At 44.0% G+C, this 288,358-nt stretch overlaps 1 protein-coding gene and 1 non-coding gene across 4 annotated transcripts; one reads left to right on the top strand and one right to left on the bottom strand.

The window, feature by feature from the left end:
- Positions 1 to 112,049: 112,049 nt before the first annotated feature.
- On the bottom strand, positions 112,050 to 260,744 carry LOC145344213 (voltage-gated potassium channel KCNC2-like). Of its 3 annotated transcripts, none has more exons than XM_080191188.1 (4): positions 259,512 to 260,744; positions 118,939 to 119,869; positions 114,668 to 114,832; positions 112,050 to 113,022 (listed from the first exon to the last, which is right to left on the bottom strand). In XM_080191188.1, the coding sequence occupies exons 1-4, from the start codon at positions 260,055 to 260,057 to the stop codon at positions 112,961 to 112,963; spliced, it is 1,704 nt and encodes a 567-aa protein (XP_080047314.1). In that variant the 5' UTR covers positions 260,058 to 260,744; the 3' UTR covers positions 112,050 to 112,960. The 3 variants fall into 3 exon arrangements, with proteins under 3 accessions (XP_080047314.1, XP_080047311.1, XP_080047312.1); XM_080191185.1 differs by lacking the exon at positions 112,050 to 113,022 and adding an exon at positions 113,061 to 113,802; XM_080191186.1 differs by lacking the exon at positions 112,050 to 113,022 and adding an exon at positions 113,061 to 113,802 and having other exon boundaries at positions 114,668 to 114,823.
- LOC145344597 (U2 spliceosomal RNA) lies at positions 178,763 to 178,954 on the top strand. Its single transcript, XR_013886904.1, has one exon. It is a non-coding gene; the product is annotated as a U2 spliceosomal RNA (small nuclear RNA).
- Positions 260,745 to 288,358: the final 27,614 nt, after the last annotated feature.

Genomic DNA, 288,358 nt, shown 5'->3' with positions numbered 1-288,358 from the left:
CAGCAGTTCAAATAAAAAAAAATCCTGAAAGACTGAGCGAAGATAGATAAGGCCATAAAAAAAAGCCAAGGCTGTTTTGTTTGATGAATGCAGTACAATAGTAAGAAAGCAATGGTAGCTATCAAACAAAGCATTTGGTTTTGCCAAAGTTCAAATACCAGGTACAGTTCCAGATACCATAGATAGATCGAAAGCCACTGGGAATGTACTATAGATTCATCTGAAAAATCCCAGAGATGGAAAAATATTCCAGTTATAATTAAAATGACTGAAGGGCCTGTTCCTGTACTGTAATTTTCTTTGTTATTTTTAATTCAGATGGGCAGCATGGACAGCACAGGCTTGGAGGGCCGAATGGCCAGTTCCTGTGCTGTAATTTTCTTTGTTCGTCTTTGAAAGACAACATTTTGAGATTATTTTATTTAGAATGAAAGAAGACAAAGAGGATAATTGATAGATTGTTCAAAAACTCTGTCAAGTTTAATAGAGTGACTGAGAGAAAATCATGCAGTTCAAAGAACAAAGAGCAATACAGCACAGGGAACAGGCCCTTCGGCCCTCCAAGCCTGTGCTGCTCATTGGTTCAACTAGAACCATTTGTTTGTATCCCTCCATTCCCAGTCTGTTCATGTGGCTATCCAGATAAGTCTTAAACGATCCCAGTGTGTCTGCCTCCACCACCCTGCTTGGTAGTGCATTCCAGGCCCCCATGTCCCTCTGTGTAAAATACATCCCTCTGATATCTGAGTTAAACCTCGCCCCCTTCACCTTGAACCTGTGACCCCTCGTGTTCGTCACCTCCGACCTGGGAAAGATCTTCCCACTGTTCACCCTATCTATGCCCTTCGTAATTTTATACACCTCTATTAGGTCTCCCCTCATTCTCTGTCTTTCCAGCAGAACAACCCCAGTTTACCCAATCCCTCTTCATAGCTAAGACCCTCCACACCAGGCAACATCCTGGTAAACCTTTTCAGTACTCTCTCCAAAGCCTCCACGTCCTTCTGGTAGTGTGGCGACCAGAACTGGACGCAGTGCTCCAAATGTGGCCTAACCAACTCTATACAGCTGTAACATCAGACGCCAATTTTTATACTCTATGCCCCATCCTATAAAGGCAAGCATGCCATATGCCTTTTTCACCACCTTCTCCATCTGTGATGCCACCTTCAAGGATCTGTGGACTTGCATACCCATGTCCTTGTGTGCCTATACTCTTGATAGTTCTGCCATTTATTGTGTAGCTTCCTCCTACATTAGTTCTACCAAAATGCATCACTTCACATTTATCTGGATTAAATTCCACCTGCCATTTCTCCACCCAATTTTCCAGCCTATCTATATCCTGCTGTATTCTCTGACAATGTCCACAAGTCCAGCCATCTTTGTGTCGTCCGCAAACTTACTGTACAAGAAGGACGGGTTACACCTAAACTGGAAGGGCACGAATATCCTGGCTGGGAGTTTTGCTAGCGTGTTTCGGGAGGGTTTAAACTAATGTGGCGGGGGGGGGGCGGTGAGGATTAAAACAATAGGTCAGTAAGCACAGAGGCTGGGGACGAGCTTGGGGCCAGGACAAGGCTATCTAAGAAGAAGAGCATTCTGGGGGAGGATGACCTCAGTGGGCTTGGAGGTCTGGAGTGCACCTGCTTCAATTCAAGGAGCGTAATGGGTAAGACAGACGAACTTAGGGCCTTAATGCTTACTTGGAATTTGGATGTGGTTTCGGTGACGGAGACTTGGTTAAAAAAAGGACAGGACTGGCAGCTGAATATTCTGGGGTAAAAGTGTTTTAGATGAGACAGAGGAGGGGCTAAAAGAGGCAGGGGAGTAGCAATATTAGTTAGGGACCATATTACAGCAGTGCAGAGGCAAATCTAGGAGGTCTTGTGGCAGGGTGGGGGAGATATTATGGAGGAAATGGTAGATGTTGGTTAATCACTGGGTCTGTTAAGATTTGCCTGTTGGACCTGGAGGAAATGCTCTTGCTCCTCCTGACTCACAAATCACGCTATAAATGCGCTTACGTTACGGATCTGGCCTTTTTCATGTAAAAGGAAAACAATCTTCTTCGGTATATGTTTCAGTGAAAGTCTTTATTGAATTGCCTCTGAGATGTTTTCCTCCAGAGACAGCCTCATGGCATAGTTACAGACCTACAGAAAGCTAGATGTGTCAATCAAAATGGTTACATTGCAAAACCCAAACGTCCCTCCCAATCACATTGAACAAAAATACAACCATCCCCCTTTTCCTAGCATATTTCCTCGAACAAAAGACATATTTGCATGCACAATCCTGTATGACTGTGAGTTACTCAATTACCCACTATTCTCATACATTAACAGCTGTTTGTTCTATTAGTCAGTTACTGTACATGCATTTCACACATCTGTTATCTTATTTCTCTGCTCGTCTGTTAGATGCAGGGTGATATATACTTTGTAGCAGTCCCTTCCCAACAATATTAGGAGAGTACACTTATTGATTCAAACTTGTTAATTAAATCTGTTGAGATATTGTTGTTTTGCCATGATAAGTGGAAAAACTCTCAATTCTGCCACATACCATGGTTCAATGTTACTGGAGATAGAATTGGAAAATTTACCACAGCCATTTTTATTCACTCATTAATTTTCTTGCAACCTTTGTTTGTGGTCCTTTCATCCTTTCATGTTTGTGTTTCCTTTCGTCTTTTCTCTGCAGCCAATAATTTCACTTGCAGCCTCTGTGAGCTTTTCTTTTGTCCTATTTCCAGCAAATGAGTATTTTTCTGCGTGCCTCTCTGGGCTGCGTTTCACTCACAGCCTTCGTCTATTTTGCTTGTTTCTATTCTGCATTTTTGTTTTACAGAGTTTAACCCCTCTGTGTTCCTGGGTTCTCAGTGACTTCTGTGCATCTTTTCTAAGGTTCAAAGATCTATATTTATGCAGTTTGGTACACCATGTTCCATTTGTAAGGACAGCAGTCTTCTCCAGTATATTTCTCAGTAACAGTCTTTATTGAACTGCCTTCAGAATGTCTGTCTCCAGAGGAAACTTCATGGCATAATTACATAACTATGGAAAGTTAGATGTGTTGGTCGAACTGGTTATATTTCAAAGCTGAAATCTAGCCCTTCTTATCTCTTCTCTCCAGCCCTGCGAAATCTAGATCAGTTAATAATTTAAAAAAACATAAAAATGGGAGATGTAACTCTCTTAAATTTTTTCAACGAATTATGACCTGAGAACTGATTGGTTTCTCACTCCCCTGACATGTCTCTCTTAAAATTAGAAATGATTTACTTTGATTTGATTTGATTTACTATTGTCACATGTATTGGTATACAATGGAAAGTGTTGTTTCTTGCACACTATACAGACAAAGCATACCGTTCAAGAGAAGGAAAAGAGACGGTGCAGAATGTAGTGTTACAGTCTTAGCTAGAATGTAGAGAAAGATCAGTTTAATAAAAAGTAGGTCTGTTCAAAGCCTGATGGCAGAAGGGAAGAAGCTGTTCTTGAGTCGGTTGGTACTTGTCCTCAGGTTTTTGCAACTTTTTTCCTGACAGGAGAATGTCTGCCATGTGTGGGGCTCTGGATTATGCAGGCTGCTTTTCCAAGGCAGCAGGGAGTGTAGACAGAGCCTGGTTTGCGTGATAGGCTGGGCATTGTCCACAGTCCTTTGTAGTTTCTCGTGGTCTTGGTCAGAGCAGGAGCCATGTCAAACTGTGATACATCTGGAAAGGATGCTTTCTCTGCTGCATGTGTAAAAAATTGGTCAGAGTTGTAGTGGACGTGCCAAAATGGGCTGGTGGTTTGAGGAAAGGCTTTGGACTTTTTTCTTCCTTCCCACCTGCCTCAGCGCTACCTGGTGTTAAATTACCCTCAGTGACAAGGGCTGTCAATTTTCAAATGATCACTCAGTCTGGCAGCAAGAGATTAGGAAACATTTCTTCTTGCGGGAGGTTGTTGGAGCATGAAATGCTTTGCTATAGGGAGTGCCTGAGGCACATTGCAATTTTTTAAGATTTGTATTTCACCTTGAAAGGCAGTGAAAGGACCACCTACGATGTAACATCAATTTACCTGGCAGTAGGCTAAGGCAGGGGCCGGGAGTAGGGCTTGCAAATGGTGCTAAGTACCAGGGCCTGAGGTCTGGGGGTGGGGACGGTTTGTCTCAGTGTTTCAAACAGTTCTTCATCACCCGTGCTGAACAGCCAGATCTGGAAACCTGAAAAACCAGTCGAAAAAAAAATTCTGTCAGGCTGCGAGTTCTGATGAATTCTAAGCCGCTCTGTCAGTGTCAGGTCAATTTCACTAGTTGCTATTGCTGCTTCCAACCCTCGGGCAGTCAGCCTCACGATTCTGCTTTTCTCTTCAAAACCCACCAGGAAATCGCTGCAGCTTTCCGAAAGTGAAGCAGCAGCAGCGTCTGAAAGCCTTCCTGCTTGAAAAATGGTCAGTCAAATCCCTGAAAGTTTTCTTAACCGATTGAGTGCTGATGGGGGGGCGGGGGTAATGTTTGGAGGGGAATATATCTTTATTCTTTATTCATTCGTGGGGCATGGGTGTCGCTGGCTGGCCAGCATTTATTGCCCATCCCTATTTCCCCTTGAACTGAATGACTTGCTAGGCCATTTCATCTCAGGGAAAAAGATACAAAAGACTGCGAACACGTACCAACCGGCTCAAGAGCAGCTTCTTCCCTGCTGACATCAGACTTTTGAATGGACCTACCTCGCATTAAGATGCTCATTCTCCACATCCCAGCTACGACTGTAACAATGCATTCTGCACCCTCTTCTTTCCTTCTCTATGAATGGTATGCTTTAACTGTATAGCACCCAAGAGACAATATTTTTCACTGTATACTAATGTGATAAGAAGAAATCAAATCCAGAGGGCAGTTGAGAGTCAACCACATTGCTGTGGCTCTGGAGTCACATGTAGGCCAGACCAGGAAACGAGGAGAGATTTCCTTCCCGAAGGACATTAGCAAACTGGATGGGTTTTTCCAACAATTGACAAAGGTTTCATTAGTAGATTCTTAATTAGTAGAGCCATTAGTAGATTCTTAATTCCAGTTTTTTCTTCTTGAATTCAAGTCCAGTAGGTTCATTGGTAGCAAAAGCCACTAGCTTTTGGAGTGCTTGCTACCCCTTCATCAGGTGAATGGGAGTTCTATTCACAAACAGGGCATATAAAGACACAAACTCAATTTACAAGATAATGATTGGAATGCGAGTCTTTACAGGTAATCAAACTCGCATTCCACTTCTTACTGCGTTTACCCCAATTCAACACTGGCATCTCCACAGAAGGATTTGAACACCAGGTCCCCAGAACATTAATTGATTAACAGTCTAGCAATAATACCACTAGGCCACCAGGGGAGGGGAGGCTAGAGTCAGTGGGTTATGAGGTGTTGTGGGGAAGGTTGATATGGGATTTGGGGAAGGCTAGGGAGTTGGAGGAGGTCGCTGGAGAGGGTTGTGGGTTATGAGATGTGGGGAAGGTTGATATGGGATTTGGGGAAGGCTAGGGAGTTGAAGGGGGTGGAGGGAGAGATTAGCCACAGATTTGAATTGTTCTGTGAATATAGTGATTTATTTGTAGCCACTTTCCTAACATCAGTTGCTTGCTCTGTGATAAAATATCCTGAGGGAATCAGCATTGGGCCTTCAGTTTCACCATTGCTACTGTTACTCTGCTGACTGTATATACATGTAATGGAAGAAAGACAAATCCTACATTCATACAGCACCTTACACAATATCCCAAATCGCTCTATAGACAATTTAATACTTTTGACTTGTATTCATAGAACATAGAACACTACAGCACAAACAGGCCCTTCGGCCCACGAGTTGCGCCGATCACATCAACACCTACCAATCCATAGACCTATCTATAACCCCCAATCCCATTAAATCCCATATACTCATCCAGAATTCATTCGTATAATGTAGGCAATGTTATCAGATGGGAGAGCAGACTTGAGAGGTTGAGCAGCCTACACTTGTTGCTAATACCTATATTTGTCTGTCAGTCTGGGGTAGATGAGAGGAGCTGGGATAGATGGCCTTCATCGTCAATAGTTATCTTGCAAATAGAGGTTGAAATCATAGCTGGGATTTTGTTTATTTAGTGGCCAATGAAAGTTTACTGTGAGCAAGTGTTATGGGCTAAGTTTGCCGAGTCATAAAGCATAAGAGCCACTCAGCCCATCTAGTCTGCTCTGCTGTTCAATGAGATCATGACTGATCCGATCAGATAATCCTCAACTCCACTTTCTTGCCTTAACCCCATAACTCTTGATTTCTAATTCTTAATTTCTTCATGCTTAACCGAGCCTCTATGACCCTCTGCGGTAAAGAATTCCACGGATTCAGTACCTCCCGGAGAAGAAATTCCCCCTCGTCTCTGTCAGAAGTGGATAATGAAATCATAGAAATCCCTATAGTGCAGAAGGAGGCCATTCGGCCCCTCGAGCCTGCATTGACCACAATCCCATCCAGGTCCTATCCCCGTGACCTCATGCTAATTTTCCTGACACTAAGAGTATGGCAAATCCATCTAGCCTGTACATCTTTAGACTGTGGGAGGAAACCCGGAGGAAACCCACGCGGGCACAGGGAGAACGTGCAAACTCCACACAAACAGTGACCCGATGTTGGAAAACAACCCGGATCCCCGGCGCTGTGAGGCAGCAATGCTAACCACTGTGCCACCATGCTGCCGTGATTCATAGTGAATCAACAATCTACTTAAATGCTGGACATGATTCTCAAGGGTCTTTCCATTAACTTCAATCTTGTCTTTTTGTCTACTTACCCATTATCCAATCTATCTTGGTGCATTTTATGAGAGTTTGAGGTATTAAAATGTTGTGATAAAGTGATGTTTTCAGAGTAGATACTGAAAATATATTGTAGCGAGAGATAAAATTCAGCAGAGTCTTCAGACTTGCTAATCACAAAACAGATACAATTGTCAACCATTTAGTCTTCATTCTCTGGCCTTTTATAAATTATGTTGCACAGACATAGCTGAGGGCTCAGAAACAGGAGAGGTACTGGGGCCCATGATTTCTCTGTGTGGCCCTGGGGTAAGTTGCAGACGTAGACCATAAGTTCCCCGTCCTACCTGCCATGGGAATTGTCCCACCTATAACTCTACAACAATCAACAACAGGAATGAAAGACACCACGCGAAGGTTAGTCTCAAATTTTAAAGCAGTGTTATCAATCCCAATGTTGCAAGCCACTCTCAAATATTTAGTCAATAAGTCAGGTTGCAATCAGTCAAAAACGCCAGACTGAGAAATGGTGAAAAAATATCCTAAAGGCTAACTGACCATAGAAGACATTAAAGAAGTGAGTGTGGTAGGAAAAGGAATGTGGCTGAAACAGACTGACTGCTTAGGTTTGATATGGTCCTCCACAGGCCAGATGTGATAGATATGTAAGGGGAAAATGTGAAAACCATGCTTTATCAAAGATAATTGATGATCAGTTCATTCTTTATACAAATACTTTATGGTACATTTTTCACTACTTCTCTTGGACCATAAAAAAGCAGACATAGGCCATTCAGCCCATTGAGTCTGCTCTGCCATTCAATAAGACGCTGTTTGATGATCCTCATCTCCATTTTCCAGCCTTATTCCCCCTCGATTCCCCGACTAATTAAATATCTGTCTATCCCAACTTTGAACATACTTAACAACCCAGCCTCTACAGCCTTCTACAGTAAAGAATTCAGCAGATTTACCACCCTCGAAAAAAGAAATTTGTCTTTCGACGGGCGGTCACCTACTCTGAGATTTTGCCCTCTCATCCTAGAATCACCCACATGGGAGAATAACCCCTCCAGTGTATAAACTGTCAAGCTCCCTGAGAATCCTATATGTCTCAGCAAGGTTGTCTTTCATTCTTCTAAACTCCAATGAGTAAAGGGCCAACCGATTCAACCTCTCCTCATAAAACAGCCCTTGTGAGATTAGAATCAATGGATTTCAGGGGACAAACTCTCTGCTGGAGTCAGACGTGGCACATAGAAAGATGGTTGTGATTGTGCAAGATCAGACACCTCAACTCCAGGACATCCCTGCAGGAGTCCTGACCCAACCATCTTCAGCTACTGACTCACTGAATCGCTTCCCACTGTCAAAATCCTTGGGGTTACCACTGACCAGAAACTGCCCTGGGCTGCCACATAAACACATTGGCTAAAGAGCAGGTCAGAGGCTAGGAATACTGTGGCAAGTAACTCATCTCCTGACTCCCCAAAGCCTGTCCACCATTTACAAGGCACAAGTCAGGAGTGTGATGGAATACTCCCCACTTACCTGGATGGGTCCAGCAACACTCAAGAAGCTTGACATCATCCAGGATAAAGCAGCCTGCTTGATTGGCACCACATCTACAAAAATGCACTCCCTCCACCACCAACACTCAGCAGTAGGGTATACTCTCTGAAAGATACACTGCAGAAATTCCCGAAAATCCTTCACCACCACCTTCTAAACACACAACCATTTCCATCTAGAAGGATAGGGACAGCAGATACATTGTTACACCACCACCTGCAAGTTCCCCTCCAAGCCACTCACCATCCTGACTTAGAAATATATTGTCTTTTCTTCGCAGTCACTGGGTCAAAATCCTGGAGTTCCCTCCCTAATGGCATTGTGGATCAACCCGCAACACATGGATTGCAGTCTTTCAAGAAGGCAGCTCACCACCACCTTCTCAAGGGTGACTAGGACTGGGCAATAAATGTTGGCCAGCCAGCGACACCCATGTCCCATGAATGAATAAAAAAAAGAATCCCTCTCTACCTGCAATACTGTGAACAGTTTTGGTCCCCTTATCTAAGGAATGATATACTGGGATTGGAGGCAGCCCAATGTAGGTTCACTACATTGATCCCAGGTGTGGTCCATCTTGTGCCTTGTATAGTTTTAGCAATACTTCCCTATTTTTATACTCTATTCATTTTCAAATAAAGGGCAACATTCCATTTGACTATCCTATTACTTTCTTTTGCAAGAATCAGGAACGCTGCTGTTGGACCCCAACAAGCAAGTGTTATTTAATAAAGAATGACTTATCCAGAAGTGTTAACTTCATAGAATATCAGCTTCATTATACTGCAATTAAAGAAAAAAAAACTAATCTATGCTCTCCTGATCTTTTCAGTTCATTGGTAAAATTCAGTTTTCTGAACCATTTTGTTGAATTGCGATGTTTATGGCCTTGTCACTGCATTGAAGGTTTCTAACTACATCTTCAAAGCAGTTTTAACGTGCAAAAATCTTAAGAAAAGCAACAAAGCAGATGATAGGTTAATGTTTTATTTGTTTTAAATAATCAAGAGGCAAAACAAATCAGCTCGGCAATTACGAGATGAAGCATACACTGGGTTATTCCAAAAATACCAGTCTCCAACCCAGCAGCAATCAATGACAAGGAAGTGAGCCACCACAACAATTACAATTTGGCTCTTATTCACTACTGTAGTGACGCACTAACAATACAGACGATGCCAAGTTGGGCAGGACTGCTTGAAGAAAGGAATGACATTCTGGGCTATCTGTAATGAGTTAGATGAGCTAGAAATGTAACATTGGAATTATTCAAATACAATCAGATGACACTGTGGGAGAGATTGACATATCAGGCGTGAAAGATCAAATAGCCTTTTTTTTTGTCATACCCTTGAAAGCATCAATGAACCTGTCTTCATGCTGTATGTGATGTGCCCTAAATATGGGTGCAGATTTTCAATTTCAACTACTGCCATAAATCAAAATGACTGTACCTGCTGTGCAGTGCCAGGTAGTCTAATGCTTTAAATAAACGTGGAAACTTATGCTATTGTTCTCCCAATATTATACTGACCAAATACAATGTTAATACCAATTCGATGTTGATTAACAAATCCTTGTTAAGTAAAACCATGTTGCACATAAATACCCTGAATTGTTTTTTTTCTGAATAACTTTACTGGTGCATTCCACAGGGAGCCCTGAAATAGCTTAATGCATTTAACATAAGGAATTAGTTAACCTGCTCTCTTATCCTTTTAAATATCTATAGGTATTTCAAAAAGTCACACTAGATGACATTGGTTTCTACAAAGTCATGCTGATAAGTTTGCACTTTGGAGCCACCGGCAGAGCAACATGACATTCCAACTTAAAACTGCGGGGACTGGAAATGAGTAGGTTATAGCTCGCAGCAGTTTGTTTTCAAGTTGCCAGCCTTGAAATTATACCAACCAGAATGAAAGCTCAGGCTGACTTCACTTTTAGTGGCTCCCTCAGAAGTGTTCCTGTTTGTAACTTTTTTAAATGCATTCGTGAGAATCGCTGACTGGGCCAGCATTCATTGCCCATCCCTGGTTGCCCATGGAGACTCAACCATATTGGGGCGGCACGGTAGCACAGTGGTTAGCACTGCTGCTTCACAGCTCCAGGGACCTGGGTTCGATTCCCGGCTTGGGTCGCTGTCTGTGTGGAGTTTGCACATTCTCCTCGTGTCTGCACGGGTTTGTTCCGGTTTCCTCCCACAGTCCAAAGATGTGCAGGTTAGGTTGATCGGCTATGCTAAAATTGCCTTTAAGTGTCCTGAGGTGCGTAGGTTAGAGGGATTAGTGGGTAAATATGCAGGGATGTGGAGGTAGGGCCTGGATGGGATTGTGGTTGGTATAGACTCAATGGGCCAAATGGCCTCTCTCTGTACTATGGGGTTTCTATGATATTGCTGTGGCTCTGGAGTCCCGTGTAGGCCAGACCAGGTAAGGATGGCTGATTTCCTTCCCTAAAGGACATTAGTGAACCAGATGGGTTTTTACAACAATTGGCAATGATCTCATGGTCATCAGTCGATCAGTAGCAACGCTAACCACTGTGCTACTGTGCTGTCCATGTAGGCCAGACCAGGTAAGGAAGGCAGATTCCCTTCCCTAAAGAATATTAATGAACCAGACGGGTTTTTGAGACAATAGCTTCATGATCATCAGTAGATTCTTAATTCCAGATATTTTTTCTTGACAAATTTCACCATTTGCCATGGTGGGATTCAAACCTAGGTCTCCAGAACATCAGCTGAGTTTTTTGCATTAATAGTCCTGCATTAATACCAATATGTCATTGCCTCCCCAGTTTTCCTCGCATTTATATTCCACATCATAGAATCCCTACAGCACAGAAAGAGGCCATTCAGCCTGTCAAATTTGCACCCAACACAATCCTACCCAGGCCCTGTCCCCATACCCCTACATAGTTATCCACTAATCCTTCTAACCTATGCATCTCAGAACACTAAGGGCAATTTTAGCATGGCCAATCACCCTAACCCGTACATCTTTGGGCTGTGGGAGGAAACTGGAGCACCCAGAGGAAACCCGCGCAGAGGAGAATGTGCAAACTCCACACAGACAGTGACCCATGCTGGGAATTGAACCCAGGTCCCTGGAGCTGTGAAGCAGCAGTGCTAACCACTATGCTACCGTGCCACCCCATGGAATGAAGAGCTTGAGTGAAGAGCTGGAATGAAGAACTAATCGTATGAAGTGCAGTTGAGGACTCTGGGTCTGTACTCATTGAAGTTTAGGAGGATGAAGGGGGATCTTATTGAAACTTACAGGACACTGCGAGGCCTGGATAGAGTGGACGTGGAGAGTATGTTTCCACAAGTAGAAAAATCTAGAATTAGAGGGCACCACCTCAGGCTAAAGGGATGATCCTTTAAAACAGAGATTAGGAGGAATTTCTTCAGCTACAGAATGGTGAATCTGTGGAACTCTCTACAGCAGAAGGCTGTGGAGGACAGGTCACTGAGTGTCTTTAAGACAGAGATAGATTGGTTCTTGATTAATGAGGGGATCAAGGGTTACGGGTAAATGGCAGGAGAATGGGGATGAGAAAAATATCAGCCGTGATTGAAGGGCAGAGCAGACTCGATGGGCTGAGTGGCCTAATTCTGCTCCTATGTCTTATGGTCTTAATATGAAGCACAATCTCTAAAGAAAAACATAAGTTAAAATATGTGAGTGCGGCCAAGTCAAATAATTTAGAGAATTACCTGGGGGAAGATATCGAACCATGCTTTGATTTTTGTCATCTTCTTTGTCTTTTAAAAAGCATTTAGATAGTTACATGGGCAAGATGGGTGTAGAGGGATATGGGCCAAATACAGGCAATTGGGACTAGCTTAATGGTAAAAACTGGGCAGCATGGACAAGTTGGGCTGAAGGGCCTGTTTCCATGCTGTAAACCTCTATGACTCAGTCATGCTTCACTCTATGCTGTGCCATTGAACCAGCTTTAATTGGTAAGAAAGTGGAGATAACTTACGACTTAAATTGTCTAGCTCCCACAAGCTACGCAGTGGTACACCAGCAAAGCCTCCTGAAGAACTGAGCATTTTTTTGTTTCCTGTAGAGTACTCATTCTGCTGTAGAGTCTTGCAACAGCAAAGAAAAGGAGTTCACCATCAAAGAGGACAGCAGATAAACTGCGTGCCATCACTCCAGTTCAGTAGAGCAGACATCTACGTAACTGCCTGCAGTAGAAGCAATCCATCAAATAATGTTATTTTTGTCCACAAACATTAAGCTGTTTTTGTTAAGGTTTGAGGATGAATCAAGTGTACAATAATACAACTTTAAGGCTAATCAACCTGAAGATAATGTGCACCAGTGATGATGAGAATACTTTCTTTTATGTATGAATCAGTTCTAATCTATAGTAACAAATTGAATTTTTCGTGACATATATCCTTATTTTTGGGAATGGAGTTTTGTACTTAGGTATTGCCTTTGACTTGGGTATCTTTTTCAGTACGTCTTAGTTAATTGATTAATTAGCCACAGGAGATTCATTCATCATTAAACAGATTGTAAATTATTGTTATGATTGTGTAGTTTGAGGTTTACGCATGAGCTCTGCAGACAATTTGCTGTTTGCAACTTTTCAGGTGTGAAATTAAAACGTGGATAACTGACCTTTATTAAGATGTTTTGTACTTTTTTATATTCCACCCGAAATGTCTTGGAATGATTGAGTCCTTCAAATTTCACTTACAACGAGCTTGATGAGTTAAACGATGCAGTCATCTGCCACTTCTTGTGTTCTGTAGCCAGCAAAAATGATTCATGTTTACTTGAATACCAGCTAATTATAGCAACATTACATTAACCTATTCCCCTGTAAAGACATTTGCACTCAAGACAGGTTTTGTTCCCAAGAATTAGCTGAAGGCAAAAGATGTGGAGTCTTGCATGTGCCTTTCTAAGTCTCTGCTGTTTGTAGCAGTATCTCCTGAATCAAATTCCCTTCCTCATTCACATGACCATCCAGTCATCCATTCTTAGATCCCACATGTTCATTTTCCATACACTGCCCTCCAGTGAAGTGATTCTGTAAACATGGAGTCGGCTTCATTAGCATACTCACAAATGCCAATCTGCGTCAGTGGCAAAGCCAGAATTTGTTGCCCATCCCTTAAATTGCCCTAAACCGAATGTTTGTTAGGCCGTTTCAGAGGGCGGCTAAGGGTCAACCACACTGTTGTGGCTGTGGATTCACAGGAAGGCCTGAGTGTAAAAAGGGTGTGGAGAGTGGTGGCTTTAGTCTAAAAGGGGAGCAGAGAGCGAGGGATTCAGTTTAAAAACAAAACAGAGAGAGACGGATTCAGTCTAAAAAGGGAATAGAGAGCGATGGATTCAACTTAAAAAAGGGAGCAGAGAGCAATGGATTCAGTTTAAAAACAAAACAGAGAGCAATGGATTCAGTCTAAAAAGCGACTAGAGAGCAACGGATTCAGTATAAAAAGGGACCAGAGAGCAATGGATTCAGTTTAAAAACAAAACAGAGAGTGACGGATTCTCATTTAAAAAGCGAACAGAGAGCAATGGATTCAGTATAAAAAGGGAGCAGAGAGCAATGGATTCAGTTTGAGAAGTGAATGGAGAGGAGTGGATTCCATTTAAAAGGGGAGTTGACGGTACCAATCATCGCGAATTAATATGACTAAGTGGCCATTACAGAGATATGATTGCAGGGTAGTCACAACTGGGAGTTAAATATCCAGGGGTATCAGACTATTCGGAAGGTAAGAGACATAGTGTACCTCTGATGTTTAAGGATGACATCAGGGCAGTAGTGAAAGATGATATAGGTTTTGAGGAGAAAAAGGTTGAATCCATTTGGGTGGAAATTAGAAATAGTAAGGAGAAAAAGTCACTGATAAGCGTAGTCTATAGGCCATCAAATAATGACATCATGGTGGGGGCGGACAATGAACAAAGAAATAACTTGATGATACAGCAATTATCATGGGGGATTTTAACCTATGTGTCGATTGATCAAACCAGGCCATTCAAGACAGCCTTGAAGAGGAGTTCATGGAATGTATCTGCGATAGGTTCTTCAAACAGTATGTAGTGGAACCTATGAGGGAGCAAGCTTCCCTAGATCTGGTCCTGTATAATGAGACAGGAATAATTAACAATCTCATAGTTTGGGATCCTCTTGGAAGGAGCAATCACAGTATGGTTAAATTTAAAATATGGATGGAGCACGAAAAGGTAAAATCCAATACCAGTGTTTTGTGCTTAAACAGAGGAGACTGCAATGGGATGATGAGGAATTGGCTAAGGTGGAATGGGATCAAAAACTTTATGGTGGGATAATTGAAGAACAGCGGAAGACTTTCAAAGCAAGTTTTCACAGCGCACAGCAAAAGTATATACCAGTGAAAAGGAAGGACTGTAGAAAAAGGGATAATCCATGGATATCGAAGGAAATAAAGGAGGGCATTGAATTGAAAAAAAAATGCAGACAAAATGGCAAAGATTAATGGGAAACTAGAAGATTTGGAAATTTTTAAAGGTCAACAGAAAGTCACAAAAAAGCTATAAAGAAAAGTAAGATAGATTATGAAAGTAAACTATATAAAAGAATATAAAAACAGATAGCAAAAGTTTCTACAAATGTATAAAACAAAAAAGGGTGGCTAAGGTAAATATTTTAGAGGATGAGAAGGTGGATTTAACAATGGGAAATGAGGAAATGGCTGTGGCATTGAACAGATATTTTGTGTCGGTCTTCACAGTGGAAGACACAAATAAAATGCCAAAAATTGATGACAAGGAGATTATGATAGGTGAGGACCTAGAAACTATCATTATCACCGAAGGAGGTAGTGTTGGGCAAACTAATGGGGCTAAAGGTAGACAAGTCTCCTGGTTCTGATGAAATGCATCCCAAGGTACTAAAAGAGATGGAGGAGGAAATACAAATGCACTCGTCATAATTTACCAAAATTTGCTAGACTTTGGGATGGTTCTGGCAAATTGGAAAACAGAAACTATGATGCCACTGTTTAAAAAAGGAGGTGGACAAAAGGCAGGTAACTATAGGTTGGTTAGTTTAACTTCTATAGTGGGGAAAATTGCTTGAATTGATCATCAAGGAAGAAATAGCAAGACATCAGGATAGAAATTGTCCCATTTGGCAGATGCAGCATGGATTCATGAAAGGCAGGTCACTGTTTAACAATTCTAGTACTAACCACTGTGCCACCATGACACCCATAAATTAAGGAATATTTGGTCACCTTGGCTCCACCTGCCTTGGAGCCTCATTAGTCAACCTGTTCTCATGTGGGCCTTCCTCACCTAAAACCTTTACTAGATCAGTGGACAGCTAAAGACATAGGTGGATGGGAGCTTGGCACAATGGTCAGCATTGCTGTCTCATGGCGTCAGGGACCCGGGTTCAATTCCAGCCTTGGGTGACTGTGGAGTTTGCACATTCTCTTCGTGTCTGTATGGTTTCCTCTGGGTGCTCTGGTTTCCTCCCATAGTTCAGAGATGTGTAAGTTAGGCTGTGCTAAATTGGCCCTGAGTGGCCCAAGATATATGGGGTAGGGGGATTAGTGTGGGTAAGAAAGAACCAGTACAGATTTGATGGGCAGAATGGCCTTTTTCATGCATGTAGGCACTCTGTGATTCAACAAGCAGCATATTATCATGATTCTTGGGTACCTAATAGAATTAGCTTATCGGATGTGTCCATATTCATCCAAGAACCTACAGCACGCTTTTAGCATACTAATGTGGTGTTTAATTATCATTCTGATTGCTTTGTGGAGTTCCTTGTACCAATGATCACCTTGTGTCGTGGGGAGCTGTACAGATGTTTTCACTTGTTTCTGCAATGGATGAGCTTCATCTCGCAAGAATCACTGGCGTTTTCTCAGTGGATAGTGTAGACTTATTCGTTTCTCAAAAAACAATTTTTTTTTGGCAGTTATAAAGGATCGCTGGCAAATGCTGTTGAGTTAGAAAGATGAACAGCTGTACGCACTGTTGCTGTTCTTGTGAAGTCAGCGTACTCCTTGCTGTGCTGAAACTAGGGGCCAGATCTTCTTCAGCATGCGACGGTGCAGAGGGACCTCGGGGTCCTTGTGCATGAGTCGCAAAAACCCAGCCTGCAGGTGCAACAGGTGGTCAGGAAGGCGAATGGGATGCTGGCCTTCATAGCGAGGGGGATTGAATATAAAAGTAGGGAGGTCTTGCTGCAACTGTACAGGGCACTGGTGAGGCCGCAGCTGGAGTACTGTGTGCTGTTTTGGTCGTCGCACTTACGCAAGGATATTTTGGCCTTGGAGGGAGTGCAGAGGAGGTTTACTAGGCTGATACCGGAGTTGAGGGGGTTGAACAATGAGGAGAGGCTGAATAAACTAGGCTTGTACTCGTTAGAGTTTAGAAGAATGAGGGGAGATCTCATTGAGACATATAAGATGATGAATGGGATGGATAGGATAGAGGTGGAGAGGCTCTTCCCGCTCAGAAAGGACAGTAGGACTAGAGGGCACAGCCTCAAGATAAAGGGGGGGGGGGGTTTAGAACGGAGTTGAGAAGGGACTTCTTCACTCAAAGGGTGGTGAATCTCTGGAATTCTCTGCCCGTTGAGGTGGTGGAGGCTGCCTCGCTAAATATATTTAAGACACGGGTTGATAGGTTTTTGATAGGCGAGGGGATTAAGGGTTATGGGGAAAGGGCGGGAAAGTGGAACTGAGCTACGACAGATCAGCCATGATCTTATTGAATGGCGGGGCAGGCTCGAAGGGCTAGGTGGCCTACTCCTGCTCCTATTTCTTATGTTCTTATTATGTTCTGGCCCCACTGAAGCTAACCTCTCATGGTGAGTCCTCTGACAGCCCAGCCAGCAGGCAACGCGAATGTCTATTGACTTTGGCAGGCCTGTAACATCCTCCCAGAGGCCAATGGCGAGCTGCTTTTGCTGCTGGAAACCAGCTCCTCTCCCACTCCCTCCACTGCTGGAAAATCCCAGCATAGGTGTTTGGGCGATGCCAACTGAGGGTGACTGGAAAAGGCGGGTGGGAATGTTGCTGGCATTGACCCTTTTTGCCAGCTCTGTCCGGGCCTGTTGCCTGGCTAAGCTCCTCCACAGTCTGGGATCAGTACCCCCATCCTTACCCTGGCCTTTTTCACATCCCCCTGGGAGGCATCTAAAAACCTAGGATAAAAACAAGTACTGCAAATGCTGGAATCTAGTTTTGCTTTGACAAAGGGTTATCTGGACTCGAAACGTCAGCTCTTTTCTCTCCTTACAGCCAGACCTGTTGAGATTTTCCAGCGTTTTCTCTTCTGGTATCTGAAAATATAGGCTTGTCCCTCCACTCACTTCAAAGAATTTTTTTCCTGCAGCAGCACCACAACAAAACACAGAAGCAGGGGTTTCTGCCTTACTTTAAGAGGTCCTTCCCTGATTTAAACAGCCCAAGGGTGTCCCACGGGAATTGGTGTTGACAAAGGCTACCCACATCTTGACAGGATCGAGTAGGCAGCCGAACAAGACATCGCGCGCCGGGCTCAGGATGGTTTGCCAATCAACCTCAGCCGTGGCCCACCCAGTTCCCACCCCGAGTTTATACTGAGGTTGTTGCGTTTACAACGGTTTTCATCTGAGAAGATCTGAGAAGATGTCGATTTACCTTCTTTTGCCTAACTGCAGTTAGGAACATGCTCTGTGAGGCATGGCCGGAATTTTACCATCCTGCCGGCCACAGAAATCGGAGTGGGTGAAGGGCGGACAATGGGAGGGTCCATTGACTTTGAGTGGGATTTTATGGTTTCAGGATGAGCAAGGCCATAAAACCCCATTCTCCCTGTTCCCAGCTTCCCTTATTTGCCTTTATTTCCTTAAGTGTGTCACACAGCACTTTGTCTTTTGTTTGCCGTTACATCTCTTTAATGCCTCCAGAGTGCCTCACTTTTATCTCAGCCACTTTCCTTTGATGTCGTTTGCTGATTATTCAAGCGATTAACTCCGTCACTGTGATAACAAATATGTGTCTTGCCCTGATTTCCATCCTGATTCTCCTAAAGTCTAACATGATTTTCAACTTCCAGTTCTGAAGCCTGAAGCACTAACTTTTTTATTCCTCGCAGATGCTGACTGATTTGATGTCTACTTCTGGCAGTTTTAGCGTTCCAGCATTTTCAGTATTTTTTTTAAGTGCACTTAGCAACGGAGTTAACAAGACAACCAGTGTTTATGAAATAGAGCAGGTTATAAATCTACTTTGAGCAAGTCTCTAATTCCCACACGATAGCCTTCAATCATGGTTTCGAACCGACAGCTGCTTTTACTGCATCCACTTTCCAATAATTGAGTAAATTGTTGGATGTTGATATTGTGTTGAGATGGTCTTACACTTCACCAAATATTCACCCAAAACATGCATCTCCTCACAATTTCCCATTTCCTGCTGGTTACAACAAAATAAATTGAAGTTTTGACAAGTGAAAGGTATTCTCTCTATCTATCTTCTGTACTGCTGAATTATTTACAGTATGTGATAGAATTGCCAAAGCACATAAAGTCTATTTATTTTTCATTCATTCGTGGGAGAATGGCCAGCATTTGTTGCCCATCCCTTGTCACCCTTGGCTCGGCCATTTCAGAGGGCAGTTGAGAGTCAACCACATTGCTGTGGCTCTGGAGTCACATGTAGGCCAGACCAGGTAAGGATGGCAGATTTCCTTTCCCTAAAGGACATTAGTGAAGCAGATGGGTTTTTCCGACAATGGTTTCATGATCACCAATAGATCCTTAATTCCACATATTTTTTATTGAACTTAAATTCCATCATCTGCTGTGGCAGGATTTGAACCCGGGTCCCCAACATGTTAGGTGGGTTTATGGGTTAATAGTCTAGCGATAATAACACGAGGCCATCTTGAAGAACAATTGATCCTTTAACAAATCAAGACACATCTGAGAGTGAGCCAGCAGTGGGAAATACCCACCATATGGAAAATGGGGAAAATTGTCAAGAATAAAAGGATGTTGGGAAAATTATTATGAGCACTCATAGCCCAACTAACAATAATTGAAATATACTGCAGGATGGGTAGAAATTAAAATGTGTAATAAAGGTGTGAACCTAGATAAGAGCAGCAGGTGTATGAGAACACCATCACCAGCCCCTATTTCCATTTTAAGTCACTCATCATCTTGACCTTGATATCTCTGTTCCTTCATCATCGTTTGGCTAAGCATGGTGACACAGTGGTTAGCACTGCTGCTTCACTGTGCCAGGACTCGTGTTTGATTCCCAGCTTGGGTCACTGACTGTGTGGAGCCTGCATGTTCTCCCCGTGTCTGCATGGGTTTCCTCCAGGTGCTCTGGTTTCCTCCCACAGTTCAAAAGACATGCTGATTAGGTGCACAGGCCATGCTAAATTCTCCCTCAGTCTACCCGAACAGGGCCAAATTGTGGCGACTAGAGGATTTTCGCAGTAACTTCATTGCAGTGTTAATACAAGTTTACTTGCGACAATAATAAATAAACTTTAAACTTTTAGATCCTGTAACTCTCTCTCTAACAGCACTGGGGAACATGTCTCTAACTGCGGTTCTCCAAGAAAATGGTCTACCAATATTTTCTCAAGGTTAGACAATGATGGACAATGGCTGGGCCAGTGACCTCAAGAGCAAATGTTTAAAAACTGACAATTGTTAAAAACTTAGAACCATAGAACATTACAGCACAGAAACAGGCCTGTTGGCCCTTCTTGGCTGTGCCGAACTATTTTTCTGCGTAGTCCCACTGAACTGTACCTGGACCATATCTCTCCATACCCCTCTCATCCATGTACGTGTCCACGTTTTTCTTCAATGTTAAAAGTGAGCCCTCTCTCACCACCTTATCTGGCAGCTCATTCCACGCTCCCACCACTCTCTGTGTGAAGAACCCCCCCCCCAATATTCCCTTTAAACTTTTCCCCCTTCACCCTTAACCCATGTCCTCTAGCTTTTTTCTCCCCTATCCTCAGTGGAAAAAGCCTGCTTGCATTTACTCTATCTGTACCCATCATAATTTTATACACCTCTATCAAATTTCCCCACGTTCCTCTATGCTCCAGGGAATAAAGTCCTAACCTATTTAACCTTTCTCTGTAACTCAGTTTCTCAAGTCCCAGCAACAACCTTGTAAACCTTCTCTGCACTCTTTCAACCTTATTAATATCCTTCCTGTAATTAGGTGACCAAAACTGCTCACAATACTCTAAATTCGGCCTCACTAATATCTTATACAACCTCACCATAACATTCCAATTCTTATACTCAATACTTCGATGTATAAAAGCCAATGTTCCAAAAGCAGTCTTTATGACCCTATCTATCTGTGATGCCACTTTTAGGGAATTATGTATCTGTATTCCCAGCTCCCTCTGTTCTACTACACTCTTCAGTGTCCTACCATTTATCTTGTATGTTCTACCTTGGTTTGTCCTTCCAAAGTGCAATACCTCACACTTATCTGCATTAAACTTTTAAATTTAAGAAGTGTGTGGATTTGGGGCTGCATCTTACAAAGGGAGTGGGGCATATGGCTCGCAGAACACCACCACTGCCCCTCCAGAAGCCGACTCACTCCACGCTAGTCCACCCCACAGCTAGAATATTCTGCAGATGGGCTGAATCGATGGACAGTGGGAATCCTGCTCCTCAGTTGGATTGGCTGGCAGCTCTTGTGACCCCAGCAGCTCCAAGAGCTCGTATGTGGGGGCAGTCAGGACGCCAACCATTCCCAGGAAGAAACTTCAATGGATCGTGGAGTGAGGTAAGTTTGGGGTATTGGGTGGGGAGGGTTCGGTAAGCTTAGAGAGGATACTGGGTTTTGGAGACCAGGTGGGTAGGAAGAAATGAGAGGGGTTACTATCTTCACAAGGCTGCCCGCTAATGTGCAAAGGGAGCCTCCAATGACTCTCCTTCCTTCTAACCCTTTTAAAACTTTTTTTTAGAAAAATGCTTTGTCCACTCCTGCCCAGCATTGTATTATGATGTATTGTATTATTGAGGTCGATTGGCTTTTTAACAAGCGGAATTGACTCTTCATTATTTATGCCTTGTTTTGCGGGTGAGATTAGCAGTTAGTACATGGTTGAGCATCTGGGCACCTGCCCTATTTTATGTCCCTCCCTTGCTGTAAACATGCCCTGCAAAGCACGTACAATCCAGGCCCTCTTTCCTGGATCAATTCCAAACATCATAAGGGCAGGAAGGTTGCAGACACCTAACCAATTTACATCTCCATGGGTGTACTCCACAGGAGGCAGATGCACTGGTCGAGCATCTGCTTATATCCACAATCTTCTCCTCTTTCGCGCCATTTATTTATAGATCATTCCAGGCAAGAAGAGAGGGAACCTGAGCACCAACTCCTCAAAAGTCCGCTGCCGGTTTTGAACTTTTCTACAAAGCATGACATTGGGGGCGAGATTTTGTAGCCTCGCTCACCCCAAAATTGTAAAATCCTGCCCGGGGTCATCAGATCTCTTCATGGTCTGCCCCAAGCCTGCGTCGAGTCCCATGACGGGTTGGGCGGTAAAATTCTGGCCTGGTTGAGAGCGTGTGGAAAATGGCAAAACATTACAAGGTCGGTTTTTATGTTTTTGGGGGAGTAACAGCTGTACAGTCATGGACCCGTAGAGACACACAGAATGGAAACAGGCCCTTCAGCCCAACTCATCCATGCCGACCAGCTTCCCTAAGCTGAACTAATCCCATTTACCTGCATTTGGTTCATATCCCTCTAAATCTTTCCCATCCATGTACCTGTCCAAATTTATTTTAAGTGTTATAATTGTACCCACCTCTACCACCTCCTCTGGCAGCTCACACATCACACTCTGTGTGAAAAAGTTGCCTGTCTGGTCCCTTTTAAATCTTTTTTTCTCTTCCTTAAACCTATGCCGTCTAGTTTTGGGCTCCCATATCCTCTAGAAAAGTCCTTAGTTATTCACCTTATCAATGCATCTCATGGTTTTATAAACCTCTAGAAGGTCACCCCTACATTCCAGGGAAAAAAGTCCCACCCCATGCAGCCTCTCCTTATAATTCAAACCTACCTGTCCCATGTGAATATTGTTTTGCACCCTTTCCAGTTTAATAACATCCTTCCTACAGCAGGGCATCCAGAATTCTATGCAGTTCTCCAAATGTGGTCTTACCAATATCTTGTCCAGTTGTAACATAATGTCCCAACTTCCGTACTCAGTACTCTCCCCGATGAAGACAAGTGTGCCAAGTGCCTTCTTCACCACCCTGTCTACCTGGGATTCAGACTGGAATGAGATCTAGGGTTCAGTGATTCTGGGGGATCCTAGTGTGAGTACCTGATAACAAATTGCTGGTGAGTAAATGCTGCTTGATAGGACTGTTGATGATTCCTTCCAGAGAACATGGGGCTTGAACACTCTTCTCCATTCTTATTCAGCAACTATAATATGTTTTAACTCCATTGTACACCTTTTTTGACCCAGTAGTTACTGATCCTTACTTTAAATGTAAATGGGACTATATAAGAATAGAGTAGTTAAGGTTAGTTAGCCACGGCAGCAAGATGGCACAGTGGTTAGCAACCACTGCATCACAGCACAAGGTACTCAGGTTCAATTCCAACATTAGCTGACTGTCATTGTGGAGTTTGTACATTCTCCCTCTGTCTACTTGTGTTTCCTCTAGGTTCTCCAGTTTCCACCCATACTCCAAAGATGTGCCGGTTGACTGGCCATTCTAAAATGACCCCATAGTGTCAGGGGGATTAGCAGAGTAAGTATGTGGGTTACAGGAATAGGGCCTGGATGGGAATGTTGATGGTGTAGGCTCAATGGGCAAATGGCCTCCTTCTGCACTGTAAGGATTCTATGATTAAAATTTAATGGACATTCATAATGAAATCAACTACTAGGCCAATGCAAATCTACTTGATATATTATTTTGTGCAGGGCAACACACTCACTGAAAGAGCTCATTATACTGAATGTAAATGATATTAATTTTATGAACCTTTTCAGCAGGCAGTTTAAAGTACCCTCCAGAGAGGGTTATCAGATGACTTGAGCTATTACTATGCCTAAAATTGACTAAGTCCCATTTCAATAGCTCACAGGTTGATGATTGTTAACCTGCCTGTGCCCAATCCCCTTGAGACAGGCAGCACACAAATTTCATTTTACCAGCTTATTTCCATGATTGAAGAATTGGGTAAAGTGTGTTTTGCAACGCTGTCTATCGCAAAACTCCTCCAGAGTGTGCATAGCAACCATGTGTTTGAGCCAGGCAGCAACTTTTAAAGGCAATCTGCCCCTCTTAAAGGGCACTCATTAGAAGGAAGCTGTGCTGAGTGCATGTAGAGCAATTGGGTGCAAGTATTAGCTAACCCTGAAGTACCAGGGAGGAGAGAGAACTCTGAGGTTTGTGGCATGGCACTCGAGGCCTCATATTCATCCCCACTTCCAATCTCTCATGTGGCTCAATGCACCATTAGCTCATCGCTCACCCATTATCAGTCCCAAGCAGCCTGGCAGCACAGTGGCACATTGATCAGCAGTGCTGCCTCACAGTTCCAGGGAGCCCAGTTCAATTCCAGCCTTGGGTGAGTGTGTGGAGTTTTCAGATTTTCCTCGTGTCTGTGTGGGTTTCCTCCGGGTGCTCTGGTTTTTTCCCATTGTCCAAAGATGTGCAGGTTAGGTGGCTTGGCCATGTTAAATTGTCCCTTAGTGTCCCAAGTTGCATAGGTTAAGTAGATGAGTGGGGTAAATATGTGGGGTTAGGGTAGGACGCTCTGTTAGAGAGTTGGTGCAGACTTGACAAGCCACAATGGCGTAGTGGTATTATCATTGAATTATTAAGCCAGAGATCCAGAGTAATGCTCTAGCAGACCCGGTTCAAATCCCACTATGGCAGATGGTGAAATTTGAATTCAATAAAAATCTGGAATTGAAAATCTAATGGTGATCATGAAGCCATTGTCAATTATCATAAAACCCTATCTAGCTCACTAGTGCCCATTAGGGAAAGAAATCTGCCATCCTTACCTGGTCTGGACTATTTATGATTTTAGAGAGTCAGTGTTCTTGACTCTCAAGTGCCCTCTGAAATGGAGGGCAGTTTGGGATGGGCAATAATTTGCTGTCCCAGCCAGCAATGCCCATATCCCATAAAAATGAATTTTGAAAAATGAACGGTCTCCTTCTGCACTGTCGGGATTCTGTGACTCAGGCCTAATGTTTAGCTCCTCCACCTTACCCTTCACACAACTGCCAATGAGGCAAGCCCCATATCCACTGCTCACAGCCTCCACATACATGCAGCTGTGGCAAGCACAACACAGTGATATAAAATCACTGTTAATCTTGCGCCTCTTTCCAGATTGAGCCAAATGCAAGAGGCGGAACTGAATGGGTGTGGGACAGAATGCACTGACTCTTACGAGGAACACAAAGTACTGCATTATATAATCTATAATCTTTACAGTGCAGAAGGAGGCCATTCGGCCCATCAAGTCTGCACCAACATCAATCCCCCCCAGTCCTATCCCTGAAACCCCACTTATTTACCCTGTTAATCCCTCTAAAATACACATCCCGGGACACTAAGGGGTAATTTAACATGGCCAATCAACCTAACCTGCACATCGCTAGACTGTGTGAGGAAACCGGAGCACCCGAAGGAAACCCACACAGACACGGGGAGAATGTGCAAACTCCACACAGACAGTGATCCAAGCCGGGAATCAAACCTGGGTCCCTGGCGCTGTGAGGGAGATCAGTGGTGCGTCACTAAAGTGAATGGGCTGAAGCAAGGCCAGGGGGATGGATACGTTGTGTGCTGGGTCACTGAATATGAGGGCAGTGGCATGTTCTGCTGCAGGGGACTCAGACGAGGACCTTGATGGGATACCCTCCAGGAGAATGCTACTGAGCATGCACGCCCAGGACGTTCAGTGCTTTGGCAAGCCTGGAAGACAGCCTCCTGCTACGGTCAGGTACTGTGGAGGGGACGAGCTCTAATGCGTCACTGGGCCCCATTTGGAGCCCACGCAAACAGTTACGAACCCAGCCATGATGCAGCATCTGCAAGGCACCCAATGTGTTAGTGTTCTGTGGAAGCTCAGTCAGAGGTCATGCGAGCAATGCAGGCTGCAGCTGCCATTGCCACTGTAGATCTCTGTGCTTGAAAAGGGCTTGCAGGCTCTCCCAGCAGTCCAGCAGATTACTAGGATAGTTACTGTTACTTACTCTTCATTCTCTGCCAGCCAACCCAGATCCCCATTCACTTGTTCAGGTGGTGCTGTTCAAAATTGGGTCCCCTAGGCTTAGAGCTACTCCAGGATGCCCTGCAAGACCATTTCTTCCCTTTATTTTGTTCATTTGTTGGGCATGGGCATCACTGGCTGAGCCAGCAATTATTGCCCATCCCTAGTTGCCCGAGAGCAGATACGAGTCAACCACATGTCTGTATAGCACGCGAGAAACAATACTTTTCACTGTATGCTGATACATATGACAATCATAAATCAAATCAAAAATTGCTGTGGCTCTGGAGTCACATGTACTCCAGGTAAGGACAGCAGATTTCCTTCCTTAAAGGACATTATCGAACCAGATGAGTTTTTCCAACAATTTCATGGCTATCAGTAGGTTCATAATCTGCAGTGGTGGGATTTGAACCTGGGTCCCTAGAGCATTAGCTAAATTTCCAGATTAATAATCCAGTGATGATGCCACTACACTATCACCTCCTCTGAATATCAGCAGTCTCCCACCAACCGGGCTGTAGTCATTGGGATAGCATTGATCAGTAGCACAGGGCAGGCAAAAGCACCTGTAAGGGAAGACTGCCAAATAGTTCATTTATCTTTGCACAATTGGATTTGTTATTGTAAAAAATGGGGAAAGGATTTTTATTGGCTTCTATTGTAGGAATTTGTTCAGGAGGCTGATGTGACGAATGGGAAAATGGGGAATAGTGCAGCCATGGCGATAAAGAGATGCTTGGGCAATTGAAGTCTGCTATCCAAGGAGAAGGAGCCAATACCTCCTTTTATTTCCCGAACATGTTGAATAATACATAATGTTTCCAGACACAAATATTCATAACAATTTTGATCATTTCTTTAATACACAAACCAGAAATTTGCAGGCACATCTGTGAAAAGAACAATACCATAGACATTACACAGCATTAGTTTCAGTGCGTGAGTGTTACAAATAAATCAGTTCTGCTTTCTGATATGTTGAATTTATTTCAAGATAATAACAGGCAGGGTGAAATTGATGTTCGGAAATAATAGACAATGAATGGCTTGTTTTACACTCTGCCCAGATTGAAGTTAATTGTGAAGAAAATCAGGCACATTGACTAATTTCACCCCTACATTCAAACAAGCGACAAAGCCATTTATGAAGCATCATCACGTCACTCTACTAATATTTAAAATGAACCATCCCTCACACAGCCAGATAACTGGCATCATTCAACCTTGGGTTGCTCAAAGAATTTCGCCTTCATAGAAACAGATAATTTTGAAAAATTATTTTAACTGAAATTCCAAAAGTAATGCGTAAGAAATAAGCTTTTGCATATCAATTTGTGGCTTTGCATTATGATTTTTGTTCTCCCTGTACCATCTTCAGTTGCAAAGGTCACTTCCACCATCTCTATTTGCACAGTTGGCAATTTAGTTTAAGAAACATAAGGGAGTTGACCATAAGAACATAAGAACTAGGAGCAGGAGTAGGCCATCTGACCCCTCGAGCCTACTCCACCATTCAATAAGATAATGGCTGATCTTTTTGTGGACTCAGCTCCGGTTACCCAGCTGCTCACCATAACCCTTAATTCCTTTACTGTTCAAAAATGTATCTATCCATTTATCTATAGAGTGTATACTTTGCTACTTTTATGTATGTTGCACAACAAGGGGACATACAATTTTGGTGCCAGCAGAGATATCAGGAGAGGGAGGCATGGAATCGATAGCTCCTCTGTCTAGAGAAGGAACTAGGGGCCTGGCAGTGGCACAGATGGCATGCGGGAAGAAAGGTTACCATTTGTGGCTTTGCCTAGCACAGAGCTGCCAGAGAGGCCAATCCCTGTTCCCAGGAAATAACCCCCCCACAGGATCATCTTCCCCGTGACAGATTGATTATGTCAGTGTGGCTAGGGAACTAACTAGTGGACTGTATCATATGCCTCACAGTGCCAAGGACCCAGGTTTGATCTCCAGCTTGGGTCACTGTCTGTCTGGACTCTGCATGTTCTTCCCTGTATCTGCGTGGGTTTGCTCCAGGTGGTCCAGTCTCCTCCCAAAGTCTGAAAAACATGCTGGTTAGGTGCATTGGCCATGCTAAATTCTCCCTCAGTGTACCCGAACAGGTGCCGGATGGTGACGATTAAGGGATTTTTACAGTAACTTCATTGCAGTGTTAATGTAAGCCTACTTGTGACAATAATAAATAAACTTTAAACTTTAAAACTTTAAAGTATTAATTTTAAACATATTGTAAATAGATTGTGGGATCTTCAGCAAACATTTGAAATTGTGTAAAAATAAGAATGTATAATTGTATGTACATAGTTAAGTTTGCTGTTGCTGTTATGGGGTGACTGTTGTTTAGGGCAAAGAACAAAGAACAACCCGGCTCGGGAAACAGGCCCTTCGGCCCAACGAGACCACGCCGCCATTTTAAAGCATTTTCCTACACCTACCCTGCCCCGTGTGTATGCGAATGGTAGCCAGATTCAGGGGAGAATAGTGTAGGGTCAATTTGGTACACCAATCAGCCTAAGAGCACATCTTTGGGGTGTGGGAGGAAACCAGAGCACCCGGAGGAAACCCATGCAACCACAGGGAGAATGCGCAAACTCCCACAGACACTGGCCCAAATCCATGTGTCTGCACAGCTAGCAGTGATAGTCACTGAGCTGTTGTGGTGCCCGTCTGCTGGTCCAGGATTAAGCACACACATCGACACGAAGTACTAGGCCACTCTCGAAACATCCAAGAGCAGCCCACGCACGACCCACCGTGTGCATGCCCCTCGTTTGACAACAAGGTGGACCGACGCCTGTGGATTAAAAGAGACAAAACATTAACATGCACTATTACATTTCCAGTATCGACCCAAGGCTCTGACCCTTTTTAAAACCGTCTTATATAACCCTCCATTCCTGTTTCACTCATGTGCCTATCTAAGTAAACCTTAAACAAGTCCAGCGTGCCTGCCTCCACCACCTTACTTGGTAGCGCATTCCATACCCCCACGACCCTCTGTGTGAAAAACCTTCCTCTAGTATCCAAATTATGCTTCTCCCCCCTCACCCTTAGATCATGACCTCTCGTGATAGTTGTCCCCAATCTAGGGAAAAGCCTGCCACTGTTGACTCTATCTATACCCTTCATTATTTTATACACCTCTATCAGATCCCCCCTTAATCTCCGTCTTTCTAAGGAGAAGAGCCCCAGTTTTCCCAATCTTTCCTCATTACCCAGTCCTTCCATACCAGGCAGCGTCCTGGTAAACCTCCTCTGCACTCTCTCCAGGGTCTCCACGTCCTTCCGGTAGTAAGGTGAGCAGTTTAGAGGGAAGGAGTGTCATGAATGTTGGGGCATAGGGAATGGGTCATGTGACCTGGGGTGTGGGGTGAGCTGGCCGGGAACCACCCTGAGTGGGCAGTCAACATTTGGAGTGAGGAGCGAGTAGACCGAATGAAGATCTGTGTTCTCTGATGCTTGGCTTTGGAATAGTTCTTGAGGGGTCTTCTCTGTGCTAAGGGATTTAACAGATAATCGATATCCTTGGCACAAATCATCCCCATTTTGAAAAATGTTTTCTCAATGCCAGCTTCAGCTCAAATTCACTTGCATCACTCACCTACCTTCAATCGCAAAATCTGGCGTGAACAGGCACAGTATTTTCAAGAAAAATGCTTTAAAATATTCGTGTTTGATTAATACAGATGAAATTTTATTTAACATGAAAAATAAGAATTTTAAATGAAACATCTATTTCTTTTCAAATGGGATGTGGGCCTCAATGGCTGGGCCATCATTTGTTGTTCATCTCTTCAAGTATATTAGACTGGGCAAGGATGGTAGATTTCCTTCCTTAAAGGGCAGTTTTAAATCAAGTGAATGTTTAAGGATTATAATTAGATTTCCACCTCTCGGTTTTTATTGAATTCAGATGTGATCATTTGCTGTGGTGGGATTCGAACCTAGGTCTCCTGAAAAATACACTGGGTTTCTGATCCAGCGATATTACCACTGCATCGCTCAAAGGCCTGGAGGCAAGCACAATCTATGGAAACTCTCAACGATGATGACCTTGGAGGCACGGCCAATTGAATTGAGCTTGCTTCTAGCACAATTGTTTTTAAGATAAGCATGAACGATCGTGAAAACTTGATTTGCCCCAAATGAGACCTGCGCTTAAAATTATACCAACATTTTCACCAGTTGTACCAATATAGGGAATGTCACTGAGAGAAACCAGCAGACACAAGCAGAGATTCCGGGATAAGCCACGTATTGACATTTAATGAAGAATGGAGGATAAGAAATCCAATTCTATGCAGCCGACATGTGAAGCGTGTGGAGAACCTGACATTTAGTTTACATATTAGCACGATCGTATGAAGGTTTAAGGCTGTTCTCAATTCATCAGACATCAGTAAATACTGTATCAAATCAGGTAGCAGTATAAAATGCTGGAAAATCTCAGGCAGTCTGACAGCATCTATGGGGAGAGAATAAGAACATAAGAACATAAGAAATAGGAGCAGGAGTAGGCCATCCAGCCCTTCGAGCCTGCCCCGCCATTCAATAAGATCATGGCTGATCTGTCGCTGCTCAGTTCCACTTTCCCGCCCTCTCCCCATAACCCTTAATCCCCTCTCCTATCAAAAACCCATCAACCCGCGCATTAAAAATATTTAGCGAGGCAGCCTCCACCACTTCAACGGGCAGAGAATTCCAGAGATTCACCACCCTTTGAGTGAAGAAGTTCCTCCTCAACTCCGTTCTAAACTGCCCCCCTTTTATCTTGAGGCTGTGCCCCCTAGTCCTACTGTCTTTTTTGAGCGGGAAGAGTCTTTCCACCTCTATCCTATCCATCCCATTCACCATCTTATACGTCTCAATGAGATCTCCCCTCATTCTTCTAAACTCTAACGAGTACATGCCCAGTTTATTCAGCCTCTCCTCATAGCTCAACCCCCTCAACTCCGGTATCAGCCTAGTAAACCTCCTCTGCACTCCCTCCAAGGCCAAAATATCTTTGCGCAGGTGCGGCGCCCAAAACTGCACACAGTACTCCAGCTGCGGCCTCACCAATGCCCTATACAGCTGCAGCAAGACCTCCCTACTTTTATATTCAATCCCCCTCGCTATGAAGGCCAGCATCCCATTCGCCTTCCTGACCACCTGCTGCACCTGCAAGCTGGGTTTTTGCGACTCATGCACAAGGACCCTGAGGTCCCTCTGCACCGTCGCCTGCTGCAGTTTTTCGCCCCGTAAGTAATAGTCCTTGAGTCAGAACTGACAAAGGGTCAACTTGATCCGAAACTTTGGCTCTATTCTCTCCCCACAGATGCTGTCAGATCTGCTGAGATTTTCCAGCGAGATTTTCTGTTTTTGTTTTGGGTTCCAGCAGCTGCAGTACGTTGTTCTTATTTTAGCAGTATAAATTATTTGTCAAAGCACGGTGGTACAATTCCTTTCTATGCAGTGGGACACACTGTAAAATTGTCCACAGGTATTGTGAGGACAGCTGTCAACAGTTGTAATGTGCCTGATGTATAAAACACCAGTGCGCACACATTATAGTTTCAGATTTATTTTTTGGGACAGCACAACAATAAACAATGATGCAAACAGATTCAGCAGGGTAGCTCAAAGAAACTATTTTCTCTGAAGGAGGAATCGTTGCAAGTGTAAGGACAGAAGTCTTCATTAGTGTGTGGCTCTGAGAGCTTTTATGGAGCAGATCTTAAGATGGCTGCCCCCAGAGGTCATGGCAAAGTCACATGACTATGGCAAGTCAGTTAGTCAGGCAGTGCAGTATGCATTTCCAAAGGCAAACATCCCAAATTTCATACTTTAACAACCTGGAGAGTGTGGTGTTTGGGAAAGGCTTTCAAGCAAAGATATTTCCAGAGATCACAGTGTGTTTGCTGCTTTCCCTCTTTGCATCAGCTCTTGTCCATCGAGTCTATGTAACTAATCAAGATATAAACATCCTAGCTGGAATTTTCCCCTCTCACTGTACACGGGAATTTTAGTGGGTGGAAGGGTGAGGGGGTGGTGTGGGGAGGGTGGTTGGTCGGGGCGTTGTGGGAGGGAACCATGCAAAGGTCCATTGACCTCAGATAGGATTCTCCGGTTTCAGCGGGAGAAAAAATATGCAAACAGGAATCAACATCGAGGGGATATAACCTTAAAACTAGAAGCAGCCGCCATATTGGAGAGAATTCAGGAAACACATTATACACAAAGGGTAGAGAAATCTGGAATTCCCTTCCCAATTGAGAAGAACAAACAACAAATCAATAAAGAAAAGTGTAGCACAGGAACAGACAAGTCCTTTGGTGCTCCACACCTGTGCCAATCATGATGCCCTAACTAATTTTTAAAAATTCCTTCTGCCCTTACTTATTCCCTTTATATTCATGTACCCATTCAGATGCTGGCACAAATGGAGTAGGTGAGAGGCAGAGAATTGAAATATCCATTATCCTTGTGTGGGATTTCCTGGTCTTGCTCGAGTTAAACCGTAAAATCCCACCCTATTAAACCAGAAAGTTAGCAAATGCTCTTGGGACCTGGGTTCGAATCCCACCACCGCAGGTGGTGGAATTTGAATTCAAGAAAAAAGAAATTTGGAATTAAGAATCTACTGATGAGCATGAAACCACTGTTAGTTGTTGGAAAATTTTTGAAAAATCCATCTGGTTTATTAATGCCCTTTTGGGTAGGAAATCTACCGTTCTTACCCGGTCTGGCGTACATGTGACACCACAGCAATGGCAATGTGGTTGACTCTCAACTTCCCTTGCTCAACTAGGCATGGGCAATAAATGCTGGCCCAGCCAGTGACACCCATGTTCCATGAATGAATATAAAAAAAATGCAAAACTTTTCTGGGAATGCTGTAAAGGATGGAGAGCCTCAGGGGAACTTCTGACCCTTTGACAGCAAAAAAGATATAGATACCCTAGCCAGGAAAGAGTTGTAGAAAGAGACTGTACATATTGACTGAAGCTGCCACTGTTAGATCAGTAACCAGCGAGTCACTGCAGTGGCAGCATGTGTGAAAGACAAAAGGCATGAGTTGCACCGAGTTAACAGTATCAGGGAAGTGTGAGACTGAAACTCCAGCAATCAATAGGGACATGAATCATGGTCATGAAGGTTTTGAACTGCATGCTAGCAGCTAACTCAGGTTTTAACCTTGGCGGAACAGGATCTTTACCTCGTGTGGCACAGAACCAGATAAGGAGAAGGGTAAAGTAAGAACTTGTAAGCATGTATCAGAGAGGAGAGAGTACTTCAATCAAGAGATTAATGCCGCAGTCAACCAAACAGCTTTTTCCCTGCTGTCATCAGGCTTTTGAATGGACTTACCTCATATTAAGTATTTATTTAAATTAATTATATTTATATTATAAATAAACAGATTTATTTGGACAATATGTGCTCAAGAAAAAAATACTTTTCATGGTATACGAATACATGTGACAATAATAAATCAGATCAAAACAATGCAGTGCGTTCTGTGATCTTGTTAAATAAACACAGGCTGTTTTGTAATCCAGTTCAAAAAAACAACAGGATACTCTCTGACCCTGTTGGTGATCCTGCTAAAAAACACAGGATCTTTTGTTAAATAAACATGGAATTTTCTGCGTCCCTGTTCAGAATAAACGCGGGGTGTTCTATTTATAGTGAATATTTTGTAGCAGGCGGTATGGCAATGAGGAGATCTGAGATGATGGATAGTCTGCATGAGGACTTTTGGGCTGGAATTTTATCACTGGGACGGGCGAGGCTCGCAGAACGGAATTCTCCATTAGCCTCAGATGGGATTTTATGAGCATCACCTAAGCAAGGTCAATAATTATCAACCATGAGGTGGAGGAAAAATCAGAGAATCACTACAGTGCAGAGGGCAGCCATTCAGCCCACTGAGTCAGCACTGACCACAATATGATTCAGGCCCTATTCCCACAACCCCACATATTTCCCCTGCTAATCCGCTTGATGCTAAGGTCAATTCAGCATGGCCAAGCAATGTAACCTGAACATTTTTGGACTGTGGGAGGAAACCGGAGCGCCCGGAGGAAACCCACGCAGACATAGGGAGAATGTGCAAACTCTACACAGGCAGTGACCTGGGGGTGGAATTGAACCCTGGTCCCTGTCGCCGTGAGACTGCAGTGCTAATTACTGTGCCACCGTACTGTCCCACTATATTGCCTGACACAAATCAAGTTACGTGCACTTATGAAAGGGAAAGGTAAGAATTAAAAGAGAGGTGTACTTTTAAACACAGTAAACCCTGATTAGATTGTGACTGGAGCAGCAATACTGCAATACTGGTCAGCGAACCCTGCAAGAATCTTGGATTTACTGCCATGAAGGTATGCTTTAACTTCAGAGTTTGACAAATATCGTCATTATCTCACCATCCAACTCATTATTTTTCCCATGTGTGCATTAAAATGTTTTGCTGTTGAGTCAATTTCAAAATGAGTTGATGACTGAGAAATAGGAAAAGCATTGAGATTTATTTTAAAATTCCGGCTGTATGTGCGAAAGGATACGCAACACAGCCTTCAATGGATGGAGCAAAATGTAGTTATTGATGTGACATATTCCACCTACCAGGGAGGTTTATTAATTGGATGGTAACGGATAGGGATAATTAGCGACTGCCCTATTAAATTTCCATCTAAAAGCCGCATGTTGCTCCGCATTCCAAAGGTGCATCTTCTACTAGAAATTTGCTACAAATAAATGACAGTTGGTTTTCTGTGGATGGTTAATGCACAATGAGTGAGTGTATTGTCCGATATTGAACATTTATTTTGAATGTACAAGTTGACAAGAGGAGTTTGCATAATACTGATACCAATTTCCCTTTCATAGGATCAAGAAGGAGGCCATTCGGCCCATCGAGCCTGCACCGACAACAATCCCACCCAGGTCCTGTCCCCATAACCCCACATATTTATCCTCCTAGTCCCCCTGGCATGAAGGGGCAATTTATCGCGGCCAATCAACCTAGCCCACACATTTTTGGACTGTGGGAGGAAACCGGAGTGCTGGAGGAAACCCACACCGAGAATGTGCAAACTCCACATAGACAGTGACCCAAGCCAGGAATCAAGCTCAGGTCCCTGGCACTGTTAGGCAGCTAATCACTGTGCCGCCCGATTCTGTGCCGGAATATGACCTGAATAAACTGGAAAATGGAATTGAAATAGTCCTCCTGACATTTAATACACTGTAGAATGTTAGTACAAAGTTGGCAGGTGGTATTTCATTACACATCCCAGGTGACGTGAGTTGTGAGGGCGGTCATTTGGGAAAAGTGGGTCGCCAGAAAATAAGTTTGATAAACACTGCTGTAAAGGCAAAAATAGGATCACTGTTTAAAGTTTATTTTATTATTGTCACAAGTGGGCCGCCATCAGTACTGCAATGAAGTTACTGTGAAAATCCCCTAGTTGCCACACCCCGATGCCTGTTTGCATACACTGAGGGAGAATTTAACACCTAACCAGCACACCTTCCGTATTGTGGGAGGAAACTGGAGCGCCTGCAGGAAACCCACACAGACACAGGGAGAACATGCAGACTCTGCACAGACAGTGATCCAAGCTGGGAATTGAACCCAGGATTCCTGGTATTGTGAGGCAGCGGTGCTAACCACTGTACCGCTGTGCCACCCTATTTAGAGCTCCGTAGAGACCTCAGAGCATTGTGGGGCCGCTGGAGAGAACAGAGATAGGAAGAGGAAAGACCATTTGGCAACTTGTGTGGTGGTCCGCGGGTTAGGATTCGGTGCTCTCATGGCTGTAGCCCGGGCTTGATTCCTGATCAGGGAAAACAAATTTATTTTGTTCTCGCTGGAATGACAGAGGTTGAGGGGTGACCTGATAGAAGTTTACAAGATTATGAGTGGCGTGGACAGAATGGACAGTCAGATACTCTTTCCTAGAGTAGAAAAGTTAAGTACTCAAGGACATAGGTTTAAGGAGCATGGGGAAACCATGGGGAATAGAGGAGATGTGAAAGACAAGTTTTTGACACAGAGGGTAGTGAATCTCTGGAACACTCTGCTCAGGGAGTTGGTGGGAGGAGGTGCGATAGTGGCATTTAAGGGGCATCTAGATGAATACATGAACGGGATGGGACGGGAAGGATATGGACTCCGTAAGTACAGTTTTAGCTTAGGCAGGCATCATGATCAACGCAGGCTTGGAGGGCCAAAGGGCCTGTGTTTTACTGCCTGAATAAACCTTACTCTGCTGTGTTGCCCATAAAGCGACAATCACCATAAGCAGGTTCTCAAGGATGGACATATATTTTTACCTGTGTTTTACTGCCCTTTGTTTTTTGTTCCTTGAAACAAGATTGAGAATGTTAAAGTCAGAATGCTGCTTGACAATCAATATCCTAACCTTACAACACTAAACTGGGAAAGAAAATATTCGGCAGTGCCAAGAGTAATCAGCAACTGTATAAAATGACACTTCATCAAAGGAAACCACTCTACCTATAACAGTCCATGCAGAAGTGTTGGAGGAGATGATGGTATTGTGGTATTGTTATTGGACTAGGAATCCACAGAATCAATGCTCTGGGAACCACACCATGGCAGTGAAATTTCAATTCTATAAAAGAAACTCAGGACTATGAAACCATTGTCAATGGCTGCAAGAATCGATCTGATTCACGGTGACACAGTGGTTAGCACTGCTGCTTCACAGCATCAGGGATCCGGGTTCAATTCCAGCCTTGAATGATTGCCTGCGTGGAGTTTGCACGTTCTCCCTCTGTCTGCGTGTGGTTCCTCTGGGTGCTCCGGTCTCCTCCCACAGTCCAAAGGTGTATGGGTAAGGTAGATTGGCCATACTAAATTGGTGTCAGGGGAGTTAGCAGGATGGGGTTATGGCGACAGGGCCTAGGCAGAATTGTTGTCAGTGCAGACTTGATAGGCTGAATGGCCTCTTCTGCACTCCAGGGATTCCATGATTTGAATGTACTTTAAGGGAGGAAATTTAAGTCACGGGTAGATAGATTTCTGATAGGCAAGGGGATTAAGGGTTATGGGGAGAAGGCGGGAAAGTGGAACTGATCCACTTCAGATCAACCATGATCTTATTGAATGGCGGGGCAGGCTCGAAGGGCTAGATGGCCTACTCCTGCTCCTACTTCTTATGTTCTTATCTGTTATTTCACCTGGTCTGGCCTACATGTGATTCCAAACCCAGAGCAACATGGTTGATTCTTAAATTCTCTCTGAAACTGCCTAGAAAGCATTCAATAAATGCTGGCCCAGCCACTGATGCCCACATCCCATGGACAAATAAAAAGAAATTCAATTTGCACATCTGTTTTATGCTGGTTGTTAGATAGTGGAAGATATGTTTCTTTTGTTTCTTTAATCACATGAAAACTGGATATAATTCTTCCATCACATTTCAATTATCCCCTGACACAAGGTGAGGAACAGAACTTGCCTCTTTATTTGGGCAGTGCTTGAGGCATAACTGAATTTCAATTACCTAGAGTGGTCTCACTTCTTCCATTAGTTCAGTGCCATTTAAAAATATATCAAATGGTACCATCTATTCTTTAACTAATTTTCACTCAACTATGGCTGCTGGCTTGTACTCTCAATCCTCCTGAGATATCTTTTAATCAGTATTTTAAAAATCCAATACACCACAGCTGAAAAATGGGTCAAATAATAAGAAGTGGATGAGGGGTAATGATTCATTTTAGCAAATTAAACATGGGCCTTTACTGGTATATTCCGGCTCAGTTATTAGCCCAGATTACCAAGCTAAGCAATGCTCAATAACCTTTCTTCGTGAGGTATATTGCAATTGGCAAGGAAACACACTAAAATAAGAACTAAAAACGAAAGGCAGATATTGCAAAATGGAAGTCACCAAGAATATTTGGTTCCCAGAATGATGGTGGCACCATGGTTAGCACTGCTGCCTCACAGCTCCAAGGACCCCGGTTTGATTCCCGTCTTGGGTCACTGTCTGTATAAAGCTTGCACATTCTCCCTGTGTCCGCATGGGTTTCCTTCGGGTGCTCCAGTTTCCTGCCACAACTGGAAAGACGTGCTGGTTAGGTGCATTGGCCATGCTAGATTCTCCCTCAGTGTTCCCAAACAGGCGCCGGAGTGTGGCGATGAGGGGATTTTCACAGTAACTTCATTGCAGTGTTAATGTAAACCTACTTGTGACACTAATGAATTAACTTTAAACTTTATCACAAACAGCACCAAACTGTTTCTGAAATCCTATTTCACATTGTTATTTTTCAATACAAGTCCATAACACAGGTAAAAATATATGTCCATCCTTGAGAACCTGCTTATGGTGATTGTCGCTTTGTGGGCAACACAGCAGAGTAAGGATCAAAACAAAAAATGCTGGAAAATCCCAGCAGGTCTGGCAGCATCTGTAAGGACAGAAAAGAGCTGATGTTTCGAATCCAGATGACCTTTTGACAAACGTCAGCCAGACCTGCTTTTGGTTTCAGATTCGAGCATCCGCAGTAAGTTACTTTCCTTCATACAGTAGACTAAGGGTCACTTGGCTTGGAGGACCAATTGGGACTCAGAGTGGGTAATCACCTCAGGAGTGGAGACCAATCTTAGACAAGAAACATGTAGGTAGTTAACTGCAGCCATGTGGCTAGAGAACAGTTCTTGTCAGCAAATCCTTTTTGTGTTTATTGATGAAGAGTATAAAAGTGTATCTTTGCACTGATAAAATGGCATCTGGCTTGATTCTCCTTTGATTTGATTTATTATTGTCACATGTATTGGTATACAGTAAAAAGTATTGTTTTTTGCACACTATACAGACAAAGCATACCATTCATAGAGAAGGAAAGGAGAGAGTGCAGAATGTGGTGTTACCGCCATAGCCAGGGTGTAGAAAAAGATCAAGTTAATATTCAAAAGTCTGATGGCAGCAGGGAAGAATTCTTCTTGAGTCGTTTGGTACGTGACCTCAGACCTTGGTGTCTTTTTCCCGACAAGAAGGTTGAAGAGAGTATGCACGGGGTGTGTGGTGTCCTCAATTATGCTGGTTGCTTTTCCGAGGCAGCAGGAAGTATAGATGGAGTCAGTGGGCAGGAGGCTGGTTTGCGTGATGGACTGGGCTACGTTCATAACCCTTTACAAAGTTATACACTTGGGCATTGAAATGTCACATGTATGCTGAATTCAACAATTTGAATTCTTGCTGAAATGTATTTGAAGGTAGAATTTAATGGTTTAATGATAAACTGTTTGGGAGATGGTGGTAGGGGCTGGTCAGTCTATCACCATCCATACGCACAGACATATGAACATACAAACTAGAAGCAGGAGTAGGCCACTCTACCTCTTGAGCCTGGGAAGGTCCATTGATCTTGGGTGGGATTTTACGGTTTTGGGATGAGCAAGGCCGTCAAATCCTGTAGAATGTAGAATTCTACTTGTAGAATGGAGAGAAAGTATAGAATGGAGAGAAAGTGTGTGGAGGAGGGACAGATTGAGAGACTATGTGGAGGGAGTAGAGGGTGGGGGAGGGGCTGGGAGCAGGGAAGAGAGAGAGAAAGAGAGAGAGAGAGTGTAAGGGTAGAGAGAATACGGATGGGGAGAGGGTGAGCGAGAGAGGGGGAAGACAGAAAGTGTGTGGGGGGTGGGAGGAGGGAAGGGAAAGAGTATGGAAGGGGAGGGGAAGAGAGAGTATGAGAGGAGGGAGAAAGTGTGAGTCAGACATATCGCTGGGGATAACAGAAGCATCACTTTGTCCTTTCTGTCTCACTCTGTCCCCCTACAATCTCTCCCCTTCTTCGCACTCACTTTCACTCTATCTCCCTATGCACACTCGCTCTCTTTCCCTCCGCCCACACACTTCCTGTCTTCCCCCACATTTGCTCCCCCTCTCCCCATCCCCTACACTCGGTCTATAGAACCATAGAACCCTCCAGTGCAGAAAGAGGCCCTTCGGCCCATCGAGTCTGCACCGAACACGATCCCACCCAGGCCCTACCCCAAGATCCCCACATATTATACCCACTAATCCCTCTAACCTACATATCCCTGGACACTAAGGGGCAATTTTTTAGCATGGCCAATTAATCTAACCCACATATCTTTGGACTGTGGGAGGAAACCGGAGTACCTGGAGGAAACCCACGCAGACATGAGGAGAATGTGCAAACTCCACACAGACAGTGGCCCGAGGTGGGAATGGATCCCAGGACCCTGGAGCTGTGAAGCAGCAGTGCTAACCACTGTGCTACCGTGCCGCCCACACACTCTCCCCTCACACTCTCTTTTTCTCTCTCTCCCCTCCACATATTCGCTTACTCCATCCTTCCTCCACAGTTTCTGTCTCCGCTCTACACACATAGGGTGGGGTTTTACACCCTCGCTAGTTGCAAAACCATAAAATCCCACCCAAGGTCCACGGACCTTGCCATGCTCTGCCCCTCGCCCGCTCCGATTCCCGAGGTGGCGGAGGGGTAGAATTCTGACCATTCTCTCTCCACGCATTCTTTCTCTCTCTCCTCTACACACACTTTCCCTCCCACCCTGTCGCCGCCGCACCCCCCCCAACCCCCCACTGCCACACACACTCCCTCTCTCCCCTCCACACACTCCCTCTCTCCCCTCCACACACTCCCTCTCTCCCCTCCACACACTCCCTCTCTCCCCTACACACACACTCCCTCTCTCCCCTCCATACACACCCTCTCTCCCCTCCATACAATCCCTCTCTCCCCTCCATACACTCCCTCTCTCCCCTCCATACACTCCCTCTCTCCCCTCCACACACACTCCCTCTCTCCCCTCCACACACTCCTTCTCTCCCCTCCACACACACTCCCTCTCTCCCCTCCACACACTCCCTCTCTCCCCTCCACACACACTCCCTCTCTTCCCTCCACACACTCCCTCTCTCCCCTCCACACACTCCCTCTCTCCCCTCCACACACTCCCTCTCTCCCTTCCACACACTCCCTCTCTCCCCTCCACACACTCCCTCTCTCCCCTACACACACTCCCTCTCTCCCCTCCACACACTCCCTCTCTCCCCTCCATACACTCCCTCTCTCCCCTCCACACACTCCCTCTCTTCCCTCCACACACTCCCTCTCTCCCCTCCACACACTCCCTCTCTTCCCTCCACACACTCCCTCTCTCCCCTCCATACACTCCCTCTCTTCCTCCACACACTCCGTCTCTCCCCTCCACACACTCCCTCTCTTCCCTCCACACACTCCCTCTCTCCCCTCCATACACTCCCTCTCTTCCCTCCACACACTCCCTCTCTCCCCTCCACACACTCCCTCTCTCCCCTCCACACACTCCCTCTCTCCCCTCCATACACTCCCTCTCTCCCCTCCACACACACTCCCTCTCTCCCCTCCACACACTCCCTCTCTCCCCTCCACACACTCCCTCTCTCCCCTCCACACACTCCCTCTCTCCCCTCCACACACTCCCTCTCTCCCCTCCACACACTCCCTCTCTCCCCTCCATACACTCCCTCTCTCCCCTCCACACACACTCCCTCTCTCCCCTCCACACACTCCTTCTCTCCCCTCCACACACACTCCCTCTCTCCCCTCCACACACACTCCCTCTCTCCCCTCCACACACTCCCTCTCTCCCCTCCACACACTCCCTCTCTCCCCTCCACACACTCCCTCTCTCCCCTCCACACACACTCCCTCTCTCCCCTCCACACACTCCCTCTCTCCCCTCCACACACTCCCTCTCTCCCCTCCACACACTCCCTCTCTCCCCTCCACACACTCCCTCTCTCCCCTCCACACATTCCCTCTCTCCCCTCCACACATTCCTCTCTCCCCTCCATACACTCCCTCTCTCCCCTCCATACACTCCCTCTCTCCCCTCCACACACACTCCCTCTCTCCCCTCCACACACACTCCCTCTCTCCCCTCCACGCACTCCCTCTCTCCCCTCCACACACTCCCTCTCTCCCCTCCATACACTCCCTCTCTCCCCTCCACACACTCCCTCTCTCCCCTCCACACACTCCCTCTCTCCCCTCCACACACTCCCTCTCTCCCCTCCACACATTCCCTCTCTCCCCTCCACACACTCCCTCTCTCCCCTCCACACACTCCCTCTCTCCCCTCCACACACTCCCTCTCTCCCCTCCACACACACTCCCTCTCTCCCTTCCACACACTCCCTCTCTCCCTCCACACATTCCCTTTCTCCCCTCCGCACACTCCTCTCTCCCCTCCATACACTCCCTCTCTCCCCTCCACACACTCCCTCTCTCCCCTCCACACACTCCCTCTCTCCCCTCCACACACTCCTTCTCTCCCCTCCACACACACTCCCTCTCTCCCCTCCACACACTCCTTCTCTCCCCTCCACACACACTCCCTCTCTCCCCTCCACACACTCCTTCTCTCCCCTCCACACACACTCCCTCTCTCCCCTCCACACACACTCCCTCTCTCCCCTCCACACACTCCCTCTCTCCCCTCCACACACACTCCCTCTCTCCCCTCCACACACTCCCTCCCTCTCTCCCCGGCCGCTGGCCCGCCCCACACCCCTCGACGCCCCCCACCACACTCCCGCTCTCCCCTCCCACACTCCCCTCCCCCCTCCACACACTCCCTCTCCCCCTCCACCTCTCTCCCTCTCCCCTCCACACACTCCCTCTCTCCCCCACACTCCCTCTCTCCCCTCCACACACTCCCTCTCTCCCCTCCACACACTCCCTCTCTCCCCTCCACACATTCCCTCTCTCCCCTCCACACACTCCCTCTCTCCCCTCTACACACACTCCCTCTCTCCCCTCCCACACACTCCCTCTCTCCCCTCTACACACACTCCCTCTCTCCCCTCCACACACTCCCTCTCTCCCCTCCACACACACTCCCTCTCTCCCCTCCACACACACTCCCTCTCTCCCCTCCACACACTCCCTCTCTCCCCTCCACACACACTCCCTCTCTCCCCTCCACACACTCCCTCTCTCCCCTCCACACACTCCCTCTCTCCCCTCCACACACACTCCCTCTCTCCCCTCCACACACACTCCCTCTCTCCCCTCCACACACTCCCTCTCTCCCCTCCACACATTCCCTCTCTCCCCTCCACACATTCCTCTCTCCCCTCCATACACTCCCTCTCTCCCCTCCACACACTCCCTCTCTCCCCTCCACACACACTCCCTCTCTCCTCTCCACACACTCCCTCTCTCCCCTCCATACACTCCCTCTCTCCCCTCCACACACTCCCTCTCTCCCCTCCACACACACTCCCTCTCTCCCCTCCACACACACTCCCTCTCTCCCCTCCACACACTCCCTCTCTCCCCTCCATACACTCCCTCTCTCCCCTCCACACACTCCCTCTCTCCCCTCCACACACTCCCTCTCTCCCCTCCACACACTCCCTCTCTCCCCTCCACACACTCCCTCTCTCCCCACACTCTCTTCCACACTGTAAATGTTCACTTTTATCTTACACCCAACTGGCACCTCGACAGCCTCTTGGCCTCTGCTGCTCAGGTGAAGATGTAATATTGAAATGCCCGAGGAACGCGGACCTTGAGAGCCCTCGCCTACCTTTGGGCAGCATGGGAGGCAGTGTTGACCTTATGTGGGACTGGAGGAGTGTTGCTCACAGGAAGTGGGGACTCAGATAGGCTGGACACCCCCAAGTACCGCTGAGTGGAAGGCCCCCGGCTGAAAATTGGGCATCCCTTCGCATGCACAATGGGCCCAACGGTCCTCCAGGGGATAGAGGGGCAGACTGTCTTCTGGCGCAGACACCTGTGTCTGTACCATGGAGTTCATGCCCTCAGGCCTGGGGGTCATAAGGTGACCCATGCTGCGGATATGTCCTACTATGGAGTGTATGTCCTGCGCCAAGGGTCACCGCTGCAGACATTAACCTCGCAATGTTGGCCTCACTGTGCTGGAGCAAAGGCACCTTCTCTTCGGAAATAAAGTGACGGGAGTCCCCCAATCAGCCTTGCAGTTGGAGGAGGGATACTCTCATACCCTCTTCATGCTTATGAGTCTGCCTTTGCAGTTCTTTCAAGCCTTGGAGTGGGACTCAAAGTCAGAGCTTCTGGCTCAGAGACAGGGACACACTGTGCCGCAAGATATCCCAGCGCTTCAATCAGCTGCCAACTTCTGGAGGTGGGATCTTGTCTTGGAATGCCGGCGGCAATTTCGTAGGCTGCCTGATTGCCGAAGAATCCGTTCGGGACTCCTAGGAAGAGTCGCGTTCCAGCTTTCTGGCCCATTGTCAGGATTCAGGCCATCCTGACGGAATCCAACCCGGACTTTAGAGCAGTCATTTCTCCCAGTGCTGTGACTGCTTATTCATGTCTCTTTGACTCAAGGATATCTCCCAGGGTCTGAATAAAACATTAACGAATTACTTTAATAATATATTCCAGAATTATGATTTATCCCTTTCCAAAATATTTTTTTACAAGCTAAAGAGCAGACAAATGGGAAAGGAAGTGCTTAAAATAATCCTTACGGTTACAATTATGTTTAATATCTGAAAAGTTATTCATTGCTCTGATTACATTTGCAGCTGCAATACAGTTTCGTAATTTAATTATTAATTCTTTAATCCATATTCAAAGCTATGCATCGGTTGTTAATTTTAAGTTTATTTAAATTGCTTTCCTCTGCAGACGAAGGGATCAAGGCAACATGTAATGCTGTGGCATATTACATTTAATCCTGTGTTTTTTGTTGAATTCAGTACGGTGGCATGAGGACTGATGGGTGTTTTATACAAGCATCAGAGGAACGTACTGGAATGGGAAAAGATTATAACATTCCCCTTCATTGTTCCAAAGGTTCGAACAAAGCACCATGACAGATTTCCTTAAAGCCTTTAGCCACTTCTTTCATCGCTAAACCATCCAAATCCCTTCTGAATTAATCACCTCAAAAGTGACCTTGATGAGTTTGTTCCACACATTAATACCATCCATGAGAAAACTGTCTATTCACCTTCTCCCTCCTTAACTTGCGTCAACTGTGGCCACACCGAACAATTTACTCAGGTTCAAGTTATCGGCACTTCTTATAACCTTCTGACCTGCGGGATCTTCCAGTCTCACCGATGGCACATCCCTGGGACAGCATGGTGGCACAGTGGTTGGCACTGCTGCCTCGCAACTCCAAGGGTTCAATTTCCGGCTTGGGTCACTGTCCGTGTGGAGTTTGCACGTTCTCCCCGTGTCGGCGTGGGTTTCCTCTGGGTGCTCAGTTTTCCTCCCACAGTCCAAAGATGTGCGAGTTAGGTTGATTGGCCATGCTAAATTACCCCTTAGCGATAAGGGGACTAGATAGGATAAATATGTGGGTTTATGCGGATAAGGTCTGGTTGGGATTGTGGTCAGTGCAGACTTGGTGGGCCGAATGGTCTTTTTCAGCATTGCAGGATTCTATGATCCCCACTATGGGTTTCATAGTGGCGAGGGGTGCATACAATGGGAAGCCTTGCTGGCAACAGAGGGACTGGGAGATCCTGCCACTGGTCAATGGTGGGCTACCTCTGCCATGGTGAAAGACGTGGTGATTGTGCAGAAAATCCCACCCCGAGCCCTCCCTTTGTTTGGCGCTAAACATTTAAAACTCCCTCGCAACTACTGCCTGATATTAGAGTTGCCCTTCTATGTATTCTCTGCAATGCCAGTTTATCCTTGTTGCAGAGAAATTATCATATTGCACTATAAATGGAGCTGAGCTATAGCTCCAAACAGTCATTAGAAATTATAGCTCATCCATCTGACTTTACCACTTAATTCTGGTTGCTTTCTTTATTGCGGTTACAGTGAACATTAGCGGTTAACAAGCTGTCTGGCTTTATCCTCAGATACTTCTCTTCAATTACCCTCAGATACTTCTATTGAGCTCCACAGTCCATTACAGTTCATCTTAATTTTTCTGCTGCCTTTCCCCTTTTACTAGTCTCATTGCCTTGTGCTTTGCCAGAGTAAGCAACATTTGGTACTTGTCAGTTTAATTGTCCAATATATCTGGCTGCTTCTCTGTTTGGTACCCCGCTATGGTTGCCAGGAAATGGGTGCTGTAACAAAGATTAAATGGCTTCTAGGTGTGAAACAGCCAACTTAATAGCTAACTCTACATACGTCTCAAGACGTTTTGAGAACCAAAAGATGCCAATTTCACAAATCACCCACCAAAACATGTGGCACAGTGGTTAGCACAGATGCCTCACATCACCGGGGACCCAAATGCAATTCCGACCTCGTGTGACTGTCTTTGTGGAGTTTGCACATTCTCCCCGTGTCTGCGTGCTTTTCCTCCAGGTGCTCCAGTCTCCTTGCACAGTCCAAATTTGTGCAGGTTAGGTTGATTGGCCATGCTCATTTGCCCCTTCATGCCAGGGGGCTAGCAGGGTAAATACGTGGAGTTACGTGGATAAGGCTGGGTCGGGTCATTGTCTGTACAGACTCAATGGGCTGAATGGCCCCCTTCTCTTCTGAAAGACGGTTCACCAGGATGTTGCCTGGTCTCGATGGCGTTGGCTATGAGGAAAGGTTAAATAAACTACACTTGTTTTCACTGGAATGGCAGGGGCTGAGGGGAGACCTGACAGAGGTCTACAAAATTATGAGGGGCATAGACAGGATAATCAGAGACTCTTTCCCAGGGTGGGAATGTCAATTACAAGGGTGCACAGGTTCAAGGTGAGAGGGGGAAAGTTTAAGGGAGATGTGCGGGGGAAGCTTTTCATGCAGAGAGTGGTTGGCGCCTGGAACGCGCTGCCAGAAGAGATGGTGGAAGCAGGTACATTAGCAACATTTAAGAGGCATCTGGATGGGTACATGAATAGGGAGGGAACAGAGGGATATGGGCCAAGTAAGGGCAGAAAGTTTTTTTTAGTTTAGTTAGGGCATCGTGATCGGCAAAGGCTTGGAGGGCCAAAGGGCCTAATCCTGTGCTGTACTGCTCTTCGTTCTTTGTTCTCTTTAGCATCAGGTTATGGAGCGTGCAACAGACAACAACCATGAGGGACATTGACAGAGGCGGGCACTGAGAGATCCGCCAGATCAGTCAGGGCATCTCTAAATCTCCTTCAAGTGGCACGTGTGACTTCTTCAGAGGGTATCATTTATCACCCAACAGCCTTGCTCCCGATGCGTCCATTCAACGAAACATGCTTGGCACGTGGGAGTGCCTGAGGATTTAAGGGGCATGGCTGCGCCCCGAGCACATAGACAAACGTGATACACTGTTGGCAGACTAGCTGGGCATTGATGGGGTGGTTCCCCCTTTCTGTTAATGGGCACCCCTGGCAGACCTGTAGGTGCTCTAATGCCGACATGAGTGCCATCAGTGAAACATCAAACCTAACCTGTCACGGCTGCTAAGCCTCTGGCTCCTTCCATCTGACTAATGCTGTCAGTAGTGAAGGAAATGAACTGCTTGGCTTGGTGAAACATTGCATCTGTAAAACCCTAAGTATATGTGGTGTGCTGCAGGCTGCATTATGCCACTCATGTCTCCGAAGGTGGCCTGTAATGACCCCAGTGCCAAAGAATTTAGCATCACTGTGTCCTTCAGTGCCACAGGCATTGGCTAACAATGCACAAAATTGCACGCAATCTCTGGAGCTAGCATGTCACATGGAGATGTCACAGTGACTCTCAAAAGGTGAAGGCTCCTCAGGCACTGTCTCTCCGTCACTTGTAGATATGTCACTTGGACCTTATACACACGATAGGCAGTGTATGGCATTCGCCTGTGTCTTTGTGCATTCTGCAACCAGCCTTCAGCAGCTCCATTTTCCTTATTGAGTTCCTCCAACCTCTAGTTCATTTGCCTCCTATCCCTGTACAGCTGGCCCACTCCCCACCCTCCTTCCCCTCTCCTTCTCACTGGTGGAGGTATCTCCAAGATAATACACACTGTCAATATTGGACATAGTAAGAAGTCTCACAACACCAGCTTAAAGTCCAACAGACCAATGGTGTGCCTCAGGGATCGGTGCTGGGTCCACATTTATATTGATTTGGATGAGAATATAGGAGGCATGCTTAGTAAGTTTGCAGATGACACCAAGATTGGTAGCATAGTGGCCATTGAAGAAGGTTATTTCGGATTGCAATGGAATCTTAATCAATTGGGCCAGTGGGCTGATGAATGGCAGATGCAGTTTAATTTAGATAAATGCGAGGTGATGCAGTTTGGTAGATTAAACCAGGGCAAGACTTACTCAGTCAATAGTAGGGCATTGGGGAGAGTTATGGAACAAAGAGATCTAGGGGTACAGGTTCATAACTCCTTGAAAGTGTAGCCGCAGGTGGACAGAGTAGTGAAGAAGCCATTCGGCATGCTTGGTTTCATCGAACAGAACATTGAATACAGGAGTTGGGATGTCTTGTTGAAGTTGTACAAGACGTTGGTAAGGCCACACTTGGAATTGCGTACAGTTCTGGCCACCCTATTTTAGAAAGGATATTATTAAACTAGAAAGAGTGCAAAAAAGGTTTACTAGGATTTTACCAGGACTTGATGGTTTGAGTTATAAGGAGAGGCTGGATAGATAGGAACTTATTCCCTGGATCATAGAAGGCTGAGGGGTGATCTTTTAAAGGTCTATAAAATAATGAAGGGCATAGATCAGTTCGATAGTCAATATCTTCTCCCAAAGGTAGGGGAATCTGAAACTAGAGGGCACAGATTTAAGGTGAGAGGAGAGAGATACAAAAGAGGCCAGAGGGGAAATCTTTTCACGTAGGGAGTGGTGAGTGTCTGGAACAAGCTGTCAGAGGTGGTAGTGGAGGCGGGTACAATTCTGTCTTTTAAAAAGCATTTAGACAGTTACATTGGTAGGATAGGTTTGGAGGGATATGGGCCAAATGTGGGCAACTAGGACTAGTTTAGGGGTTTTAAAAAAAGGGTGGCATGGATAAGTTGGGTCGAAGGGTCTGTTTTCATGCTGTAAACCTCTATGACACTATGAGGTTTATTTTGAATCATGAGCTTTCAGAGCACTGCTTCTTCATCAGGTGAGCCACCTGATGAGTGTCACCAGCATCTCTTCATCAATATTGGACATAGTACCAATGCTGCAGTAATGTTAGCTTACAGCACCAACTGTACTTGCAGACACTGTACTACCAAAGGTTCACGCATGTCAAATATTTGTCAGTGAAATGCCTGTTTCACCAGGTTAATTCCTGTCCCATCAAGAAACACCAAATGGCCTGATTTTGAATTGCTTGGAGTTTAGAATAGTGAGGGATGACCTTATTCAAACATATAAGATTCTGAAAGGGCTTGAAAAGGGTAGATGGTGAAATGTTTTCACTGGTGGGAAAGTCATCAACAGCGGGTAGAATGGAATCAGTGGATTCTACGATAAAAGGCAATCTCCTCCAACTAGATTACTGCCTGGTTTGCGAACACAAAGATCTATGCCATTGTTTCCCAAGCAAATGGAACAACTTCATGGAATGACGGTTGGATCCAAAGTTTATTTATTACTGTCACAAGTAAGGCTTGCATTAACACTGCAATGAAGTTACTGTGAAATTCCCCTAGTCACCACACTCTGGCACCTGTTCAGGTCAATGCACCTAACCAGCAGGTCATTCAGACTGTGGGAAGAAACCAGTGCATTAGGGTTAGCAGACATGGGGAGAATGTGCAGACTCTGCACAGACAGTGACCCAAGCCAGGAATTGAACCCGGGTCCCTGGCAATGTGAGGCAGCAGTGCTAACCGCTGTGCCACCATGCTGCCTAATCTTTTAATTTTTTTAAAGAAAAATGTACAATTTTCATTGTTGCTTATGGAAATATATTGTTATATTCTTACATCCATGCCAGCATTATAAAAGAGCCCAGGTCTTATATCAGGATTGGAAAGCCGATTTCTGATCCTGATCAGACAGAAGTGCACACTTTCCTCCCTTTCAGAGTCTTTCAATCGAGGACTCTTCACATCCTACCCAATGCACTAGGCCTAGCCAGCTTCAGTGACTTCATCAATGACCTTCCTTCAGTCATAAGGTCAGAAGTGGGGATGCTTGCTGATGATTGCCCAATGTAATAACATTAAAACATAGCAGCTAGGAGCAGGAATAGGCAATTCAGCTCCTTAAGCCTGCTCCACCGTTCAATATGACCATGGCTGATCTCATCTCCACCTTTCTGCCCACTCCCCATCTTCATTCCTCTGCTACCTAAAAAAAAACTATCTTCTCCTTAAATGTGTTCAGTGTTCCGGCATCCACTGCATTCTGGAATGAGAATTCCACAGATTCACAAACCTTTGAGTGAAGTAATTCTTCCTCACTTCTGCTTAAATCTGCCACCTCTTAGCTTAAACCTATGACCCACGGCTATTCAACATCTTGGTTACTGATGCAATCCATGTCCAAATGAACAAAAGTTGGACAATATCCAAGTTTGGACTGATAAGCAGGAAGGAACCTTTGCACCAGATAAGTTCAAGGTATTGGCCTTCCCTAACAAGAGAGCCCTCCAATCATCTCCCCTTGATATTTAATGCCATTACCATTGCTGAATCTCTCAGTGTCAACATCCTGGGGGTTATCATTGACCAGGATCTGAACTGGTGTCTACAAGAGAAGGTCTGGGGCTAGGAATCCTGCAGTGAGTAACTCAACTCCTGATTCTCCAAAGCCTGTGCACTATCTACACAGCACAAGTCAGGGGAGTGAAGGAATACTCTCCACTTGCCTACATGAGTTCAACTCCAACAACACACAAAAGCGCAACACCATCCAGTGCAAAGCAGACAAACATTGGCACTCTTTCCACGAACATATGCTTTCTCCACCACTGGCAGACAATGGCAGCAGTGTGTATCATGAACAAGATGCACTGCAGGAACTCACCAAGGCTCTTAGACAGTACACTCCAAACCCACAATCGCTCCCATCAGCACACACACACATAGGAACACCACCACCTGGAGGTTCCCCTCCGAGCCACACACTATCTGGACTTGGAAATATATCGCCGTTCCTTCCCTGTTGCTGGGTTAAAATTCTGGAACTTGCTCCCAAGCAGCACTGTGGGTGTACCTACATCAAAGGGACTGCAATGGTTCAAGAAGGCAGCTCACCAACACCTTCTCAAAGGAAAATAGAGATGGGCAATGAATGCTGGCCTAGCCAGCAAAACCCACATACAATGAAAGAAATAAAAAAAAACAGAAGGAGCAGAACAGAGAATGCCCACAGAAATCATTGCCCTGTAAGAAAATAATTTCAGTGTCCCAGGTTTCAAGCAGGTAGAAGGTAAGAAGGTAAGTGTGTAAAGTAAGGGAATAGGGTAAGAGGATAGTAAGTGTGAGGGATGGATATGAGCTTAGACAGCATTTTGGGTGTCAGGTGTGTTGGCTGAAAGTTGGATTGGTTGAAAGATTAGTAGGGTGATAGGTTGGTGAGATGGGTAAGGTGGCAGGTGGATGAGATGGGTAAGATGAAGTGGATAGGGTGTTAGGTATGTGCGTTGGTTAGGGTGGAAAGTGGGTGAGTTGGGTGGTAAGTGGATGAGTGGATAGGTAGATTGGGAGCTAATTGCTTCAGGGAAGTCAGGTTGAGGACACGTCAAGTTGGGTTGGGGGTGAGTCAGGTTGGGTTGGGGGCGAGTCAGGGTGGGTTGGGGGCGAGTCAGGGTGGGTTGGGAGCGAGTCAGGGTGGGTTGCACAAGAGTCAGGTAGTGAGAACTAGTGAGGCTGGATCAGGAGAGGAGTTGTGGGACCGAGGGGATAAGTGGAGCTGGGGGAGGTGTCATTACAGTTATTAGGAGGGGAATGGGAGTGGTTGGGCAGGTCAGCGTGAGTGATTGGGTTGTATAGTTACCAAGGTGTTAGACAAGGTTGCTTCCTGCAAGTGCAGCAGGTGGTCAGGAAGGCGAATGGGATGCTGGCCTTCATAGCGAGGGGGATTGAATATAAAAGTAGGGAGGTCTTGCTGCAGCTGTATAGGGCATTGGTGAGGCCGCAGCTGGAGTACTGTGTGCAGTTTTGGGCGCCGCACCTGCGCAAGGATATTTTGGCCCTGGAGGGAGTGCAGAGGAGGTTTACTAGGCTGATACCGGAGTTGAGGGGGTTGAGCTATGAGGAGAGGCTGAATAAACTAGGCTTGTACTCGTTAGAGTTTAGAAGAATGAGGGGAGATCTCATTGAGACGTATAAGATGATGAATGGGATGGATAGGATAGAGGTGGAAAGACTCTTCCCGCTCAAAAAAGACAGTAGGACTAGGGGGCACAGCCTCAAGATAAAGGGGGGGCGGTTCAGAACGGAGTTGAGGAGGAACTTCTTCACTCAAAGGGTGGTGAATCTCTGGAATTCTCTGCCCGTTGAAGTGGTGGAGGCTGCCTCGCTAAATATTTTTAAGAAGCGGGTTGATGGGTTTTTGATAAGAGAGGGGATTAAGGGTTATGGGGAGAGGGCGGGAAAGTGGAACTGAGCCACGACAGATCAGCCATGATCTTATTGAATGGCGGGGCAGGCTCGAAGGGCCAGATGGCCTACTCCTGCTCCTATTTCTTATGTTCTTATGTTCTTATGTTCCTGTCTAACATTTCCTGGGTAACTATCCCGGTAAGTAAATCAGAACTATTCAAGTCTCTGACTCTCACCTTAGAATTGGAGATGTTTTTTGGAGTGTCTTGTGGAGCAGGGGGATTACCCATTCCAGGCAATTCCCACCGAATCGGGGGATGGGGCCTGGGTGGGATTGTGGTTGGTGCAGACCCAATGGGCCAAATGGCCTCCTTCTGCACTATGGGATGTTTCTATGAGTCCTCCCATTGGGAATTTCAAGTGGTCCATTGCACAGCTCCCAGGGAATGCCCAGTCTCCGAGTAGCTGGAGACCTGAAGATCTGGATGAAGAATACTGTTTCTTGCAGACTCAGTCAAATCAATATGAGCAACAAGTGCTTGGGGCCTTTGCTCCTCTGTGCTGCCATAGTGCGGCATCAGAAAAGTAAACATAATTTGAGTTGTCAGCTTAAATGTGCATGACATTTGCTGACAGAATCTCGATGCCATAGTTCATAAAGATTTGATTTTGGTTGTCTCATCTATTAATTGATGTTTCATTAAATTTTCTAATCTGATAAAAAAAAAATTCATCAACTTAGCTGGAAATAAAATAAAAATGACTCAAAGTTTTTCACTGGCGGACTATTTGGTTTCAAAGTGTTTGTATTACAAGGTTATTTACCAATATCTGATATAATGGCACATATTAAACAGGAAGATAAAGTTTAGTCGTTCCTGTCCTTGTCTAATGGTTTTTAAGTATAGGTCCAGTGGATCTAAAACAATGGCAATTGCATCTTATTAGCTTTACTTTCTGTATAAACAACACGGGAAGATTTTCTAAGATTGTCTAATTCAATCTATCTTCCATAATGAATAATTTATTAAAAGATGTAACAGTATGATATGATTACGATCACTTAAGCTTCTTTAGTTCAAATCAAACTCTGGGAATGGAAGGCAAAATGACATTCTAAATATCTTATCACCCTTTGACAATCGTTTGTTACTTTTTAAATGTATTATGCTGGAGTAGATGGTCAGTGCAAGACAATGGCATCCATCATTGATTCAAATGTTCATTGTCTTTAATAGTATGCAAATGGTAAATGTTAACTGGGGATTCACCTGTGCCCCTGTAAAAAGCAATAGGCATGATCAAGACCCTCCGTGCCCAGTGAACACTGCAGGGGAGCTGAGGTGTTTTGTTGGCCTCTTTAATCACATCTAGATTTGATGTTGTGGGTTTCCTTTGAGACTTGAACCGGAATGCACTACTCTACTCAAGCAGCACAGCAGGCTGGGAGACATCAATGGAGGGTGGGCGGGGGGGTCTTTAGCAGGACTTATGACCGGTGACCCGCTGATTGCGAGTTTTCCAGGCTCTTTTTTCCCGTGTAATCAGCCCTATGCTGGAAATCAATGCAGAGCTGATTACCATATAGGAATCGACACCAGAATATGATTAGCGGGACAGTAGTCTCTGGGTCTGTTTGTGTCCCCCCACCCCTGGCTTCCCCCTGCACCCCCACCCCCCCAACTGCCAGGAGAGGTCCCCACCAGCAGGGTTTACAACTGTTCCCCACCAACCACTCCCGTTTTTCTGCCCGTTGGGCATTTAGTTTTTGTTTGGGAGAGCCCTGGCCTTGGAATTTGTTGGTTGCAATTCACCTTTAAGGGATTCCTCTTTTAATTTCTGCCTTGCTTTATTAATTTAGTTTATTCGGTTAACCCAAAGTAGTGTCAAAAGGAAGTGACTGGAACTGTGGTTGTTGGGTGAGGAAGCATTTATTTTTGATGTGCGCCTATGCAAATAAATGCTTGTAGGCATATGTAAAGGTTGGCTCCAGGAAAACCCTTTGTCGCCAGGCTTTCCGGACCAAAGAACGGGTGCCAAAAGATGACCATTAGAGATTCAGAAAAAAAACTTTTATAGATGGGAAATTAAAATCCTAATGGTCGTTGTGCCTAAAAGGATAAATGGACACATGATGAAGATAATTCTGAGGAAGAAGTTGGGGATAATGATAAATCTGAACACAGTATACAGGTCACAAGGAATTTTACTATGTGGTGAATGTGTTCAACACAAACGCCTTCAACTGTGCAGTACAGTTCAGAATGTTCAACAGGATGGGGCAGATGGTTAAAATTTAATCTTGGTTCATTAAGTAGCGGGGATCAATCTGAGGCTAAGGAAAATAAAAGTGCTGCTTGTTATAAGTTTAGTGATAATATATTGTGGTCATGAAGGAAATTTGTAGTTCCTTATATAGTAGCCAGAGTAAGCCATCTTATAAATACTGATGTCGTCGTTAGTTATTTGGTAAACATTCATAGAAAAGTGTTCAAATCAAACTTGACATGGAACATAACTAGGCAATTCTTTTTGGAACGTCTGATATTAGACTTTAGCTATTAAATTCACTTAGCTATACACCTCAGGAATGAAAAACTCTCCTTCAACAGGCTTGCACCATATGTTTTCCTAAAACAGCTGGTCATGTGAATTGTGAACTATTTTTGTTTAGTTGTTAAAGTGCACTATTCTCTTAACTGTACTTTCCTCGAGTGTGTGAGTGGCTGAGTGTCTGATGTAGCTCACCCTTCTCACTAAAAGAGACTAATAGGTTTGTGAATAGTGTGAAATCTCTCAAATGCATCAGAGGGTGCCACCACAACACAATGTAAGTCACCCGTTGGCGTGTGAGTATTTGCCTTGGATCCAAAGCTATCTGACAAATATGGAAATATTTTCATTCTTTGAGATCTGGCAACCAGGCTTAGTCTTTCCACAATAATATTTAGGAAAGACGAGATGGTTAGTATTAATAAGATTATGGAGAGACGGAAAGAAAACGGACTTGGGACAGCAGCAAAGTCTTTCACTTTTAATAGGGAGGAACTTGCCAATGTGTGAAATTGTGAGCATCAAGATCACGAACACTGCAACTGAAAGTCCTTTCAGAAATGGACTTTGTGAAAGGAATGATGCAGTGCTCAGTGAAACGGTGCATGAATTTTAGTTGATCAACTAGACTGCAGGGTGACAACTGCCCATACAAAGAACCACTCCAGATGGTTGGAGGATATAGTCCCTATCAATTAGTCCATGGGCAAAAATCCCAGTTTGCCTTCTGTTGCGAGATCGTTCTCCCATGTTAGAATGAAATACAATTAGCTCATTTTTTCCGCACATTTGAATACTTTACTTGGAGGGAGATAGGCTTTAACCCAGGTCGGATATATTCAATAAGCGCAGTGTGTAAAACCTCCTGGGATGGACTTCAGTTCTGGAGATTTGGTATTCTATCAAGAGAAGCGAGTTTAAATATTGATTGACTGTTCAGGACGATGGCCAAGAAGCGAGGTCCATGGACTGGCAGAATAAGGTGATAATGTGGAGAGTAAGCTCAGTGCCAGTACTGATCAGGCGTCTGGAAGTGACCCTCGTGTCAGAAAATGGTCCACATACAGGAGGGAAAGCCCCAGTAATGAGAGATGTCTCGCTGTTATAGTTCCTTCAGACGTAAAAGTGCAAGTGAAGAGACCAATTATCATGAAAGCTACATTTCTGCAGGGCAAAATTTTTCAGAAAAGTGTTTCTGAAATCATCAACTGATGTAGAAGGAAAATGATGGGAATTAAAGAAACAGACCTAGCTATGGCTTGTATTATGTACCCAGTGTATGATATTTCTATGATGTCTGTCTTAAGACCATAAGACCATAAGATTTAGGAGTAGAATTAGGCCATTTGGTCCATCGAGTCTCCTCCATCATTCAATCATGGCTGATATGATTCTCATCCCCATTCTCCTGCCTTCTCCCCGTAACCCTTGATCCACTTACTGATCAAGAACCTATCTATCTCTGCCTTAAAGACACTCAATGACCCGACCTCCACAGCCGTCTGTGGCAATGAGTTTCACAGATTCACCACCCCCAGCTGAAGACATTCATCCTCATCTCAGTTTGAAAGGCTCGTCCCTTTACTCTGAGCTTGTGCCTTCAAGTTCTAGTCTGCCTGGTGGAAACATCCTCCCCACGTCCACGTTATCTAGGCCTCTCAGTATTTTATAAGTTTCAATTGAGATTCCGCCTCCTCATCCTCCTAAACTCCATTGTGCATCGACCCAGACTCAACCGCTCCTCATAGGACAAACCCTTCATTCTTGGGATCATTCTTGTGACCTTCCTCTGGACCCCCTCCAAGGCCAGCACATTCTTCCCCAGGTGTGGAGCCCAAAACTGCTCACAATCTTGTTTTGAATAGATTGTGTTCAACGAGAAGCAGACCATCCAATATTTTATTGCTATCAGAAAGGAAAATGTCCCAGCATCTTGATGAAGTATGTTGATTTCTTATGAAGTGGGATCACAAAATTTGAGAAATGTGTCATTAATATGATTAGAGTTTGAATTAAAATTGAGAACCAGGCCTCTGGAGATTTTAAATATTAATTATTATAATGAGTAGGTCTGAAAAACCTTTAAATCAACCATCCTATTTAATGTTGCTGCCATCTCTATTAATCATACTAAGTAATAATAGAAAGTTAAAGAAGAGACAGAGCAATTCTGAAACTTGATTGGTCGGTTGAACTGGTTGTGTCCCCAGATTAGACCAAATGTTGGTTTTTGACTTCCATTGAGACAACCCCTCCACATCCACACCTGAGACAATAATTTCCTCAACTCACCGAGTTCCTTTTCCAACTGCCCCCTCCCTTTAGTCACCTTCATTCTGAAGTTTTACCCTACAGCAATATTAAAGTTGCAGGTAAAACCCAGACTAAAAGCTTCCCAGGCCCTTGGCGATGGACGCGGAGGCGGGAGAGGTGGCAAAATGGCATGGGAAGGCTTTGGGGCTCATGCCAGCGGTCCTTCAGTTGTCGAGCCGTTTTGCAGGTAATGGGAAAGGCGGCAGATGTACTGCCCACTCGATGTCCAATTGAGCCAGGTAAGGGCCTCTACCAGGCCTGGTGAGCTGTTGTGCAAATTGGGCATGGAAGCTGGCACCACTCAGGAAGACCATCCAGGGAAATCTGCTGCCTTCTCAGCGGGTTCTAGAGGAGTGGTACATGATGGGGGAAGGGAGCTGCTTTGTGGCACTTCAAGATTCATGAAAGGACCCCAGACTAGCAATGTCCATCCCCTTGGCAGTCATGTCTGTATTGAATGAAATCCCCAACCCCTCCCCAGCAGTTGCCATATCCAGCCTACCCGTTCCCAGTTTCCCCAATGCCACTTACCCCCCTTTGAGACACACAGAGAGATCTGGGCATGCAAAAAGTCAACAGATCCTTGAAAGTGGCAGTACAGGTGGAAAAGGTGGTGAACATAGAACATAGAACATTACAGCGCAGAACAGGCCCTTCGGCCCACGATGTTGCGCCGACCAGTTACAAAAACAATGACCCACTAGCCTATACCAATCCCTTTTCGTCCATAAACCTATCCAGAGATCTCTTAAACGCCCCCAAACTAGACGCATTTACAACTGCAGCAGGCAGGGCATTCCAATCCCTCACCACCCACTGGGTAAAGAACCTACCCCTGACATCCGTCCTGTAGCTACCCCCCCTTAATTTAAAGCCATGCCCCCTCGTGCTAGCTTTCTCCATCCGAGGAAAAAGGCTATCACTATCCACCCTATCTAAACCTCTAATCATCTTATATGTTTCAATAAGATCCCCTCTTAGCCGCCTTCTTTCCAACGAAAACAACCCTAAATCCCTCAGTCTCTCCTCATAGGACCTCCCCACCATACCAGGCAACATCCTAGTAAACCTCCTCTGCACCCTCTCCAACGCCTCCACATCCTTCTTGTAATGCGGAGACCAGAACTGCACACAGTACTCCAAGTGCGGCCGCACTAGAGTAGTGTACAGTTGCAACATGACGCTGCGACTCCTAAATTCAATCCCCCTACCAATAAACGCCAAGACACCATACGCCTTCTTAACAACCTTATCTACTTGATTCCCAACTTTCAGGGATCTATGTACACATACACCTAGATCCCTCTGTTCATCCACACTATTCAAAGTCCTCCCGTTAGCCCTATACTCGACACATCTGTTGCTCCTACCAAAGTGAATTACCTCACACTTCTCCGCATTAAATTCCATCCGCCACCTCTCGGCCCAGCTCTGCAACCTATCTAAGTCTCCCTGCAGACTATGACACCCTTCCTCACAATCTACCACACCTCCAACTTTGGTGTCATCAGCAAATTTACTAATCCACCCAACTATACCCTCGTCCAGATCATTAATAAAAATTACAAACAACAGTGGCCCCAAAACAGATCCCTGAGGCACACCACTCGTAACTGAACTCCATGATGAATATTTACCATCAACCACCACCCTCTGTCTCCTATCTGATAGCCAATTCCTGATCCAACTTCCTAGATTACCCACAATCCCATACATCTGCATTTTCTGCAGAAGCCTACCATGGTGAACCTTATCGAACGCCTTACTAAAATCCATATATACCACGTCAACTGCCTTGCCCCCATCCACCTCTTTGGTCACCTTCTCAAAAAACTCAATAAGGTTAGTAAGGCACGACCTACCCGCTACAAAACCATGCTGACTATTTCTAATCAATTCATTACACTCCAAATAACTATAAATCCTATCCCTAATAATTTTTTCTAAAACCTTGCCCACAACAGAAGTAAGACTCACCGGTCTATAATTCCCGGCAAAGTCTCTGTTCCCCTTCTTAAACAATGGGACAACATTCGCTATCCTCCAATCCTCCAGGACTACACCAGAGACCAATGACGACCTGAAGATCAGAGCCAGAGGCTCTGCAATCACCTCTCTAGCCTCCCAGAGAATCCTAGGGTAGATCCCATCCGGACCAGGGGACTTATCTATTTTCAGCCCCTCAAGAATTTCCAGCACATCCCCCTTATCAACCGTAATACTGTCTATTTTACACCCCTGCAACCCAATGTCCTCCTCAGCTATATTCATGTCCCCCTGCGTGAACACCGAAGAGAAATATTGGTTCAATACTTCTCCAATCTCCTCCGGTTCCACACACAACTTCCCCCTGCTGTCTGTAACTGGCCCTAATCTTGCCCTGACCAACCTTCTGTTCTTGACATACCTATAGAACGCCTTAGGATTCTCCTTAATCCTATCAGCCAAAGTCTTCTCATGTCCTCTTTTAGCCCTTCTCAACTCACTCTTCAACTCCCTCCTAGCCAATCTAAAGCTTTCTAGTGCACTATCTGAGCCCTCCAATCTCATCCGAACATAAGCCTCCTTTTTCTTTTTAACCATCGACTCAACTCTTTTAGTGCACCACGGTTCCCTAGATCTACCAAATCCTCCATGCCTGACAGGGACATACCTATCAAGGACTCGCAGTAGCTGCTCCTTGAAAAAACTCCACATTTCGGACGTTCCCAGTCCCTGTAATCTCCTAGTCCAATCTATGCTTCCTAATTCACTCCTAATAGCCTCATAATTGCCCTTACCCCAGCTAAAACTACTGACCCGAGGTTCATGCCTATCCCTTCCCATCACTAAGGTGAACGTAACCGAATTGTGGTCACTATCACCAAAATGCACACCAACTTCCAAGTCTAGCACCTGGTCTGGCTCATTTCCCAGCACCAAATCCAATATAGCCTCACCTCTAGTTGGCCTATCTACATAAGAAAGCATATGGCAATGCTTGCCTTCATCAGACAGGGCATCAAGTATAAAAGTTGGCAAATTATGTTCCAGTTGTATAAAACATTGGTTAGGCCACATTTGGAATATTGCGTCCAATTCTGGTCACCGTATTACCAGAAGGGTGTGCAGGCCTTGGAGAGAGTGCAGAAAGGGTTTACCAGGATGTTGCCTGATATGGAGAATATTAGCTATGAGGAGAGGTTGAATAAAGTATGATTGTTCTCCCTGGAAAGACAGAGGCTGAGGGGCGACCTGATAGAAGTTTATAACATTATGACCGGTGTAGATAGGATGAATAGTTAGAAGCTTTTCCCAAGGGCAGAAATGACAATTTCAAGGTGACACATGTTCAAGATAAGGAGGGAAAGGTTCAGTGGAGATGTGCAGGGGAAATTTTTTACACAGAGGGTGGTTGTGGCCTGGAATGCACTGCCAAGTGAGGTGGTTGAGGGAGACACGTTAGCGACTTTTAAGACTTGTCCCCGTATGAACGTACGGGGAATAGAGGAAAACAAGCTGTTGGTCTAGATAGGACAACATGATTGGCGCAGACTTGGAGGGCCGAATGGCTGTTCCTGTGCTTTTCTGTTCTTTATTCTTTGTTTTTTGAGAGTACCTCAGCCACTGCACATCCTGTCCCAGCTGCTGCAGCCTCAGTAATGGCCACCACTGGGACCGCCTCTGTTGAGTTTGCAGGAGCTGCTGGTCCACTGGTTGGGTTGGCAGTTCTTGGGAGGCATGCTGTTGTCTTTAATATACTATAGGTATGCATATTATCTCTAGAGGGATGGTAACCCTGGTGGCAGTCACTTGACTGGTCACCAATGTGCCTCCCCAGATCTTACCTCCCACCTAAAAAATGTTTTTCTCTTCTACTCCACAGGTGTGTCGGTCCACCTTGTTGTCTAAAGAGGGGCATACACGCGGTGGGTCGTGCTCTTGGATGTTTCGAGAGTAGCCTAGTACTTCACATCGTTAGTGTACGCTTAAACTGGACCAGCAGATGGGCACCATGACAGCTCAGTGACTATCACTGTTTGCTGTGCAGATACATGGATTTGGGCCAGTGTCTGTGGGAGTTTGCGCATTCTCGCTGTGGTTGCGTAGGTTTCCTCCGGGTGCTCCGGTTTCCTCCCACACCCCAAAGATGTGCTCTTAGGCTGATTGGTGTAACAAATTGTCCCTAAATTACTCTCCCCTCAATCTGGTTTCCAATGTGGGTGCCATAAGCATAGACATGGGTCAAGGGTGGAAGAGGAAAAGCACATTGTTAAAATGGCGGCGCGGGCTCATTGGGCCGAAGGGCCTGTTTCCCGTGCTGGGTTGTTCTTTGTTCTTTGTTTGTTCTCCAGCCACAACACAAAAATTCAACCCCAGAGTGAGTTACTGACCTGTCAGAATTAATCTCCCAATACTGCATGGAGTGTAAGTGTAAGACCTGAAGAAGAAACTCGGGAATGCATTGAATATTGGTAAAATCTACTGGCTGCCAGAATGCACCAAGTATTGCGATGTTAATAGGTTATAAAGGAGCTCTTTGCAAGCTTAGAGAGAGATGTGAACAGTGGTCCTCCCACACTGAGAAATCTAAATGTTTGGCGGGCAGGGCAGGGAAGGGTGGGATGCACATTCTCTAAACAAAATGGAAGCAGGTTCTGCTTTAAAAAGTGTCAGGAGGTCTGTTGACAGGGGTTTTCCTCTTGAGGCTATGTACTGCTAAACTGAAACTAATATTCATGAAACGCAGTGTACTGATTTTAAGATGTGGCAATGTCATTCGAAGATACAAAGTCCTCGCAAGGACAATTATATAGTTACCAAATCACCTCTTCGTAAAACAAAAGTAAAATGAGAGTGCTGACTTCAAGAAATCCCATTTCATGTTGCTCCTGAGCTGCATTCACGTCAAATTTGCAATATAAATGCACACACAAAGGCCAGGTCTAAGACTGTCCAAACAATGAGACTATAATTGGGAGAGTTTGATCGCAACGCTTAATGAGGGATCAGAAAATGCTCCCATCCTGATATTTGTCATCTTGATGAATGTAAAATTAATTCAAAATCAATGAAATAGCTACATGATGCAATTAGTAATATTAAAGTGATGCAAGTGGGTAAATTAAACATTTATCCATCACACAACAATTCGGACAGTTGTTCCAAAAGCTTTCAACTTCATCACTAACAGATGAGCATCACAGCTTCTCACTAAAGCAAGTCTCTGGAATAGAGCCACAGCGATGTGGTTGATTCTCAACTGCCCACTGAAATGGCCCAGCAAGCCACTCACTTCAAGAGCAACTCGGGATGGGCAATAAATGCTGGCCAACTAGCAATACCCATGTCCCACGAACGAATAAAAAAATCCCTGCAGTACAGAAGGAAGCTATTCGGCCCACTGAATCTGCACTGACTCTTTGACAGAGCAATCTTACCAAGTCCCATCCCCATTCCCCCTCCAGCCCCCCACTACCAACCTATCCCCATAACCCTACACATTTACCCTGCTAATCTCCCTAACCTACACATCTTGGAACACTAAGGGGAATTTAGCATGGTCAATCCACCTAATCTGCACATCTTTGGAGCAAAATTTAATCCCCCACCCACCTCCCCCTCACCCAAAAACAAGCACGGGGATCTCAAGGTGTGATTCATTCTTTCCATTGCAAATAGCGCACAAATATCCTCCTGCCAGCTCATTTAGATTGAAGTTTAGTGTAGATGATGATATGTTTGTGCAGCAGACAGCAGACTTTGGAGGATCTTGATATACTTTCTGCGCAAGATCCACAGTGATCCAAGCAGTGGGAATGTTGTTTAAGCACTCCAATCGTCTGCTCGTTTACATCTAGTGTAGGATGTAGGTGAAGGAGCTAAGTTGTTGGTGGATAACCCTTGTCACCCAGTAACAATGGCCTGGCTTAAATGCAATTGGTGCAGCTGAGTAATTCGGAACAGAGTCTTAGGGTGGTGGGTGATATTTTCCCCTATGTGGACTCAGTGCTGTCGTGGGCAGGAAAAGCAGTTTTCCTTCAATTGAAGCCACCTCAGCCATATTCCCAGGTCGTGCATTGTCAGACAAACAAGTGATAGGCAATGTCCAATGGTTGACAAAATGGGGGCGGCACGGTGGCACAGTTGTCAGCACTGCTGCCTCACAGCACCAGGGATCTGGGTTTGATTCCCAGCTTGGGTCACTGTCTGTGTGGAGTTTGTACATTTTCCCCGCGTCTGCGTGGGTTTCCTCCGGGTGCTCTGATTTCCTCCCACACTCAAAAGATTTGTGGGTTAGGTTGATTGGCCATTCTTTACTCAGAGAGTAGTAAGGGCGTGGAATGCCCTGCCTGCTACAGTAATGGACTCGCCAACTTTCAGGGCATTTAAATGGTCATTGGATAAGCATATGGATGATATTGGAGTAGCGGAGGTTAGATGGGCTTTAGATTGGTTTCACAGGTCGGTGCAACATCGAGGGCAGAAGGACCTGTACTGTGCTGTAATGTTCTATGTTCTATGCTAAATTAACCATAGTTTTGGGGTGATTAGCAGGGTAAATATGTGGGATAGGATGGGATTGTTGTCGGTGCAGGCTGGAAGGGCTGAATGGCCTCCTTCTGTAATGTAGGGATTCTATCATTCCAACTCCTGCTTTCACTGTCCTAGAATCATGGAATAATATCTGTATTTTGCCAACATTCCTGTTCAGTAATGCTAGCTAAACAGGGCAGGAGCTGTTGAGAGGGTGATCCTGAGAAAGAAAACTTTTAAATGGCAATAATCTAAAGATGGGTGAATATTTGAAAATTTTAAGCAATGGGGCTGTGGCTTTTCCTTTGACAGTTTGTTCTGTTGCAGAATTCTAACCCCTTGTTGTGTAAAAAGGCTTTTCGTCATGCTATCATTGTTTCTTTTACATATCAGTGTCCTCTGATTCTTCATCCTTTTGCCATGTAGAGCACTTTCTCCCTGTGCATACTCTGTCCACACCTCCCAGGATTTCAAATACCTTATCAATTCTGTCATCCAGGCAATGCAGTGCTCTCTTTGCGACATGGTTAGTTTTGTGTTAACATTTTTCTCATAAATTTCACACTGCATTTTTAAAAATTAATTGCAGGATGTGAGTGCCACTGGCTGGGTCAGTATTTATTGCCCATCCCTAATTGCCCTCCATTTCAGAAGGCATTTTTAAGAGTCAAACACCGTGCTGAGGTTCTGGAGTCACACATAGACCAATCCAGGTAAGGTTGGCAGATTTCCTTCCCTAAAGAATATTAGTGGACTCTATGGGTATTTCCACATAGAATGGAATCATAGAATCCCTACAGTGTAGAAAGAGGCCATTCGGCCCATTGAGCCTGCACCAACAACAAGCTCACACCAGCCACATCCCCATGTATTTATCCTGCTAGTCCCCCAACACTAAGGGCAATTTAGCAAGGCCAATTAGCCGAACCTGCACATCTTTGATGTGTGGGAGGAAACCAAAGCACCCGGAAGAAACTCACTCAGGCAAGGGTGAATGTGCAAACTCCACATAGACAGTGTCCTGAGGCCGGAATTCAACCTGGGTCCCTGGTGATGTGAAGCAGCAGCGCTGACCACTGTGCCAACGTGCCCCACTTTTTACAACAATCAACGCTGGTTTCATGGTCACCATCAGACTTTCAATTCCCAATTTTTTTTATTGACATCGAATTTCACCATCTGCTATAGTGGGATTTGAGCCCAGGCCTGCAGATCTTGCCCTGGGTTGCTGCTCCAGTGACAATACCATAATGCCACTGGCCTTTCCTCCAAGGAACAACTCAAAGGGGATCTTTTGCTTCTTAGTGATACCCAACATATACTTTAATCACTTTCATAGCTATTTGCTGCGCAGCCTCCCTTGTGGCAGCTCAATGGTTAGCACTGCTGCCCCACAGTGCCAAGTGTACAGGTTCGATTCCAGCCTTGGGTCACTGTCTGTGTGGAGTTTGCAAGTTCTCCCCGTGTCTGCGTGGGTTTCCTCCGAATGCTCCGGTTTCCTCACACAATCCAAAGATATGTGGGTTAGGTGCATTGGCCATGCTAAATTCTCCCTCACTGTACCCAAACAGATGCCAGAGTGTGGTGACCTCGGGGGTTTTCACAGTAACTTCACTGCAGTGTTAATGTAAGCCTACTTGTGACACTAATAAATAAATTTTAAACTTATCTGTTCATCATTCCTCATCTCAGTAGCCATGATTGATCAAGTTCCCTAATGGTTGATCCATTAACTTCACTGAATTAATTTTGCTTCCCTTTGCAGACAGGTTGTACCTGATATTAAAATTAATAGTGTTTTCTGTCAGATCCGATGTCATTTTGCAACATAGTTTTATCGCCAAGATTGTATCATGTCCCCTCCTGCCCGTCTCGTTTGTGCAAATTAGCTTCAAGCATGGAACGTCTCAGATACCTATCAAAACCGAGGTAGATACCTACCTCTCGAGGTAGAGAGATTCTTCCCACTTAGAAAGGATAGCAGAACTAGAGGGCACAGCCTCAAAATAAGGTGGGGGGGGGGGGGATGGTGCAGTTTAGATCAGAGTTGAGGAGGAACTTCTTCACTCAAAGGGTGGTGAGTCTCTGGAATTCTCTGCCCATTGAAGCTATTCCCATTGAGGCCATTCGCTGCCCATTGAGGCTGCCTCACTGAATATATTTAAGTCACGGGTAGATAGATTTCTGATAGACAAGGGAATTAAGGGTTATGGGGAGAAAGCTGGAAAGTGGAACTGATGCAGTTCAGATCAGCCATGATCTTGTTGAATGGCGGGTCAGGCTCGAAGGGCTAGATGGCCTACTCCTGCTCCTATTTCTTATGTTCTTATGTTAAATCATGGAGTAATTTCAAATACAAGAAACCAGAGTCTATGTAAGACGCAACGCATCATCAGTCCCTTCATCAATGCAAACCAAATTTTACTCTTTGCAATAGAGATGGAAACATAGAAACTAGAAGCAAAAGTAGGCCATTTGGCCCTTTGAACCTGCTCTGCCATTCATCTTGACTGTGGCTGATCAGCGAATTCAATATCCTGATCCCCCAATTGGTGTTACCAACATTGAAATTATTGAGCCATTCATTGACAAAGCCACTGTGTGAGCATATGATGGGCAATCTTTTTCCCACAACTGATAGAGGTATGAGACAAGTATATTTGTTGCCATCCAAATTATTCCATCTCTTTAAAATAATCTTTTGGGGTGAAATTGAAAACAATGACGCTGTTATCTATGGGAGGCATGAAAATTAACAATCTGTTTCATGTGGATAATTTCATGTTTCTTGTTGATTTAAAAAAATACAGTCAGCTTCATTGCAGGTTTCGAATAATTTCACCCCTAAATTTAGCATTTGGATTATGACTGAAAGCGCAGAAAGGAATGAAACAGTCAAGAAAGTGCAAAAGAAATTCAACATCAGAATAAGTTAAACTCGACTAAAATAAGTCAAAGCCTTAGCTAAGTGGAGATTTTGTCAAAGAATTATGAACAGGTAATCTTGGAAATATCAAGCTAATTTGGAATGGCAAGCACTACTTTGTGAAGACTGATTGTTTCTTCATGTCGTATTGGACAAAACATAGCTATTCGTAATCTTGAAATGTATGTTAAGATTGTGTCCATTATGCTTTTGGCACCTTGACAAATACGTGAATAGGATGGGAATAGAGGGATATGGTCCTCACAAAAGGGAGGGTTTTAGTTCGGCGCAGGCTTGGAGGGCCAAAGGGCCTATTCCTGTTCTGTAATTTTCTTTGTTCTTGGATGGCAAATAATGTTATCTTAAATCCTTCCTCTTGTAGACAGCCTGCTTATTTGAATATATTTTATTATTAATTCATGGGATATGGACATCACTAACTAGCCAGTATTTATTGCCCATCCCTAATTCCTGAGGGTAGTTGAGGGTCGATCACATTGCTGTGACTCTGAGTCACAAGTAGGCCAGGTAAAGGTGGCAGATTTCCTTCCCTGAAGGACATTAGTGAACCAGATGGGTTTTGTTGACAATGGTTTCATGGTCATCTGTAGATTCTTAATTCCAGATAGTTTTTATTGAATTCAAATTCCCCTATGGTGTGATTCAAACCCAAGTCCACAGAACATAGCTGAGTTTCTGGATCAATAGTCTGGCAATAATACCACTAGACCATCGCCTCCCCAACTCTCCCAGACCAGACAGTGTAAACTTGGTGGTGGGAAAACCTGAAGAAATGATAAACTGGTACAAAATTAATGGTGGCTTAATTAAGAAAGTGCAATCTGAATTTGTTGAGGGCAAATTATGTTTAACTAATTTGATTGAGTTTTTGATGAGCTAACAGAGCGTTGATTTAAGTAATGCAGTTCATGTGCTGTACATGCTTGGACTCCAAAAGATTTGATAAAATTACCAAATAATAGGCTACAGCAAGGTTGAAGTTCAGGGAATAAAAATAACAGGGGCATATGTTGGCTTAGTGACAAGAAATCAAGAGTAGTAATGACTGGTTCTTATTCATTTTCGAGAAAGTTATAGAATTGGGTTGTGAGGTCAGCACTAAGATCGCTGCTTTTCTTGATTTATATTAATGACCTAACCTGGGTGAACAGGACACAATTCCAAATTTTTCAGGGAACACAAAATTCAAAGTATTATGAACTGTGAAAAAGATGGTGATAGACTTCAAGAGAGCCCAGGCAGTCAGATGAAATGAACACAGAGCAGATGTAATCTTACACAGGGAAATGTGAAGTGATACATTTTGTTAGGGAAAATAAAGTGAGACAATATAAAATGAAGAATGCAATTCTAAAAGGGATAAAGGAATACAAGTCTTAGTGGTATATGTGTACAAATTGCTGCGTGTGACAGGGCAGGTTGAGAAAGTGGGTAAAAGTTCATGTGTGATCTTGGAGTTTATAAATAGAGGCATAGAGTACATAACCAGGAAATTACAATGTAATTAGAGAAAATAATGAAGTAATTACAAAATAATCAGAGAACACTGATGTGTTCTCAACTGGAGAACGGTGCCTTGAGTGAAGATAAATAAAAAAAGTAAAATAAAATCTTTTAAAAGTACTTTACAAAACAAAAGCAATAAAAAAACTTTTTTAAAATCTGGAATTAAAAGCCTAATGATGACCATTGTTGATTGTGGTAAAGACCCATCTGGTTCATTAATTTCCTTTAGGGGAGGAAATCTGCTGTCTCTATCTGGTCTGGCCTACATGTGACTCCAGACTCACAGCAATGTGGTTGAGTCTTAACTGCCTCTCTGAAATGGCCCAGCAAGTCATTCAGTTTAAGAGCAATTGGGGTAGGCAATAAATGTTGGCCTGGCCAACGATGCCTATCTCCCATGAATGAATAAAAAAGACGTATGAGAGTGTTAAAGAAATTAGGGACTTCGGTTACATGGATAAATTGGAAAAGGTACAGTTGCTCTTCTTAGAAAAGAGATTGACAAGATCTGATAGATGTTCAAAATCATGAGGGGACTAGATAAGTAAGAACATAAGAACATAAGAAATAGGAGCAGGAGTAGGCCATCCAGCCCTTCGAGCCTGCCCCGCCATTCAATAAGATCATGGCTGATCTGTCGCTGCTCAGTTCCACTTTCCCGCCCTCTCCCCATAACCCTTAATCCCCTCTCCTATCAAAAACCCATCAACCCGCGTCTTAAAAACATTTAGCGAGGCAGCCTCCACCACTTCAACGGGCAGAGAATTCCAGAGATTCACCATCCTTTGAGTGAAGAAGTTCCTCCTCAACTCCGTTCTAAACCGCCCCCCTTTTATCTTGAGGCTGTGCCCCCTAGTCCTACTGTCTTTTTTGAGCGGGAAGAGTCTTTCCACCTCTATCCTATCCATCCCATTCACCATCTTATACGTCTCAATGAGATCTCCCCTCATTCTTCTAAACTCTAACGAGTACAAGCCCAGTTTATTCAGCCTCTCCTCATAGCTCAACCCCCTCAACTCCGGTATCAGCCTAGTAAACCTCCTCTGCACTCCCTCCAAGGCCAAAATATCTTTGCGCAGGTGCGGTGCCCAAAAATGCACACAGTACTCCAGTTGCGGCCTCACCAATGCCCTATACAGCTGCAGCAAGACCTCCCTACTTTTATATTCAATCCCCCTCGCTATGAAGGCCAGCATCCCATTCGCCTTCCTGACCACCTGCTGCACCTGCAAGCTGGGTTTTTGCGACTCATGCACAAGGACGCCGAGGTCCCTCTGCACCGTCGCCTGCTGCAGTTTTTCGCCCCGTAAGTAATAGTCCTTCCTACCATTCTTCCTGCCAAAGTGGACCACCTCACACTTGCCAACATTAAATTCCATTTTCCATTTCCTGGCCCATTCGCCCAGCCTATCTAGATCCTTCTGCAGACTCTCCACACCCTCCGCACAATTTGCCGTTCCCCCAATCTTGGTGTCATCAGCAAATTTCGACACCCTACACTCGGTTCCCTCCTCCAGATCATCTATATAAATGGTAAAAAGCTGAGGCCCCAGCACCGACCCCTGGGGGACTCCACTAGTCACCATCCGCCAATCCGAATAGCACCCGTTGACCCCCACTCTCTGCCTCCTATTTGACAACCAATCCTCTATCCACGCTAACACCCTACCCCCAACTCCATGTCCCTCGACCTTCTGCAATAACCTCTTGTGAGGCACTTTGTCAAACGCCTTCTGAAAATCTAGAAAGACCACATCCACCGGCTCTCCTCTATCCACCGCCCTAGACACATCCTCATAGAACACCAGTAAATTTGTCAGACACGACTTCCCTGAAATGAAACCGTGCTGCGTCTGCTCTATCAAGCAATTCCCTTCAAGATGCCTCGCAATTTCCTCCTTAATGACAGATTCTAACATTTTACCTACCACAGACGTTAAACTAACCGGCCTATAATTCCCCGTCTTTTGCCTGGCACCCTTCTTAAACAACGGCGTAACATTAGCCGTTTTCCAATCATCCGGCACTTCCCCGGAATCCAGCGACGTTTGGAAAATAACCACCAAGGCATCCACTATCACCTCCGCCATTTCTTTCAGAACCCTCGGATGCATTCCATCCGGTCCTGGGGACTTGTCCACAATCAGCCCCTCCAGTCTGTCGAGCACCGCCTTTCTAGTAACAGTAATGTCATTAAGACCCTCCAGTCCTACCACCTTTCCATCGCTAACACCCGGCAAATTATTCACGTCCTCCTCCGTGAAGACAGAAACAAAAAAGTTATTCAATACCTTAGCCATATCCCCATCCCCTACCACTAGGTCCCCTTTCTCATCCTCTAAAGGACCAACATTCACCCTAGCCAGCCTCTTCCTTTTTATATATTTATAAAAACTCTTGCTATCCTTTTTTATATTAAGCGCTAGCCCAGCTTCATAGTTTCTCCTACCCTTCTTTATCAACTTCTTTGTCAATCTTTGTTGACATTTAAACCTCTCCCAATCCTCTTCTCGCCCACTACTCTTAGCTACTCTAAATTCCTCCGCTTTTAGTTTAACACTTTCCTTCACCTCCTTCGTTATCCACGGCTTATTACCTCTCCTCCTACTATCCTTTTTGACCATCGGAATAAATTTACGCTGAGCACCAAGAAAGATCTCCTTAAAGATCCTCCACTGCTCCTCAACAGACCCTCCCTCCAACGCGCTCTCCCAGTCCACATTCGCCAATTCTACTCTCATCTTACCGTACTCCCCTCTATTCAAACAAAGGACGCGTGTCCGGGAACCCACTTTCTCCTCCTCCATCTGCACCAGAAACTCCACCATACAATGATCACTCTCCCCAAGAGGATCCTTCACCACAAGGTCCCTAATTATACCCGCTTCATTACATAAGTAGACAGAGAGAAATTGCTCCCTTTGGAGCAGAAGGACTCAGAAGTAAATGGCACCAGTTAAAGTTGAATGACTAAAGAAACAATGGTGACATGAGGAAGCATGTTTTATGCATGTGTTATTAGGATCTGGAATGTGGAAGAACAGAACTCCCACTTAACTGACAAAGCAGCAGCACTCTGAAAGCTAGTGGCTTTTGCTACCAAATAAACCTGTTGGACTTTAACCTGGTGTTGTGAGACTTCTTACTGTGTTTATCCCAATCTAATGCCGGCACCTCCACATGCAGATTTAATCATGGTTTTTGAAAAGAATTTAGTTATTTGCTTGACTGGAAAGAATTTGTAGAATTACAGAGGAAAGGTGAATGGATAGAATTAACTGAGTTGCTGTCGCAGAGATCCAGAAACTTCCTTCTGCATTGTAAACCATTCTGTGATACTATCTTTTCTCTTTCTTAACTGCACAGGGGCAATATCTAATGAGGATGACCAGCTTGGCACCTTTCAGGTTGCTACACAGATGCACATTCAGCCTTTAGACTCCCTCCGGAGTTTTTCAGAGTCAGTTGGTGGAGAACAGCAATGGCGGGAGTTTTTGGGGATTATTTGGGAGGCATGACAGAAATTCCTCCCAAGGAGGATGAAACATGCTAAGGGGAGGGCAAGGCTTACATGGTTGATCAGGAAACTCAAGGACAGCATAAATGCAAAAGAAAAATCATACAAGGTGGCAAGGATTAGTGAGAAGCCAGAGGATTGGGAAGCCTTTAAAAGTAAGCAGAGACAACAAATAAAGCAATAAGGGGGGAGAAGATGAAATATGAGTGTAAGCTAGCTAATAATATAAAAGAAGATAGGAAGAGTTTTTTTCAATATATAAAAAGTAAGAGAAAGGCAAAAATAAACCTTGGACCATTGGAAAATGAGGCTGGAGAAGTAGTAATAGGAAACAAAGAAATGGCAGAGGAACTGAATAGTACCTTCCATCAGTCTTCATGGTGAAAGACACTAGCTGGATGCCAGAGCTCCAGGAGAATCAGAGGGCACAGGTAAGTGCAGTGGCCATCACTAAGGAGAAGGTTCTGGGGAAACTGAAAGACCTGATGAAGGATAAATCACCTGGACTGGATACACTACATCCAGGGTTCTAAAAGAAATAGCTGAGGACATTGTGGAGGCATTGGTGGTGATCTTTCAGGAATCACTGGAGGCAGGGAGGGTCCCAGGGGATTGGAAAGTAGCTAATGTAACACCGCTGTTTAAGAAGGGAGGGAGGCAGCAGACGGGAAATTATAGGCCAGTTAGCCTGACTTCGGTCATTGGTAAGATTTTAGAGTCCATTATTAAAGATGAGATTGCGGAGTACTTGTAAATGCATGATAGAATCGGACGGAGAAAGCACGGCTTCATCACGGGGAGACCGTGTCTGACAAATCTGTTAGAGTTCTTTGAGGAGGTAACAAGGAAGTTAGATAAAGGAGGACCAGTGGACGTGATTTATTTAGATTTCTGGAAGGCCTTTGACAAGATGCCGCATAGGAGACTATTAAATAAATTAAGAGCCAATAGTGTTAAGGATAAGATCCTGGCATGGGTAGAGGATTGGCTGACTTGCAGAAGGCAGAGAGGGGATAAAGGGGTATTTTTCAGGATGGCAGCCGGTGACTAGTGGTGTGCCTCAGGGGTTGGTGCTGGGACCACAATCTTTCACAAAATGCATTAACAATTTGGAAGAAGGCACTGTTGCTAAGTTTGCAGATGGTACAAAGGTATGTAGAGGGACAGGTAGTATTGAGGAAGCAGGGGGGCTTTAGAAGGAATTGGACAGGGTAGGAGAGCTGGCAAAGAAGTGGCAGATGGAATACAATGTGGCAAAGTGTGTGGTACTTTTCACCATACAATACTTTTCACTGTTTGCTAATATATGTGACAATAATAAATCAAATCAAATCAGACCATATCAGGTTATGGACTTTGGAAGGAGGAATGAAGGCATAATCTATTTTCTAAATGGGGAAATGCTTAGGAAATCAGAAACACAAAGGAACTTGGGACTCCATGTTCAAGTTCACTTAAGATTAACATGCAGGTTCAGTTGGCAGTTAGGAAGGCAAATGCAATGTTAGCATTCATGTCGAGAAGGCTAGAACACATGAGCAGGGATGTACTTCTGAAGCTGTAGAAGGCTGTGGTCAGACCCCATTTGGAGTAGTGTGAGCAGCTTTGGACACTATATTGAAGGAAGGATGTGATGGTCTTGGAAAGGGTTTGGAGGAGGTTCGCAAGAATGATCCCTAGAATGAAGAGCTTATTGTATGAGGACTGGTTGAGGACACAGGGTCTGTATTCGTTGGAGTTTAGAAGGATGAGGGGTGGGGGATCTTATTGAAACTTACAGGATACTGCAAGCCCTGGATAGAGTGGACGTGAAGAGGATGTTTGCAGCAGTAGGAAAAACTAAAACTGGAGGGACCACATCAGACCAAAGGAGTGGTCCTTTAAAATAGAGATGAGGAGGAATTTCTTCAGCCAGAGAGTGGTGAATCTGTGGAAGTCTTTGCACAGAAGGCTGTAGAGATCAGGTCATTGAGTGTCTTTAAGACAGAAATAGGTAGCTTCTTGATTAATAAGGGGATCAGAGGTTAGGGGAAAAAGGCAAGAGAATGGGGTGAGAAAAATATCAGCCATGATTGAATGGCAGAATGGACTCGATGGGCTGAATGGCCTAATTCTGCTCCTATCTCTTATGGCCCTTATGGTCTTACCTTACTGACAGGAATAGATGGGCACAAACCTAGTCATGAGCAGAAGACAACCTGAAGCTCAAATACTGACCCACCCTCAATTGCCCAAGACATCATCAGCCCTGACTTTCTCATCCAATCTCCCTTTTAGCTAAAAAGGATTGGAAGCTTTCCCCATGAGCCCAGGAAGAAAAGTAGGAGGTCCATGGTCACACTACATGCCACTTCCACTTCGTGCTCAAGAGCAAGTTGGAGATGCGATGAGATTTTGGAAGGGATGCAAGGCAGGATCATACCATTATGCTGAACGTTCGTTGTGACTCCGGATACAATGGGCTTTGTCATAGCCATCTCTCTGGCATGGAGCAATGTGTCCTCTGGAGGTCTCAAGTAATGTCTCCTTTGGTTGTGCATTGCTCCCTGCTGTTATGGGCCGCCTTCATCTGCAAAAGAGAAGAACGAGTATTAGTGGAAGTGTTTGGGTAGTGTGCCCATCAGGAATGAAGAGCTGAAGGTGTGTAGAAGCAGTGGGTGAGGTAGGCAAAGTGCTGATAGCTTTCGAAGCTGTGGTGGGGGATTGGAGTGGAACATCTCTCACCATTAGGCCTGATTCCTGGTTGTAAAATAAATTGGTGATGGATGCGTGATGTGCATGTGGCAAACTGCAACATGAAGGAGAGGTTGGTGTTGAGACGGGTAGGATTTGTTATTATTGAAGATGCATTCACTGACCTCGACCACACATGTGAGATCATTGAACTTCATGTAGTGCGACTGCCACATCCTCATGGCCAGTCTCCGAGAATTGACCACCTATTACCACCTGCTTCCATTCCCTTCTCAGAGTTTGCCCTCTGCACCAACATTACTTTTCTCCCCTTTTCACACTTCCGGCACTGGACTGGAAAATCTGGGAGCCCTCACTGCAGGCTGTAGCTCCATTTCAGTTGGCCCTTTTTCAAGCCAGCTCCTGCATAGTCATCAGCAGCTCCCTTTTAATTAGTGCAACTCCTCTTTAAGAGGGGCTGGCTGCCTTTAAGAGGAGCCGGTCAGCTGAAAAACATGCACACTGTGGAGCCTCCTGTTGTGCAGCCAGCCTATTGTTACTGGGCTGCATGTTGAATTCACTTAAGGCAAAAATCACTTCTTCATTAGTACAGTGGTTAATATCACCACCTGTCACACAGTAGACCGGGGCTCAATTCCCCAACAGGGAGCGCAATGTATATTTGGGTGGCATGGTGGCACAGTGGTTAGCACTGCTGCCTCACAGCACCAGGGACCCAGGTTCAATTCCAGCCTTGGGTGACTGTGCGGAATTTGTACATTCTCCCCATATTTAGGTGGGTTTCCTCTGGGTGCTCTGGTTTCCTCCCACAGTCCAAAGGTGTGCAGTTGAGGTTGATTGGCCATGCTAAATTGCCCCTTAGTGTCCCAAGAGGTGCAGATTAGGGGGATTAGCAGGATAAATGCACGGGATTACGAGGAAAAGACCTGGGTAGAATAGTCTATCAAAGAGTAAGTGTGAATGGCTTCCCGCTTCACTGTAGGAATTCTATGATTCCATGAAAATTTGCCTCGGTGGGACAGGAGCAATTGTGAATTGCCACCTCAATGCCCATGAATAGGGACAGTTATTTTTTAGCCCACAGTGCCTCACCTACTTAAATAAAAATCAATAAGGAATTAGATGAATAATTATACTTTCTGAAAATGATGACCATTAGTAATCAATATAAAGGTTTCTGATGTTCTTCCACTGACATGTTTCATTCTGACCACTTTACGTGTCAAATATTTCACTCGTTTTATGCTTACATCCTCTGCCCTGTGACCATTATTATCCCTCAGAAGCATCTTGTGTTTTTCCTGTGTGCTTTCTGAATGTCAGCCAATGGCGGATGTGACCTGGAAACTTTGCAGTATAACCCTCTTTTATTACTGTGACCGAGTGGGGACAACTATTCAATCCTGCTGATTCATCTCAGCTGTTGCCATAGGAATCAACTGAAACCGAGTAATTATTACTTTAAAACAAAATTTCCCTGAAAGAAAATCTCTGTGCAAATCGTGAATCTGCAGAACAATGAATTACGTAGCATGAGAGGGTTGGCTTATGAGGGGAGACTGAGCAGACTGGGACTATACTCATTGGACTTTAGAAGAATGAGGGGAATCTTATAGAAATATATACATTTATGAAGGGAATAGATAAGATTGAAGCAGGGAGGTTGTTTCCACTGGCGGGTGAAACTAGAACTAAGGGGCAAAGCCTCAAAATATGGGGGAACAGATTTCGGACTGAGTTGAGGAAGAACCTCTTCACCCAAAAGGTTGTGAATGTGTGGAATTCCCTGCCCAGTGAAGCAGTTGGGATTGCCTCGTTGAATGTTTTTAAGGCAAGGATAGATAAATGTTTGAACAATAAAGGAACTAAGGGTTATGGTGTGCGGGCGGGTCAGTGGAGCTGAGTTCACGAAAAGATTAGCCATGATCTTATTGAATGGCGGAGCAGGCTTGAGGGGCCAGATGGCCTACTCCTGCCCCTAGTTCTTATGTTCTAGAAACAGGCCATTCAGCCCAAATATTTTATGCTATTTACATTTGAATATTCCTTAAATTTCTTGAGCTGTTACCTCCCTTTATCTGTGATCGTTTTTAGTTGTTTATATTTCTATCAGTGTTAAGGATTCATTCCCCACAATTTTTATAACATTCCAAAGATTGTCCTAATCTTTGGCATGCACAGGTTTAACTGCTAAACAGCTAGAATGCCAAAGAAAATGAATGTCAAAGTCACATTCAGAAAATGATGCATAATGTTTCTGCTTCCTTTAAATTTGCCAAGCTGAGGGACTGTGATTGATAAGCTGCACTCAAACTTAAATGCATTTTCATGTAAATATTTGTACAGAGAAAACCTACACAGGAGTGCAGTGGTGAAGTACTGAGGGAAAGTTATAAATATTCATTTGGTTTTAGAAATTTGCAGCCATTTCAGTAACGTCTATTCAACCTCATTTGTGGAATTTTCAATTTTGAAATGCAAGACCCTGTCAAAACAACTTTATCACTTGTGGTGTGAAACAGGGAGTCCGGGAGGCAGCTGAATATACTCAGAATTGTTTTGCGCTTTATGTTATGTTTTGAGTGTAATTGAATGGACTGTGCAAAAAAAAAAGCTCTCCATTAATTATTAAACTAAATTGAATCTTTTATAATTGCCCACATCAGCTATCCTGCTGTTCCACATAAGCATAAAGAGGTCTCTAATCATAGCAGGATCACAGGGCACAGAAAACAGAAGGAAGGAAAACTTCAAGTGGACATTTCCCCTTGTGGGACATTTTAGAATGAGAGGTCATCAATTTAGGTTGAAGAGTGGCAGACTGAAAGCAGAAATGAGGAGGTATTACTTCACTCAATGGGTCATGAATCTGGAATCCATTTCCCCAGAGTGCAGTGGATGCCGGAACACGAGACACATTTAAAGAGGAGATAGATAGGTTTTCACTTAGTTGCGAGATGTAGGGTTGCAGGAGCAGGCAAGAAGGTGGAGATAAGGCCGGGGATGAGGTCAACCATGATCATACTTTTTGGCAGTGCATGCTTGAGGAGCTGAATTGCCTACTTCTGCTCCTAGTTCTTATGTTGTTAAGATGACATAAGAACATAAGAACATAAGAAATAGGAGCAGGAGTAGGCCATCTAACTCTTTGAGCCTGCCCCGCCATTCAATAAGATCATGGCTGATCTGAAGTGGATCAGTTCCACTTTTCCGCTTTCTCCCCATAACCCTTAATTCCCTTGCCTACCAAAAGCCTATCTACCCGTGTCTTAAATATATTTAGCGAGGCAGCCTCCACCACTTCAATGGGCAGAGAATTCCAGAGATTCACCACCCTTTGAGTGAAAAAGTTCCTCCTCAACTCTGTTCTAAACTGCTCCCCCCCCCCCTTATCTTGAGGCTGTGCCCTCTAGTCCTGCTGTCCTTTCTGAGCAGGAAGAACCTCTCCACCTCTACCCTATCCATCCCTTTCATCATCTTATATGTCTCAATGAGATCCCCCCTCATCCTTCTAAACTCTAACAAGTACAAGCCCAGTCTATTCAGCCTCTCCTCATAGCTCAACCCCCTCAACTCCAGTATCAGCCTAGTGAACCTCCTCTGCACTCCCTCCAAGGCCAAAATATCCTTGCGCAAGTGCAGCGACCAAAACTGCACACAGTACTCCAGCTGCGGCCTCACCAGTGCCCTGTACAGTTGCAGCAAGACCTCCCTACTTTTATATTCAATCCCCCTCGCTATGAAGGCCAGCATCCCATTTGCCTTCCTGACCACCTGCTGCACCTGTAGGCTGGGTTTTTGCGACTCATGCACACGGACCCTCAGGTCCCTCTGCACCGTAGCATGCTGCAGTTTTTCGCCCTGTAAGTAGTACTCCTTCCTACTATTATTCCTACCAAAGTGGATAACCTCACACTTGCCAACATTGTATTCCATCTGCCAGGTCCTCGCCCACTCGCTCGGCTGGGGGATGTTGGCACAGTCCTAATGTCATTGCCATCGTGTCATAGAGTCATTGAGGTTTATAGCATGGAAACTGGCCCGTTGGCCCAACTTGTCCATGCTGCCCTTTTGTTCCACCACTAAGCCAGTCCCAATTGCCTGCTTTTGACCCATATTTCTCTATACCCTTCTTACCGCTGTAACTGTCTAAATGCTTTGTAAAAGACAAAATTGCACCTTCTTCTTCTACTGCCTTTGGCAGTTTGTTCCATACTGGTAATCCAGATGCCCAGGCTGATGTTCGAGGGATACAGGTTCAAATCCCACTCCAAATTTCAGGGCAGGATTATAACAGAGAATAGAGACCAATTAGTCTCTTGCTAAAATATTTCATATCAAATTGACAGTTATCAGAAAAGGACACTTTTATTTAGTTAATGTATTTGTCAGTAAGCTACTTTGGTTTACTGATGAATTACAGATTAAAATATTTTGATTATTGCAAAAGCCAGAATGTTCAGAAATTGTAATTACTAATTTAATACTTCCAGTGATATAGATCAGGTTTTTTTTATTCACTTGTGGGACATGGGTATTGCTGGCTGGCCAGCATTTACTGCCCATCCCTGGTTGCCCAAAGGCAGTTGAGAGTCAACCACATTGCTATGGGTCTGGAGTCACATGTAGGCCAGGCCAAGCAAGGGCGGCAGATTTCCTTCCCTAAAGGATATTAGTGAACCAGATGGGTTTTTCTGACAATCATTTCATGGTCATCAGTAGATTCTTAATTCCAGAAATGTTTTACTGAGTTCAGATTTCGCCATCTGCCGTGGTAGGATTTGAACCCTGGTCCTCAGAACATTAGTGGAGTTTCATGGATTAATAGTCTAGTGATATTACCATGAGGCCATTGCCTGTCCACTCATGTGGTATGATATGACAAACAATCACAGTTTGCACACAAATATACAGAGTAGATACTTCCAGTCTCACATAATGAAGAAAACGTTCCTTATGTCAAGTATAATGTACTGTCACCAGACTGTATAAATTTCGATCTAAAATGTTAAAAATTGTTACCTTGCAATAACAGCTAGATTTGGCAGTCAACAATGGAGTAATGGTGCTGACCTCAGAGAGAGCTGCTCAAAGGTCTAGCGAGCTCTGTGACGCAGAAATCCACTTTCCTGGTGTTGCTTTGAATCTGAAGCCAAGTCAAGAGGATCTCCCAGTATGCAGCAACTGTGATGTCGTCAGGCAGGTGAACAGGCAGTCACATTGAAGCATTCTCACAGACAGCAAATCAGGAAGTTAAGCGCATTGATTATCCTGAACTTTGAATGATATTTTACAGAGAAAATAACTGTACTATACACGTAGGATCAAGGTAGAAGTTGAAACATTTTGAATACACTTTCACTTTTAAATTTTAATTTATTTCAAAAATTTCATTATTTTATCACAATAGAGACATTTGGCATTCCACAAACATAAACTTAGTTTTTCAGGGCCAGTCAGGTTGTTCAGAAGTAATTATAAACTGTGTACACTATCAAAAACACAGTTAACTTCATTCAGTGAGGTGTAACCTTTTAAAAGGTTTCTCCTGTGGGCCTCGTGGCTTAAAAGGGCAATTCCTCATCAGTCCAATGACTCCTATATGAGCAGGGGTTGGTTTAATTCAGTTGGCTGGACAACTGGTTTGTGATGCAGAGCCCACAGTGTGGGTTCCATTCCTATATGGTTTCTTATGAAGGCCCGCCTTCTCAACTGTCTCCTCACCTGAGGTGTGGTGAGCCTTAGGTGAAAATCACCACCAATTAGTTCTTCCCCTGCTCCCCCCCCTCCCCACAACATTCATTCCTCCACCCCCCAACACCCCGTTCCCCCCATCCCCTCCCACACCCCCCTCAAAGGGAAGAACATTATCTGGGACTATGGCAACTTTACCTTTCACTTGATTGCAGTCTGGGGTTTTCAACAGTACATGCTATGGGGATGCAATCAGATCACTGGCAGTAACTTCTGGATTTCCACGTGTAACTGTTTGTACATTCTGCAGAAATTGCTGTTAGTTTTATAGGAATAACAAGAGTGAGTGCTAACTCATTACTACCACAAAATTAGGAAGGTTTTTCTTCCTGGGGCTCCCAGCACAGCAAACAATTGACGCCTACCAAATAAAGAAGCCAGTATAGCTGGGCGTAAATGATAAAAAATGGCTTCCTGGGCACAGCTAACCATAATGATTTGTAATGCTATCTGAATCCCATTCTCTTGCTGCCTTGCAATTTACTGATACGTTTCAGTCTGTAGATAAAGGGAAAATTCCTAAACAGTCAACGTACAATTATTCGTCTAAGTGACTCGATTTTCATGCCCAATATCAGATCAACCAGATCAAAACTTGGCCAATTTCAATTTGGCTGGAAAGACATTGATTAGGTAATCAGTGTGTGTGTGTGTGTGTGTGTGTGTGTGTGTGTGTGTGTGTGTACCATCCATTGAGCACGAGAACTAAGAGAAAGCTGTCTCACATGAGAGTGGGAAAATTTGTATAGCCCTAAGTTTAGGATGAAATGGTGGCACAGTGGTTAGCACTACTACCTCACCACACCAGGGACCCGGGTTTGAGTCCCAGCTCGGGTCACTGTCTGAGTGGAGTTTGCGCTTTCTCCACATGTCTGCGTGGGGCTGCTCTGGTTTCCTCCCACAGTCCAAAGATGTGTGTGTCAGATGGCTGGGCCACGCTAAGTTGAGCCTTAGTGGTAGGGGGACTAGCTAGGGTAAATGCATGGGGTTATGGGGCTAGGGCCTGTGGTTGCTGCAGACTTAAAGTGCTAAATGGCCAACTTATGCATTGTATGATTCTATCTTTTTTTTGTTTAATTTGGAACATGGGGGCATAAATGCAGAGCTGATAAGCCCAAAGCAAGGATACATGTCACATATTTTCTCTCCATAAGAGAAATGTGGAAATCATGTCTGTCATTTTCAGGAAGAGGGCTTAGGAATAGCTCACTGCAACCGGAACCAAATGGTAAAGTACCGGTGTGGGATTTTAGTTCGGGGTAATGGTGGTATAGTGGCATCATCACTGGACTAGTAATTCAGGGACGCAGGGCAATGCTGTGGGGATCAGGATTTGAATCCTACCATGGTAGATGCTGAAATTTGGATTCAATAAAAATCTGGAATTTCTGATGACCATGAAACCATTGCCCTTTGTCGGGAAAAACCCATCCAGTCCACTAATGTCATTTAGGGAAGGAAATCTGCCATCCTTACCTGTTCTGGCCTACATGCGACTCCAGACCCACAGAAATGTGGTAGACTGTTAACCTCCCTCCGAAATGGCCTGGCAAGCTGTTCAATTCAAGGGTAATTAAGGATGGACAATAAATGCTGGCATTGCCAGCAATGTCCACATCCCCCAAGTGAGTAAAATAAAGTAGCTCTGGCTTCACAAGCAGATGTGAAACAATGTTTCCCAATAAATATATCCCAACATGTAGAACTTGTAGTAGAACAGTAATATCTCATACCAATGCTGAAATATAAAAAAGGCGCCAAAGCAATCTGACAGATAGTGAATAGCAAGGAAGAAAAAATCTAGAAAATGAGTTAAAAGACTTGGCTAAACAGAGATGTTTTTAAAGCTACTGTTGAAGGCTGAAACAAAATTGGAGAGGTGAATGTGTCTGTGGAGAAAGTTCAAGACAGCAAAACCAATATGGCAGAAGGATGTGGGAATTCCGATATCAGCTTCCCAGATTTAGCTCCATGTGAAAGCAAAATACTGCAGATGCTGGAAATCTAAAATCATAGAATCTCGACAGTGTGGAAGGAGACCCATTCAGCCAATTAATCCTACAGCAACAGCAATCCCCTCCAGGTCCTATCCCTCTAACCCTACGTATTTGCCCTGCTGGTCACCCTGACAACTAAGCAGCAATTTAGCCTGGCCAATCAACCCAACCCACGCATCTTTGGACAGTGGGAGGAAACCAGAGTACCCGGAACAGACCCATGCAGACATGGGGAGAAAGTGCAAACTCCACTCAAGGCCAAAATTGATTCCAGGTGCCTGGCACTGCGAGGCAGCAATGCTAACCACTGTGCCACCATACCACATTTTGGCTGGCCTGCTGAATCTCCTGCAGTGGGTTCCAACATAATGGGGCTGGAAAATCCCCAGCCATTAACTCAGCTTTCTGTCTTAGAGACGCTGCCTAACCTGCTGAGTATTTTCAGCATTTTGTGTTTTGATTTCAGTTCTGTCCAACATTATGTAGCCCTCCATGATAAATTCTGGGGAACAGGGGGTTTGCAATCGCATTTGAGGCAGCTACAGTGCAGGTTATTTTTGTGTGGGCTGGAGTACCACTGTTGCCGCTCCTGACTCTACAAAAATACATTTTACTGCTGGCAGGGACCTGGGTTCGATTCCTGGCTTGGGTCACTGTGTGTGTAGAGTTTGAACATTCGCCCTGTGTCTGCTTGGGTATCCTCCGGGTGTCCTGATTTCCTCCCACAATCCAAAAAATGTGTGGGTTAGGTGCATTGGCCACGCTAAATTCTCCCTCAGTGTACTTGAACAGAGTGTGGCGACTAGGGGATTTTCATAGTAACTTCATTGCAGTGTTGATGTAAGCCAACGTGTGTCTAATAAATAACCTCTACTTTAACTTCGATGGTGGCTTCCTCATCTTGACTAACAAGTTCTACTGATTTAAGTAACCACAGCCCATATAGATGTAGATGGCCTACAATATAGGACACAATATATCACAGTGCAAGGAGGTTATGTTGTGTAGGAAACTGGTTCAGGCTCAACTGGAATACTGTATCCCATCCTAGGTGCCGCACTTTGGGAAGATGGAAACACATTAGAGACAGTGAAAATAAAAGATTGATACAAAAATGCTTACAGCGATAAGAATCTTGAATTATGTGGATAGACTGGAGAAACTGGGGGCATTTTCAGTAGAGTAGAGGACGTTCAGTGGGGATTTGTTAGAGGCATACAAAATCATGATCGATCGAGACAGAGGTAGGGATAAACTGCTCCCACTGGTGGGAGGATGGAGAATGTGAGGGCACAGATTTAAGGTAACTGGCATGAGGACAAATGTTTTATCCAGTGGCTGGTAAGAATCAGAGATGCATTGCCTGAGACTGTGGTGGAGGCAAGTTCAATTTGGCAATTTAAGAGGGAATTGGATTATTGCCTGAAAAGGAAGAATGTGCAGGGTTCTGGGGAGGTGGGCGAGAACTAGTTAAATCGCTCCTTCAGAGAGCCAGCGCCAACACAATGGGCCGAGTTGCCTCCTTCTGTGCGATAATCATTCTCTGGTGGCTTCAGGGCTCTATCTGTATATTAGGACCCTATTTAAATGTATCCGTGAGGTGCTTGCCTGAGTCAGTCAGGTGCCTTAGCTATCGATTAAAACATCAATGAGAAAATTCTGATAGAAAGCAAAGACGCCATTTTAATTTGAGCTCTTGTACTTCGTGACATGCCGAGAATGTCAAAATCCACTCTCCCCCCAACCCACCCCCAACCTCCCACCTTCCTTTCATATTGCACAGGTGCAGGGAAGCTTGGAGGAGTTATATTTTGCGATGAAGAAATTGAATGAATAAAGGATGGGGGGGGCCAGTTGGCAAGCACTGTAACAGGTACACCCAGAAGTGAAGAAGGTGAGTCTAAGGGTTTTAGGGGCAACTACTTCACCTGTAAGAGAGAGTCTCTGGAGAGCAAAATCTTTCTGTGATCTTGTAAATCAAAACTGGAAATGTGAAGTTTTGCTAATAAATGAGTTGATAACCAAGATAAGCCTTTGGCTAATTTTATGAAGTAATGTCAGAAAACAGAATGAGCCAGAATAAATTGGCCAAGGAAAGAATGTATTCCATGTGACTAACTTTTGATCTCTTAAAAATCTTCAATTTCAACAAAAGTCTCAGGATTGCTACAAGGCACCATGGAGAATAATGAGAGAAAGGTCAAAACTCTTGTTTTCAGAAAAGGGAAGAAAGTGAAAGACATTTCAGAATCACATTTGAAAGAAATTCATCAAGTGGTTACAGAACAGAAGGAGGCCATTTGGCCCATCGAGTCTGCATTAGCACTGCAAGAGTGATTTAGCTCATCCCAGTGTCCTGCCCTTTGCCTGGAACTGTGCATTCTCTTTTCCCTTCAGGATTTTATCCAGTTCTGTGTTGAGATCACTATTGAATCAGTGCCTCACACATGTTCAAGCAATGTATTACAGTTCCTAACCACTTGCTGCATTGAAAAATGTTTTTGCATGTTGCCAATCACCACAGCTTCTCTCCATCTATGCTTACATTTCTATTAAACTTCTCAAACTCCCCTTCCCTAAGGGCAACATCCCAATTACTCCAATCTTCCCTTCCAACTGAAATGCCTCATCTCTACACAATGCCTGATGCAGAGTGGGATCCTTATGATGATGCCATAGCCAAAGTAACTCAGGGTGAACTCAATCAGCTCTTTGCATTGGATACTGAAGACACGGGGTGGGATTTCACATCCTTGCTTGCCCCAAAACCATAAAATCTCGCCTGAGGTCAACGGATCTTTCCATGGTCCGCCCTCACACCTGCTCTGATTCCCGTGGCAGGTGGGATGGTAAAATTCTGGCCGTGAATTTGATAGTTTTAAAACATTACAATTGTGTTTCAAATTATTCTTGCAGAATTACTAATTAAGTAAAATGTTTCAGGCTGATTTGATTTAAATTACCAGTCTTACATTTCTCTTATCACATTTGAAGATTGGCGACAACCTCTGCCAACATCGAAAATTCACATTCTTGGCACATGAGTTGACCCCCATTTTTGGATTTTTCAAAGCTTCAACCACATTCTACAATACATGGAAAAACCCCAAGGAAAAGATTTCCCAAATCTGTGTTCTTCATACATCACCAATGTCATTGGTGTGTTCTTTTGATCTATTACAGATGGAAAATCATGTGATTGCATCCAAACTTCCTAAATATTGTAAAATGGATTTGATCGTGAGGTCAGGCACATTATTTGTCCTTTCCTTTTCTAAGAGCGAATCAGGTGATGGTAAAGGAATGCTGGGAGGTCACGGGAAGACGAACTAAAAACAGCCATGAGGTAACTTTGGCTGGAACTCTCCGACCCCACCCAAGGCTGGGCTGCTCCGGTCCAGCTGCAGTGAATGAGCACCAACTGCTCCATTCTCGCTGCCAACAGTGGTGGGGTGAACGAGGTCGGAGAATTGCGCCCACTATCTAATCTCACGCAAAAGCTTGGAGCTCCCTTCCCAGCAGCCCTTTGGAATGGGCAATACATGCTGGCCAGCCACCAACGCCTATGTCCCACAAGTGAATAAAAAGAAATTGTGGACATACCTGCACGAGATGGACTGGACTGCAACGGTTCAGGGTGGCAGCTCACCGCCAACTTCCTAAGTTCAGTGAGGCAATGGGCAACGTTGACCTCACCAGTGGCATCCACATCCCATGAAAGAATTTTAAAAATTGAGTCCATCAAATGTTGTTTGATCATGTTTTGATGAAATACCTTGGGACCTTTGTTCCAAAATGTAAGTTATTGATGGCACTCAGAAGAGCCAATACATGGAACTGCAATAATCATATCCAACCCTGCCAACCTTAACTGCCAAAGTCTAATGAACACCTAAAAATCAGATGAAAACTTTGCACTTCTAAGGTTTGCCTGTGGTTGGAAAATTGCACGTAACATTGCCCAAGTGTCCAAAGGTGGGTAAAGCTCTCTGCTGGTGTTGCTAAGGCTGAAAAATCTCCCTGACAGCATACCATGTTGATTATTTCAATGATCTTTTGCAGCATCATCCAATATACAAGTGAGCAAGAATGCTAATTCAACAAGAATTTGAAATATCATCTTGTGACAATACTGTGCCTTTAAGAAACGTGCTTGTGTCCTGTTTCTTGTGCAGGATTTATTTTAATAGTCAGTTTTATTATCGGTGCAGCTTTGTCTGTACCTGTCAGCCCATGTTGTTACTGCAGCAGCATAATTGGTCCTAATTGCTGGAATGTTTGTCTTAATCTGGACTAATACAGAGTTGTTATTTCAGTGTTTTCCCCAAGGGTTTTCCACAGTGGGGTTTGATTGACAAGTCACGTCATGTGACTGGACGGGACAAGGCTCACAGAGAGAAACCCAGCACAGTTGCTGTTTGAGAGAAAAGAAACAGCACACTGTTTTCTCTTTCTTTCTCTTGAGGTTGGAGACTAGGATCTGCCAGAAAATATGTCTTTTTCTCTGAGGTTCTGCCGCTAAAGATAGATACTTCTCTGCAGACTGCTGTATGGGAGTCAGATGGCAGGTGTCTTTCTGCATCTCTCTAGAAGAGTTTAAAGGTTGAAAATCTAGCATCCACATAGCATATCTGTTTTTGGTGCTAATTGGTTCTAAAGAAGGATGTGAGTCTATGGGAATATTGCTTAAATTAGCGACTACTTTGTCATATTTAAGTATGTTAATTATATTCTAACTGTGCTCTTAAATGAAGTCTGTTTTAATAAAAGCTTCCTAGTGGGTCGATAGAATCATACCAGGAATGAAGCACCTATGTTATGCTCACCCTAATGCCAAAATCAAAATAAAGTTGGAATCTACGCTAGTTTTATAATATACCTTGGAGTTTCTGATCTGGTCCTGAACAATCTGTAATGATTTTACTTTCTGGCTTAAACTATTTAGGAAGCAACACAACAAAATCTAGCATAGCATAACTAATCGCTATCCAAATATCTTTAACAATCGAACCTAAAACATTTTTTGCTAATGATTGTAATTGTAGCAGATGGGAGTTTCAGTCTTTGAAAAAGGTGGTGCTAGAATTGGAGAGGGAAACTGGCAGGACCTCAGGAAGGAAGCTGCAATAGCTGATAGAAATGATTGTTCACCACCTCAGGAGGGAGGTGATGACTCAGAAACAAGGCAGGAAATGGATCCTGAGATGCTGCAATTTCAGCTTATTAGAACCAGATGTTTCCTATATTTCAAGGATATTAGAGACATCCATTGTACAATGCTTCAGCACTAGAATAGGGTGAAATGGGAAAAAAAAATCGACATTATTCAATGTGCGCAATCATATTGGCTAGGAACCAGCAGAGAGTTAATCATGCCATAATTGTAGACTGAAACCTAAAATGTGCACAGAGGCATCAGAACCGATTTTCAGGTCCATGTGTGGAGTCAGTGGGTGTTGGACAAGAATCATTAGATGCCCAGCTGGATAAGCAGGCCAGCAAGGACAATCAGGGCCTATCATGCTTTAATAAAGCGGCTCAGCTCCTTGATCACACTGGATCTGGCACTGCAAACTCATCAGATTGGATTAGCAAATTGTACAGCAAAACTCTTACAAGGCTGCTTACAAACAATGATTGCAAACTTGACAAAGAGCAAAAATTGCATCATGTAGACGAAGATTGGAAACAGTTTTAGTTCATTTTAGACAAACAAGTGATAGGTAACATACAATGGTTGACAAAACGGGGGCGGCGCAGTGGTTAGCATTGCTGCCTCGCAGCACAAAAGACCCAGGCTTGATTCCCAGTTTGGATCACTGTCTGCGTGAGTCTCCCCTTAACTGCATGGGTTCCTCGGTTCCCCCCACAGTCTGGAAATCTGAGGGTTAGGTGGATTGGCCATGCTAAATTGCTCCTTAGTGTCAGGGGGATTAGATGAGGTAAATGTATGGGATTATGGGGAAATGGCCTGGGTGGGATTGTGGTCGGTGCACACTCAATAGGCTGAATGGTTTCCTTCTGCACTGCATGATTCTATGATCAAAAATAAAGCAACAGACTAATACAGGTCTCAGACCCTGTGTCCACGAAGCTTGGGAATGGGATATGTATTGTATTGGAAATTATACAAAATTTGGATCCTGCATAAAATGGAAAATAAAGAATAAAAGAGTTTTATTTATTGAGTTATTTATTAGTGTCATTAGTATTCTTACATTAACATTGCAATGAAGTTACTGTGAAATCCCCTAGTCGCCACACTCCGGTGCCTATTCAGGTACACTGATGGAGAATTTAGCATGGCCAATGCACCTAACCAGCATGTCTTTCTAACTGTGGGAAGAAATTGGAGAACCTGGAGGAAATCCACACAGACACAGGGAGAACATGCAGACTCCTCGCAGACAGTGACCCCAGCCGGGAACCAAATCTGGGTCCTTGGTGCTGTGAGGCAGCAGCACTGTGCCACAGTGCCACCCAATTTAAATTGCTACCCAGGAAGCTAGCTTCAAATATAGCTGGTTTTTGGGTCCTTCCACATTTTGGGATGTTGGATAAATGTCCGGTGCCTGTCTATCGAAGCTGGTTGGTTAGTGGTGAAATGGTGGTACTGTTGTTAAGTGAAGTGGGTGTGAGGCATTTAGCCTCTGTGTGTCACTCCAGGGCATTGCCCTCAAGGGAAAAAGGGCAATGTACCTTGCATAAGAGGAAGCCACATTCAATGCTACACGTAGTGCAACAAATCGCTAGGACGCAAGTGGAAGAAGATGGAGTGCCTTAAGCTAACAAGCTAAGCCCACTCAATAGTTCCATTTGGGATTTATGGCCATGCAGACATCATTGCTGAGCAACCTGTTCTACGTTTACTTCTGGCCCATGCCAAGGCAGGTACAACCTCACTTATTTATATTGCTGACCATTGATACACTTGGAGAAAGAAAGCATTGCTTACTATTTAAAGCCTTCATGCAACCCAAGGTGAATTTCAATGGGAATTGTCTCTCTCATTTGTGGTAACTGTGGAGGAGGGCCACAGAGGCCCTTGAAAAATTGCATAAATTTGGGATTAAAGTCCTCAAATTCCTTGTGGAATATCATGGTGGGAATACCATTGCTGCAAGAACTGCTCCAGAGGAGAAGTTTCACTCATCATCACAGGTCGTCAATGGACGAACAACGGAAATATCTTTAGAAACATCACATACATGCTGAGAAAAAGTAAAAGAAAAGTCACTGCTTAGTTTTTGGGACCTTCTTGTTCTGAACTAACTGGATGCCACTATTGGTGACATATCAGCAGTGACTACACGTCAAAAGTATTTTGTGAGTTGTGTAGCTAATTGGAAAATGTTATTGATGTGAAAGGCACTTTACCACCCAATGCTTACATCTTGCATCCCATTTTTCACTCATACAATAACACGACTGTCCTATTCAACTTGTATATGATGATGCAAGCTGTATTGGAGGGCCTTGAGTTGGACACAGTTCTGTAACATTAGTCACACGTTCGCCATGTCATCTGGGACAGTGGCCAGCAAACACTGACAACAGGCCATGACAGGACAGCACCTCACGGCATCTTACATCTCTCTCGCTCTCTCTCTCAGCAACGTTACAAGTTACGACATAGTTAACACATCCCAGGGGATTCAGGCTGTGAGCTTTAGGAGGTAATAGAGTCTATGACAACAAGCACTGATGATGAAGAGCAAGTGGTATTCCCAAAGGAATCTTCAGATTTGTATCAGGGCACCATTATGTTGGGAAAATTGAGGAATGTGATGATAGTGGGTTGCCACGCTACACTCACATTACTTGTCAGCAGAAATGCTGATGACATTTACGCCATTTTCCATAAAGCTACGGACATCACAATGCTCACACTGCAGATGGTAGGTGACAGAGGCAAAACATGTGACAGCAATCATAACATTATCTATCAGTGTTAGTGTCCATCCCATGGCGCAGATTGGTAGCAGGTTCCTTCCAGCATTTGGCACAGTTCTGGCACAGCTTCCACTGACAAGCTTAATCTGCACCTTGAACTAATCCAGGTAAATCCACCTCTGCCTGTACCTGCGGCTTGGATGGTAATAATGACTGGCTGCAGTCCTCTTCTGGTGCAATCTTACCTGCACGGCACCCTTCCATTCTTCCTTTTCTTCCTGTGGGAAACATAAACATAGCAGATTCCCATAGGGAAACATATTGTCACAATTTGTAAGACCTATTATCGTCATGACACGGCACAGGAGCTTGTTTAGCCAATCGAGCCTGTATCGGTTCTGTGATCAAGCTATACAATTAGTTACCCTCCCCTGCTCTTCTCCCATAACCCAGCAACATTATTTATCCAAGTCCCTTTTGAAATTTATTGAATCTGCTTCAACCGCACTTCAGGAAGTGCGTTCTAGATCATGGGCGGAGTTTTCCAGCTGTTCATGCCAGCAGGAATTTCCAGTCCTGCTACAATGTACAGAGAACTCTCCATCCTTGCTTGCAGAGGTAGTAGGGCGCAAATGTCTGGAAAATCCCAGCCCATTACCATTTGCCTCATCACTAACTTTCCTCATTTCATTTTGTTATGGTACTTCTGCCAATTTTTTTTTCACTCGTCCATGGGACACGGGTGTTGCAGGCTGGGCCAGCATTTATTGCCCATCCCTAATTGCCCAAGGGCAGTTGAGAGCCCACTACATTGCTGTGGCTCTGGAGTCACATGTAGGCCAGACCAGGTAAGGATGGCAGATTTCCTTCCCTAAAGGACATTAGTGAACCTGATAGGTTTTTTTCCGACAATCGACAATGGTCATCAATCGATTCTTAATTCCAGATATTCGTTAAGGTAATTTAAATCAAGGTTTTCTGGTCACTGACCCTTCTGCCAACAGAAACAAGTCTCCTTGTTTACTCTGTCCAATGTCTTCATGATTTTGAACACTTCTATCAAATTTTGTCTGCTATAGTAGTGCCAAAACGCATAGCATTAAATTTTTTTCACCAATTAGCTGATTAAAATATACTTCCAAGCCTAGCTTTCATTATCCTCTCCCCCTTTAAGTGAATTATATTGAAACAAAAATAGAAGCAGGAGTAGGCCATTCAGCCCTTTGATCCTACTCCGCCATTCATTTTGATCATGGCTAATCATTGAATTCAATACGCTGATTCCCCCTTCCTCCCATATTTCTTGATCCCTTTAGCCCCAAAGGCGAGATCTAATTTCTTCTGGAAATCACACAGTGTTTTGGCCTTAATTATTTGCTGTAATAGTGAATTCCACACATTGGCCATCCTCTGGGTGAAGATTTCTCCTCGCCTCAGTCCGAAACGTTTAGCCCTTATCCGCAAACTATGAACCCCTAATTCGGGACTCCCCCATCGTTGGGATTATTCTTTCTGAATCTACCCTGTCTAACCCTGTTAGAGTTTTATGAGTTTATAAGTTATAGTATTGCCCAGTCAATTTAAGTCCCCCATTGTAAATGCATTTAGTTAAAGAAGAACATCAATCTGACATGACGCACTGGGATGTTAAACTGACACCCCATTAGAGTAGTGAAATGAAGGATAAGCCTGCATATAGCAGGAGCTCTGTGCATTGTGCAGAATTCCCTTGTGAAACAGAAGACAAACAGGTCTTTTGGACCAACATGGACGGCATGGTGGCACAGTGGTTCGCACTGCTGCCTCACAATGCCAGGGATCTGGGATCAATTCTGACTTTGGGTGACTGTTGAGTTTGCACATTCTCCCTGTGTCTGCGTCTGTTTCCTCCGGATACCCCCCACACTCCAGAGTTGTGCAGCTTCGGTGGATTGGCCATGCTAAATTGTCCCTTGTTGTCCAAAGGTGTGGTTCAGGGGGATGGCCTTGCTCTGCATTGTTAGGATTCTTTGTGTACTTTGGTGCTTTTCCCCATATGAGCCACCAAGATTCAACACTCCAGGCCTTAGTGCGTCCACTATACAGATACCCAACACTTCACAGTGGCACACGGGGAACCTAACAAAGGGGCAAAGGTCAGTTTCCTTATATCAGCTGGGTGCAAAGTGATTTCTCAGAAAGAAGCTCATTTTCCATCTTCCACTAGCTCTGCCATGCAGCAGTTGGTATCGCTGCATATTCCTGCCCCAACCACCTAGCAGTGCCCAGCTGTGCTGATACTGGCATGACTCCCCACCACCAGTATGCCAATCCTTTGAATTTCAATGGGGCACACTCTGAAGGCAGTGAATCAGTCAGCAGAGCTGGATCATAGGTTTATTGACTCATGGCAGTTCCATTATTTAAATAAAAAATGACTGAAATAGATTCACAGCTGCAACCTTGAGAGAAGAATAGAATAAGTTTCAATGAAATGTTTAATAATTGCTGTACCAGTGTCCATGTTGAGTCTGTTTAATATTAGTATCCTTTCAGATACAAAAATTCAGATTGCAAAACAGTGGGACTGATTATATTTACTCACACTGTCAGCACTGATAGAAATAAGAAGACACAAAATTGGTTTCATATTAGCGGATGAAATAATGCAATGCACCACTTTTAATCTCTAAATTTCATTTCAGGCATATTGGAAAGCGTGCATATTCCTCTGTGGACTATTTTAGTTAGCTGGGTAATAGAATCCTCAGTTGGCTAATTAAAATATTGCTAAATGGTCTATGGGTTCACGATTCTGTTAAAACAATGTGCAAAGGAATTCTACCATCCAAATTTTTTAAATTTTTTTTGAGCCATTTTGATTAATTATCTTTTTGTGGAATGGATGTTCTCACAGTGCATAAGTAAGGGGGCATTAGTGCCAAATTCTCTCACAGGCAGAAGTAAGTCAGTAATCATCTCAGATGGACATGTACGGATGAGGGAGGCTATATAACCTGGTTCATCTGCCACAGAACATTCATTTAACTTCCTCTTGGACAGTCCAAGATGTTCTCCCTCTGCTGCCTTACCATGGGTCTAATTCCAGTCAATAATCTGTCATTGCTTAAGAAATGTCTATTGCTTAAGAAATGTCAACGAATCTGTCATTGCTTAAGAAACACAGAACTATCATTTAACTTCCTTTTGGACAGTCCAAGATGTTCTCCCTCTGCTGCCTTACCATGGGTCCAATTCCAGACAGTAATCTGTCATTGCTTAAGAAATGTTCTCATGTATCGGACCTGAACCTCCCTTTTGTAGATGTATATCTTTGTGGCCATTTCTTTCAGCTGTGAGCATTCTACTGACTATATTACATCCCTCTATACATGCATGTCACTTGTCTTGTTTCTAGTCTATTCTTGTAATTAATATTTCAAAATCTTAGTTATGTAAGGGTAAATCTTCATTCCTACAATCTCCGTGCATGACTGGAGTGCCTGCATAACAATGATGTCAGCTATTAGGGACAAAATGAAAGAACAGTTTGGACCAGTATTCTTGGAACAGTTTGGACCAGTGGGCAGCATGGTGGCACAGTGATTCGCAGTGCCGCTTTGAGCGCCAGGGACATGGGTTCAATTCCAGTCTTGGGTGATTGTCTGTGTGGAGTTTGCACATTCTCCCTATGTGTGTATGGATCTCTTCCAGATACTCCGGTTTCCTCACGCATCCAAAGGTTAGGTGGACTGGCCATGCTAAATTGCTTAGTGTTCAAAGATGTATAGGGTAGGTGGATTGGTCACGGTAAATGCAATGGGGTTACAGGGACAGGGCAGCGGGTGGGTGTAAGATGCTCTTTGGCGAGTCAATACAGACTCACTGAGCCAAATGGCCTCCTTCTGCACTGGAGAAGCATGAACAGACCCAACATGAGTCTGCCTCTGGGACACTCGGATCTGCACAATTGGGCATGGGAACTGTGATTCCTAAGTGCACTTGTTCCTATCAAGCTAGGCAGCTCACAATGCTGTGTCTTCAAAGGACATCGCCAATGCACTGCATCGCCAAACTCTCACACAGCTCAATGCATCACAGCCTCGTCACTCACCCATCTGCACTCCCTACCAATCAGGACACTCGCTGAACATCTAGAAATTCCACCCAAGCCTTACACAAAGACAGTTCTTGCTGCTTCCATCTATTTCCAGGGGTTCAGCTTTGAGCAGTGCACCACCAGCACTCCTATTCAGTCTCTTCCTGCCAAGAAAATGGCCATTATCTAAGTGACTCTAATCAATGGCTCACAAAGTAGTTGTCCTCTCTCAGGAAGGACTCATGTCCCACCACAGCCTCTGGGCCACTAACCCTGCTGCTGCCAACGGGACTGCTGATGCCCATACCAAGGTGGTGCAGTCAGCACCCTCTCCTGGAGGCTCAGCATTGCTTGCAATGCCATCCATAGTCTCCACCACTGAAAATCAGTAAGCTTTCGCCTGCTTTGTTGCAGTCATGGGGATAGCACGAGAACAGGAAAGGGCATCCAAAAGATAATGCAGGAAAATGAATGGCTCATTTTTGCCAATATCATTGGATTTATTGCTTGATAAAGCTGTCTTGGGAAGAATTTTGGTGGTGGCATTGATGTAGGTTTCTGATTAAGAGGATACTTTGCTGAGGTGTTGCCATTGGTAGTACTGGAGCAATGGTGATGACAGGATGCTGTTCCAAGGGAATAGGCATTCAGGGAGCCCACTGTAAGGAAGGCATTCCAGATACATAGAATCCATAGAATCCCTACAGTACAGAAGGAGGCCATTTGGCCCATCGAGCCTGCACAGACCAGAATTCCACTCAGCATCTATTCCCGTAACCCCACATATTTACCCCGCTTACCCCCCTGACACTAGGCTCAACTTAGCATGGCCAATCAACCTAAACCACAGATTTTTGCACCCGTTTCCTGAATCTACCCCTTTCTCCCCTTCACACAGAGCTTCTCCACAGCTCTGCTCCATCTCCCAATTGTGTTGGGTGCCAAATAGACATTGGAGCTCCCAAACCTGCTGCAGAACTTTCTTTGTAGGGATGGGTCACCAGAATCTCTGGCCTCCCTGTGTGTTTGTGATGCTTTCTGCCAAATCCAACAAAATTTACCTTCCAAAACACTCCACAATACTATTACAGACCTTGTAATGGCAGAAATTGGTCTAAATTATCTTCCCCGAAAGTTGGATGGCTGGTCATTTAATTAATGTTAGTTCAGTGTGCCTGTGTTGGCAGAGGGGGAGGAGTCGGGCGGGGGAGGGGTGAAAAAACAGAGAGCTGTACCTCTTGCAGCCGAACATGACCATTAGTCAGTGACAAGCACGTGCATTGAGTGCACCAGTGCAGTCCAGCCTGGGAATATGAGCATCAATTCAGATAGGCAGACTTATAAGTTCCTGGCACATGCACACTGTACCCGCGTGAACATCCTTTCCAGCTTGGGGCAACTTTGCGGACCATAACCAGATGAGGCTGAGAGTGCTTTGTGCCCCCTCATGGCTGACATAGTTTTGTGCCCAGCACTGTTACAGAATCAAATTTCTAGTTCAATCACTCTCTGGGCACAAATCACTAGAAAATTGGCTTGAGGTCAGCGTAGAATTGAGATAAAATCTTTATTTCCGGTACTCAACCTTCTCTTAAAAAATCTATTATTTATAATCTAAAATTAGTATGCAACATTTATACTTGACCAACAGAAAAATCAGTTTTATGCCATTTATGAGAATATGAAATGCACACTGCAGTGATGGCTGCAGCTGAATTAATCATGATGTTTAAGAGAGAATTGGAGAAATGCTAGCTAGCAGGGGAAAGGAATTTGAATCGGTAGTCCCAGTGTGAAGTTGGCACTGGCATAGCCATAATGAGCCAAAAGACTATCTTCCATCAGTGCTGGGTTTTCAGAAATATCAGTGATTAATATTAAAACATCACAAAATACATTATCAATTGACCTGGGCTGTTAACTGGGAGGGAGTTGAACGGTAAGTGATCTAGATGAATGTCTTGTTGTGTTTAAGACACTGCTGTAGGGTTAAAAACAAGAAGACAAATTCTGGGAATCAAATCTCAGTGTTCAGATGAAAGGGCCTGTAGCTGAAATGTTCACCTGCACTTAAAAACTATTCAGATCTAATCAATGCTAGCGTCAGATTAATCACATTTATGCGAAATAGCTTTAGAATACTGGATAGCAAGCAGGATTTTCCATCATTCTTTCCCACCATCAGCTGAACTTGCTTTCTGGTCTAACTTTTGAGAAATGTGTTTATTTCTTTTGTAGTATAAACCAAAAGGAGACTCACCTCGCGATGAAATTCTGATGCAATGAGCTGAGCAGTAGAAAGTTCTAGAAGCCCTGATTGGCACAAACAAAATGCAATCACAGGTGTACCATAAAACTCAAATGAAGTGACATGAACTTTCATTCGATTAATATAAAGAAATAACATGTCATGATTAAAATAGAGAGAAACTGTACATCTGGAGAATCTCGTATTTGGAATTATTATCACGTAGCGTACAATTGTGACCTCCATCGAAATACTTAAGCACTTTTTGCATAGATTGGACTCTGGGCATGGTTAGCTTAGTTGGTTTCATAGATGATGTGAGGTACAGAATAATGCCAACATCATGAGTTTGATTACTGTCCTGGCTGAGGTGCACTTGGACCTGCCTCTGAGAGTGAAAGGGAATGGCACAGTGCCACCAACAAGAAGTGCCAAGGGAAATGGTTATTTATCAGCAAGAAGAGCTGACATGAATGAGTCCAAAGACATGTCCCAAGATGTGTAGCTTAGGTGGATTAGTCATGGTAAATGCGCAGGGTTATGGGGATTGGACGGATCTGGGTAAGATGTTCTTTTAGGGAGTCGGTGCAGACTTAATGGGCCAAATGGCCTCCTTCTACACTGTAAGGATGCTATGGGAGTAAATATTAGAATATGCTGTTCTGTGCCACACCAGATAGTGTGATAACACTGGTGCCAATCTTGCCCACCAGGGAACACCAATTTCTAATTATCAATAGTTTGGAAGGTGGATTTTTCAGCCAAATACACCAATTTGCTGCCTTACAATACCCCAGGATTCTTCAGGGGCAATGGTAGATGGGCACTATTGCTGCAATAGATACAGATCCAATGTTGCTCGGATATTGATGTGGAAGGGGTCAATCCCAAAGCCTCTCTCTATTTCCTGTTGTAGAATTCATGGCCACGTGCTAAGACCCTGGCTTAGATTGGATGTCTGAGGGTTATCTGGCAGTGGCAAGCTGATGATCAGAATCAATTTTTTAAAACTTTTTTGTCTACTTCTACCTAGGTCTTGGATAAAGAGTCATTTGCCAGCTAGGATTAGAAAATGCAGGAAAATCTCAGCAGGTCTGGAGGTGAGAGAAACAGAGTTAACGGGTGGGATTTTCCAGCCCCGTGGAGGATTCCCAGCCAAATATTCATTGACTTTGACGGGACTAGAAGATTCCACTGATGGGAAGGGCCAGAAAATTCTGGCCAACGTTTCATGTCCAAACTGACTCTTTTTTGGGAGTCATATTGAATGTAAAATATTGGGCAACATCTTCCAGCTGTTCACGCCGACGGTATCTTACGGTCCCACCGATGTCACACCTCTGCTGTGGTTTTCCCAGTGGCATGTGGTGGATTCAATGGAAAATCCCGCTGTCAGCGATCCCATTACCGGCCAACAATGGACTGTCTCCCTCTGCTGAGAAACACACTGAAGGGAGGCCAGGGAAGCTCGTCCATTGACTCTGTTTCCCTCTCCGCAGATGCTGCAAGATCTGCTGAGTTTTTCCAGCGCTTTCTATTTTTATTTCAAACTTCAAGCATCCTCAGCACTTTGTTTTTATTATATTGTGCAGGTCTCTCTGATGTCGACCTGCATGCCTCTTTCCTCCCATCATAGGCAGTGGAAGACCTTATCTTGAAGTGAGACGGGGCGGTACGGTGGCAAAGTGCTTAGCACTGCTGCCTCACAGCACCAGGGATTCGGGTTCGATTCCTGGCTTGGGTCACTGTTTGTGCGGAGACTGCATGTTGTCCCCATGTCTGCGTGGGTTTCCTCCGGGTGCTCCGGTTTCCTCCCACACCTCTAAAAATGTGCTGACTGGGTGCATTGGCCATGCTAAATTCTCTCTTAGTGTAACAGAGCAGGCCGGAGTGTGGCGATTAGGGGATTTTCATAGTAACTTCATTACAGTGTTAATGTAAACCTTCTTGTGACTAATAAATAAACTTTAAACTGTATTGAGATAGGATTGGGCTACAGTCAAAGTCACAGTTAAAGCTGCATAAGCTGAACAGGTAAGCACACACTTCAGGTTGACTGAGTCAGTCAGGTATGTGGACGTGTAGCAGCCAAGAAAATTAGCCTGTGCATTCTCTACCCCAGAGGGATGTGTGTAGCAGAGAATCATTGAATATGTTCAAGACTGAGATTGATAGATTTCTGAACATGAGAAACATCAAGAGCTATGGGGATAGTGCAGGGAAATGGTGTTGAGTGGAAGATCAACCACAATCCCATTGAATGCTGGAGTGAGCTCAAAGGACTGAATGGCCTACTCTCACTCCTGTTTTTTATATTCTGATGAAAAATGCCAATCAATGCCTGATTAATACATTAACAGCAAAGAACTTCACCTGATTCCAGCTTTGGAAACCTGAAATCAAAATTATTATTCTGAATCTCACTTACTCAGATTTGCATCATGCGAAGCAAGAAATGGCACCCAAAAACCTTGTAATATCCAAAGCTTCTTATTTTAATATTGTCTAACTGGATGAATAGTTTGCCACAGTTTGCTGTTTTTAATTGGCTAAGTTCTATTGTTAAGATTGGATAATCATAGACATCAATAAGAGGAAATGTTAAAGTTTTTAATGTTTATTTATTCATGTCACAAGTATGCTTACATTAACACTGCAATGAAGTTACTGTGAAAATCCCCTAGACGCCATACTCTGACGCCTGTTCGGGTGCACTGAGGGAGAATTTAGCACGGCCAATGCACCTAATCAGCACATCTTTCAGACTGTGGGAGGAAACTGGGGCAGTGCAGTGGGCTGGGAGACTTAAGCGGAGGCCGTCTAATGGGGTTCTTGCTGGGCATCCCAGCCTTCGCGGATCACCGGGTGCTGGATTTCTGGCAGTATGAGGAGGGAGGCCCAGTGGGGGTGGGGTCTAATGGGGGCTAGAACTTCTGGGGGGGTATTTCTGGGTGTTCCTGCTGTCACTCTGCGTTTTGGGCTAGATGACAGAGAGGGGGAGGCCAACGATCGGGGTTGGCCATAGGGGTGGGGGAAGGTGTCCGTCTGCTGGGGGGAGGGGCAGAGGTGTCGGGGCTGCTGGGAGGGGAAGGGAGCAGAGATGAGGAGAGATCAGGACTGCCAGGGGTGGAGGGAAGATCGAGGTGGGTGTGGGGAGGGGGCGCAGATAGGCGTGTTGGGCGGTAGCGAGGCTGACCTGGACATGCCTGTGGAGCCAGCGATCAGGCCATGAGGGGATCGGAGGGGCAATATTGCGGGATCACGGGGCTGGCCAGTAATCGAGCTGGTCAGCTGTCGGTAGACCAGTGGTACGGGGTTATTACACATGCACCGATCTTGGTGTTGACAGGTCAGCGCATGCGCAATGGCTCGCTCAGCACTATGCTGCCAGCCCCTCCAATGGAAATAGGCCCCGTCTGAAGATTTGTAATGAGATTCACGCAGCGCACTCAACAGTGCACAGAGGGTGGGAGAGCCATTTTGAAAATCCTGGTGCAAAAAGCCAGCCGGATTTATTCCAGTTTTCATGCGAATTTGACACTTGGGATTTTTAAGGAAAATCCCACCTACAATTTCTGGCTTTATTTGGCACAGACATATCTGTTTGTGCTTGTCTTTAAATGAAACATTAATGTTTGTTGCAACCTTATCCCTCACAATTCAGAAACCCAGTAAATGAATTTTTCATCATTAATCTTCTCAACTAGAACTGAATTTTTCGATGAATTTTGAATTCAGATTCAAATCGTTTTGGAATTTGGATTACGTAAAGCGGAATTTAACCTTTGGAAAAAAAAGGAATGGGCATAGGTGGGGATGCCTTTCTTGAAAAAACAATTGATAGGACCCAAGAGAAAGTATATCACAAACAAAAGGATGGAATTCTTGGGAAAACACATCATCAATGAGAATGGTGATTGAAAACCTTTGCCTACCTACTGGGCAAGTTAAAATTGCAAATAACATTTGAAAACTCAGTGCCACAGCAGAAATGTCATTACTTCAGACTTTTTTGAGTCAATAAATTGACAGTTCCCCTCATTCATCGAACTACTAGTCTAGACCGGGGCGGCACAGTGGCACAGTGGTTAGTACTGCTGCCTCACGGCGCCAAGGACCCGGGTTCAATTCCCGGCTTGGGTCATTGCCTGTGTGGAGTTTGCACATTCTCCCCGTGTCTGTCAATGTTTCCTCTGGGTGCTCCAGTTTCCGCCCACAGTACAAAAATATGCAGGTTAGGTTGATGAGCCATGCTGAATTGGCCCAAATGTCAGGGGAATTAGCAGGGGAAATATGAGGGGTTATGGGATTAGGGTCTGTGTTTGGTGTGGACTCAATGGGGCAAATAGCCTCCTACTGCATTGCAGGGATTCTATGAACTGGACTGGAATTCTCAAGCCATTCACACCTCACCACTGTTGCCAGCAAAAATGGAGAACTTGGCACTCAGCCAAATCTCTGGTCACCGCAGCGGGACTGGAGAATCCCAATTGTGGGCGAGGTTGGAGAATCTGGCCCCTGGGAGCTGTAAGTGAGCCTTGTTGTATTGCATCTGTATTGCAGATAGATGCCCCAATCTTGGGGAAATGGGACATTATGGGTAAATTTCCCCCAAATCATCACGCAAATTGATGCCACAGATAGTTACTAATTTATGACAGAAGGCTGGATGTCTCATGAGACTATCAAAGCATTAGATGTCACAGACATACAGTGCACTCTTCATCACCATGAAAATGAAATCTAAATAAGCACATTTTGTCTTCAATCAGCTGCTATTCTCGTAGCGGCATGCAGAGACAGAAAATTGGAAGGACAGCCATGCAGAAACTGTGTTGACATGCTAATGATAAAAAATTTATTAGGCAAAATTTATTTAGTACATTAGGAACCTCCAGCACAGAAGGAGGCCACGTGGCCCAATGTGTCAGTGTTGGTTCACTGCCAGTGCAATCCAAAATAGATTCCACTGCCCCACTCTCTGCTCAGAACGAAAACAGAAAATGCTGGAAAATCTCAGCAGGTCTGACAGCATCTGTGGAGAGAGAATAGAGCCAACATTTCGAGTCTGGATGTTCCTTCGTCAGAGCTCTCCTCATAACCCTGTATTAATCTCAACCTAATCTTGCAGCCCCTAATTTGCAATATACCTCCATATTATTCGAATCGTTATATCCCACATTATCTAATCTCTATACATCTTTCTTTCCCCACACCCTGCACCATCTCAAACTACTTGCATTGTTCCACACACTCCTAAAGTCTTGTATCAACTGAAAATGAATCCCACTGCTCCGCTTTCTCCCCACAGCTCAGTATCAACTCAAAATATGTTACCAACAGTTCAAAATTATGTAGCAGCTCTAACATTTTTTAGCTAACAACCAAAATCTTAAAGCCAACAGGAAAATCCAACCTTATACCAGCCCAATGTGATTACAGCTTGATGAACTCCTCTGTTGGGCAATCATTTTGTGATAAGGACAGATTGAACACCAAATTGCTGCAAAATGTTCCTAAGCAAAGGACTGAAGGAGGAACAATGGAGCAGACATCTCCTGTGATCAATGAGCAGTTGAAAAGAGTACATTGCACATTAAAGGACTTACAGGACAAAGGAAGGATGGCAAGAACCACAAGACATGTACAGACTTGCTGACCAAAAAACTGGCCAAAGGCCCAGGGCTGCCAAGAGACACAGAGAGTTCGGAACATCTGAGAATGGGGGGCAGTGTCGGCTATATAAGGTGGCATCTGATTGGAGATGTGAGCAGACACCTGCAGGAAGACCCATCGTGCAGGATGCGCCCCGAATCAGGGCTCAGAGACGACCCTTTGTAGGAGGAACCTGATTAGCCCCACCTCATTGGGTAGTATCTTTAAGTCCAAATTACAGAATCTTATTCTTATCCTTTATTAATAAGTACACATTTCTTCGTGGATCCAGTTAGTGTGTGTTTATCCACAATGCCGGCTGAGCAGAGTTGGACTCTGACCCTTAATACGTTGCAAAACAATATTTGACATCATGCCACAAAAGGCTTGGATTTGACCGCTAACATCAGGGTTGAAGGGTTCCAGTTTCTACCCCCCACCATAGTGTGTTTTGCAGAGGTAGTGGCAGCCTGCCATTGGCTGGTGGTGGGACCTTCTGGTCCCCGTCATTGTCAACGAGATTTCCCACTGTTTGTGCCTTCCACCACCGGGGAACCTGCGGTGGGGAGTTGCCATTGGTGGGACTTGATGATCCCACCGGCGGGAATCATAGAGTCATACAGTGCAGAAGAGGCCCTTCAGCCCATCCAGTCTACACTGATATGCAAGAAATACATGACCTTTCACCTAATTCCAATATACCAGCACTTGGCCCATAGCTTTGCATGTTATGACATGCTAGGTGCTCATCCAGATATTTTTTAAAGGATGTGAGGCAACCCACCTCTATCATCCTCTCAGGCAGCACATTCCAGTCCATCACCTCCCTCTGGTAAAATTGTTTTTCATCACATCCCCCCAAAATCTCCCACCCCTCACCTTGAACCTATGTTCCCTCATGACTGACCCTTCAACTAAGGGGAACAGTTGCTGCTTATCCACTCTGTCCATGCCCCTTCAGGACCAGAAGATCCTGATGGTGGGAGCAGCTGGAAAATCTCAAAATGTGACCCAAGCCCAACCTTATCAATGGCAGGACCCGTTTAGCAATTTATTATCACTTCTAATTGGCGGGCAGTGGGCTGGCCTACTACTTAAGGATGACAGGTGAGGTCCTGATGCTGCCAGCCCAATCAGAGGCCTAGCAGTTCTGAAATCTCAACAGGCCCGAGGTGGAAGAGGTGGTCACTCTACTGAGGGAGGCAAGACACCTGAGCAGAAAAAGGCACTAAACAAATCGAGTTGGATGAGGTTCAGAAGAGATCTTCCAGGGAGAAGCTGGAAGTCATGGGAAAATGCTTTCCCTTCTTAAGACACTCTCTTCGGGCTATGCTGATGACACTGGACAATGCCAATTGGCCATCCACCTCTTTTGGAACAGATCACCTCTCTGCCTCCGGTTACCCTGCTGGCAAACTGCCCTGGTGGCAGGACCACACTGGGGTGCCCACCCACCGGGGTTCCCCAGTCTGTCGGGAGAAAGATACAATAGTCTGAGGTCACGTACCAACCTATTCAAGAACAGCTTCTTAGCTACTGCCATAAGACTTTTGAATGGACCTGCCTCACACTAAGTTGACCTTTCTCTACACCCAGCTATGACTGTGACATTACATTCTGCACTCTCTCCTTTCCTTCTCTACAAACAGTATGCTTTGTCTGTATTGCATGCAAAAAACAATACTTTTCACTATATACTAATACATGTGAAGATAATAAATCAAATCTCAAAAGAGATTTCATTGACCCTTTGCCTCCTAGTCTCAACTCAGTTATCAGCCATTTTGATAAGCCGGTTTCTAATTTGATGGGAAACTGGGAGGTGAAGGCCTTTGGCTCAGGTGTGTCTGCATTGGGGGGCCAGTGGTTGGGGGGGGGGGAGGTGGGGGCAAGCAATGGGGGAAAGATCAGTTATGGGAGGGTAGTGCAGACATTTGGTGGGATGGGTGCAGGGGGCGGGACCGGTGAAACCTTAGGACTCAACCTTACTGGCAATTCATGCCACGCTCCGCAGGAGTGAAGTCGGAGAATTTGGCTCCCAGCCAAATCTCCGTTCACTGCAGCGGAATGGGAGAATCCCACCTGTGTGATGGCCATAACATTCTGGCCTGAGCCATTAGGACAGAGGGGTAGGACTTTTACAGCAATGTAGAGGAGGAGATGTAGATCGATTGAGAATTGATGTATAAAAAGTATCAGGTAGGTGACTGAAAATAGTCTTCAATTTATACAGGTTGATATACAGAGAGGAATTTTAATAAAAAAGGGTGGAGGGAGGGGTTGTCGGGTGAGGGCGAGAATTCACATCTTAAATATCACATTCCTGATCCCAACTGTTTAAACAGACACCAGCGGTGTGTGCGTAACTAGCCCACTCACTGCAGGTGCATGGTACTTTGAATGTAACTAGAAGCTGTAAGCCTTGTTGCCATTCAGACTTTGGAATTCAACAGTTTCCAGTTGGGTTTTCCCAGTTTTGGATAACCTGGCAACGACATCCTAGTGAGGCCTTGGAGGATCCAGGAAGAGAATACCATTGCATCCATCTGAATCCAGTGAACCCGTCTGAGGAGCCCCACTGGCCCCCCCCCCGTGACTGGGCACCTCACCTCATCTTCTCCATGAGTCCTCCTAACCAGCCTGACGGCCTCTTGTGCAACCCAAAAGCATTAGCCTGCTGTCCTTCAGCTGCCTTGGAATTCCCTCCCTCAGCTTCCCGCGCTCTCTACCTCGATTTCCTCCTTTAAGACCATGCTGAAAACATACACCTCCCTGAACAAATTTTTTAATCACCTGCCCCAATATTTTCAATATGGCTCAGTGACAATATGTGCTCAGCCGCACTCTTGTCAGGTGCCTTTGAAGTAGAAAGGGTCGAGAACTTCAAGTTTTTAGGTGTCCAACCTGTCTTGGACCCATGCCAACACTACAGTTAAGAAAGCCCAGCAATACCTCTACTTTCTCAGAAGACTAAGGAAATTTGGCATGTCAGCTATGACTCTCACCAACCTTTATAGATCCATCATACAAAGCATTCTTTCTGGTTGTATCACAACTTGGCATAGCTCCTGCTCTGCCCAAGAGCACAAGGGACTACAAAAGGTCATGAATGTAGCTCAAGCCATCACACAAACCAGCCTCCCATCCACTGAGTCTGTCTACATTTCCTGCTGCCTTGGCAAAGCAACCAGCATAATTGAGGACCCCATGCACCCTGAACATTCTCACTTCTACCTTCTTCCATCGGGGAAAAGATGCAGTCTGAAGTCTTGTACCAACCGACACAAGAACTGCTTCTTCTCTGCTGCCATCAGACTTTTGAATGGACCTACCTTGCATTAAGTTGATCATTCTCTACACCCTAGCTTTGACTGTAACACTACATTCTGCACTGTCTCATTTCTTTCTCTCTGAATAGAATGCTTTGTCTGTATAGCATGCAAGAAACAAAACTTTTCACTGTATACTAATACATATGACTAATAAATCAAATCAAATCAAATCAAATCAAATTCAGGCCTTTCACTATCTTAATGGTGCTATCTGTGGGAGTTGTTATTGTTTTATGGCCATCTAGAATATTCCTGATAAAGAACTGCAAGGTATTTCATAGGTGATTGTGGTAAGGCTCTGTGTAACTTTCACTCCTTCATTAATGACTGGAACATTATATTCTGCACTCTCTGTGTTCCTTCTCTATGAATAGTATCTTTTGTCTGTATTATGCACAAGAAACAATGCTTTTCATTGTACACTAATATATGTGACAATAATAAATCAAATCAAATCAAAAGAAGTGTCCATGTTAACAACTATTGTTCTCATAAAACTAGGTTGCAATTTAGAATGAAGTGCTACCTAAAACCTGCAGCCTGTTTAATCTTCTAATGGTAGCACTTACAGATAAAAATTGTCTGCCTTTCACAATTGTCCAGTTTCTCCTCCACTTTCCAAATCTTCTCCCCTGGCTCTGCCTCTCCATTTTTCTCAATGTGTGAATCACATGTTTTCTTATACCGTTACGTCTCACATTAAGCATGAATCAGCACATGTGTTTGTGTGCATGCATCCTTGTCTTTTGCAAGTTTTAAAGTTTATTTGTTATTGTCACAAATAGGATTACATTAACATTGCAATGAAGTTACTGTGAAGATCCCCTAGTCATCACACTCTGGGGCCTGTACAGGTACACTGACAGAGAATTTAGCACAGCCAATACACCTAACCACCATGTCTTTCGGACAGTGGGAGGAAATCTAAGCACCTGGAAGAATCCCACACAGACATGAGGAGAACGTGCAGACTCTCCTCAGAGAGTGACCCAAGTTGGGAATCAAACCTGGGTCCCGGGCACTGTGAGGTAGCAGTTAACCGCTGTGCCAGTGAATGTGTGAGAGAGTACGCATGAGTATGTGTATGTTTGTATGCATGAGAGCCTCTGTGTTTGTGGGTGTGCCTGTCTGTGTGTTTGTGTGTAAGCCTGTGCACATGTTTGTGCGCATGTAGATGTGCCTGCCTATGCACTGCCTGGAGCAGCATGTTATCCTTGCTGCAGTCATGGGGATAAATGGGTGGAAATAATGGGATAAACACATGGTTAGGATAAATGGACTGACAGACAAACAGACAGATCAATGGGAAGAAATGCATGCAAAATTACCTTTTGAGGTAAAATGGGTGCTTGTTTACTTAAATTCATCAGTAAGGTTGGCAAAGAACAGCAATTAACCCAGAAGTTTTTTTATTTATTCATTTTTGGGACATGGGCATCGCTGGCTGGCCACCATTTATTGCCCATCCCTAGTTTCCATTGTCCAAACGGCAGTTGTGAGGCAATCACGTGGCTCTGGAGTCACATGTAGGCCAGACCAGGTAAGGACGGCAGATTTCCCTTCCTAAAGGACGATAATGAACCAAATCTGTTTTTCTGACAATGGTTTCGTGGTCATCAGTAGATTATTAATTCCAGTTTTTTTTTATTGAATTCAAATTCTGCCATCTGCCGTGGCAGGTTTTGAATGTGGATCCCCAGAACATTAGCTGAGTCCTTGGATTAATAGTCTGGCGATAATACCACATGGCCATCGCCTCCTCCTTTGTTAGACAGTGTAGGGCTGTGTGAAGGACGGGAGCTACAAGCTTCTTTTTGGAAGTGGGGCCAAACTAATCATGGAGTGCAGCAACTGCTGCATTTTACAAGAACAATGTCATAAATCTGATTGAAGAAAATTAAGGTATTATCATGAATAATCTGGGAATTAGAAATCTTAAATGGCTTAGTTATTTCAAGTTATTGAAATTGCAATGAGAATAAAGGAATACATTGAGACTCAGCATGTAGTTCTTATAAAGGTATAAATGGTTGTGTGAATTCTGAAAGATATTGAACAATGGTATATAGAGTTGGCACAAAGATCACTGTTAATCCTAGTAAGAATTCAAGCTATTAAAAAGACACCATGAAATGTTATGCTGCACGCACAGGATAATTGTTGGTCAAAATAGTGTATCACTGATCAGTAGAGAACAAACTAATCTGACTCACTATGTCTTTGTGTTATGTACAAGGATAACACTAATAAGTGAGGCAGAATCATTGATCCAAACTTGATCCAAAGGCACTGGGGATAATAGAATCAGAGAATCATAAAATCCCTGCAGTGCAGAGGAGGTCATTCGACCCATTGAGTCTGCACCCATATTCTGACAGAGTGTCGCTCTCTTCCTCATCCTGTCCCTGTAATCCCATACATATTTACCATGGCTAATCCATCTAACTACACATCTTTGGACACTAAGGCCCAATTTAGCATGGCCAATCCATCTAACCTGCACATCTTTGGACTGTGGGAGAAAACCAAAGCATCCAGAGCAAACCCACGTAGACACAGGGTCAACATGCAAACTCCACACAGATAGTCACCCAAAGTGTGGAATTGAATCCGGGTTCATGGCGCTGTGAAACAGCAGTGCTAACCACTGCTCCACCATGCCACTCAAATAATGTAAGATCTGGCATGTGTTAATATTGTGATTCAGAATGTAGATAATACATGCGTGTAACATAAATTTAAAATCAAAAATTGCCTGTAGGCTAGCTATCAGGTAAAGGGTTTATGCATTGGACTGTCACAGTGTGTGAGGATACGATACAAGCTCACATTTGGAACTGGGACCAAAATAATACTAGTCTATTAATAAAGTTTCATTCTGTATTTTTATGATCGCCAAATTGTTGCTCTCTTAATAATTATTGCCAGCTTGTTACAATTCTCTGGAGACAGATGTCCAGAGCTCAGAGGTATTCTGTGTGCGCGTGTGTGTGTGTGTGTGTGTGTGTGTGTGCATGTGTGTGTGTGTGTGTCTGTGTCTGTGTTTGTGTTTGTGCATATGTGCACACCCTGTGTGTGTGTGTGTGTGTGTGTGTGTGTGTGTGTGTGTGTATCTGTACATATGTGCATACCTTGTTCCCAAAAGCTTAGGAGGTCTCAGTCAGTACTAATGAAAAGATTGAAAAAAAATGAGACTGTGACATGAATTATCACTAGAGCTCAGATAGGGACTGATGACAGCTTGACAGTTCTGATGAGTGCTGTTGGATTCAGCACCATGGCCAGCGCTGTTAACCTGTGTTCTCCTACCCCTCTGCCTCAATAGAGTGTTGAAGCATGAAATGTTCCAGTATGCAACCTCCATAACCGACTGTATCCAGGCACTGATAAACAATCAATCACAGTGTTTATATATTGCATTTATGGTCATTTAAAATTAATGCTGTTCCAGTGAAAGGCATCACTGGGAAGACAGAGGGGAATGTTTTGAAACTCATTCATTTTGTCCCCCACCACCCCAAACCCCCCCCATCATTTGGAAGCCCCATGCCAGGGTGCAGTGTATTTCATTACAAATCCATTCCTGATTTTTGGGATGGGATTGTTCCAGCAAAGGCCAATGTTTGCAGGATAGATGACATTGAAGCTGCTAACAACAGTGGTGGCTTTCTCTTCCATGTCATCCAGGACTAAGAAAACAAAACTTCACCTGTACCACTAGCAACACAGTCAACTGAGCAACCATCTCAGCGCAGAGAGAGCAAAGGAGTTCATCCTGGAAGTCACCTCCATTCCTTGGTACTACCCAGGCACTGCCCCCGACACTGCCAAATCACCGCCCCCCCCACCACCCCGGGGGGGCGGGGATAGTGGAGTAGGGATGATTTGGGTGTAAGGGCCTGATAATGATATGTTAATATATTCAAATAATGTCCCCAGTGTTGAATGCTGATTGTCCCCTCCCCATCACCCCGTAACAGTGGGGGTAGAGGGCAACTGCAGCATATATTTATGCCGACATAAAACATGCAGTTCTCACGATATCTTGTATTACCAATCGCATTGGCTGGGGTTAACAGCAGGAATGAAATTCCTGGTCTTGGCCTGCATCATTTTGGAGCCCCCAATTTGCAGAGAGTGGAGGTTTCAAGCCAAGAGCACCAACCTAAGGATTCAGTGAGATGGAGAGCAATGAGGGGAAAAATAACAGCACAAGTAAAAATATTGATTCATTCTATCCTATTATTCTTCATATATGATCAACATTAAAATTATTCCGATTATCTAAAATATGAAATTGAGGGAAGACCGCCAAACAAAAGAAACTGACTATAATTTTTATACCAACTGTTTGCAGAGGAATTTAGCACGTTGAGAAAACAGGCCAGTACAGCAAACGTGTTCAATTCTGCATTGCATTTAATGCCAAATGTTTTTGACTTTTATTTTTATTCACTCATGAGACATGACTCGCGAGCTGGTCAGTATTTATTGTCCATCCCTAGTTGCCCGAGGGCAGCTGAGAGTCAACCACATTGCTGTGGCTCTGGAGTCACATGTAGGCCAGACCAGGCAAGGACAGCAGATCTCCTTCCCTAAAGGACATTAGTCAACAAGATTGGTTTTGCTGACAATTGGCAATGGTTTCATGGTCATCAGTAGATTCTTAATTCCAGATTTTTTTAATTGAATTCAAATTCCATGACTCTGCTGTGGCAGGATTCGAATGTGAACATTAGCTGAGTTTCTGGATTAATAATCTAGCGACGAAACCGTGAGGCCATCACTTCTCCCTAAGGATTAGTTTTCCTAACTGGGACAGAGGTAAGTAACGAGAACCAACTTTCCTGTCACTAATTTTGATGTCTGAGAATCTCCCTGGTGATAATTTTTATCTTTCAGCGAGAGCAATAAATGGTTGGCATTGGATCAGCTGCCCTTTGTGCATCATTCCCAAACTTCCTTTCCATCTATTTATGCTAATGCTGCAAGTTATAATGATCCCCTCTGGTGCTTTACTGAGAAAAGCCATTCCTTCATGGCAATTCAGTAGCTCATTATTCTAGACCCTTGATTTTTCCTTGTTCATCAGGAAACTGTGCCCTGGGGCAAAAAATATATGAAATAACCAATTGGCTTATTGCAGTCAAGTTTCAGAAGTTTCAAAGTTCTTACAAGCAAACTGAATTTACAGCTCTCAATGACACGATAAAGCTCGGGCAACTCAAACGTGTAGCTAATCTGTGAAAATGAACATCGAGCAGCATTCTTGTTACTCCAGTCATTATTTGTTTGATGTGTCATCGTCTCTTTTGATGTACTGCTTGATTTCCTGTGTAACTGGATGAATGAATTAGCAACTCCGACAGCACAATTGATGCGTCTTAAAATATCCATAATGTTGCCGCGGTGGCCACGATGAAAAGTGACTTCTTTATTTCATGAAAAAGTGGCTTATCTCAAGTGCCTCTCTGAGAAAAACGTTATGGTACTGATGTGGGGTCCAGATAGTATCACTCCCAACAAATTGAAAGTGATGCAAGAACAAAGCTTCACTACATCGCTACATAACTGTGACCCGAATACGCTCGAAACATATCCCTGAATCCCTACAGTGCAGAGGAGGCCATTCAGCCCATCAAGCACCAACAACAATCCCACCCAGGCCTTATCTCCATCATCCAATGTATTTACCTTACCAATCTCTGACACTTAGGGGCAATTTAGTATGGCCAATCCAGACACCTTTGGAATGTGGGAAGAAACCCAAGCAGACACTGGGGGAACATACAAATTCCATACAGTCACCCAAGGCCAGAATTGAACCCAGATCCCTGGTGCTGTGAGGCTACAGTGCTAATACTGTCTCACTTGTGCATCTTGGCTAATCCTCTGCTAATTAATGGAAGGTGAACACGACCAAAAAAAGAACAATTGATCCTAGTCAGACCTATTCATTGTATTTCCCAAAGGTCTTTCATATGAATAATTAATCTGTAATTAAAACTAGTTACCAGCACCTATTTTAAAACTCTTAATGCTGATATTTTGAGAGCCAATACTTTGTCAACAATCCAACCAAGTCATGCTTAAATCCTGACCTCTGTGGTTCAGCCAAGTATATAAGTCACATATACTACTATTCTAAAGCCACACATGAAGGTAATGGAACATGCTGACCATTTAAATCCAGGTGCCTATCTTTCTTTCAGCCATGTCAGAGGAAATCAAGGCATTGGCGAAGCAATCCTTTAGCAAGTGTATTGCCAGCAACGAACAAGAAACCTGAACTAACCAACCGGAATGGTTTCTACAGTGACAGCCGTGGCACTAGTGACAGATCCAATTATTTTGCTTTGGGATTGAACAGCAATGTGATGAGGAAGATGCAAAGTGTCACATCGCTATAACACTAGGGTAAATCCATCTCATTTCTATTTTTGAACCTATACTGATCTAAAGGGGGAAAAATTGTTAAAATTGCTTGATATTTTATGTGGAACACGCTTGCAGTTTTCCATGCATATACCATTTAGTCTTTACTTGTTGGATAAACATTGTACCCAACTTGCCTCCAACGTATATCTAACAATATTCTGATAGTGCTGTGACTATTTTTGTTTTAAAGCTTACTGTTAGTGCATTGGGTCCTCTATTAGTTTGTGTTACCTGACGCTACGAAATAGTAAACTGATTTCATGGAAGGATTACAGTACAGAAGGAGGCCATTCAGCCCTTCATCAACCAACTTTTAGAAATGGGACTATGCAGCTGAGTTAATTCAAGTGAATAAGAAAGGATGACATTCTCATCATCTTAACACAACTATGAGTCTGAGACAAATAATTTAAGGATTTGTAGACCGTACCCAGATCGTGTACATTACAGACCACAAAACATACAGTAAATTAAAAAATAAATGTTTAATATGTTCATATGTTCACAAACATAAAATATTGAACAATAACAATAGGTTGTAACAAAATTGCACAAAAATATTTTATATTAACGACTTCACAAAAATAGCAGAAAATAATTCGAGATGGATGTGATTAAATGCCAGGTGATTTTTAGAATTTTATTTTATCCAGCAGTGTTTCCTGTATTTGCGTGCTTGTACATGTCTATAGCACTAAAGTGTAGACTTATTGCAGGGAACAGGGTAATACAGAAAAAAAACATTGCTATTATCAATGATATACATGTTTTATATACAGTTTCTGTAATGACTGATTTCAGCATAACTAGATCCTGCCTCAGTAAACAGCCCAAGCACCCCGTGCGGCATATACACATTATTTATAATTAGCTCACCCACTTTACCACTTATTCACTTCATTGACAACTGATTCCAGATACTTACATTTGTAAAATGAGTCACTTTAAGTCTTACCCAATGACACTTCTGAGACAAGCTATGCTTAACATCACTTCAAATGCAGCATTTCTCCAGAGAAATCCTTATTATGGCTAAAATCCCTTTACCTTTTCGAAAGTCTAAAGTCCTTGATGCCAGTATAACACTGCAGTAAGTAACAGCAGCACCAATATTATATTAACTCCATTGCTGAAATCTTTAAAATAAATATATTTTCTGATGATGTTAACAAAATTGAACAATGTACATCTCTAAATATCAGAAATGTATATTTCCATTGATACATATTTTACAAGAAGTTATCATGCAGATCATGCTTATTGGAATAGAACTATATACACATAGTAACTCATCTAGTTAACAGATACAGATATAAGTCGATAATTAAGACATGAATATGAATGTCCAGTATGGTTTCAGCTAAACCAGCTAGGCATTTCTTGTCGGATTGAAATGTTACCCCAGATGATGGATATGTTACCTCTTTTCATGTTTGTGCCTTCCTGAAGCCATTAAGAATGAGCGCTTGTCTCTGCTTGCGTGTAACCAGTAAAGACAACATCTTTGCAGTTATCTGCATGTAAACAATTGGAAACACTCAGTTCTATACACTTCATTACTCATCTGCTCTACAGAACAGTAATAAATCTCGACATGCAGAACAGTTGGCCAATGTTTTTGGTCAGCAAATGGTGCGATACACACACACATATATACGTATATATATATCCAGAGCCATCCACGTTCCAGAAAGTGCACATTGCTTGCAGACGATGGGACAGAATGTTCCATGCAAATGATTTTAACCCAAGCCACATTGCGTGGACTCAGACAGAAGTCAAGACATCTTCGAAATGGATCAAAGTCACAGAAATGAAGGTCCAATGGAGTGATATCAATTGGAAGCACATGTTTGTATTCAGTATCTCCCTGAAAAACACTTGTCATTGAACATAGTGGCTAAGCAGATCTTCTAAATGCCCTTCGTTTGCAACGGTAATGCAGTTAAAATTAACATATCAGCGAAAAAGCATTACTTTGCAAAGATTAAAATGCAAAGGTCAGAAACTTCAGCTAATGCAGTATATCTTTATATTTACAGTTATATCATGCAGGTTTTATTTAAAATTTTACTAGTAGGTCTATACTTAAAGCTGCTGTCTTAATTATATTATACTGCGGCAGAAGTTAACTTGAATAAATTATTCTATGCTTCTTTACAATATAGATGGAATGGGAGATCGAGAACGTCTCAGGGGACAAGGTGAGCTGTAGGGTGAAGCTACTGGAGACAGTCTTAGAGCATTACCAGCCAAGCCAGCTATGTTGTTTAAGCTTCTGGACTTTTCATATCCTTATACGGAAAGAAAAATGCACAGATATCAGTTTGCATCAGTTAACAGCCATGAAAACAACATTACAAAATGCAGTGCAATCAAAAGTGTTTCTTTTTACGACTAGCTGGTTTGTTTGTAAACTGTCACATCAAGAATGATTTAGGATTCATAGCTCCCTCTGTGCAAAAATGCATTCATGAGTGCGCTAAAATGGTGCTTCATACAAACATATAACTAGTGTGCCACAAATGGAGCATAAAGTAATTTACATTTCTAGCTGTCAAAAAGACACTAAGTATTGGTAGTGGTTTTCATAATATGATTAGTTCTGACCACTGGGTTAAATAGGGTCAAGACATCGAAAAAGAAAGGCACTTCCAAATTGAAAAGCTTTTGGAATAACTTCATTGTATAGAAATTAGAAATGTCCAGTTTGCATTTCTTTCCATTCAAAAATATACTGAGGTAAAGGTAAAAAGAGGGTTGGTGCAGGCTCGATGGGCTGAATGGCCTCTTCTGCACTACAGTGATTCTAAGTAAAACAAAAACTGCTTGGCCAAGGATATTCTGTGCTATTTCTAAAGAATCAACTCAAGTCACAAAACACAGCTTGTGGGTGAGGAGTAGTAACGGTGAGCTATTGGGATGTGTCTGTGCTAACTGTGGCATCGATGGACTTACATGTGTGAGAACTGACTGTTGTTTGGTTAAGTTTAAAAACATACACAAACACACACTTAAAAATGTATACCAGGATGTTCGTTAGCTAATGCATTACAAGAAAAATGGCTGCACAGAAAGATATGACATGAAAAATGCACAACATTTTCTACATTCGTTTACGCAATTAATCTCTTTAGATGTCTAAGTAGAATTGCGTACCTTTCCTGATCCCTCCATCAGTATTACACGCATAATCACCCGTTGTCAGCAAGAAACATGTTCCCCCTCTTCTGTTTCTGTCCCTGGTGCTAGATCGTCTGATGGGAAGTCTCTCTTCAGGTGATAGTGGCTGGTCACCTCCTGTACTGTCTTCACCTGACAACACTGTTCACATCACCATTCTATTTATTGTTTCTGAACGTACACCGCTACTTCATAACAACAGTCTACAGACTAAATTGACGATAGAGACATGCAAGTTTATGGATGACACGACCTTTTGAAATCTTAATTTCTTCTCAACACACCAACTAATGAGGCACGGAGAAGCAGCCAAAACACATCAGGTAAAGGATAAGGCACTCACTGGGGGGAAAAGAATCCATCCAGCCCTGGGGGTTATTCAATGGACATGCACATTCACATATAGTCACAAGGAGAGAACTGATGCCATGCACTACTACTGTTGCAAAATACCAATTATTATATTATGGACCACTGCTTCTCGAATGTGTGAACACATCAGGAGCACAAACATAACAATATCCCTCAGTACAGGAATCAGCAAGCTAGTATTCACACACATTTCAAGTGATTTGCAAAAGAGGCAAATGCAACATGAAATCAAAAACCTTTTCACAAAGTGGGGTCTGGAATGCACTGGCTGGAAGTGCGGTAGGGGCAGGTTCAAACAAGGCCTTTGAGAGGGCATTAGATGATTACGTGAATAAGAACAATGTGCAAGGGTAAGGGGAAAGGGGGCAGGAGAATGGCACCAGGTCATAATGTTCGTTTGGAGAGCTGGTTCAGACACAATCGCCGGAATTCTATCACCCTGCCAGGGAGTCAGAGTGGCTGAGGAGCAGACGATGGGTAGATCCATTGATCTTAGGTGACATTTTCCAGTCTCGGGTCAAGTGAGGCCATAAAATGACAGTCATCGGGCCGAATAGCCTCCTGCACTGTAACAATTCTGCGATTCTGTGAATATTTATTGATTGGAAGGTAGGTTTCGAAGAATGTTGGTTTCATTTAACTGTATTAAATCTGGCACTCAATTAAACAATTTATGCTCCATTCTCTGTCCATTCAATGGCAGATCTATTTACATTGGTTTGGCTTGTTATGTAGAATTTTTATCACAGCACATTTTCAGATGGTGTATAAAAATGACATATTGTAATCTAGTTAAAATTTAGTTGAAAATGTAGGCTTAAAATATTAAAAATATTGTTGTTGAAACCTCGTCCCTCTGACACTAAGGGACAATTCAGCATGGCCAATCCATCTAACCAGCACATCTTTGGAGTGTTGGAGGAAACCAGAGCACCCAGAAGAAACCCACCCAGACACAGGGAGAACATGCAAACTCCACACAACAGTGACCCAAGCCAGGAATTGAAGCCAGGTCCCTGGTGCTGTGAGGCAGCAGTGCTAACCACTGTGCCACTGCGCCACCCACAATATTTTTGAGAAATATATTTTCTCATTACTAGGATAAATGCGTGGGATTATGGGGAGAGGGTCTGGGTTGGATTGTGGTTGGTGCAGACTCGATGGGCCAAATAGCCTCCTTCTGCACTGTATGATTCTATGATTGTCTAAAACATATTAGTAGGGTGTCTAAGAAATCTGAGTGGCAGATATATATCAGCTTTGCATTTGTTTTCTAGGTTGTCTTGTATTTCTAGCTGCACTCTAAATCAAATGTGACCAACGCTCTTCTGTATAAGATAAAATGAATGTTACATTCTTTCAAAATTCTTAAGAATTCTCAATAACTTATGCAGCATTTCACACAGGGTCATTCATCTTCTTGTGTGGGTTGGAGGGACACAGAACATCAAGGGAACTCATGTAATGGAGTCTGACCTTTAAATAGACAGGTGCCGGCAACCTTTGATTTCCCTCTTCCTGGCTGAGATTCTCCAGTGCCGCTGCACTGAATGGAGTTTTGGCTGAGCGCCAAATTCCCCATTCTCACTGGCAGCAGAGTGGGTGTGGATGGGATCAGAGAACCCCAGCCCATAAAGTCCCACAGGCTCCCCATGTACATGGATATCAGGTATCCCTCCACGGTCTTCATCCATATAATCATTCACACCCAACAAGAAGATGGGTAAGATCTCCACGTAAACTTTCGGGGAATTTAGTTCATTTTGACGGTGTTGCAAAGTGGGAAATAATTAATTAGAAGCCTATTTGTCACGTTCTCCACAGTGTTCCTATCCACGCCATGCTAATTCATTATGGTCAATCTGATGTTAATTCATCCAAGGTGAATTTGATACCCCAGTTCTCAGGCACTGTCAGGGAACCCAGTCATTGTTACTTTGAAGTTGATGATATTCTAGATTTCAGAACCGACCAACCTGAATATTAGTGTAATGTTTTGCAGGAGTAAGTTACATAAGATGCTGGGTTATCTCTTTAAACAGCAAGAGTTTATTAGGTTACTAAAATTGTGCAGTGGGGAGGTGTTTAGGACCTACATAAATAATTTCGAACTTAATTTGCGGTTCTCTCTTGGACCCTGTGATGGCTTCAATCAGGCCATTGAGGTTGGCTTATTGGAATATGAACTCCCTGATTAAGGAGTCAATTGGTGGGTCAATCAGGGAGTCTTTCCTTTGTACTTAACCGGGTGTGTCAGTTCTCTGGCACTCCCGAAGGTAGACTGCTGACTGATAGCACTCTGTGTACTGCTGTTGGAATTGTAAATAAAGGCAGTTTGGGGAAGGGACTTCTGTCTCAGACGACTTATTACAAACCCTAATTAAAAAGAGGACTTCTGGCTGAAACATGCAGGTATAAAATGGCATAAAACAACAAAAAAAAACAAATGCTGGAAATACTCAGCAGGTCAGACAGCATCTGTGGAGAGGAAGAGTTAACATTTAGGTCGATGACCTTCTCCTCAACTCTGATGAAAGGTCACCGGCCTGGAATATTAACTGGGTTTTTCTGGGTAGAGGCTGCCTATCTGCGGAGTACTTCCAGCAAGTTTGTTTTTATTTCAGATTTCCACCATCTGCAATATTTTGCTTTCTTGTAGGTGTAAACCCAGGTATAGGCCCTTTCAAAATGGTGCTGGCGACATTGTTGGGGTTAACACAGGAGTAAGGTTGCCAACCCCATTTTGAGGCTAACACCATTAATGTCAAGCATAACATGTTATAATCACAACTGCAACATGTATATATTTATAGGCATCAAGTACATCAAGACATTTCTTCATTTGATATACACATCTCATAACATCGCATAGAACTTGAATCCAGTCAACAATTTTGCAGCCTACAAGAAGAGGTGCTACAGAAAATAAAAATCTTTACTAAATGGTGAAACTGCACTTCCTTAATGGCAAATAAATCTTTAAAATTCATGACAGATAAAGCTACATATTCAATTGCAAGGCACACATGAGCGATCTTTAACATCCTCTTGGAACAGGCATGAGGTTGGCACAAGTGTTTGTGCTGACTGGCCAAAGCCAGGCCATGCCAATGCTGGCATGGAACAAGGATGGACTGGCACCTCCTGGCTTCCCAATAATAAGAGCTAAATAATAACTAATAAGAACTAAAACGTTAATTGGCTATCCCAACCAACCCACGCGGGACCCACTCAGTGGGCCTCTCAATAGCCTGACACACAACTCAGCGAAGGGTGCACAGCTCACGGGTACCATTTGCACCTGAAAGTGAAAACTGGCACCCTACAACTGTCATTGGGCTCTCATTTGAATATTTCAGTAGCTTCCTAATGGACCCATGTGCAAAATGCATCTGACGGGCTGATGAGTATAAAGTCACCTCTCTGTCCGGTTTTGCCAGCCTTCTATTTTTCAGATGAAAAATAGGTCGACAGCAGATGAAATGGCCTTTTTCCCCCCACCCCCGATCTCAAAATCAAGCCTCGTTTTCTTTCTGTCGATGAATGGGGCTATGACTAACAAGTAACATTTGGTCAAACACTGATTTGATCCCTGATGTTCTTTCAGAAGGATCCTGGGTAGAATGCTTAATTGACTTAGATATTTCCATTAGGATGCCTTAGCTGAGCCTAAAATAATCTCAAGTTAATTATTTTAGATTCTAATGTATAGACCCCTGCATTGTGTTTTGCTCATGACTGAAGTTTAAAAGTTCGACAATGTAACTTTTTAAATTGAACAGTTGTCCATTCACTTTTCAACCATATTGAGTGGACTGGTCTACTTCTACAGTTTACCAGCCATGCATTTTCCATTCTCGACAGATTTGTCTTACCTGTTCTGTTGCACTCCAGCTTATCTTTCCCATAAGGACAAACGTCACCTTGAGTGCTGTTGCAAGGCGTGTTCAGATCTGTTTTGCAGTAAGTCGGAGACCCTGCTTGAGGAGCTTGGGAGATGTGTTTCTTCCTCTTCCTCGGAAGCTTCTGTTTTGCCATGGCCAGTGAATAGTACATTCCAAAATTATTGACAATGACGGGCACAGGCATTGCTATTGTAAGCACGCCCGCCAACGCACAGAGCGCCCCTACCAACATGCCCGACCAGGTCTGTGGGTACATGTCTCCATATCCAAGTGTGGTCATCGTGACGACGGCCCACCAGAATCCAATGGGGATATTTTTGAACTTGGTGTGGTGACTGGCTGTTGGATCATTCGGGTTTGCTCCTATTCTCTCAGCATAGTAAATCATTGTAGCAAATATCAACACACCCAGAGCCAAGAAAATGATTAAGAGCAGAAATTCATTTGTGCTCGCACGTAGAGTGTGTCCAAGCACTCTTAATCCCACAAAGTGACGGGTTAGCTTGAAGATTCGCAGAATTCTGACAAACCTTACCACCCTGAGGAAGCCCAGCACATCTTTTGCAGCCTTCGAGGACAGTCCACGGAGTCCCACCTCCAAGTAAAAGGGTAAAATTGCAACAAAGTCAATAATATTTAGAAGATTTTTGATGAATTCAAGTTTGTCAGGGCAGAATATAATTCGAACTAAAAATTCAATGGTAAACCATACTACACATACACCTTCAATGTATGTCAGCGCTGGGTCTGTTTCGATCTCTAAGTGCTGGACTAATTGAGATGAATTCCCATTTATTACGTGTTCCGTTTTGTTAACAATCTTGTTAAATGCCTCATGTGTCTCGAGACAAAAGGTGGTGATTGAGACGAGGATGAACAATAAGGAGGCAAAGGCAATGAACTGAAAAAGAAAGAACAAACATGCAATTATTTACAATTTAGACAACAGTTTCCAGTGAGTGTACTTTTCATCAAAACAAACCTACGAACAGACAAAAGTGATCAGTAATTATTTACACGAATTAAGTCTGTAAATGGCAATATTTTTGCATCTAATCTGATAATTCTGCTTTACAATATTCACCCACTGATGAAGAAACCATTATTGCTAAATACACCACATTTTACAACTAATAAGTCAAATATTAGCGCATGTACTTTCTCATCATATTAAGAATGTGGTTCTGCAAATGACTGATGTAGTCTTGTATAACCAGTTAACAATCACAACCTCAATTTTATAGTGCTGTATTTACAAACTGCATTACTATTATTCAATTTCATTGCAACAATTTTGACATTATCATTTGCATTCATGCAATCCAATATCGGAGTACCTTTTATAATCTATCAACATTCAAAGCAGATTTGGTTCCTGTTGGGAATCTTCTGGGTGGCCTGATTAATTTAAATCTTTTCATTAAGCATTTCATTTCACAAAGGCAAAAAACTTTATTCAGTTCAATGAAATTCTTCAACTAGTTTTTATTAAAATATTGAAATGTTAGAATCAAAAGACAATAGAAAGTAAAAATATTAAGAAAGTACGAACATACAATTAAGTGAAGACAAATCTCTTTCTGCCAAAAGGGAGATCTCTGATTTCACCTACAGTTCCTCAATCTGCGTTACTGATGTCTTTTGTGCTCTAGGTATCTGAAACATTGGGATATTGCACAAACAATTAGCAAAACTCTTCCATTTTTGAGAGTAAGTGTGGCGAGAGGCTGTACCAACAGCTCCTTTCCCATTGGTCAGAAGGGCAGGATCCCGGGTGGCATAGTAGCGCAGTGGTGAGCACTGCTGCCCCACAGTGCCAGGCACCCAGGTTCAATTCCTGGCTTGGGTCATTGTCTGTGTGGAGTTTGCACATTCTCCCCGTGTCTACGTGGGTGCTTTGGATTCCTCCCACAGTCCGAAAGACGTGCTGGTTAGGTACATTGACTTCAACAGGCGCCCGAGTGTGGTGACTAGCGGAATTTCACAGTAACTTCAGTGCAATGTTAATGTAAGCCTTACTTCTGACTAATAAATACATTTATTTTAACTTTAACAGATTCTGTGCCTACATAGGTGAGTTCCCAGCTGACTCTCCTGGTGGGCCAGCAGCTGATTTTTCTGCTCACCATCAGCTGGCAGGTTCCAAGGAACCTGTGTCATGTTTAAATACCAATCCAAGGCACTCATATCACTCTCTCCAGTCCACTTGTCTTTACCAGGCTATACAGAATGTCAGCCACTTAAGAAAAGGTCTGTTTCTTGATTCGAGCAGGCTCCCCACATGTCCAATCCTGCGAGGTGCCCATGCCCAACTTGGACCTCAATCTACCATATCTGGCATCTTGTGCACCCCTTGCTACTAAATGATGGGTTCCCCTGTGACCCACCTTTTTTGTGAGCTTTTCATGCAACCCTGTTACTCCCTTTGGTATTCCCTTGGCCTTCCATTCTACATCTTCTTCATCCACTTCCTTGCCCCTCATCCTGCCATTGTGAGCCCTTGCCCTTCCCCCACACCAGCCCTCCTTCCACATTGCCCCCTTGACTTAATTAGGCCTCCATCCCTCCCCAACCCAACCCTGGGTCAAGCTTCAAGCCTTTTTTATGAAGCTGCATGTGTCCCACAGCACAGTTCTGCCAGATAGACACAGGTGTGTAGCAACAGGGGGAAGGAGGCCCCAACCTCGGGCACTGTATTGAACTGAGACGATGACACAGGAGGGTCAATGGGTCCAACAGCATGATGCTTTCCATGAAGACCAAGTCGGCATGGAAATAGAGGGCTGGAACCAGTCTGCCCCGGAAGAATGGTGACCAGTATATGAACAGCAGTACAGCATTGTGTCAGAAAGCTCGTTGCACTGACCTCAAAGTCTCATGCAAATGAAGTTTTTAAAGTTTATTTATTCGTGCCACATTCTGGCATTTGTTTGGGTACACTGAGGGAGAATTTAGCATGGCCAATGCAGCTAACCAGCATGTCTTTCAGACTGTGGGAGGAAACCAGAGCACCCAGAGGAAACCCACACAGACATGAGAAGGATGTGCAGACTTCACATAGACAATGACCCAAGCCGAGAATCAAACCCAGATCCCTGGCACTGTGAAATAGCAGTGCAAACCATTGTGTCGCTCCTTGGAGGACCATCTTGTTCACATCAATCTTTAGCAACTGAGTGTGAGACTGACATTGCCTTGTCTGGTATGACACAAGATTGAAACGCCTGATGGGATGCCAGTGAGCAGCTGTTTTAATGATCATTCATGAAATGCAAATGAATGCAAATGACATTCACACCACTAGCCAGCAAGAAGACAGAGCCACCATTAATTAACCTTCTCGACAGAAGCCAGGGGGTGGTTGTAGAGAGTTGTTTTTCAAACTGGAGGCCTGTGACCAGCAGTGTGCCTCAGGGATCAGTGCTAGTCCCACTGTTATTTGTAATTTATATTAATGATTCGGATGAGAATATAGGGGGCATGGTTAGTAAGTTTGCAGACGACACCAAGATTGGTGGACAGTGAGGAAGGTTATCTCCAATTGCAGTGGGATCTTGATCAATTGGGCCAGTGGGCTCATGAATGGTATGTGGAGTTTAATTTAGAGAAATGCAAGGTAATGCATTTTGGTAGATTGAACCAGGGCAGGACTTAGTTAATGGTAGGGCATTGGGGAGAGTTACAGAACAGAGAGATCGAGGGTACATGTTCATAGCTCCTTGAAAGTGAAGTCACAGGTGGACAGAGTGGTGAAGAAGGCATTCGGCATGCTTGGTTTCATCGATCAGACCATTGAATACAGGAGTTGGGACATCTTGTTGAAGTTGTACAAGACATTGGTAAGGCCACACTTGGAATACTGTGTGCAATCCTGGAAAGGATATTAGTAAGCTAGAAAGAGTGCAGAAAAGATTTACTAGGATGCTACTGGGAATTGATGGATTGAGTTATGAGGAGAGGCTGAATAGACTGGGACTTTTTGGACCGTAGGAGACTGAGGGGTGACCTTATAGGGGTCTATAAAATAATGAGGAGCATAGACAAGGTAGATTGTCAATACCTTTTCCCAAAGATAGGGGAGTCTAAAACGAGAGGGCATAAGTTTAAGGTGAGGGGTAGAGATACTAAAGTGTCCAGAGGGGCAATTTTTTCACACAGAGCATGGTGTGTCTGGAACAAGCTGCCAGAGGTAGTAGTAGAGGCGGGTACAATTTTAACTTTTAAAAAGCATTTAGGTAGTTACATGGGTGCGATGGGTAAAGAGGGATATATGCCAAATGCGGACAAATGGGATTAGTTTAAGGATTTTTAAAAAAAGATGGCATGGACAAGTTGGGCCAAAGGGCCTGTTTCCATGCTGTAAACCTTTATGATTCTATGACTCTATAACCTGCCATTTGGAGAACTGCAATTTGGTCTTACAGCCAAGGGCTTTTAATATTTTGGCTGCCGCCAGATTCTCCACTCTTGCCTGCCTCTAGACCCACCACAGTGGGGATGGGAGGATTCCAACTATGAAAATGTGATTCAAAATGATCTCTCTATGAAATTTGAAAGGTGCAAAGGGAATGAATTGATAAAGGATTAACCCAACAAAATAATCTGAAATGATGATTTGTACAAGCAGAATATTTAATTATTATTTGTATTTATTAAAATATATTCAAAACTAAGGCTGGGAAATGTCACTCAGTCAGTTCTCATTAGATCAGTTATATTTCATACAACATGCCACTGAGCTGCCTGTAAAAATGCTCCTATAATGAAGCTAATACTGGCTTGCTAAAATGTGAATCGTACCAAAGATGTGTAGGTTAGGTGGATTGATCATGCTAAATTGCCCCTTAGTGACCCAAGATGTGTGGTCTAGGGGGTTTAATGGGGTAAATACGTGAAGGCATGGGGATAGGTCTGAGTAAGGTGCTCTATTGGAGAGAGTCGGTGCAGACCCGATGGGCTGAATGGCCTGCTTGTGCAGGATTTTATGGCCTCACTTGACCCGAGACTGGAAAACCCCGCCTGAGGTCAATGGGCTTTCCCATTGTCTGCCCCTTGCCTGCTCCGATTCCTGTGGGGTGGTAGAATTCTGGCGTGTGATTCTATAAGTGTAATGAACTCACACCAAAAATGTTGGTTAATTCCGTTCTAGTGAGCTAGGCATAGAGCTCAATTGTTCATTATTTTGACTGAAACAGGTAAAAGTTAAGACAATGTCAGGTACTTAGAATTCCATGCATCAGCTCATGTCTGTATTTGCACCCGTTCTACATCATACTTAGAAAAGTATGAGCCGGTATCAAAGTAATTATCTGCAGAAATTGTCCCTGTTATCCACTTAGTATGACTTCTTCTACCATATACCACCGCTTCTTTGGATGATTAGGTTCTGTAAGAGGCCACAGTGAACTTAAAGGTCTGTGAAGAACTATACTGTAACACCCATCTTCCACTAGCAGCTAATAGAGTCATAGAGATTTACAGCATGGAAACAAATTCTTCGGCCCAATTTGTCCACGCCGCCCCTTTTTTTAAAACCCCAAAGCTAGTCCCAATTGCCCGCGATTAATGTTTGACCACCCATTGGGTTTACGGAGCAGGGAATTTTCCCCATTTCGCATTCACGACTTGGGAATGGAAAGCCAGACTTTTTCAGCAAGTGTTCATTCCTGTGGATCCGGCAGCAGGCACAGAGAGCTTCTGCCTCAGATATATATCAGAGCCATCTAATTTTGTCTGAGAATTCTTTTCTTATTAGTGTCATAAGTAGGCTTACATTAACACTGCAATGAAGTCACTGTGAAAATCCCTAGTCACCACACTTGGGTATCTGTTCGGGTACACCGAGGGGAAAGTTTGCATGGCCATGTACCTAACCAACATGTCTTTCGGACTGTGGGAGGAAACCAGAGCACCCGGAGGAAATCTATGCAGACATGGGGAGAATGTGCAAACTCTGCACAGACAGTGACCCAAGCTAGGAATCAAACTCAGGTCCCTGGCGCTCTGAGGCAGCAGTGCGAACCTCAGTGCCACCATGTTGCCAATGAATGAAGATGACTTAAGGCCAGTTCTGAACTGTTCTACTCTTTATTTAGTTCCGATGGTGTCCATTCCTGTCAGTCATTGCAACACCATAAATAAAAGTTTTTTTTAAGAGGATCAAGAGGAGCTTCAATGAAGAGATGCCAGTTCGGTTGGGTTACAGCAGAGGTATGCTGGCTTCAACTGACCATATGCTCATTACTTCATCTAAAAACAGAAGGGTTCATATCTTGTTTTGGAAAGTCCTATCCCCAAGAACATTGGGAGAGTGGGTGCAAAGGTGCAAATAGGATATCTGAATGTCTGATTAAGCATAACGCTGACTAGTACTTTGGAAATACCTTAATCAGAGAGACGCTGCTTGAAATAAAGCATATGACGGGCATAAAACATCAATTAAGTTTGATTGTGTGACTGGCCTTACCCACAACCATCAGAGCACCTATCTAGTATTGAACATGGAGAATATCTTTCACATAGTCTATGCTGGCAGGGAATCAGAGATAGAGTATAGACATCATCTGAAAAATGTACCTGCAGCTAAGATTTAGCCCAGAAGGGGTATGACCAGTGATAATAAAGATCATCATTTGGGCATGTTCCAATATTAGTAATGGGGGGATTTATCAGACCTGTTTGCCACTGATGAGAATCCCAATACCCCATTGAATGGAGCAGTGGGGGCAAGATGGGATTCCCGATAGGTGCTATTCGCCCTGCCCGCCCTGCCAACCCCAATCAGATTCACCCCCCAGACTGGGTAGGAGCATGTTGATTATGCAGAACTACCAATTTGGATGTAATTAGCGGGGCTGAAACCTAATTCAAACCCTTCCCACCATTCACCGCCCTCTTCTGCACCCCCCCCAAACTCCCCCCACCCGCAGCGGGATCATTTCCATTGCAGAGGGGGAGGGGGGCAGGGAGGGGGGGTTGTGGGGGGGTGGGGGTGTTGTCTGTCAGCACAGAGGTCAGGCTGCCCTTTACAAATGGGGTCACGATCTCTGAATGGCCGATCTGGCGGCCTTGATGTATAAATTTCCATTGTTCAGATGGGAGAAATGCACTTCACAGCCACTGCTAGTGCTGGAGGGAAAGATTCCGATCTTTCCGCACGGGTCTGGGCACTTAGAGCCGATTCGGGAAAATCACAGCCGATGTCCGGGATTTTACGTACTCGCTCGACTTGAGGCCGTAAAATCCCGCCCAAGGCCAGCAGACCTTCCCATTGTCCACCCCTCATCTGCTCTGATTCCCATGGGGGGCTGGGTAGTAAAATTCCAGCCAAAGTGTATGATGTCCTGGCACGATAAACAGGGGCCCAAACTCTCATTCCCCATTTCCTCCCTTCAGTTGCTATGAAACAATGGGTTGGATGCTGGGACATTCTCTTTCTTTGATCTGTACACTGAGTTTCCTTCCTTTGCAATTTTTCTTATCCTTCCTTCCTAATTTTCCCATTAGCCATGATAAAAGTAGCGAGAGGCATTATTCTTTTCTGAAGGTTGTTAAAATATTTGTTCCGCTGTTCTGACAGTTCTGCTGAATTACTCAAATCCATTGAAATGATTTCAATTATCTGGATGACCAATTAGTGGAGTGTGCAGGCCAGCGTCTCGCTTGTATCTGACTGGCGAGCTGCCAGTATCAAATGGCTGGCACCTCAGTGTTTGGTCACAGGAATGGCAGCCATTCAGGAAGTCACTGGCAGCTACCGGTGGCTCCTGGAAGGCCAGGGGAGGCAAAGCCAAGGGTGATGATCCTGGGCAAACAGTGGGCTGTAGTGAGCAGCAACAGACTTGTGCCTGGCAGGGTGAAACCACGATCCCCCTGGCCATTGTGCCTTTCTTGGTTTTTTAACTAAAGCTCAGTGTCAGATCAAGACCAAGATCCTTGCAATGCCCTGTCTCATCAGCCTGGATCTCACTTGTCTCCTCCTAGAATCATAGCATTCCCACAGTACGGAAGGAGACCATTTGGTCCATCAAGTCTATACCGACCACAATCCCACCCAGATCCTAGTCCCGTAGCCCCATGCATTTACCCTGCTAATCCCCCTGATACTAAGGTCCATTTAGCATGGCCAATCAACCTATCCCACACATCGTTGGACTTGTGGGAGGAAACCAGAGCACCCGAAGAAAACCCACCCAGACACGGGGAGAAAGTGCAGACTTCACACAGACAGTGACCCAAGGCCGGAATTGAACCTGTGACCTTGGCACTGTGAGGCAGCTGTGATAACCACTGTGCCACCGTGCCGCCCACATGGGGACCATGAATTGGATTCAATTTGAATTTGGCTTTTGAAGCGAGCAAGGAGATGGATTCAGATCTGCTCCAAGTATTGACTTTGAAACTTTAAGAATGGAGGAACTGTAAGACTAGAGGAAAAAAATGAAAACAACTTGCTCCTCCAAGGCCTACAAAAATACATATCTTTGTGCCAGTCTGCAGCCTTCTGCTCAGAACAAGATAAAAGAATCTCTCTCCATCCATGTGTATTGAAAATAGACACTGCAAGAGAGAGAGATCCTAACTATGTTATCAGGATTTCAATCTACATTGGTAAATTCCCTCTCTCAAACAATAGCTACAACCACTTGTGCGTAGGCCCCCTTCCAAAATGGTAGAACCCAAAGGATAGCATGAATGGAGCACTAAACCCACCAACACAATTCTGAGGCCCTTACTGCCCTGATTAGCTGCTCCTGATGAGTTAAAAGTGTGTGCTCTGGGTGGCACAGTAGCACAGTGGTTAGCACTGCTGCTTCACAGCTCCAGGATCCTGGGTTCGATTCCTGGCTCGGGTCACTGTCTACGTGGAGTTTGCACATTCTCCTTCTGTCCGCATGAGTTTCCTCCAGGTGCTCCAGTTTCCTCCCACAGTCCAAACATGTGCGGGTTAGGTTGATTGGCCGTGCTAAAAAATTGCCCCTTAGTATCTAGGGATGCGTAGGTTAGAGGGATTGGTGGATATAATACGTAGGGATATGGGGGTAGGGCCTGGGTGGGATTGTGTCCGGTGCAGACTCGATGGGCCGAAGGGCCTCTTTCTGCACTGTAGGGTTCATAGGTCCAAAATTTCACCTGCAGCTATGAAATGTTTGTCAATTGACTGACTTAACAAGAATTGTTGTGCCATCATTCTGGCAGGATGTGCCTCCGTTATTAACTGTCTAAAACTGGCTTGTACCACTGAATGGAAGTCATGCTACTCTTCATAACTCTGAGGGCCATTTGATCATTTTATCAATTCCCTGACAACAGGAGCAGAATAGAAATATGGTCCGCAAGTAGAAAAATGTTACATATCTGATAGTTTGAAGGACAGTTGACTGAAATGAGGGGGAAAAGAAATCGTTCAAGCAGAAATTGCAGCCCGGAGCAAGGCTGTAGTCATTGTCAGCCTACTCGGAAATAACAAGATGATGTTTAAAGGCAAAGTCATGGAACAAGAGGCGTCCTCGCTGAAGGAAATGACTATAGCTGAATTGGACGGAACATCAGTGCATATTAAAAAATCCAAAAACGGCAATGGGTGATTATGAGATGGGGAATTGTGTCTTTGACAAGAATGTGAAGCAATAAAACTTTAAGTGAAGAGTGTTGAGACCACTGAATATAAAGAACTAATGAACAGGCTGAATCTGACTCTGGATTAAATCATTCCAAACATCTGCATTTCTCAGAAGAAGCAGAAAACACATCCGCCAAGGTGCTTGTCCTGGTAATTACATCACTGAGTTCAAATCCATTAGTAGTGTGATCCCTTGGATGCATGCAGCTTTGCACTGGCAACAGCAGAGTGAGCTTTTAATGTCATGGAGAAAATGGCTGCTACCCCCTCGGGGTGGGTGGGCTTCGCTGCCTTGCTGCCCTTTGTAGGCCTAAGGGGAAAGACCAACTCATGGTGAGATGGCAGGCAAGTGAAGTCAATGAGGACCTGTGGACAGAGGTGATGCAGGATATGTTCACTGCTACTGGTGTCTGTGAATGCGGCCAAGACATGGGGTGGGGTTTTCCTCACGTGGTGAATGGGAACACTTTAATTTTGTGCTGTGGGGGGTGACTTAGCTTGGACAGGGAAACTTCATTCAACGAGTTGGCCTCTTAATGAACGTGTATAGCATGCTAATCCACGCGAAAGGGCTTTCCAGCATTACATCCAGAAGCTCAACCTGATATAATCCGTTGTTAAAGTCATCATAGATTCCTTACAGTTCATTGGCCGGTATTTTAACACCCCCTTCAGGCGAGGTTCGTATAATCCCGCCCAAGGCCAATGGAGTATTTCGTTCTGCGAGTCACGCCCATCCCGGAATCGGTAAAATTTCGGCCATTGTGTCTGCATTGACCCTCTGACAGAACATCTTACCCAGGACCACCCCTCACTCTATTCTGGTGAAGCCACGCATTTACCCCATGTGAGAGTGCAGACAAGGTTCTCCCAGTAGCTATGAGGAAAGATTGGGTAAACAGGGGTTGTTCTCCCTGGAAAGACGGAGAATGAGGGGAGACCTAATAGAGGTGTACAAAATTATGAAGGGTGTAGATAGGGTGAACAGTGGGAAGCTTTTTCCCAGGTCGAAGGTGACGATCGCGAGGGGTCACAGGCTCAAGGTGAGAGGGGTGAGGAATAACTCAGATATCAGAGGGACGTTTTTTACACAGAGGGTGGTGGGGACCTGGAATGCACTGCAAGTAGGGTGGTGGAGGTGGACATGATGGGATCAATTGAGACTTACCTGGATAGTCACATGAGCAGACTGAGAATGGAGGGATACAAACAAATGGTCTAGTTGGACCAATGTGCAGCACAGGCTTGGAGGGCCGAAGGGCCTGTTTCCTGTTCTGTACTGTTCTTTGTTCTTTGTTCAGTAGCTGGGGGAGATGGTCGGAGCAGGGAGATCACTGAAATGGCACAACATGGCAGAAAGCAGGCTCTAAGCTTTCTCCCATGTAGCACTGGAGGCCTTGGTGTCGAAGGTGGCCCAGAGGAGAGCAATCCACACAGGGCCAGGGGGCTCTCTTATTCACAGCCATTATGAAGTTGTGGGGGCAGATAGCTGTCACAGTCAATGATAGAAGTGTGGCCTTGTGTTAGCTGAAAGCAGTGTTAATGACCTTGGACGAATGCTCAAAATCAGTGAATGTATCTCCTGACAGGAAGGTGCCTGCAGTGAAGGAGTCTGCGGCAATGCTCAACATCACAGTCATTCAAACGCCATTCTCACCATGCTGTGGGATTGCAGGTCTGTCTGCAACAGATTTCTGGTGAAAGGGAGACTGTGCACATACTATAACAAAAGTGGATGCTGGAATCTGAAACAAAAATAGAAAATGCAGGAAAATTTCAGCAGGTCTGACAGCATCTGTGGACAGAAAATTCAGCCAACGTTTCAAGTTTAGCATCCAAACTCAAAACATTAGCTCTATTCTCTCTCCACAGGTGCCGTAGGACCTGCAGAGATTTTCCAACATTTCCTGCGTCTGCACACTCACTGAAACAAAAACAAAAAGTGCTGGGGAAACTCGGCAGTCTGACAGCATCTGTGGAAAGAGGTTAGAGCCAACGTTCCAAGTACGGTTGAACCTTTGTGAAAGCTGTTCCTTTTTGAGGTGAAGATAGGCACGAAGATGCCAAGTGGATAAGGTCTCCTGCTAATAGCACTTCTCACCCTTCTCTAACTCCCTCTTCAATTAACTTGCCCTCAGTGCCACCTCAGTTCACTCTTCCTGTTATGCCACAGACCAAGGGGTTTAGAAACTGCAGACCAATGACTGGGAGCAAGTGCTGTGTGCAGAACACCTGAACTGAGAACCAAGGTGTTCACCATATGACATTCCAGTCCCTCTAGGCTCCGATCAGTTTAAATAGGTTTGCAAACCTCCACACCAGTAGTAGATATCAATTAGTAACAAAACCTGTAAGTTTCAAGGTTCCAAATCCAGCTGTGTGTGGCGAAGAGAGAGCTGGAATATTCAGCATGAAAATGGCACTACCAGAACAATATTAGCATGACATCCTGACTGATAATGCAATCTGCCAGCTGTGTATACATCCAGCAGCAGCTCCCATCACCTGCAATATCTAATCCAAAGCAGTATCCAGCGCAGCCCACACCAAAGGTGTGCACGCATGGCACTGCTGCTTCTTTTACCCGAAAACAGCACCAGTGGCACTAAGGATTTAAACCCCGTACAACCTAATTTTTTAGCCACTCTGTTTCAGTGATCTTAGGGGAAGGGTAGATATTGGCCAATACAACAGGGAAAAGGCCCATGTTCTTGTTTGAAGCAGCAGCACAGGATCTTTTATTACAATGTGAGAATGCAGACAAGATCACAGCAGAATGTCACATGTTCAGGACAGCTACTTCAACAGTTCAGCACCTCCAACAGTGCAGTGCCTTAAACACAGCAGTACTCCCTCAGACAGCAACTCCAACACTGCAGCACCTCCAGCTGTGCAGCACCTCTCATGTGCAGCACCTCCAACGTGCAGCACCTCCAACAGTGCAGCATTTCCTACAATGCAGAACCTCCTACAATGCAGCACCTCCTACAGTGCAGCACTCTCAGACAGCGCTTCCAACAATGCATCACCTCCCACAGTGCAGCACCTCCCACAGTGCAGCACCTCTCACAGTGCAGCACCTCCCACAGTGCAGCACCTCTCACAGTGCAGCACCTCCCACAGTGCAGCACCTCCCACAGTGCAGCACCTCCAACAGTGCATCACCTCCCACAGTGCATCACCTCCCACAGTGCAGCACCTCCAACAGTGCAACACCTCCAACAATGCAGCACCTCCCACAGTGCAGCACCTCCCACAGTGCATCACCTCCCACAGTGCAGCACCTCCAACAATGCAACACCTCTCACAGTGCAACACCTCTCACAGTGCAGCACCTCCCACAGTGCAGCCCCTCCCACCGTGCAGCACCTCCCACAGTGCAGCACCTCCCACAGTGCATCACCTCCAACAGTGCATCACCTCCCACAGTGCAGCACCTCCAACAATGCAACACCTCCAACAATGCAGCACCTCCCACAGTGCAGCACCTCCCACAGTGCAGCACCTCCCACAGTGCATCACCTCCCACAGTGCAGCACCTCCAACAATGCAACACCTCTCACAGTGCAACACCTCTCACAGTGCAGCACCTCCCATAGTGCAGCATCTCCTACAGTGCAGCACCTCTTACAGTACAGCACTTCCCACAGTGCAACACCTCCAACAGTGCAGCACTCCCTCAGACAGCACCTCTAACTGTGCAGCACTACCTCAGACAGAACCTCCCACAATGCAGCACCTCCCTCAGGCAGCACCTCTAACAGTCAGCAACCCCCCACAATGCAGCACACCTTCAGAATCACATTGGAGTGTCAGGCCAGGTTTTTGTGCTGCAGTCTCAAATATGGCACCTGAACCCACAGCTTTCTAGTTTAGAGGCAAGGATGTTACCACTTAGCCAAGGTTGACACAATGATTTGGAAGCCATCATCCATTTCTGTAGTAAAATAGAACAATTATAGTGGTTAGCAGTGCTGCCTCACAGCACCAGGGATCTGGGTTCAAATCTGGCTTTGGATGACCGTGTGGAGTTTGTACATTCCCCCCACATTTGCAGTGGGTTTTCTCTGCGTGCTCCCGTTTCCTCCTACAGTGCAGGTTAGGTAGATTAACAATGATAAATGTGCAGTATTATGGGGATAGGGAGGAGGAGAAGTGCCTGGGTGGGATAATCTTTTGCAGAGTGAGTGCAAACTCAATGGACCAAATGGTCTCTTTCTGCATTGTAGTGATTATATGATTTTATGATGAAATGATGACCATCTGTTCCTCAGTTTCAATAGAATTAATTTTTAACATTTTCAAGGGGTTGCTAATACAGTTAAGCCCATTATGGATACTTGGATGAGGTTCTAAAGCTCAAAAATGACTGATCTTAGCTGACTTTACATTTTGATTGACAGTATTATGAGGCCATTAAAGGATTTGCTTTCTTTGTGGCTACTAAATAAAAGTTTGTTTCTTTTCATAACAGATTCACTGCTTGAGGGAATTTAAACATTTTGAATGAGTTTCATGAATGAGAGTAATTTTTCTGTATCAGGTATGTATGAATGATATTTCTCTTCGATTGATGAATGTTTAATGTTTTTCATCTCCATATGGTTCCTGCGGTCTGTCCATAGAATATACTGGGTGACTGGCTGAAGAGGTGACATGGAGAGGTATGAGGTAGCATGGAGATGGCATGGCAATATGAGGTGAAATAGAGAGTATGAGATGTTGTAGGGCTATGAGGGTAAAAGGAAAATGAGGGATAAGAGCTAGAGGGCCTAATATTCTTTTATAAAAATGGACAAAAGTCTCAGACAATTGACTTCTAACCAAACTGTCTTATAACTTGCCTGCCTTGGTGGCTACCATTGGAGGTGAAAGGCCCAACTCACTAATGTCCCTGCCCCAAATATGGAGCCAAATTTAAGCAGGGGGTCATTTCCACGGAGTCAGGAATGCAGAGTTGGGAGTTTTCCTGACTTGAGATTCCTACCTCCATGGCGACAAACCAGCCAATATACCAATGTGGTATAGCGCTCATCAGCACTGCAGTGGAGTGTCACCTACATTATGTATTTGAATCTTTGGACCTTCTGATTCCCAATCAAAAGGGTTACCGCAGAGCCAAGGCTGGCATCTGATGTTCATGTTTTTTTTCAAACATCTCCCAATTCCTCTGACAATTGAGGCTGGATGTTGACTCCCTGGGCCCCAATTAGGCTTATTGGAATGAAATGTGGGTTGGGAACCATCCCCCAAACTTTTGCGTTATCCCATGGAGGTGGGAATGTGTCGTTGAGATGGTCTGAAGGGACTTCTGTCTTCGGCCTTCACCTCCAGTGGCTCTTGAAAAATGTGGCCTGAGGTATCAGTCTACTTGCACGTCTGTGAAACTACTCATGATGTGTGCCTGAATGGTCGGAGTGGAACTGAAGACGCAACGCCATAATCACTACTTAGTTTGAGCACGATTTGTTCTGACTTACACTTGGCTGGTTTGGCATTCTGGTTACATAGCTGACGCTGCACTGCCATGGTTGGATATATTGAACTATTCCATCTGCTTCGCCTTCAACTTCTCCATTATTTTGATACTATCTTGGAGGATAGAAATCCTTAACATGCCACACTCTACAGCTGTTCATATTATGTTTCATTAAGCTTCATTCCATTGTCTTTTAGATCACCTATTTTAGGGCTGTGATTTGAGTCTAACTCGGTTTGTAAAGCTCCTGCTATCTCCATAGAAACAAATGCTCGTTCTGTTTCGATAGCATCTGCAAGGAGTTTCAGAAGCCAAGTTGTTCATGTAAATTAGGAACAGTAGGGATGCTCCATTCCACCTCTGCACTGCCCTAAAGTAACACCACTCAGCAAGTCTACACTTTGGACAGTTTCTGATCTTTTCCCATGTTTCACACTGAGTCCCCATTACCTCCAGCTTAACTAGTGACCCTTACTGGTAGACCTTTTAATTCTTATTGCACTTTCTGCTGGAATATTGTAATATCAGAAAGAACTTGTCAAACTGGATAAACTTCAGACCAGAGGCTGTGGTGTAGTGGTATTGTCATTAGGCTAATAATCCAGGGTAATGCTGTGAGGACCTGGGTTCAAAACTCACTCTGGCAGATGGTGAAACTTGAATTAAATATAAATTTGGAATTAAAAGTTGAATGATGGCCATGTAAACCATTGCTAATTGTCACTGGGCTAGTAACTGAGGGTAACGGCCTGGGTTCAAATCCCACCATGGCAGATGGTGAAATTTGAATTCAATAAAAATCTGGAATTAAAAGTCTCACGGTGACTGTGAAGCCATTTTTTTGTTGTGAAAACACATCCGGTTCACTAACTTCCTTTAGGGAAGGAAATCTGCCACCCTTACCTGATCTGCCCTACATGTGATTCCAGATCCACAGCAGTGCGGTTGACTCTAAACAGCCCTCAGAAATGGCCTAAGCAAGTCACTCAGTTCAGGGGCAATTAGGGATGGGCAATAAATGCCAGCCCAGCCCAGCGATGCCCCTGAATGAATAAAAAAAACCTTCTGAAATGGCAAACCCCTCTCGCAACCTCACAAAGCAACTGTCCCGTTAAAGCCCCGTAACAAAGACTCAGTCATATCTCACTGATCAGAAGAGAAAGAGAAATACGAAAGAAAATTAGTGGATTGCTGTCTGCCAATTTGTGGAATCAGATGTTGCCATCTGGGAAATTCTCAGGGGGAAGTTAATTAACTCTGCAGCTGGAATGAAAGGGTTGGCGAGATAGGGTGAGACATAAACATTCTAGAGAAGGAGATATGAGAGCAAAGGACGCAGGGATTTGTTTTAAAAAAAACACAAACCAACAACAAATAAAAAGGATCATTAAATGGCTCAACCCAGAACATTACGAATTTGTATTACATGTAACCCGGCGATTGCCTTACAAAATGGGAGCTGTAATCAGCTAGAGAACCTGAGGCAATTAGCAATATCTAAACAGATTTAACGGGACAGCTGGACGTTGTCAGCTATAATCTGAGGAATCTGAGAATCCTTGAAAAGCAGAATGTCCAGTCCAGCATCTTAATAGCTGAAGTCTTCAGCCTCGAAATCTGGACGTACTGCGAAAAAAGGTTGCAAATATCATTAACCGTGAAGTTTAGTTACTCAGTCACTCTGGGTCACTTCCAAACCAACAACATTTTGGATGCTGCAAGTTCTTATCACAATTGTATTATGCGGGGTCCCCCAAAATCCAGTCCTGTTTCTTATGGTGGTGTGGCAGACAGTGAGGATGATGCCAATTAACTGCGACAAGACATACAGGTTAGCAGAATGAGCAGACATAAAATCACAGAATAAAAACAAATTACTGCGGATGCCAGAATCTGAAATCAAAAGAGGAAAAGGAGAGAAAAGGGCTGGCGTTTTGACCCTTTGGACAGAGAATGGCGTTGGATGTGAAAAATAAGTCTTTTTTGCACAGTGAGTGGTGTAAACCTGGAACAGTGAGGGTGGTGGAAGCAGAAACAATGAATGATTTCAGTCGGAATTTAGTTGAGCGCTTGAGGGAAATAAAAAAGGCTACGGGGATAATGTGGGAGGAATGGGACTGATTCGATTGCTCTAGAGGGAGCTGGCATAGACTCTCTGGGCCAAATGGCCTCCTCCTGTGCTGTAATGACTCAGCAGCCCTATTGGTAATGGCATTACTAAAAGGCTTCTAATTATGCCAAACTAATCTTAAGTGGTTAAGTGCAAAGTGAAGCTGCCTCAGTGCCCAGCGGCATTGCAGTAGGATCTGCAGCGCTCAATTCAGAGTCATGTTTGGATCAAAAACAATGAATGAGAAACACTAACGTCCCTTTTTTAGCTCTAACATCTGAGCAGCACATTGAAAGGTTAGGTCAAGCAGCTGTTCTGTCAGCTGACTGAAGTGTCAGTCAGCTCTCTGTAACATTGCTCATTCATACAGTGTGCATCTCGAGGCTGAACTTCTGCTACAGGCTCTCTGTTCTAGCTATGGTGGAACAGTCTCAGAAACCCTGGGCAACAGCATAAACACCGATTGCACAATGGGTGGGATTTATTACAGCTTTGGTGGCTGGGTACATTAAACCTGGTTGGTTGGGGCCTTTCCATCTCCACCTCAATGGCAGTAAGGCCTGTGAATAGCTTTCCCACCCCACTGCCGTTTGAGACCCTTTCCCACTTCCGACTCTCATCCCACTGTGGCTGGTATTAACCCAGCAGCAGGCAGGGGGCTTGCAATGCAGGGCATGACAAGCAAACTCTTGCAGGATCCCAAGGGCTCCCTCGTTCCAAATGCACAGTAAGAAATCTCATTACACCAGGTTGAAGTCCAACAAGCTTATTTGAAGTCACGAGCTTTCGGGAGCGCTCACCTAATGAAGGAGCAGCACTGCGAAAGCTCGTGATTCCAAATAAATCTGTTGGATCTTAACCAGGTGTTATGAGACTTTTTACTGTGTCCACTCCATTCCAATGTCGGCATCTCCATCTCGTTCAGTGCCTGTTTGAGAGCCTGGCAGCGGGAATGGGGTGCCCGCTGACAGCTATTTCCCTGCCCTTATTGCTGATCACCACCCCCCCATGGTACCCCTCTCACTATCACTCACTTGTGGCCTGGCATCTGGGCAATGGTGTGGGGCCTCAGGGAGGTGTTGCACCAGCATTAGCCACAACCTCCCCTGTGGCACGGCTGTTAAATACAGTTGCCGGTCTCCGATTGGCCAGTAGCTCTCCCGCCCCTGGGGTCCTTGGTCCTGGGGAAGGCACACTGCTGTCTTGTTAAATGCCTGAGTGGCACAGTGGGCCATGCCTTAAACAGGTGAGGGGATCTCATTGGATCTGCAGCTTGAGGGTGACCCTCTCATCAAATACTGCCCTGCATTTCTGGGATTCCAGTTTATGTCATGTTCCTGGCATTTTGGTTTGGACCTGTTTTTAGTTTTTCAATGTCCCTCTCGCCAAGTTTCCAGTTGGGAGATTCCCTGTGGAACTGCAAGAAACTACGAAAGGTTGGGAATGTAGCCCAATCCACCATGCAAACCAGCCTCACATCCATTGACTCTGACTACACTTCCTGCTGCCTCGGCAAAGCAGCCAGCATAACTAAGGACCCCCTCAGCCCGGACATTCTCTCTTCCACCTTCTTCCATCTGGAAAAAGATACAAAAGTCTCAAGAAGAACTTCTTCCCTGCTGCCATCAGACTTTGAATGGATCTACCTTGCGTTAAGTTGATCTTTCCCTCCACCCTAGCTGTGACTGTAACACTACATTCTGCACTCTCTCCTTTCCTTCTCTATGAACAGTATTTTTTGCTTGTATAGCATGCAAGAAACAATACTTTTCACTGTATGTTAATACATATGACAACGACAAATCAAATCAAATCACTGAAACCCATTCAACATCAACTCAATCCTGACTACCATCAATCAAATGAATACAAATAAACAAAACTATTTTCTACAATTAATCCATGTATTTGTCACGTTTAAATTCTAACGTGTATTTATACAGACACTCGGCCCTCAAACCATTTAATCAGAACATTTCTGGTGGAAATGCTCACAAAGAGTACATTGTTGGATGCATTGTTAGTTGGGTACAACTAACAAAATGCTCATTTAGAAATACATTGCTTTTAAGAGAAGTAATTTTTATTCTGTAATTCTACATTCTGAACAAAATAATCTCCCCTCAACTACCGTAAATTATTAATTCACCTGTTTCTGGTGGTATATTTGGAAGAATCTTCATAAATCAACAACTTTCCATCAACAATACAGGTTGTGACATTCATGTAAACCACAGGGTCAGACAGAGGAAGCCTCAGTTTAAAGTCTCATCTGACCACTTGGCAATTCTTGTTGGTTCTATGTGATTCTTCAGCAGATTTACATCAAATATAGCATCAAGTACTCCTACAAGGGACCAGACTTTAAAAAAAAACAGTACTGTAAGTGCCTAGTTGTCTTAAAAAGGTCCATGGGCTGGATTCTATACCGCCCCCCCCCCCCACCTTTCCACCCAGCAAGTTTTCAGCAAGGAGAGTACGTAATATGTCAGCTGCTAGCCCACTGTCTACCTGCCCACCCCCAACCCTGTTCCTATAGTGCAGAGATGCAAAGGAGGTTGGGGAGGGTTTTATAGCGCCCACTAGCGCACCAGCCCTTACCTACACAATATCACACTGGACAGTGGGAAGGCAATTTTTTCAACAGGAGAAAGAAGGTGGGATGCATCCTTGGTAGGCATGCTCCTTGAGATTATACACCCACTCACTTTGCATCTCTCCACCTGTCCTTCAAAACCTGCCCCTCACTTCATTCCGCCTTCCTTCCCATGAAAGTATGCAATGCCATAGTCTGAAAGACATGCTGATTTGGTGCATTGACCCAAACAGGCGTCGGAGTGTGGCAACAAGGGGAATTTCAGAGTAACTCCATTGCAGTGTTAATGTAAGCCTTACTTACGACTAATAACTAAACTTTAAAACTTTATGAAATCCCTCGATGCTCTGAAAGCGTGCGATTTACCAAGGTCTGGTCATCACCTTCAATCTGTACAGATCTCCTTGTCATCCCAGCAGTTCCCACTCTTGAGGAAAATTCTGGCACGGTAAAAACTGCCGGTCTATTGGCAAATTGGTTGTCATTATTCTGAACTGACCCCTTGATCTTGGAGTGTGGTGTGGTACCCCATTCTCAGGCAGACTGTAGATCTATTCTGGTATCTGCTTCACACATGTTTAATAGTATTACATTTAAACAGAATACAGAGTAGGTATGTTGGACTTATCCACTTTGGTAGAAATAATAGTAGGAAGGAATATTATGAAAAGGGTGAAATGTTGCAGCATGCTACAATGCAGAGGGACCGGGGGTCCTTGTGCACGAATCGCAAAACCCAGTCTGCAGGTGCAGCAGGTGATCAAGAAGGCAAATGGAATGTTGGCCTTTATAGCGAGAGGGATAGAATATAAAGGCAGAGAGGTCTTGCTGCAACTGTACAAGGCACTGGCGAGGCCGCAACTGGAGTACTGTGTGCAGTTTCGGTCCCCTTATTTGCGAAAGGATATATTGGCCTTGGAGGGAGTACAGAGAAGGTTCACCAGGTTGATACTGGGGACGAGGGGGTTAGCTTATGAGGAGAGATTAAATAGACTGGGCCTGTACTCGTTGGAGTTTAGAAGGCTGAGGGGGGATCTTATAGAGACTTACAAAATAATGAAGGGGCTAGATAGGGTAGAGGTAGAGAGATTCTTTCCACTTAGGAAAGAAACCAGAACTAGAGGGCACAGCCTCAAAATAAGGGGTGGGGGTGCAGTTTAGAACAGAGTTGAGGAGAAACTTCTTCACTCAAAGGATGGTGAATCTCTGGAATTCTCTGCCCGTTGAAGTGGTGGAGGCTACCTCGCTGAATATATTTAAGTCACGGGTAGATAGATTTCTGATAGACAAGGGAATTAAGAGTTATAGGGAGAAAGCGGGAAAGTGGAACTGATCAACTTCAGATTAGCCATGATCTTATTGAATGGCGGGACAGGCTCAAAGGGCTAGATGGCCTACTCCTGCTCCTATTTCTTACGTTCTTATGTTCCTCCTGGGTGCGATGTCCCAACCTCTCTCTTTCTCTTGACTCTGATACTTTACAGACTGATGTCAGGGGTACATTATCATCTATGCCATACATGGGCACATCCCATCTGTTAACCCCATTTGAATGATTATCAGCTTTTGAGCGTGGAACTTCCACCCACTGAGGGACAGGTTTTGTTTAGGCTGACGCCAGTATTTAGGTTGTGGGGTGGCCATATTTAAAGAGAACAACCTATCTTCTGGTTGGTAGGGGCGTTGGGGGGGGGGGTCATTGAGCATAGGGCGAGTGGTCCACCCTCTCCGCCAATAATATCCAGCCCAATAGAAATATAAGTTTTACTTCCTCTTTTTACTGATTATGACTAAGATATTGCTTAAATGCTATTACAAGACAATTCAAAGAACAAAGACAATTACAGCACAGTAACAGGACCTTCAGTCCTCCAAGCTGCACCCACCATGCTGCCCGACTGAACTAAAACCCCCTATTCTTCCGGGGACCATATCCCTCCATTCCCATTCTATTCATGTATTTGTCCAAACGCTCCTTAAAACTTGCAATTGAATCTACTTCCACTACCTCCCCCGTCAGTGCCCACCACTCTCTGTGAAAGAACAAAGAAAGTTAATTTTTTTTTAAGTTTATTTATTAGTGTCACAAGTCAGTTTACATTAACACCCCAATGAAGTTACTGTGAAAATCCCCTAGTCGCCACACTCCGGCGCCTATTCGGCTACACTCAGGGAGAATTTAGCAAGGCTGATGCACCTAACTAGCATGTCTTTCGGACTGTGGGAAGAAACCAGAGCAACCGGAGGAAACCCACGCAGCTACGGGGAGAATGTGCAGACTCCGCACGGACAGAGACCCAAGCCGGGAATCGAACCTAGGTCCCTGGCGCTGTGAGGCAGTATTGTAAACCACTGCTCTTTGAAATAAGGGCCAGGATTTACCAGCCCTCCCTGTGGGTGGGATCTTCTGAACCCACCCATCCTGCGGGCGGGTTCCCCGATAGCAGGATAAGGGAGTAATACAAAACCCAACAGATGTCAGTGGGACCAGGCTACCCCGCTGGCGGCCAGTGATGAGTTGCCTTCACCACCAGAAAGCACGGGGTGGGTGGATGGGGGGAAATGGGGTGGGGATAGTGTGGAAGACCCCCACCAGGGATATTGTAGATTAAACAACACAATATTTTCTAAATCTTCAGGATACTTTCAAACTTCCCATAACAAATGATAACAGCCTCTTTTGGGATGGAAAGAAATGTTGTCAGCATTCACAATACTATGTGCACACATTTACAAAAATGCCATATTTGAAATCAGGAAGAACGTCCACAGATTTCATGGTAACTGGTAAAAGGCTTGCATTATTTTTACATTTGGTGCAACAATATTTCTACACCATTCAAAAGGTGTAACCTCGACGGGTTATTTTAAAATGACTTTAATTTTATGCAACTACTCTCTTAGGAAAGATATTAAAATGATGTGAGCATTAATTTTTGGAGAACATCTTGCAAGCATAGCAGCCAGCATAATTAAGGACCCCACGCAACCCAGACATTCTCTCTTCCACCTTCTTCCATTGGGAAAATGATACAAAAGTCTGAGGTCACAAAATGACAGACTCAAGAACAGCTTCTTCCCTGCTGCGGTCGGACTTTTGAATGAATTTACCTTGCATTAAACTGATCTTTCTCTACATCCTAGCTATGACTGTAACACTACATTCTGCACACTCTCATTTCCTTCTCCGTGAATGGTATGTTTTGTCTGTATAGTGCACAAGAAACAATACTTTTCACTATATGTTAATACATGTGACAATAATAAATTAAATCAAATCAAATCAAAAATCCACCAATGCCTCTCCTTTCTCAGGAGGCCAAGCATGTCTGCTACGACTCTCACCAATTTTTACAGATGCACAATAGAAAGCATCCTTTCCAGATGTATCCACAGCTTGGTATGGCTCCTGCTCTGACCAAGACCACAAAAGACTACAAAGGGCTGTGAACATAGCCCAATCCATCACACAAACCAACCTCCCATCCACTGACTCAGTCTGTATTTCCTGCTGCCTCGGAAAAGCAGCCAGCATAATCAAGGACCCCACACACCCCAGATATACTCTGGAATTCTACTGCCCTTCCCGACATGGGAATCGGAGTGGGCAAGGCGTGTGCAATGGGTGGGATTTTCCAGGTTGACTGAGGCCGTAAAATCCCACCCATACTCTCTTCTGCCTTCTTCCGTTGGGAAAAAGACACAAAAGTCTGAGGTCATGTGCCAACTGATTCAAAAGCAACTTCTTCCCTGCTGCCATCAGACATTTGAATGGACCTACCTTATATTAAGCTGATCTTTTTCTACATCTTACATGTAACCGTAGCATTAACATTCTGTGCCCTCTCTGATCCTTCTCCCTTATGTACTCTATGAACGGTATGTTCTGTCTGAATAGCATGCAAGGAACAATACTTTTCAATGTACCCCAGTACATGTGACAATAATAAATCAACTCAAATCAAAAAAGGTATCACCCGAAATTAAAATGCATCATTTAGAATATAAATACTGAAATGTTAACTAAATTGGTTCACACAAATTAAGACTATACTAGATGATGAGAAGGATTGAAATGTCACCACCATTATTCCATCTTCACAAGGAAGCCATTAATAAGCTTGTAAGATAGCAGAAGATACACTTTATTCAAAAGTACTTCATCCAAGGGCTTTGAAACATGATGACAAATTATATAATATATTTATAAAGAGTATTTTGTCTTTCAATGTCTTTTGAATGAAAAATGGTAATGATGGTACAAGTCACAGCACTGCGAGGAAGTGCATTATAATACATCCTGTATTTAGTCTCCATCTACTGTCCTTATGTGACCTGACATCCATCACTGCGTTATGTTATATTTAGCCCATTAATGAAAGAGATGGCTGCTGGCACTGAATAACACAGGCTCAAAAGGATGAATAATGTGTAGGGGGAAAAAAAAGACCAAATATTTTTGTCCTTAATGATGGGCATTTCTAAATTTAGTTTTTTATTTTCAAAAATTTTCAAGTGACTTGATGTTGTTTCACCAGGCTGAAAGAATGCAAATAAAATGGGCTTCAGCAGAACAAGTCCTCTGTCTCCATTATGTTCCTTTCATCCCTGTTATCATTACCAGCACAGAAAGGTAAAACTGACAATGGCATTTTTCAGATAAAGATGCCGTTAGTTCTTCACAAATCGGCACCGGTATCATTTGATAAAAGGCAGGTAGAGATCTAATGAACTGATGGACCCCAGGGTGCCATAAGTGCTGATGAGCAAGTCATAAACAAAACATTATCGAGGGAAAATGCAGCAATATTGTGCTGTGAGCAAATTCCAGAGTGGTACAACGTGAGACAGTAAGACCATAAAACATAGGAGCAGAATGAGGCCACTCAGCCCATCGAGTTTGCTCCGCCATTCAAACACGGCTGATATTTTTCTCATCCCCATTCTCCTGCCTTTTTCCCATAACACCTGATCCCCTTATTAATCAAGCACCTATCTATCTCTGTCTTAAAGACACTCAATGACCTGGCCTCCACAACCTTCTGCGGCAGAGGGTTCTCCAGATTCACCACTCTCTGGCTGAAGAAATTCCTCCTCATCGCTGTTTTAAAGGATCGTCCCTTTAGCCTGAGGTTGTGCCCTCTGGTTCTAGTTTTTCCTACTAGTGGAAACATCCTCTCCACGTCTTAATTTGTTTCTTTAAAGGCAGCTCTGGAACAAATAAGGTGCGTTGAATGAGCATTTTGAACAGTAACTTTTATCCACAACTGTTGGGCTCCAACTGCTTCAGGCTGATATATGGAAGGTGCATGGTGAGTCTTTCTAACTGTGATTACGACACAAAAACAACATTCGCTATATTGCTCATGACACTGTGTCATTCATTCTGCTCTAATTCACTGGGTTGTTTTCTTTGCCCTGCAAACCACTGATTTCTCTTGCACATGTTACATTGTAAATAATAAGTGAGTCATTAGCCATCATTCACAATGGACCAGAAGCGTCGCTCTCGGTATCAGACAGCTATCAAGGTAATTTACAGTTAATTAACTCTAGATTCTAAGTTTATTTTATCAGTGTCACAAGTTGGCTTACATCAACAGTGCAATGAAGTTACTGTGAAAATCCCCTAGCTGCCACACTCTGGCCCCTGTTCGGATGCACTGAGAGAAAATTTAGCATGGCCAATGTACCTAACCAGCACTTATTTTGGTCTAGGTGGATTGGGTGTAAGGCGGGGGGAGGGGGGGGGTGGAACTGGAGCACCCAGAGAAAACCCACCCAGACACGGGGAGAACATGTAGACTCCACACTGACAGTGACTCCAACCGGGAATCAAACCTGGGTCCCTGGCGCTGTGAGGCTAACCACTATGCCACTGTGCCACCCATTTTAACCCCCCAGAAATGGGTGGATTGTAATCAGTCAGTTGTCAAAACCTTCTAAGTCGCAAACCCAACCTCAGCTGCCTCCACGCTACCCACCGCGGCGTTTAAAGATGGCAGGACAAAGGGTGGCCAGCTAAGCTGCTCCATGGAGCTGGGGTGACAATTGAAATATTTGCAGGTTTAATAATTGCCATCACAGCTCAGGTGGCACAGTGGTTAGCACTGCTGCCTCACAGCACCAGGGACCCAGGTTCAATTCCAGCCTTGGGTGACTGGCTGTGTGGAGTTTGCATGTTCTCCCTGTGTCTGCATGGGTTTTCTCCGGGAGCTCCGGTTTCCTCCCACAATCCAAAAATGTGCGGTTTAGGTTGATTGGCCATGTTAAATTGCCCCTTAGTGACAGGGAGATTAGTAGGGTAAATGCATGAGGTTACGGTGATAGGTCTGGATGGGATTACAGTTGGTGCAGGCTCAATGGGCCAAATGGCCTCCTTCTGCACTGTGTGATTCTATCTGGCTTTCCCTGGTCTCTGGAAACCTGATAGCTGAAGGAAGGCGAGGACAGCTTTGAACAGAAGGTAAGTTCCTATACAGAACTTCAGAGGGTCAGAAAAGGCTGAAGCTCATCTTCCCAAGTTCCAAAGGACCACACACTCCTGTCAGATCAGCTCTCAAGCCATACAAAGACCCTGAGGATAACCCTCCCCGACTCTCGGGATCAAATACCTCCTGGGATAGGCCAACCCCTTGGAATTTGAGGATGAGAAGCCCCCAGTAGGATCATACCATCTGTGAGTCTGAATCTAATCCACAGGCAGCCTTTTCATTGAGTGCTAATGTCCTTTAGGAAAGGAAATCTGCCATCCTTGCCCGGTCTGGCTGATATGTGACTCCAGATTCACAGCTATGTGGTTGTCTCTTAAATGCCCTCAGGGATAAATGCTTGGCCCAGCCAACAATGCCCACATCCCATGAATGAATAAAAAAAAACTCCAAGGTGAATCTGCAAGATCGACCTTGAACCTACGTTAATTAAAGGACCACTCCACAATTTGCAGGTAAGGTGGCATGCCGTGCCTGAGAATATGTTGGAGGGGGGTTTAATTGAAGCATTCAAAAGATTGTTATCTAAAAAGGAAGAATGTGTAGGGCAACAGGGATGAAGGCTCGAACACGACACAAAATGAATTGCTCATTCAGAGAGCCAGTGCAGACATGAGAGGCAGAATGGCCTCCTTCTACACTGGAACAATTCTGTAAGTTATAACATTTTTATGATTCACAAACATGAGAGGGAAGTTTTAACACTCATTGCTTGGACTAGTGAGATGATTGCTTGTCATTGAGTCAACCTAACGTCCATTTCTATTGATCTGAGAAATGGCCCACACAAATAAACCATCAACACACACCGGGATTTTTTTTTTAATTGCTTTCTGCCTCCCGTCACTATTGCCATTCTGTTTGGAGAGCTGGGATCTAAGGTGTCAAATAAAATCAAAGAAATTGTTGCAGCAATGGATAAATCATCTCCTTCAAAACAAAACAAAAATATGACGTGGAGTTCACTGCCACAGAAAGTAATTGAGGCCAAAACACTGTGTGGTTTCAAGAAGAAATTCGATACAACTCTTGGGGCTAAAGGAATCAAAGGATATTGGTTGGTTGGACGGGGGTGGGGGGGGGGGGTGGGGGGGGGGGTGCTGCAAAATACTGCAGATGCTGCAATCTGAAACAAGAACAGAAAATGCTGGAAAATCTCAGCAAGTCTGACAGCAACTGTGAGGAGAGAGAATAGAGCCAACATTTTGAGTCTAGATGACCTGACGAAACATTAGCTCTATCCTCTCCCCACAGATGCTGTCAGACATGCTGAGACTTCCCAGCATTTTCTGTGTTTGATGTGGGAAGGGAAGGTGGGATCAGGACATTGAATTTGATGATCAGACATAATCATGAGGAATGGTGGAGCAAGCTCGAAGGGCCGAATGGCCTACTCTCGCTTCTATTTCCAATGTTTCTATGTCATGATGTTGGGGAAGATGGCTTGTACTGTCGGAAGGTAGAATTTGTGAGACTGTTGCACGTTCCATTATAAAACTTCCAAGTGAAAATCAGACTTTGTTACTCCTGGTCATTTTCTGTTGCAACAATAGATGAGTACAACGACGAGCAAGTTTGACCAATTTATAAGCCTCTTACGTGTTGCAGGGTTGAAAAACTGTATAAACTGGAGTCAGTCAATAAATCCTCAGCAGCTAACCAGCCCCAATTCATCACCTTCTTCTCCTGAAGACAGTGACTTCTGCTGGGATTGGGGTTAGGCATCTCACCAGTTCTCCACCCTTCCTCCAGTCATTCAACCAAACAATATGCGTCCACAAGCAGTTAGAAGTGGCACGGGGTTTTTGAGAGTTTAGGGCCCAACTAGGACAAGCCTGCTGCTGTCCCATATGACGACCGCATAGATGAAAAGTAAAGTTTATTTATTAGTCACAAGCTTGAACTTAAGAATGTAGAAACATAGAAACATAGAAAAACTACAGCACAAACAGGCCCTTTGGCCCACAAGTTGCGCCGAACATGTCCCTACCTACTAGGCACACCTATAACCCTCTATCTTACTAACTTCCATGCACTTATCCAAAAGTCTCTTAATTCCTATCAAATCCACCAGCACGACCACTGCCAGCAGCCGATTCCACGCACCCACAACCCTCTGAGTGAAAAACTTATCCCTGACGTCTCCTCTGTACCTATTCCCCAGCACCCTAAACCTGTATCCTCCTGTGGCAGACATTTAAGCCCTGGGAAAAAGCCTCTGAGAATCCACTTGATCAATACCTCTCAACATCTTATACATCTCTATCAGGTCATCCCTCATTCTTCATCTCTCCAAGGGAAAAAGACCGAGCTCTCTCAACCTATCGAATATAGAAGTTAAAATAAATAATGCAGGTGGAGAAGGTAGTCAAGAAGGCATATGGCATGCTTGCCTTCATCAGCCGGGGTATTGAGTTTAAAAATTGGCAAGTCATGTTGCAGCTTTATAGAACCTTAGTTAGGCCGCACTTGGAATATAGTGTTCAATTCTGGTCGCCATACTACCAGAGGGATGTGGAAGATTTGGAGAGGGTACAGAAAAGATTTACCAGGATGTTGACTGGTATGGAGGGTATTAGCTATGAGGGGAGGTTCAAGAAACTTGGTTTGTCCTCACTCGAACAATGGAAGTTGAGGGGAGACTTGACAGAAGTCTACAAGATTATGAGAGGCATGGACAGAGTGGATAGTCAGAAGCTTTTTTCCCAGGATGGAAGAGTCAATTACTAGCGGGCATAGATTTAAGGTGCGAAGGGCAAGGTTTAAAGGAGATGTATGAGGCAGATTTTTTACACAGAGAGTGCTGGGTGTCTGGAACTCGCTGCCAGGGGAGGTAGTGGAAGCGGATACAGTAGTGACTTTTAAGGGGCGTCTTGATAAGTACATGAATAGGATGGGAATAGAGGGATACGGTCCCCGGAAGGGTAGGGGGCTTTGGTTAAGTCAGGCAGCATGGGCGGTGCAGGCTTAGAGGGCCGAAGGGCCTATTCCTGTGTTGTAATTTTCTTTGTTCTTTGTCCTAAGGCTTACATTAACACTGCAATGAAGTTATTATGAAATTCCCCTAGTTGCCACAGTCCGGCACCTGTTCAGGTCAATGCACCTGACTAGCATGTCTTTCAGACTGTAGGAGGAAACGGGAGTACCCGGAGGAAACCCACACCAACACAGGGAGAACATGCAAACTCCACGCAAATAGTGACCCAAGCCGGGAATCTAACCTGGGTCCCTGGTGCTGTGAAGCGCAAACCACTGTGCCACTGTGCCGTGCATGAGGTTTCCAACTGGATTGAAATCAGGGATGCAGAAACCGACAAATGAATGACTCAAGGAGCAACTGGCCTTGCAATCAGATACGTTAAAAGCAAGGGCCTTATTTTGTTCCCTGCATCACGAGGTATTCCTTCAGTTGCAATCATAAAAATGTAATATGATGAATCCCAGGGAGAAAGTTTGAAGTCTCACATGAATTAGCATTTGGAAGTAAATTAACAAATACTGAGTAATGAGCCAGTCATTTACAAAAATGCTTTTAAATTTTAAGTGTTATTAAATGTAGCAATTTTGAAATATTGCATCACATCATTTGAACACATTCAGGAGAGTCACTTCATGCAGAAACTCAGCAATGGAGTGAAAAAGGAATTTCATTAAAATAACTTTAAAATTTAAAGTGTCACAAGTAGACTTACATTAATACTGTGACCAAGTTACTGTGAAAATCCCCTCGCCGTCATACTCTGGCGTCTATTCCGGTACACTAAGGGAGAATTTAGCACAGCCAACGCACCCAACCAGCTCATTTTTTGGTCTATGGGAGGAGCACCAGTAGGAAACTCACACAGACAACGCGCAGCCTCCGCACAAACAGTGATCCAAGCCAGGGATCGAAGCCGGGTCCCTGGTGCTGCGAGGCAGCAGCGCAAGTCACTATATCATCCTGCCACCCGAGGCTACTTAGAGCTTTTAAAAAAACCCACAGTAGTTTTCTAAATTATTATCACCTTAAAACTGTTTGAGAAGTGAGAGGCAGGGAGGGAGGTAGTCGCAAAGACCTGCAACTCTGTCAGGTTCTCTGACCCTCTGAGAAGCTGAGCCCAACAGACATTCCTCATTGCTATCTCTATCCAGGTCACTGCTACAACTCCAGTAAGGGGCCAATAATATCAATTTTCTAAGACTGGATCTTCAGCAGTTCAGGCCATGATCTGGGACTGAGATACCTGTGTGAGGTGCACCTCTACTGTTTCTAGTGCCTTCTGTGGCTACCAAGAGGTCGAAGATACAAGGAAACCTAGACAATGGAGTCGGTATCTAATCCCCTCTCTTGTGGTGAGCTTGATGGCAAGGGGTTGGGTGGGGAGGGGAATGGTGGAGTATTTAACCAGGCAGGAGATTGCCTGGTGGGAATCCTCTCACTTTTCCGCCTCTGCCCCAATTAAGTGGAAATGTCCCGATGTCAACCGAAGCTCTCAATTGGGCAGTACCCCCTGAAGCGTCTCATCCTGCCACTGGTTGTATTCACCCAGGAAGAGGTGAGGGGACTCACCAAGTTGGAAGACTGAAGATGGGGTGGGGGCAGGCGTTGGATGGGGGGGAGGTGGGGGTGTTCCCACAGTGAAAGATACTCAGTGCCTGACTGAAGGACCAATATTACAAAGACTGGGAGCCAACCCCTGCTCTTGCTGAGGGCTCCCTTCCCACTGTAACCCTGTATTCACTCACATGGGGCTCGGATCCCTTGGAAATCCTGAGCCTCGAAGTGGCTGCATTACCAGCAGCAGCCAACACCTCTCTGGTGGCACTGCCAAGTAAGGGAGAGCTGCCTGTTCAATGGTTGATTGGCACCTCATGAAAAGAGGTGATGTGAGGGTCTCGCCAATTCTCCAGCCTGCAGGCTAGACCCCCACCACTTGTATTATATTCCGCCTAGAGACTTTACTTCTCGTCCCAACCGCCTACTATGACAGTTGGCATGACTGGGGTGGGCAGAGGCTCTTGGAATCCCCACCATTTCTTTGAGAAATTGGTGGTGAGCCACGATTCTTGAACCGCTGCAGTCCGTGTGATGAAGGCACATCCACAGTCAGAGTTGCAAGGACATTTAAGAGGGTACTTGAAGACTAGGATTCTCTAGCAATTTAAGCCAGTGGGATTTTCTGGTCCTGTCAAAGGTGACTGATGGTACAGCTGATTTTTGACCCCATATTCTCAGTCCCCCAGTATGATACAATAGACAAATGCACCAGGGAATGTGTATTTGCCATATCAACCAAGACAATTCCAAGTTTAATTGCCAGTCCATAGAGTTGGCTGATCTCAGCAGCAGCAGTGTGAATGGAGGGAGAGTTTACAGTCAATAATTGATCAATATATCTACAAGCAATGGTTGGCGAAAAAGTTAGCTAGATTTTGCTCTTATTTGCAATCCAGAACCCTACTGGAAAAATGACATGCAAGAACAATGTTCTCTATCAGGTCCTGGCAATCCCCAGCCACAAAAAACTTAATTTACCCAAATCTGTGCAGGTTAGGTGGTCTGGCCATGCCAAATTGCCCCTTAGTGTCCCAAGACAGGTAGGTAAGATGGATTATCCATGGTAAATGTGTGGAGTTACAGAAATAGGGCAGGGAAAAGGGCCTGGGTAAGAGAGAGTTGGTGCAGACTTGATGGATCTAATGGCCTCGTTCTGCACTGTAAAGATTCTATGAAAGTAACTCATGTGAATGATAGAATCTACAGCACAGGAGGAGGCCTTTTGGCCCATTGAGCCTGCATCAACAAGACTCCAACCCAGGTCCTATCGCTGTAACCCCACATATATACTATCGTAGTCCACCTGATACTAAGGGGCAACTTAGCATGGCCAATCAACCTAACCTGCACATCTAAAGTAAAGTGAAGTTCATTTATTAGTCACAAGTAGGCTTACATTCACAGTGTAGTGCAAATCCCCTATCTAACACACTCTGCTACCTGTTCAGGTACACTGAGGGAGAATTTGCCATGGCCAATGTACCCAGCCAGCACATCTTTGGACTGTGGGAGGAAAGCTGAGCACGCGGAGGGGACCCACGTAGGGGGAGAGCCTATAAACTCTACCAGATGGTGGCCCAAGGCCGGAATCAAACCTAGGTCCCTGGCATTGTGAGGCAGCAGCATTAACCACTGTGCCACCCGTATTTGGATGAGGAACTGGGGAGTGGCTAAAGAGTAAAAGCCACTGCCTGTAGGAATGGAAGGGGAGAATTAGGGATGAATGTATGGAGTGGATTATTTTTAAAAAGATTCACTCCCTGATACCAATTTCACAGATAAATGCTGATCAGTATTTCCGATAGCAACAACGATAAGCCGTGCAAACGGTGAATTTAATCCTCGTTGTGTTTGTTTATTGTGGTCGGTACTCAGGAACATCCAAGTTTGATTTTGTCATGAAATGCACAGGATGTACTGTGGCATCACAAATTCTACTTTACTGATTTTGGAGTGGCATTGGCACATCAAAGTCACTCTACCGGCAGATCAATCAATATTCTTTGTTTCTTCGCAGAGAGAAATTGCTTGCGTACACCGTAAACTTTTGCAGCACCCCTGTCAGGCACCTACTGTGATCTGACATTGCTTTTTTTTTAAAGAGCATTTCATCACACTGAAAGAATGTAACTGTGTATGTTAAACGGAAGAGTAAAACCTCTGGAGATGTGTTTATTATGCACAAGAAAAACACACTTTTATTAATAAATCATATCATAATGTGGCTTCCCGGGAGCAAGTTACAACACTCGGCTAAGTAAGAGTTCCAAATGAAAGTACTGGAAGCTGAGAGATGAGCCAAGAAGTTAAAAGATATTTTACTGTTCCAGAGCTATTTGATGCAAGTGCTTAGGGAGGCCTGTCAAGAACATTTGGGGTGGCAATGTCACTGGACTTAGCAATCCAGAGGCCCAGGCTAATACTCTGAGGACATTGGTTCAACTGGTGGGATTTAAATTCAATTAATAGAATCTGGAATTAATTGAGTCTGTAAAGTGTTGGTGACCATGACAACTATCACCTGGTAGGGGTGAAACCACGATCAGGCAGCTGCCACCCATTACACCGGCGAGTGTGCTGATGCCTACGATGGTGGTTTGCCCTGGTTAGAGTAGAGGATCAGGGCAGCCAATGTGGTTAAACTGAGGCTTTACCTGATGCAATTTTTTTAAAGCCATCTTGTCCTTTTTGGATAAGATGAAGTGTTAGATCAAGGCTGGAAGGGGATGCAATGGACTAGTGGAGTGCCCCAGGGGTCGGTGCTGGGGCCTCAGCTATTTACCATTTATATAGATGATCTGGAGGAGGGAACCGAGTGCAGGGTGTCGAAATTTGCTGATGACACCAAGATTGGGGGAACGGCAAATTGTGCGGAGGGTGTGGAGAGTCTGCAGAAGGATCTAGATAGGCTGGGCGAATGGGCCAGGAAATGGCAAATGGAATTTAATGTTGGCAAGTGTGAGGTGGTCCACATTGGTAGGAATAATGATAGGAAGGACTATTACTTACGGGGCGAAAAACTGCAGCAGGCGACGGTGCAGAGGGACCTCGGGGTCCTTGTGCATGAGTCGCAAAAACCCAGCTTGCAGGTGCAGCATGTGGTCAGGAAGGCGAATGGGATGCTGGCCTTCATAGCGAGGGGGGTTGAATATAAAAGTAGGGAGGTCTTGCTGCAGCTGTATAGGGCATTGGTGAGGCCGCAGCTGGAGTACTGTATGCAGTTTTGGGCGCCGCACCTGCGCAAAGATATTTTGGCCTTGGAGGGAGTGCAGAGGAGGTTTACTAGGCTGATACCGGAGTTGAGGGGGTTGAGCTATGAGGAGAGGCTGAATAAACTGGGCTTGTACTCGTTAGAGTTTAGAAGAATGAGGGGAGATCTCATTGAGACGTATAAGATGATGAATGGGATGGATAGGATAGAGGTGGAGAGACTCTTCCCGCTCAAAAAAGACAGTAGGACTAGGGGGCACAGCCTCAAGATAAAGGGGGGGCGGTTTAGAACGGAGTTGAGGAGGAACTTCTTCACTCAAAGGGTGGTGAATCTCTGGAATTCTCTGCCCGTTGAAGTGGTGGAGGCTGCCTCGCTAAATATTTTTAAGACGCGGGTTGATGGGTTTTTGATAAGAGAGGGGATTAAGGGTTATGGGGAGAGGGCGGGAAAGTGGAACTGAGCCACGACAGATCAGCCATGATCTTATTGAATGGCGGGGCAGGCTCGAAGGGCTAGATGGCCTACTCCTGCTCCTGTTTCTTATGTTCTTATGTTCTTATCCTGTCAGCTTGGATTCTGTATGTCCCTCTTGGGGACCAGGATGGGACTTCAGTTGAATTGACTTATTTTGATTCATCATAAAGTACTAAAAGATATTCCAAAAAAAACCCATCTGGTTCACTAATGCCCTTTAAGGGAATAAAATCTGCCATCCTTATCTGGTCTGGCCTACATGGGAGGCAGTGATGTGGTGCTATTGTCATGTCTGTAATCATTTTTAGACCCAGGTAAAGCTATAGGGACCCAGGTTCGAATCCCACCATGGCAGATGGTGAAATTTGAATTCAATAAAAAAACTCTAATGACAAACATGAAACCACTGTTGATTGATGTAACCATCTGGTTCACTAAAATCCTTTAGGGAAGGATTTTTTTTCATGTCTTCATTTTATGTAGGCATCACTGGCTGGGCCAGCATTTATTGCCCTTGAAGGGGCAGTTAAGAGTTAACCACATTGAATCATAGAATCCCTACAGTACAGGAAAAAAAGTTTATTTATTAGTCACAAGAAAGCTTTCATTAACAGTGCAATGAGATTTCTGTGTAAAATTAAGGAGGCCATTTGGCCCATCAAGTCTGTACCAACCACAATCTCACCCAGGCCCACACCCACAACCCCATGCATTTACCCTGTTAATCCCCCCGATAGTAGGGTCTATTCAGCATGGCCAATCAACCTGACCCACACATCTTTGGACTGTGGAAGGAAACAGGAGAAAACCCTTGCAGACATGGGGAGAAAGTGCAAACTCCACACAGACGGTGACCCGAGGCCAGAATTGATGATGATGCTGTGGGCAGCAATGCTAACCACTATGCCACCGTGCTGTCCCACAGTGCATTGCTGTGGGTCTGGAGTCACGTGTAGGCCAGATCAGGTAAAGATGACAGATTTCTTTCCCTAAAGGACCAGATAAGTTTTTGACAACAATTGACAATGGTTTCATGGTCATCATTAAATCTTTAATCCCAGATTTTTATTGAATTCAAATTTCACCATCTGCCACCACTCTCCTGGTCTGGCCTACATATTTCTCCAAACCCACAGCAATGCGGTTGACTCTTAAATGCTCTCTGAAATGGCCTAGCAAGCTATAGTTCCAGGGCAATTAGGGATGGGTAATAAATGCGGGCCCAACCAACGATGGCCACATACAATTAATGAATAAGAGGAAAGACCACAGCAACATGGCTGATGCTTAACTGCCCTCTAAAGTAGCTGTACAAGCCACTCAAGGGCAATTAGGAATGGGCAATAAATATTGCCAGTGATGTGCATATGCCTATAATGCTGGGAGATGCATCCCGTTGCTCATCAGGGACACTGTAAACTGTCATAGAGTCATAAAGGTTTACAGCATGGAAACAGGCCCTTCGGCCCAACTTGTCCAAGCCAACTTTTTATTTTAAACCATTAAGTTAATCCCAATTGCCTGTGTTTGGCCCATATATACCTATCTATATCTACCTCAACCATGTAACTGTCTAAATGGTTTCAAAACAACAAAATTGCGCCCACCACTACTACTGCCTCTGGCAGCTTCTTCCAGACTCACCACCCTCTGTGTGAAATAATTGCTCCTTTTGTATCTCTTCCGTCTCACTTTAAACCTGTCATTTTAGACACCCCTACCTTAGGGAAAAGATGTTGACTATCTAACTGACTGATGCCCCTCGTTATTTTATATATATGTTATATATGTGTCACTGAGGTTTTCGCCTTGGCGGATTAGGAGTTCCACCAGAACACATTGGATCACGGCTGTAAAAATTCCCTTGATAAAGAGGGAGAAAGAACTTGCAAACTGTGAGTCCTGCCAAGGTGCAAGCCAATGTCGAAACCGCAATTCCACTGCATTCCATGTCAATATTACAAAACATCATCTTTTCTCATCTGTTCTGTTCTCTCAAAAGCACTACAATCAGATATTTTTAATTTTCACTCATGCCCGTGGATACTACATCAAGTTCAAATAATTTAAAATAAGCAAGTAAACTGTTCACAGATTACCACTGCAATTATACCCACTGAGAAATGGCAATAAGCTTCAGGACTGTTAAGAGATTTTCAATGGAATCAGCACTGTGACATTTTAGTTTAATTACTTCAAGCTGTGGGGCTAAACATTAGATTTCCTGTGGTCTGTAGGGGTCTGTAAGCCTGCAGCAGTAGAGATTAAGGTTTCCATGTGTTGGAAGGGCTATGGACATGCATTTTTCTCAGAAACCAAAGGGCAATAATGGGCTTAGGCCTATTCAGGAGTGGCAGCAGCAGCAGAACAGCTCAGCCAAGCTTAATGGTGTGTTTGTTCTGCGCAACAGACTGCCACGAAATCCAACTGGCAAAGCAATTGAGGACACAGATGAAGGACTATTTCTTTGCTCAAGGTAAGGAAGGTAATTAGAGGGACGTTGGGTTGGTACACAGAATGTCTTTGGACTAGGAGGGAAGAGAAGCTGAGGGCAGGGGAGGCTAATGATTCCCTTGTCGGGCCGGAGGAGAACTCTTACCCTGCCTGGCCTGCAAAGGGTTGAATGGAAAGTTAAAAACTTTCCTTAGAAATTAAGGGGTGAATGGGATCAAAGGTTATGGGAGAAAGCAGGATTAGGCTATTGAGTTGGATGATCAGCCATGATCGTAATGAATGGCGGAGCAGACTCAAAGGGCCAAATGGCCTCCTCCTGCTCCTATCTTCTATGTAAACTGCCTGCTTCCTGTTCCTTCCGAACATGGATTTTTGATTTGATTTATTATTGCCACATGCATTAACACACAGTGAAAAGTATTGTTTCTTGTGCGTTATATAGACAAAGCACACATTCATAGACAAAGAAACAAGAGAGTGCAGAATGTGGTGTTACAGTCATAGCTAGGATGTAGAGGAAGATCAACTTAATGCAAGGTAGGTCCAGTCAAAAGTCTGACAGCAGCAGGGAAGATGCAGTCCTTGAGTCGGTTGGTACGTGACCTCAAACTTTTGTATCTTTTTCCCGACGGAAGAAGATGGAAGAGAGAATGTCTGGGGTGCGTGAGGTCCTTAATTATGCAGACTGCTTTGTAGACAGAGTTAATGGATGGGAGACTGCTTTGCGTAATGGATTAAGCTTTTTGATTTGGCAAGGGAAGACTGAGGAGTATTCCTGCATAGGTCTGAGTTTACTATTGGAAAAGGACCATTCCACCTTTCTGGCAGGTTTATTTGCTGGCTCAAAATTAAATTTGTAGACAAAAGAATTGAGGTGGTTTTTAAATGCTCACACTTCCCTCACCTCACCAAGGAACTGCAGCCTGGTTTTATTGAATTCCTACTTGTAAGGTATTTTCATCTGATAAAATCACTTTTACAATAAATAGTGAACTTGCACTAATGATACATGTAATAAAAGCAGGAAGTGCTGGATAAACTCAAGAGATTTGGCAGCATCTGTGGAGAGAGGAACAGAGTTAACGTTTCGAGTCCATTGACTCTTCTACTGAACTAATGGTGACTGTGCTCATTGAAAAGTTGCTCAGGAAGAGCAGATGGGTTTTCATGAAAGTCTTTGGGTTTGATATTTTGTGGAAGTGAAGAGGATGGGAAGGTATTCAAATGGTGGCCAGAGATTGAACTAAATTGGGATTTTAATGTATTGACAGATGAGCTGATAAACCATGTTGCTGCCAAGATGAAAGTCTACCATGCGTGTTGATGCTGAGGACATGTGCTATCAAGGACATCAAAGTTACGTGTTCCACTGCGTGGTACTGTATATGTGTAATTCAGCAGCCAAGTTGAAAAGTGACACGAAACACTGTTAGATAGGAACTGTATTATCAATTATTTGCACGCATGAGGACGGCCTCAACGGGGCTCTGGGGTTAATGTCACACTACATGTAACCCCCACCATTTGGCCTGGGCTTGCAAAATCCCACTAATTGTCCTGACTTTAGACAATTCACTATTCTTTAACCTGTGATTATCCCTCTCTCCACTCGCATTATCTGTATCTGTAAATACTCCCTGTAAAGACTCACATTCCAACCACTATCTTGCAACTGAGTCTTTGTCTAGAAATGCCCTGTTCGTGAACCCAACTCTCCACCCACCTGATGAAGGAGCAGTGCTCCAAAAGCTTGTGATAGCAAATAAACCTGTTGGATTTTAATCTAGGGTTGTGCAACTTCTTACTGTGCTCACCCGAATTCAAAGCCGGCATCGCCACATCACTGAATCATAGGGCCAGCATTTCACTGGTAAGACAATCAACATTTAGTTCTATCTAGCATAACAGGATTGAATTTGACTTTCCAAATCGCATAGATATTCAGATTTGGAACTAAGATAAGTTATGTACTTGTACTCAAAGGCAATTCCAATTTTCTTCGTACACCTAGTATTGCACTAAGGCAGACTTTTGTCTGTTTCCATAGCAAGTAATTCCTAGGATAGGTCATAAGTCTACCACCAGAGATTTACAGCTTTAGGGAGCGCCACTCCACATCAAGCGTGGCTGACCAGAAGTTTCTCCTGCCAGCTGTTGGCATAGTTGGAAAGATTTGCAGGTTGACACTCTCAACCTGTTTGCCCACCTTATGAACGCATCTTTCCCTGGCCAACAAGTCCTGGGGTGGGTCTCAAACCTGGAGCTCCTGGCTTAGAGGCAGGGACACTACCCATTGCACCACAAGACCTCTGACTCAATGAGCAGGATGTTCCAGACACTCTCGTCCAAAAATCAGAAAATCCCACCTGAGATCAACAGGCTTTTGCATGCCTCCCCAACCCCCTTCCCCCCTCCGCTTGCTCTGATTCCCATGGCGGGCGAGATGGGAAAATTCCACCCAATATGTGCCTAGAAGAATGTCTCTGAATTGAGCTCAAGCACTGCCAGACCAGTAACACTTGCCTGCATTATCATGCTTTTGTTACATGGGTGGCATGGTAGCACATTGGTTAACACTGCTTCACAACACCAGGGACCCGGGTTCGATTCCTGGCTTGAGTCACTGTCTGTGTGGCGGTTGCATGTTTTCCCCGTGTCTCTGTGGGTTTCCTCTGGTTACTCCAGTTTCCTCCCATATTCTGAAAGACACGCTGGTTAGGTGCATTGACACAAACAGGCGCTGGACTGTGGCGACCAGGGAAATTTCACAGCAACTTAATTGCAGCATTAATATACACCTTATTTGTGATTAATAAATAAACTTTATATTATTTACAAGTATCCTGAATATGTACTTGCACAAATCGATTCAATACTGCAGTTGAAAGCAAAAGCAGAAACTCGTGGAAATAAATGGCAGATTCATTGGATGGAATTCTCTGGCTGCACTGGTCTAAAAGCTGGAAATTCCCACCCAACCATCAATGGCTTTTCACATTCTCCACAGCCCGCCCGTAAAAATTCCAGTGACGGTTGGGATGGGAGAATTCCAACCATTGTATCTCAAAGAGGAGGGTGAAGTCGTGTCAAGCAGAAACCTTCCATCCACTGAAAGACTGATAACTCTGAAGCCTTAATCTGTATGTTGTCTTCTCAGATACTGATGCATCTGTTATACATTTCCAGCTTTGAATTCAGACTTTGTGAGTTTATGTTTATCACCCCTTAAGCATCTCACTGAATCTCCTGCACATGATCGGGAACACTTTTCAGTGTTAACTCATGCTTGCTATTGAAACAGTTACATCTTGCATTATCTGGTCTTTTTTAACATACTAAGACAATTGCTCTGCAATTCCACCCTCACACTTGAAAAAATATCTGACCTGTTCCCTGCGATAATGTTGACAGAGAAGAGAGGAAAAAGCCAGCGTGGTGTTCCATCAGTCCGTATTAAAAGTGATCAAAGTGTACAAATGCACTCGCACCAGGCATGAAAATTAGTTAACATTTGGCAGCTTGAGTTCATTAATAGAAGTTAGCAGTTTGACAATGGTTTGCTGCAGCAGACTGGGTGATTTCACATAATCCCTACAGTGCAGAAAGAGGCCCTTCGGCCCTTTGAGTCTGCGCCAACTCTCTGACAGAGCATCCCACCTGTAACTCAAGATTTGCGGGTTGACACTCTCACTAATCCCCCTAACCTACACACCTTGGGACACTTAGGAGGAATTTAGCCAATCCACCCAACCAGCACACCTTTGGGCTGTGGGAGGAAACCACAGCACCCGGGAGAAACCCACGCAGACACAGGGAGAGGACATGTAAACTCCATACAGACAGACCCAAGGCCGGAATTGAACCCAGTTCCCCGGTGCTGTGAGGCAGCACTGCTAACTACTGTGCCACCATGCTGCACACTCAGGCATTCATAGAAATATGTACGCTTAAGTAAAGTAGGCCAGTACAGTGGTTAGCACTGCAGCCTCACAGCACCAGGGACCTGGGTTTGATTCCTGGCTTGGGTCACCGTCTGTGTGGAGTTTGCACATTCTCCTTGCGTCTGCATGGGTTTCCTTTGGGTACTCCGGTTTTCTCCCATAGTTTGAAAGACATGCTGGTTAGGTGGATTGGCTGTGCTAAATTCTCCCTCAGTGCACCCAAACAGGCATCAGAATGCAGTGATCAGGGAAATTTCACAGTAACTTCATTGCAGTGTTAATGTAAGCCTTACCAATAAATAAACTTTAAAAAAAAGTGCACTGCGTAGAATTCACAGGCCTTCCAATACCTGCAGAAAAAAAGTGTTTAACTCTCATTTAACACCTCACTCTGTTAAGGGGAAATTGACCCTCAGTAATACCAAGCTGTGAAAAATTACAAATTAAAGCAAAGCAATTAAATGATTTCTACATCTCACAAGTTGAGATCCATCACTGTACCCTCTTTAGTGTTCTGTTTGATGTATTTCGTGAAAATTCTCCATACTTTATTTTGACAGAATCATCAATTTTTTTATAATAAGCTTTTGATTCATCAGAGCTTTGAAATATTGTTGCTCCAAAATATATTGTTATTGAAATCAGAGTGAAACGAAATTCACATTCATGTAGAGCATGTATCAGCCATTCCAAGATTATAAATCTTACATACATCAGGTACAAAATTATGCAAATCCTTTTTTTCTCTTTTCTCACCAATGTTCTTTCCTCCGCTCTCTAATGTATTGACTCATTAGCACTGTGAATCATTAAATGTCAGGTCCTCTCTGTCACTTTGCTTGGTATTTTCCACCTTGTTTTTTTTTTAATTCTTCCTTGGGTTGTGAACGTCACTGGTTGGGCCAGCATTTGCCCCCCAACCCCTAACTGCCCTTGAATGGGGTGGCTGGCTCGGCAAGTTCAGAGGGCAGTTAAGAGTCAGCAACATTGCTGTGGGTCTGGGACCACATGTAGCCCAGTCTGGGTAAGGATGGCAGATTTCCTTCCCTAAAGGATGTTAGTGAATCAGATGGGTTTTGGCTGCAATGATAATTTCATGACCACCATTCCTGAGATTCACTTTATAATTCCAGATTCAAGCCAAAACAGATGGCACAGTGCCATAGTGGCATTGTTGGAGTGGAGTTTGCACGTCCTCCCCGTGTCTTTGTGGGTTTCCTCCATGTGCTCTGGTTTCCTCCGGCAGTCCAAAGATGTGTGGGCTAGGTGGATTAGCCATGCTAAATTGTCCTTTACTGTCAGGGAACAAGCTAGGGTAAAATGCATGGGGTTATGGGGATAGGGCTTGGCTGGGATGTAGTCAGTGCAGACTCAATGGGCCAAATGGTCTCTTTCTGCTCAGGAGGGAGCCTATGAATGACTTCCTTCTGCAATGTAAGGAACTCAATTCAATTATTCTATGAAAATTCTGGAACTCCCTCCTTAACAGCCCTGTGGATGTACCTACAGCATATGGATTGTAGGGGTTCAGAAAGGCAGGCCATCTCCTCCCTTTCAAGGGCAATTAGGGATGGGTAATAAATGCTGGCCTGGCCAGTGGCACCAATATCCCATGAATACATTAAACTAAAATTGAATTAATTGGATTGAAATTGCACCAGTTGCCATGGTGGGACTTGAACCCATGCCCTCTGAGTATTATGCTGGGCCTCTGGATTACTAGTCCTGCACTATCACAACAACATCACCACCTTTATGTGCAAGCAATGATGGTGAATGTTAAATATGTGGAGAGCTACAGCCAGATCTTCTCCTGGTTTCATTAAATGGTAGACAGATGCACCTCAAGCTGATATTACTGGAAAGCTGTCAGGAATAGGAAGCCTGCCCAATGTTCCTCCTTCTAATTCAGTATCTCTGAGCCAATAGTAGTGGTCCTATCACAGGCCTGGTTACAGCTTAGATAAGAATGGGACTAAAACTAATTTTCCCATCTGCTTGGTTCAGTATCATTCAATATATTTGCTGGATCATTTGCAGAATTCCAGTTTGACATTTGATGGTCAAATTACTATTAGGCTGGATGAGACAAAAACAAATTTGACATTGTTAACTGGTTAGTTTTCTTTATTGTTTCACAGAATGTGGGTGTTGCTGGCTCAGCCAGAATTTATTTCCCGCCCCTAGTTGCCCTTGAGAGGGTACTGGTGAGTTAGCTGCCTTCCTGAACCACTGCATTTGGTGTAGGTATACCCTCAAAGTGAGGGAAGGAGGTCCAGGATTTTGACCCAGTGGTAGTGATGGGTCAATATTTTTTTTATTCAGTCCTAGAATGTGGGCGTCGCTGGCTGGGCCAGCATTTATTGCCCATCTCTCAGGGCATTTAAGAGTCAACCACATTGCTGTGGATCTGGAGTCACATGTAGACCAGACCAGGTAAGGATGACAGATTTCTTTCCCTAAAGACATTAGTGAACTAGATGGGTTCTAACAACAGTTGACAATGGTTTCATGGTCACCATCGGGCTTTTAACTCCAGATTTTGTATTGAATTCATATCCCACCATCTACCATGATGGGATTTGAACACAAGTCTCCAGAGCTTTACTCTGGGTCTCTGGATTATTATTCCTACGACAATCCCACTGTGCCTCCGCCTCCCCAAGTTCTCCAGTCAGGATGGTGGGTGGCTTGCAGGGGAACTTGTAGGTGGTGGTGTTCCTATGCTTCTGCTTTTCTTATCCTCCTAGATGGCGGAGATTCCGGGATTTGGAAGGTGCTGTCATAGGAGCCTTGGTGAGTTGCAGCAGTGCTTTCTACACCTTGTACACATTGCTGCCCATCTGCATCAGTGGTGAAGAGAATGGATGTTAGAGGTACTGCCAATCAAATGGGATGCTTTGTCCTGGATGTTCTCAATCTTCTTCACTGTTGGAGCTGTACTCATCCAGGCAAGTGAAGAGTATTTCATCACAGTCCTGGCTTGTGTCTTTTAGACAGTGGACAGGTTTTAGGGAGTCAGGAACAGAGTTACTCTCCACAGAATTCCTACCCTCTGAACTGTTCTTGTAGCCACAATATTTACTGGTCCAGTTCATTTTTTTAGTCAGTGTAAACCCTCAGGAAGTTGATAGTGGCGAGGGGTTGGGGGGAGTGGGGGAGGGATTTGGTGATGGAGGTTATGGGGAGGAGATTGGATTCTCTTCTGCTGGAGATAGCCATTGCTTGGAGTTGTGTGGGGACAATATTACTCATCACGTAGCCGCTGAGGCCTGATTGATGTTCAGGTTGTGCAGCAAGTGGACATGGATTGTTTCAGTATCTGAGAAGATCTGAATGATGCTAAACATTGTGCAATCATCAGTGAACATCTCCATTTCTGACTTTACGATGGAAGGAAGGTCATTGATGAAGCAGCTGAAGATGGTTGGGCCGAGAACACTGCCCTGAGGAATTCATGTGGTGATGTCCTGGAACTGAGATGATTAACCTCCAACAACCATAACCATCTTCCTTTGTGCTAGGTATGAGTGTGGTGGTGAGCTTTCCCCATGATTCCCATTGACTCCAGCTTTGATGTCACATTCAGTCAAATGCTGCCTTAATGTCAAAGGCAGTCACTGCCACTTCACTTCTGGAGTTCAGCTCTTTTGTCCAAAGCTTTAATAAGGTCAGGAGCTGAGTGGCCCTGATGGAATCAATGGGCAGGTGATTGCTGAGCTTATGCCTCTTTATAGCACCATCGACGACCCCTTCCATAACTTCACTGATCACCAGGAATAGACTGATGGAACAGTAGTAAGCCAACTTGGGCTGATCTGCTTTTTTGTGCACAGGATATACCTGGGCAATTTTCCATATTGCCAAGTAAATTCCAGTGTTGTAGCTGTACTGGAACGACTTGGCTAAGAGGGCACCTACTTTTGTGGCGCAAGTCTTTAGTACTATTGCTAGAATGCTGTTAGGGCCTATAACCTTTGTAGTATCCAGTGCCTTCAGCCATTTCAGGATAACATGTGCAGTGAATCATATTGTCTGAAGACTGTGATGCTGAGGACCACAGGAAGAGGGAAAGATGGATCACCCACCTGGAGCTTTTTGCTGAAGATTGTTGCAAATGTTTCGGCCTTTTGCACTGATATGTAATGCTCCCCTATTATTGAGATGGGGATTATTGTGGAGTCTCCTTGTCTTGTTGGTTGATTAATTGTCTACCATTATTTGCGACTGGATATGGGCAGGATTGCAGAGTTTCGATATTATCTGTTGGTTATGGAATCACTTAGCTCTATTACCGGCTCTTATGCCGTTTGGCATGCAAGTAGTCCTGTGTCATACCTATCAGTTGACACCTCATTTTTTGGTATGTCTGGCTTCACTCTTGGCATGCTCTCCTGCACTCTTTATTGAATCAGGATTAATCCCTGGCTTGAAGCTAATGGTAGATGTGTCAGACCATACGTCCACAGATTGTAGTTGAGTACAATTCGACAGTTGGTGGTGACCTCTTGGATGTCCAGTTTTAAGCTGCTAGATCTGTTGGAGATCATGGTGACTGTGCAACATGATGGAGCGTGTCCTCAAAGTGAACAACTGACTTCTGTATCGATTACACATCGGGCAAGGAAGAAGGAAGAAAAGATTTAATTTACATTGCACTATTCATGTCCACAGGAGGTTTCAAAGAACTTTTAAGTACTTCAGAAATGGAGTCACTTTTGTCATATAGCAAATGCAACAACAGTTTAGACACATGCTCCCACAAACAGCAATTAACAGAAACTTGCAACCCTGTCGAGCTTGAATTGAGAAACTGCTGACAATGACTGCATTACTGTGCGCCAAGGATTAAACCTTTTCTACCCAATATGTTCGTGAGAGCAAATATTCCTCGTGCAAAATAACACATGGAACAGGCATTAGCGCTCTTTCTGGGTTGTTGCTTGGTAGTTAAGCAGAAATTAATCTATCACGTATAGGTTGACTCAAGACTTTTTAAAATCCCACTTATTATTATTTTCTTCTCTTTGAAGGTGTCGCAACAATACCAGACTAAGATAACTGAGCTGCAATGGTGGACAAAAAAACGTATCGGCTAATGGAGAGATCTTTTGGTGATTGCCGCAGTATAGAGGCTGAATCAAAACTAATACTTGATACTTCAGAGGAGGAATAGCAGCAGAAGCAGGAAACCACAGCTCAGGAATTTTAACAGCACAGTGGGTATTTTTGTTATACATCCCATCATCTATCTGGATCTTGTTGTAGTATACCTTTAAAGATGAGCATGTCTCTGTATAAACCACTAGAAGAGAACTGTTGTATGTGCTGTGTGTTCCAATGTTAGTTCCAATTTTGCTTCAGGCAGCAGAGTGAACAACAGCGACTAGTGCTTCAAGATTCACAACAATGAAAGATTGTTCTCATGTGCCTGGTCTTAATAAATTAACCTGCAATGCGCTAAATCCCTCACGAGTAATTAGTGCCTTGTGTCTTATACAGCAAGTGAGCCCAAGGACTTGTATTGTTACAAGAACACAGCAGATCTTAGCGACGTTCAATGCAAAAGATGACTGCTCCTTGAGGGATCTGTCATAGAATCATAGAATCCCTACAGTGCAGAAGGAGGCCATTTGGCCCATTGAGTCTGCACTGACCACACTCCCACCCAATTTCGTTTCCCATAGCCCCGCATATTTACCCATTCTAATCGTCTGACACTAGGGTCAATTTAGCATGGCTAATCAACCTAACCCACGCATCTTTGTCCTCAGATTTTCACTGGCTCCTGGAACTAGACCATCAGCCATTGAACGAAACCTAGGCAGCATCCATTCTGTACCATTGGATGCTTCTGAGCGCCAACATGAGTCACAGTGCATGAATCCATTGCAAGAGTAACACATTTTCCTCTTTTGCCTCTCCCTCACACTCAGTTGGAAATCAAAAATTAAGCAACTTGGGATTTGTATTCTGGGGAGGCAGTCAGGGCTGCACAACTATTTCTGGAAAAGACAGGGCACAAAGTTGGCTTCTGGGACACATCGGCCAGACTTTTACTGGCACCTTCACACAGATTCCGGGGGCAGGCTCGGCTCAGAGAATGACATTCTCTGTTGGCCTCAGGAGGGATCGTACAAACCTCGGGCAGATGCGCCGGTAAAGTTCTAACCATCAATTCCCAATCTAAACATGGCTGTCAATACACTGAAAGAACCTCACAAAAATGGGGCAACAATAATGTGCATTTGTGAGGCTGAAATCTAGGGGAACAGATAGCTGACAAAAACACTTCTGATGATTGGACCACAATGCTGCAGCCCGACAGAATCAGCAAGTTGGAAGAAAGTGGGAAGAGCTTCAAGTTTTTAGGTGCCCAGATCACCAACAACCTGCCCTGAACAGCCCCACGCTGACAGTATGGTTAAGAAAGCCCACCACTGCCTCTACTTTCTCAAAAGACTAAGGAAGTTTGGCATGACAGCTGTGATTCTCACCAACTTTTACAGATGTACCATAGAAAGCATTCTTTCTGGTTGTATAACAGCTTGGTATGGCTCCTGCTCTGCCTAAGACCGCAAGGAAATACAAAAAATCATGAACGTAGCCCAGTTCATCACGTAAACCAGCCTCCCATCCATTGACTCCGTCTATACTTCCTGTTGCCTTGGTAAAGCAGACAGCATAATTAAGGATTCCACGCTCCCCAACATCCTCTCTTCCACCTTCTTCCTTTGGAGAAGAGATACAAAAATCTGAGGTCACATACCAACTGACTCAAGAACAGCTTCTTCCTGATGCAGTCAGACTTTTGAATGGACTTCCCTTGCATTAAGTTGATCTCTCTCTACGCCCTAGTTATGACTGTAGCACTGCATTCTGCACTCGCTATGAATGGTATGCTTTGTCTTTATAGCGCAAGAAACAACACTTTTCACTGTATGTTAATACATGTGACAATGATAAATTGAATCAAATCAAATCAAAAATAAAGGTATATTGCATGCAACACCAAGAAGTGCAGCAAGACAAACCCATGGAAGGGGATGAGGGGCAGGAGACAAATCTCCGAAACACTTCAGCCAGTGCCTCACGCGTTAAAGGAGTGACGGGAAATTGTCTTTTGTTTTATCCTTGGCACTTTGTGAAAATAGGATAGGATGTAGAACTTGAGATGTACATTTTAACTAAAACTGTTCCATTTTCAGAGTGCACACAAAACTGAATTCTGCTTTTTTTTAACCATGGTAATAGGGAAAACATTTTTTTTACATTAATTTGGTTAGGAAATGCACAATTACAAATGTTATGAATGTAAGTGCATTTGTGGCATTTCTTTAACACGATATGCCACTGTGCCATCCTCCTGTGCTTTGTGGCTTGTGTGTAGTTAAGTGGGTTTATCAGTGGCGTGGAGCACCAACTGAGGCGCAGCACTGCCTACTGAAGGCCACCCACAAAGGGAAAAGAAACAGTAAGCATCGCTTGACATAATTTTGTGGAGAGAAGCAAAGTCTGCACAGCTGTGTACATATTGTTGGATCTGGTGAATGAAATGTTAAATACCTTTCTAACTGGAAAAGCAGAACAAACCAGTTCCATCTGGGCATGATCTTTCTCAGGTTCCATGTCTAAGTGATAGGCAATCTAAAGTATTTTCATTCTAAAAGATCTTCTGTTTTTCATACTTTTCATCAAGATGTATACTTAGATCTCAGTGTGATGTGAATAGCCTATATATTCGGAATTCATGGTGGCACAGTGGTTTTCACTGCTGCGTCATAGCACCAAGGACCTGCGTAGTGTCCTAGGCCCAACCATCTTCAATGTTTCATCAATGACCTTCCTTCCATCATAAACCCTTGGGTTGCTGTCAGTGTGGAGTTTGCACATTTTCTCTGTGATTACATGGGCTTCCTCCGGCTGCTCCGGTTTCCTCCCACAGTCCAAAGCTGTGTCGGTTTGGTGAATTAGTCATGGTAAGTGCATGGGGTTACAGGAATAGGACAGAGGGTTATGGGAGATCGGGCAGCGCGTGGGCCTGGGGGAAGATGCTGTGTCTGATGCAGACTCGATGGGCCGAATGGCCTTCTTCTGTACTCTGAGGATTCTATGAGCATGCTTTATTCTAGCTGTGAGGCTTACGTACTTCGGGAAAACTTAGTTTGACACTCACCAGAAGCATTTTGAGATAACTGACTGGCAGCAACTTTAGAGTCATCTATTCCTATGCTTCGACTTGCGCAATACTTCTGGATTTTGATTCTAGATTGCAATCATTGATCCCAGTGTCTTCTGCAACGCTGCAACATCTCTGAATCTCTGCTTTTTAATGGTGCATTACCAGAGATTGAAAAACAAGGTTTTACCATGTTAAGGCAGTGGACCACATTGTCTCTACATCAACAGCAGCTGCTCTCCTGATCGCTGACCCAGCTGTGGCCATGCACTTAAAGGATCATTGCTTTCAATACAACAGCAACTTATATTTAGATCTTTAATGTGGTGAAACTTACCCAGGGAATTCACAGGAGCGATTATCAAATGGAATTTGACACAGATAGCCACCCGAAGACATGCTGGGCCAGGTGACTAAAAAAAGTCTGGGCAAGTAGGTATGTTTAAAAGAGTGATGAGGGGTGACAGAGTGAGATAGTGAGGCAGGAAGATTTAGGGAAGGAATTTCAAATCTTAGGGCCCTTACAGTAGAAAACACAACTGCCAATGGAGATGAAAGAAGAGCAGAACGTGCAAAAAGCCAGAATTAGAACAGTGCAGAGATATGAGAGATTGCAGGGGTCTCAGGGGTTCCAGTGACCTCAGAGGATCCAGAGATGTCAGAGGTTGTAGAGATGTCAGAGTTTACAGTGATGTCAGAGGTTACAGTGATGTCAGAGGTTACAGTGATGTCAGAGGATCCAGAGATGTCAGAGGTTGTGGAGATGTCAGAGGTTGTAGAGATGTCAGAGTTTACAGTGATGTCAGAGGATCCAGAGATGTCAGAGGTTGTGGAGATGTCAGAGGTTGTAGAGATGTCAGAGTTTACAGTGATGTCAGAGGTTGCAGTGAATTTTGAGGTTACTAGGAAAGGTTTGTAATATTCCAATCACAAAGTAACAAAAGCATTCATGAGAGTTCCAGCAGCAAAGGAGATCAGCAATGCAATGGAGATAGAAGAAGGTGCTCACAGTGACAAAGAGGATGTGTGGCTAGTAGGTCAACTCAGAGGATCAAATAGGACGTCAATGTTGATGTCAATGGTGATTGCCATCGACTTCAGGAAACGTAAAGGAGAACATGCCCCTGTCTACATCAATGGGGATGAAGTAGAAAGGGTCAAGAGCTTCCAGTTTTTAGGTACCCAGATCACCAACAACCTGTCCTGGTCCCCACTATGCCAACACTATAGTTAAGAAAGCCCATCAATGCCTTTATTCCCTCAGAAGACTAATGGAATTTGTGATGTCAGCTACGACTCTCACCAACTTTTACAGATGTACCATAGAAAGCATTCTTTCTGGTTGTATCACAGCTTGATATGGCTCCTGCTCTAGCCAAGACCGCAAGGAACTACAAAAGGTTGTGAATGTAGCCCAATTCATTATGCAAACCAGCTTCCCATCCATTGACTCTTCCTACACTTTCTGCTGCCTCGGCAAAGCTGCCAGCATAATTAAGGACCCCACACACCCTGGACATTCTCTCTTCCATTTTCTTCCTTCAGAAGAAAGATACAAAAATCTGAGGTTACGTACCAACTGACTCAAGAACAGCTTCTTCCCTGCCGTTGTCAGACTTTTGAAAGGACTTGCATTAAGTTGATCTTTCTCTACACCTAGTTATGACTGTAACACTACATTCTGCACTCTCTCATTTCCTTTCTCTATGAATGCTATGTTTTGTCTGTATAGCATGCAAAAAATAATAATTTTCATTGTATGTTAATGCATGTGACAATAATAAATCAAATCAAGTCAAATCAAATCAAAAATGTTTTAAGCAGCCTGGTTAGCCTCAGACAATGGTTTGGAAGAGGGATGAAGTTAGTGGCTGGGGAATGGGATTTGTGTGAGGGACTGAAGACAGTAGCTTTGGTCTTCTCAATATTTAATTAGAGGACATTTCACCTACAGAGGATGTCAGGTGGCCAGTGTGAGAAATGAGAGGCGGTGGGGGATGGTGGTGGAATAGAGATGGGTGTCATCAGAGTGCATGCGAGACGGGAGATTGTGTTTTCATAAGATATCACTAAGGAGCAAAATATAGATGAGAAATAAGAACGTGTGGAGGTTTCAAGAATGGGTCCTTGGGGGACTTACAGAGCTTATAGCTTTTTGCAATAGTTCTGAAATATCCTCATGACCTTTCCTTTGTGATTCTTTCAATGGCTAAATTGAGATGAATAATGCTCTTGTGAAAATTATTCAAGCAAGCACTGTTGACACCAGCAATCTCCTTAGCCATGTATTAAATTTGCAACAATATCACTGGGGTTATCTTCATGGCTTTAGTGTCCGGTTAGAATGGGAGCTCTGTTTTGTACAAAAGCAGCTGGTGTCAATCAAAGAAAATTGATCCTCACCTTTGGGTTAAGTGCCGTTTGGTCTCAGATCAAAAGAAGAAGCCAGATATCATTGTGTTTTGAACCTTCTCAGCAGTGTTATTGATAAAACTCCTTTGTGATGATCAGTTACCATTTTGAGACACATTTACTTATGTGACATGCAACAAGCAGATTTACTAATCTAAGAGCAAATTATTGTGGATACTGGACTCTGAAACAGAAAGTGCTGCAAAATCTCACCAAGTCTAACAGCATCTGTGGAGAGAGAATAGAGCCAAAGTTTCGACACAAGACTTGAAACGTTAGCTCTGTTCTCTCTCCACAGGTTTACATTAACCTTTGATTGGTTAGGCCACCTGAAACTGTACCTTCTTTATGCTGTCAAATGTTGTTTGATGATACTTCTGTGAGGTGCCCAAGGGACACTTTACAACATTAAGTGTGCCATAGAAATTCAAGTTGTTGTATTCAGGAGTACTTAAGTTCATACATTTTTCATTGGAAGCACAGAAGTTACCAGAACAAAGCTTTTCGCTGGCTTTGGATTTACAAAACCTTCTTAGAAGAATGCTCAAGAAAGTTTTCAACATTTTGAGAGAGGGTTAAAAGATAAGGTTCACAAAAGGCTGTAAAAGTTTAAAATGCAAAAGTTTAGAGAATGCAAAGCGTGCTATGGTCGCTAATTTTTTTCTATTCATCCATGGGACAAGGGTGATGCTTGCTGGGACAGCATTTATTGCCCATCCCTAATTGCCCATGAACTGAGAGTCTTGCTAGGCCAATTCAGAGTCAACAACATTGCTTGTGGATCTGGAGTCACATGTTAGCCAGACCAGTAATGACGACAGATTTCCTTCTCTAAAGGACATTAATGAACCAGCTGAGTTTTTATGACAATCGACAATAATTCATTGGCCACCATTAAACTTTTGAGTCCAGATTGTTATTGAGTTCACATTTCACTATCTACCATGGTGGGATTCGAAACTGGGTCCCCAGACCATTACCCAGGATCTGTGGATCACTGGTACAGTGACTGTACGACTACATTGCCACCTCCCCACTGCAACACTAGGTTGGGAAGGAGGACGATGGAATGTGGCTTTCCAAAGCAGATGTGGGATTGTTGGGCTCTTCTTGGAAAAGAAAAGGGGGCTGCCAATAAACATTACTGCGGAATGGTAAAGTGGGCGGCACGATGGCACAGTGGTTAGCACTGCTACCTCACAGCACCAGGGACCCAGGTTCAATTCCAGCCTTGGGTCACTGTCTGTGTGGAGTTTGTATATTCTCCCTGTGTCTGCTTGGATTTCCTCCGGGTGCTCGGTTTCCTCCCACTGTCCAAAGAAGTGTGGGTTAGGTTGATTGGCCATGCTAAGTTGACCCTAGTGTCAGGGGGATTAGCAGAGTAAAAACGTGGGGTTACGGGGATAGGGTCCGGGTGGGGTTGTGGTTGATGCAGAATTGATGGGCCGAATGGCCTCCTTTGCACTGTAGGGTTTCGAGATTCTATGGGACCATTCATGGGGGTGATCCAGCCAAGTCTTTCAATTTCTCCAGTGCAAGGTCAGCCAGAGATAAGAAGAAAGAGAATTGAGCAAGTGAAGGTGACCTGCCATTGCCCAATCCCAAACAGAGAAAGAATGATTATCTGATGTTCACCAACCACTTGGGAGAGCATGCTTGCTTTTATGCTCAAATTACTAAGAGTCAGGAAGTCTATCAGTGAGACATTGATCAGAGACTGTAAACCTAGCCTCGCTGAGTCCGTATTGTCATCTTGGGCTTTGGATCTATTATTATGCAGTTGCTAAGAAAAACCCTGTTAATGTGACGATATTAGGTCTTGGGAAATTTCTCCCAGTATCTCAGAGTAAATTAAAAATGTGCTAAGTAACTGCATAAGGGCGATGCTGAAAGGTTTCAGGATCATTAATGGGCTGTCGGTTTTAGGACTCTCTTGATAACCGCAAGCGTATGTTTGCTGTTTTGGTTTCTGTCTATAATGGATGAGAATTAGCGGGTAATGTATCTGTGATTTTTGCAGTCTCCCAATATGTAAAAAGCATCATTAGTGGAGGATCCTGAAAACTTTGACAAAAGAAAGCCTCCAGTGATGTAGCTTATTGTTGAGTTTATGATCATTTAAATTCTGGTGACCAGTGTTAAGGGATGAATTTAAAACAGGCAAAACTGGTGGGATTGAACTGCTCGTGGTAGATGAAGTAGGCAAAAATTCCAAATATGTTGGGAAAACAGCTCCAGTGGACAGCTCCTGTGGCTTGCTGAGGCAGTGCATAGGGGTGGGCAGGTTTGGTATTTTCAATATGTTAACAAGGCCGTGAGTCACAGATTTGGCTGGCTTTGCAAGTTTTGGCTGGGTTTCCTGGACTGTGGGTAACCCGGCAGCCACAGTGAGGCAAGGACAAGCTTGGGGAGAAGCTAAGAGTCTTCACAGTCCTCTTTGTGAAACAAGAGGAGCAAGAGTGCTTCTCCTCTCAACTTCTGAAGCTGCCTAACCGTTGGACCTACGCACACAAATCATGCTCCACTCTCCACCCTCCGACTGCCCCCGTATTCCACCCCCCCCGTTCGCCCCCTCCCCCACCACCACCAGAGTCAAAACTCCCCTCTGGGATTGGATCCACTCGTTGGACATGACGCTCCCCAACGTCAGAGTTCAGACATTCACTTTGGAATTGGAACTGTCTGTCAGGCTGACTGCTGGCTGTGGAAGCTGTCAGGAATGTAAGTCGCACTCTGTCGAGTTAAATTCCATAACTTGTGGGGAAATTTAGATTCCTGTATGTAAAATAGCGGAGCAAAACTTCTCCCTAGGTATCAATCCAATTAGAGCATAAGAACTAGCAGCAGGAGTAGGCCATTTGGCCCCTCAAGGCTGCTCTGCCATTCAATAAGATCATGGCTGATCTTTTTGTGGACTCAGCTCCACTTACCCGCCAGCTCACCATAACCCTTAATTCCTTTATTATTCAAAAATCTATTTATCTTTGCCTTAAAAGCATTCACCGAGTAGCCTCAACTGCTTCACTGGGCAGGGAATTCCACAGATTGACAACACTTTGGGTGAAGAGGTTCTTTCTCAACTCACTCCTAAATCTGCTCCCCCTTATTTTGAGCATTCCCCCTAGTTCTGGTTTCACCCGTCAGTGGAAACAACCCCCTTGTTTCTGTCTTATCCATTCCCTTCATAATGATATATGTTTCTATAAGATCCACCCTCATTCTTCTAAATTCCAATGAGCAGAGTGCCAGTCTATTCAGTCTCTCCTCATAAGCCAACCTTCTTAACTCGGGAATCAACCCAGTGAATCACTTCTGCACCCCCTCCAGTGCTAGTATATCCTTTTTCAAGTAAGAAGATCAAAACTGTACACTGTACTCTGGGTGTGGCCTCACCAGCACCTTATACAGCTGCGCAATAACATCCCTGTTTTTAAACTCCATCTCTCTAGCAATGAAGGACAAAATTCCATTTGCTTTCTTAATTACCTGCTGCACCTACAAACCAACTTTTTGAGATTTATGCACAAGGGTACCCAGGTCCCTCTGCACAACAGCATGCTGCAATTTTTTACCATTTAAATAATGGTCCATTTTACTGTTACTTCTACCAAAATGGATGACCTCACATTTGCTAACATTGTACTCCATCTGCCAGACCCTTGCCCACCCACTTAGACTAACTATATCCATTTTGCAGACTTTCAGTGTCCCATGCATACTTTGCTCTCCCATTCATCTTTGTGTCACCTGCGAACTTTGACAGTCTACACTTGGTCCCCAACTCCAAATCATCTACGTAAATTGTAAACAATTGCAGTCCCAATTAACAATTCTACGTAAATTGTAAACAACTGCAGTCCCAATTAACAATTCTACGTAATTGTTAATGACAAAACATATTATAGTTCAAATTGTGTTATTGTAAATATAGTTGATTTAAGTAGTTGTAGTAGTTTATCTTAGTCTGCGAGTAGCATTTGAATCATTGGACTAGGAGTTGTTTAATTGGAATTCACTGCATACTGTGATCCTGTTTCGGATAACTGTATCTTTTGAACGGGGTAATGTAAATTTTGTTTTTAAATTCTGATTTAGTTTTCTTATATGAAACCCTAGGGATAAATATTAAATCTTAATTTTAATTTCATGACTAACCCAATATTCATATTGAAGAGGAAAATGATCAATTGTATACAGATAGCCAGGGTAGTACAGAACCTGACTATTGGTGACATGTCGGAGCTTTTCATCCTGCACTCATCAGGATACTTTGCACGAATACCAACATATAGGGAAAACTAATTCAGCACACCAAGAAGAGAATGCTGATTGGTTGGCAAAAAGACTGATTGGTAGAGGCATTGTCATGGAGAATGCACCAGTTGATGGTAACTGCCAGATAACTGCCCAAGCATTGCTTGAAATTTAAACCAAATTTGGCCCTGATTACTCAAAGTATTGCCCTGCGAAATGAATCAATGGATGAATGTCACTAATTTTGTTGATCTGAAACAGACGCAAGGTGTGTATGTGTTCATTCTGTCCACAATGGGCATGATATAGATGTACCCAACCAGTCTTTGTTTGCCAAACTCAAATATAGTGTCCAACATTAGGTGTGATTCTGTGATTGGATAACATTTGCTACAGAATCCTCAATACGCTAAGAATTACACTGACAACCAATTTAAGATTGTCAGAGGGATTTGCAGTGTATATGTATGGGTGTTGCATATTTGAATACACAGGCCCTGTTCTTTGTAGAGGAAATCAGAGTATACTTGCCACCAATCAGCATTCTCTTCTTGTGCAGCATATGTTGTTGTTTTCCCTTGTATTGGTTTTCTTTCATTGCGTCCTGATGAGTGCAAGATGAAAAGCTTCGACACGTCTCTTTTTCAGTAATACTCATCTTACACCATTCAGGTGATAGCATGGGGGAACACTGTGGTTAACACTGCCATCCAGCAATCAGTTCTTGCAAGGTGAATATATATGGCAATTTTTCACCATAGTACACCTGACATAAGTCTGACCGAGCTGTGGGCGGCACGGTGGCACAATGGTTAGCACTCCCGTCCCACAGTACCAGGGGACCTGAATTCGATTCCCAGCTTGGATCACTAACTGTGCAGAGTCTGCACGTTCTTCCCCTGTCTGCGTGGGTTTCATCTGGGTGCTCCAGTTTCCTTCCACAGCCCGAAAAGTGTGCTGGTTAGGTGCACTGGGCATGCTAAATTCTTCCTCAGGCGCTGGAATGGGGCGACATGGGGATTTTCACAGTAACTTCATTGCAGCGTTAATGTAAGTCTATTTGCGACACTAACAAAGAAACAAACAATTTTCCAATAGTTCTGTCCAATTAATGGGTATAAACTGAGTGAATGTGATCAAAAAATTGGATGGAGTTCCTTCATGCAATCCCCATTCCTTCTGTCCTTGCCCCATTTCCCATTGTTACTTCCAGATAAATATTATAACTGATGAATTCAGTACAGAGACATTAATAAAATCGGAGCCACATTGCTTGCTAGAGTTTGTAATCTTACCTTCCCTGTGGACAATCAATGGCAGCATGACAGTCTGCAGCTGCTTAATGGAGTGGGAGAATTCTTGAAGGTCCAAGGAGTCATAGATTGCAGCCAAGAGGCCCTATATATCCCTCTGCCAGTCTTGTGTAACAAAGAGAGAATTCCTCTCTCTTCCTGTGCTGCCCCTCTGGTGTCAAAGAATGCACCATGGAATCAATGGGCAGATTCTTCCACACGTTGGAAAATTTCAGGAGTCAGGACCATTCCCTGGATTTGACCCACGTGGATTGGAGTGCACTAATGGGGAAAGTCTTCTGGGAGGCAGTCAATTAAGAACGTACCTTTGTGTTATCATCCGATTAAGGAGAGTGGGCAGCTTTTGAAAGAGGTGACCCTATCAGGGCTTTAAGTTCTGAAAGGCCTGAAGCCCTAGTGGGGGATCTGGGAGCTGTGAAGGAACCTCAAAATGGAGGTGACCCACTCCAACCTTCTGAATCTTGAAAAGCTCATCACTTTGCAATGTGTGTCAGTGCCTGCAAGGTCATAACGCTTACCAGATGGTATCTCAGGAATAGGATTTTGTCTGAAGCGCACTGTTTGTAAATGGAACCTGTTGGAACTGAGCTGATTTTTGATTCGTCATAGCAGAGTCCTGAGGTAGGTCCAGTGCAAAAATTATGTTGACCTGGTGAGGAAATTGTCTGAACAATAGAAGCCAGAGAGTATGGATAGACAACAAGTATTCTAACTGGCGACATGTGTCCAGTGGTGTTTCACAAGGATCCGTAATGGAGTTTCATACACTCACTGTATTAATTAATAACTTAGATGAAGGGGCCGAAAGCTGTATATTCAAATTCACTGATGATTTGATTTATTATTGTCAAATGTATTAGCGTACAGTGAAAAGTATTGTTTCTTGCGTGCTATACAGACAAAACATGCCATTCATAGAGAAGGAAATGAGACAGTGCAGAATGTAGTGTTACAGCCATAACTAGGCTATAAAGAAAGATTAACTTAATGCAAGGTAAGTCCATTCAAAAGTCTGACAGCAGCAGGGAAGAAGCTGATCTTGAGTCAGTTGGTACGTGACCTCAGAATTTTGTATCTTCTTCCTGATGGAAGAAGGTGGGAGAGAAAATGTCCGGGGTGTGTGGGGTATTTAATTATGCTGGCAGCGGGAAGTATAGACAGAGTCAATGGATGGGGGGCTGGTTTGGTGTAAATGGATGCATAGCATTACAAAAAAGAACAATGCTGATAGATCAGGCAAATGTGCCAAACTGAAACAAACTGATTTCAACGTGGGGAAATGTGAGCTCACCCACATTGGATCAGAAAGATGTAGAATAGGACACTTTTTAAATGTAAAAAGCTAGAAACAGCGGAGGTCTAAAGGAACTAGGAATCCAGGCAGGTCACTGAAATATTATAAACAGATCCTGAAAATGATCAAAAAAGATTATAGAAGGTTGGCCTATATACTAACAGGGCTACAATGCAAGGGGATAGAAGTGATGTCCCAACTACACAAAGCCCTGCTTAGACGATGCCTGGAGTACATGAGCAATTCTGAGCACCACATCTTAGGAAAAATATATTTGCCTTCAAGGCATGGTGGCACAGTTGTTAGCATTGCCGCCTCACAGCTCCCAGGGACCCGGGTTTGATTCCAGTGTTGGGTGACTGTCTCTGTGGAGGTTGCACATCCTCTCCGTGCCTGCATGGGTTTCCTCTGGATGATCTGGTTTCTTCCCACACTCCAAAGATGTACAGGTTAGGTGGATTGGCCAGGCTAAATTGCCCCTTGGCATCCCAAGATGTGTAGGCTAGAGGGATTAGCATGGCAAATATGTGGGATAGGGCCTGGGTAAGATGCCCTATCAGTGCAGATGTGATAGTTCAAATGGCCTTCTTCTGCACTGTAAGAATTCTATGAGGCAGTATAGCAGGAATTTACTTGAATGATACTTGGACGTGAAGGGTCAAGTTAAGAAGCGGTTAAACAACTTTGGGTTCTATTCTCCCAAATTAATTGAAGTTTTCAAGATATGAATTGGAAGCAATCAGGTAAATGGATAGAAACTGTTTCTGCTACTTGGCAATTCTAGGACTATGGGTGGAGTCCAAAAATTTGAACCAATACTTCAGGCTTGAAGTTACAAAACACTTCACACAAAGGACAGGAGAGGTCTGGAATTCACTTCACCAAACTACTATCAATATTAGATAAATTTTTAATTTTAAATCCGAGATTGATGTACTTTTTTTTTTACATAGAATGTACTCAGGGATACAGAACAAAGGCAGCATTTAACCTGTCCTTAGGTTGCAGATTTGCCATGATCTCACTGAGTGGAGATGGAACAGGCTCCAGGGGTTAATGGCCAACTGCTCTTCCTAAAACTTTAGGTTAAAATGACACTTTTGATTGCAGGATTTGTGTACCAAAGCCAAGGTACTGCCTCACAGTGCTATACTTCCACAAATGCCTTTTAGAAACCCACATGAACATTAACCAGCTGGCTCTCAACAACCGTCCCTGTAACCTCATCAAGACCCAAAACAGGTCTCGGTCTGAGGTGTGTGTGTTTGTGAGTGTTTCAATCTCTGTGTAAGGTGTGTGTGTTTGTGAGGATGTCAGTCTCAGTGTAAAGTGTGTGTGTTTGTGTGTGTTTCAATCACTGTGTAAGGTGTGTGTGTGTGCTTCTGAGTGTGTCAGTCTCTGTATAAAGTGTATGTGGTTGAGAGTGTGTCGCTTCTCGGTCTTTTGGCTAAGATCAAGTGTAGTATCGACATGCTGCACTTGGTTGAAGTCATTAGGTTACATTTCAGCTTCATTTGAAGCAATTTTTTAAAGCGGCATCTCGGCCATTTGGCTAAGATGCAAATTAGATCAAGCCCTGGAGGAGGAGCTACACCTACTCCAGTCAGCTTGGATCATGTAGATCAAGCCCAAGACAGGAGGTGAGAGCCCTGTCTTGTCAGCTTGGATCGGGAATGTCCCAACTTGTTGGGACTCTGAATTGGGTTTAATTTGACTTGATTGGATTGGAATAAAGTTTGAAAAAAAAATGTGGTTGAGAGTGTGTCAGTCTCTGTGCAAGGTGTGTGTTTGTGAGTGTGTCAGTCTCTGTGTAAGGTGTGTTTGTGAGTGTTTCAGTCTCTGTGTAAGGCGTGTGTGTTTGTGAGTGTTTCAGTCTCTGTAAGGTGTGTGTGTTTGTGAGTGTTTCAGTCTCTGTAAGGTGTGTGTGTTTGTCAGTGTGTCAGTCTCTGTGTAAGGTGTGTTTGTGAGTGTTTCAGTCTCTGTGTAAGGCGTGTGTGTTTGTGAGTGTTTCAGTCTCTGTAAGGTGTGTGTGTTTGTCAGTGTGTCAGTCTCTGTGTAAGGTGTGTGTGTTTGTGAGTGTGTCAGTCTCTGTGTAAGGTGTGTGTGTTTGTGAATGTGTCAGTCTCTGTGTAAGGCGTGTGTGTTTGTGAGTGTGTCAGTCTCTGTGTAAGGTGTGTGTGTTTGTGAGTGTTTCAGTCTCTGTGTAAGGTGTGTGTGTCAGTCTCTGTGTAAGGTGTGTGTGTTTGTGAGTGTTTCAGTCTCTGTGTAAGGTGTGTGTGTTTGTGAGTGTGTCAGTCTCTGTGTAAGGTGTGTGTGTTTGTGAATGTGTCAGTCTCTGTGTAAGGTGTGTGTGTTTGTGAGTGTGTCAGTCTCTGTGTAAGGTGTGTGTGTTTGTGAGTGTGTCAGTCTCTGTGTAAGGTGTGTGTGTTTGTGAGTGTGTCAGTCTCTGTGTAAGGCGTGTGTGTTTGTGAGTGTGTCAGTCTCTGTGTAAGGTGTGTGTGTCAGTCTCTGTGTAAGGTGTGTGTGTTTGTGAGTGTGTCAGTCTCTGTGTAAGGTGTGTGTGTTTGTGAGTGTGTCAGTCTCTGTGTAAGGCGTGTGTGTTTGTGAGTGTGTCAGTCTCTGTGTAAGGTGTGTGTGTTTGTGAGTGTGTCAGTCTCTGTGTAAGGTGTGTGTGTTTGTGAGTGTGTCAGTCTCTGTGTAAGGTGTGTGTGTTTGAGAGTGTGTCAGTCTCTGTGTAAGGTGTGTGTGTTTGTGAGTGTGTCAGTCTCTGTGTAAGGTGTGTGTGTTTGTGAGTGTGTCAGTCTCTGTGTAAGGTGTGTGTGTCAGTCTCTGTGTAAGGTGTGTGTGTTTGTGAGTGTGTCAGTCTCTGTGTAAGGTGTGTGTGTCAGTCTCTGTGTAAGGTGTATGTGTTTGTGAGTGTGTCAGTCTCTGTGTAAGGTGTGTGTGTTTGTGAGTGTGTCAGTCTCTGTGTAAGGTGTGTGTGTCAGTCTCTGTGTAAGGTGTGTGTGTTTGTGAGTGTGTCAGTCTCTGTGTAAGGTGTGTGTGTTTGTGAGTGTGTCAGTCTCGGTGTAAGGTGTATGTGTTTGTGAGTGTGTCAGTCTCTGTGTAAGGTGAGTGTGTCAGTCTCTGTGTAAGGTGTGTGTGTTTGTGAGTGTGTCAGTCTCTGTGTAAGGTGAGTGTGTCAGTCTCTGTGTAAGGTGTGTGTGTTTGTGAGTGTGTCAGTCTTTATGTAAGGTGTATGTGTTTGTGAGTGTGTCAGTCTCTGTGTAAGGTGTGTGTGTCAGTCTCTGTGTAAGGTGTGTGTGTTTGTGAGTGTGTCAGTCTCTGTATAAGGTGTGTGTGTTTGTGAGTGTTTCAGTCTCTGATATGTCTTTAACAAATCCATGATATTTTTCTTTAATTAATCTATACCTGTCTCAGTGATTTTAATTTGATTTTGGATTATTACTTCCAAAAGCTTTTCTACTACTGAGGAAAAAGTGATTGTCACAGAATCCTTCCAGTGTAGAAGGAGGCCATTTGGCCCATCAAGTCTGCACCGACCACAATCCCACCCAGGCCCTATTCCTGTAACCCCACACATTTACCCTGCTAATCTCCTGACACCAGGGTTAATTTAGCATGACCGATCAGTCTAACCTGCACATTTTGTGGACTGTGGCAGGAAACCAGAGCACCCGGAGGAAACCCACACAGACGGGGGAGAATGTGCAAACTCAACACAGACAGTGATCTGAAGATGGAATTGAACCCAGGTCCTTTACGTTGTGAGGCAGCAGCGCTAACCACTGTGCTACCCTGTCACCCAAAGCCATGCAGGGAATTTTCCGATCCTGCCTGCCACGGGAATTGTAGCAGGCGAGGGGCGGATCATGCAATTGTCCATTCATTTCGGGAGGGTATTTCCAGTTTTGGGACAAGCTGCAGCTGGAAATTCCCATCCATTGAGTCAGAGAATAATACAGCGTGGAAACAGGCACTTGGGCCCAACCAGTCCATACTGACAATGGTGCATTCCAGCCTGTTCCAGTTGCCTGCATTTGGCCCATATCCCTCTAATCCTTTCCCATCCATGTACTTATCCAAATGCTTTTTTAAATGTTGCTATTGTACCTGACTTTCTCTGGCAGCTCATTCCATACGTGCACCATCCTCTGTGTGAAGAAGTTGCCCCTCGGGTCCCTTTTAAATCTTTCCCCTCTCACCTTAAACCTATGAGTTTAAACCTGTGGTTTTTAGATTTACCCTTGTTATAATTTCTGAACAAGGGTGCTCCTTTGCAATTCCGCAGTCCTTTGACAACCGCCCACCCATATCCGCTCCCCCCCACCCCCAAATATGGAAGGAGGACTGGAAGATTTTTGCCAATAACTCCACGATTTTCACCCTGATTTCTCTCAGCATCCTCAGATACATTGCACCTAGCTTTGGTGACTTATCATTTTTGAATACAGCCAACGTTTTTAATGCCTCATCTTTGCAATCTTTACCCCATTCAGTACGTCCGTTCAGTTATTATCTCACTCTGACTTTGACATTTTTTCCCTTGGTAATGTTATATTAAAAATTACAAATTTCTCAGTCATATCCTCTGTCTTAATCATAGATTCCTTTTTGGTCTCTAATTGGTTCCATCCTTCTGCTCACTACCCTTTAATTATTTATATGCCTATGGAAGCCTTTTGGATTCCATCTTCTGTTAGCTGTCAGCCTCACCTCATACACTCCCTAGCCTCCAATTTTCTATTTCATTCCCCCCTCTAAAGTCAGCCTGGTTCTCATTTATATGATCAATTGACATTGGCATATGGACCACTCTCTCTCCTTTTCTTGTCACCTCGGGGAGATTACGAAGGCAAATGGTCTGTTAACTTTATTACAAAAGTATTGGAGTTTAAGAGTAAGAAAGCCTTATTTCAATCATATTTGAGGGCGGCATGGTGGCACAGTGGTTGGCACTGCTGCCTAACAGTGCCAGGGATGTGGGCTCAATTCCAGCCTTGGGTGACCATCAGTGTGTCGATTTTGCATATTCTCCCTGTGTCTGTGTAGGTTTCCTCCGGGTGTTCCAGTTTCCTCCCACACCCCAAAGATGTGCAATTAGGAGCACATTGGCTGTAAAATGCTTTATGACATCCTGTGCTCATGAAGAATGTCGTATAAATAAAAGTTTTATATCATCTAGAATTCAGAAGGAGAAGTGACCTAGTTGAAACATATGGAGGGCAAATCTCTGACCTCCCAACTGTGTATGTCCCACCGGCAGGACGTGGCATGTTGTTTGCTAGCACTGGGATTCTTTGGTCTCGCCGCTGTCAATGGGAATTCCCATTGATGTCACCCCATGCCGGGGGGAAACCCACGGGTGGGGGCGCGCTGCCGGTAGAGGCGGAGAATCCCTCTGGTGTAAACAGCCGGAGAATTCTGGCCAGGACATTGTAAAGCAGCTTGAAAGGGTAGATGCTGGAAGAATGTTTCCCCTGGTTCAGCAGTCCAGGATATGGGACTGAGAAGGCGAGAAATCCCTTCACTCAAAGGATTGTGAATCTTTGGAATTCTTTAACTCACGGAGCTCTGGATGCGCGACCATTGAGTATGTCTGAAACAGAAATTACTGGACATTTGGGTACTTCGGGAAGTTAGAGGTTGGGAGTAGTGTGAGAAGGTGGAGTTGAGGTAGAACAGCAGAACAGGTTTGAAGACCTGCTGACCAATCTACTCCAGTTGCATGTTCACCACCAGTTGTATAAACAGGCCATTGGAAATTGCATTGGTGTTTGTGATAGAGTCATAGAGGTTTATAGCATGGAAGCAAGCCCTTTGGCCCAACTTGTCCATGCTGCCCATTTTTTTAAACCTCTAAGCTAGTCCCAGTTGCCCGCCTTTGGCCCATATCCCTCTATACCCATCATGTAACTGTCCAAATGTTTTTTAAAAGGCAAAATTGTACCCACCTTTACTACTACTTCTGACAGCTTGTTCCAGGCACTCGCCACCTTCTGTGTGTAAAAGTCGTCCCTCTGGACACTTTTGTATCTCTCCCCTCTCACCTTAAACCTATGCCTTCTAGTTTTAGACTCCCCTACCTTTGGGAAAAGATATTGACTATCTAGCTGATCTGTGCCCCTTATTATTTTATAAACGTGATAAATGTGTTCACGTGTTTGCTTGAAAATCTGACCCTACCCGCAACTGGAACTCTACCAGCTCGCCCACCAAGGAATCAGTGCAAAGGTCCAACAATAGAAATCTCCGCTGACATTAGGCAGGAATTCCCGGTCTTGCCGGACCGAGGCCATAAAATCCCGCCCCAGTTGTCCAATTTTAGTTAAAGGAATTTGACATGCATGTGCCAATGCAATCATTACATTGCATGATTTCAACTTAAACTGGGTGGCTCAAAGAGCAGGTAAATGAAACAAAATCCATGGAGTCAGTCGGGAATCCTTTGTCTGCTTTCTAATTAACTGGATACAGTGAATGCTGCCAAGTGATCCTTTTAACTTTCACAGGCTGAAAGGTAGAACACCATTTCACAACATTTAAGAAGCACGTAGACAAGCACTTGAGATGCCACAGCATACAATGCTACGCACCAAGTGCCGGAAAATTTTCAAGTTTATTTATTAGTGTCACAAGTAGACGTATGTAAACACTGCCATAAAGTTACCATAAAAATTCTGTAGCCACCACACTCAGGTGCCTGCTTGGGTACACCGAGGGAGAATTTAGCATGGCCAATGCACCTAACCAGCACATCTTTCGGACTGTAGGAAGAAACCAGAGCACCCGGAGAAAACCCATGCAGACATGAGGAGAACGTGCAGACTTCGCACTGATAGCCACCACCCAAGTTGGGAATTGAACCCGGGTCCTTGGCACTGTGAGGCAGCAGTGCTAACCACTGTGTCACCACGCTGCCCCAAATGGGACAAGAACGGATAGGTTCTTGATGGCCGGTGCAGACAATTTGGGCCGAATGGCTTCTTTTTGGGCTTTAAAACCCACTGACTTTATCACCTCTGAAACATAACTCATGCTGCAAACATTTAGACTAAGTGAAATTCAATGTAACAGGCAGATGAATAGTAGCAAATAAAATAGAATATTTGCTTTTCCTGCACTACATAAAAATCACCTTTGAAACAGTTCCTTTAAAAGATCAGCTCCTTTGATTTACTTTGTACCTTGGCAATGATCAGCCTGCTGCGAAAAATATTTCCAATGCTCCAAAATCCTTTGAAGGTATCCCAAAGTAAAAGGTAATGTAAAATACATCTTTCTGCAACATGGGTAGAGCTGCCAATCAAAGACGTAATGTAAAAGGTTCCACTGGACATTGGATCCAAAGGATTGATATGAGATAATTCTCTCAAACATAGGCTCTCAGTGAGGTAGTCCACTCTCTGCTAAGGGCTGTGAGAAGATTTTGACCTGCCCACCAACTCTCTGATCGTCTGTAAAATGGTTTCACATTGACTTCCCCTTGCCTTATATTTGCTGATCACAGGGGATATAACTGTCAGTGAGGTGGTTCCCTGGAACCAGTTATCTTTCTGTTAGGTAAATGCGGGGTCTAAAGAATTGACAACTCACCCTACCCCCTGTCAATGCTGAGGGTCTCAGACTCATTTCAGTGTGTGTATCCAGAGGAGACTACGGGGTTTGTGTTGACAGATGCAGCTTGCTGCCCAGGATGTCTGGAGGACACAATGTCACTGGTCCAGCTGCTTTTCAACATCCCATGACTGCAGGAAGCAATGAGTTCTTGTATCTGGTATATTAAATAAAATGACAAATTGCTGAAATTTGCATGTCAATTACGATTCTCACCAACTTTTACAGATGCACCATAGAAAGCATTCTTTCTGGTTGTATCACAGCTTGGTGTGGCTCCTGCTCTGCCCAAAACTGCAAGGAACTACAAAAGGTCATGAATGTAGCCCAATCCATCACGCAAACCAACGTCCCATCCATTGACTCTGTCTACACTTCCCGCTGCCTCGGCAAAGCAGCCAGCATAATTAAGGACCCCACGCGCCCAGGACATTTTCTCTTCCACCTTCTTCCGTCGGAAAAAGATACAAAAGTCTGAGGTTATGTACCAACTGACTCAAGAACAGCTTCTTCCCTGCTGCCGCCAAGACTTTTGAATGGACCTATCTTGCATTAAGTTGATCTTTCTCAATATTCTAGCTATGACTGTGACACTACTTTCTGCACTCATTTGTTTCCTTCTCTATGGACGGTATGTTTTGTCTGTATAGAATGCAAGAAACAATATTTTTCACTTACGTTAATACATGTGACAATAATAAATCAAATCAAATGTGTCAGGGCGATGCAAAGGGAATCATTGAGTAGCAGCCTGCTTAGTTGACCCTCCTTCTGCAAACATTCACTCCCCCCCATATCAATGCACAGTGGCAGCAGTGTGTACTGTCTACAAGATGCACTGTAGGAACTCACCGAGGTTCCACAGGTGGCAAACCCATGACCACCACCACCTAGAAGGAAAAGAGCAGCAGCCACTTGGAAGTTCCCCTCCAAATCAGTCACTGTCCTGACCTGGAAATATATCGCCAATCCTTCACTGTCATTGAGTCAAAATTCTGGAACTCCCTCCCCAATAACACCTTAGATGTACCTACAGCCCATGGACTGCAGCAGTTCAGGAAGGCAACTCACCACCATCTTCTCAAGGGCAAAATAAGTTAAAAGTTAATTTATTAGTCACAAGTAGGCTTGCATTAACACCGCAATGAAGTTACTGTGAAAATCCCCTAGTCGCCACACTCTGGCGCCTGTTTGGGTACACTGAGGGAGAATTTAGCACGGCCATTGCACCTGACCAGCACATCTTTCAGACTGTAGGAGGAAACCGGAGCATCTGGAGGAAACCCACGCAGACACGAGGAGAACACGCAGACTCTGCACAGACACTGACCCAAGCCGGGAATTGAACAGGGTCCCTGGCGTTGTGAGGCAGCAGTGCTAACCTCTGTGCTAATCAACTAAGGATGGGCAATAAAGGCTGGCTGAGCCAGCGACACCCACATCACACGAATGAGTGAAAAGGAAGTTTGGTTAGACTGGTTCAGTGCTTCAATGCGTCTTCAGATGTAAGAAGCGGAATCTCAATTCATCATCGTGAGACTATCCACAAGACGTGGAGATTTAAATATTTATGGAATTGGGAAAATTATTTGATACTCGCTTGGTAGTAATTAATCATTTAAAAGCTGCAGATTGCTAAGGCAGATAATGGGCAGAATTTAATGCCCTCCATTGTAATGGTGGGCAAGTATTTAAACAGCCGGGAAGATAGTGACTCCACTACCTCTTTACTACTCCCCTGATTAAGCTTATGATGGGAAGGCCTGTGGATAGCTCCCCCTCCGCCCCTCCCAGTAGTTTAGATCCTTAAGTGGAAAATTAATGTGCTTAAGTTCCTCGTCCCACAAATGCAAGCATTATTCTAGTGGTGGGCCAGGCAGTTGCAGTGTGCGGAGCGCAACAAGTGAATTCATGCAGAGTTGTTGCCTGCAGGCTCCCACAGTCGTCCCATATTCAAAGGCACTCAGTGCTTAATCGAGAAATCAGGTCTTGGGAAAGCCAGAGGGAGGCAGTAATGAGGGCAGCACAGTGGCACAGTGGCTGGCACTGCCGCTTCACAGCACCAGGGCCCTGGATTCGATTCCTGGCTTGGGTCACAGACTGTATGGAGTCGGCATGTTCCACCCCTGTCAGTGTGGGTTTTTTCTGGGTGCTCCGGTTTCCTCTCATAATCCGAAAGATGTGCTGGTTAGGTGCATTGGCCGTGCTAAATTCGGTGTTCCCAAACAGGCCCCGGAGTGTAGCGACTCAGGGATTTTCACAGTAACTTCATTGCAATGTTAATGCAAGCTTACTTGTGGCACTAATAAATACTCTCTAAACTTGAAAGTCCCTAGTTGTAATCCCACTTACTGCCATCCGCGGTAACCCCCTCTGCCATATCCCACTGACCCCAGTGACACACACCCCAACGCCACCCAGCACCCAGCAATCATTCACCCAGGCCCCAATGCTGACCCTCAGTGTCAGATTGACTGTAGTACTGTCAATAGCCACTGTCACCCCAGCGGCGCTGTTGCTCAAGTGAGCTGCTAGCCTCTGATTGGTCAGTAGGTCTCAGCAGGTGAGACTTCTATGCCTGGGATTCTTAGCCTTGTTAGAGGGAGGCTGAGGGCTGGGGAGAGGATGGAGGCTGGGGGGGAAGGCCTGTGGCTGGGGGAGAAGGCCTGTGGCTGGGGGGGAAGGCCTATGGCTGGGGGAAGGCCCAGGGCTGCCCAGTTCAGAGTTCTTCCTTGAAAGAACTGGCTCTCACCATCTCTCCAGCTAAGTCAAATATTGTCCAATATGCCTGGTTCATTTTAATAATGCAGTTTACAAAGACAAGTGTATTTGTTGCTTGCTTGCCATATTTTAAGTAGAAAAAGTACAACAGCACAAATCCTGACAAATGGTCACACGACTTTTTGTTTCTAAGACAAATCAAAGCTCATGTATTTTCAGAATTTGAAACAATAGAGTTGAGATGCTTATCCCACAGATCAATTAATCCTCCCTAATGTGTACATCTTGACGTCAGCATGCCTTAATTCATCAAATCTTTGGATAAGTGATATGTTATTTGGAAATAAGGTTTATCTACAAATAATGGTTGTTGTTTAGATCTAATTGTTGCTGGAAATGTTGGTGCCTGGCATGGGGAGTGTTCCAGAACTTTCACTAAATAATATTCATATGTTTCTGGATCACAGATTTCTATTTTACTTAGATTTTATTGGGTAGCACGGTGGCGCAGTGGCTAGCACTGCTACCTCACAGCGCCAGGGACCTGGGTTTGATTCTCAGCTTAGGTCACTGTCTGTGTGGAGTTTGCATGTTCTCTTCATGTCTGTGTGGGTTTCCTCTGGGTGCTCTGGTTTCCTCCCACAGTCCAAAGATGTGCGGCTTAGATTGATTGGCCATGCTAAATTGCCCCTAATTTTGGGGTAAATATGTGGGATGATGGGAATAGGGCCTGGGTGGGATTGTTGTCAGTGCAGGCTTGATGGGCTGAATGGCTTCCTTCTGTACAGTAGGGATTATGTGATTCTATACTTGATGGGCTGGCATGGGGTTTCTAAGCATGACGCTCTGAATCACATACTAGCATTTTACATACCGATTCATGATGTTAAAGAAAGTATTAGGGAGCATTTCCTCCAGGTGAACTGCTTAAAGGGTCATATAATTTGTAACCAGGCTTTATAAAAATAATGGATTGTCTTAGATTACAGAGAGAGGCCAATGTGTAGGTTAGGGGGATTAACGGGGTAAATATGTTGGGTTATGGGGATAGGACGTGGGTAAGATGCTCTGTCAGAGAGTCGGCGCAGACTCGATGGGCCGAATGGCCTCCTCTGCACTGTAGGGATTCTATAATTCTAATGCTTATACTGATATTTTTTTAAGGGAGGTAAAACTTGATGAGATGCATCCAAAGGATTTCTCAGTGAGGTAATGAAATGATATGAAAATAATGTATTTCCTACTTCTGACAAAAGGTTTATACACAAGATATTAGCCTGTCTCTCCTCTATTTAAAGGGTAATGCATCTGCTATATACTTTGACAATGGGTCATTTGGACTCGAAACGTCAGGTCTTTTCTCTCCTCACAGATGCTGCCAGACCTGCTGAGATTTTCCAGCATTTTTTCCTTTGGTTTCTGCTATATACTTCCATTCTTATTTCTTTTTGTTCAAAAGGTTTCCCATTCCCATCTGAATGCCTATATGCTGCACTATGAAGCGATGAAGTCATTGTTCTGAACAATGGTTTATTTTGATCAGAGTTAAAACTGGGTTAAAGTATTACCTCAGGCACGGGACTTCGCACCACATTAACACTAAATTAAAGTTCTTTGTGGCAGCCATCATGTTAACAATCATAAAACAGAGATCAATATCAAAGGACTGGATTTTAACTTTCATTCTTTAGCTCCTTGCGGGACAAGCGGGTGTAGAGCATTTGGGAGAAGCAAAGAATCAGGCGTGGGCCTTTAGTCACCTCCATATTGATGGCTGCAAAGAGGCATCAAGGCAGTGGAGATGAACAGAGACTCAGTTTGCCTGACATGGGAGATGGAGAAGTGGGTTCTGCCAGATGCTTGCTAACAGAATTAAACATCATGCAGCTACATTTATTTTACAATTCATTCGTGGGACATGGGCATCGCTGGCTAGCCAGCATTTATTGCCCATGTCTAGTTGCCCCAGGGCAGTTGTGAGTGAAGCACATTGCTGTGGCTCTGGAGTCACATGTAGGCCGGACCAGATAAGGACAGCAGATTTCCTTCCCCGAAGAACCACCTGTGTTTTCCCGACAATCAACAATGGTTATCAGTAGATTCTTAATTCCAGATTTTATTGAATTCAAATACCACCATCTGCAATGACAGGATTCGAACCCAGAACATTAGTTGAGTTTCTGAATTAATAGTCTAGCGATAATATCACCATCGCCTCCCCATGGCAATACAACGCTCAATCATGTTGATTTGACATTAGCAACCAGCTGAGGGACTGCTGTGTACTCTGTTTCATGGAGACGTGGCTCACTCCTGCTTCACTGGACAGTGCTCTACAACCAGAGGGCTTTTCAATCCATTGAATAGATCATACAGTGGGCTCAGGCAAGGGGGGTGGTGGGGTCTGCTTCCAAATCAACACCTTGTGGTGTCTAGACGTAGTAACACTGGCAAGTTTCTGCCCCCCAGACCTAGAATACTTGATGCTAAAATGCTATCCCTACTACCTACCGCAGGAGTTCACCTCCATTATCCTGATGGCTGTTTACGTCCCACCCCATATGGACGTGAAGATTGCGTTGGACAAAATATACACAACTATGAGTAGCCTAGAGACAAAACATCCCAAGGTCTTGGTCATCGTGGCCAGGGACTTCAATCAGGTCAAGCTCAAGAGAGTACTACCAAGTTACCACCAACACGTCTTCTGTTCAACCAGAGGCCCAAACATCTGGACCCACTGCGACACAAATATCAAACATGCCTACCGTTCTATCGTCCGCCTACACTTTGGCAAATCAGACCACAAGGCTGTGCTCCTGCTCCCATCTTACAGAAAAAAACTGAAGCAGGAGAATGAATCAAAGAAAATCGTGCAATGTTGGTCTGAAGAATTGGATAATCTTCTATGGGACTGCTTGGGGCCAGTATTTAAAAACTCTACAGCCAGCCTGAATGAGTTTGCCACTACTGTAGCTGACTTCATTAGTAAGTGTGTGAAAGACTGTGTGCCAAAGAAGCAACTCTGCCAGTTTCCCAACTGAAAACTACAGATGAACAGGGATATCCAATGCTTGCTGAAGTCCAGGTCTATGACATTCAAGTCAGATGACCCTGATCTATAGAAGAAAGCCATTTACGATCTAAGGAGAACCATCAAAAATGCCAAAAGACAGAACTGGACCAAGCTAGAGTCCCAGGCTAGCCACACAGACCCCTGCCGACTATGGCAAAGTCTGCAAGATATAACAGGTTACAAGATGAAGGCATGCAAAATCACTGGCTCCAACACACCCCTCCCTGAAGTGCTCAATGCATTCTACGCCCATTTTGAGCAAGAGGCCAGTGAGAGCACACCCTCCACCCTGGAAGCCTGGGATGAACTTGTATCTGGGGTCACCACTGCAACTTTTTTGAAGGTCAGCCCACAGAAAGCGACCGGCCCAGCTGAGGTACCCAGACAAGCACTCAGATCCTGCCTGGGTCAGCTAGTAGGGGTATTCGCAGACATCTTCAACCTCTCTTTACAACAATCTGAGATCCCTATCTGCTTCAAGAAGTCAAATATCATCCCAGTACCAAAAAAAGCCAAGCAGCGTGCCTCAATGACTATCGTTTAGTGGCTCTGATATCCATCATTATGAAGTGCTTTGAAACACTAGTCATGGCACGAATCAATTCCAGTGTCCCAGATTACCTGAATCCACTATGGTTTGGCTACCGCTGCAACAGGTCCACAGCAGAAGCCATCTCCCTGGCCTTGCACTCAACCCTGAACATCTAGATAATAAAGATACCCATGTCAGACTCCTCTTTATTGACCACAGCTCAGCCCTCAACACCATTGTTCCTCTGAAACTCATCTCCAAAGTCCATGGCCTGGGCCTCGGCTCCTCCCTCTGTGACTGGATCCTGAATTCTTAACTCACAGACCACAATCAGTAAGGATAGACAACATATCTTCTCCACAATCATCTTGTCCACAATCATCTTCAACACCAGTATCCCACAAGGCTGCGATCTCAGCCCCCTACTATAATCTTTATACACCTATGACTGTGTGGCTAAATCCCCCTCCAATTCGATTTTCAAGTTTGCTTCCAGTACCACTGTAGTGCGTCAGATCGCAAACAATGACAAGACAGAGTACAGGAAAGAGATACAGAAGCTGGTGAACTGGTTTGATGACAATAATCTCTCCCTCAATGTCAACAAAAGGAAGGAGATTGTCATCGACTTCAGGAAGCGTAGAGGAGAACATGCCCCTGTCTACATCAATGGGGATGAAGTAGAAAGGGTTGAGAGCTCCAAGGTTTTAGGTGTCCAGCTGACCAACAACCTGTGCTGGTCCCTCCATTCTGACACTATAATTAAGAAAGCCCATCAACTTTCTCAGAGGAATAAAGAAATTTGTCATGTCACTCTCACCAATTTTCACAGATGCACCATAGAAAGAAAGGATTCTTTCTGGTTGTATCACAGCTTAGCATGCCTCCTGCTCTGCCCAAGACTGCAAGAAGCTCTAAAAGGTCATGAATGTAGCCCAACTCATTACACAAACCAGCCTCCCATCCATTGACTCTGTCTACACTTCCCGCTGCCTCGGCAAAGCAGCCAGTACAATTAAGGATCCCACGCACCCTGGATATTCTCTTCCACCTTCCGTTGGGAAAAAGATACAAAAGTCTGACATCACGTACCAACCAACTCAAGAACAGCTTCTTCCCTGCCGCTGTCAGACTTTTGAATGGACCTACCTTACATTAAGTTGATCTTTCTCTCCACCCTAGCTATGACTGTAACACTACATTCCGCACTCTCTCGTTGCCCTCTCAAGAATGGTATGCTTTGTCTATATAGTGTGCAAGAAACAATATTTTTCACTGTATGCTAATACATGTGACAATAATAAATCAAATCAAATAAAAATGCGAGCATGTGTACAACAACGACTTAGCAATTTCCATCTGTGACACTCTAAATTATGGGCCATATTTTACCATTTTGTTTCTAAGTGCTGGGCGGACTTGAAACTGGGAGCGTTTCAGATCCGAGTTTTAGACCCGTTCGCAGACACCCCCATACGCATTCTGCCTGAAAAATAGCAGCGATTCTGAATCGTGCTACAGAAGCCTGTGGGTAAGGCTTAACGCCCCAAAATCCCAAAGCTCTGATCGGCACCTCCAACTGCACATCCGCAGTGAAAAAAAACAATAGTTATTTTCTTATGTTTTTATGTCCTTACAGAAACACGCTCACCTGCCACATCGCTCCCGGGCTGGATAATGCCTCCCCCTGGCCCGACAGATATTGCCCCACCCCCACGATATTAATGACCCCCTTATTTCGCAAATGCGGTGGTAAAGGGGGAAGTGCCAGCAAGTTTGCAGTTCATTAGTTTAATTGAAATGCATGTATTTGGATCATGCTACTTGTCTCACACCTGACTTTACCAAGTTTTTGCGCCCAGAAACGGGTGCAACTTGACATTAAAATTGTGCCTTTTGTCCCCTACAGGCTCTGCAAGTGTCACACAAGGAGGTGGTGAATGAGGAGAAAGGCTCTTCTGAGAAGGTCATACAGTCTTGAGGAGGTAGCTCTACAGGATCATGCTCTGGTGAAGCGCAGATCGCAGCAACAGTAGGTGTTGGAGACAGGGCCAGCAGTGGAGAGACTGTCAAAGGGTTCAGGATCATCCAAGTTGTGAAGATGTTGAGGATCATTCTGAAGCAGCAGCAGAGAGTGAGTTAGTGTCTGGCTTTCCAGCTACGCTGTGCACCACTGGAGATTGATTGGAGGCATGAGTGCCAAGTCCCAGGCCTTTGTGACAATGGTAACATCCAGAAAGAGTAACAACCTGCTTGGAGCATCAGATGTGACCGGCCACCACATGCATGCTGACCCTCACAATGATGTGCACACTCGGAGTGCCACCTTAACCCTTGGCCTTTCCCACTTCACAGATGTGCAGTGAAGTGTGACTGAGTGATGAGAAGGTACAGAAAGGGAAATGGGAACTCTACTCAGAGCCCACAGGTTCTGACTGGCCTCATCAGCCGATAAGTGCATTGCCAGGCCTGGCAAACATGGCATTATCTGCCAGTGAAATGCTTTTATGGGGAGCAGATTGTGCAATCCTGCTGATCCCGGGATGGAGCCGGAAACAAAGGAATGAAGAGAGGTGGTGACGTTGACAGCCATTGGCAATGCTTGGACACCTGGTCCATTTGGCAAGAGATCTTCTACCAGGACTCTGAAAATATCAGTAAACACCTGACACAATACTCTGAGGGCTCAGAGGCACCGGTGCTCAGTCATTTCCAGAATGGCGATCTTCTGCTTCTAAACTTCAGTGCCTTCATTTCCAAAATGAAGAAAATGCATCAATTCAAATCCAGAATTTCTGATGTTTGACCCTCTACTCAGACAACATTTCTCTCCCCTTTTCTCTCTGATCTTCTGATTTTAGTCAGCCATATGAGTATAGAAACTGTTGTTTCAGGCTTTCTTTATAGGCACTCCTTCCTTCAGCTGAAGAGTCAAAACCCAATAGAGCTCATCAGAGGGATTAAAAATCAAACCAGGGTCTACGCAGAATCTCAGAAAGAGGCCATTCTATACTGACCACAATCCCATCCAGGCCCTATATCATAATCTCATGCATTTACCCTAACTGGTCCCCCTGACACTCAGGGGCAACTTAGCATGGCCAATCCACTTAACCGGCACATCTTTGGACAGTGCAGAAGGAGGCCATTTGGCCAATCGAGTCTGCTGTGACAACAATCCCACACAAGCCCCATCTCCGTAACCCCACATATTTACCTTGCAAATCCCCCTGATACTAAGGGGCAATTTAGCATGGCCAATCAACCTAACCTACACATCTTTGGAGTACGGGAGGAAACCCACACAGGTACATGAAACTCCACACAGATAGTGACCCGAGGCTGGAATTGAACACAGGTTCTGGGCTCTGTGAAGTAGCAGCGCTATCCACTGTGCCACCATGTCACCCCAACAATGTGCCGGTAATACTCAACTCTACGAAGCAAAAGTTCACTTTTGCCATTCTTAAAAATAATTTGGTGAAGGAAAAAGAGTCCTCTACAAGTTTTAACCTGGAGAAGGTGCAGCCCAAAATTAGAGGACATTTGCCTTTGCAAACAATGAGAAGTGAGGTCAAACCCCTTATTCCAGAAGGAAAGAAAGACCCAAACTAAAATATAAATGACCAGGTTAAAAGAAAGTTGAAATATTTGTGGTTAAAAAAGGTGAAATTAGGCAGAGAGGTGAAATGGTTTCAGAAATGACAGGGGCTGTGGAGTTTTCACTTTGAATATTGTGGGCAATAGGGGCAAAGATTTTATTCAAAATTGTGCAAATTTTCCAAATTGAAGCTCTGATTGAGGTTTTTGCCCAAACCAGTCTGTTTCATCATAAACAAACATTTTCCATCATTTAGCACAACTGAGTAGTATTTGAGGGAAAGTGGTCGTATGTTACTTGCATTAAATTAGATTTCTTGATGCTGCTATGAGTAGTAAACTGGTGCAAACTTATTAATAGAGCTAATGATGGGTTTCTCACAAAAATAAGCATTTTTAATGCTTTATCAACCACCTCTGAGCAACCTAATTTTAAATATCTGGAAGTCACTTTGAGAGATAACAATAGAGCACACGCTACTAGATTCAATGCTGCTCTACAGCCCAGTTCTTAGCAAATATTCTTTGTTAATATTTAAAAACTTTGACAAGGTGTCCATGAATGCATCTGCATTTAAAAAATTGAGGAACCACATCAGGAAGCTTGACTGGAATTCTCCGGCTGTTCGCGCCCCGCTGCCAGGGAGGACGGAGTGTTTGGCACCCAGCCAAATCTCCATTTGCCGCAATGAGACAGGAGAGTCCCACTGGTGTGAACGGACGGAGAATTCTGACATAGGGTGAGATTTTACGGGACTCCCTAATTGCAGCTCCCCGCAGATCCACTGGCCCTGGGTTCAAAGTCAGGAGACTGCTAATTGCCCTGCATTAATTAAATGGTCAATTAGTCATTAAGTGAGTTGAGTTTGGACTTCCATGTGGACATCTGGGTTGCTGAGGGAGAACATTGGTAATGAGTATTGTTCATTAATGAGTGTTTTCACAAGACTGATCTGCCCTTACCAACCCTAGCCTTGCCTTCTCTGGTGAGCTTCAGGATTACACCTGGAATGATTTGAAATAATACTCCAATTGAGCGATTAACATATGCCTATGATAATCCACCTCTCCTGAGGCATTTGCACGCCCACAATGTAGCAGTTAAATGGCTGAAAACAGCAGATTGTGGCCAGTCTCCTGACACACGGACATTTTTGTTGGTTTCAATCCCCCCCCCACTCACAGCCGCCACCCAAACCCATGCACTCCTCCAAGCTAAAATCCCCTTCGTGTTGTTAAAAGGATGGAAGAAACTGAATTAAAACAAAAGAGTAGTTTTCATTTTCACCTTATGCAAACAGTGATACAGTGGCACAGTAGTTAGCATTGCTGCCTCACAGTGCTAGAGATTTGGGTTCAAATCCCAGCTTCAGTCACTGTCTGCATAGAATTCGCATGTTCTTCCTGTGTCTGCATGGGTTTCCCTTGGGTGCTCTGCTTTCTTCCCACAGTCCGAAAGATGTGCAAGTTAGGTGCATTGGCCATGCTAAATTCTCCCTCAGTGTATCCAAACAGGCTCGGGAGTGTGGCGACTAGGGGATTGTCACAGTAGCTTCATTGCAGTGTTAATGTAAGCCTACTTGTAACACTAATAAAGAAACTTAAAAATGTAACACGTGCAAAGCATCTACAACTATTTTGATATTCGCTTTACCAACTGTGTCATGTTCAGGCAAATCAATCAAGAACACAATCACCCAATTCCTTACTGTTAATCATCATTCTTCTTCGGTGAACCTATTAGTGTGGAAATTCTGCATTAAGCCTTACATTTAGATACAAGCGGTACTTGTTAGAACCAATTATAAATTTGCTTTTAATATCTCACTCTCCACAAGGAATAACTTTAATATCTAGATTAACACTGCACAAATATTTAATGTGAAATGCTAGTCTGGCTGAAATCCAATTGCCAGCAAAACAAACTCATTGTAATGAATAATTTCACCCGTGGTACTTAAATAAACAAATTAGGTAATTATCATTTTAAGAGTACAGCGGTACCCCTTCATAATTGTTACTTGCCAAATTGAAAGGTTACTTCAAATGGGGCTTCAATCTAAAGGAAAATACTGTAGGTGGGCTCAATGTTTTCCTTACTGAGTGTGTCGCACTGTAACTGGAGGCAACATGAGCACTGATTCTATATTGTTCAGGCTTGTGGGTTCAAATGCTTGTGTTTTTAGTGTTACCATCACTGTCACAATTAATTCCCTCTACAGAGTGCCTGCTATATTCGTGGAATTTCTATGGCTCTCAATCTCAAGCATATAATCATACAGTGCAGAAGGAGGCTATTCAACCCATCGAGTCTGCATTGACCACAATCACACCCAGATCCTATTCCTGCAACCCCACATATTTATCCTGCCAATCCCCTGAAACTAAGGTCAATGAGGCATGGCCAATCGACTCAGCCTATACATCTTTTGGACTGTGAGAGGGAATCGGAGCACCTGGTGGAAACCAACGCAAACATGAGGAAAAAGACAATGACTCAAGGCCGGAAGTGAACCTGGGTCCCTGGCGCTGTGAGGCAGCAGTGCTAACCACTGTGCCACTGTGCCGCATCTCCTCTGACCCAGCTCTGACAAAGGGTTATCCAGACTCAGAACATTGGCTCCGTTCCCTCTCTACACACTGTCACAGCTGCTGGATTTCTCCAGCAGGTTCTATTTTTGTGTCCGATTCCAGCATCTGCAGTAGCTTGCTTTTATTGATATAAATTTTACAGGATTCATAACTTATTTACATTGCATATGTCAATAAAATAAAACAATCCTGATTTAGGCTGGGGTTTTCCAGTCTTGACTGCAGTAGGCACCTCAGAATTTTCGGGTCCTGCCCACGACAATGCCCGCCACTGATGGGACCAGAAAATTGCAGCCGTAGCATTGACCCTAGTATTGTCCCTAGTATTGATACCTTAAAGATGGGAGCTAAACCTCCTTAACACGTATATTATCATGTTTGAAGAGGCAAAATGTGCAGGATATAATCGTTGCCCATGACTCTGTGGTGGGACTCCAACCTCTACGACAATGGGTTGTAGATTCAAGTAGCATTCGAGAGAATTGAGTGCAAACTCCAAGCTGTCAGTCGATTGTAATACAGAGGGACTACCGCACTGTCAGAAGTCTTTCAGATGAGAGATTAAACTGAGACTGTGCCCGACCTCTTACATGGATGTATATGATTATAAAGAAGAGGGGGAGATCTTCCTGATGTACTGGTCAATATCCCTCAAACAACGTTACTGAAATAGATTGCTATTTATGGCAACTTGGGCTGTGCAGACTGTAAAGTAGAATTAATTTATTAGTCACAAGTAGGCTTACATTAACACTGCGATGAAGTTACTGTAAAATTCCCTGAGTCGCAATAGTCTAGTGCTTGTTCAGGTCAATGCACCTAACCAGCACTTCTTTTGGAATGTGCGAGGAAACTGGAGTACACAGTAGAAATCCACGCAGATTTGGGGAGAATGTACAAACTTGACACAGATAGTGACCTAAGCCAGGAAATGAACCTGGGTCCCTGGCGCTGTGAGGTAGCAGTGCTAACCACTGTGCCACCGTGCTGCTACGCTGCCAAGTTTCCTCTATTACAATAGTAACTAAACATCAAACATATTTAATAGGTTGTAAAAACACTTCGGGACTTCCTGCAGTCATAAAACAAACTATATACGTACAAGGCTTTCTTTCTCTTTCAAATAATTTGTTTGAAAACCACACACAATGCAGACTCGAATAACCCATTTGTGGTCCCATCAGGTGAAACATAGTGCTGGGTTAGTAAAGTTTCCCTAAATTTCAGAAGGTGCATATAATGGAGTCTCTTAGGTTTGGAACTCAGTCAATGGAGCATAGAATCATAGAATCTCTACAGTGTGGATGGAGGCCATTCAGCCATTGAGTCTGCACCAAACACAATCCCACACAGGCCCTATCTCCATAACCCCACGTATTTACCCTTGCTAATCCCCCTGACGCTGAGAGGCATTTTAGCACTGTGGGAGGAAGCTGGAGGAAACCCATACAGACACGTGGAGAACGTACAAACTCCGCACAGACAATGACCCAAAGCCGGGAATCAAACCCAGGTCCCTGGCGCTGTGTGGTAGCAGTGCTAACCATTGTGCCACCTTGCTGCCTCTATGCCAGTGTACCACATCAATTCATTTTATCTACATAACCTGACGATTTGCACATAAACCTCTGAGTAATAATTCAACTCTCTTAGTGGAGTTTCAGTAATGGTTGTAAGTGCTAAAGTGCACTTATTTACATTGATAACAGGATTGGCAGATTATTGCATGGTTCTTAAATGTCAGCAAATACTTTTTTTTTAATTTATTTGCAAAGAGTAAAGTATAAGACCAATTAAGCACTTGCACACTAACTAACGCTGACTATCTTTTGATCAAAGGAAATTAGTAAATTCTTCATGCATGCTGTTGTGATATTGTGTGCATGTCATCAGTGTTCAGCAGAGCAAGGGTTAAAGTGAATCTGGAGAATGGCACCACCCATGGTATGGTGTATTGAATCATATGATAATAGACTCAGAGAAAACATTCTGGAAGCTCACCGGCGTGGAGAAACAACTCTATGCATGATAATAGAAACATAGATAGAGAAACGGAAATAAAGTAAATAGGAGAAGGAGTAGGCCATTCAGCCCTCTGAGCCTGCTCCACCATTCATTAGGATCATGGCTGATCATCTAATTCAATAGCCTGTTCCTGTTTCCCCCCTCCCCCCTTGATTAACTTTGCCCCAAGAATCCATTGAATCCCTGTGGTGCAGAAGGAGGCCATTTGGCCTACTGAGTCATACTTACTCTCTCAAAGAGCATCTTACCCAGTGCCATTGCCCCGCCCCATCCCCATAACCCCATGCATTTACCATGACAAATCCACCTAACCTACACTTCTTTTGACACAAAGGAGTAATTTGGTATGGCCAATCTACCTACGCTGTGCATCTTCGGAATGTGGAAGGAAACCAGAGCACCCGGAGGAAACCCACGCAGGCATATTGAGAATCTGCAGACTCCACACAGACAAGTCATCCAAGGCCAGGATTGAACCCAAGTCCTTGGCGCCAAGAGGCAGTAATGCTAACCACTGTGTCACCATGCTACCCATGATACCTAACTCCTTCTTGAAAATGAGCAATGCTTTGGCCTCACCTGCTTTTAGTGATAATGAATTCCACAGGCTGACCACTCACTGGGTGAAGAAATTCCTTCTCATCTCAGTCCTAAAAGGTTTACGCTATATCCTTAGGCTACGCAACCCCCTGGTTCTGGGGTTGGACCCACCATTGGAAAACTACCCTGTCTACTGTTAGAATTTTATAATTTTTATGAGATTCCCCCCCATTCTTATAAATTCCAGTGAATGTAATCTTAACCAACTCAATCTCTCCTCATACATTAGTCCCGCCATCCCAGAAATCAGTCTGGTAAAGCTTCACTGCACTCCCTCTATTGCAAGAACACCCTTTCTCAGATAAGGAGACCAAAACTGCACAATATCACAGGTGTGGCCTCACCGAGGCTCTGTATAATTGCAGCAAGGCATCCCTGCTCCTGTACCCAAATCCTCTTGCTATGGAGGCCAACATACCATTTGCCTTCCTAACTGCTTGCTAAACCTGCATACTTGCTTTCAGTAAGCGGTGTTCAAGGACATCCAGGTCTTGTTGCACATTCTCCCCTCCTAATTTAGAGCTATTCATATTGTAATCTGCCTTCCTGTTTCTGCTATCAAAGTGAACACCTCCCATTTATTCACATTATATTGCATTTGCCATCCATTTCTACTCACTCAGTAGCACAGTGGTTGGCACTGCTGCCTCGCAGCTCCAGGGACCCGGGTTTGATTCCTAGCTTGGGTCACTGTCTGTGTGGAGTTTGCACATTCTCCCTGTGTCTGCATGGGTTTCCCCAGGTGCTCTGGTTTCTTCCTACAGTCTGAAAAACATGCTGGTTAGGTGCAAATTCTCCGTCAGTCTACCTGAACAGGCGTCGGAGTGTGATGACTTGAGGATTTTCATAGTAATTCATTACATTATTAATGTAATCCTACTTGTAACTAATAAATAAACTTTATTTTTTGTCCCAATCACACTGAAGCATCCTCTTTATAGCTCACCCTTCCACCCAGCTTTGTATCACTTGCAAATTTGGAGATATTACAATTTGTTCCCTCAATTAAATCATTAATACATATTATGAATAGCTGGGTTCCTAGCACCAATCCTTATGATACCCCACCAGTCACCACCTGCCATTTGGAAAATGTAGTCCTACTTTTTGTTTCCTGTCTGCCAACCAGTTTTCTATCCATCTCAACACAATACTCCCAATCCCATGCACATTAATTTTACACAATAATCTCTTACATAGAGTTTTGTCAAAAGCCTTCTGAAAGTCCAAATAAACCACATCCACTGGCTCCACCAGTGGACTGCATTGAGATGATTGGATGTCTGCCTGGATGATTCTGCGGGTCAAGCAGGGGTCTGGCTATCTGAATGTATAGATGAGACTGGGGTTAGACAAAGCTCAGCTGTGGTGTAAGACCAACCACCAGTTCAGCAGCTTGGCATGTTATTCACTGTCTGAGGTATCGCATTCAGAAAAATGACAAGTTACTGGAGACACTTCTCACAAACCAGTAAAATGTCAACACTTTTGGGAGAGAAGGGGCAGGCAGAAAAATTGATTGGCATCAGCAGAATGAACAAATGTCACATAGAAGACACCTGGGAGTTGGGTGGCACAGTGACACTATGGTGAGCACTGCTGCCTCACAGCGTCAAGGACCTGAGTTCAATTCCGGCCTTGGGTCACTGTCTGTGTGGAGTTTGCACATTCTCCCCGTGTCTATGTGGGTTGCCTCTGGGTGCTCTGGTTCTCTCCCACAATCCAAAGATGTTTGGATTAGGTGGATTGGCCATGCTAATTTGCCCTTAATGTTAGGGGGATTAACAAGGTTATAGGGATAGGGTGGCCTGGGTGGTTTTATTGTTGGTGCAGGCCCAATAGGCTGAATAGCATTTAAGGATCCTAAATTCTGGGGAACATATTGTTGGAGTGGAACTTGCTCTTTAGTGCATTAAGTATACACAAACCTGCTAGAGTTCAAAGTTACTTATCACCATTAATGTCATTTTTTTATTCCGGTGTACTCAAAAAGGGTGAAAATTGCACTTTCCAATTGTGTGGTAGCTAAAGTGGAGATGAAGGAACTATTTCCCATTTCTCGATTCATTGGGTAAAATTGTGAGTCTTTTCTTCTGTTAATGGATTGCAAATTGTGGGCACTTTGGACTTTAGTTCTGCCAGATCAATCTCCAGAGCCTAGTCTCGGGAAATTAGCAGCATTATCTTTATCGTATGAGGAGCTCATAGAAATGCTTCTCATTTTCAGCGATAATGATTAATTCAGGCAGGCATGAAAGAAGAAGTATGTGCGAAAGTGGAAAAAGTTGTTTTTAGTGTTATTTAAGCAGTAAAAGGGAGAGATACGATTTTGTTGGCCATTTAACAGTGCCATGTAGGATAAAGAATATTAAATGCAATTAAAAGTCAGCTTGGGAGTTTTGGGGAGAGGAAGTTAAAATGACACAAAGTAAAGTTTATTTCTTAGTCGCAAGTCTGCTTACATTAACACTGCGATGAAATTACTGCAAAATTCCCCTAGTCGCCACACTCCGAGGCCAGTTCGGGTACACTGAGGGAGAACTTGGCATGGCTAATGCACCTAACCAGCACATCTTTCAGACTGTGGGAGGAAACCAGAGCACCCGGAGGAAACCTACGCAGATACGAGGAGAACGCGCAGACCCTGCACAAACAGTGAACCAAGCTGGGAATTGAACTTGGGTCTCTGGTGCTATAATGCAGCAGTGCTATCCACTGTGCCACCCCATGGTGCAGCAAAGAGAATGTTCATTTGGTTTACATCTTAATCCATCATTGAAAAGTCATTGAAATTTCATGACTGAAAGCCGACTCTAAGCATTAGAAGCCAATGGCTTTACCCGCTAGTGGAGTAACTTATTCTTCATAATTTCTGATGACACAGTAGAAAAGGAGGCCATGTGGCTCACTCCTACCCCTAATCTGTCTATTGAATTGTATGCTTGAGTATGTCTGTGCCAATTCTTTGAAAGAACTCTTCAATTAGTCTCCCTCCCTCCTCTTTCTCCTTACTCCTGTGATAATTTCCCCTTTCAGTACGTATCCATTTCACTTTGAAACATTACTAATGAATCTGCTTCCTCTCCAAATCAGAACAACCTGATGCATTCTAAAGATGCCCTCCCAAAGACTGTGGTTCTTGAGACAATCACCTTGGTCTGTGTCCTGTAGTTACCAGCACTTCTGTGATTGTAAAAATAATTTTATATTTTGCAGACCTCTAGCAAGCCTTCTCTTAATCTTCTCTGCTCTCAGGATATCTGAAAAACCTAAGTTCCTAATTCCTGTGGCCTTTCTGGTATCTGTTGCACTCTTTGTATGGCCTTGATATCCTTCCTGAAGTGTGGTACTGAGATTCGGACACAACACTTGGTTTAGAACAAATTCCCTGCTTTTGTACTGTACGCTTCTTGTAGTAAAGCTGAGGATTCCAAATTCTTTTCCAACAGCTTTCTCAACTTGTCCTGCCACCGTCAGAGGGTTTATGAACATATAACGCCACATCTTTTAATCGGTTGACATCCATTAAGATTGCATGTTTAGTTTGTATTGGCAATCTTCACTCGTTCTACCGAAATGTATCACTTCGCCCTTCTCTGCATTAAACATAAAAATATACGCTGAAATCTTGCTGCCATTCATGCCAGCAGGATCATATGATCCTGGCAACAACACACCCCTGCTGCAAATTTCCTGGCAGCGAGTATTGCATTTGACAGGAAACTTGACAGACATTGCCATCAGCGAGTGGCACACTGCCTCCCACTGCTGCCAAACATGTCACGGAGAGCGAGAAAAATCCTGCCCATAGGAAAAAAAAATGTCCCCAATTAGCAGATTGTACCTGTGCTGGGGAATATAGTTACCAGCCTAATCCCACTTTCCCACTCCTGGTCCATCAGCATTGGGTTCCAGACCACAAATTCTCCTCAACTTTCCTCTAATTCATCTTCCAATTGCTTCAAACTGACTGACCTCTCTGCCAATGGACATAGGTCCATCCTATTGACTCATCATTTCATACATCTCAATTAAATCTCCCCTCAGCCTCCTCCGTTCCAAACAAAACAAGTCCAACCTATCCAATCTTTCTCATAGATAAAATTCTCCACTTCTGACAATGTCCTTATAAACCTCTTTTGTAACTTGACTAACGCAATCACATCCTTCCTGTAATGCGATGATCAGAACTGCACTCAGTTCTCAACTCCAGTCTGAAGAGTGTTTTAAGCAGAACTTCCCTGCTTTTACATTCTATGTCTTATCCAATAATGAAAATAACATTTATCCTTTCTTTAATCACCTTATTTCTTTCCTTTGATGATCTGTGGACATGCACTCCAAAATCCCCCTATTTCTCTACACTTTTCAGTATATGATAATTTATTATTTATTCCCTTGGCTTCCCAAATGCATTACCGCAGACTTTTCCAGATTGAATTACATTTGTCGCTTTTCTGTCCACCTGACCAGTCCATTAATATATTCCTATAGTCTAGGGCAGCATGGTGGCACAGTGGTTAACACTCCTGCTTCGTAGCACCAGAGACCTAGGTTCAATTCTGGCCTCGGGTGACTGTGTGGAGTTTGCACATTCTCACTGTGTGTGTGTGTGTGAGTTTCCTCTGGGTGCTCTACTTTCTTCCCCCACTCCAAAGATGTGTGGGTAGGTTGATTGGTCACGTTAAAATTGCCCCTTACTATCAGGGGGCCTGGCAGGGTGGTTGTGGGGGTACAGGCTGGGTGAGACTGATGTCAGTGCAGGCTTGATGGACCAAATGGCCTCCTTCTGTACTGTAGGGTTCTATAGTTCTACTGTCTTATCATTTTATCAATCACACAGGCAGTTTTTTTTGGGATCTGAGAACTTAATCGATCGTTCTCCCTTCATTTACTCTTTGGTTATTAAGATATACACTACAAACAGCAAGGGACACAATACTAAGTCCTGCAGGACACTGCTGGAAAGAGCCCTCCAGTCACTAGGACCGCTGCCAACCATTATCTTGTGCTTATCTGAGATGATGTTGCCCATTTGCCATTTCCCTTGTGTCCCATCAGCGGTTAATTTTCTGATGTGCCTCGTGAGACCTTGTCAACAACCTTGCTAAAATAAACTACGCAAACCTGCTGCCCTTATCAACCCTCCTTATTAGCACCTCAAAAGATTCAGTCAAGTTTGCCAGGCATCACCCTTTCTTAACAAATCCTTGCCGATGGTTCTTAGGTAAACCTTTCTAAATGGTGATTTGAATTGGCTCTCGGAACTTTTTTTCCAATAATTTGTCCACCGCAGAGGTTAGTCTGGCTGGCCTGTAATTACTTGGGCAATCCCTTCCTCCCTTTTTAAACAACGATACATCATTAGCAGTCCTCCAGTCCTCTGACATCATGCCTGCAGCCAGGGAGAATTGAACAATGATGGTCAGAGCCACTACTATTTCTCCCTTTGCAGCCTGGGGGAGATTTCATTCAAGCTCAGTGATTGTCAAGGATGCTAAACACTTTGCTATTTCGTCTTTCACCATGTTTATCCCATCCAATATTTCACACAACTCCGCTGTAACTGCAACATCTCCTTCGTCTCCTTCTTTTCTGACAGCGGTTGCAAAGTATTCATTAAGAACCTTGCCCACATTTTCTACCTCCACACACAATACCTTTCAGACTTTAATAGAAACTGCTCTTTCCTTAGCTATTTCCTTATTCTTTATGAATTTACAAAACATCTTTAGGGCTTTCCTCGAGCTTACTTGGCAATACACTGTTATGCCCGCTCTTTGCTTTCCTAATTTATTTCTTAGTTGCACTCCTGCACATTCTATACCCCTCCAGGCTTTCTGCAATGTTGAGTTAATAAAATCTGTCATAGACTTTCCATTTTTTCCCTTACCCTACTCTAAATGCTATACATAACTTTTACAGATGAATCATAGAAGACATCCTTTCTGGTTGCATGACAGCTTGGTAAGCCTAGTAGTGACACTAATAAATAAACTCCTGCTCTGCCCAAGACCACAAGAAACTATAAAGGGTAGTGAACGAAGCCCAGTCCATCACACAAACCAGCCTCCCGTTCATTGACTCTGTCTATACTTCCCGCTGCCTCGGGAAGGTGGTCAGCATAATCAATGCACCCTGGACATATTCCCTTTCACCTTTTACTGTCGGGAAAAAGGTACAAAAGTCTGAAATCACATTTCAACTGACTCAAGAACAGCTTCTTCCCTGCTGCTGTCAGACTTTTGAACCTACCTTGCACTAAGTTGAACTTTCTCCTCACCCTAGCATGACTACGTTACATTTTGCACCCTCTTCTTTCCTTATTTATGTATGGTATGCTTTATCTTGTGTGCAAGAAACAATACTTTTCACTGTATACTAATACATGATAATAATAAATCAAATCAAATCTAATTTAGCTTCTGGCGGAGGAGAGAATGGGTGTCTAGATTTGGAAATTTAACCTTTTATGATTGGGATCACGTTGTTTTGATTCCTCTTCCTTCGGTGTTTCGTACTGCTTGAACATTGCTTTACCTTCAAGTAGGTGCTTCCACTTTGGCCAAATCTTATCTTAGGAAAGTTGGCTTTTCCCCAATTGAAAACTGTTACCCATGATCTACCTTTATCCGTTTCCATAATTTTATGGCAAATCTAACTGAATTCGGTTACAAGCACTAAAAAGCTCCCCCGTTGATACCGCTTCCATATGCCCAGCTTTATTCTGTAAAACGAAGTCCAGACCCATGTTTTCGGAGCACCATGCCACCTGGCAAGTGGCACAGTGATCAGCACTGCTGACTCACAGTGCCAGGAATCCAGGTTCGATTCATAGAACAGTCAATAATGGCACAACCTAGCAGAGTGCAGGTTCCCAAGTGTTTCCTATGCTACACTGGAGAGCTTGGATATAGGAGGTGCAGAGGAGGAGAGTTGTAATCTACCCACAATTGCACTGTTTAGGGGGTGAAGGTGGTCAGGAGGCCCCCCAGACCAGCTTTGTGAAGATAAGGGCACCAAATAATCCTGATGGTCAATGTCAGCTGTTTAGCCCTGCGGACCTGGATGGTGTGCTGCAAAAAGTTCAATGGCCCCAAAAGAGTGGTCAAGATTGTGAATGCATCTTCAAATGCCGTTTCCTACCAACTGAACACCAGTCTCTGCTCAATGCATTACACCTTCATCACACCTACCAACAATTTCCATCAGTCAGGGCTCATATCTGACAGCTATATGTTTCACCACAACTTCACACACTCAGCACTCTGCCAGCCTTACACACACATTTCATAGCTTGCAGCCACTACTAGCTATTCACCCAAGACAGCAACATTACCCAAACGTATTTCACTGCACTGATGAACGTACTTCTCTCTTTCTTGCAGGAGATGTTGGTGGGTAACCAGAGCCAGAAACATCTAACCAAAAGGGATAGGCACAGCTACATGGCTACATGTCTTCAACCTGACGGAACAGACTACTCTCCATCACTGGAGTCGCCATGGCTGAGGCTGTTTCGAGTGATGGAGCTGAAACCATCAAAAATGACAGAGGGAATGTCCCTTGACATTCAATGGCATTACCACTGTGGAATCCCCCACTATCAACATCCTGGGTTTTACCATTGACCAGAAACTGAACTGAACCAGCCATATAAATACTGTGGCTTCTAGAGCAGGCCAGAGGTTAGAAATTCTGCAATGAGTAACCCACCTCATGGCACCCCAAAGTCTGTCCGCCATCTACAAGGCACAAGTCAGGAGTGTGATAGAATGTTCTCCACTTGCCAGGATGGGTGCAGCACCAACAACACTCAAGAGGCTTGAAATTATCCAGGACAAAGGGGAACACTTGATTGGTACCCTTTCACAAACATTCACTCTCCACACTGACAGCAGTGTGTACCACCTATAGGATGCACTGCAGAAGCTTGAAATAAAACACTGATGAGGACAAACGCAGGTCCCCTACAGTCCAAAGCAAGATAATTTATAATAGTGAACATGGAAATAGCAAAATAATCAAACATTTACTTTAGTTCTGAGTTCATGGAGGAAGAAACAAATAACTTCCCAGAAGTACAAAGGTATCATTGGTCCAATGAGAAGGAGAAATTGAAGGAAATTAATATTGCAAGAAACATACTGCTGGAGAAAATAATGGGACTGAAAACAGATAAATCCCCAGTGCCTGATTATGTACCTCCCAGAATGCTAAAGGAGGTGACCATGGAAATAGTGGATATATTAGTGGCCATCTTTCAAAATTCTATAGGTAATGCACCAGTCCCAGTAGATTGGAAAATGGTGAATATAACCTTGCTATTTAAAAAGGGAGAGCGAGAGAAAACAGAATTACAGATTGGTTAGCCAAGCATCAGTAATAGGGAATATACAAGAGTCTATTATAAAGGATGTGATAACAAGATACTTGGAAAAAAATCAACAGGATTAGACAAAGATAACATGGATTTATGAAAGGGGAATCATGCTTGACAAACCTACGGGAGTTTCAGAGGATGCAGCTAGTAGAATGAGGTAGTGGATGTGGTGTATATGGATTTTCAGAAAACTCTTGATAAAGTTCAACATAATGGGTTAGAATGCAAACTTTAAACTCATGGGATTGGAGATAATATACTGTTATGGACTGAGAATTGATTGGCAGACATGAAACAGGAAGTAGGAATAAATGAGTCTTTTTCGAAATGGCAGGCAATGACTAGTGAGGTCCCACAGGAAACAGTGCTTAGGCCTTGGCTATTCACAATGTACATTAAGGATTTGGATGAAGGAACCAAATGTGACATTTCCAAGTTTACTGATGACACAAAACAGGGTAGGATGGTGAGTGGTGAGGAGGATGTTATGAAGTTTCAGGGTGATTTATGACAAGTTCAGTGAGTAGTTAAATACATGGCAGATGCAATATAATGTGGATAAATGTGAAGTTACCCACTTTAGGCGGAGAAAAAGAGTGGCAGAATATTGCTTAAATAGCGACAGATGGGAAATGTTGACGTACAAAAGAACCTATATACCAGTCACTGAAAGCAAGCAAGCAGTTAGGAAGGCAAATAGTGTGTTGGCCTCCATTGCAAGAGGACTTGAGTACAGGAGTAAGGATGCCTTAGTGTAGCTGTACAGGGCCTTGGTGAGACCACACCTGGAGTATTATGTGAAGTTTTGATATCTTTGTTCAAGGACAGCATAGGTTCACTAGCCCCATTCTTGGTACATCAGCATGTCCACTATGACCCTCACCACATTTACAGATGCATCATAGAAAGCAGTCTCTCTGATTCTATCAAAAGTTTGATATGGTTCCTGCTCTGTTCAAGGCTGCAAGAAACTACAAAGGGTTTTCAACGAAGCCCAGTCCACCATGCAAACCAACCTCCCATCCACTGACTCTGTCTACACTTTCCACTGCCTCAAAAAAGCAGCCAACATTATCAAGGACCCCACCACCCCCCCAGACATTTTCTCTTCCACCTTCTTCCGTCAGGAAAATAGATACAAAAGTCTGAGATCGTGTACCAGCCGACTCAAGAACAGCTTCTTCCCTGCTGCCATCAGATTTTTGTATGGACCTACCTCACGCTAAATTGACCTTTCTCTACACCCTAGCTGTGATTGTAACACTACATTCTGCACCCTCTCCTTTCCTTCTTCCCTATATACTCTATGAGTGGTATGCTTTATCTGTATAGCAAGAAACAATATTTTTCACAGCACATGTGGCAATAATAAATCAAAATCAAAAACTCCAAACTAGTACTGCTACGTACCTAATGAAGTCACAATCTGCCCTGCGTACGTCCGAAAGACACTCCCTCAGGAGAATGCCAATATCCACACAAAAAAACCTGCATTCAGGCCAGTTATCACAACATGTGTGCAGCAGCCAACATCTTAAAGGCACAACAGCACTCTTAGCGCTAAGAACAGATGCCGAGAAACTAATTTTCACAACCACAATCTCAAGAAACTACCAGAATTAAAAAAAAGGTTTCAAGGATAAATAAGTGATTTATTTTCTTCTACCAGGAGAGTCCTATCATGGAGCACCTATTGGAAGATTACATGTAAATAGCTCCTAATTTGATGCCCATTCACCTTGGCACATTCAATACATCAATGATATTTTCTTCACATGTAGTTGTTTCATTTGTATACGCAGAAGCAAAGTTGCAAAGTGAAACAAAACCACGAAGCTTCAGCTTGTGGTTTACTCAATCTCTGTTCGTTTTCTAGTCGATTAGTCAATTATTTACTATTGAGCCCTTATGTGACACAAGGCCTTTTTCAAAAGCTTTTAACTGAAGGGTAGGTGTTGATATTCTGTTATTGGCTGAATTCTCCAATGACTGCTAATGATTACTCAGATAAGTACGATGACAAAACACCCTGAGAGAGCTGACTCAGAGGTTATTGGAGCATCCAACTGAAAGATGTTAGTTTTTTTTGTTTTGTTCTGTTCATAGAATCATTGAATCATGGGCTGGAATGTTACCACCATTCATGCCAGCAGGGTTTTCCCATCCTGTTGCACTGAAAGGAGATTTGCCAAATTCTCCAACCTCGCTGCAGTGGGAATGGCCGGTAAGATTGCGCCCGTAGAATCTCTACAGTGCAGAAGGAGACCATTCGGCCCACTGAGTCTGCAACGTGTCTCTGACAACAAACCCACCCAGGACCTACCCCATGACCCATGTACTTATCCCACAAAAACCCCCAACTTATACATCTTGGGACACCAAGGGACAATTTAGCATGGCCATTCAATTTGAACATGAATCTGAACAGTGCACTGCGTGCAACATTGATATGTTGACAGGATTCAGGAACTTTGCTGGGGGGAGCGGAGAGCTCTTCCGTAGCACTTTTCATGGGATGTCCCAAGGCATTTTCAGCCAGTGGTGTACTTTGGAATGTAAATACTGTTGTAACATGGGAAATGCATCAGGCAAATCAACCACAGCAAGGTCAAGGATGTGATAATGATGTGTTCCAGCCTTACTGGCTGAGGACAAATATTGGCCGGGATGTCAGGGCTTAATCCTTGAATGGTACAGAACTCATCATTACTTCAACAACATTTATCCCACAACCAACACCGTTCGAACATATTATCTTGTCATTTATGTTATTGTCATTCATGGTGCATTAATTGGCAGTTGTTTATTTATTGGTCACACTCAGAAGTCTCATAACACCAAGTTAAAGTCCAACAGGTTTATTTGGAATCACGAGCTTTTGGAGTGCTGCTCCTTCATCAGGAGCGCTGCTCCTTTACTATTCACAAGTTGGCTTACATTAACACTGCAATGAAGTTATTGTGGAAACCCCCTAGCTCCGGCCTCGCTTCGGGTATACATAGAGGGAGAATTTAGCATGGCCAATTGGACTGTGAGAGGAAACTGGAGGACCCAGAGGAAACCCATGCAGGCACGAGGAGAATGTGCAGACACCGTACAGACGGTGACCCAAGCCAGGAATCGAACCTGGGGTCCCTGGTGCTGTGAGGAATCAGTGCTAACCACTGTGCCACTGTGCGGCTGTGTTCTCCATTATCACACAGCGAGGTCTCAGAAGTACTTCGTTGATTGTGAAATGCTTTGGAATATTTTAAGGGTGCGAATGGTACCATAAAAAGATAAATCCTTTCTTTATGACTTTGCTTTTGATTTCTGTGCTCCTGTATATAAAACACAACACGTTACTGGTGTATTTTATGGCTGATGTATTCATACTTGTGACATGGAGAGTCTTGTTCTCATCTTTAAGCCTCAATACAGAGATTATTTTCTACATTTTGGAATGAAGAACTAATGTCAAATCCATTATCCTGGTGATTTGGAAGCCTGTTGCTAACCCTACACTTAGTGGGTATGAAGACACTATAGACAGGTAATGGGTTACCTCCAGTCTGCAACACGGAACTCCACCTGATTGCTTTCAATTGTTCAAACCATTACGTAAAGTAACTGTTCCCTGATCTCTTGCCTCTATTCACCTTGGATATAATTACATGTTTGCAACAATTTAATCCAAGGGCTCTCTCTTTAGTGCCAGGGTCTGGCATTTGCCTGCTTTCCAACAGAAGATATGGGCAGGAGTTTCAGGTCCCACTACTGACCAATGACAAGCAACCACCATTGTCACAAAACATGCTGCGGGTGAGGTGCGTAAAAATACCGCCCTCTTTTTCTGAATACTGGGTGGGATTTTCCGCCCAGCAGTCGCCCTCTGTGGAATCCCTGGTGACAGAAGAAGGGAAAAGGCAGCATGGTGGCACGGTGGTTCAATTACAGCCTTGGGTCACTGTCTATGTGGAGTTTGTACGTTTTCCCTGTCTCTGCGCAGGTTTCCTCTGGGTGCTCCAGTTTCCTCCCACAGTCTGAAAGATGCGCGTGTTAGGTAGCTTGGTCATGCTAAATTGCCCTTTAGTGACCTAAGGTCAGTGAATCAGCCAGGTAAATGTGTGAGGTTTAAAGTGATAGGGCAGGGGAGAGAGCTTGAGTAAGATGCTCTGTCAGAGGTCGGTGCAGACTCAATGGGCCGAATGGCCTCTTCTGCACAGTAGGAATCCTGTGATTCTATGCAACCCAGTTGGCATAGTGGGACTGGAGGATCCTACCACAGGCCACCTTTGCAAATTATGCAGTGGTAGCTGGGGGGGTTGGGGTGTTGGGGGGGTGGTGGTGGTGGTGGTGGGGGCAGGTGCTGTCTGGGAATATCCCACCTGATATTTTTTCCACTTCTTGTTGGTAAAGTGAGATATTAGCCAGAAACCACTGCAGGTACTGTAATCAAGACAAATGTGTCATCTTCTGACCAGAATGCTTGGGATGAATTTGGAACATTTGTATGGAATGGTATTCAGTAAATCCAGGGTCTCCCCCAACAATGTAAGGACGTCTGCTCTGGACTGGAAAGGAATTTGAATGGTAGGGGGTGAAGGTTTGCAAGTTGGAGGGGAGGAATCCACTTTCCTTGGCCCACATAGGCACCAACATAGATCGGATGAGGATAAAAGGTTTAGAGTATTTTTTTTTAAATCATTCACGAGAAGTGGATGACCTTAGCAATGGGTTTAAAGGTTTGACATATGAGGGGCGCTTGAGGAGTCTGGGTCTATACTCAATAGAGCTTAGAGGGATGAGGGGGATCTAATTAAAACTTTAGAATACTGAGAGGCCTAGAGTGGACGTGGAGAGGATGTTTCCACTAGTGGGAGAGTCTAGAACTCAAGCACAACCTCAGAGTGAAGGAACACTCCTTTAAAACAGAGATGAGGAGGAATTTCTTCAGCCAGAGGGTGGTGAATCTGGGGAACTCATTGCCGCAGAAGGCTGTGGAGACCAGGTCATTGAGTGTCTTTAAGACAGAGATCGATGGGTTCTTGATCAATAAGGGAATCACGGATTACAAAAATAAAGCTGGAAAATGGGGATGAGAATCGTATCAGCCATGATTGAATAGCGCAGCAGACTCGATGCGCCGAATTGCGGTTTAAACTTTTCCCCTCTCACCTTGAACTTCCACCCTGAGAAAAAGCCACTGACTATCCACCCTGTCTATGCCTCTCAAAATCTTGTGGACCTTTATCAGGACTCCCCTCACCTCCATCTTTCCAATGAAAATAGTTGTAGTTTATTCGACCTCTCCTCACAGCCAACACCCTCGAGACCAGGCAAAATCCTGGTGAACCTTCTTTGCACTCTCTCTAAAGTTTCAACACCCTTCTGGTAGTGAAGCAACCAGGACTGCATGCAATACTCCAAATGCGGCCTAACCAAGATTTTATACAGCTGCAACATGATTTCCCAACTCTTGTACTCAACGTCTCAGCCAATGAAGGTAAGCATGCCATATGCCTTCTAAATCACCTTGCCCATCTGGACCTGCATGCCCAGATCCCTCTGTACATCCTTTAGTGAAGGAAATCTGTCGTTTGTGTCTGGTTTAGCTCGTACAATACTCCAGGTCCACAACAATGTGGTTGACTCTTAAATGCTCTTGGAGATGGACAATAAATGCTGGCCCAGCCAGCAATAAATAAAAAGAAGAAAATCTTCAATCTATCCAACTTAGTCTCTGCTATGTGTGGTCTCTCGCTTTCCCAGTTAATTGATTCAGCTCTTTAGTCGTGTATTTCATTTAAGATTCCCAAACGATTAATCTCTACGAGGCACAGTCTCCCACTCAGGTCGTATCCATCTTGATGGTGTACAGCTCTTGTTCAGCTGACAAACCAACAATACTGGTTCGTGATCTAGTCCTCTGATAAAAGCTCTCAGCTCTTTCTCATCTCTGAGCTATTCACACCATCTTTAGGTTTTGGTCCCTTTTAGCTCAGTCATACATCGCTTTCCCAACTGCCTCTGCAATTCTATTTTCCTTCTTACTGCCAAGCTGAAAAATTATCTTTTTTCAGAACTGGGCTTGTTCCCAAACACACCAGGAGTTTGATAAATGCATTCTGTGTAACACTTCCTTGTGCCTGCATCTGTGTGCTGATTCCCTTATGCCTTCAGCTCTCCTTTATATCTGTCTGCCGCATGGTTACTGGTCTTAACTTCTTTTTAGTTGGTACTACTTCCAGGTCAAAGTCACCAGGCACATGGGCCAGTATTTCTTATTATCCAGAAAAAAATACAATTGGTTCCTTTACAATGGATGGAACATCTTAGAAGTCTTTTTCAAACATTCTTAAAACCAATTCCATATTCTAAAAGTAAATGTTAAAGTGTATTTATTAGTCACAAGTAGGCTTACATTAAACTGCAATGAAATAACTGTGAAAATCCCCTAGTCACCACACTCCAGTGCCTGTTCAGATATACTTAGGGAAAATTTAGCATGGTCAATGCACCCAACCAGCATGTCTTTTGGACTGTGGGAGGAAACCGGAGCACCTGGAGGAAACCCATGTAGACAGGGGAGGATGTGCAAACTCCACACAGACAGTGACCCAAACTGGGAATCGAACTCGAGTCCCTGGCACTGTGAGGCAGCAGTGCTAACCACTGTGCCGCCATGCTGCCCTAACCATGGGCATTTTAAAGGACTTTTTTAACTGTACTCTTACTGGGCCAAAGGCCATCACTTTGGTGGGAAGGATGAGGAGAGGCAATACAAAAATAGCATACTTCACTAAAAGGGGTGTAAGATCAGGGACACCTAAGGATATATATGCATAAATGTTGAACGTGGCAGGCCAGGTTGAGAAAATGGTTAACAAGGCACATAGAATCCTCAGTGTTATATGTAGATGGTATGGAGATGCTGGCATTGGACTGGGCTGGGCACAGCAAGAAGTCTCACAACACCAGGTTAAAGTCTAACAGGTTTATTTGGAATCACGGGCTTTCGGAGCGCTGCTCCTTCGTCAGGTGAAAGATGAAGGAGCAGCACTCCGAAAACTCATGTTTCCAAATAAACCTGTTGGACTTTAACCTGGCATTGTTATATATGGAGGCATCGAGGACAAAAGCAAATAAATTATGATGAGTTTTTATAATCACTAGTTCAGCCAGAGTATGACAGGAGTATTATTTCCGATTCTGGGTGCCACACTTTAGGAAGGAAGTGAAGACATTGGGGACGACGAAGAAAAGATGGACATAAATGGCTTCAGGGATGAGGAGCTTCAGTTAGATGGATAGATTTGAGAAACTGGGATTATTCTCCAAAGGGAAGACTATCCTATGATTCATTCTATGAATTAGTCATCTTTGAAAACAAGCCAAATGCACTATACATCACTATACTACTCAATATATTATGTATATTGTGCAGTGATCTTATACCTGAAATTTGAAACAGAGTTGGAAGGAGCAGACTGTTACCGTGGCAATAAGGATAACTAGATTCAACAATTAAAGAGGATTGGCTTTAGCAAGGAAGTCCCATAAATATGTTACAGTTCTTTAACCTGATGCCCTGTAGCACACGCTGCAAATAACAATAGTTGAAGTAATTAGGCTCTTATTTTAAGAGATTTAAACAAAAATGCAATTGATTTAACAGTCTAATTGCACGTTGTTTGCATATTCAGATACAACTTAAAAATTCAAAGCATAATTTAAAAATAAGACTCCTTGAAGTATTTGAACTTTAGAAGCATGTACTGATATATTGTACATAATAGAGGATTTGAACTGGTAATAAATTGGTCATTAGCACAGATTCTGGGTTTAATTTTGGCTGTTTTACAATAATATTAAAAAGGTTTATCTTAATTATCAATCCATCTAGATTGGAAATATCTTTTGTGTCCACCAAGGCTAACATTGTAGTGGCAAACTGAAGAGATTACTACTGCTGATCCTCCTTTCTGCACCCCTCAGGCACCTGTTCATGGTTCTAAGTCATTCATATTCTGTATCTAGACAAAGACGTAAGAAAGCATGGAGCTATGAAGGCAATTTAATAATTCAATCCTACTCTGCAGGCCATGTGCTACCTATTCTAGCACAGGCGCCTGTTAATCCTTCTGAGGCAAAGCATCAGTGCACCTGAATCCAAAAGATATAGAATTCAAAATATTATCCATTCTTAGCCCACCATATTCAAATTGCACGATGCCCTCTACAAGCATCTCCCTCTTCATGTCTGACAGCAGCGCACAAATGCTCATGTATCATAGATTATTTCATCCCACAAGGGCAAGGTTTTCCCAGAAATCGGTAATGGTTGATCACGGGTGGGAGAAGCGATGTTGAAGCTGTCGACAGCTACAGCAGCTTTCTCCATCACACAGTCCTGGACTTTAAAGAAAATAATTCAAGGGAGTGGGTTCCGAGATGTACCGATGCCCTCTGCTTTGCCAGCCCCGCCAGTGGCTTAGTCACTCGAGGATCGAGCCACCATTTTTAAAGGCCGCCCCAGAGCAAAGGAATTTGCCCTGGACCATCCTGCCCGGCAGTGCCCGGGCACTCCCGCAGCACTGCCCCCCACCCCGGCACTATTCGGTCATGACCTTCACCCCCTCCCCGAGCGATGCATCCACCCGAATTCCCCTGCACTCACCAAGTGCAGGCTTTCGGATACTAGTCAAGCCATTCTGCTGTCACATTGACACTGATGGATTTTCAGATTCAGGCATTGCGGCCCAATGATTATATGTTAATGAATTCAAATCATGTTCCCAACCTGACCATCACTGACGGTGGCAGGGGACACTCACATCACAGGTTTATGCCAACATAAACTGCGATTTTGGCTGTTCTCGGGATATTTTCCACTCCCGTCGTCGACACTGAATGGGAGCAGAATTTCCCAGCCAAACTCTATGAAGCTAAGCCTCAGTCAACTTCTGAAGCAGATTTTTATGCAGCTGTTTTTTTTTTCTCTTTCAACGGTTATTCGGCAAAACATCAATTACTTTCGATTGGACTCTGCTCCACATATCGAGGACCTCTGGGGAGAAAGATGCTTCTAGAAATATCCCAAAACACCTCATGAACAATTAATTAATCTGGAGTTCTGCTAATGGCAGTTACACAGACATTCTGTCTATTGTAATATTACATAAACAACAATGAAATAATCTTTCACAAAGCTGGATAAAAATCTATAAACTGGTCAAATATCAAATAATACATCAAATAAAGAGGAATTTCGTAGTAACTTCAGTTAATGTAAGCCTTACTTGTGATTAATAAATAAACTTTAAACTTAATGCCAAGGAATAGGAAGGCACTTGGTTTACTATTCTATCCAAAAGGCATTGGCAATGTGTTTAAATTCTTCGTATAAAGGAAATGTTTAAAGTCAAAGGCCAGAGTTTTATTAGCAGAGCCAAACTAATCACCTGTTCAGCAATTTCCTTCAAAGAAATGGTTATGAAAGATAAGTGAAGCCTGGCCTTTATAAATCCATCTTGACTGTTCCCCTGGTAACTCACTGCATGTGACATTTATTACCTTCCCTTCCACTTCCTATCACCAAGACAGGTTTCAAACCAGCGAACTAATCAGCCATTCATTTCATGAGCTTTACGATTTAAAAATAACTGATGTGAAACCTTATCAAAGGCCTTTTGAAAATCCATGTCAATTATACCTGAGTAAATTTGAGTAGGATTTCCCTGCCGGCAGTGCCTTATCATGAAACTAACATTTGCATCCACTAGACCGCCACTAGTTTATTTATCTCAAAGAATATAGGCTTATTAATCATGGTAAGAAAACAGCTAGCAATCATAAAGCTTAGTGAACTACTGGAGGGACAATCAGGCTGGATTTATAAAGAGCAGCCTTTACTTGATTATCACAACCATTTCTCAGAAGGAAATGGCTGAATAGAAGATAAAGGAAATGCAGCAACAGTGATATGTTTGGAATTCAAGTACCCCATAAGAGACACGTTACAAAGACCCAAGGTTAATGGGACAGGGTGGGTCAAAAGGGGCTGAGAGTTAGAAAACGATGAATACAAGTAAACAGATGTTCTCCAATTGGAAAACTACATTGTGCCACGTGAGAAAGGATGGGATCTCGCTTCACTTTCAAATACATAATTGAGCCGGTAGCGAGAAAAGAGTAAACATCATAAGATATGGGAGCAGAATTAGGCCATTCAACCCATCAAGTCTGTTTTCCCATTCAATCAAGGCTGATTAGTTTCTCAACCCCAATCTCCCGCCTTTTTCCCGTCACCTTTGATCCCCTTAACGGTCAACAGCCTAGCTATCTCTGTCTTAAATATACTCAATGACCTGGCCTGCACAGCCTTCTGAATTCCATAGATTCACCATCCACTCAAAAATCCCCCTCATCTTGATTCTGAATAGCCCATCCAGGTCCTCCTCTCCACCCAAGGCTTGTTAACCCTGAGCATTTAGAATGGTCAACCTACCTAACCTGCACATTTGTGGCATGTAGCTTACATTAAGTTGTTCTTTCTCTGCACCCTAGATATGACTATAACACTACATTCTGCCCTTCTTTCCTTCTCAATGAATGGTATGTTTTGACTGTTCAGTGCACAAGAAACAATAAATTTTACTGTATACTAATACATGTGACAATAACAAATCAAATCAAAAGTGTGGGAGGAAACTGGAGCACCCAATGGAAACCTATGCAGACATAGGAAGAATGTGCAAACTCCACACAGACAGTGACCCAAGCTGAGAACTGAACCCAGGTGCCTGGTGTGTGAGGCAGCAGTGCCACGTACTGAGCCACCGTGCCACCCCACGGAATTCTAGATTTAATATATACATACAAAATCAAAAACATGGAGATGGCAAAATGCAGTTTCAAGATGGATTAACTTGTGTCCCTGTCAGGGGGCATTCCTTACAAGAAGTACACTGCAGAAAATTGTAGGTACAAAGACTGCAAATGTTTTCTGAAGGTTAATTGAAGCAAAGAAGAGCTACATTGACTCAGTAATTATGTTGAGAAGCTCAAAAAGTGTTCTCTGTGGGATTTTCAATTTTGGCAGCAATGTCAAACTGTTGACATGGTAAATTTTGCCCGCATTTCCTTTCCATCCACTCCAATGAGTTGAATTTTCCCAGTCTCATGGAAGTGGCTTTGATGACCGGTGGGGTCGAACGTGGAACTTGGAAAGTTGATTGGAATCACGCTGGGGCAAATCTGTGACATGTTCCTGCCTTTTCCCAGAGGCTGGCTCCCAGCACCAACAGCTACCCACTGGGTAGAGGTGTGTAGCCGCTAAGGGTATTTAATAGGACAATCAGACCTATTCTGGCAACTGGTTGAGATTTTCCTGATGCTGCACAAGACTCCACTCTCTCAGGAGTCTGGCAATGTGTCAGAGACAGCTTCACAGCCTGAGGTCTGAAATAGGATATGTTTCAGGCCATTTGCTCGAAGTAAGTCAGATCTCACCCAAGTAGAAGGCATGGCAAGGCAGTGAAGTTACATCCACTGGAGATAAAGTTATCATAGTACCAGATGGCCATAGGCTGCTGTCCCCTTAGAGGGGGAGAGATGAGTGGTGGTGATTTGACCTGAGGGTCACCACATCCTGAAAGGTTGAGAAGGCAGGGCCTTATGAATAACCTCAGCTGGTACAGGAATTGAACCCATGCTGTTGGCTTTTGCTCTGTATCACTAACCAGCCATCCAGACAACTGAGCTAAACCAACCGCCATTGTACCTGCTGCAATGGCAGGCAATCCCACCTTCCTAAAAACATCTACACAGCATTGCTGATGGCCCCTCAGTTGTAAGCACACAACTCCTCCAACAAATGATGCATTCAACAGGACTGAGGAGCTAGGCTGGCAAGTAGTTGGTGGAGCTGGGAGGGGAATGGGGTTGGCTGGGTGATGAGAGGAGGCATGGGTTACAGGGGGTAAGGGGGTGTGGGGGGGCAGAGGTGATCATGCTGAAGAGGAGCCAGGAGTGATATTATAATGGTGAGTCTACCTACCTGGCCTAAAAGACACAACTACCAATTAGAAATCGCCTTCCACAATGTCAAGTTTCCCAAAGCGTTTCACAGACAAAGAACTACTTTGGAAGTTGAATCACTTTATATGCACAGCATCTTCTCACAGAACAAGTGAGATAAAGAGCAGCTAATTTGTTTTGGTTCGGGGATGAATGTTTTTCAAAATGTGGGGAAAACCTTTGGCTCCTCTTCAAACAAATCAAAACATTATTTTTGCATCCAGTTGAATATGCGTAACGTCAGTACAATGTCTAAAGCAAAAGCTGCCAATTCCAAGCAGAATGCACTATTTTAATACTCTCCCGTAATGCTCAACTAAAGCCTAGATTGAGGGGAAAGAGGTCAACCACTGAGCCAGGCTGATACTGCAGACACTTGAGTAACTCTCAGTAACGTTATCAGGCAAATGGTTAATTATTTTCTTCTCTATTTTAACAGAGCCATGAGCCTTTTTCGCTTTGAATAGATTGAAATGAGAGAGAAATGATTTTGACTCAAGTTCTTCCCATCGCTTTTGCTAACGGTAATATCTGTTAGTGGACCAGTCCATGCCGGCAAGATTATGAGAATTCACTGAACGGCTGAGCCAAGGGCTGGATCATCTTGCAATGGGTCACCCCCCCGCACCCTCCTACTGACACTTAACAACACTCACAACTTACTCATTCCGTTGCCAGGGAGCACCCGGAGAAGGACGACTGAGTTAAGGCCCATAGCAAATAAAGCATAACGTTAGTATTGGGATGGGAAAACACACACACACACACACACACACACACATACACACGTTCACACACATACAGACACACACACACTCACACACATGTGCACACAAACACACATGTGCACACACACACATACAGACACACACACTCACACACACGTGCACACACACACACACACGCACATGCGCACACATACACGCACACATATACGGACGCATTTACACAAACACGCACACACATTCACTCACACATGCACATACATGCACACACTCACATGCACACACACATATTCGCACACATACATACACACATACTCACACACATGCACAGACATGCACATACACACACGCACACACACAAGCACACACACACACTCACGCACACACACAAGCGCACACGCACAGCACACATGTGCACACATACACACATTCATGCACACACACACACGCTTACACGCACCAACATACTCACATGCACATATATGTGCACGCACACACACACACACGAACACGCACCAACATACTCACATGCACATATATGCGCACGCACACACACACACATGCACACACACACACACACACACATGCATACTCACACAAACATATTGTTTTAGACTATCAACAAATGATTACACTTCAATTTAACTGCAAACATAATCAGTGTCCTTTATTTAGTGCTGGATAATGGTTCAGTAGAACGTGGTTGACCATGCAGCAATGCAGATGAGGTGGTATTTGAATGCATCATATTGCAGATGTGGAGATGGCCATTGATGCTTTGGAAAGATGGGCTACTGATTCAAAGGTTTAATCTAAAGCAGCCTGTCACCTGCAGACAAATTCTCTGGCATTTCCCATCCATAGTCCTTATCTTCTAGTTGATTGTTCACTGCGCTATACTTAACTTGTTAAATGGCAAAGTTGAGTAGCATGCAGCCGATGACAGTGATTGGAGGCTCTGCTGAATTGTACTGAAGCACGCACCATGACATGCCATCGAACATATTGCTTCAGGATGATCATTGCATGCCTTCGTATACCTCTCACTGTGGCATGCTGTGCTCTGGTTATGCTAATTTCCATCTGACGGGTGTCATAAGGCATGATTCTCGATGCCAAGCTAGAGTCAAACTTGCATTTTCTCTCTGCCTCAAATAATGGAGGTCGTAATGAATTCCTCATAATGGTTAAGGAATAATAACCTATGCTGTCCTGAAAATAGCCATTGTGGATAAGGGTCACGCGGGTTCATCCAATCGTGCCTTAGAGCCTAGGGAATCCTGCGCCCTAGGGAACTCAAAGGTTGCACAACTTTCTCGTGCTGCTGCATGTTTTCCTTAGGGAACGTGGTGAACTAGTTTGCTTGTGTAGGCAATGAAGGACTGATCTGTTTCACACACCAGAGCACTGCGAGTGGTATGAATCTGTGACAGTGTGCCCTGTCATATCGCAGGAGGGCCCAGCTAAACACTCAGCCACACACAGCCACTGGCAGTGTCAGACCTTGTGGTGGTGTGGGCTTTGCAACATGCAACACAACTAAGTTATGAAGTTAGCTTGTGAAGTACACTCTCAAAAGGCACAGTCTCTCAGGCCAGTCAAGGTGATCGTTCTGCTTCATCGATCTATGCAAGTTAGATGATAACAATGGTAATATGTAGGCAATGATGCACTTTCAGAGACTTCATCAGTGAATGAAAAGGGAATTATTTAGTGTTCTTCAAAGGGGCACAATCCGCTACAATGTACATCTCTGGTAAAAACATAATCTGCTGATTTTCCTTCCTGTGATCTTGTTACTCAATCTAGAATAACATAAAATCAAAGGAGATTCCTCTTAACATTTGTGTCGCTTAAAGCTATTTATGAAGTTTCACCAAAAAGGGTACCATTGAAACCAATCAAAGTTAAAACTGACAAAGTGATGGCTAAAGATAGTATATGTTCGATACTCTTATTTATTCGAGTGCTATCTCTTTCTCCCAATCCTTTGTGCACCTTGTTTATTCTTCTAATTCTAATCTCTTTCCACACCTAGTGGTGCACGAAGGCAGACTTTTGTCTGTTTCCATAACTAGTAATTCTTGGAACAGGTCACCATCACTAGTCTGTCAGCAGAGCTTATAGCTTGAAGGGGCAACACTCAACACCAAGCCTGGCTGATAAGGAGTCTCTCCTGCTCTTAGCTATTGGCATGTTTGGAAGAATTGGCATGTTGACGCACTCAACACATTTGGTGAATCATAGAATCCATGGAACCCCTACGGTGCAGAAGGAAGCCATTTGGCCCAATGAGTCTGCACTGACTGTCCATAAGAGCATCTTACCCAGGTCCATGCTCCCTGCCCTACCCCTATAACCCTGTGCATTTACCTTGGCTAATCCATCTAACCCACACATCTTAGGACACGAAGATTGGGATTTTCAGGTAGCACTTGCCCCAAGACTGGAAAATCCCATCCGAGGTCAATGGACCTTTGCATGTCCTGTCTTGCCCACAATGATTCCTGTGGCACGTGGGACAGGGAAATTCCACCCAAAGGAGCAACGTAGCATGGCCAATCCACCTAACCCACACATCTTGAATGTACCTTCCTTGGCCATCAAGTTCTGGGGTGTGACTGAAACACGGAGCTTCTGGCTCAGCAGCAAGGAAACTACCCACTGCACCAAAAGACCTCCACCGGTTAGCCTTCATAATGCTATATATTGATTCCAATCTCCCTGCCAATTTATTTTAAACCCTGCCCAACAAAACTAACCCCCGAGAACATTGGTCCCTGCTCAATTCCAGTTGAGCCTCTCTCTTCCGTATAGGCCCTGCCTCCACTTCAATCGGTCTCATGTTAACCTAAGTAATTGTACTATTGTGAGTGCCAATTGTCACTCTTGAAGAGGATAAAGAATAAACTCGATGTGCAAGTAAGTCTGAAGAGTACAAGACCTCATTGAAATCAATCTGGTAACTCGCAGGCACTGACATTTCAAAGCAGCTCTCCAACAAAGGAAGGATGAATATTGAAGTGCTGCAGTGCTTGGAAGAAGGCAATTAGGATGGGTGATGAGCAGAGGCTGGCACCAGCCTAGAGGGATGGCACAGAGCAGGAGAAACTGCTCTTGTTGATAGTAGTTGGCAGTCATCCCTTTGCACTGGAAAAGATGAGTATGTTTCTAACATGGATTCTAACAAGCATTTGGCATATACTTAGGTCGCCTCTCATCAGCGTTCGATAGATATCAAACTTGCCTCTAGAGTAGCTGAAATAACATGGTTTTGGAAAGGTTATAAACTTGTTCAGGTATGGCAGGTTATCTCCCTAAATTGGACCTGCACACCTTGGACTTCTACCCAGAAATTGAGTCAAATGAAGTCCGACTTCACTTGTACCTTTGTTTTGAATAGGGAATGATAGAGTTCATTTAATTTCCCGAAAATTTATTGGAATTACATTTACTTTTATGATCAAGATTACTTTTGAGCACTTCCTTTAATAAACCAAGTCAAGGACAACTTCTTCCCTGCTGCCATCAGACTTTTGAATGGACTTACCTCACACTAACTATGACTGTAACACTACATTCTGCATTCTCTCCTTTCCTTCTCTATGAAGGGTATGCTTTGCCTGTATAGCATGCAAGAAACAGTACTTTTCACTGTATGCCAATACATGTGACAATAATAAATCTAATCAAATCAAATCAAATTAATAAATGTTGGAGCATTTGTATTGAATTTTGTAGCTGGCTTTCTTCCTGCGTGATTATATGAGGAAGTAAAGCAATGCCTGGAGTTTCTTTCTCAGTTTTTTAAAAAAGTTTTTTACTTATTAATCACAAGTAGGCTTACAATGAAGTTACTGTGAAAATCCCCTAGTCAGCACTCTGTTCAGGTACACTGAGGGAGAATTTTGCACCTCACCAGCACGTCTTTGGACTGTGGGAGGAAACTGCAGCACCCACAGGAAACCCACGCAGACACGGGGAGAATGTACAAACTCCGCACAGGTTATGTTTTCTAAGTTTTTCGGCTTATCCTAACTTGAGGTTTATAATCAGAGGCCTGATTGAAAATTGTTGTCTGATTTTGTCACAACGTTGCAGGTGCAAAAGCAAAGAATTCATTTTAGAATGTATGGAAGTTGATCATTAAGTTGGTGTGAAAATTATGACCACGACCCTCTGTTAATTTTCTGCTTGGAATCATTTAGTGTTTGAAAGTTGGCAGTGTTTAAAATTACCATACCAAATAACTTTGAAAATTCAGCCAACACTAATCTCTCTGAAGCAGACGCTGTACAGATTGACACGTATCCTAATACCTTTTCCCACTCTGACACATTACTGCTTTCGCCCAAGCCAATTATGTTTAAGTTCATGAAAAATCACTAATTCGGTTACCATCACATTTAACTGGCTCCAATTTCCACACCAGGCTTGATAAAACCATGGTTAAAAATAACATTGTCAATTAAATTGATGATCCGCTAGGGAAATTGTACTGGTTTCAGCTATAGTTGTGCCACTGGTTTGAGAGCATTAATTTCACTCTTCACAACAAAGCCATTCAGTAGATTGCGCCACGCTTGCTTTTACATTAGTCTTGTAAAGACTATCTGTAACTCTTGTGTTCAGTCGCACATTTATTATTAGGAGATGGGGGTGGAAATGTCCACTTTCTCGTAACATTCACATTTACTTTGCGGGGAGGGAGAGCGAATGAATTGTCTGAACATTCTTTATACTTGGCCTCATTACCAACTAGGGTGGCACGGTGGTTAGCACTGCTGCCTCACAGTGCCAAGGACCCGGGTTCAATTCCGGGCTTGGCTCATTATTTGTGCGGAGTCTGCATGTTCTCTTGTGTCTGCGTGGGTTTCCTCTGGGTACTCCGGTTTCCTCCCACACGAAAAACGTGCTGGTTAGGTGCATTGGCCATGATAAATTCTCCATCAGTGTACCCAAATAGGCTTTGGAGTGTGGCGACTAGGGGATTTGCACAGTAACTTCATTGCAGTGATAATGTAAGCCTGTTTGTGACACTAATAAAGAAACTTAAACTATATGCCAATTTTATATAAGTGAGATTTCATGACGGAATAGAGACTAGAATTTTACCACCCCTGCCCACCTTGGGATTCAGAGCGGGTGAGGGGCGGATCATAGAATGATCTGTTGACCTCGGGCGGGGGATTTTACGGTTTCGGGACGAGCGAGGCTGTAAAATCCCACCCAGCTTTCTGCACGGTAGCCTCACATTACTCTGCTTCAATGTTCTAGGGAAGCAGATTAGCTTCAGACGCCAGTATTGTATCATTATTTCTTCATTGATGTGTGCCTGAAGCAGCTCTGATAACGTGACAAGACTGCAGCATAAAATTTCAAACAAAGCTTTGTGCTATTATGTCCTGGAGATGGATATCCTCATTGCCCTGGTCAACATTTATCCCTCAAATCATCACAAAGTGTGCAGATTATCCAATCCCGCATTGGGAGTTTGCTGTCTACAAATTGACTGCTGGGTTTCCTACATTGCAACAACAGCATTTCAAAAGTACTTGTTCGCTTGTCAAGCACTTTAGAACATAGAACATAGAATAGTACAACACAGTACAGACCCTTCGGCCCTCGATGATGTGCCGAGCTACGTCCAAACCCAAGATTAAGCTATTGCACTCCCTTTCATTCTGGTGTGCTCCATGTGCTTATCCAATAACTGCTTGAAAGCTCCTAAAGTGTCCGACTCCACTATCACAGCAGGCTACAAACAGTCTATAATGTCACTTTGTGACATTGGGTGGTTATGAAAAGCGCTATATAAATGCAAGTCTTTATGGCGGCTAAAGCAATATGCAAAATTAAACGCCATCTGGAGCTGACGCAGGATGATATAATCCAAATTATTTCTGTCAACGCAAGCTATCGTTCAGTTCTTTTTCTTAATGGTCAATTATCTATAAATCTATAAAGGCATCAAGATGATTAGGTAGAATACAGGTTTCCACTGACTATTCCTAATCCTCTCATACAGAAAATCATTAAAAGGCAATTCATAGAATCCCTACAGTGCAGAAGGAAGCCATCGAGTCTGCACCGACAACAATCCCACCCCTGACCCTATTCCCATAACCCCATGTATTTACCCTGCTAATCCCCCAACCTACACATCTTGCGACACCAAGGGGCAATTTAGCATGGCCAATCAATCTAACCCGCACATCTTTGGACTGTAGGAGCACCCGGAGGAAATGCATGCAGACACGAGGAGAATGTACAAACTCCACACAGTCACCTGAGGCCAGAATTGAACCCAGGTCTCTGGCGCCGTAAGGTAGCAGTGCTAACGACTGTGCCACCGTGTCACCCAAACGTACAGGCAACATGCTACAAGTATGAGGAAAGACCCGACAGGCTAGGCTTATATCTGCTGAAATTTAGAAGAGTAAAAGGTGACTTGGTTGAAAAATATAAGATCCCGAGGGGTCTTAATGTGGAGAGAGTACGTCCTCTTGTGGGAAAATCTAACACAGGCCACTTTTTCATAATAAGGGGTGGCCCATTTAGGACGGAGATTAGAAGAGCTCTCTGAGGCTTGTGAATCTGTGGAGTTCTCTCGAAAGGTAGTGGAAGCAGAATATTTCTAAGGCAGAAGTAGACAAATTCTCAATAAGCAAAGGGGTGAAAGGGAATTTGAAGTGGAGATTACAACTAAATCAGCCATTATTTCACTGAATTGCAGAGCAGGTTTGAAGGACTGAGTGGCCAACTCCTGCTCCTCATTCATATGTTGGTACATATGTTTGTATGTATGAATGTATGTTTGTATAAATACTACTCCAGTAGCTATTAGACCTAAGGCTCACCTGAAAATTGGGACTCATGCCACATTTTAATCGTATAGTTGAGCTGTCAGCTTCTGTCACATTTCCAGAGTTAACGCTACCAGGCCATAGGTCAAATTTATAACCGCTGCCTCACTGGCAATGGTTCTCAGGTAGCTCCCAGGATGAAAGATGAATGAGATTGGGGGCAATTATGGGTCAGCATCAATCCTCTGGAGTGCTCTTTCCGCCTCACGGAAAGATAATTAAAATAAAATGACTTGTGATTTGGTAAAGGCCACTTCTTAGGTTGCAGCAGTCTCTCAAAAGCTAATATCCGCTCCACTCAAGGTTGGCTGGGAGGTTCTTAAAGTGGCATTAGACCACTATGGATGATCACCTGGCATGTCTGAAAATCATCTGAAACCAATGCAGTGGAAGCCATACCATTGAAGCCCCACAGCCAGCAAGGACGGAGATTTTGGCACTTGGCCAAAACTCCATTCACTGCAGCGGAACCAGAGAATCCAGCTGGCATGAACAGCTGGACAATTCCGGCCAAGATATCCTTGACTCAGAGGACATGTTCCTGCAAAACTGGTCTTTTTTGGCTCCCTTTGGCCTTGTTTAGAATTTTGTGTACAATTCTGGTCATCACACTAACAGAAGATGTGGATGCTTTGGAGAGTGTACAGAAGAGGTCTACTAGGATGTTGCCTGGTATGGAGGGTATTGGCTATGAGGAGAGGATGGATAAACTTGGTTTGTTCTCACTGGAACGATCTGATAGAGGTTTACAATATTATGAACGGCATGGACAGTCAGATACTCTTTCCTAGGGTAGAAAAGTCAAGTACTAGGGGATATGGGTTTAAGGTGCATGAGGAACAGTTTAGAGGAGACGTACAAGGCAAGTTTTTTACACATAGGGTGGTGAATGACTGGAACGCGCTGCCCAGGGAGGTGGTGGGAGCAGGTACAATAGTGGCATTCAAGAGGCAACTAGGCGAATACATGAATAGGACGGAACTGGAAGGATACGGACTCCGTAAGTGCACATGGTTTTAATTTAGGCAGGCATCATGGTTGGCGTAGGCTTGGTGGGCCGAAGGGCCTGTTCCTGCGCTGTACTTTTCTTTTGTTCCTTGTTCATGAAAATGGATGCCTTGAAGAGCAATTTCTACCCAGACAAGAAGGGCCAAAAGGCCTGTTTCTGAGCTGTAATTTTCTATGGTTTTCTATGGTTCTACCCATGTTAGTTCAATGTGTAACCATGTTACGTGGAAATGAGCATTTATGAACTTGAAAATGTAGTTTTGCATAAAACACAGCCTCATGCATGTTGATTGTACGAGTATAAACGCTAAAGTAAAAATTACTTGCTGCATCATGGCAATGCAATTTAAACCAAAGTGGAGGGTCAGTTGAGAGGGGCGATTGTTCGCACTAGAATGTAAGATTGAATGTTTTGGGAAAAGTGAAACTCCTGAGCAATTTATTTTAATATCAAATTTGTAACAAGGTCTTGAGTTTACTTGAGTCACTGTTAAATGACATCAACATCATTGTAGGTGAGTTCCACATTGTGTTAACAGGTGACTCATGAAAAGAATGATTTATTGATTGGTATGTTAAATTCTAATTTAAATTATCATTACATCCCGAGTAATAGATGTGAGACAGGGTGCTGTAATGCTAGTTTCAATTCGGAAGCATCATTGACATCATAAGCCATGAGTACAACTTGAATGATTAATGAACATGGGCAAAACTCCTTTGATTGAATCAGAGCTTCGATTACATTTACATAATTTGCCATTATGTATCCTGCGCTTTTTTAACTCTAGCTTGGTCAAATTTATTATTGAGACAACACTGGAGAAAGGAGTAGGGATGGAAGATGTGGCAAATAGTTTAGAAAAAGATTTTTGGCGCAATCTTACTGCCTCTTCATGCCACGCTTCTGCTACAGTGCAACTGGAGAATTTGGCATCAAATCTCCATTCACTGCAGCGGGATGGGAAAATCCCACTTGCGTGAATGGCTGGAAGATTCTGGCCTTTGATTGTATAATCGGACAGGAATGCAAAAAAATCAGATTTGAATATGGGCCGGAATTTTACACTCCCCTATTGGTGGGATTTTAGGCAGGGGAGGGGGTGAAAGGAGGGGATTTCCTGCCTGTCCCCACCGCACTCTGATTTTATGCTGGAGAGCAAAAGGCCTCACCCTTCTCCCAATTGAGGCCTTTCAGGCACCTAAGGGTCACTTCCTGTCCAACCTCAATTTCTAGTCCGCTGGGGGGATTGAAGTTGCTTGGGGAAAGCCAATCTCAGGCAGGGGGGGGGGGGTCTCCATCAGAAGAAGTCAGGTGTCATTCCCCACCACCCCCCCCCCCCCCCCCCCACCCCACCCTCCCCTCCTCCCCCATGGTCTTCGGACCAACTTCCAACCCCGGCTTGAAGCCCCGTTTGCTCCCATTGTGCCCCTCACCCCAACCCCACAGGCTTTCCCTATTCTTTCCAGTCTGAGGCCCTTTGAACATACCTAGGCTTTCTGGTGCCTGCGCTCAGGCTCTAACTTCCTCCTGCATTTCAATTCCCATCCACTACATCGCAGGGATGAGAGATTTGCCAGCCACTCAGATTGACCAACAGCTCTCTATGGAAGGGCTTCCTCTCAACTAGGAGCGGGAAATCCTGCCCTCGGCCACTTAATGCTCATCCCAACGTGAAATGGCTGAGGAGCAGTCAGAGTCAGAGGGAAACGACTCCTGGTATGGCAGGAAACAAGACCAAGCCATCTGAAAAATTCAGATTGGAGAACTGAAAGTGAGGGGCAAAAGTATACAACAAATGCAATCAAATTAGGAAAAGAATCTGCAAGTAGAAACATAGAAGATAGGGGCAGGAGGAGGCCATTTGGCCCCTTGAGCCTGCTCCACCATTCATCATGATCATGACTGATCATTCAATTCAATAGCCTTCCCAAAGTTTTCTCCCCATAACCTTCGATCCCCTTCGCCCCAAGTAGCCGAGTAGCTACAAGCAAAGGAAGTATGAGCAGAGACAGGCTATTTGGCTGCTCATCATTCAACAAAATCATGGCTAATCTTTACCCTGAAGTCCACTTTCCTGCCCTCTAGCCCTTTAAATCCCTCAGTGTCCAAAAATCTATCAAACTCAGTGTTGAATATACTGAGCACTCCTCTAAGGTAGAGGATACCAAAGGCTCACAACCCTTTGAGGGGAGACATTTCTCCTCATTTTAGTTCTAAATGGCCAACCCCTTGACCTAAGATTGTGACCCATAGTTTTAGACTTTTCATGCAGGCTAAACAATTTCTCAGCCTATTCCTCATCAAATCCTCAAAGAAGTTACTCCTTCATTGAGATCATCTATCATTCTTCTAAACTCCTGAGAATTTAGTTCCAGTCTAGCCCATCTTTCTGGAGGACAATCTCATAGAAACCCTACAGTGCTGAATAAGACCATGCAGCCCATAGACACCGACAACAATCCCACCTCGGCCTTATCCCCATAACCTCACATATTTACCCCACAAGCTCTCTAACCTATACATGCTGGGTCACTAAGGGGAAAGTTAGCATGGTCAATGCACCTAACTCACACATCTTAGGAGTGTGGGAGGAAACTGGAGTGCCCGGAGGAAACACACGCAGACATAGTGAGAGCATGCAAACTCCACACACATTGTGACCCAAGTCAGGAATTGAACCCGGGTCCCTGGAGCTGTGAGGCAGTACTGCTAACTATTTTGCCACCATGCCATTCCAGGGACCAATCTAGTGAACCCTCATTGCACCCTCTCCATGGCAAACATTCCTTCCTTAGGTAAGTTGGGGTTTGCTCTCAGTGTTATGTTACAACTGAGGCTGCGCGCTAAGCCCTCAGAAAAATGTCTCTTTTGAAGCTTTCCATGCAGCAGGGTATACCTCATTAAGGTAACTCCAGTTAGAACTATTTTAATGTGATTTCAAAGGCCAGTCCAGAGAGTAGGTTACAGTAAAATTGCTGCATGATAGATGTTAGTTACTCACAGAGAAGATGAGCTGTAGGCAGGGCACACTTTAATTACTCTTCAAGCTTTTGACGTTTTATTTGTACTTCTCTGCAAATAAAAGGAAAAGCATACCTGAATGGGAGGAGGGCCTACTAACCTAAAAAATTTGAGTTAGATTGATAAACCATCCAGACTCGAAACATTGGCTCGATTCTCTCCCCACAGATGCTGTCAGACATACTGAGATTGTCCAGCATTTTCGGTTGACATAAACTATGGCTCAGTTGGTAGCACACTCTCCCCTGAACGGCAAGGTTTTGGGTACAAGTCTGACTCTGCAACCTGAGTGCAAAAATCAAGGCTTAAACTCTGGTGCAGCACTGAGGCAGCATTGCGCTGTTTTTTCAGATGGGATGTTTAACTGACTTCTCATCTGCGTACTTGGATGGGCCTAAAAGATCTCTGTATGCTGGCCAATATTTATCCCTCAATCAACATTGCAAAAGGAGCAGATTACCTGGTGATTATCATATTGCTGTCCATGACAGCTGGCTGCGTGCACATTTGCTATTGCATTCCCCATGTTACAGACAGTGATTACATTTCAAGTACCTCAATGGCTGTAAAGCACTTTGTGACAGCTGTTGGTCATGAAAGCAGGAAACTATCGGCCAGTAGCACAGACAGTACGGTGGCAGCACAGTGGTTAGCACTGTTGCCTCACAGCACCAGGGACCCAATTCAATTCCTGGTTTGGGTCACTGTTTGTATAGAGTTCGCATGTTTTCCCTGTGTCTGCGTGGGTTTCCTCCAGGTGCTTTGGTTTCCTCCCACAGTCTAAACAACGTGCTGGTCAGGTACATTGGACATACTAAATTCTCCCTCAATGTACCTAAACAGACACTGGAGTATGTGACGACTAGGGGATTTTCACAGTAGCTTTAGTACAGTGTTGATGTAAGCCTACTTGTGACACTAATAAATAAATAAAGAAGCAGTTAGTTATCTAACAGTTAACTATCTAACGTGTGCCATTGGGAAAATGCTAGAATCCAGTATTAAAGAAATAACATCAGTTCATTAAAACAAATCATAATATGGTCAGGCAGAGTCAATATGGTTTTGTGAAAAGGAAATCATGTTTGACAAATTTGTGTTTCGCTCTTTAAGGATGTAACAAGCAAGGTGGATAACAGGGAACCAGTAAACGTATTGAATTTCCAAAAGGCATTTGATAAGATAGAATCATAGAATCATATAGTGCAGAAGAGGCCCTTCAGCCCATTGACTCTGCACTGACATGCAAGAAACACCTGATCTCCCACCTAATCCCATTTACCAACACTTGGGCCATAGCCTTGAATGTTACAATGTGTCAAGTACTCATCCCAGTACTTTTTAAAGGATGTGAGGAAGTTCAGCTCTCCCACCCTCCCAGGCAGTGCATTCCAGACTGTCACCACCCTCTGGGTAAAATGTTTTTTTTCCTCCCACCCTCCTAAATCCTGCCCCTCATCTTGAACTTACGGTGCCATAATGACTGACCCTCCAACTAAGGAGATGAGCTGCTCATTATCCTTTTTCTTTCATGCCTGCCACAACGTTTACACCTCGAGCAGGTCACCCCTCATTCTTCTCTGTTCCAATGAATATAACCCAACCCCACCCAACCTTCCTTCACAACTTAAAGACGCCACATAAAAGTATACAGCACATCGTGTTGGAGGTGGTATAATAATAGCGCACATATAAAAATATATATAAAAATGTATATAAAAATACATAATATAATAGCGCACTGAATAAGAAACAAGAACAGGTCATTTTCCAGCTGGCAAACTGTATTCAGTAAGGTGATACAGGGATCAGTGTTGGGGCCTCAATTATTTGCAACCTGTACTAATAACTTGCATCAAAGGATCAAGTCTATTGTGGTCAAATTTACTGACAAGGCAAAGGTAGGGAAGCAAGTTGTGTGGAGGATACAAAGGATGGGATTTTCTGTTTTTTCCTGCTAACGGGATTTTCTGGTCTCACTGAAGGCAGGTTACCCGGCAGTCAGCAAGGCAAGTGGCCACTGACTTGGTCCCATCAGTGGCCAGTGGCAAACCAGCTCTGTCTCCTGAAAACCCATTGCGGGGGTTAGGGTGTCTGCAAAGGGATCCACACATAGGTTAAGTGAGTGGGCAAAAACTTAGCAGATGAAGTATAATGTGAAAACATGTGGAGTTTACCACTCTTGTGGGAAGAATGGAAAAGCAGAATATCATTCAAATGGAGAGGGATTGTAAAATGCCACAGTATGGAAAGAACTGGGTGTCCTCTTAAAGGAATCACTGGAAATTCGCATGAAGTTAAAGCAATTACTTTCAGAAGGCAAATGGAGGGTGCCTCCCATTCATCGACTCTGCCTACTCTTCCCTCTGCCTCAACAAAGCAGCCAGCATGATTAATGACCCCATGCACTCCGGACATTCTCTCTTCCATCTTCTTCTGTCGGGAGAAAGATACAGAAGTCTGAGGTCACGTACCAACCGACTCAGCTTCTTCCCTGCTGCTGTCAGACTTTTGAAAGGACCTACTTTGCATTAAGTTGATCTTTCTCCACACCCTAGCTATGACTGTAACATTACATTCTGCACTCTTTCCTATCCTTCTCTATGAATGGTATATTTTGTTTATATAGCATGCAAGAAGCAATACTTTTCACTGTATATTAATACATGTCACAATAATAAATCAAATTAAATCAAATCAAAGCGTACAAAAGTGGCAAAATTTTGTCAAGGCTGGATCGAGCTTTGTAACAGTGCATCTAAAATACTGTGTGTGCAGTTTTTGTTTCCTTTTTCAAGGAGGGATAAACTTGCATTGGGGAGCAGGAAAATGTAGTTAAACCTTCGATCAGATTGACCACAATCTTACTGAATGGCAGAGCAAGCTTAAGGGGACGAATGGCCTTTGTCTGCTCCAATTTCTTAAGTTCATACATTAGCAGATTTGCTGAGGTACTGCCAGCAGGGGAGACTCAGGGGGGTCAATCACCTACTGATATCATTGCTAGTCGAATGTTCTGGGGACCTGGGTTCGAATCCCACCACGGTAGACAGTGGATTTGAATTCAATAAAAAATATCTGGAATTAAGAATGTATCAATAACCATGAAACCATTGTCAAATGTCAGGAAAATCCATGTGCTTCACGAATGTCCTTTAGGGAAGGAAATCTGCTGTCCTTACCCAATCTGGCCTAAATGTGACTCCAGAGCCACAGCAATGCAGTTGACTCTCAATTGCCCTACAAGGGCAGCTAGGGATGGGCAATAAAGCTGGCCAGCCAGTGAACCTATGTCCCATGAATGAATAAGTAAAACACAGCTGTTGCTGAATCTGCTACCTCTTAAGATGAAGCCACATCTGCCTCCAGACGTCAGCCCTCACTAACCCAAATAAAAGGCAGAAGAATCCAATTCTCACAACATTAAGCAACAGGAATATACTTGCAGACAACCACTAACTCGAACATTGATCAGATATACTTCTGCTCCTTGTACAAGAATGAATATTTTAAACGATCAGATAGTTACATTTTTGGACTAAAGTCTCATCCTGCTGCCTCAGTTACCTGAGTTAATTCAAATTATTGGATAATTATTATTTTAACATGGAAGTGACCTTGAATTATCAGTGGGCTATACATTGCACCTCAAATAATCCTTGGTTTTCACTGCCAATGTTGAAGAGTGTAGCTTTGGTCTCCTGAAAGTCAACTTTGTTGATGTCGATGAAACTCTCATATCTTTACAGGGAAGTGGTGAATACTCGACTGTTAGCTCAATGTATTCAGGTTAAGGCTGAGTTCAAAGTTATTTGCTGGTCAGATAACAGATTGAAGCAGGAAGATAGATCACATTATTGAAAGTTTGGCACTGAAAACAATAAAGAAAATGCCTTCAGCCCACATGAGGTCACAATATCTTCATTAAACTGCATTTCTTATTTGGCTCAATTTAGAGACGGTTTTGGATAAAACTGTTCTTCGTGGATTTTCACAATGCACTGTAGCTTATCAGTGATGCAACCTGCAAATTCTAGAGTTCAGCTCCCCAGATAACTAAAGCTGAATATGGAGAACTGTAATTGATTGTCATGGGAATCCTTTCAAATGACAACTGTAGCTTTGAGGTCAGCTCTTGTACATTGTGAGATGGGTTGTTAATCTCCAGGTGTTACCCTCTCCCTGTAAGTGTCTCGCTTTGGTGATTCAGCAATAATAGAGCCATACAATCCCTACACTGCAGAAAGAGGCCATTTGGCCCAGCGAGCCTGCACCAACAACAATCCCGCCAGCCCCTATCCTGTTACCCCATGTATTTATCCTGCTAATGCCCCTGACACTAAGGGGCAATTTAGTGTGGCCAATGCACCTAACCCAAACATTTTTGGACTGTGGGAGTAAAGCGGAGCACCCGAAGGTAACCCATACGGACATGAGGAGAATGTGCAAACTCCACACAGACAGTGACCCGAGGCCAGAATAATTGAACTTGCCCATTTGCTGGTTTATTAATCAGCATTGTTTCTGTGGAAACTACGGAGGTTTTTCTCTCTTGTCTGTCATAGGGAAAGTCCTGACACACTTTTGCCTGAATTTACTGCACTCTGCAGCTGAGAAAATCCACCAGGAATAGTTCAGCTTTAGACCTTCCAGAGGAACCTCTCACAATTTTACGGCTTCGCTCGTCCCGAAACGTAAAATCCTGCCTGAGGTAAAGGGACCTTCCTGTTGTCTGCCCCTCTGATTCCCATGCTGGGCGGGGTGTTAAATTTCCGGCCATGGTGTTTGTTTCGACACAAATCTGAGAAAAATGCTGAGAATCCCAGAGACTCTTTATTGTAATCGCAACATGCTGAGGTATTTGACTCAGCAAATTGTCAGGCTCTGAGAATCATGCTTCAAGTATTTGGCTGTCCGAGAAATTTTATCACACTCCTGCGATTGTCTTATGATGATATGACCACAGCTGTCCTGAGATGGAGATCAGAAACAGATGCCTTCAAAATTTGGATTGGGTTCAAACAAGTCTGTGTGATGGTCCCCTTACTATTTACAATTGGCGCAACAGCGAATATTCATCTCATTAAAGGTCAAGTGTCTCTGGTGTCAGTATTAAATTCAGGCCGGAATTCTCCAGTCCCGCACGCCCCATTACCGCTACCAGGGAGAACAGAGAATTTGGCACCCAGCCAAATCTCCATTCACAGCAGAGAAAGGACTGGATAATCCCAGTGGCAGGCGAGGTTGGAGAATTCCAGCCACAGTCTAGGTGGAAAACTCTTTCCGCTCAGTCACCTTCCCTGGATTCAATGGGGGAAAGTTCAACAAATGCGAGTGTCAGTCCTAAAGCTAGTTCTATAATCGTACGGGCAAAATCCCCTGCAAAGTCCACTTTGATGAATTGGGCAGTGTATCTGAATGGCCGTAAAGCATCCCTTTCCACCGGGTCCTGTTTTCTAAAATGAAAATGCCCCATGTTCCAGAGGAGGGCAAAGAAAATGCTTCAAAGACACTCTGAAACTCTCCTTGAACTCCGGCGTAATGGAAATTGATGACTAGGAGGAGGGGTTTGGTACCAGTCACTCAAAATAGCAACAACTTGTCCATCAAGCTCCTTCATGGCTTTGAGTAACAACATCTTAATGACGAGGCAGAGGGGCAGCAGAGAAGGGAAGGAAGGAATTTAACTCAGTTGGCTGGACAGCTGGTTAGTGATGCAGAGTGATGCCAACAGCATGGGTTCAATTCCTGGTACCGGCTGAGGTTACTCACAAAGACCCTGCCTTCTCGAACTTGCCCTCGCCTGAGGCGAGGTGGTCCTCAGGTTAAATCACCACCAATCAAGCTAGGGTTATCTGGGACTATGGCGACTTTACCTCCACCAAGGTAGAAAATTACCCCAGTGGCTTTTGCCCAGCAAAGTGTTTCACCAAAGCCAATTTTTAAATCACATTTATCTTGCTTAACTCATTCTGAGGGAGAAAGAAATAGAAAGATATGCTGATAGAGCCAGATGAAGAGAGGTGGGCGTTGGCATGTGGTGTGTAAACACCTCCAAGGACCAGTTTGGATAAATAGTCTATTTTTATGCTGTAAATTCAATTGACTTCTGTTCAAGTCATGGATAAAATATAATAAAGCAACCTCCCATTCTGTCAGTGACCTCAAAAGCACAACATTATGACAGATATAAACCTTTGCCTTTCATTCATTCAATAATGATCATATCGTGACCGCCACAGGTCAGCAACCATCCAAACATTGACTCGTCTCCAAGAAATTATAATAAGTCTAGTTACTGAGTGACGAGTATCATTCCATGTGACGAGTTTTCTAGGACCACATAGTAATTATTTCAAATTACTTCAATGTTTTTTATACACATACTTGGCAGTCCTTTCGATGAACGAATTCTGGAGAAAGGTTTGCTTGATTGTGAAGATTAAAAATGCAAATACATTAAAAATATTAAATCATTTTCTTTCATTTGGTGATGGGAGTGGAAAATCTAGTAAGAGGACCGAATCATGTTTTACACTGGCTGGAAGTCTCGTTACGATTCTCTCCGTTCCTCGCTAGTGATGTAGCGGGGAGCTTACATTCAACATTGGAAATGCCTTTATCATAAACTTACATGTCATCAGGCCTCTACGCCTGTCCATCCCCTGCCACACCCACCCCTCTGCCGTTAGATAGCCCATTCACATTGGCGTGTGGGCACGCCAGCTAGAATTACAACTGCTCCCCCATGGTATACACCAGGTGGGCAGACCCGCTGGCAGCGCTCAGGTGAGTGCATCGCTCGGGGGGTGGGAGAAAGTCACGAACTGGAAGTGCCCGGGCAGGGCTGGGGTCAATTCCTCAGGTTGGTTCTGGGGGCAGCGGCCAGGCGGTGCCAAGGGGCTGTGCTGGGGAAGTGTCGCATGGGGGTGAGTTGGTGTGGTGGGTGACTTTGGGGGTGGAGGGATGGGGCCTCATGACTCTTAGATGTGTGTGCCAGGTGGTCTTTACAAATGGCACCATGATCTTTAAAAAACTGAGTGGCTGGCGGGTTGGGCTGTGCCAGTCATTGGACCCGCGCTTTCATTTTTTTTAACTAAGCTCCAAGCAATATGACGGGGAATGCCACCATTGGGGCCAACAGCTTTAACACCAATTTTCTTGTCTACTGCCACACTGCATGAAAAAAGGAAAACTTTGCCCGTTATCTTAAACAAATGTAATTATCTCATTCAAAACTGATGGTTTGCCACACCAAAGGTACAACAACCATTGAAATCATCAACTCCTATCCAAAAAACTATAGCAAATTATTAAATTAATTATACGCTTTCCCGTGCCAACCTTTTGTCCAATTCAATAAATTTTTATATACACTTTGAAATCGGGATAATTAATTAGCCTTAAACTTTCATTATCTTTTCCAATTGTTTAACAGTGACGGTTCATGTATGTAGACTGTTCCCAATGAAATATGTACATCCACTCAAAATAAATTGAACATTATTCATCTATTTGTTACCGGCTGCCTTTATCATATCAGGAATTAAAGCTCTCCCTAATTTTAAACCTTTCAATTCTACAGTGAATGCAGGATTATTCATCAAATCTGACCTCTGAATTGAAATCCTAAAATAAATGCTCCCTCTGACACAATTCCTAGTTTTAAAGTTTATTTATTAGTGTCACAAGGAGGCATACATTAACTCTGCAGTGAAGTTACTACGAAAGTCTCCTAATCACCACACCCCAGCGCCTGTTTGGGTACACTGAGGGAGAATTTAGCATGGCCAATGCACCTAACCAGCAAGTCTTTTGGACTGTGGTAGGAAACCGGAGCACCAAGAGGAAACCCACACAGACACAGGGAGACTCCACACACATAGTGGTCCAAGACAGGAATCAAATCTGAGTCCCTGGCACTGTCAGGCAACAGTGCTAACCACTGTGCTGCCCCATGCCACCATGCCGCCTCACAAGCACTGTGAACTACATTATTATTTTTACGATTCCCTTCACAGACAACAATGAAGTATTAAAGATACTCTGAAACTTTTCAGTGTTTGTTAAGTCCTGCACTGTCTAGGGTAGACTTTATTGTGACCAGAACCTGGAGAACCACAATTTCTTTGGCCGAGCCACAAGAAACCAGGTGGGCTGCCTGCATGTCAGTCATAGAACAATCATAGGATCCCTACAGTTTCGAAGGAGGCCATTTGGCCCATTGAGTCTGCATCAACTCTCTGACAGAATATCTTACCCAGGCCCTTTCCCCTGCCATATCCCCATTACAGATTTACCCTGCCAATCCCCCTAACCTACACATTGTGGGACACTAAGGAGCAATTTGGCATGGCCAAACCATCTAACCTGCACATCTTCAGAGTCCCCAGGATTTCCTGCCATGTCTCCAATGAGTGTAACTGGGCCTGTGCTTAATAAGTGTACTAAGTGAATCATAGAATAATATGGCATAGCAGGAGCCATTCGGGCAGTCATGCATGTTACTAATCTTTGAAAGCATTGAATGAGAATAGAAACATAGATGATAGGAGCAGGAGGAGGCCATTTGGCCCTTCAAACCTGCTCCGTCATTCATCATGATCATGGCTGACCATCCAACTCAATAGCCTAATCCTACTTTCCCTATAACCTTTGATCCCATTTGCCCCAGCTGCTACGCCTAGCCGCCTCTTGAATATATTGAATGTTTTGGCGTCAACTACTTCCATAGTAATGAATTCCATAGGGTCTTCATTCTTTGAGTGAAGAAATGTCTCCTCATCTCCATCCTAAATGGTCTATCCTGAATCCTCATCCTGATTCTGGACTCCCCCACCATCGGGAATATCCCCCTTACATCTATCCTGTCTAATCCTGTTAGAATTTTATAAGTCTTTGTGAGATCCCCCCCTCATTCATCTGAACTCCAGCGAAAATAATCCTAACTTAGTCAAGCTCTCCTCATACATCAATCCCACCATCCCTGGAATCAGCCTGGTAAACCTTCACTGTAATTCCTCGACAGCAGAACATCCTTCCTCAGAAAAGGAGACCAAAACTTCACACAATATTCTAGGTGTGGCCTCATCAAGGCCCTGTATAATTGCAATAACAATCATAGGACTCAATCAGGCGTTGGGGGGGGTGGGTGAGGGGGGTTGTTAACTTGCCATTTGCTCTGTTTTGTTTAGTTTATTTATTAGTGTCACAAGAAGGCTTACATTAACACTGCAATGAAGTTACTGTGAAAAATCCCCTAGTTGCCATACTCCGGTGCTTGTTTGGGAACACTGAGGGAGCCAGTGCATCTAACCAGCATGTCTTTTGGACTGTGGGAGGAAACCAGAGCACCCGGAGGAAACCCTTGCAGGCATGGGGAGAACGTGCAAACTCCACACAGACTGTGACCGAAGCTGGGAATCAAACTAGGGCCCCTGCCGCTGTGAGGTCGCAGTGCTGACCACTGTGCCATATGCAATATTGTTTATGGATCGTAAATGTTAGCGTTTCATAATAGTTGACACAAAACTTGTTCAAACTTAGTTTAGTTTTGGCATGCCTTACTTGGCTTTGGGATGCACCTTCATGTTTATTGGCCCAATTCCCTGCTCGTAATGCAAGGTATCTCAATCTGAATTGTCTAATATTCTTTAGCACTAAATTCCAAATTTATAGAGTTATTTACATTATTGATTGATTTCTTTTTGGTACTAAATTGATTTGGAGTCATTAGGGTTTGGCTCAGTGATTCACAAAGGATGATACTTGAAGAGCTAAACCGCACTCAAATTCATAAATTGGTGCTGCACTGCACTCAACCAATTGAGGTAACGTTTTCTCAATGTAAACCGGAGGATTGCTGCTTTTCTATGAGAAATCTCTGGCTAAATTATTCTCATTGTTCCTTGACGAATAAATGTCAGCTAATTTGCAGGTCATTGTTTCCATGACGATGTCGGGAACAAGCGATGTGACGATACATTTGACATTATTCATTTATTTGTATAGCAAGAGGAGGGGGAAAATTTGACAAACTTTTTGTCGCAAGGACAGTAAATTACAGCATTTGGAAACCTTTTGTTTGCCTTGAGGCAATTTCCTGGTGATTACTTTTGATAAATGAGCACAATCATAAAATGAACTCACCGTAACACATCATTCTATTATCATACCTGTGCGCTTCTGATGCTGTTTTCTGAGTTGCATTGTCCTGCGTGCTTGCTTGTACACTTTACCGTGGAAGATACTTTTACGAGGAAATTAAAACCGCTCAGAATTGACACTTGTGAAAAATAGTTTTCCTTTCTGTTCTATTCTTGGCTTAAGAAGTGCTTTCACATTCACTTGGAGGAACCATTGCAGTGAAAGGATGCTGTTGACAGGTCACAAGCACTCATGTCATTTTGACTCATTCTATTTAAAAGTAATGAAGCAAGGGGTGTACGCTGTTCCAAGGCATATTCTATTCCACGTGACATTTTAGTATTAGGTCCTTCCAACTGTATTTTCAGATTTTCCCAGATACACAGACAGGCAGTGGGGAAAAATCCAAAACATCTTCAGCCTCTACTTTTATCAATGTGATAACTGAATCATTACACTAAAAATAGACCTTTTTTTTGAAAGAAAACAACAAAAGTTTGATATTCTGGAAATGCTCATGCATAATGAATGTAAGCAGAGTGCTTTCCTGGGAAAATTGAGGTCAGGAGAATGTAGAGCCATATAACAGTTACAGCACCGAAGGAGGCCATTCGGCCCATCCTGTCCCTGCCAGCCCAGGGCACCCAGGTGCCCATTCTAATCCCACCTTCTTGCACCCAGCCGATAGCCCTTTAGCTTAAGGTGCCAGGTATTTTCTAAAAGCGTTCACGGTCTCTGTCTCCACCATCAACTCGGGCAGTGGATTCCAGACACCCACAACCCAAAGTGTGGGTATTCACCCTCACAAATTGGTGGTGAATGGAAGATTTAAGTAGAGAGTCACAACACCAGGAAAAGCTACTGTTGGTTTCAATGATATTCTGAACAATAAACATTCGACAATTCAGTACTCATTTAATTCCAGATCATTAATAAGCATACGCCAATCTCACAATGACTTGGAATTGTAATCTCCTTTAACTCAGGGTAAGTGACAGACATTGGGCCTATGCTTTCCCAGCTCATCAACATGAGACCCGAATCATTTGTACTCCCCAACTTGAAGCCTGGTCTATTTGGGGCAGCACAGTGGCACAGTGGTTAGCACTGCTGCCTCACAGCACCAGGGACCTGGGTTCGATTCCGGCCTCCGGTGACTGTCAGTATGCAGTTTGTACATTTTCCCCGTGTCTGCATGGGTTTCCTCCAGGTGCTCCAGTTTCCTCTCACTGTCCAAGTATGTGCAGGTTAGGTTGATTGGCCATGGTAAATTTCCCTTTAATGTCAGGGGGATTAGGAGAGTAACTAACTATGTAAGGTTATAGGGATAGAACAGGACCTGAGTGGGATTGTTATCGGTGCAGGCTCCATGGGCCAAATGGCTTCCTTTTGGCCTGGAGATTCTATAATTCTATTGGTCTTGGGGTGGAATTTTCCTGTCCCAGGAATTATAGTGGGCGGGGCAGACCATGCCAGTCCATTGACAACAGATGGGAATTTCCAGCTATGGGGCAAGCGCAGCTGGAAAACTGTGCCCTTGGTGTCATTCATAAACATCAAATCTAATCAGCACCTGGACTTAGCTAGCATCAATGTCAACAACAACTTGTACTTATACTGCACGAAACATCCCTACGTTGGCTCTTGGTTAACATCCTGATGTCTGACTTGTTCCGAATTCCCACCATGCCCCTCCCCTCCCTACCTACATCATCTCACCCAAGGCGACTGCTTCACAGAAGGGTTATCCAACAAAATTTAGAACAAGCCACGAAGTGAGATTACAGCAAGTCGGCAAAAGCAATTGAGTGCGATCTTACCACCCATTCCCGCTGCAGCAAGGGGCAACAAGCCAAGTCTGCATTCACTGAGGCGGGGTAGGAAAAATCGATTCTCTGATTCCACAGTGAAAAAATAACAGTTGTGTACCTTCTTGTCTCACTTCTGGGCCTGCATCCCCCTTGCCCTGAGTCTCCCTGGTAACCCAAACACTGGCCGCCAATTCCTTGTGACACAAAAAAATTAAATAGTATCGGGACTTAATTGATATTATCAGACCCCAACTTTTAACTCCTCTGGCTGGGCTCAGGGCTTCATGTGCTGACCAGATTATGCCTGTCAGTCTCCACCCCCAATACAATCTTCAGTCCCTCACCCCCAATGCAGAGACAGGCCCCTTCCCCAACATCCATTACCCCTCCCCACAACATACGGGAATCCCAATCGCCAATGGGGCAACACAGAGGGCCTACCCCTGGCAATGCTAACCACTGCCCTGCCATGTCCCTCATCATCCAAGGATCATGCTCTACTCTGCAACTGGCTTTCATTCTTGAAAACCAGTAGTGATTCCCACGAGAGTCATCATGCCAGCATGGGGGTAATTTATTGATCCTGGAAGCACTGGCGTTTACCTTTATAATGATATTTAGATTCAGCCAATTTCATAGAAATCAGGATCGCACCCAAAAACCTGATGACACTGCAGGTGGGGTCCGGAAGTCTCTCAATCTGAGATGTCGCCATCGCAAATCCCATTATGGTCTTCTCGCGAGATTTAGCAGCCATACCAGGCTTTGCACCCATGGTGAAGGGGCCCTGAGAATCATGCTCAATATACACTGTGACTCATCAGCATAGTGCACAGTCAGAACTAACCCCAAACAAAACAAACAAAATCCAAGCTTGTACTAATTTGTATCAAGCAAATTCTGGCAAGCATTTATCACCCAAGGGGGAGGTGATGGCCTATCGTTAGACTATTAATTCAGAAACTCAGCTAATGTCCTGGGGACCTGGTTCGAATCCTGCCACAGCAGGAATGAATTCAATAAAAAATATCTGGAAATAAGAATCTACTGATGGCCATGAAACCATTGTTGGTTGTCAGAAAAACCCATCTGGTTCACTAATGTTCCTTTAGGGAAGGAAACCTGCCATCCTTATCTTGTCTGGCCTAAATTTGACTCCAGAGCCACAGCAATGTGGTTGATTCTCAACTGCCCTCGGGCACCCAGAGATGTGCAATAAATTCAGGCCATCCAAGGATGCTTATATTCCACGAACGAGTAAAACAAAAGTCAAAAGTCCTATGGGAACTAAGCAGGCCAGAGACTGGGAGTTCTGCAACAAGTAAATCACCTCCTGACAGTCCATTGCCTCACTACCAACTATAAAGCAGAATTCAGGAATACACTCTATACTTTCCTGTAGCTCTGATGATACCCAACAAGCTTGACACTCCTCAAAACAAAAGTAGTCTGTTTGATCAGGGCTCCATTTCCTTGCTTCAATATGAGCTCACTATACTGTCACGTGGTACACACCCACCACCTGTGGGATTCCTCCAGCTGCAGTTTCCAACTTAAAAAGGCAAGACAGCAAGTGGAAGGGACCAACATTTCTCCAAGTCAAACACCAACTAAACTTCATGTATCTCTGTTCCTTCACTGTCACTGCATCAAAATCCTGGGAATCCCCATCTAACGACATTGTGGGAGCACCTTCTTCAAATGGAATTGGTGGATACGGACACTGGGGGGTGGGGGTGGGGGTGGGGTTGGTGGGTCGGTGTGGAGACAGTGGTGTGGTGGTAATATTCTGGCGACGTGGGTTCAAATCCCACCATGGCAGCTGATGGAATTTAAATTCCATTATTAACTCTGAATATAAGCTGTTTTCAGTAATGATGACCATGAAAGGGAGGGAGGCGATGGCATAGTGGTATTAGTGGTAGCATATTAATCAAGAAACTTATGTTTTGTTGACTCAGATTCGAATACCACCACAGCAGATAGTGGAATTTCAATGCAATAAAAAAAACCTTGAATTAAAATCTACTAATGAACATGAAAACATTGTTGATTATTGGAAAAACCCATCTGGTTCACTAATGTCCTTTAGGGAAGGAAATCTGTCATCCTTACCAAGTCTACATGTGACTCCAGGCCCATCACATAATGTGGTTGACTCTCAATTGCAGTCCAAGGGCAACTAAGGATGGACAACAAATGCTGGTCAGCCAGCAATGTTCATGTCCCACAAATGAATAGAGCATATTTAAAAAAAAAATCATCAATTATAGTAAAACTCAACTTGATCACTAGTGCCCTTTAGGAAAGGAAATTTGTCATTACTTAGTCTAGCCTAATGTGACTGCAGATGCGTCGCAATGTGGTGGATTCTTAAATTCCTTCTGAAATGGCCAAGCAAACCATTCCGTTCATGGGCTGTTAGGATGGGGTAACAAATGCTGGCTCAGCCAATGATGCCCACTTCTCACAAAGAAGAGACAGTTTTCATCATGTCAAGGAGAAGGCCCACCCCAGCATCCTCTGAAGGTCAACTAGAAATGCCAGCCTTGCCAGCGATGCCCCAATCCTGAGAACAAAAATTAAAAAGTACATATTTGAAGGCTTGCCAGAAAGATATATTGTTCAGAGGAATAGAACATTAAAAACCTATAATTTTCTTGCTTACAACTAATTCAAATCCATCTAAAGTTTAAAGTTTATTTATTAGTGACACAAGTAGGCTTGCATTAACGTTAATAATGAAGTTACTGTGAAAATCCCCGAGTTGCCAAACTCTGGTGCCCGTTCGGGAAAATTTAGCATGGACAATACACCTAACAAGCACGCCTTTCTGACTGTGGGAAACCGGAGCACCTGGAAGAAACCCATGCAGATACAGGGAGAACATACAGACTCCACACAGACAGTAACAAATACAATGAAATATTTTCCAGAAAGGCCATGAGCATTTAAGTAAGCATCACAGAAATGATGCACTGATGCAGCTTAGGTTTTGCTCCAAGTCTGAGATAATACAAACAGAAGATTGGAGTACATCTTACTTCTGCCCACATCCACTTACTGAGCATCCTATCATAAATGGCTAGGAATAGCAACAATTATTCAATTTCCTACAGTTGCCATCCTGTCACCTCTCTTGGGTGAGATTGCCAATTGAATCCCAACTCGTGCCAAAGCTGACGCAGCTTTATGTTTACAGGCCCAAGCTATTAGAAACTGAGCTGAAATTATTCTGACCGGAACACATATGATCAGCAGGGAAAGGAGACTTTATTTCCCATCAGTGTAGGGTGAATTAGAACTCAAACCATTGATCGGAAAGAATGCTAGCCACCCTTATGCAACTGGATCCAATGCTGGTTTGTCTTACTTAAGAATAGCAGTACAGGCTGAACTCCAGAAGACAAGCAATTAATTTTTGCTGAGACTTCATTTGTGTACTAAGGCATTATTACATTGTTGGAGATACCATCTAAAGGAAGGGATGTTGAACTGAGGTCTCTGTTCTAATTGTTCAAGAGGATGGAAAGGATTCCACAGCACCTTTGGAAAAGAGCAGGCAATTGTTCTGGTGTCTTGGACAACATTTACCCCACAACCAATAACACGAAAAGATGTATCAGCTATTCCTCTCTGTACTCCGAATGAATGGCAGCTGTGCTTGCCTATAGAACAACAATAATTCCTTTTCAAAAGTAATCTATTAGCTGTGAAGTATTAGAGATTTTCTGAGGACATGAAAAGCACAATGTATATATAGATACATATAGTCATTTTTCCTTTCTGTTTTAGTTTCAGCCTGAGAATTTCCTTCGTCTGTGTTATTCAGTGCACACCACACACTGAACTTCAATTTACTAACTGAACAAAGAGGAAGGGAAGCAGAAGATATTAAGGTCAGCGGATAGTACCCAAATGACATCCACCTTGAAGGCCTCCCATTGCTCATTCGCTGTTCGACAGACTCCCAATACACATTCCTTTACAACTCATCAAAATTGTGCTTCCAGTTGAGTAGCTTCACAATTTGATTGCTTCTTGTCCCTTTCTTAAATCTAACTCCAAACCTACTCTTATTTGTGATCACTATTTCCCACCGCTCTTCCACTGTAACAAATTCTACTTGCCCCTCTTTATCTCCCTGAACTGGATCAACCACTGTTCATTGGAAACATGCTGATCATAAATGTTTGCTTGTACACAATTCAAGAATACCTCTCCCTATTTGTCATTTGGACTGTTTTTCTTCCATAGTCTCTACTAGAATAATAAAAAGCCTACGGTGACTATTGCATTGTTTTTAGACCTCTCTAAAATGCATATGCAACTTGGTGCCTTTATCCCATTCCCACTGTTGTCAGTCTATGATGCACACCCAGCAGTGTGGCAGTACCTCTTATGCCCCTTAACTTTAAGCAAATAGACTATCTTTGAAGCCACTTACACATCACCCCTTCCTCGGGCTTTATAGTGTCTTTAATCACCGCTGCCATCCTTTCCCTATTCCCCACTGCCCAATGCAAGCAGGGAATTAGATTATATCAATATAATCTTCAAAGATGTGTGGATTAGGTCGATTGGTGGTGCTAAATTGGTCCTTAGGCCGGAATTGTATTGGCACGCCCACCCGAGGCTCATAAGATCGCACCCGAGTCCAATGGGGAATGCCGTTCTGTGACCCTCGCCAGCCTCAATTCCAAGGCAGGCATGCCAGTAAAATCAGGGCCTTTGTCTCAGAGGGATTAGCTGGGTAAATACATGGTGTTATGGGATAGAACCTGGGGGGATTGTGGTCAGTGTAGGCTCGATAGGCCAAATGACCTCTTTCAGCTCTGTAGGAATTCTATGAGTCTCTGATTATAATCATTCAATACAATGTGAAAGACATTATTCTGTCATTAAACAAACACATTGGATAGACCACATGCGGAATACTGCACTCAGTTTTGCTTCTTTTAAGTGGTGCATTATATTGCAGCCTAGGAAAAGGATGAAAAGAGAGCTGCAAGACTGATCCTTAGATCAAAGTGACTTAGCTTTTCAGATAGGCCTAACCAGATGGGCTTATTTAATTTAGAGCAGCGTAGACTTAGAGAAGGCCTGAGAAAGGCATACAAAATAATGAAAGGGTTGGATTGCGTGCCTCATGATAAATTATTCCAGTGTGACAAAATGAGGACAGGTTGTTGAAACTGTGCAGGAGTATAGAGTGGGGCAGGCTGCATATGAGGTGGTGGCTCTCCTTTTCACAGAGAGTAGTGAGCCTCTGGAATGTATTACTGGCTTGTACAATACGTGCTGAGTGTACGCAAACCTTCAACCAAGGGCTCGACTGGTTCTTAGTTGAGGCAAAGAGTGCATGATATGGAAGTGAAGTGGATATAAAATTAACAGCCACATGGTCAATGTAATCTCTTAAGTTTCACTTTAATGGGCAGGAGAAGAGTTCACCAGCTCAATTTTTCTTCCTTTATTTTCCCTGTGTTTTGCTGTTTTTGTTAGCCTCTCTCAGGAGATTACATACCTGTGAGGAATTAGGCAGGGTCTATTCATGATGTCTGAATCACCATGAATGTTGAGTGGGCTTGATGGATCAGCTATTTTTTGCCCATTGTTATCATATGTTTGTAGGAATTAATCAGGAACGTTAAGTTCCTCTTTCTACCATTGTTTGAACCAGACCTCCACTGTTGCCATGATATCAGAAACCCATTTGCCAACCAGTGCCTGCAGCTTGCTAGGTTTGTTTGTCATGGTCTGTACACATGTGGTGCAGAATTTTCCCATCCCACCCACCATGGGAATTATAGTGGGTGGGATACAAACAATGCAAAGGTCCATGGACCTCGGGCTGACACTCCAAACCCACCTTCAGCTGCTTTGCGGTTCTCCCTTATTTGAGCGCTCTACTTTCTGGACTACAATTTATTGCAATGTTATTTGCCTCTACAATTCCTCTACGCATCTTAGCTCTTCTCTTCAAATGCTTCATCCTGATTCTCCTTTGCCGATGAAATTAGTTGAAAGACATTCCCACTTGTTAACCCCCTTACAAAAATATTGGTATCAGTCCTGTTCAGATGCAACACAACCATCTTATACCAATCTCTCTGGACTGAGCATTGGTCCCAACACACAGAAACCTAAAGCTCCCTCTTCTGTATCATTTCTTAAACCATGCATCAGCTGGCTGCAACTGGCTCTAGTTCTAGTTGCCCCCTTTTCCCCACAGAGTATTCTGTATCCCATTGCGACATCTTCTACTCTGGCATGAGGGCTTGTCACAGCATGTGAGTTTCATCAGTTGCAGAAGTGACTGTCTATCCCCCTGACTATCAAATCCCTGTTGGGTGTCACATACAATCTAGTGCAAGACCTAGGGTAGCTTTGTTCTGTGAACAAGTAGCTATTAGATCTAGTTTAAGATAGCCTAAACTTCCTTCACACATGAGCATTACAGTTAGCAGAGACAGGGAGTTTTCCAATTAATCTGTTTCTCCTGTTGTGGCACGGTGGCACAGTGGTTATCACCGCTACCTCACTGCACCAGGGACCTGAGTTCGATTCTTAGCTTTGGTCACTGTCTGAGTGGAGTTTGCACAGTCTCCCCATGTCTGCGTGGGTTTCCTCCAGGTGCTCCGGTTTCCTTCCACAGTCCAAAGGTTTGCCGGTCAGTTTGATTGGTGATGCTAAATTAACCCTGGTGTCAGGGGATCAGCAGGTTAAATGTGTGAGGTTATGTGAATAGGGTCTGGCGGGGATTGTGGTCGGTGCAGATTCAATGGGCTGAATGGCCTCCTTCTGCATTGTGGGGATTATATGATTGCAATCTAGCTGTCTGTGTAACTCAATGCTGTATCTAGTCCCCAGCTGAACTGGTTTACCGTTAGATGAACGTCTAAGAGAAATTACTGCCTTGAGAACACTTTGAGCTTTGATGTTTTAGTTTCATTTATTAATTTCATGAGTAGGCTTATATTAACACTGCAATGAAGTTACTTTGAAAATACCTTAGTTGCCACACTCCAGTGCCTGTTTGGGTACACTGAGGGAGAATTTAGCATGGCCGATGCGCCTAACCAGCATGTCTTTCGGAATATGGGAGAAAACCGGTGCACTCAGGGGGAACCCACGCAGACACGGGGAGAATGTGCAGACTCCACACTGACAGTGACCAAAGCGGGGAATCGAACCCGGGTCCCTGGTGCTGTGAAGCAGCAGTGCTAACCACTATGCCACTGTACCATTGCCAACATGGTCAGTCTTATGTCAACTACCATGGGGAAAAATTACCATTTCTATCTACCTCACATGAACTGAAAGGTATATGGCAGTGCTAACCACTATGTCAATGTGCTATCATCTTTGTGTGTCATATTTCCTTTCTAGGTCAGTTTTCTTCCTTTTTATAACTGGTGATAAGTACTATTATGAACACTGGATACTATAACTTGCACATGGTGTTCCAATACTTGATAAGTAATCACAACAAAATTAACAATGAAAACCTTCAGTTCTTGTGTGGGAAAGAAGAAGCATTATGCCACTATGTAAATAGTTAAACTGCAATTACAGATATCTACGCATTGGAATAAGCATCTATTTCAAGCCTGCATCGACCTCAATGGTATGAACTCCCGTATGTCACTTCAAAACGACACAGTAGGGACGAAACAAAATTAAATAAGAATTTAAAACGGCTAAGGATTTTGCCTTATCTTTCAATCCAGTATCCATTAATTTTAACTATCAAACTATTGTTTGTACGATCAAATTACACATTTCCCCTTGATACATTCATCTTATTATTCCGTGCTTATCACAATGTTGTGGAAGAGAAACCATAACCGAAACACGTTTTGGCAGCTCTTAACTACAACTTTCGTGGTTGGTTAACTGAAGTTAGGTAGCCTAGCCAAACCCAATGAAAGTTTAGTCTATGTTTTGTTCTTTTCATTTTAGTGCTTCTTATGATAGTGCTGGAGATATTTTCATTTTATGACACAACCAATATCAGTATCAATCATTCCCAGCTGAGCCATTGCATGAATTCAATACAAAAGAAACCCTTGCTCTGCATCAGTGAAGTTCCAATAATAAGAAATTAGAATCATAGAATCCTACAGTGTAGATGGAGACCATTCAGCCCATCGAGTCTGCAGCAACCACAATCCCAACCTATCCCCACAACCCTAGCTAACCCTGGCCAATCCACCTAACCTGCACATCTTTGGACTGTGGGAGGAAACCGGAGCACCCGGAGGAAACCCATGCACACATGGGGAGAATATGCAAACTCCACACAGACAGTGACCCAAGTCGGGAATTGAACCTGGGTCCCTGGCACTGTGCGGCAGCAGTGCTAACCACTGTGCCACTGTACTGCCCTCATTGCTGCACCTTGTTAACCAATGGGTCACACTGCTTTTGCCATACCATCCAATTAGTATTTCGAATTAGTATTGTGCTCAGGATGATTTTCCACTACTGGTTCGCACTCAGTAGAACTACAGTTCAAGCTGCCCAAACTAACTCCACTAAGGATCCTTGCAGCCAGCAAACCGGGAAGGCTTCCATTCCATCCATTAAACTGGATTCAAGCTGAGGTTTCAGATGTGGAAAGACAGTGTGCTTGTCCTCTATACCATCCAGTGAGTCATTGTCAGTGTCTCAAGCATGGTACAGATCATATTTCTTGGCACCTCGTCATGTATGCATGTTAAACAAATAACTCAGTTGTCAAAAACTCAACATTATTTTAATTTTAACTGGGAGCTGTATGGATTACAGTGATTTTAATGGCATCGCTGTGACAGTTTTTATTCACAGCACCATCTGTTCTCGTGGAGCTGATAGCACTGTGTAATATATATTGTCATTTAAGAAACAATAACATTAGAATATGAAAAGGATTACCAAGTAGTAATTTAAAGCAGTAAGGCTGCATGTTGTTTAAGTGGCCTTTAACTGACCTACCTTTCCATGCTGTTGAATAGATGTGAAAATGTAATTAGTGTTTTGCTTTTCTACAGATGGTTCTGGGATTGTTGAATTCTAGGACTCGGCAGCAATAGTTTAGGAATGCTATCATACTCATCAACATCAGATTAAACTTATTCAACCTTTATTTCACTATTCCTTTACATTACTTCACATATTGTTTTGTATAGCTGACATGATTATAAGGGCTTACTTTAAAAGTTGATGATGTACAACTCTACTGATAATGCTATGCTTCGTCAAGTGCCCAGATGCAAATACTTAAGCAGTCTCAAGAAAGACACATTCGCAGAAAAATCTTCCATGTCATTTGCCCTTGATTTATTTACATCTAAGTGAATTAAACTGCAGTTTCTAAACTAATACACAATCCTCATGGGAGTGTTGACAATCTTTTTTTTTAGCAACTGCATGCTTACATCAAACTATTTACTTCTTGCCTGGCAATTCCCACAAGAATTTGGAAGAGTTCTGGGTTAAAGATTGACGTGAACATTAACATTGCAAACCCAAATTGAGAGATTGCCTGAAGACTTGTGATTACAAATGAGGATGGTACAAAACAGGAACACAGAAATGCATGTATCTATATAGTAGCCAGTTTACTGAACACTATTCCATTTTCGCTGCCCTTACATAAATCCCGTTAACTTTGAACTTTGGGGTTCCTTTCACTTAAGATGAGAATCCGCATATTAACAAACCAGACAACTAGCTAAAACCATGTCTCCATTACTCTATCTACTCTGCTTGCAGTGAATTTACTTCCAATAGTTTATTGAGACACAGGCTGCCAAGAGGTGGGAAGTGGTGTTCCATAGGCATCAGTGCTGGGGCCACCTTTGTCCACACTTTGCAGTAATAATTTTGACTCTGGAATTGGAAGTACAGTTTCAAAAACTTCAGTTTACACCAAATGGACAAGGAAGAATATGGTAAAATAGAGGAAGACATTAATACGCAGAATAGATACACAATACTCAAATGAATTGCTATATAAACAAAGGTGAGATAGCTCAGTTTGGTAAGATGAATAAGGAGGACACATACAGCTTGGAAGATAGGTGTCTGATTTGATTAAGGAGCAAGGAGATCTCAGGGTAGAGATCTACATATCACATAAATTAGCAAAATAGGTTAAGGCAGCCATAAAAAAGCAAGCCAAATGCTGAGTGGGATAGGGTTTTTAAAATATATTAATTGTGTGAAAATTGCATCCAAACTTATTTGGAGTCCTGTGCACAGTTCTGATTCCCATATTTTAAAAGATTTGGGGCAAGGTGCAAAAAAAAACACAAGAAAAATACAAGAAATGAGAGGGAAAACACCTCAGGAAAAGCTGAACAAGATCAAGGTCTTTATTTTAGAAAACAGGTTGATGGGGTAACCTGATAGAGGTCTTTAAGATGATGAGAGTTTGATGGGGTAGACATTGAGCTGGGTTCTATGCCTCCCTTCCCCCACCACACATACCAGGGATGGATTGGCCATAGGCAGGGGCTGTGGAATTGAGTGCATATCATGAGCACAGTTCCTGGCACCTACTAGCTTGCCCTAGCTGCAATGTTACCAGTAATGGGGTAACATCAGGAGGCCTGCCCACCTGTTGGCTCAATGGGGCCCCTAAGAAGCCAAATATTAACCACTTAAAGGCCTCCTCCCAATGCTGCGGGTAAAGACCCACACAAAGTGTGCAGTCTGCCAGTCTTCATTGCTCAGGCTGATGACTACACTAGGGGAAGGACTACCTTGCTAATGGATCCCTATATCCACCAGAGAGAGGATTCCCCCAACAGCTTTTCATCCCTGAGTCTGCCCACCTCCTCCTGTACTGCCCATCCAGCTCACAACCTCCCCTTGCTCTAGCTTGCCAGCCCAGTCACAACAAGAACCACATTGCATTCACCATCACCACTCACCCCCGCCATACCCCCTTCTCCTCCCCCACCACTTCCTTTCTCATTTGATGGGGGTTTCCTTCCCTGATGGAGGCAGTGTCTCTCCTCAAATCAATTAACAACCCGACTGCCATTAAATGACTGTGGCTATAGCATTTGAAAGATGTGTAGGTTAGGTGGATTGACCATGCTAAATTGCTCCTTAGTGCCCAAAGATGTGTAGGTCAGGGGGATTTTCAGGGTAAATGCATGGGGCTACGGGGGTAAGGTGGGGTGTGGGTCTGGGTGAGATGCTCTGTCAGAGAGTCAGTGCATAATCGATAGGCGGGATGGATTCCTTCCACGCTGTGGGGATTCTATCATTCCATGGGTTGATCTCAGCAGGCATATCCCTGACTTTTATGCCAGAACCTTGTTTCCCCTCACTCCCCATCTCCCGCCTCTTCCCAGGCCTCCAACCCTACACTCTCCTCCTCTCCCCCACCTCCACTACCTTGGGCCTAACCCCTGCTTGAATCCAACCCTTAGAGAAAATGTTGGAGCATCTGATACTAGATATGGAAATATAAGATGATCACCAATAATTTCAATCAGAATTCAGGAGAATCATCTTTACCGAAAGAGTGGTTAAAATGTGGGACTCACTGCCTTGGCGCGGTGGCACAGTGGTTAATAGTGCTGCTTCACAGCGCCAGGATCTGGGTTTGATTCCCAGCTTGGGTCACTATCTGTCCGGAGTCTGCATGTTCTCCCCAAGTCTATGTGGGTTTCCTCCAGGCGCTCCAGTTTTCTCCCACATTCCAAAAGACATGTTGGTTTAGTGCATTGGCCATGCTAAATTCTCCCTCAGTGTACCCTAACAGGTGCTGGAGTGTGGCGACTGGGGGATTTTCACAGTGACTTCATTGCAGTGTTAATGTAAGTCTACTTGTGGCTATAATAAACTGAAGGAGTAGCTAAGGCAAATAACATAGGTGCATTTAAGGGAAAGCTTGAGGGGGGAAGGCCTACAGGGGATATACTGACAGCCTGAGATGAAGTGGGATGTAAGGAGAGTCTGATGGAGCAAAGGAACCTGCATGGACCAGTTGATCCAAATGACCTGTTCTGTACTGTACACGCAAATGTACCTGATATGTTTGAAGATGTCACGATTATAGTTTACTGCATATTAAAGTGAACATTTATCAGATTGATTTGGAAAACAATACAATGGTCTCACAATGGTTTTAAACATTGCAATCTTCATCGAGTGGTTTAGTTAAAGGATGCAGTGGCTGAAGCATGTGATGTGTAAGGGTCAAATCCTTCATTGCGAAAGCAGCCAGCTATGCATCATGCCATGCTGCTGGGGTGACAGATAAGTTGGTCACAATTGTTATGACAATGTGAAACAGGAGTTCAAAGCTTATTGGGGAGTTCTACTTTAAAGGAGCAGGAAACCATGGTATTACACACCTGGTAACATTTGTGGTAATAAAACAGCCTTGACTTGCATGGAACAAACGGTTTAAAAACAGTTCCTAAAATAGCACTGAAATATGTGCGTGTGTGTATATTTACATATATATACATAGATATTACAGTATCCTGAAAGATTTTTTTTTCTTATCGCTCAGCGACGTTTGACTCACCGGGACGCACAAAGCAAAGGCAAGAGAGCAGATTTCAGTGCAAAGGAGATGCTGGTCTCTATGGCAACCAGAACAGCAGCTGTGCGGCCAAGCGAAACGGGTGAGAGAGGGAAGAGAAGATAGAGAGAGAGAGAGAGACAGAGAGAGGAAGAGAGAGAGATTATATACATACCTCTACATATAGAGAGAAAAATTGATAGGTATGTATGTGTGTAAAAAGAGAGAGATAGAAAAAGAGAGGGAGATAGAGAGAGAGGAAGAGAGGTAGAGAGATTGAGATATATATAGAGCTAGATTTTATATATAGATTGTTAGAAAGAGATAGAGAAATGGAGAGAGATAGAAAGCGAGAGAGATAGGGAGAGAGATAAGGGGATAGAGAGATGCATGGGGATATAAAGCGAAATAGAGAGAGGAAGATATAATGATAGAGATAGATAGATAGATGGATAGAAAAATAGATAGATGGATGGATAGATAGAAAAATAAAGATAAATAGAAAAATAGATAGACAGACAAACAGACAGACAGGTAGACAGATAGATAAAAAAAAATAGCTAAATAGACAGACAGACACAAATAGATGATGGATAGATAGATAGAAAGGGATAGAGAGGGAGAGATAAAGATAGAGAGAAAGGGACAGAAAGCCAGAGACAGAGAGGGAGAGATTGAGCGGCAGAGAGAGAGAAGTAACGCCTGATTGCTGGTCCACAGTGTCCACAGTCAATCACATCAACTTCCCCTCCTTCCAGCCAAATTAATCTCAATACCGCAAGCAGCTTTTTCTAATAATACACAAGAAAAGCTAGGCAGATGATGAATGGAGAGTGGTTTTACACTACTCCAGTTGACTATAGAGTGGCCATTCACCCAATCGTTGCTAATGTTGTTGCAATTGCATAACTGCCAGTCGTTTATTTACCGCAAGAACCGAACGGGATGAGATCAACAAGAGCTGAGTACCAGTCTAGCCTATCCCAATAAGCAGCCACGTGTTAACCCAATACTCTGAGCAATTAATCCTGTCCTTGTTTTGTGCGTTCCCACTTGCCCTCCTGCCCAGGCCGGGGGACGGGGGGGGGGGGGTGTAGGCAGGGGGAGAGGAGGGGGTGTTAATCCCACTTGTCCCTCAATAGGGACATTCTCCACTCCCATTCTCGGAAGACACTCTCTAGGAACACTTAACGACAATTCTCCACGCACACGATTGCTTTTTTCCCCTCCCAGAACTGTCGGGAAATCCGGATACGAGCGATTGAAAAACAATATTCCCAGTCTCCATTCCCAAGCCAACCAGGATCTCAGAGGCTGCAGCTGTCAGCTAACCTGCCAACTATCTGATGGGAATAAAGGCGAAATACTGCGGATGCTGGAATCTGAAACAAAAAAAAAACATTTTCTTTGTTTTTTTTAAGACGTTATGGAAGTAAAATCTGAGAGCATCTCGGGGCCATATCCTCACGACAGGTATTCAGCTGCACACAACACTTTTTAATCCGTTAACATAAGTGTTAATGCATTTCCTTATGAGGTCTGGAACTCTCTGGCTCGCCATGATCAGATAGAAAAAGTTCTCCAGTTTAATTTCTGAGATGTAGGTGGTTTGTGTCCCTTGTCAACGGATAATTCTTCATTGTATAATGCACAGAGGCCGAAATGATTTTTGTTTCAATCACAGCAATAATCTGCCTTAACTAAATACCAAGTAAAAATGGTATCTCTTTCTCTGCCTCTGTCTCGCTTCTTGCAACAGGCTGCCATTTCTACTCCATGCACAAAGTGGGAGTGATGTATTAACCGGGTTTCTGTGCATCTATGGGAGGAGCTACTTAGAATGATCGCTGTGCAGATCAAATCCTATAATTACTGTCTGTCTCCCACAGAGTCTGGTGGGGATATTTGTGATCGTTATTTGTTCCCCCCATCCCCCACAGCCACCCCCCGCCCCCCTCGCTTGGAAACGATTCAACAAAGCGTTGCTGCCTCAGAGGCGGTTTGCAGGACAGCACTTGAAACAAGCTCCTTGAAGTAATTGCAACCACTGTCAAAAAATAAATAAATAGCATAAAATGACTGCACGTATGATAACGCGTTGAATCAGTGCACGCTATAATAGCAGTCAGACACAAAAGTGCACCAAATATAGCCAGTTGCAGACTACCTTATATCAGGAAACGCAAAAAATAGAAGCAGGAGTAGGCCATTCGGCCCTCCTAGCTTGCTCCAATTCATTATGATCATCAAATTCAATATTCTGAATTCTCCCCCACCTTCCCCTCAAATCCTTTTAGCCCCAAGAGCTGTATCTAATTCCTTCTTGAAATCAGACAACATTTTGGCCTCAACTACTTACTTTCTGCGGTGGTGAATTCCACCACTCTCTGGCTGAAGAAATTTCTCCTCACCTCAATCCTAAAACAAAAGGTTTACCCTTTATCCTCCCCTCCCCCCCCCCCAAACTATGAACCCTTAGATCCACCACCGGGAACATTCTTTCTGAAACTCCTCTGTCTAAATCTGTTCGCACCAATTCAGAATGTGTAGCCCAACACATTCTGTGGACAGGGAGGGAGGTAGAACAGTAAAAGCTGTGTGCATGTTGACTGAAGTCCTGCCTACAACCTGTAACACTTCTTAAGAAAGACAGAATCCAAGGCGAAACGGTGGCCCTGTTAAATTAGATCTCCTTCAGCACAGTGTTGTTCATCTCCTCTGTCAGAGCACTGTGAACAAAAATAATAATTAAAGGAATTGATGATAATAATGGGAGGGTAAAGCGTGGGATTCCACTCCAAACTTGGATGTTCTCATTCAGCCCTGTGTGTGTGTGTGTGTGTGTGCGTTTCCTTACCCTCGCTGCTCGGGAAGAGTAGGGATCTTCAAAGAGTGCCCAGATCCGGGGTTGCCACCTCTTCCAGCGGCTGAGCTTGCCGGCGGCGCCCGGGCTACACTCCTCGATGCCCAGCCTCTTGCCCGGCTCGCCCTCGTCCTCGGCGTCCGGCGGCTCGCCGCTCAGCAGGTCGGGCGCCTCGAAGATGTCCAGCGCCTCCTCGGCGTCCCGGTGCTGCCGGTAAGTCATCCAGCAGCACGGCTCCACGTCCGTCTCATCGATGCCCCAGAAGGCGAGCTCCTCCTCGAAGAGGGGACCGCACACGTCGGCCGGACAGTGCAGCTTGCCCGTCCGGTAGTAGTTGAGCACATAGGCGAAGACCCCCGGGTGACGGTCGAAGAAGTACTGGTTGACTCGGGGGTCGTAGTCGGGCACGCTCTGCCCCTCGGTGTCGGCGAGCAGGGCCAGCCGGGTGCCGGGCAGGGTCTTCAAGGTGGTCCTGTAAGTTTCGTGGCGAGTTCCCCCAACGTTGAGAACTATTCGCTCACTGTCTTCAATCTTACCCATCTCTCCCGCTCAGACATGACTCGGAAAGAGAGCTGCCAATTGTTGTGTGTGTCTGAGTGTTGAGTGTGAGTGTATTGGGGAAGGGTAGTGTTGGGTGTGTGGGGGGGGGGGGGTAGATTTGGTGGTGGTGGAGGGGGAGGTGAGGCTATTTCAGAATCCTCCTCTGAAGGGTCTTCCCCTTCTCCAAGAGGCACCAGGTCCCTGGCTGCTTCTTTTTGTGTGTGTGTGTGTGTTTAGCAGACGAGAGTGAGGCGGGCAGGTGAAGTCAAACGGAATGACAGTTCTGCTTAATATTAATCCGTCACCTCTTCTCCCTCCTCGGGAATACAGTCGACCTCTGAGAAACAAGACAGGGAAGCCGAGGTTTAAGACAAAAAAAAGGGAAAGTGGTCTCCTTAATTTCCAGGAGGAAATAAAAGTACGTGTCTGTATTTTACCTCCTCCCTCTTCTCTCTGTTTCTCTGTTCCAGGCAACACCCTGCTCCCGACAAACCCACGTCGAGCTTCAGCGCTGATGGTTTAACATCTCTCCCCGCTAGTTGTTGATCAAACTGCCTCTTTTGAAGGTCGCTGGAGAAGCAAACACGGTTGGAGAAAGACGCCCTGGCATTTTTATATATATATATATTATTCGTACACACCACTCAAATCAATATTTCAGTGTCGACTGTTGCAAAAGACGTTGGAAGTCCTGATGGGTGTTCCGGGGATGTTCGCCACCCCCCCCCCCCTCTTTTTCCTTCCTCCCCACCACCGAAAAAAAATTCCAAACTCACCGCACAACCTGGCAACTTGCTGGGTTGTTTCCCCCCCCGCAACCTTAATCCGTGTTGTGATGCACTGGCGTTTCCCACTTTGTGTTCCCTGCAATTTCAGGGCAGGGAGCTTGTTGCTGTCTTTCCCGTCTATTTCACTGAAATCGACAAGGGGGTTCGCCAGCGCACACACACACACACACACACTCCTCTCCAAAGCCTGGAAACGAAAATGGATTTTCAGCGTGTAAATCGGCCTATTTTCTCTTCTTGAAGACGCTGGTGCCTCTCCCCTTTGAACGACAACCACAGAAATAAAGCTCTCGATTCACAAAAAACACAGACACACACACAGCGGCGTTTCGATTGAAGAGTCTTTGGAAACATCGGTTAAAATGGCAATGTTGTCGGTATAGCTTTCCCAATCAGCCTATAAATAGAGGGTTAAAATTAAATATATATATAGGCAGTCAACCCTGTTAAATTTTCAAGTGTTATCTCTTATTAATAGTGTTAAACTTTGCGCTTTCTTAACCATCGCTAGTTGTTGCCAGGGATGTGGGTGCCTGTTTCAACATATGGAGACAAAGCGGTCCCTAGCTACAGGTACCAGCTCCCAACAACGGGCACCAGTTTAGTATCTGTACTGCCACATCACTCCAGTCTCTCCTTCTCCCAGTACATTTACTACATTTTAATAGCCCCCCCTCCCTCTTCAGTCAACGGCGTATCAATTAAATGTTGAAATTCGCTCATTTATATCATAATGTGCCGTAAGGATTTATTAATAACTCTTCACAACACCCCCCCCCCCCACCACAACATATTTTTTTGTTCTGGACCGAAATATACAGTTTAAGAACGTTTTTTTGCCAACACTTGAAGAAGGGTGAAAGGAAACCTCATAAGTCGGTTTCTAAATATGTAAACAGAATGTGCAAAGAAGTGGGATGTGTGAAATCAAGGCAGCTAGTTAGGTCCTACTGAAGGCTCGGTTCTACAGTAGAAACACGTACTGGAGGATTTGGATCTAGGTCGATCATTTTGTACTTTTGCAGTTTTTTTTGTCAGTGGTTCTTTTTCAGTCACGGTAAGAAGGACACACCATGTTCTTTTCTGCATCATCACAGGGCCATTGCTTCCCCTTCAGTTCTGAAGTGTAAACTCCCAGAACCATTTACAAACACAAGAACAACGAGGAATAGGATTCTTTGTATCTACCACCGGACAGTTGTAGGAGGATCACATTATGATATGCAATGTAGAGCTTGTTATCTTCTTGAGGCTTAGCTATTGTGCCTCTTTTTACCCAGTTGCTGTTAAGCAAACACTGGATGTGGCACAGTGGCACATTGGTTAGCACTGCTGCCTCACAGTGCCAGCAACCTGGGTTTGATTCCTGGCTTGGGTCACTATCCATGCAGAGTCTGTGCGTTCTCCCTGTACCTGCGTGGGTTTTCTGTGAGTGCTGCGGTTTCCTCCCACAGTCTGAAAGATGTGCCTGGTTAGGTGCACTGGCCATGTTCAAGTGTACCACACTGTCATAGAATTCCTACAGTGCAGAAGGAGGTCATTCAGTCCATCGAGTCTGCACCGACAACAACCCCACCCAGGCCCTGTTCTCGTAACCCTGCATATTTACCTCAGTAATCCTTCTAACCTACACATCCCAAGACATTAAGGGGCAATTTTGCATGGCCAAGCATTCTAACCTGCACATCTTTGGACTGTGGGAGGAAACCAGAGCATCTGGAAGAAACCCATGCAGACACAGGGAAAATGTGCAAACTCTACACAGGCAGTGACCCAAGCCAGTAATTGAACCCAGGTCCCTCGATCTGTGAGGCAGCAATGTAAACCAATTGTGCCACCGTTCCACCTTGAACAGGTGCTGGAGTGTGGTGACTAGGAGATTTTCAAAGTAACTTCATTGTCATGTTAATGTAAGCCTACTTGTGACAACAATAAATAAAAAGAGAACAACCCCGAGTGCTGTTTTTTCTCTCTATTTTAGGTGTGGTTGATAAGCTTGCTCCAGTGTCTGCCCTCATCCTTTCATGTTCTTTTCGTATGTCACAACAATCTGAATGTCACACTCAAAAATGTGACAGAGAAGTGCCACAGATGAGAGATGCATGTTAACTTCATAAGAACATAAGAACATAAGAAATAGGAGCAGGAGTAGGCCATCTAGCCCTTTGAGCCTGCCCCGCCATTCAATAAGACCATGGCTGATCTGTCATGGCTCAGTTCCACATTCCCGCCCTCTCCCCATAACCCTTAATCCCCTCGCTTATCAAAAACCCATCAACCCGCATCTTAAAAATATTTAGCGAGGTAGCCTCCACCACCTCAACGGGCAGAGAATTCCAGAGATTCACCACCCTTTGAATGAAGAAGTTCCTCTTCAACTCCGTTCTAAACCGGCCCCCCTTTATCTTGAGGCTGTGCCCCCTAGTCCTACTGTCCTTTCTGAGTGGGAAGAGTATCTCCACCTCTATCCTATCCATCCCATTCATCATCTTATACGTCTCAATGAGATCTCCCCTCATTCTTCTAAACTCTAACGAGTACAAGCCTAGTTTATTCAGCCTCTACTTTTGTAATATTTGTTTAGGGGATATGGGCATCACTGGCCATTTATTGTCCATCCCCAACTGCCTTTCAGAAGGTAAAAGCAAAATACTGTGGATGTTGGAATCTGGAACATAAACAGAAAATGCTGGAAAATCTCAGCAGGTGTGACAGCATCTGTGGAGAGAGAATAGGGTCAGTGTTTCGAGTCTGGTTGACTTGCCCTTGAGACAGTGGTGCTAAGCTGCCTTCTTGAACTGCTGCAGTGTCTGTGTTGCAGGCACACTCATGGTGCAGGCATTTCCAGGATTTTGACCCAGGGACAGTGAAAAAACAGTGTGCTACTTTAAGTTTTTTAATACTCATTTTACAGGATCTGAGCATCGCTGGCCAGGCCATCACTTTATCGCCCATCCCTAGTTGCCCTTGAGAAGACGGTGGTGAGCTGCCTTCTTTAACTGTTGTAGTCCATGAGATTTAGGTACATCCTCTGTGCTGGATGGTTCGTGGCTTAGAGGGGAATTTGTGGGTGGTGGTGTTCCCATTTGTGTGCTGCTCTTATTCTCCTAGATGGTAGCGTTTGAGGGTTTGGAAGGTGCTGCTTTGGTGTGTTCCTGCAGTGCATCTTGTAGATGGCACACAATCCTGTCATTGCGCATTGGTGGTGGAGGGAGTGGTTGGGGTATCAATCACGTGGGTTTGATGGTGTCAAATTTCTTGAATAATATTGGAGCCGCATTCATCCAAGCAAGTGGAGAGTATTCCAAGACAATCCTGACTTGTGTCTTGTAGATGGTAGACAGGTTTTAGGGACACAGAAGGTGAGTTACCTGCTGCAGGATTCCTAGTTTTTGCCCTGTGTGTGTTGCCACAGTATTTATGTGGCTGGTTCAGATCAATTTCTGGTCAATGGTAATCCCCAGGATGTTGAGGGGATGGGAGATAACAGTGATGGCAATGCCAATGAATGTCAAGGGGCAATGGTTAGGTTCTCTTTTGTTGGCAATGGCCATTGCCTGTCACTTGTGTGGTGTGTATATTATTGGCCACTTGTCAGACCCAGCCTGGATATTGTTCAGGCCTTGTAAGTGAGCACTGACTGCTTCAGCATCTGAGGAGCTGTGAATTGTTCATTGTGAACATTGTGCAATCATATGCAAGCATCCCCACTTCTGAGTTTACGATGCAAGGAAGGTCATTGACAAAGCAGCTGAAGATGTCTGGGCCTAGGAAACTACCCTGAGGTGCACCTGTAATGATGTTCTGAAACTATGATTGACCTCCAGCCACCAGAATCTTCGTTCTTTGTGCCAAGTATATTTCCAATTTTCAGAGGTTTCCCCCTCACTCTCATTGTGTCTAATCATTCATGGGACATGGGTGTCACTGGCTGGTCAGCATTAATTGCCCATTCCTAGTTGCCCTTGGAGGGCAATTGAGAGTCAATCACACTACTTTTCCACTGCTGTGGCTTTGGAGTCACATGTAGGCCAAACAAGATAAGGGCAGCAGATTTCCTGCCCTAAAGAGTATTGGTCAACCAGATGAATTTTTCCTACAATTGACAATGATTTCATGATCATCATTAGATTCTTAATTCCAGGTATTTTTTATTGAAACCCCAGCTGAGTTTCTGGATTAGACGTCTAGCAATATTAACTGGATATTAGCGATATCGCCTCCCTATTCATTTCAGTTTTGCTAGGGCTCCTTAAAGCCAGTTAATTAATCATAAGCAGGGACTTAACAGCCTCAGGCTTTTCCTAACATGCAGATAACAGACTGTCTCAACCAATCCATGGTCACAAAACCCAAAGTAAAACATCCACTGTTCGATCTGATACTGTGATTGGGCTGCATTTAATGGACAATGCTAGAAGCAATATCTATTCATGGGCAGAATCCTGTTCTTTGCAAACAAAAGGAATATGTCCAAGCATTGCATTTTTATGAATTATCCAGAGGCATGGGGATCCCATAGTTTCCTATTGCTTTCTCCAGGGCAACCAATCAGAGTTGATTCACCAGCCAATCAACACATTTTTCTCCTGTAGTATAAATTATTATGATGATTTGAAATTTGACATTCTTACATTTGCCCTGATGAGTGCAAGTCACAAAGCTTTGACAACATGTTTCTCTTTCAGCATTATTCAATACAGCATTTATTCTGGATGGAATACTCAGGCCCCCTTGCTAATAAGTTCCTTGGATGAGTTGCTGGTCTCTCCTTTACAAAACTATGAATATTGCCTCATTCTTAAAAAAAAACCTGATACGTTCATTAAGCTCAATAGTTGCCAATTCTCTAACCTCCTGTTTCCCTTGAAGATCTTTGAATGCACCATAGAACCATACCCATTTGTTTCAAACCTGCCTATTCCTTCAGTCTAGCATTTAGATAGTTAGAGCTTCACAACTACCTTGGTCAAAATCACAAATTATACCCTTCTGCAACATTTCAACCATAGTATCATATTTCTCCACGCTCTCTTTAAACTTCTGGCTCTTGGACCATAGATGTCTTTCTTTATGTGGTGCCATCAAACTCATGGCATTTGATTTATTTCAAGGAACCATTGAATATTACAGTTAAAGTTCCCCAATGTTACTTACAGCTGCACTTCAAACTCAATTCTGAGCCTTTACTGATCCATTATGACAATGTAACTGTTGATTTACCCAACCACTCTATAAATTTTCTGGGGTGGAATGGAACACAGTGGTTAGCCCTGCTGCTTCATAGTGTCAGGGGTCTGCCTCACTGTTTGTTTGGTGTTTGCACATTCTCCCCATGTCTGTGTGGGTTTCCTCCAGGTGCTTCAGTTTCCTTCCACGTTCCAAAAGACGTGCTGGTTAGGTGCATTGACCTGAACAAGCATCAGACTGTGGCAATGAGGGGAATTTCACAATGACTTCATTGCAGTGTTAATCTAAGCCTTACTTGTGACTAATAAATAAACATTGAAATTTTGCACATGATGCCTTTGCAGTCAGAAAACCTTCATTATTTCTCTTCACAGTCATTACCCCAGTGCAACCCTATTCTTGCCCTTTCAAACCCAGGATGACAAACTTATGAATATCTGGAAATCAATTGGTTAGCTGTAGTTATGACCAAATGAGAAGGCATGAGTTGGCTCCCTTCTATTAGATCTCCTCGGTTGGTCACTACAAAGGTTTCTTTCTCATAAGGGCATGCCTTCCCGAATTAGGTTGTATTTAACTATTTATGCTATGAGTAATAAAAAGCCAATCTAACAAAGTTTTCTTGAGTCAAAGAACTAGCTTTGATGTTTAATTGGGACCAGCTTTGGGGTTTTTAAAAAAAGGGCAGCATGAACAAGTTGGGCCAAAGAGCTTGTTTCCATGCTATAAACCTCTATCACTCTCTAACTCTAAATGTCAAATTTAATAACCACTAAACTCAAAAGAAAAAAATAATGAAAACACAACATTATGCACACTGATATCAGAAAGAAGAGAAGTTAGAGTCCAATAAAAAAGTTAAAAGAATATACATTTAAATGTCCTTTATTTGTCCTTGAGACATAGATTGTTAAACATTTCAGCCAGTTTTGGATTCGCTAGTTTTGTGGATGCAGGTGTTGCAATTATTGAGATCTCAGTTCACTGGTAGGTTTCTAATAGTTGACTTCTCAAATGAGTTAATATACTTCTTCCAAAAGAGATAGAAGAAGCAAGCACACTTTTTCAGCCTGTAACCTTCTGCTGAAAGCTTACTTGACACTGCCAAGGTCATTTGCAATCTCAACTTAGTGACTGCTGCCTGGCTTTATACTTCACCCATTGTGTATTCCCAAGAGATTTTGGGTAGATCTGTTTGTGGCAGCCACTGTTTCAATGTCCAGCACTTTGTATTTTAATGTCCCTTCCTCAGACAATGGTGAGCTTCGATGGGTTTGGCCTTTTGGCTAAGATCAAGTGTAGTATTGACATGCTGTACTTGGTTGAAGTCATTAGGTTACATTTTAGCTTCATTTGAAGCAATTGTTAAAAGTGGCATCTCAGCTTTTTGGCTAAGATGCAAATGAGATCAAGCCTTGGAGGAGAAGCTATGCCTACTCCAATCAGCTTGGATCATGTAGATCAAGCCCAAGGCAGGAGGTGAGAGCCCTGTCTTTTCAGCTTGGATCGGGAATGTCTCAACTTGTTGAGACTCTGAATTGGACTTGATTTGATTGAATTGGAATAAAAACAAAAGAAAAGAATTATTCGGGTTTCACCTTCACTTTGCAGGTGGAATTTTTAAAGCAGTTTGATCTGTGCCAGTTCAAATTTCAACATTTGAATTGTAATTCCACGTCGGAGCTTTCCACAAGTTGGCCAACTGGTGATACAATATGTCAGGGGACTTGTGGTAGCCATCTTTAGTTAATACTTTTCTTGCCTTTAAAAAGTCATTTTTAAACAGTTCAGTATTTATTTGGTCAGTCAATGAAATGACAAATTCACCACTAATATACAAGTCATATTGTGGTGACATGGTTAGCACTGCTGCCTTACAGTTCCAGAGGCCTGGGTTCAATTCCCAGTTTGGGTCACTGCCTGTGTGCTATTTGCATGCTTTCCCTTTTTTTGCATGGATTCTCTCTAGTGCTTTGGTTTCCTCCCACACTCCAAAGATGTGTAGGTTAGGTGCATTGGCCATGCCAAATTGCGCCTTAGTGCCCGGGATGCAAAGATTAGATGGATTAGCGGGGTAAATATGTGGGGTTACAGGCATAGGGCCTCGGTGGGCTTGCTGTTGGTCCAGTCTCAATGGGCCAAATGGCCCCCATTTGCACTGTAGATTTTCAATGATTCTATGGTTACTATAAACTACTCATCAACAGTTGTGGTTCAACTATATTAAACTCTATCAGACTTCAGTGTTTACCAAAATCAATCACTATGTTCGAGGTATACGGGGCTGTAAAGGTAACTTCCAGCTTCTTTTCTGTCCTACCAATGTCTTCTTCAAATCCAAATCCATCAACCCAATCTCTTTGCTCTTATTTCTTGCAATAAGACTGAGAAGTTCATAGATTTATATATCTTCAATGTACTTACCATCCATTCAATGAACTTTGCCACTTCCCATCTTTCCTCTTTGCCAACCAAAAGGAGAACTCTCTTATACTAACCCTGAACACCTATCTATCCCTTACTGCATTCCCATCATTCTTCCCTGCCGTGGCTAAGATCTTCTCAGGTAGGTGAACTATTTTCTGCTCCTGAAGCCTTATTTCTGCCAGAATATTGACTGTCGAGCTTCCCTCTTGCTTCCTTGACTAATTGATATTGCAAATAGCTCCTTTTAACCAATACTGCCTCTCCACTTTTCAGAATCACTCTCATCCCATGTTCCCCAAATATCTACGTTTAACTCCATTTATCCTTGTAAATAACTGCTTTAGCTCTGACCTTGCTTTTCTTTCCAAGTTTCTTAAACATGTTATCTCCCACATCTATACCCAGTTCTGTAAATTCTTTGATTAGGTCTATCCATTATATTTCTTTCTCAGGCCCCTGATATGACTCATTGACAGTAATCATGATACATGACCCATCCTCTTCAAACATTCTGCAGCCTTCAAAATAGTTAATATTCTTCTTTAATATCGCTCCTCTGTTTTCCAGCTCCTGTTTTTCAGATGGATCTTGGTTTATAGCATCATGGAATCATAAAGTGCAGAAGAGTCCCTTCAGCCCATCGAGCCCACACTGACATGCGAGAAACGCCTAACCCCCCACCTAATCTCATTTACCAGCACTTGGCCCATAGCCTTGAATGTTATGGTGTGCCAAGCACTCATCCAGGTACATTTTAAAGGATGTGAGGCATCCCGCTTCCACCACCCTCCCAGTCAGTGCATTTCAGGTCATCACAACTCTCTGGATAAAAAATTCTTCCTCACATCCCCCTTAAACTCCCTACACCTTACTTTGAACTTAAATTCCCTTGTGACTATCCCTTCATCTAAGGGGAATAGCTACCCCTTATGCACTCTGTCCATGCCCCTCATAATCTTGTACACCTCAATCAAGTCGCCCCTCAGTCATCTCTGCTCCACAGAAAACAACCCAAGTCTATCCAACCTCTCTTCATAAGCTAAATGTTCCATTCTAGGCAGCATCCTAGTGAATCTCCTCTGCATCCCCTCCAGTGCAATCACGTCCTTCTCATAGTATGGTGACCAAAACGGCACACAGTACTCAAACTGTGGCCTCACCAAAGTTCTACACAACTCCAACATGACTTATCCAGGCTTACCAATGCCATCTCCTCCCACCATTGCATTGTCACATTGGGAACCCCTCTCAGGTTCCAACCTGTGTCAACACCTCCTCCTCATGTACATGCTGCCCTTGAAAACATTATCTACAGCAATGCAGTCAACAAATGGCAGCTGCCCTTACACATCTCTCGCTCTCAATTCCTCTTCTACTCTTTTCCAATCAATCTTGGCTGACCCACAATTTTGTCTAGGTAAACATTGGGAAGATCAGTGCAATCCTATTAAATGCCTCCACAAACATTGTTCACTTAAAAGAAAGTCCAGTCACATTTTCAGGTTGATCTGGACATCTCGACATCATAAGATATTGGAGCAGAAGTAGGCCATTCAGCCCATCAAGCCTGCCCCACCATTCAAGGGCTGACCTGTTCAAGAGGGATGGGTTACACCTGAGCTGGAGGGGGACTAAATCCTGGTGGGAAGATTTGCTGGAGCCACTCGGGAGAGTTTAAACTAGTCTGGCAAGGGTCGGGATGCAAAGCAGTAGGGAGACAGAAGAGAAATTTGAGGACAGCGCATAAGTTAAAGAGAGCACATTAAGTAATAGAGGCAGTGTAAGTAATCTTAGTACCAGACAGATCAGGCAAAAGCAAGAGAATTCCAGATTAAACTGCATTAATTTCAATGCAAGAGGCCTAATGGGCAAGGCAGATGAACTCAGGGTATAGATGGGTACAAGGGACTAGAATATTAATTAATTATGGCTTAGAGAGGGACAGGACTGGCAGTTCAATGTTCCAGGGTACAGATGCTATAGGAAAGATAGAACAGGAGGAAAGAGAGGCGGGTGAGTTGCACTTTTGATTAGGGAAAGCATCACGGCCGTACTAAGAGGGGATATATCCAAGGGTTCGGCCACTGAATCTACATGTGTAGAACTGAGAAATAAGAAGGGGGAAATCACTTTGATAGGGTTATAATGTAGGCCCCCAAATAGTCAGCGGGAAATTAAGGAGCAAATATCAAAGGAGATTACAGATAGCTCCAAGAAAAATAGGCGATAATAGTTGGAGATTTTAATTTCCCCAACATTGACTGGGACAGCCACAGTATTAGAGGGTTGGATGGAGAGAAATTTGTTGAGTGTATTCAGGAGGAATTTCCCATTCAGTATGTGGATGGCCCGACTAGAGAGGGGGCAAAACTCAACCTCCTCTTCAGAAATAAGGAAGGGCAGGTGACAGATGTGTTAGTGAGGGATCGCTTTGGGACCAGTGACCATAATTCTATTGATTTTAAGATAGCTATGGAGAATGATAGGTCTGGCCCAAAAGTTAAAATTCTAAATTGGGGCAAGGCCAATTTTGATGGTATCAAGCAGGAGCTTTCAAAAGTTAATTGGGGGAATCTGTGGGAAGGCAAAGGGATGTCTGGTAAGTGGCACGTTTTCAAAAGTGTGTTAACCAGGGTTCAGGATAAACACGTTCCTCTTACTTCCAAGGCTGGCAGAAGTAGGGAACCCTGCGTGGTTTGGAAGATTGAAGCTGTGGTCAAGAAGAAGAAAGAGGCACATGACATGCAAAAGCAGCTGGGATCAAGTGAATCCCTTGAATAGTATAGGGACTGTAGGAGTAGAGTTAAAAAAGAAATCAGGAGGGCAAAAAGGGACACAAGATTGTTTTGGAAGATAAGACAAAGGAGAATCCAAAGAGCTTCTACAAACACATGCAAGGCAAAAGAGTAACAAGGGAGAGAGTAGGGCCTCTTAAGGATCAACAAGGTCACCTATTGCCAATCTACAAGCAATGGGCGAGATCCAAAATGAACATTTCTCATCAGTATTTACTCTTGAGAAAAGCATGGATGTCAGGGAACTTGGGGAAATGTATAGTGATGTCTTGAGAAGTGTACATATTATAGAGAAGGAGGTGCTGGAAGTCTTAAAGCACATCAAGATAGATAAATCCCCAGGATCTGATGAAGTGTATCCCAGGACATTGTGGGAGGCTAGGGAGGAAATTGCAGGTCCTGTAGCCAAGATATTTGAATCATCAATAGTCACGGGTGAAGTGCCTGAAGATTGGAGAGTGACAAAAGTTGTGCCTTTGTTTAAAAATGGCTGCAGGGAAAGGCCTGGGAACTACAGGCCACTGAGCTCATATCTGCGGTGGGTAAATTGTTGGAAGGTATTTTGAGATTCAGGATCAACAGGCATTTAGAGATGCAAGGATTGATTAGGGACAGTTAGCATGGCTTTGTGAGTGGAAATTCATATCTCACAAATTTGATTGAGTTTTTTGAAGAGTAACCAAGAAGGTAGATGAGGGCAATGCAGTTGATGTTGCCTACATGGACTTTAGCAAGGCCTTTGACAAGGTACCACATGGTAGGTTGTTGCATGAAGTTAAATCTCACAGGATTCATGGTGAGATATCAAAATTGGTTTCTTGACAGATGCCAGAGGGTGGTTGTAGAGAATTGTTTTTCAAACTGCAGGCCTGTGACCAGCGGTGTGCCTCAGAGATCAGTGCTGTGTCCAGTATTATTTGTCATTTATATTAATAATTTGGATGAGAATATAGGAGGCATGGTTAGTAAGTTTGAAGGTGACACTAAGATTGGGTGGCATAGTGGACAGTGAAGACAGCTGTCTCCAATTGCAACAGGATCTTGATCAATTGGGCCAGTGTGCTGATGAATGGCAGATGAAGTTTAATTCAGAGGAATGTGAGGTGATGCATTTTGTTAGATTGAACCAGGGCAGGACTTCCTCATTTAATGATAGGGCATTAGGGAGAGTTACAGAACAAAGAGATCTAGAGGTACATGTTCATAGCTCCTTGAAAGTGGAGTCACAGGTGGAGAGTGTGGTGAAGAAGGCATTCAACAAACTTGGTTTCATCGATCAGAACCTTGAACACAGGAGTTGGAACGTCTTGTTGAAGTTGTACAAGGCATTGGTAAGGCCACACTTGGAGTACTGTGTGCAATTCTGGTAGCCCTATTACAGAAAGGATATTATTAAACTAGAAAGAGTGCAGAAAAAATTTACTAGGATGCTATAGGGACTTGATGTATTGGGTTATAAGGAGAGGCTGGGACTTTTTTCTCTGGAGCATAGGAAGCTGAGAGGTGATTTTATAGAGGTCTGTAAAATAATGAGGGGCATAGATCAGCTAGATAGTCAATATCTTTTCCCAAAGATTGGGGAGTCTAAAACTAGAAGTCATAGGTTTAAGGTGAGAGGGGAGAGTTACGAAAGTGTCCGGAGGTGCAATTTCTTCACACTGAGGGTGATGAGCATCTGGAACAACCTGCCAGAGATAGTAGTCGAGGCGGGTACAATTTTGTGTTTTAAAAAGCATTTAGATACTTACATGGATGTGATGGGTATAGAGGGATATGGGCCAAATGTGGCAATTGGGAGTAGCTTAGGGGTTTTTTAAAAAAGGCAGCATGGACAAGTTGGGCTGAAGGGCCTGCTTCCATGCTGTAAACCTCTATGACTCTATGACCCTAAATCATGACTGATCAGATGGGAAAATCCTCAATTCCACTTTTCCCCTTTTCCCCATAACCCTTGATTCCCTTACTGATTAAAAACCTGTGTATCTCGGCCTTGGACATGCTTAAGGACTCAACCTCTATAACCCTCTGCAGTAAAGAATTCTACAGGTTCACTACCCACTGAGAGAAGAAATTCCTCCTCAGCTCTGTTTTAAATGGGTGACACTCTTACTCTGAAATTATGCGCTCCAGTCCTAGAATCTCTAAAAAGAGAAACAACCTTTAAGCTTCTACTGTGTCAAGCTCCCTGAGAATCCTATATGCCGCAATAAAGCCACCTTTCGTTCTTCTAAACTCCAATGAGTACAGGCCCACTCAATCTCTCCTCATAAGAAAACCGCTCCATACTCGGATTAACCTAATGAACCTTCTCTGGACTCCCCCCAATGCCAGCATATCTGTCCTCAGATAAGGGGGTGAAAACTGTTCACAGTATTCTAGGTGTGGTCTAACTAGTGCCTTGTATAGTTTTAGCAAGACTTCCCTACTTTTATACTCCATTCCCTTTGAAATAAAGGCCAACATTACATTTGCCTTTGCTATTACCTGCTGAATCTGCATGCTAGTTATTTGTGATTTATTTTGGGGATCCAACCCCCAAATTCCTCTTTACTGAGCATTCAGCTATATTTCTCCATTTAAATAATGTTCAGCTCCTTTAGTCTTCCTACCAAAGTGCATAACGCCAAATTTTCCCACACCATATTCCATCTGCCAAGTTTTTGCCCATTCATTTTCTGTATCCCTCTGTAGATTCTGTCACCCTCTTGTAGGAAGAAATAGGTGCCTTCCTACCTATTTCTGTATCATCCACAAACTTGGCAGACTTTCCTTATCCAACTCATTAATCTATGTTGCAAATAATTCTGGCCCTATCAATGACCCCTGTAGAACTCCACCACTTCTATGTTGCCATGCTGATAACGTCCCCCTTATTGCAACCCTCTGCCTTCTATTAGTTAGCCCTCTATCCATGCTAATATACTACCTCTAACACCATGTCCTCTTACTGGTGATGTAACCTTTTGTGTGGTATCTTACTGAATATTTTTTTAGAAATCCAAGTATATTACACCTACCGGTTCCCATTATCTATCCTATTCATTACCAACACCAAAAATACTAATAAATTTTTTCGGCATGATTTCCCCTTCATGAAGCCACGCTGACTCTGCTTGATTATATTATGTATCTATAAATGCTCTGACAGATGTTGAGCTAATTGATCTATAGATAGTTACCTGTTTTTTGCCTCCCTACCTTTTTGAACAAGGTTATTACATTAATAATTTTCAATCCTCTGTAACTTTTCCAGAATTTAAGGATTCTTGGAAGATTACTATTAGAGCATCCACTATCTCTGTAGCTACTTCCTTTACTATCTGAGGATGCAACACATGAGGTTCAAGGGACTTACTGACCTTGAGCACCACTGGTTTCTCCAGTAACATTAAATCGTTATTGGATTTATTGGTTAACCATCGTGGACTTATCCCCTTCCCAGAATCCTTATTTCTCACTGGGATATATTTTTGTTGTGGATCATGAACTATTTTCATGAATATCTGCCATTGTTGTTCAACTTTTCCAGTCTACTCTGCTCTCACTCCTGTCTAATTACTCTTATTTAAGTTTAACACAGTTGTTTCTGAGCCACGTTTCTAACTCTCAAATGGAATGCTAAACTCTACCATGTTATGATTATTGTTTCCTCAGGGATCTTCCACTCTGAGATTGTTTAGTAAACCTGTCTCATCATGCATCACTCAGGATATGACCTCTCTCACTTCTAGTGTGCATCCTCTTGCAACCTAGTTAACCTCATCCAGAGCTTCTGATCCTATATGCTATCCATTACATAGAACTCTTATTCCCATCTCCGTAACATTCCCACTTCCACCCCACCGCAGATCAATGCACCACAAAACACTCGCTCAGGTTCAACGATTCCAATTCTCTCCTAGCTGTTCCCTATCATCTATTCCCCTTGAACTTTCAATTTATCTGTAAATTGTCTGTCCGGATTCTATTTGCGACAAGTCCCATTCATTCTCTACACTGTAGTGAGTGCGTTTCAACAGTATTCCATCACTGCAATGTGTTTTGGCACATCTTATGACTGTGAGTGGGAATAAATAAATACAAGGCTTTTATACCGTTGTTCCCCCTTTCAAGCATCACCTCTTGTTGATCTACATTGGCTTTAGTTCCGCAAAGCCCCATGTTACAAATTCTTATCCTCGTGTTGAAATCTGTCCGTGTCAGTATCCCTCTCTAGTTCATCTCTGGCTCCACATCTTCAACCATTGACCATTAGGCCTGAATTTTTCCCATGCTGGGCTTTATCATCCTGTCACCCAAAGCATTGGTGGGGGACATACCCCACCGAGCCTCTACAGCCCTCAGCCATTTCAGTAAATATTGAGGCTGGGTGGGAAATGGCCCTTAATTGGCCACTCCGGGGCTTCAACTGGGAAAAATGCAAGCGTTCTGTCCAAGGCTTTTCCTGTCCTAGCGTTAAAATAGCGGCAGGGTCAGGGCAGAGAAGAAGCTGGAGGGAATCCCGTTCCTTCTGTCTCCAGTCGTTTGCACTGCTCCTCTTTTCATTCCACCATTGACTCTCAATCCTTAGACTTGCTGCCATTCCTCCTGGAATTCCTTCTCTAAAGCCCTCTGACAAACACCTCCTTCTGCCCCTCACCAAAACCCTGTTTTAAAAAACACCTCTGAGTAACATTTCAATCATCTTTCTAAGATCCCCATCTTTGGCTCAGTGACCATTTCACCCTTGTGCCTCCATTCGGCAATGTGTGAATTTCTATATCACCTCTTAATACAGAAAAAAAAAATCCTGCCTCAAAACGTGCTATAGAAGTTCAGCTTATTGATGTTACGAACAGGAAATATTTATGTACCTTGTTGATATCACTGGGACTGCTGTCCTAGTTTTTCTTTCTTGGAATGTGAGCCTTATTGCTTTCTAATCAGCTGCCAAAACTTTATATTTTCCCTTCTGCCTGCAGATGCAGATTCCTGGGACTGACAGGTGGGCACAGGACATCTGTTGTCCTATTTAAACCATATAACATTTCTCCATTCTTCCCTTCCCTCCCTCCAATATCCTCATTTTGCAGGTTCCTTTCAGGAGGTGGATTTAGCAGTAATGAAGTTGAAGGAATTACATCATTAAAATAATTACTGCAAATGCCTGCAACAATCTAAGCACAAAATAGATAAAAGAAAATAAAACTGGTGAAGAAGTGGCTGCAGCGCACTTGGTTTTCCATTGAAGTTTCAAAGTTTATTTATTTGTGCCAAAAGTAGGGCTTACTTTCACACTGCAATGAAATTACTGTGAAAATCCCCTAGTCGCCACACCCCAGTACCTGTTCGGGTACACTGAGGGAGAATTTAGCACAGCCAATGCACCTAACCAGTACGCCTTCCGACTTTAGGAGGAAACTGGAGCACCCGGAGAAAACCCACGCAGACACAGGGAGAATGTGGCAGCACGATGGCACAGTGGTTAGCACTGCTGCCTCACAGCGCCAGGAACCCAGGTTCAATTCCCAATTTGTGTCACTGGATGTGTGGAGTTTGCAGATTCTCCCCGTGTCTGTGTGGGTTTCCTCTGGGTGTTCCGGTTTCCTGCCACAGACTGAAAGAACAAAGAACGAAGAAAATTACAGCACAGAAACAGGCCTTTCGGCCCTCCAAGCCTGCATCGACCAAGCTGCCCGACTTAGCTAAAACCTCCTACCCTTCCGGGGACCATATCCCTCTATTCCTATCCTATTCGTGTACTTGTCAAGACACCCCTTAAAAGTCACTACTGTTTCTGCTTCCGCTACCTCCCCCGGCAACGAGTTCCAGGCACCCACTACTCTCTGTGTAAAAAATCTGCTTCGTACATCTCCTTTAAACCTTGCCCCTCGGATCTTAAACCTACGCCCCCTAGTAATCGACTCTTCCACCTGGGAAAAGCTTTTGACTATCCACTCTGTCCATGCCTCTCATAATCTTGTAGACTTCTATCAGGTCTCCCCTCAATCTCCGTCACTCCATTGAGAACAAACCAAGTTTCTCCAATCTCTCCTCCTAGCTTATGCCCTCCAAACCAGGCAACATCCTGGTAAATCTTTTCTGTATCCTCTCCAAAGCCTTCATATCCTTCTGGTAGTGTGGCGACCAGAATTGTGCATTATATTCCAAGTGTGTGCTTCTTGGAATATAAAGACGTGCTGGTTAGATGTATTGGCCATGATAAATTCTCCCACAGTCTATCCGAACAGGCGCCAGAATGTGGCGACTCGGGGGATTTCACAGTAACTCTCAACTGCCCTCTGAAATGGCCTAGCAAGCTGTACAGTTCAAGGGCAACTAGGGATGGGCAATAAATGCTGGCCAGCCAGTGCTGCCCATGTCCCACAAATGAATAAAAAACAATCTGGCTTTATTTCATTTCTCCCCTTTGGCTTCCCAAACCCATACCTCAACCCTTTAGCCCTCCTCAATTGATTTACTCTCCTGCCCCCTTCCTGAGCTTGACTCCCTCTGAGATAAACCTACGGCTTCCTGCTGTACCTCACTTACCTGTCTCTGAAGGGCCCATTAAGATGGCCATCGCTGCAGCTTAATGAGTATAACACTAACTGTTCATTCTTGCTGTTTCCACGACCCTTTCTCTCAGCTACTGGGGTTATTAAGTTTTCTGCTTCCTATTTCATTTATCCCAGTGTTGACCCGATCGACACTACTAGCAGATTGGCTATCACCATCTCTCTTCCCATTTCCCTCCAGAAAGTCCACATTCTTGTGGCTAAGGCCCTTATTATCCATGAGTTTAATGTGGATGGTTTCACTGGCCTCATGGACATAAAACATGGGTTGATGGGTAATAACAACTTCCCCCTCAGTGAGGTGCCTCTTCCTGGCTATAGCTTTCACCATTTACCTCAGCCAAACCACTGTGACGATAGTGTGGCTGTTTAACGCAAATCAAATGTTGGCTTGTCCTCTTACTCTCCTTCCTTCGAGCATCTCACTCTGTTCCACCCCTTTTCCTTTCCATTCAGACTCCTCACTCACTTCTCCCCAATGCTTCTCACTGAGATATCTTCACCACTTTCTTTCCTTAGGTTCAATCTCAAATGATTTTGCATCCTTGGTGATTTTAACCTCCACCTCAAACCCGGGTTTAATTCCAGCTTCGCGTGGCTGCCTGTGTCAAGTTTGTATGTTTTCCCTGTGACTGGAGGGTTGCCTCCGCATGTTGACCTTAGTGTCAGGGGGGGTTTGCAGATTAAATATGTGGGGTTATGGGCATAGGGCCTGGGAGTCGGCTGTATAGACCGACCGGCCTTCTTCTGCACTGTAGGGATTTTAAGATTCGCTTTATAGCAATTACTATTGTGTGCAAACCTAAACTTCTCGCTCCATTTCATAGAATCCTTAAGTACAGAAGGAGGCCATTTGACCCAGAAGGAGGCCATGTGGTAGTCTGTACCTACCACAATCCCACCCAGGCCCTAATCCTCGAATCCAATCCATTAACCCTGTTAATTCCCTGACACTAGGGTCAATTTAGTATGGCCAATCAATTTAATCCACACATCTTTGGACTGTGGGAGGGAACTAGAACCCAGAGATAACCCACACAGACATGGGGAGAATGTGCAAAAAGACAGTGACTCAAGCCAGGAATCGAAACTGGGTCCCTGCCACTGTGAGGCATCAGTGCTAACCACTGTGCCACCATAATAGGGTAACATTATCATATCTCTTACTTCAGCTTTCTTGTACTATTTGACACATATTCCTTAAATGCTAGCCTTCATCTAACTTGCTCAATCGAATTGCAGGTGGAAATGGTGCATAAAACCTGTGAAAAGTTCCACCAGAGGGACACATCCTCCTCCTCATCCACCTTGCAGCCCACAGGGAAAAGCCATGGAGCTCATCGGGAGATACACTGCTTTCGATGTGGGAGATGCCAAAATCAGTCACTGTTTAGTGACTGACCTCTTACAGTCAGGGAGGCAATGGCCTGGTGATTCTATCGCTAGACCATTAATCCAGAAATTCAGCTAATGTTCTGGGGATCTGGGTTTGAATCCCGCCACGGCAGATGGTGAAATTTTGAATTCAATAAAAAAAATCTGGAATTAAGAATCTACTGATGACCATGAAACCATTGTCAACTGTCGCAAAAACCCACCTGGTTCACTAATATCCTCTAGAGAAGGAAATCTGCCGTCCTTACCCAGCTTGGCCAACACATGACTCACGGACCACAGCAATGTGGTTGGCTCTCAAATGCCCTCAGGCAACTGGGGATTGGCAATAAATGCCAACGATGCCCATGCTCCACGAATGAATGAAAAAGAAGTTATTTATGTGGCTTCTGACAGTCACAAGTTCTTATCCAGTCTCTTGTCTCCTTAATCCCAAGACAGCAACACACAATGGTTCCTGTATTGAACCTTTTTTACCTAAGATGTCTACGAGAGGAGCTGGATGTAGGGAGTGATGGAGGAAGATAATCGTGACGATGAATACAAATAGGGACACTTGTGAAAAATGGTGATGAGGGAGAAAAAGAGGATGGCACTGAGGGAGATGTATTGGATTCAAGCCCATCCAATAGTTGCTGCATTAATCTGTCTCCATTTCCTCCACCCTAACCCCATCAAACCTGCTCCCTGTGCCGTTTGTGTATTTAATCCCATACACCAGTTCGGGCACCTTTACTCAGGAGGAATTCTTTTAATAACAGAGTGGGAATGGGTGATTCTCAATCTTAAGGGAGTTGGGAATGGGGTCACAGATGAGGATGTGCAGACACTGGGCAGAGAACTGCATAAGACTTTGAGCTGTGAGAGCCAAAAGCCATGGACACATGCAGAATTTCAAGGAGCATTTCTCCAAGTACAGCTCCGACATCAGGCCGAGGATAGGTGGCGATTGACAGGTGTGATTCTAGACTCCAGACTGCTTTTCAAAACAATATCAAGGGAAATTTATCTTTGCTGCAGTCATCAACAGAGTGCAGGGTAGTTTTAGAAGTGGCCGGGGCCAGCTAGTACCTGCATCTCCATGGAAACACAGACTGAAGCTGTTGTAGCAGCAGAGGAGAGAACAGATGGCGACTTGCATGCCAGCTTTGAGATCATGGCAGCTGGAATGCACGCTGCTGCCTGTCAGATTCTGATAGCTGCCATCCCATTCGTTATGAAGCCAGGGTCCTGTGGAAAGAAGATGGTTGGAATCTACTTACATAAGGACATAAGAAGTAGGAGCAGGAGTAGGCCATCCAGCCCCTCAGCCTGCTCCGCCATTCAATAAGATCATGGCTGATCTGATAGTGGTTCAGTTTCACTTACCCGCCCGCTCCCCATAACTCTTAATTCCCTTATTGGTTAAAAATCTATCTATCTATGACTTAAACACATTTAACGAGGTAGCCTCCACTGCTTCAATGGACAGAGAATTCCAAAGATTCACTTCCCTCTGGGAGAAGAAGTTCCTCCTCAACTCTGTTCTGAATTGACTCCCCCGTATTTTGAGGCTGTGCCCCCTAGTTCTTGTTTCCATTCTAAGTGGAAATAACCTCGCTGCTTCTACCCTGCCTAGCCCCTTCATTACCTTATATGTCTCTATAAGGTTTCCCCTCAACCTCCTAAACCCCAGTGAGTACAGGCCCATCATGCCATCTTTCAGCACAATGGTACATGGCAGGCCATTGATCTTTCTTGCCAGACAATCGCAACAATGAAGCATTAGAGGCAACACCACACTGACTCCTTTACAATTCCAGAGAAACAGCCCTAAGCAAGTCAACAGGAGACGAGGGAAATCTCAAGTCTCATGACTGTTTAGTGGAACTTGAGCAGTTAGCCATCTATCATTAAACTGGTCCTAAGATTGTACCTATGATTGATGTTAGGATAGGTTAAAGAAAGGCAAATTTGGACACCGGGGAAGGCAATGTGTTATGCAAGATCAGGCTAGCTTGTGTTCACTTTGGACTTGGCAATAATAAAATCAAACATCTGGATTTACTACTCGAGGTTGGAGTTAAAGATGGAAGGGTGCACTAATTTGCTGCTGATACACTCATTCAAGGGATGTTTTAATTCGTTGCCAACTTGGCTCAGTGGCAGCATTCTCATCTCTGAGACAGAAGATCATAGGGGATGGCGCAGTAGCACAGTGGTTAGCACTGCTGCCTCACAGTGCCACAGTGCCGCCCTGAGGTCCTTATATGGCCTATACTGCCTCACAGTGCCACCCTGAGGTCCTTATATGGCCTATACTGCCCTATATTGTACAGGAATAATTTTTTTCTTAAACGCTTCATCACTTTACTCCATTGTGTCCTCCTCCTTCAAGATAACAGCTTCCAAGGATATTCCCATGAGGAATGCCACCATGATTCCTGAGAACTTCAGGCTGCAAATGGGAGTGATGAAAATCTTCCAGTGGTACCACACCACCCAGGTCCAAGTAGAATGCCAAAAAAGGAAGATATGCCTCAAAATATTTTTGTCAGATTCTAAAATTGCCATTGTGATTCTCAGCACTCTTTAGGATTGTAAACTTCACACATTGTCTGTCTTAGTTGATTGTCAATACAGGTGTGAATGATAATTCTCTGCTGCCCTTAATCCAAGCACATTATGAGTACAAAAATACAGGAAACTGAGGCACAGTGCCACACTCCCGCATAATAATATTTGTAAATGAGCTTCCTTGAATGAGACAGGTGGGTCGCAGCAAGTATCAAAAAGCACCAGAGGAGGAGGAATCCATTTTGGAGCAGGAATTCTAGTCATGTTGCTTTCTACCCATTTTCCCACAAAAAACATCACTTGCCAACATTACACGCAGAAATGATACCAAAAATGGCATGAAATTTATAGGTTCACATTTGTACCCAAGATCACAGATTACTTTCACATAATGTCCCCAGACTGTCATTGATGAACTGAGTAGACTTTTGTCTGAAGTTGACTCTCTGACCTTTACTCAGCAACTCCTCTAATTCCATCGCAACTATTTCTGCCTCTATGACATCAAAACTCCAGTGATCATTTTCTTCTGAGCCATCATTCATCTTTCCTTAATTCTTAATAAGTTGCCCCATATGTGCTATTCCTTGTATACCTCTCTGTCTGGATGACTGGTAGTACAGTGGTTAGCAGTGCTGTCTCACAGCACCAGGAACCCAGGTTCGATTCCTGGCTTGGGTCACTGTCCGCATGTTCTCCCCGTATCTGCATGTGTTTCCTCCCGGTGCTCCAGTTTCTTCCCACAGTCTGAAATATGTGCTAGTTAGAACAAAGAACAATATAGCATAGAAATGGGCCCTTCGGCCCTCCAAGCCTGTGCCGCTCAGTGGTCCAACTAGACCATTCTTCTGTATCCCTCCATTCCCAGCCTGCTCATATGACTGACTAGATAAGTCTTAAATGATCCCAGCGTGTCCACCTCCACCACCCTGCTTGGCATTGGTTAAGTGCTTTGGCCATGCTAAATTCTACCTCAGCGTACCTAAACAGGTGCCGGAATGTGGTGACTCAGGGGTTTTCACAGTAACTTCATTGCAGTGTTAATGTAAGTCTGCTTGTGACACTAATAAATAATCTAAATTAAACTGCCTCTCTGAAATCTCCTCCTGATCCACAATCCCCTGAGATAATTGCGTTCCTCTAATTCTGGCCTTTTGAACAACCCTGATCTTGAGTGTTCACCATTGGTCTTCAGCTGTGTGTATCCTAAACTCTGGAATTCCCTCCGTAAACTCTCCATTTCTTTGCCTCTCGTTCCTTGAAACCCACCTGCCATCAAAGCTTTACATCTTGCATGCATCAGGACATTTGCAAGAATGCCAATTTTCGAAGGCAGCAGTAAGTTATACTGCAAAAAAAAGGATGCTGATTTGTTGAAGCATTGTCATGGAGAGGGTCCCAGAGATCTCTTGTCCCCTTGGCGTTTGCTTAATGTAGAAAAAGCCACAATGGCCAGAATTTTACTGCCCCACCCAGTATGGGAAAGGGAGGACAATCAAAAGGTTCATTGACCTCAGGTGGGATTTTACGGTTTTGCGACAAGCAAGGCCATAAAATCCCACCCAGCAGCTGGACAAGAGGACAGGTCCCTGTGAATGAATATATGTAGGTTTAGCATGTATAAGTGAGCCATATTTCGAGTCCAATTGAAAATTGGTTGTTAGTGCAATTCTAGCACACTCAAGATTGTTCCATAAGTTCTGCCTAATTCTGGTCACCCTATTATAGGAAGGATATTATTAAACTAGAATGAGTACAGAAAAAATTTACTTGGATGCTACTGGGACTTGATGGTTTGTGTTACAAAGAGAGGCTGGATAGACTGGGACTTTTTTCTCTAGCGAGTAGGATACTTAGGGGTGATCTTATAGTGGTCTATAAAATAATGAGGGGCATAGATTGGCTAGATAGTCAATATCTTTTCCCATAGCTAGGGGAGTCTAAATCTAGAGGGCATAGGTTTAAAGTGAGAGGAGAGAGATACAAAAGGGTCCAGAGGGACAATTGTGTCAGGGTGGTGAGTATCTGGTACAAGCTGCCAGAGGTAGTAGTAGAAGCGGGTACAAGTTTGTCTTTTAAAAAGCGTTTAGATAGTTACATGGGTAAGATGGATGTAGAGGGATATGGGCACAACTGGGACTAGCTTAGTGGTTAAAAAAATGGACAAGTTTCCATGTTGTAAACCTCTATGACTCTAATTGTGGAATCACATCTAAGATTAGATGTTATTTGTCTTTAATGGGCCCCACTTGTTCCCTGGTCATCTTCTTGCCCTTAATGTATTGATAAAATGCCTTCAGCTCTTCCTTAATTTTATCTGCTAATGATATTTGATGCCCCCTCTTTGCCCTCTTGATTATTTTTTAAGCACCCCCACTGATAATGTCTCGACTCCTGAAAGGCCTTCTCCCCCCATTTTTAATGCTCTGTGCCTACCATATTTCCAATTTTTCTTCATCAATCCCTCGTTGTTCCTTGACATTTACTGTGCGCAGTTCTGGTAGCCTCAATACAAGAAGAATGTGAAAGCTATTGAAAGGGTGCAGAGGAGATTTACAAGGATGTTGCCTGGATTGGGTGGCATGCCTTATGAGGATAGGTTGAGGGAGCTAGGTCTTTTCTCCCTGGAGAGACGAAGGATGATAGACGACCTGATAGAGGTTTATAAGATGTTGAAAGGTATAGATAGGGTGGATTCTCAGAGGTTGTTTCCCAGGGCTGAAATGGTTGTTACGAGAGGTCACTGGTTTAAGGTGCAGGGGAGTAGGTACAGAGGAGATGTCAGGGGTAAGTTTTTCACTCAGTGGGTGGTGAGTAAGTGGAATCGGCTGCATCGGTGGTGGTGGAGGCGTACTCGTTGGGGTCTTTTAAGAGACTTCTAGATGAGTACATGGGATTTAATGTGATTTAGGGTTATAGATAGGTCTGGTAGGTAGGGATATGATCGGCACAACTTGTGGGCTGAAGGGCCTGTTTGCGCTGTAGTGTTCCATGTTCTGTGTTCTATCTTCTATTTCCTGGACTTGTTGCCGTTGTTCTTTACTCAGAACATGTTGATCCTGAACTCCCACTACTTCACTTTGAAAAGGCTCCCACTTTCCAAATGTAGATTTATCTGCAAGTAGCTACTCCCAGTGTACGTTTGTCATATCCTCTCTAATGATATTGAAACCAGCCTACATCCAATTCAGACACTTAATGCTGGATTTTATAGCCTTGCTCATCCCTATATGTAAAATCCCACTCAAGGTCAATGGATTTTTCATGGCCCAGCTCTCGCCCGCTCCGTTTCCTGTGGTGGGTGGGACGATAATATTCTGGCCTATGTTTTGCATTCTGCAAGCAAGGATTGGTTGAATATGGTCTGTCCTCTCTGTCCTTTGCCTATTGCGAATAGCTGAAAGGATGTGCTGCCTAATACGATCCACCAGTCATCCGGACATATGTCTTACGTACCGGGCACTGAATCCCATGTAGCATATTGATCAGTTGCATGGCAGAATGGCTTTTTGGCTTGATGGCAGCATCTTGGAATTTAAAAATGCCACTCATGTTGCTACTGCATGAAGTGGCTGGCTGTACCTGTTACTCAGATTTTTGAGATATCTTGCCTTTCGTGGGTAATATGAGGTAGACTGGGTGCTTTACATGTCTGAAGGTGGTGACTGCTTGTGAGTGTGTATGATACACAGTGAGCAACCCCATTACTGAACAATCCCGAGTATGAAAGCATTTCACTAACAACCAATTTAAGATTATTAGTCAAGTTTGCAATGTGACTCACTTAACACTTGCTAGAAATAAAACAGATTATTATTGAGCAACCTGTCCTTTGCAGGCAAAAGGAAACATTGTAGGAATTGAACCTTTTTGAAATTAAACAAAAGCTTGAGGGAAGGGAGGCCGATTATTCCCTAATACATTGTCCATGGCATTGCACTGACCAAAAAGAGTCAACTAATCAACCCATCGGCACTTTTGTGATATAAGTTATTGTTCCCTTTGAAATTTGGCATTCCTGTATCTGTTCTGATGAGTGCAAGGTGAAAAGCTTTGACAGCATGCCTCTAATTAAGGTTGTGTGTGATATTTTGGTTTCTAATATACCAATTTTAATCCTTATTTCACTTGCTGACAACTTCATAAAATGTGAAGGATAATTTGTGCTTTGCTGTCCCTGAGAATGCTTCACTATGATTGGCTGCTTTCCCTACCTGATTACTGGATGCTGAGGGATCCCCTCATTTTGGTGCCAGATTCAAATTAGCGCTGGGTAAGGTGAACTCCAAGGCCAGAGGGCTCGCTGTGTTATTGTAGACAATTTTCCTTGAAGTCAGTGGTGAATGTTGTCACTTTGTTGTTAACTGCAAAAATAGGGGCTCACACCTTCACGCCACTGGAGGCTTCCAGACAGTATTATCGATCTTCCAAGTATTTATCATGTAATTAGAAGGTTAAGGAAAGAGTCCAAATATTTCAACAGCCTGGCTGTGATACTCACCATCATATATTTTGCTCTCAGAAAATCTATTGCACCTTAAAATAAATCTTTAGATTCTAACTTACTTGTGGCAGTGACCACCTTTCTTTGCTCCCAGAGGTGCAGTTTCCAGTCAGGTCACTAAAGTAGCTATCTAGTTTTATTTTAGAAAATGACAAGTGACGCAATTGGCCCGAGCCCTGTTGTCTCACTTGTGAAACTCGACTGAATTTGGTCGTAGGTGGTGGAATGGAAGCTTCCTTTCTTTGTCAGTGCTAAAGGGCCAAAATGAAATTAATTTTGACTGTCTGAATCTAACTCCTCATGCAGGGCAGCCGTCTACAGCAAATAAACAGCAGTCAAACAGGTTAATTGAACCACTGCACCCACTGAATCAATACAGCAGCATTATCACAGAGATGTTGCCATTCCATTTGCCGACATTTACCTCAAAGTGCTCGGAAGCATTTTTTCAGTCATGCAGTTAATTGCGCGCAAGTTCATAGAAGGTAGACCTCTCTGAAGATATGAAACACACACAGATTGGGTACCCATTACCTGAGCTGGCAGATGATGAACTCTTTCACTGGGAATGACAGCGAATAGAAAAATGCTTCACAGATCTTCCCACAAGCTCTGTCTAAGCCGTCAAATGCCTGCGTTCATTTGTGTTCGTCTGAAAATTGCTTATATGTTATTTGTAATGGCATGAATATGATTCTAGCTGTAGTCCATTCAGCGCTTGAATGATCATAGCTTTTTCACTCTTCCACAAGATGCGTGCATTGCTGCCATGGCCAGCATTATTGTCCATCGCCAATTACCCTTGAACTGAGTGGCTGAGAGGCTATTTCAGAGTCAACCACATTTTTTTATTCATTCACGAGATGTGGGGCTCATTGACTGAGTCAGCATTTGCCCTCCATCCCTGAGGACATTTAAGCATCAACCAGATTGCTATGGATCTGGAGTCACATAACAGATGGTGGCGTAGTGGTAACTTCACTTACTAGCAACACAGAGACCAGGCTAATGCAGCCGATATAATATAAATTCAATCAGCAAACTCTGGAAATTGAATATCAGTGGCTATCAAAGTATCACTGTTAGCTGCTAATACCTGTCTGGCTAACTAATGCCCTTTAGGGAAGGAAATTTGTCACCCTTCACTGGCCTGGTCTCTATGTAACTCCAGGTCCACAGCAATGGGAGAGGAGGGGGGAATCTGAGTTTGAATCCTACTGTGGCAGATGGTGAAATTGGAATTCAATAAATATCTAGACTTAAAAGTCTAACGACAATGAAACCATTGTCTTAAAAAGCCATCACTAATGTCCTTTAGGGAAGTCATTAGGATTTCTCTGGTCCTGCCACTGTCAATAGGATTTCCTATTGAAGACACCCCATGCCTCCAGGTAACCTACGGGTGAGGGTGTGCTGTTAGCGAGACCAGAGAATCCTGCCCCCCCACGAAGAGGCGGAGACTCCCGCCGTGGTCTTTCAAATTCAGGTGCAGTTGGCGCAAAAAGGAGCTACCTATAAAATCTTGGGTCTAGGTCATGCAGTCAATGAAAAGGAGTCACACTCACCATTGACCTTGAAGCAAGGGCAAACATAAATTTAGTGATCTCTGAGGCACTGAGTCCTCTTTCGTGATGGCAGTCTAAATCTGGTACCAGGTCAGGTGATCTCCAGGTACAAGGAACAGTAATTTCATCAAGCAGGAAAGGCAGCCAATCACGTTGAAGCATTCTCCCTGACAGGGAACCAGGAAATTTAATTTTAAGATAGAATCATTGAATCCCTACAGTCCAGAAGGAGGCCATTTGGCCTATCAAGCCTGCACCAACAACACTCCCACCTAGGTCCTATCCCCCACACATCTACCCTGTAAATCCCCCTAATGCTAAGGGGCAATTTACCATGGCAAATCCACCTAACCTGCACACCTTTGGAGTTGGGAGGAAACTGGAACACCCAGAAGAAACATACGCAGACACAGGAAGAACATGCAAACTCCACACAGTCGCCTGAGGCTGGAACTGAATTGAGAACATCTGCTGTTGATGATTGATGCACCCATCTCCATGCTAATTAATTAGCCATCTCTGTC

This window comes from Carcharhinus amblyrhynchos, chromosome 6 (assembly GCF_965287045.1).
Source record: "Carcharhinus amblyrhynchos chromosome 6, sCarAmb.v2.hapA, whole genome shotgun sequence".
NCBI classification, from domain to species: Eukaryota; Metazoa; Chordata; class Chondrichthyes; order Carcharhiniformes; family Carcharhinidae; genus Carcharhinus; species Carcharhinus amblyrhynchos.
Note: the sequence above shows the minus strand (reverse complement) of the source record. Positions and strands in the feature narration are given on the sequence as shown.

Bases quoted from the DNA above. Each gene is read 5' to 3' on its own strand.
- LOC145344213 (XM_080191185.1), bottom strand. From the start codon at position 260,057: ATGGGTAAGATTGAAGACAGTGAGCGAATAGTTCTCAACGTTGGGGGA. The intron at 114,833-118,938 runs GTAAGACAAATC...TGATGTGAACAG, and splicing joins GCTGGAGTGCAACAGAACAG to TGTTGTCAGGTGAAGACAGT. The intron at 113,803-114,667 runs GTACGCAATTCT...TTTCCGTATAAG, and splicing joins TGATGGAGGGATCAGGAAAG to GATATGAAAAGTCCAGAAGC.